We start from the raw sequence: 288358 nt of genomic DNA, 5'->3' as shown, positions 1-288358 counted from the left end.
ACATCATAAATTGTTCTTACTTTTGCTGAGCTTCCATCAGAATCTTGTACAAGGAGTCCTTGGTCCAGAATAAATCGTTGTTTGGTTTTAGAATGTCCATTTCTTCTGTCGAATTAGCAACCTTAGCTAGCCATGTGGCGCGAACATGCCCATCTTCTCTTGACGCAAAGAACGGAAAATTTCAAAAGTCACAATAAACGTTGAATGAACTGATAAAACTCGGTTGAAAAAACCTACTTTATGATGTTATTATCACATGTATCAAATAAAATCAGAGCCGGAGATATCCGCCGTGTATACCGAACGCTTATCAGAAGACAATGTCGACGTACTTCGCACGTCAGAGAAGACAAAGAAATTTCCAGACCTGTCACTCCAAAAGCTCTTGCTCGGCCTCAGATCAAGCTAGACACCCCATTCCACCTTCCACTGCCTGTTGACATCTAGTGGAAGGCGTATGAAGTGCATGCATATCGATAAATATAAGGCAATTGAATAGGCAGGCCCTGGAACAGAGCATCGTTTTCAGATTTTTCACTTCCTGTATGGAAGTTTGCTGCAAAATGAGTTCTGTTTTACTCACAGATATAATTCAAACCGTTTTAGAAACTTGAGAGTGTTTTCTATCCAATAGTAATAATAATATGCATATTGTATGATCTAGAATAGAGTACGAGGCAGTTTAATTTGGGCACGATTTTTTCCAAAGTGAAAACAGCGCCCCCCTATTGACAAGAAGATAACTTAGCAACCGATGATAAATAGTTTTTTAAAAATAATTGTGGATTAAGTTTTATCACAAGCACATGCAGGTAACTGCCAAATTAAAGGAGACACCAACATCAAACCAAATCAAATTTTATTTGTCACATACACGTGTTTAGCAGGTGTTATTGCGGGTGTAGCGAAATGCTTTTGTTTCTAGCTCCAACAGTGCAGTAATGTCTAACAATTTCATAACAATACACACACATCTAATGTAAAGGAATGGACATAAGAATATATAGACTAAGATACAGTAGAATAGGATAGAATACAATATACATATGAGATGAGTAATGCAAATATGTAAACATTATGAAAGTGACTAATGTTCCATTATTAAAGTGGACAGGGATTTCAAGTCTATGTAAGTACAGTGGGGAGAACAAGTATGCAATAAAATGCAAATGAATTACTTAAAAATCATACAATGTGATTTTCTGGATTTTTGTTTTAGATTCCGTCTCTCACAGTTGAAGTGTACATATGAAAAAAATTACAGACCTCTACATGCTTTGTAAGTAGGAAAACCTGCCAAATTGGCAGTGTATCAAATACTTGTTCTCCCCACTGTATATAGGGCAGCAGCCTCTAATGTGCTAGTAATGGCTATTTAACAGTCTGATGGCATTGAGACAGAAGCTGTTTTTCAGTCTCTTGGTCCCAGCTTTGATGCACCTGTACTGACCTCGCCTTCTGGATGATAGCGGGGTGAACAGGCAGAGGCTCGGGTGGTTGTTGTTCTTGGTGATCTTATTGGCCTTCCTGTGACATCGGGTGCTGTAAGTGTCTTTGAGGGCAGGTAGTTTGCCCCCGGTGATGCATTTGGGCAGGCCATACCACCCTCTGGAAAGCCCTGCGTTTGCAGACGGTGCATTTGCTGTACCAGGTGATGATACAGCCTAACAGGATGCTCTCAATTGTGCATCTGTAGAAGTTTTATGGTTTTAGGTGCCAATCCAAATTTTTCAGCCTCCTGAGGTTGAAGAGGCGCTGTTGCGCCTGGTCGAAGTTGATCTGTCCTACTTCTTGGAGCTGGGCAGGGTTCAGACCCAGGAACTCAAACTTACTGTTGAGCTTGGAAGGTACTATGGTGTTGAATGCTGAGCTATAGTCAATGAACAGCATTCTTACATAGGTATTCCTCTTGTCCAGATGGGATAGGGCAGTGTGCAGTGCGATGGCGATTGCATCGTCTGTGGATCTATTGGGGCGGTAAGCAAAGTGAAGTGGGTCTAAGGTGTCAGGTAAGGTAGAGGTAATATGATCCTTGACTAGCCTCTCAAAGTACTTCATGATGACAGAAGTGAGTGCTACGGCGCGATAGTCATTTAGTTCAGTTACCTTTGCTTTCTGGGTACAGGAACAATGATGGACATCTTAAAGCTTGTGGGGACAGCAGACTGGGATAGGGAGAGATTGAATATGTTTGTAATCACTCCAGCCAGCTAGGTCTGCGCATGCTTTGAGGACGCGGCTTGGGATGCCGGCTTGCGAATGTTAAGAAGCTTAAATGTCTTACTCACGTCTTACTCACGTCGGCCACGGAGAAGGAGAGCCCACAGTCCTTGGTAAAGGGCCACGTCGGTGGCAGTGTGTTATCCTCAAAGCGTACTAAGGTGTTTAGCTTGTCTGGAAGCAAGACGTCGGTGTCCACGACGTGGCTGGTTCTCCCTTTGTAGTCCGTGATTGTCTGTAGACCCTGCCACATACATCTCTTGTCTGAATTGCCACCCCACTTTGTCTCTATAATGACGCTTTGCCTGTTTCATAGCCTTAACCTGTTTGGGATAGGGGGCAGCATTTTCAATTTTGGATGAATTGGTGCCCATAGTGAACTCCATCCTACTCTGTCCCAGATGATAATATATGCATATTATCTAAAACTGTTTGAATTATGTCTGTGAGTATAACAGAACTCATATGGCAGGCAAACTTCCAAACAGGAAGTAAGAATTCTGAGAAGGGTCGATGTGGAAGTCATCGCCTATTCAATTCCCTGTAATATATGGATCTGTTTGCACTTCCTATGCCTTCCACTGGATGTCAACAGTCAGTAGAACATGGAATAAAGCCTCTAGTGTGATGTGGGGCCGGATGGGAGCTATTTGAGTCAGTGGTCTGGCAGAATGCTAGTTCCTGGTCACGCGCGCTAGTCATGGAATGGCCATGTGTGCCATTACTTATACAGACATGAAGAAATGCCCCGGTTGGAACGTTATTGGATATATATGATAACAACAATCTGAAGATTGATTCTCTACTTAATTTGACCAGTTTATTCGACCTGGAATATAACTTTTTGAAGTTTTCGTCCGAGTTTGCCTGGACCGGCGCCAGCGTTTGGACATGTGAACTACACATGCTAGCTAAAGTTGCTAATTGGACATAAGTAATGGACATTATCGAACTAAACAACGATGTATTGTGGAACTAGGATTCCTGGCATTGCATTCTGATGAAGATAATCAAAGGTAAGGGAATATTTCTGATGTAATTTCATATTTCTGTTGACTCCAACATGGTGGAGAAATAATGATAAAATCTGAGCACCGTCTCAGATTATTACATGGTGTGCTTTTTACTAAAGTTTTTCAAAAATCTGACACAGCGGTTGCATTAAGAACAAGTGTATCTTTAATTATATGTAAAACATGTATCTTTCATCAAAGTTTATGATGAGAATTTCTGTTATTTGACGTGGCTCTCTGTAATTACTCCGGATATTTTGGAGGCATTTCTGAACATGGCGCCAATGTAAACCGAGATTTGTGGATATAAATATGCACATTATCGAACAAAACCTAAATCTATTGTGTAACATGATGTCCTATGAGTGTCATCTGATGAAGATTATCAAAGGTTAGTGATTCATTTTATCTCTATTTCTGCTTTTGTGTGACTATCTTTGGTGGGAAAATGGCTGTGTGCTTTTTGGATTTGGTGGTGATCTAACATAAATGTTTGTTGTGTTTTTGCTGTAAAACATTAAAAAAATCAGACACAATGGGTAGATTAACAATATGTTTATCTTTCATTTGCTGTATTGGACTTGTTAATGTGTGAAAGTTACATATTTCAAAAAAATATTTTTGAATTTCGCGCGCTGCCTTGTCAGCGGAATGTTGGGGGGGTTCCGCTAGCGAGAACCCCCCCTGGGCGAGAAAGGTTAAGGAGGGAATAACTACACTGTTTTTATTAGGCCATATTCCCAGTCACCTTGCCATGGTTAACCCTCCTGTTGTGTTCGTTTCATGTCAATTAATTCTGTGTTCCCGGTCCAAAATGACCGCCCCATTATAGCTGATTATAAATCCATAATAATACCTTTATTGTCACCCAATGTTGCTTGATCTTTTTATCAACTTAAGTTATTGTGAACATTACACGTTTTGAACTTCTATTTACTTTTCATGGCCTGTAGGCCTCATTGACCTGAGCTCATACAACTCGTTTTGAGTAAAAAAAGCATAATGTACGGATTATTTTGACAATAATAAATACTCAGATGAAACATAGTGCTATTTATCACAGACTACTTTGTGTCAAAGTTTAACAAGGACATTTGTTTAGAAAACCATTTCAAATTTTCCAATAGTGGCACGAAATAACATCTGTTCCCGGTCAAAACTGACCAGTATGATTGTATTAGTAAAGAAAGGACATAGGCCCAAAACTACACATGAAAACTTTACCATATTACAACATTAATGTCTGAACATATTAAAGAACAACAGTAACAACAACAGCATTACTAACAATAACAAAAACTTTAAAATGTTCACAATCTGTCAATCAATGGTAATTACATTTTGTGTGTTCTTATGCACATGTTGGACAATACGTGATGGTTTTTGCATGTGCCTTGCAATTATATGCACTGCATTTATGGCACATAATGCTCATCTCTTGGTGCAAAAATACTGCACCTCATCCTTTTGTTTCTTCTGTCTCTGGCAGCCGTAGATATTGCTTCTGGCTCTTGTACATCTCTCACCAATCCAGAAGAGGAGGATGTTCGAGGAAGGTGTTCACGCCTTTGAATGAAGGGTGCCACCATGGCGTTCCCCAACTCTTCTAGGAATAGTCTCCTATTGAAGAATGTCCCCTGCTTCCAGCCTGGATTCTACTCCATCCACACCACAAACGTGTTGTAGGTCGACACATCTAGGATGTTGAAGAACACCAGTATGGGCCAATGTGCCGTCATCCTCTTACAACAGTATTTGCCAGTAACCTGCAAAAGCGCAACAATCAGTAAATAAAATAATGAGTAGATACAAGTGATACTTCATGTCTTGCTTAGTAACGTGATAAATTGCATCAAAGCGTTGTTTTAAATGATCACATCTAAAATATATATACATATTCAAATGATAATTGACTCCATATTGCTCACAAATTCAACAAGCATTTCACCAAAAAACAAAATGTCTTATTTTTATGGTGCAGATAAAACATTTTGGTAATAGAAAAAAATGGTACATGAAACTTGAAAGATAAAAAGTAACATACCTTATCAAGCTTGTCAATTCCCCTTTGTTCCTGTTGTAATCCAGGACAGTGTTGGGCTTCTTGTTCTCGCTGGTAGTCACAGCGGCATCCTTGTGCAGAGTTGTCATCAGGAGCACATTCTTCTTTTTCTTTGGGCAGTAGGACACAAGAGTGTGTGTAACGGTGAAGGCAAATTTAGAGGAAAAACGATCCCTGTCCTTGGTAGTGAGTAAGGAAGGATGCAATTCAGGCTTGTTCCTTCGGACCGTCCCCACCATGGTAATTTTAGGGGAGCAGCTCCTGACCAAGAGCATATGAGGGTGAAGAAATTGTAACATGTTATGTTGTGCACCTGGAGACCTGCAGTCATTTTCAGGACCACTATTCCATATTTAGACGGTTTGCTTGGCATGTACTGTTTGAATGGGCAGGGTCCCCTAAAAGCGACCAGATGTTCATCCACTGTGATGTCTGGACTTGGGTTATAGATGAGTGGTCTTGTATCACGGTTATCGAAGCGAATCACCTGTGACAACGCGTGAAATGTCTGGAGTGACATAGTGGCATGAAAAATTGCCTGACCAGACTCTGCATCTCATAAACTGGTGGTAGATTTGTTTCTGGATCTGTGCACACCAGCCAAAATCAAGAGCCCCACGTATTCTTGGCCATCTGTCTGGTCTACCTCCTTCCAGTTGTCTTTATAAACGCGTCTCCCCTCCAAGTTGGTCATGTTCATCACTATAGTTTCGATTGACTCTGTCAGGAACAGTTCGAAGCAGGATTGTATGTCATCAACCCGGGATATGGCGTATCTCGTTGGCCCTGGGGTCATTCTGATAATGTTTTCAGCCGACAGTCAACCTCTCCTCTCAGGTGGGGATGAAGACCAGGACAAATTCCCATTGTTTGACCGGAATGTAACAACAACCTCAGCAGGGTCGTCTTCCTCATCACTGGATTGTTTCACAACGGTTGTCTCTTGATCTGGATCATATTATGTGTTGTCTTTAACTTCTTGACGCTAGGGGTCAGATTTTTATTTTATTTTTAAATAACTTTCCCAAGGTAAACGGACTATTTCTCAGGTCCAGATCGTAGAATATGCATATAATTTACAGATTAGGATAGAAAACACTCCAAAGTTTCCAAAACTGTCCTAATATTGTCTGTGAGTATAACAAATGGCACAGTTCTAAGCAATCTTGTATCTGTTTCAAGCCAATCCAATGCCTATTTCATATACAGGGTTACCTACTGATCATAGCATGTTTGTGTTAGAGACTCCGTCTGATCTGAAATCCCACAACTGTGGCCTTTGACTGATTAGTGTAGATGTCAGAAGTTGGATTTAGGAAAATGTATCATATTTTAATTCTTGCTTCTCAAACGAAAGTAGACATTTTGATCATTACTGAGATTTGGTTAAAAAAGTCTGCGCCAGACTGATGTGTCTCTGAATGGATATAGTCTTTATAGACCTGATAGAGATGGCAGAGGTGGGGGTGTCATCATATTCATAAAGAACAACTTGAATGTTGCTGTGTGTATTAACCACATCTGTCCCCAAGCTATTTGCATGTCTAGTCTTAAATGTGGGCCTTCGAAATACTGCCCAACTAACGTTAGCGGGAGTTTATCACCTTATCACTCAGTCTCCTTATGTGCTCTTAGCAAATTGTCTGACCTTCTGTCTAACTATGCTGAATCCAAATTATAAATAGTGGTTGATTTGAATCTGGATTGGTTGCCAGTATCTGATAGGCTGAATGATATTTGAACTGAGCTAAATATAATTTAGCTGATAACTAAACCAACTCGCCTCAACTTTAAACCCCCTGAAATATCTTAGATATTATTCTAACAAATGCCGCTCATAAATTTACAGCCAATGGGATATTTGCTAATGAGTTCAATGACCATTGTCCCATTGCCTGCAGAAGAGATGTTAAATTACCTAAATCTAGCTCACGCATTATTACAAAAATCAATTATTAATTTTAATGAGCAACATTTTTTGTTTGAGATGGGGTTGAGAGACTGGTTGGTTGTGTCAACTATCACTGACTCGGATCAGGCCCTAGAAAGTTTTCAGCTATACTTTTTGTGGCTGTTTATTTACTACCACAGACACATGCTGGCACTAAGACCACACTCAGTCAGCTGTATAAGGAAATAAGCAAACAGGAAACAACTCACCCAGAGGTGGCGCTCCTAGTGGCTGGAGACTTAAATGCAGGGAAACTTAAATCAGTTCTACCAAATGTATATCAACATGTTAACCTATTGCAGCTAGGGGGCAGAATTTTTATATTTGGAAAAATAACGTTCCCAAGGTAAACGGACTATTTCTCAGGTGCAGATGCTAGAATATGCATATAATTGACAGATTAGGATAGGAAACACTCTAAAGTTTCCAAAACTGTCAAAATATTGTCTGTGAGTTTAACAGAACTGGTTTTGCAGGCGAAAACCTGAGGAAATCGAACCCGGAAGTTCCTTTTATTTGGAAAAATCGCTGTTCCGTTGCCTGCCCCTCCATTTAAAGGGGTATCAACCAGATTCCTTTTCCAATGGCTTCCTCAGGCTGTGACCAGGCTTTAGACATAGTTTCAAGCTTTTATTTTGAAAAATTAGCGAGATTTTTCAAAACACGTCATGTGTCCTTTGATTAGTTCCTGCGCGCGACAAATGTAGCTCGACATTTTCTTTCTCTGTAGTATTGAATAGGTTACCGTCCGGTTGAAATATTATCGATTATGTATGTTAACAACAACATGAGGATTGATTATAAAAAACGTTTGACATGTTTCTACGAACATTACGGATACTTTTTGGAATTTTCGTCTGCCCTCGTCTGCCCTTCAGGACCGGAACGAGCCTGTGGTTTTCTGAACATAACACGCAAACCAAATGGCGTTTTTTTGTGATAAAAGTAATATTTATTGAACAAAAATAACATTTGTTGTGTAACTGGGAGTCTCGTGAGTGGAAACATCCGAAGATTTTCAAAGGTAAGCGATTAATTTTATTGCTTTTCTGACTTTGGTAACCAAGCTAACCAAGCTAATATAAGGCTAACTGTTCTAGCATTGATTGATACACTCACAAAAGCTTAGATTGCTTTCGTTGCAAAGCATATTTTCAAAATATGACACGATAGGTGGATTAACAACAAGCTAAACTGTGTTTTGGTATATTTCACTTGTGATTGCATGATTCTAAATATTTTTTGTAATATTTATTAATCTGATACGTTTGGAAATTTTTATCTTCCTTTCAGGACCGGAACGAGGCTGTAGTTTTCTCAACATAACGCGCAACCCAAATGCCGTTTTTTTGTTCTAAAAGTAATATTTATCGAACAAAAATAACATTTATTGTGTAACTGGGAGTCTCGTGAGTGCAAACATCCGAAGATTATCTAAGGTAAGCGATTAATTTGATTGCTTTTCTGACTTTCGTGACCATGCTAATTTGGGGCTAGCTGTTGTAGCATTGAAAGCTACACTCACAAAAGCTTGGATTTCTTTCGCTGTAAAATATATTTTCAAAATCTGACACGATAGGTGGATTAACAACAAGCTAAACTGTGTTTTGGTATATTTCACTTGTGATTGCATGATTATAAATATTTTTAGTAATATTTTTGCATTTGGCGCCCTGCAATTCTAGCAGTTGTTTAGGAAAGTGATCCCGTAAAAGGGATCCGTAGCGCAGAGAATTTAAGAGCTATCTGACAGACAATAAATTATGTGTGCTTTCTGATGCTGTCAAGTCTAGTTTCCACAATATTACGAAATGTGTACCACATGGGTAGGTAGTGGGACCTGTTCTGTTTACTATTTATATAAATAGTATTGGTGTATGTATTAAATCCTACAATATTAATCTGCATGCAGACAATATGGTAATGTATGCCATTGCACCGACTGTTGACCAAGCTATGTTAGAGCTGCAATCTGATTTTGTTTCATTACAGAAAGCCCTTGTTGAATGAAAATGTGTACTTAATGCAAACAAAACAAAATATATGCTCTCTAATTCACAGAACAATGGGGGATTGGGTTCTACTAAGCTAAAGTGTGCATTCGGAAAGTATTCAGACCCCTTGACCTATTCCACATTTTGTTACGTATAGCCATATTCTAAAATTGATTAAATAGTTTTTCCCCCTCATAAATCTACACACATTACCCCACAATGACAAAGCAAGAACAGGAATTTTTGAAATGTAGAAAGAAATGTAAATACATAAGTATTCAGACCCTTTACTCATTACTTTGTTGAAGCACCTTTGGCATCGACTCGAGTCTTCTTGGATATGATGCTACAAGCTTGGCACACCTGTATTTGGGGAGTATCACCCATTCTTCTCTGCAGATCCTCTCAAGCTCTGTCAGGTTGGATGGGGAGCGTCACTGCTCAGCTATTTCCAGGTCTCTCCAGAGATGTTCGATCGGGTTCAAGCTCTTCCTGGGCCACTCAAGGACATTCAGAGACTTGTTCCGGAGCCACTCCGCTCTGAGGTCCTGAGCGCTCTGGAAAAGGATTTCATCAAGGATAACTCTGTACTTTGCTCCGTTCATCTTTGCCTCAAACCTGACTTGTCTCCCAGTCCCTGTCACTGAAAAACATCCCCACAAAATGATGATGCCACTACAATGCTTCAGCGTAGGGATGGTGCCAGATTTCTTCCAAACGTGGCACTTTGCATTCAGGCCAAAGAATTCAATCTTGTTTTCATCAGATCAGATAATCTTGTTTCTCATGGTCTGAGAGTCCTTTAGGTGCCTTTTGGCAAACTCCAAGCGGGCTTTCATGTGCCGTTTACTGAGGAGTGGCTTCCATCTGGCTACTATACCATAAAGTTTCTCCCATCTCCACAGAGGAACTCCGGAGCTCTGTCAGAGTGACCATCGGGTTCTTTGTCACCACCCTGAACAAGGCCTTTCTCCACCGATTGCTCAGTTTGGCCAGGCTGCCAGCTTTAGGAAGAGTCTTGGTGGTTCCAAACTTCTTCCGTTTAAGAATGGAGGCCACTGTCTTCTTGGGGACCTTAATTTCTGCAGAAATGTTTTGGTACCCTTCCCCAGATCTGTGCCTCGACACAATACTGTCTCGGAGCTAAGGACAATTCCTTCAACTTCATGGCTTGGTTTTTGCTCTAACATGCACTGTTAACTGTGGGACCTTATATAATTGGTAAAAGTAATGAACAACAACACTTAGGTTTCTGGACACAATCTATTTTATAGTAGTTCCATTTTGTTTGTATTTAATCCTTTCCTTCCTCTACCCTCAACCTCTCCCATCTATTTCTGATGTCCATCCAGTTTGAATTTTATTTGCCATATATTTTTAACTGTGATATTTCACAAACGTTCTGAACCTATATACATTTTACACACACAGTATATTTTACATTAGTTATCATGTTGTTATTAGTCCCACCCTTCAGCTCAATTCAACCCCTCCCATCTATCTCTTTAACACCATCCATATTGGATTTCTATTTGCCATATGTTTTTTAAAAACTCTATTGGGATGTTTTGCATATCAGTTCATAAACTATGTGCCATGGAATCGGTACATTGAAAATCTCTTCCCAACCAACACAATAGTGTTTGTGAGAGTCTCCTTTTTTCCATATTAGTTAGTAGGCTAAACCGTTCATTTTGGCATAGAGAAGACCAATTTCGTGAGTAGACCGATTTTTTGGGGATGTCTCCTGGTCTGACAAACAGTTCTGTAGCTCTACCACTCTCCACCGCAGGTGTGGAAGGCCAAAATAGGCGGATGTGGTGGTTTGAGAGACAGCCAATGCAAAAAAACGGATAACTTTCTCTTAAATTGACAGATTTTTATTATCGTAATTAGATTAAAGCACGGGTGCGTCAGTAGACTCTTAACGATTAAGAGTTTTTAATAAAGCCAACAATGCAAATCATTTATCTCAGTGATTGACAGTATACAGATATTTTTGCATGTTGACTAACCAATCACAGTGAAAAGAGATTAAATCTATTCATGATCATTGTCATATTTTTTATTTGGTTAAATTTCGTAGATTGGCTTGATAATGGCATTGACATTGGTTGGCTAGCAAGCAAAACTTGATGTTACACATCGTTTAACTTTTGGGAAAACTGGTCCAGCCACTTGGTAGCTATCTGTCACTTGTTCAAATAGAGCTAAATTATGTAATATTAAAGTGCAATGGTAAACCAGGGGCTGGAGGAACACATTTTTTCAGACCGTTTCGTTCTGAACAGAACCATATTTTCCACTGTTCCGACCAGCAAAATAAAGTTCAGAACCGGTTCGAACTCATAAAAAGTAATGGTTTTTATTGTTCCTTTGTGTTCCACACCTGCTCCCGAGTGGCACAGCGGTCTAAAGCACTGCATCTCAGTGGAAGAGGTGTCACTATAGTACCTGGTTCAAATCAAGTCTGTATCACATCCGGCTGTGATTGGGAGTCCCATAGGGCGGTGCACAATTGACCTAGAGTTGTCTGGGTTTGGCTGGAGTAGGCCGTCATTGTAAACAAGACTTTGTTCTTAACTGACTTGCCTAGTTAAATGAAGGTAAAATGTTCTTATTGTACCCCTTTCACAGGAACAATCACATATTTGTGATCATTGTTGAGTAGTCTCTGCAGCGCACCATCGCAAATATGTGATTGCAACAGTAGCAACAGAATTTATCATGCAACAAACACGTCTAAACAGCATTGTTTTTTGAAAAACATCTGAACAATGTTTTGTACTGATGGGAAATAAAGGTCTTTGACTTTATTCCTCAATTTCACCTTTTACTGTGAAAGATAAATGCGAACTTCATCATCCAAACATCACACGGACACATCCACAGCTGAACTCATTCCATAAACCAGTCTAAATAACAGGTTGCGCTGACAAAAAACTAAACAAACACAAGTTAGTGACCTAACAGCTAGACTTGTTTACAATGTAACACATCTCTGGTGAGCACAAGGGAGAAGTATAATATTGTTTAGAAAACAGATGCGTATCAGCTAAGATAACAAAGTCAACGCAAATAAACAAAGTCAAAGATGGCTGCGCACATTGCCTGAAAAATATGAACTTAATTTCGCCTCTTTTCAGCATATTACAAATCTTCAATGTACTTGTTACAGTGTATACAAGAACCGGAGCACATGACTTGAAAAGTTGTTTACTGTTTTTGACGAATCAGAAAGCCAATACAATTTTATCACCTTACAGATCACACCAAATAAAATACTACTGACTAGCCTAACTGTAGCGTAAAAGCTAAAAAGGGATGAAACCATTTTAGGGGGTTTCAATTCATTTGTGGGGGGTTTCTAGTCCATGGGGGGTAGCAATGGGGGACTGTATCGTGGGGGGATATGTTAAAGTAAATATTACTATGATTGGGGATTTATCAATAAATAGGGGGAAAACACAGGAAGTTTATACGCTAAATTGTATTTATTTATTTCACCTTTATTTAACCAGGTAGGCAGTTCTCATTTACAATTGCAACCTGGCCAAGATAAAGCAAAGCAGTTCGACACATACAACAACACAGAGTTACACATGGAGTAAAACAAACATACAGTCAATAATACAGTAGAAAAATAAGTCTATATACAATGTGAGCAAATGAGGTGAGATAAGGGAGGTAAAGGCAAATAAAAAATAAAACCCCTGGAAAGGGGGGTCTGAGCTGGCAACCCTAAAATACCAGTTACAATGCGATGCCGCGTTCAAAACAACTGGGACATCTCTGACTTCCGACTTCAGTGAGTTCAAGACATCTGGGAACTCAGTTAAAAATTTGCTCCAGCTGGGGAAAAATATTTTTGAACGGTCATCCAACTTGGGAATTCTAACTCGGGAACTCTGTCCTCTTTCTAGATCTCTAACTTTTCCGACCTGAAGATCACTGACGTCATGATTCCCAGTTGTATTGAAAGCACCGTAAGTCAGTTGAGGGAACTATCCCTTCACCACATTTTTTATATCATCTTTGGTCTGACATATGCTTATGTGAAAACCAGCATGCGTTGAATGATGTGAACAAACATGACGCCACACATAGCTGGCAAATAGCTTAGCATTAGCTCATCATAATCAGTACAACTTTCAAAAAGGTATTTTACACAAATCATGTGTGTCCATTACAATCTATGCAAGAGTCGGAATGCATGATTTGTCACCAGGGCTTGAAAACATGTAAAAAAAACTGTAAATACATTATGCTCCATACATACATAGAGCTCTCTGCAGTAGAGATGACAACACGAAATACAGAAAATAAGGTACTTTGATAGGAACGCACACATTTCCAAACATATTATTTGTTAGGAAAACAACAATGAAGGCAGTGGGGGTGCCAGCCAGAAAATGTGCCAGTGGAAAAAGTTTGTGCAAGGCCTGTTCTGACAAGTGAAGCGCAATGTCTTCATATTTGATCTGGGGAAACACTGGGGAAGTGCTTGGGCTCAAATCAATCATCAACAGTGAAATGGGCTATTTCTTATGTCAGTTAATGAGGAGGCTGAACACACCTCAATTCAAACGGTTAGAAAATAAAACTTGTTAGAAACTAATTTGAAAATGACAAGTTGAAACATAGCCTATAGAAATTTAGCAGGCCTTGGTGAGAGGGCACCGCGGGTTCACTGTCATGTTGCGTAACAATCATATTTTGGAACAGTGAGCGCATTCTGACATCACGTGCATAAAAAAACTCACGCTGTGGCGACCATTATAGATATTTGGAATTTACGCTCGAAAAGTTTAAGTGCGGATAGAACAGGCAAGCTAGATGTTTACTTGGACGGACAAGTGTAGCCTAACTTATTACGCAAGATACAACTGAAATTTTGCAGGTGAGGAGAGAGCGAGAGAGATTTGAGGAGGAGGGAGGCTTGAAGCTTGAGCTAGCTAGCCAAAAAGCTTGTGTGTGCAGAGTGGCACCATAAACAAAAATACATCTTACCTTTTTTGTTAGTTAAAAAATCTGGCATGAAACGTGAGAACTAGGTCTATAGTATCCTTAACTAGCATTGAAAAAGTTAATCCATTCTTCTCTAGCTCATACAAAATCTTTCTCCATATCTTCTGAATCTTCTGAATCAAGCTTGTAACATCAGTACAGTAGCCTCCCCTTCTGAAGCATAGGCTACTATACTGATGTTAGGTAGCCTAAACACACACACAAAGTTTTTTTTATATTAGCATAATACAAAACTCCCTATAAAAATCTGACAGTTTAAGCTAGAGATCTGTTTTTTTTTTTTTACATGGGATGGGTCTCAATACACTACATCCGCCTACAACATGTCGCACTTCCACATCTGAGGCGAAAGGTGACAGCTAAATCGGTGTTTGTCAGACCATGAGACATCCTGAAAATCAGTCTTCTAACAAAATGATCTGTAGCTACCGAATAGTTGGGCCTACAAACTATTATGGAAAGATGAGACTCTCACGAACACGATGGTGTTCTCCATTTTATTCTACAACCCCCACATGCATCTTGGGATTCATCTGAAGTCGGTATAGCCAATCTGCCAACTTCTGTCTGTAACATTTTGTATATATCAAGACTGTTTGGTGCCAAAAATCTGCTTTAAAATTGCAGATAGATTGCGGGTTAAATCAAGGTAATTGTCTCTATCATTTCCAATCCTCCATATACATATATATACATATACAGATGCAAGAAAAAGTATGTGAACCCTTTGGAATTACCTGGATTTCTGCATAAATTGGTCATCAAATTTAATCTGATCTTCATCTAAGTCACAATAGAAAAACATAGTGTGCTTAAATTAATAACACACATTATTGTATTTTCCTTGTCTATATTGAATAGATAATTTAAACATTCACAATATAGGTTGGAAAAAGTTTGTGAACCCCCAGGCTAATGTCTCCTCCAAAAGCTAATTGGAGTCAGGAGTCAGCTAACCTGGAGTCCAATCAATGAGATGAGATTGGAGATGTTGGTTAGAGCTGCCTTGCAATATAAAAACACAAACAAAATTTGAGTTTGCTATTCACAAGAAGCATTGCCTGATGTGAACCATGCCTCGAACAAAATAGATCTCAGAAGAGTAAGATTAAGAATTGTTGATTTACATAAAGCTGGAAGGAATTACACAAGTATCTCTAAAAGCCTTGATGTTCATCAGTCCACAGTAAGACAAATTGTCTATAAATGGAGAAAGTTTAGCACCGTTGCTACTCTCCATAGGAGTGGCTGTCCTGCAAATATGACTGCAAGAGCACAGAGCAGAATGCTCAGGTTAAGAAGAATCCTAAAGTATCAGCTGAAGACTTACAGAAACCTCTGGAACATGTTAACATCTCTGTTGACGAGTCTACGATATGTGAAACACTAAAAAATAATGGTGTTCATCTGAGGACACCATGGAAGAAGCCACTGCTGTCCAAAAAAAACATTGCTAAATGTTTGAAGTTTTCAAAAGTGCACCTGGATGTTCCACAGTGCTACTGGCAAAATATTCTGTGGACAGATGAAACTACAGTTTAGTTGTTTGGAAGGAACACACAACAATATGTATTGAAAAGAAAGGCACGGCACCCCAACATCAAAACCTCATCCCAACTGTAAAGTATGGTTGAGGGAGGATCATGGTTGGGGCTTCTTTGCTGCCTCAGGGCCAGTACAGCTTGCTATCATCGATGGAAAAATGAATTCCAAAGTTTATCAAATTTATCAAGACATTTTGCAGGAGAATGTTAGGCTATCTGTCCGCCAATTGAAGCTCAACAGAAGTTGGGTGATGCAACAGGACAACGACCTAAAACACAGAAGTAAATCAACAACAGAATGGCTTCAACAGAAAAAAATACGCCTTCTGGAGTGGCACAGTCAGAGTCCTAACCTCAACCCGATTGAGATGCTGTGCATGACCTCAAGAGCAGTTCACACCAGACATCCCAAGAATATTGCTGAACTGAAGCAGTTTTGTAAAGAGGAATGTTCCAAAATTCCTCCTGACCGTTGTGCAGGTCTGATCCGCAACTACAGAAAACGGTTGGTTGAGGTTATTGCTGCGAGTAGAGTCAACCAGTTATTAAATCCAAGGGTTCACAAACTTTTCCTACCCTGCACTGTGAATGTTTACACCGTGTGTTCAATAAAGACATGAAAATGTATAATTGTCTCTGTGTTATTAGTTTAAGCAGACTGTGTTTTGTCTATTGTTGTGGCCTAGATGAAGATCAGACATTTTATGACCAATTTATGCAGAAATTCAGGTATTTCCAAAGGGTTCACATACTTTTTCTTGCCACTGAATATATTTAAAATATTTTTTCCTTCTTTCGTTCAGACAGTCTTTGCACTTTGAAACCCACGCAGACCGTGACGTATAGCACCACCCACCGGGTGAAACGTCGGGAAGAGAATGTGTCCCTTGTGTCAAGTTGAGCTAGCTAACTAGCTAGCAAACCTTAGCTAGCAAACTTCAGCTAGCTAGGTTAGCTAAGAAAACATGCAGTAATTCAACATTGAATAGCAGTAAATATACTTATAAACAAGTCAAGATACCTACCCAGCAGCTGCTGAAAAAATTCTTCCACTTCCCAGCCTCTTCAAGAACATATTTACTAAGATAGTCTGAGCTTCATGTGTCTCACTCAACAGCATGAGGTTGGTGGCTGAAACGGATCCTTTGAATTTACAGTAGGCAAAAGCTATTACTGTAAAGGAATACAGTACGTTAGAGTACTTTTTACAGGTTTCCAATTAAAGTTAATTACAGTATTTGTTTTTGCATTTTACCCATAATGCAGTGCAATCTACAGCATGAATGCTGTAAAACACATTTCCTGTGTTTTTACTGTCAAAATTACAGAAAAGTCACTGTGTGAGCCTGGTGATCACTGAAAATCTTCACTGGACACATTTCTTGATCTAATCTCATAACTCTAATGTCCAATCGCAGCATACAGCACAGATTTATTGAGAGAGACACAGAGAGAGAGAGAGAGAGAGCTTATTGTTGGAGTGATAGAGAAAGACTAAGCCTATGATCTGGAACATGCCTAAACACCCACAATGTGTCAGGTAATGTATCAGTATATGAAGCAACCATAAAAGCAACAGTACCTGTCACACAAAAGTGTTATCAAGGAGAAGTTGGAATCGGCTGTGTGAGTGTGTGTGTGTGTGTGTGGGAGTTTAACTGCACTCCAAAGCGATCTCTTCTGAGACGCCCCCCCCCCCCATTCCTGGCACCATTTCACAATTACAGATTGCAGCTCTCGCCAGCCAAAAGTATTGCTTGCAACTGCGACATAGGATGCCAAAAATTTGAGGGTTATTGGGAGTAGGAGAATGTGGCTTTCCGCGTAATTTCACCTGGGCAGGGTCCAAGGCCATGCAGGCAGGCAGAGACCATCGGGCACCGAGTTTTTACATGCTTTGCTGTGGGTGGCACCCTGGATATGGCTGCGAACATTCACATTTAGTTTGTATCTCTATGTGATGGCTGGAATCGCTCCTAACAAATATACACAGAGATACTAAAACGCTCTTTCTCTCATTCTCTCCCTCTCTAAATCTTCTTCACTCTCTCTTTCTCTCTCCTTCTCTCGCTATCTCTCTCTATAGTACTCGAACATTAAGCTGAACATTAAAAAGAGGTGCAATCTACATATGAAATGTAATTTGCTAGAATTAATTGGAGCCTCCCATCTGTACGTTGGGCTTTCAGAGATAATTTGTTTGGATGAATTATCCTACTGGTCCCCATTTGGGTCACTTGAAAAGCAGTTGATGTCTTCAATTAGCATTTACAATCTGTGTGTGTGTGTGAGTGTGTGGTTGGCTCGATTAAAAGCGGATTCATAACATTAAGAAAACACTGCTGTTTTATTAAAATATTTTAGAGGGGAGCGAATATTTTCTCATTAGTGAGTAAAATGACCACTTCAGAACAACATTTAAAACATTGTATTGCCAGAAACGGAACATAAACGATTTATTGAACTATATCATGCTAATGGCTTCCGAATGGCGCAGCGGTTCATTCTGAACAGAACAACTATTTTTCACTGTTCCGACCAGCAAAATAAAGTTCCGAACCGGTTCGAACCCATGAAAAGTAATGGCTAATATTGTTCCTTTATGTTCCACACCTGCTCCCAAGTGGTGCAGTGGTCTAAGGCACTGCATCTCAGTGCAAGAGGCATCACTACAGTCCCTGATTCGAATACAGGCTGTATCACATCTGGCTGTGCTTGGGAGTCCCATAGGGCGGTGCACAATTGACCCAGCGTTGTCCGGGTTTGGCTGGGGTAGACTGTCATTATAAATAAGAATTTGACTTGCCTTGTTAAATAAAAAAAGGAAAGGGGTTTAAACGGTCACAAACTATATGTAAATCCACTGAGGCTAGATAGTGATTGTCGGAGTACTCTGTCACTACTATAACATCGCCACAGTGCCCACACTGAGTAATAGCCCCATATTTAGTGTGGTGTTTACAGTTTCCACTGCCAGGCTTGCAGAAGAGGAAAAACATTCCCTGCAGCCCCACCATTGTGGCTCATGGAGCAGAGGCACATGTACTTGGCTCCGCTTGCCCAGGCCTCAATTAAAGTGTTTAAATCGGCCACTGAGCAGCATTCTGGCTGAGCTGCAGCCAATTCAGTCTGGGGGAGAGAGGGATGGGGAAGGGGGTGGGGAAGGCTAGAGAGAGCATCCAGTGGCCAGCTACAGACCCAAATAAAAGCTAGGTAGTGTGAGCGTACCAAGTACTTTGAGATTGCTCTAAAGCGGAAAGGTGGAATAAACGAGTCGGGAGCAGGTTCTTACATTGAACAAAGTTCTCTATTGAGGTATTTCTTCCTTCTCAAACAATCTCACACAATCAAGGATGATCTCACAAGGAAAACACACATCTTCTTCTTTACAGGAACAAGGAACACAAGGTGAGTAACTTTTAACAATAACATAAATTACGGGTGTGTCACCACCTTAACTTCTTATGGCTGCAAGGGGCAGTATTGAGTAGCCTGATAAAATGTGTCCATTTCAAACGGCCTCGTACTCAATTCTTGCTCGTACAATATGCATATTATTATTACTATTGGATAGAAAACACTCTCTAGTTTCTAAAACCGTTTGAATTATTTCTCTGAGTGAAACAGAACTCATTCTGCAGCACTTTTCCTGACCCGGAAGTTCAAAGTCTGAAATCGATGCTCTCTTCCTCTTCCTGCCTATAAATGGGCACAAGAGCTATTAGTATACATGCACGTCATACACCTTCCTCTGGGTGTCAAGAAGGCTGTGAGAGAAGAAATTAGGTGATTATCTCGATCTGGGATGGAATAAATCCTCTTGGAATGACGTGTACCCCAGTTCCGGTACTCTGAAGAACGCGATTTGGACAGTGGGGTTGCCTTTTGTTTTGCTGACGTTATAGGCAACTATTATTTCCGGCTTTGATTTTATTTGATACATGTCACCATATCATCGTAAAGTATGTTTTTTCAATATAGTTTCATCAGATTATTGAAATTTTTTCGGGAGTTTTGCCGTGTTCCGTTCTCTTCCGTTTGTTTACATGGAGAGATCCGTGCAACCCGGCTAGCGCGCTTGCTAAATGGAGAGAGAAAGTTGCCATTCTGAATCCAAACAACGACTCATCTGGACAAAGGACACCTTGTTCAACATTCTGATGAAAGATCAGCAAAAGTAAGACCCAATTTATGATGTTATTTCATATATCTGTCGTAGTCGCCGGCGCCCAAGTGTTTCTGGTTATTGTGCTAAGCTAATATAACGCAACATTTTGTTTTCGCTGTAAAACACTTAATAAATCGGAAATATTGTCTGGCATCACAAGATGCCTGTCTTTCATTTGCTGTACACTATGTATTTTTCAGAAATGTTTTATGATGAGTAATTAGGTATTTGACGTTGGTGTCTGTAAATATTATGGCTGCTTTCGGTGCAATTTCTGAATGTAGCTGCAATGTAAACTATGATTTATACCTGAAATATGCAAATTTTTCGAAAAAAACATATCCTATACAATAAATATATTATCAGACTGTCATCTGATGAGGTTGTTTCTTGGTTAGTGGCTATTTATATCTTTATTTGGCCGAATTTGTGATAGCTACTGATGGAGTCAAAAACTGATGGAGTAATAAAAGTGGAGTCTTTTGCTAACGTGGTTAGCTAATAGATTTACATATTTTGTCTTCCCTGTAAAACATTTTAAAAATCGGACATTTTGGCTGGATTCACGAGATGTGTACCTTTCATATGCTGTATTGGACTTGTTAATGTGTGAAAGTTAAATATTTAAAAAATATATATTTTGAATTTCGCGCCCTGCACTTGAAGTGGCTGTTGTCATAAGTGTACCGACGTCGGGCTTGCACGCCAAACAGGTTAACTATCCGTTCGTGGAGAGCTGCCTTCGGGTGGTGGTGTGGATCAGTGGTTGCCATTCCCAAGAGGTAGTTTGCTTCTCCAAAGGAGAGGACTTACCGGACAATCACTCCTTTCTTTTCTCCAGTCCTCCTCACTGCCGGTTCTCTCCTCTCTCGTGTAGGGGGAAGAGAATAGGTCATTAGTACCATCAAATGTGCTTAATTGCCTCTGATCACCTTGACTCACATGCTGCGGTGGGCTATTATCCGTGGGACCAGCCTGCCCCCTGGTGGTACTTCCACATTTCTCCCCCCTCATGACCGGACCAGAGGGCCGGGCACCAGATGCGCCGTCTTGGGCGCCAGATGTGCCGTTTTGGTCATGTCGGGACGGCGCATCCACATTTCCATTCCTCGATCCGGCCCTGTGGATGACATGGAAAGAGAATGGTTGTAATGCAAGAAACCATCTGGCTATTCTGTCGTTATTGTTTCTCTTACCGGCCATCCACGTGAGGGGAGCATGGTCAGTAACAAGGATAAACCTATGCCTGAGTAGGTAGTACCGGAGATACTTGAGGGCCCACTTAATGGATAGGGCCTCATTCTCTACGGTAGCATATCTCCGTTCCTGATCACTGAGCTTTCTACTTATGAAGAGAATAGGTTTCTCTGCTTCGCATTCACCCTGAGCTAGGACGGCCCTGAGCCCCGTATCTGAGGCGTATACCTGCACAGTAAACTCTTGGGAGAAGTCAGGAGCCTGCAAGACGGGAATAGAGCACAGGCTATCTTTTAGCAACTGGAAGGCGTCTTCCGTCTCTTTCTTCCACGCTACATGGTTTGTCAGGATTTTCTTGATGAGGTTTGTCAGGGGGGTGGCAATGGTTGCATATCCAGGGATGAAAAGACGATAATATCCCGTAATCCTGAAGAAGGTTCGGATGTTCCACTTCGTCTGGGGCCGAGGCCAGTCCCGAATTGCCCTAGCATTTTTTACCTGTGGGCAGTTCCCTACGGTGTAGCCAAGGTATTCCGCTTTGGACAGACCCAGGCAGCATTTTATAGGATTGGCTGTCAGTCTTGTAGACTCCATGCTCACGAGCACCGCCCGCAGTTGCAGGAGATGGCTATCCTAAGTCCTCGCTGTGGATGACCACGTCGTCTATTTACGCCGCTGCATACATAGAGGCATTGGAAAGTTGTCGCAGCACCGTGCAGTCCGAAGGGCATCCTCACATACTGAAAAAGCCCCTCCGATGTGGCGCAGGCAGTCTTTGGGCAGTCGTCTTGAGCCAACGGCACTTGCCAATATCCCTTCGTCAGATCCAGGGTGGTGATGAACTTGGCCTTCCCCAAGCGCTTCAAGAGTTCATCCACGTGGGACATGGGATACACATTGAACGTAAAGATGGCGTATAGATGCTCATATAGATGCTCGCTCATAGATGGCTCAATCACCCTCATCCTCAGCATCTCCCTTACCTCGTTCCTAGAGATGACTCGGCGTGCCTCAGGAATCTTGTAAGGCCGGATATGCATCTTCTTGAATATGGTGAAACAGGACATCTGTTTGTCTTGGGAAGGGAGAGAATACAATGCCGAATTGCACAATCAGCTTGTCTAGCTGTCTCGACTGCTCCATCAGGAGAGTTCTGGCACGGCACACCTGTAGCGGGGCCTCCTCTTTTTCCTTGTCCTCCATTGTCATCAAAGCCACACCCTCCTCTCTTCCATGGTACTACTTCAGCATGTTGATACGATAGAGTTGGACCTTCTTCCACCTGTCAGGTTCCTAGATGAGGTTATTGACCGTTGAGACCCTTTCCGTTACCTCGTAGGGCCCCCTCCACTGTGCCAGCAAGTGGTGTTTGGCCGTGTGCATGAGTACCATCACTTTCTCTCACATGGTGAACTCCCTGGGTGTCGTCTGTTGAGTCTGTTGCGCCTTCACCATATGCTCCTTTACTATGGGCCAGACTGCCAGTCCCGCATCTGGGTAACATGTTCTATCATTGACCGGAATGGGCAGGGTTGGGCTTCCCAGCTCTCCTTGGCATAGTCTAGGATCCCTCGACATGTCTGCCGTACAGCAATTCGAAAGGGAAAACCCTGTGGACGCCTGGGGTACTTCTCGCAGGGCAAACATTAACTTCTTTGGGCTAGGGTGCAGTATTCGGAAGTTTGGATGAATGAGGTGACAAAAGTAAACTGCCTGTTACTCAGGCCCAGAAACACTCTAAAGTTTCCAAAACTGTTACTCTGTGAGTATAACATAACTGATATGGCAGGCGAAAACCCGAGGACAATCCATCCAGAAAATGTTTTTTTTTTCAGCTTACCTCTGATTATAATGGCTGGGAATGGGAATATAAAAGGAAGTCCTCCCAGATTGCAGTTCCTAGGGCTTCCACTAGATGTCAACAGTCTTTAGAAAGAGTTTCAGGCTTGTTTTTTGAAAAATGAGCTATAATTTGTAGTTTCTCTAAGTGGCTCTCATTTTGGCTGTAGTGTTTGTAGCGCGTTCCGGTGAGTGCGCATACTTCGTTATTTATCTCCAGTAATGGTCTCCGGTATTCTCCATCTTAAATGTTATCGTTTATTTACATAATAGGCTACCTGAGGATTGATTAGGAACGTTTTTTGACGTGTTTTGAAGAAGTCTGTTGGTAACTTACAGGATTCATTTTGGATGCATTTTGAACAAGGGAAACCGGTTGATTACTGAGTCAAGCGCGCCATTGAAACTTACTTTATTGGGATATGAAGAAGGACTTTATCGAACAAAAGGACCATTTGTTATGTAGCTGGGACACTTGTGATTGCAACCAGATGAAGATCTTCAAAGGTAATTGATTTATTTTATCTCTATTTCTGACTTTCGTGAAGCATCTGCTTGGTTGGAAAATGTATGTAATGCTTTTGTGTGCGGGGCGCTGTCCTTAGATAATTGCATGGTGTGCTTTCGCCGTAAAGCCTTTTTGAAATCTGACAATGCAGCTGGATTAACAAGAAGGTAAGCTTTTAAATGAATTATGACACTTGTATTTTCATGAATGTTTAATATTACGATTTCTGTAATTTTAATTTGGCGCTCTGCAATTTTACCGGATGTTGGTAGCATCCCAATGATCCGTAAGAAGTTAACCTGTCTAGATCCCCGTTCCGCTAGCGGAACCCCTCGCCAACAGCCAATGAAATTGCAGGGCAACAAAATCAATCAACAGAAATCTCATAATTCAAATTTCTCAAACATACAAGTACTAGACACCATTTTAAAGATAACATTCTCGTTAATCCAACTACAGTGTCCGATTTCAAAAAGGCTTTTCGGCGAAAGCAGAACATATCATTATGTTAGGTCAGCAACTAGTCACAGAAAGCATACAGCGATTTTACAACCAAAGAGAGGAGTCACAAAAAGCAGAAATAGAGATAAAATGAATCACTAACCTTTGATATTCTTCATCAGATGACACTCCCGGGACAACATGTTACACAATACATGTATGTTTTGTTCGATCAAGTTCATATTTATATACAAAAACCTCAGTTTACATTTGGCTTTTCCTCCAAAACATCCCGTGATTTTGCACAGAGTCACATCAATTTACAGAAATACTAAACATTGCTAAAAGATACAAGTGTTATTCACAGAATTAAAGATATACTTCTCCTTAACCTGTTTGGGCTGCAGGGGCAGTATTGAGTAGCCAGATAAAAGGTGCCCATTTCAAACGGCCTCGTACTCAATTCTTGCTCGTACAATATGCATATTATTATTACTATTGGATAGAAAACACTCTTTAGTTTCTAAAACCATTTGAATTATATCTGTGAGTGAAACAGAACTCATTTGGCACAAACTTCCTGATCAGGAAGTGGAAAATCTGAAATCGATGCTCTCTTCCAGGTCCTGCCTATAAATGGGCATGATACGTATTAGTATACATGCACGTCATACACCTTCCCCTGGATGTCAAGAGGCGGTGAGAGAAGAAATGGAGTGTTTATCTTGGTCTGAAGTGGAATGAATCCTCTTGGAATGACGTGTCACCCATTTCCTGTTTTCAGGAAGGCGCGAGGTTGGACCTGGAATTGCCTTCTGAAAAGCTTTCGTTATAGGCGACTACTATCTCCGGCTTTGATTTTATTGGATACATGTGACAATATCATCGTAAAGTATGTTTTTTCAATATAGTATTATTAGATTTTTGAAATTAATTCGGGACGTTAGGCGTGTTGCGTTGTGTGCCTTTGTTCAGAAAGGAGAGCTTCGCGCCACTTGGCTAGTGCGCTTGCTAATTCAAGAGGGAAAAAGGACGTTCTAAATCCAAACAACGATTGTTCTTGACAAAGGACACCTTGTACAACATTCTGATGGAAGATCAGCAAAAGTAGGACCCATTTTATGATGTTATTTCATATATCTGTCGAACTGTGTACTATTAGTTTTGCGCCCAGGTTTTGGGCACTCGCTCGCCATAACGTAAGCCTTATGTGGTAATGAAGTTATTTTTAGAATTCTAACACGGCGATTGCATTAAGAACTAGTGTATCTATCATTTCCTATACAACATGTATTTTTTTGTTATGTTTATGAATAGCTATTTGGTCAGAATATGTGTGTCAGAAAAAGTGTCAGAAAAAAATCCGGACGTTGTGGGAAAAAGTAGCTACGTTAGCACAATGTATAACCACTGATTTCAGCTCTAAATATGCAAATTTTCGAACAAAACATAAGTGTATGTATAACCTGATGTTATAGGACTGTCATCTGATGAAGAATATCAAGGTTAGTCAAAAATTATATATCTTTTACTGGAATCACAAGATGCCTGTCTTTCATTTGCTGTACACTATGTATTTTTCAGAAATGTTTTATGATGAGTATTTAGGTATTTGGCGTTGGTGTCTGTAATTATTCTGTCTGCTTTCGGTGCAATTTCTGATTGTAGCTGCAATGTAAACTATGATTTATACCTGAAATATGCACATTTTTCGAACAAAACATAGATTTATTGAATAACATGTTTTAAGACTGTCATCTGATGAAGTTGTTTGTTGGTTAGTTTGGTTGGTTCTTGGTTAGTTAGGTTGGCTTTGTGCATGCTACCTGTGCTGTGAAAAATGTCTGTCCTTTTTTGTATTTGGTGGTGAGCTAACATAAATATACGTGCTGTTTTCGCTGTAAAACATTTTAAAAATCGGACATGTTGGCTGGATTCACAAGATGTGTACCTTTCATTTGCTGTATTGGACTTGTTAATGTGTGAAAGTTAAATATTTCTAAAAAATATATTTTGAATTTCGCGCCCTGCACTTGAAGTGGCTGTTGTCATATTGTGGGCGGCCTCGGGCTTGCAGCCAGAAGAAGTTAACTTCTTGTCAATATGGGGGCGCTGTTTTCACTTTGTAAAAAATCGTGCCCAAATTAAACTGCCTCGTACTCTATTCTAGATCGTACAATATGCATATTATTATTACTATTGGATAGAAAACACTCTCAAGTTTCTAAAACCGTTTGAATTATATCTGTGAGTAAAACAGAACTCATTTTGCAGCAAACTTCCTGACAGGAAGTGAAAAATCTGAAATCGAGGCTCTGTTCCAGGGCCTTCCTATTCAATTGTTTGAAATCTATGGATATACATGCACTTCATACGCCTTCCACTAGATGTCAACAGGCAGTGGGAGGTGGAATGGGGTGTCTAGCTTGATCTAAGGTCGAACAAGAGCTCTTGGAATGACGTGACCACAATTTCATTGTATTCGAAGGCGCAGGAAGGACATCAGCATTGGCTTCTGAAAAGCATTCGGTATAGACGGCTAATATCTCCGGCTTTGATTTTATTTGATAGATGTGATAATATCATCGTAAAGTATGTTTTTTCAATATAGTTTTATCAGATTATTCAACGTTTATCGGGAGTTTTGGAGTTTTCCGTTCTCTGCGTTAGGTGAAGATGGACATCTTCGCGCCACTTGGCTAGCTAAGGTTGCTAATTCGACAGGAGAAGAGGACATTCTAAAACCAAACAACAATTTATTCTGGACAAAGGACTCCTTGTACAAGATTCTGATGGAAGCTCAGCAAAAGTAAGAACCATTTATGATGTTATTTCGTATTTCTGTGGAAAATGTTTAGTCGTATTTTCCTTCCTTTTTGCGGGCGCTGTCTCGCTATAACGTAAGCTGTTTGTTATGTTAAAGTTATTTTTAAAAATCTAACACGGCGATTGCATTAAGAACTAGTGTATCTTTCATTTGCTGTCCAACATGTATTTTTTAGTAAAGTTTATGATGAGTTCTTTGGTCAGATTAGGTGACTGTCCAAAATATCTCCGGAGATTCTGGTGAATCGATGCTACATATTCACAATGTATAACCACGGTTTTGCAGCTCAAAATATGCACATTTTCGAACAAAACATAAGTGTATTGTATAACCTGATGTTATAGGACTGTCATCTGATGAAGTTGGTCAAGGTTAGTGATTAATTTTATATATTTTGCTGTTTTTTTGCGATCGCTACCTTTGCGGTGAATGAATGCGGTTGTGTGTTTGGCTATTGTGGTAAGCTAATATAATGCTATATTGTGTTTTCGCTGTAAAACACTTAAAAAATCTGAAATTTTGGCTCGATTCACAAGATGTTTATCTTTCATTTGTGGAACACCATGTGTTTTTCATAAATGTAGTATTTACGTATTTCACTTTTCTCTCTGTAATTATTCTTGCTGCTTCGGTGCTATTTGTGATTGTAGCTGCAATGTAAAACTATGATTTATACCTCAAATATGCACATTTTCGAACAACACATAGATTTATTGTATAACATGATATAAGACTGTCATCTGATGAAGTTGTTTCTTGGTTAGTGACTAATTATATCTCTATTTGGTCGGTTTTGTGATAGCTACCTATGCGGTAAAAAAATTGTGAAAATATGCGGTTGAGTCTTTTGCTATTGTGGTTAGCTAATAGAAATACATATTGTGTTTTCGCTGTAAAACATTTTAAAAATCGGAAATGATGGCTTGATTCACAAGATGTGTATCTTTTGTTTGCTGTATTGGACTTGTGATTTCATGATATTTATATGCTAGTATTTACTTGTGGTGCATGCTAGGCTATGCTAGTCAGCTTTTTACTGATGAGGATGCTCCCGGATCAGGGATGGTGATGAAGTAGAGGTTTTAACATGCTTTTAATAGTTTTGTTCAGGCGTTCGCACACACCGTCTGTCTGTGGGTGGAATCTGTTTGTGCGTATCTGTTGAACCTGGTGTAATCGAAACAGGTCCTTCATCAACTGGAACATGAACAGGGTTCCCTGGTCGGTTAGGATCGTCTTGGGAATGCCCACCCGGGAGAACAGCATGAACAATTCCTTGGCGATTCCCTTTGACATGTTGCGAAGGGGTATGGCCTCGGGGAACTTGGTAGTATAATCAACGACAACCAGGATGTACTCGTGTCCTCTGGTGGAATTCAGGAGGGGTCCCACGAGGTCCATAGCTATGTGTTCAAAGGGGGTCTCTATAATAGGAAGAGGAATCAAAGGATTACGCAGGTGTTGCCATGGGGCCATACGCTGACATTGATATCACGTCCTACAAAACATGGCCACATCTCGGGTGACACCGGGCCAATAGAACCTCTGCATGATTCTGTCGATCATTTTTTCCCGTGCCAGGTGTCCTCCTAGAATGTGGGAATGGGCTAGCTGTAGGACAGTATCCCTGTATGGTCTAGGCACCATTAGTAATATCTGTTCTTCCCCCTTCGTTGCGCGACCCAATACAAGAGGCCCTGTCTGATTGCATAGTAGGGAAGAGAGGGTTCACCTGATCTGTCGACATTTCTCCCATCGATCACCTTCACCTTCCTCATGGCATCCCGTAGGTCTGGGTCTCTATGCTGAGTGGTGCCGAACTGTCACTTTAATTCTTGGTGCAGGTCGACCTCGGTTGAGGAGTGTGGAGAATGTTCCCCATCCCAGTTTGAGGTGCCCGAGGAGAATCCCTTCCAGGTTCCCTCCTCTGACGGGGCTTCAAATATTTCCCGTAGCCTCTGGTCGCTCATTCTTTCCTCCATCATGTATAACCCTTCGCAGGTGTCTTCATCGGAGGTTTCCTGGAATAGCTGTCGGAGGCATTGGGTCTGTATTTCTTGGACTCTTTCTCTGCTTTCCTGCCCCCTGCGGTGGCCCGGACCTTGGCGTGTGATAGAGAGACCTGATCCCCTTTGTACAGTGCGTAAAGTCGACTGCCGAAGCTCCTTAAATAGGGGACAGTCTCTCCCGATCAATAATGGCACCTTCATCTAGGGTACTTTCCCCACCCTGACTGTACACCATCCTTTCGGTGTGATTATGGACAGACTCACTGTGGGATAATAGTGGGTGTCTCCATGGATACAGGACATGGCTACTTTGTCTGGTAGCAGTGTTGCTGTGGTCACCATCTGATCCTCCACTAACGTTACCATACTTCAGGAGTCGAGAATGGCTTCCACATCTTGTCCTTCTAATTGAACCGGAATCTCTGGGTGCTGGGGCTATTTCTGCTAACCAACAAGGGTGATCATGCCCTCTCGGACAGGGATGCGTGGGGAAGGGCAGCGATGAATCGGTGGCCATGGACTCGTCTTTTCTGGGACATTGTGGGGCATAATGGTCCCGAGACTGGCATTTAAAGGACCGACCCTTTTGTGTGGGTGATGACTTCTCCCACGTCTGGAGCAGGTTCGGTCATTTCGGTGGCGGCCGTGCCGGGGTTAGTCAGGGAACGGTTTTGGCAGAGTCCTTCCAGTCCTCCTTGTCCCCTTTTAACAACTCCCATGTAGATTGGTACGCTTCCACGGTCTGGGCTATGTCGTCGGCTGACCACAGGTTTGTCTGCCCCACGACCCTTTTTAAGTCCATGGGTAAAACATCTTGTCCACTATGAGAGTCTCTACGACATGTCCTACTCTCTTTCTGGGTTCCAGCCACTGTTGTGTTAGTCGCATGAGTGCAAAGATCTGGGCACGCATGGGTTGGTCAGCCATATAGGTCCATTGATGGAACTTTATGGCTCTATCTCGGGTGGTTAGCTGGTACCGGAGCAGAATCTCAGTTTTTAATCGCCCATAGTCAGCAGTTTCACAGGGGTCCGTGTCATAGTAGGCTTCCTGGGCTATCACGGTCAAAAGAGGGGCTAACGCGGTCATCCGTTCTGTGGGGGGCCACTCTTCCAAGGTGGCCGTCCTTTTGAACATCATGATGAAAGCCTCAGTATCTTCCTCCTTTGAGATGCAAGGTAAGATGGTGTGAGCAGTCGCTCTCGGGTCTTCTCACCGGCTCCGGAGTTGTTGCATGAGTTCTATGGTTGTCAGCTGTGCCGTGATCAAATGTTGTAGTAGAGCGTTATCCATCTTTCTTGAATGGATCATTTTCCTCACTTATCCTTCTCCACCAATGTGAGCGTACCAGGTTGCTCTAAAACGGAAAGGTGGAATAAATGAGTCGGGAGCAGATTTTCTTACATTGAACAAAGTTCTCTATTGAGGTGTTTCTTTCTTCTCAATCAATTCTGCACAATCAAGGATGATCTCACAAGGAAAAAACAAATATTCTTCTTTACAGGAACAAGATACACAAGGTGAATACCTTCTATCTATAGCATAACTTACGGGTGTGTCACCACCTTAAATATCCGTTCGTGGAGAGCTCCCTTCGGGTGGTGGTGATCAATGGTTGCCATTCCCAAGAGGTAGTTTGTCCTCTTCTTCTCCCTTCCATCCGGTAGGTCCTCTCGTTTTCCTCCAGTCCCCCTCACTGCTGGTTCCCCCCTCTTTCTAGTAGGGGGAACAGAATTGGTCATTAGTACCGTCAGCTGTGCGTAATTGCCTCTGATCACCTTGACTCACATGCTGGGCTGGGCTACTATCCGTGGGACCAGCCTGCCCCCTGGTGGTACTTCCACAGTAGACATTAGTATAAGGAAAATGCTACAGTTATCTTCTTGAGAATACAGGGGGTGCTGTTTTCGCATTAGCATAATTTGCTCTACAGATTAAACTGCCTCTTATTCAATTATTGCTCTTACTATATGCATATAATTAATACCATTGGATAGAAAACAATCTCTAGTTTCTAAAACCGTTTCAATTTTGTCTCTGAGTGAAACAGAAGTCATTTGACAGCACTTTCCCTGACCAAGAAGAAGAATGCAAGATGTGTATGCTCGCTTCAACGCTCTGCCTATATATGGTCACGCCACCTATGACCCGAAACACACTTCATTCGTCTTCCTCTGGGTGTCAAGAGGACGTCAGAGGAGAATTTTTTTGTTTATCTTGTACTGACGTGAAATAAGACCTATTTCTTTGGCGTGACCGACAACTTCCGGTTCTCTGAATCGCGCGATTTGGAGGTGCGATTGTCTACTGTTTTGCTGCCGTTACGGATGAAAACTATCTCCGTCTCGAAGTTTGTTTGATACATGTGACCATATCATCGTAATGTATGTTTTTTCAATATAGTTTAATCAGATTATTTGAATTTTTTCGGGAGTTTTGCCGTGTTCCGTTCTGTGACTTTTTTTACTTTGGACAGATCCGTGCCAGTCGACCAGTACCTATGCTAAATGAAGAGGGAAAGTTGCCATTATGAATGGATTGAACGACTCATCAGGACTAAGGACACCTTGATCAACATTCTGATGAAAGATCAGCAATAGTAAGACCCAATTTACGATGTTATTTCATATATCTGTCGTGCATGTGAACTGGTCGTGGGCGCCCAGCTGGTTCTGGCTGGCGTGGCTATGCTAATTTAGCGCTACATTTTGTTTTCGCTATAAAACATTTAATAAATCTGAAATATTGTTTGGATTCACCAGATGTTGGGCTTTCAATATCTGTACGCTGTGTATTTTTCTGAAATGTTTTAAGATAAGTAATTAGTTATATGACGTTGGTCTCTGTAATTGTTCTGGCTGCGTCGGCACTATTTCAGATTGCAGCTGCAATGTAGAACTGTGATTTATACCTGAAAAATGCACATTTTTCAAAAAAAAACTATGCTATACCATAAATATGTTATCAGACTGTCATCTTATGAAGTTGTTTCTTGGTTAGTGGCTATATATATTTTTATTTAGTCGAATTAGTGATAGCTACTGACGCAGGAAAAAACTGTTGGAGTAAAAAAATTGTGTCTTATGCTAACGTGGTTAGCTAATAGATTTACATATTGTGTCTTCCCTGTAAAACATTTTAAAAATCTGAAATGGTGGCTTTATTCACAAGATCTGTATCTTTCATCTGGTGTCTTGGACTTGTGATTTAATGATATTTAGATGCTACAATTTACTTGTGACGCTATGCTAGCTATGCTACTCAGTGGGGGGGGGAGTGGGGGGTGATCCCGGATCCGGGTTGGTGACTCGTTAAAGGTTAACTGGAGATTTTAAAAATCTATTTGCTTCCCAGCCTGTTTAGCTATCACCTGAATTGACAATGGTTTTAATTGATTTTCTGGAAAAGTTTATCCTGCAGAATACCAAAAGTATAATGGCTAGATGGTATATGTGGGAATATATAAGGGGGAGTGGGGTAAGGTGGCACCTCAGGTTTAAAGGGCAAGGGGAAAGGGGATATCTAGTCAGTTGTACAACTTAATGTATTCAACTGAAATGTGTCTTCCGGATTTAACCCAAACCCTCTGAATTAATAGGCTATATTTGGTTATTATGATATGTATTAACAAGCTGTTTAATGTAATTTAGAAATGTAAGTCATTACTCTTCTTTATACTTGCATTGTATTAATTGCAATCATTTTGGTTCTAAAGTATGTCATTTTGAGAAGAGTTTTACATCGCAAAATAGAACGCTGCCCCTTTAAGACAATTGCCTTCCAAATTAGATATTGACCTGGCTACAGTAGACTAGCCAAGACTAATGCTAAAGTGTATTTTTGTAGCTTTCTTTTACATACCATCAACAGTAGCCAGCATATTGCTGGTATGTTCACTATTGAAGGTTTACATTTGTAAATCACTTCCCCTGAAATAAATAGGCCAGCTCGCGTGTGCTGTGTGAACGTAGCCATCAACTTCTGTACTGCTCGAAGTTGTGACTCGCGGGAACGTATTGGTGCTTGAATGAAAAGGTAATCATATTGTACAAATGCAAATAGCACAACTTTTCTGTGTGTAGTCTCCAATGTTTTTCAATGGTAGACTGCGACAGAGCAGGTAAATGTTAATTAAACTGTAATGCAAATATGTGCTGAGAAGTTACTGGCCCGGCCGGTATGGCTGGTTTGAAAGTGTTATGGTGCCGAAAAGTACTGGGGCACATGCTGGTTGAGACATTCTTTACAGTCAACATTACTTTTTCAAGGGAAATACATCCTACATTTGAGTTGCACCCCCTTTTGCCCTCAGCACAGCCTCAATTCGCCAGGGCATGGACTCCACAAGGTGCCGAGAGTGTTCCACAGGGATTCTGGCCCATATTGACTCCAATTGACTCCCACAGTTGTGTCAAGTTGGCTGGATGTCCTTTGAATGGTGGACCATTCTTGATACACATGGGAAGCTGTTGAGTGTGAAAAACCCAGCAGCGTTGCAGTTCTTGATACACTCAAACCGGTGTGCCTGGCACCTACTGCCATACCCCGTTCAAAGCCATTTAAATATTTTGTGCCATTGTCTCAAAGCTTAAAAATCTTTCTTTAACCTTTCTCCTCGCCTTCATCTACATCGATTGAAGTGGATTTAACCATTAAGTGTATTGATTCACAATTTTTTAGATTTTTTGGAGATGCCTAAAGTGGTCCTAAAATTCTAAATCAAATAGCTAAATGATCCATGGTATGAGCATCTTAAAACAATTCCATATTTTTTGTGCCCAAACAAATATGTGTGTGTGTATGTGTATGTGTATGGAATATGTACAGTACCAGTTAAAAGTTTGGACACACCTACTCATTCCAGGGTTTTCTTTATTTTTTACTATTTTCTACATTGTAGAATAATAGTGAAGACATCAAAACTATGAAATAACACATATGGAATTGATTGATTGATTGAATTAACCTTTATTTAACTAGTCAAGTCAGTTAACCTCTACGGACCACCAAACCCGGATCCGGGATCCCCCCCAGCATAATTGCTGACTAGCATAGCCTAGCCTAAAGTTACAGGGATATCATAAAAAAAATTGTTCATGAAATCACAAGTCCAAGACACCAAATGAAAGATACAGATCTTGTGATTCAAGCCGTCATCTCTGATTTGTAAAATGTTTTACAGGGAAGACACAATATGTAAATCTATTAGCTAACCACTGTTAGCAAAAGACAACAATTTTTTTACTCCACCATTTTCTTACTGCATCAGTAGCTATCACCAATTCGGCCAAATAAAGATATTGATAGCCACTAACCAAGAAAAAACCTCATCAGATGACAGTCTGATAACATATTTATTGTATAGGATAGGTTTTGTTAGAAAAATGTGCATATTTCAGGTATAACTCATAGTTTACAATTGCACCCACCATCACAACTCGACTAGAAAAAATACAGAGAGCAACGTGTCTTACCTAATTACTAATCATAAAACATTTCTTAAAAATACACAGCTCACAGCAATGGAAGACACAGATCTTGTGAATTCAGACAATATTTCAGATGTTCTAAGTGTTTTACAGCGAAAACACAATAAATCGTTATATTAGCATACCACATGTGCAAACGTTACCAGAGCATCGATTCAAGCCAAAGAGAGCGATAACGTAATCATCGCCAAAATATATTAATTTTTTCACTAACCTTCTCAGAATTCTTCCGATGACACTCCTGTAACATCATATTACAACATACATATAGAGTTTGTTCGAAAATGTGCATATTTAGCCATAAAAAAACGTGGTTATACAATGAAAATAGTAGCAATACAAGCATGGAAATGTCGGTCGCCATCTTTCAGAGTGATCTAGTTTAATCAATAGCTAATCATATACTTGACTAAAAAATACAGGGTTGACAGGAATCGAAAGACAAATTAGTTCTTAATGCAATCGCTGAATTACATTTCTAAAATTATCCTTACTGTGCAATACAGGGTTCGCCAAGCGAAGCTATACAAAATGGCGGAATATGCGTTTAAATTTTTTCGACAGAACAACGATTTATCATCTTAAGAACAACTTCTTATTAACAGAATGTGACTGGCAGAATGGGTGTTGAATGTGGAGGATGAGGGCTGCAGTTGATATCTCAGGTAGGTGGGTGTGAGGGTTTTATAAATAAGCATCAACCAGTGTGTCTTGCGACAGGTATACAGAGATGACCAGTTTACAGAGGAGTATAGAGTGCAGTGACGTGTCCTATAAGGAGCAATGGTGGCAAATCTGATGGTCGAATGGTAAAGAACATCTAGCTGCTCGAGAGCACGTTTACCTGCCGATCTATAAATGATGTCTCCATAATCTAGTTCGGGTAGGATTGTCATCTGAATCAGGGTTAGTTTGGCAGCTGGGGTGAAAGAGGAGCGATTACGATTGAGGAAACCAAGTCTAGATTTAACTTTTGCCTGCAGCTTTGATATGTGCTGAGAGAAGGACAGACATCTAGCCATACTCCCAAGTACTTGTATGAAGTGACTACATCAAGCTCTAAACCCTCAGAGGTAGTATTCCCACCTGCAGGGAGAGGGGCATTCTTCTTACCAAACCAAATTACCTTTGTTTTGGAGGTTTTCAGAACAAGATTAAGAGTAGAGAAGGCTTGTTGGACACTAAGAAAGCTTTGTTGTAGAGTGTTTAACTTCTTATGGCTGCAGCCCGGCGTCGGTACACTTATGACAACAGCCACTTCAAGTGCAGGGCGCGAAATTCAAAAGATATTTTTTTAAATATTTAACTTTCACACATTAACAAGTCCAATACAGCAAATGAAAGGTACACATCTTGTGAATCCAGCCAACATGTCCGATTTTTAAAATGTTTTACAGCGAAAACAGCACGTATATTTATGTTAGCTCACCACCAAATACAAAAAAGGACAGACATTTTTCACAGCACAGGTAGCATGCACAAAGCTAACCTAACTAACCAAGAACCAACCAAACTAACCAACAAACAACTTCATCAGATGACAGTCTTATAACATGTTATACAATAAATCTATGTTTTGTTCGAAAAATGTGCATATTTCAGGTATAAATCATAGTTTACATTGCAGCTACAATCAGAAATTGCACCGAAAGCAGCCATAATAATTACAGACACCAACGTCAAATACCTAATTACTCATCATAAAACATTTCTGAAAAATACATAGTGTACAGCAAATGAAAGACATGCATCTTGTGATTCCAGCCAATATTTCCGATTTATTAAGTGTTTTACAGCGAAAACACAATATAGCGTTATATTAGCTTACCACAATAGCCAAAAATACAAGCCATTTCCCAGCAGTAAAAGTTAGCGATCGTGACAAACCAGTAAAAGATATATAATTTTTGACTAACCTTGATATTCTTCATCAGATGACAGTCCTATAACATCAGGTTATACATACACTTATTTTTTGTTCGAAAATGTGCATATTTAGAGCTGAAATCAGTGGTTATACAATGTGCTAACGTAGCTACTATTTCCCACAACGTCCGGATATTTTTTCTGACACACATATTCTGACCAAATAGCTATTCATAAACATAACTAAAAAATACATGTTGTATAGGAAATGATAGATCCATTAGTTCTTAATGAAATCGCCGTGTTAGAATTCTAAAAAATAACTTCATTACGACATCCAGCTTCGGTATAGCTAGAGTACCCAAAACTTGGGCGCCGACGACTAGTTCACATCTACGACAGATATATGAAATAGCATCATAAAATGTTTCTTACTTTTGCTGATCTCCCATCAGAATGTTGGACAAGGAGTCCTTTGTCCAGAACAATCGTTGTTTGGATTTAGAACGTCCATTTCCCCTCTTGAATTAGCAAGCACACTAGCCAAGTGGCACGGATCTCTCCATCGTCAACAAAGTCAGAGAACGGAACACGGCAAAACTCCCGAAAAAATTTCAATAATCTGATTAAACTATATTGAAAAAACATACTTTACGATGATATGGTCACATGTATCAAATAAAATCAAAGCCGGAGATAGTAGTCGCCTATAACGGCAGCTAAACAGAAGGCAAATCCAGGTACCACCTCGCGCTCTCCAGAAAACCGGAAATGGGGGACACGTCATACAAAGAGCTTGTATTCCACTTCAGACCAAGATAAACACTAAATTTCTTCTCTCACCGCCTCTTGACATCCAGGGGAAGGTCTATGAAGTGCATGTATACTCATACGTATCATGCCCATTTATAGGCAGGAAGTAGAACAGAGCCTCGATTTCAGACTTTCCACTTCCTGGTCAGGAAGTTTGTGCCAAATGAGTTCTGTTTGACTTAGAAACTAGAGAGTGTTTTCTATCCAATAGTAATAATAATATGCATATTGTACGAGCAAGAATTGAGTACGAGGCCGTTTGAAATGGGCACCTTTTATCTGGTTACTCAATACTGCCCCTGCAGCCCAAACAGGTTAACACAAGATCCGGGGAGGGGCCAGCTGAGTATAAGACTGTAAAATCAGCATATAAATGGATGAGAGAGCTTCATACTGCCTGAGCTATGTTGTTGATGTAAATTGAGAAAAGCGTGGGGACTAGGATTGAGCTATGGGGTACTCCCTTGGTAACAGGCAGTGACTGAGACAGCAGATTTTCTGACTTTATACACTGCACTCTTTGAGAGAGGTAGTTAGCAGACCAGGCCAAAGACCAATCAGGGACACCAATACTCCTTAGCAGGACCACAAGAATGGAATGGTCTACCATATCAAAAGCTTTGCCCAAGTCAATAAAAATAGCAGCGCAACATTGCTTAGAATCAAGGGCAATGGTGACATCATTGAGGACATTTAAGGTTGCGGTGACATCCATAACCTGAGCGGAAAACCAGATTGCATACAAGAGAGAACTATAGACATCAAGACAACTATAGACATCAAGACAGCCAGTCAGCTGATTATTGACACGTTTTTCCAACACTTTTGATAAACAGGGCAGAATACAAAATAGGCCTATAACAGTTAGGATCAGCTAGATCTCCCCCTTTAAAAGGACGAACAACGGCTGCCTTCCCAAGCAATGGGACCCTCCCCAGAAAAGAGAGACAGGTTAAAAAGGTCAGAGATCGGCTTGGCGTGATAGGGGCAGCAACCTAAAAAAGAAAGGGTCTAAACCATCTGACCCAGATGTTTTTTTGGGGTCAAGTTTCAGGCGTTCCTTTAGCACCCCGGACTCAGTGATTGCCTGCAGGGAGAAACTTTGTAGCGGGGCAGGGGACAAAGAGGGAGAAGCATCAGGGATAGTCGCATTAGAAGGGGTGCGAGATGAGGAAATGTTGGATGGGCAAGGAGGCATGGCTGAGTCAAATAGAAATCCTGACTTAACTTCTTGGCGCTACGGATCCCGTTACCGGGATCATTTTCCTAAACAACCACTGAATTGCAGAGCGCCAAATTCAAAAATAATCCAATTTTTTTTATAATCATGGAATCACAAGTGAAATATACCAAAACACAGCTTAGGTTGTTGTTAATCCACCTATCGTGTCAGATTTTGAAAATATGCTTTACAGCGAAAGCAATCCAAGCGTTTGTGAGTGTATCAGTCAACGCTAAAACAGTTAGCCTTATATTAGCTTGGTCACGAAAGTCAGAAAAGCAATAAAATTCATCGCTTACCTTTGATAATCTTCGGATGTTTGCACTCACGAGACTCCCAGTTACACAATAAATGTTATTTTTGTTCGATAAATATTAGTTTTATAAAAAAAAAACGCCATTTGGGTTGCGCGTTATGGTCAGAAAACCACATGCTCGTTCCGGTCCTGAAAGGCAGAAGAAAATTCCAAAAAGTATCAGATTCAAAAAATAATACTAAAAATATTTATAATCATGCAATCAAAAGTGAAATATACCAAAACATAGCTTAGCTTGTTGTTAATCCACCTATCGTGTCAGATTTTGAAAATATGCTTTACAGCGAAAGCAATCCAAGCGTTTGTGAGTGTTTCAGTCAATGCTAGAACAGTTAGCCTTAAATTAGCTTGGTCACGAAAGTCAGAAAAGCAATAAAATGAATCGCTTACCTTTGATAATCTTCGGATGTTTGTACTCACGAGACTCCCAGTTACACAATAAATGTTATTTTTGTTCGATAAATATTAGTTTTATAACAAAAAAATGCCTATTGGGTTGCACGTTATGTTCAGAAAACCACAGCCTCGTTCCGTTCCTGAAAGTCAGACAAATTCCAAAAAGTATCCGTAATGTTCGTAGAAACATGTCAAACGATTTTTATAATCAATCCTCAGGTTGTTTTTAACATACATAATCGATAATATTTCAACCGGACGGTAACCTATTCAATAAAAGAGAGAAAGTAAATGTCGAGCTACCCCTCTCGCGCACAGGAACTAATCAAAGGACACCTGACTCGTTTTGAAAAATCTCGCAAATTTTTCAAAATAAAAGCCTGAAACTATGTCTAAAGCCTGGTCACAGCCTGAGGAAGCCATTGGAAAATTAATCTGGTTGAAACACCTTTAAATGGAGGAGGGGCAGGCAACAGAACAGGGATACAAAAATTCAAAAAGCACTTCCGGGTTGGATTTCCTCAGGTTTTCGCCTGCAGAATCAGTTTTGTTATACTCACAGACAATATTTTGACAGTTTTGGAAACTTTGGAGTGTTTTCTATCATAATCTGTAAATTATATGCATATTCTACGATCTGGGCCTGAGAAATAGTTATAAAAAAAAAAAAATGTATCTGGCCCATTGCGTCAAGAAGTTAACAACAAGCTAAGCTGTGTTTTTGTATATTTCACTTGTGATTTCATGATTATAAATATTTTTATATTTATAATATTTTTTAAATTTGGCGCTCTGCAATTCAGCAGTTGTTTACGAAAATGATTCCGCTAAAGGGATCTGTGCGTCAAGAAGTTAAACAATACCAGTCAAAATACAAAAAACGAAGGTCCAATTGTCTTTGACAGAGGGGATCAAGCTGATTCTACCATTTTACAGAGGCCATTTCATGAAGGAAGGCTTGCTCATGAAAGTTTTTTAGAAAGCGTCTATAACATATCAGGATAGGTCATTTCACTGAGCAGCCATTACTAACACAGGCTGTAAAACAGTTTTCACTAAGGTCATTACAGAAAACACCAGACTGATACCTATCAGGATTATTTGTGAGGATAACATCAAGGAGAGTAGCCTTTTCTGAGTGTTTGGAGTCGTACCTTGTGGGATTGTTAATAATCTGAGAAAGATTTAGGAAGTCCCATTGCTTTAGGACTTGGTCAGGTGGATTAACCCTTCTAGGACACACGTTCCGCTAGCGGAACCCCACCACAACATTCCTTTGATGATCTTCATCAGATGACACTCATAGGACATCGTGTTACACAATACATGTATGTTTTGTTCGATAATGTGCATATTTATATCCAAAAATCTTTGTTTACATTGGCGCCATGTTCAGAAATGATTCCAAAATATCCGGAGAAATTGGAGAGAACCACAGCTAATAACAGAAATACTCATCATACACTTTGATGAAAGATACATGTTTTATATAGAATTAAAGATACACTTGTTCTTAACTTTTTATGGCTGCAGGGGCAGTATTGAGTAGCTCTGTTTAAGGTGCCCATTTCAAACGGCCTCGTACTCAATTCTTGCTCGTACAATATGCATATTATTGTTATTATTGGATAGAAAACACTTCTAGTTTCTATAGCCGTTTGAATTATGTCTCTGAGTGGAACAGAACTCATTCTACAGCACTTTTCCTGATATGGAGTGAGATTTCAGAAATCTTGGCCCCTGCTCCCAGGTCAGTTCATAAGTCCCTGTGAATGCTATGATGCTACAAACACTGCCTACGCCTTCCTCTAGATGTCAGTAAGAGGTGACAATTTGAATGGAGTCGATTGCGCAATCAGGGCCTGTATAAAAGGCCAAAGACCGGATGTACCGTTCTTTTCCTGCTGCGCCTGACGCACGATGTACGTCGGACCTGCTCTCTTTCCAAGCTTGGGTTTAGCCAGTAATATTTCGCCGGTCATGTTTTTACTCGTTATAGGTGTTAAAAACATCATAAGGTAGTTAATTTAAACCGTTTTATAGCAATTTATATCCGTTTAGTGCGATTTTGAGGCATTGCTTTGTGTTGCACTTTGAAGCGCCGGGCACATTTCGGGGTCCCGGTCGAACGTTAGTGGGCATTTCGACGGACAAGAGGACATCTTTCGACCAAAAGAAGATTAGACCCAAGAAAGGATACATTGCCCAAGATTCTGATGGAAGATCACCTCATAGTAAGAAATATTTAAGATGATAAATCGTTGTTCTGTCGAAAAATTTTAAACGCATATTCCGCCATTTTCTTTGGTATAGCTTCGCTTGGCGAACCCTGTATTGCACAGTAAGGATAATTTTAGAAATGTAATTCAGCGATTGCATTAAGAACTAATTTGTCTTTCGATAGCTGTCCAACTTATATTTTTTTAGTCAAGTTTATGAATAGTTATGCATGAGACAAGATCACTGTTAAAGATGGCGCCCGACATTTTCAGGCTAGTTTTGCTAGTATTGTCATTGTATAACCACGTTTTTTTGTGGCTAAATATGCACATTTTCGAACAAACTCTATATGTATGTTGTAATATGATGTTACAGGAGTGTCATCGGAAGAATTCTGAGAAGGTTAGTGAAAAAATTAATATATTTTGGCGATGATTACGTTATCGCTCTCTTTGGCTTGAATCAATGCTCGGGTAACGTTTGCACATGTGGTATGCTAATATAACGATTTATTGTGTTTTCGCTGTAAAACACTTAGAACATCTGAAATATTGTCTGAATTCACAAGATCTGTGTCTTTCCATTGCTGTGAGCTGTGTATTTTTAAGAAATGTTTTATGATTAGTAATTAGGTAATTCTCGTTGCTCTCTGTATTTATTCTAGTCGAGTTGTGATGGTGGGTGCAATTGTAAACTATGATTTATACCTGAAATATGCACATTTTTCTAACAAAACCTATCCTATACAATAAATATGTTATCAGACTGTCATCTGATGAGGTTTTTTCTTGGTTAGTGGCTATCAATATCTTTATTTGGCCGAATTGGTGATAGCACCTGATGGAGTAAGAAACTGATGGAGTTAGAAAAGTGGTGTCTTTTGCTAACGTGGTTAGCTAATAGATTTACATATTTTGTCTTCCCTGTAAAACATTTTAAAAATCTGAAATGGTGGCTTTATTCACAAGATCTGTATCTTTCATTTGGTGTCTTGGACTTGTTAATGTGTGAAAGTTAAATATTTAAAAAATATATTTTTTTGAATTTCGCGCCCTGCACTTGAAGTGGCTGTTGTCATATTGTGCCCGGCTTCGGGCTTGCAGCCATAAGAGGTTAATGCAATAATGTCAGATTTCAAAAAAACTTTACGGAAAAAGCACACCATGCAATAATCTGAGACGGCGCTCAGATATGAAAAACATTTCTCTGCCATGTTGGAGTCAACAGAAATATGAAATTACATCATAAATATTCCCTTATCTTTGATTATCTTCATCAGAATGCACTCCCAGGAATCCTAGTTCCACAATAAATTGTTGTTTTGTTCGATAATGTCAATTATTTATGTCTAAGTAGCTACTTTTGCTAGCACGTTTAGTAGACATATTCAAACGCTCGCGCAGATCCAGGCGAACTCGGACGAAAACTTCAAAAAGTTATATTACAGGTCGAATAAACTGGTCAAACTAAGTAGAGAATCAATCTTCAGGATGTTGTTATCATATATATCCAATAACGTTCCAACGGGAGAATTCCTTTGTGTCTCTGGAAGTAATGGAAAGCAAGACGATATCATTTGGAATGCGCATGACCAGGAACTGGCAATCTGCCAGACCACTGACTGAAACAGTTCCAATCCGGCCCCACATCACAGTAGAGGCTTCATTCAACGTTCTACAGACTGTTGACATCTAGTGGAAGGCGTAGGAAGTGCAAACAAATCCATATCTTACTGGGATTTGAATAGGAGATGAGTTGGAAATCAACCAGCCTCAGAATTTCCACTTCCTGTTTGGAAGTTTGCCTGCCATATGAGTTCTGTTATACTCACAGACATAATTCAAACAGTTTTAGAAACGTCAGAGTGTTTTCTGTCGAATAGTAATAATAATATGCATATATTAGCATCTGGGACAGAGTAGGAGGCAGTTCACTCTGGGCACGCTATTCATCCAAAGTGAAAATGCTGCCCCCTATCCCTAAAAAGTTAATCATGTCCCAGTTTAGGTCACCTAGCAGGACAAATTCAGATTTAGTGTAAGGGGCAAGGAGAAAGGAGAAAGCTTAAGGCAGGTAGGGTACAGGACGGTGCTATTGGAGGACAATAGCACCCAGCAACAGTCAACAAAGAGCTATTTGAAAGTTTAATGCTGAAAAAAACAGGAAATCAAATTATTTGGGGATGGACTTGGTGGAGACAACAGAGCACTGAAGGTAAAGTTTGCTTCTCCCTCACCTTTGGAAGATCTGTCTTGCCCAAAAATGTTATAACCAGAAAGGTTAATATCAGTTTTCAAAACACTCTTCCTTAACCACATCTCAGTGATGACCAACACATCTGGATTGGAGCTGTGAACCCGCAATTTCAATTGACCCATTTTAGGTAATAAGCTTCTAGTGTTAACGTGGAGAAAACCCAGGCTTTTCCGAGAGCAGAAATCAGTGAAGCAGATATCAGAGGACAAGTCAGAATTGAGGCCAGCAACAGTAGATGGGCCAGGGTGTACATGCACATTTCCAGATAGCATCAACAGTAATACAATCAAGGCATGGCACAGGACAGGGAGAGCTCTGCATTGATGATTTAAGACATCTGAATGTGCATCAGATGGCCACAAGATCATATTGTACAGCAATTTCATCAGGTAACATGAATACAAAGCCGGCGCGAAGTGGCTTTAGAATAGGATGGGAGGGCAAAAGTCTGAAACCAATTGAGAGTCAGAGACCCGAGTGTTGGATGAAACATAGTCTGTCTCACGGTTGGGTAAAGAAAGTTTGTAGTCAACAAAGCATGCAGGAGTCATGAGGCAAATAGCAAAATAGCAAAATGCGCAAGAAAAAAATATATAGATAATGATTTGGGGCTAGCCATTGTAAGTTCAGAGTCACTCGTCCCAACAGTGCGTGTGTGCTGGAGGTCTCGCTCGGGAGAGAGGGGGGGGGGGGGGGGTAGTTGGGGGTACCTGTACCAGATGGGGAGACAGGCCAGGACAGACTGTGAACAGACCGCCAGGTGGAATCCAAGCAGCAGTGCAGCAAGCAACGGGAGTAGGTGTCACACCCACTTGGGAGAAGCTATTATTTCTGGAGGCAGATTTCTTGTTGAAAATGCCACTGGATGGTCTTTGAACAGCAGGAGCGGGCTTCAAAGGGCCTCGACACCTTTCACTTCACACCTCAGTGCTAATTGAAGTTGTATCTGTTCTGTCCTAGCAAGCCTGGCAGCCTTAAGTCAGCATTCAGTCCCCATAAAGTAAAATCTATCATTGTTATGTTATGTTTTTCATTTTTGTTTTACTTCTGGGCTTTCGAAATAGCATCAGAACAAACACTACTCACTCAGTTCCAGGTTGCCCCATGTCCTCAGGTCTCTGCTCTTTGTTTGCTAGAGCAACCTCCGTATAGCTTGGAAACATGAAAACGTTTGTTAATCCTTTTAAGGCCTTGTCTTCATTCATCTTTGACTTAACTATATTCAGAATCATGTAGTAACCAAAAAAAGTGTTAAACAAATGAAAATATATTTTATATTTGAGATACTTCAAAATAGCCACCCTTTGCCTTGATGACAGCTTTGCAAACTCTTGGCATTCTCTCAACCAGCTTCATGATGTAGTCACCTGGAATACATTTCAATTAACAAGGTGTGCCTTGTTAAAAGTTAATTTGTGGAATTTCTAGCCATCTTAATGCATTTGAGCCAATAAGTTATGTTGGGACAAGGTGGGGGGTTACAGAAGACAGGCCTATTTGGTAAAAGATCAAGTCCATATTATGGCAAGAACAGCTCAAATAAGCTAATCGAAATGACAGTCCATCATTACTTAAAGACATGAAGGTCATTCAATATGGAAAATGTCAAGAACTTTGAAAGTTTCTTCAAGTGCAGTCACAAAAACCATCAAGCACTATGGTGAAACTGGCTCTCATGAGGACCCCCACAGGAATGGAAGATCCAGAGTGCTTTGCTGGTAACACTGTCTGTGATTTATTTAGAATTCAATGCACACTTTCAAATCTCTGGGATATGTGGTACACTGGCGTCCCGCATGGCCAACATCCAGTGAAAATGCAGAGTGCCAAATTCAAATAAATTACTATAAAAATTAAACATTCATGAAATCACACATGCAATGCACCAAATTAAAGCTACACTTGTTGTGAATCCTGCCAACGTGTCAGATTTCAAATAGGCTTTACGACGAAAGCACACCAAACGATTATGTTAGGTCAGTACATAGTCACAGAAAGCACAGCCATTTTTCCAGCCAAAGAGAGGAGTCACAAAAAGCAGAAATAGAGATAAAATTAATCACTAACCTTTGATGATCTTCATCAGATGACACTCATAGGACTTTATGTTACACAATACATGTATGTTTTGTTCGATAAGGTTCATATTTATATGCATAAATCGGAGTTTACATTGGCGCGTTACGTTCAGTAATGTTTTGCTTCCAAAACGTCTGGTGATTTTGCAGAGAGCCACATCAATTTACAGAAATACTCATCATAAATGTTGATGAAAATACAAGGGTTATGCATGGAACTTTAGATAAACTTCTCCTTATCCTCTCTTGGGTAGGGGGTAGTATTTTAACGTCCGGATGAAAAGCGTGCCCAGAGTAAACTGCCTGCTACTCAACCTGAGAAAAAAATCCAACCAGGAAGTGGGAAATCTGAGGTTTGTAGTTTTTCAACTCTTATCCAAGATACAGTGGAAATGGGGTCATGTTGCACTTCCTAAGGCTTCCACTCGATATCAACAGTCTTTAGATCCTTGTTTGAGGCTTCTACTGTGAGGTGGGGGCGAATGAGAGGGGATTGAGTAAGGTCTCTCCCAGAGTGCCACGAGCTGACCATGCGCGTTCATGTGAGCAAGTTAGCTTGCATTCCATTGCATTTCTAAAGACAAAGGAATTTAGAAATCTTCCTTTTTTTTTGTAAGAACATAGTAAATGGGATTGATTTTAAGAAATGTTGCCTAATTAATTTGATTACAATTATGTTGTTTCTATTCCAAGAAAAAAAAATCAGTTTGGAAAATATAGCGCTGTACACTGTGACCGGTCAGGAGTAGGCTACTAAGAGCAAAATAATTCTAACATTTCCACACCCTAATTGTAGGCGAATCAATCCCCAAACGGAGATTCAGTGAACAAAAAAAATCTCATTGATTTATCAGGACCAGACCCCATGCTTGTCTCAGAGCAGCGCGAAACGATGCTGAAATTGTTGACCACACCTGCTTCAAATCCTATTATAACAATTGGATGACTTTGGGTGTTCCAGTAAACTTCTCAACAATTAGTTGCCTTCATTGGTCTAGTTTATTCTGAAAAATGAATCCGTAAATCTGCCAAGCTTACAAGCAAAGATGTTGAAGGCCATCAATAAGGTTTTGGCTTGAGAAACTGATGATACAACAATGCAACAAATACATTGATCATCTCAGCAAGGTTTTACCCGTGATTGTGGGGCTGGGGGAAGTGCAACTAAAATGTAGCTGAGATGTACCGTACAGTAGATGAAATAAACATCTGCATTTTTATCGCTATTTTATTAACAAAAGCATTAAGATGTTGATGAACAGATACTGTGTCAAACTTTAGAGTACTTAAGCATCGAATACATTGCAAGTTGGGGTGGATTTTCACACCTACAGTAGCCGGGCTATTAAACTAATCGTTGAATAACAGATCGGATCTCGGATCTCATTAACAATATGCTTTAAATGCCACAATGTCACAAATAATTGAACACACACGCTACATGAGCAGATTAACTTGGTCAAAAATAACGATATTTTGGAGAAGATTTCATTCCAAATAACCGAAAGTGAGCGATTGTAATCTGAGTAAAGGGAAATAAAGGCAGTTTGTTATTTATAATTATTTATTTTTGTTTTAGAGGGAGAGAAACCAAACGCCGACCGTGCCTATTTTTTGAAAATCATCAGTCCACATGTCAAGTGAAACTCCACCATTGTATTTACCCAAGTTCTCTCATAACTCCAGGACCACCGACAGTTTTTGTTTCCGTTGCCTGATACAGGACTCTAGTGCCAGAGGAGAGACTCTCAGACTGAAAACGACTCCATTAATTGCCACAGTTTAGACTACAGATAGATCAGCGTTCTAATTCCCCCTTGTGATAGTGTGATGCAATGATAGAATGCCACCATCTACCACAAACGGTCGCGGCATAAGCTCATAACTTTCAATTGAAGAACCACTGCAGCTAGCAAGAGTAGACTCCTTATTAGTAAGTACAAAACAATCAGAATACAAGACAAGCTAGCTAGCTGACATTTGCTTATAACTTCATTGTCAAACACACAAAGGTTAGCAGCAGCATAACACTGACCTGAACAGGAGAATGTTGGTCATTTATTTTTGACTTTGTGACTTGTCAGTGCGTGTTGGCTGTGTGTGCTATGTTTTGGTGGCAGTAATAGAAGCTAGAGACCTTCCGCCCCCTCTCACTCCACTGGCTCCCAGAGCAAGGCACAATGAAAGCCACACTTTTCCACAAGGCCAGCCCAGCGGCTATGGCCTGCCCATACCAAACCCCCATTTATTTATTTTTTATCACGTTTTTTTCTCTCTCACAACACAAACATTGTGGTGGCTTCTGTTGTGAAAAGAAACTGCAGATCCTAGCTTTAAAGGTCACAATAAGTGTTTCATTGTCGACCATAAAGTGTGTGTGTGTGTCACTCAAAATACGCAACTTCCACCCACATAATCTTAATATGACTATAACAAATGATCTTTCATGGTCTTGACTAGAGGACTTTGGTGTGTTTGTGTGTTTGTCACAGTACCTAACTAATACATATCGTTCACAGTATTAATTCCCTTCAACCCTAGATAATGTCATTGGTGATCGGGTACATCTAATCTTCCACACTCTTCTCTCCCTGTGTGTTGAATCTTTGTGGTAGAGATGTGTGTGTGCGTGTGTCCGTGCATGTGTGTGCATTCACGTGTGTGTGTGTGTGTGTCCGTGTGCGTGTGTCCGTGCGTGTGTGTGCCTTCACGTGTGTGTGTGTGTTTGTGTGCGTGTGCGTGTGTGTGTGAGAGAGAGAGAGAGAGAGAGATAACCACTCAGGTGTTCTCCCCCAGGCCTCCCAGATATCATCAGTCATTATCCTAGTCATCCATCAAACTCTGCAGGTGCACATGAAACAAGGACGCCTCGCCAACACCGCTCTCCTCTTCTGCTGTTCTTTTGTTCACTCGCCCAGGGGGCCTGTACAAATGCAACTCATCAGGGGCCTGAGGTGATGCAAATGTGTACATTCTGCTGGAGCATGGTAATTCTGTGCACAGTGAAGAGAGATCAAAGTTAAGGGAGGGATGGAAGAATTGAGGTGAATCTTTAGTCCTTTTTTTAGTGCTGTATTTAGTGATCGGTTAATTTCCCCTAGTTAGGAATAAAAGGTTGAAGTTACTACAAGCTAAGATCATAGGTTGAGGTGAGGTTCATGATGTACTGTAAGGGAGAGTGGGGTAAGTTGAGCCAAAAGGGGTAAGTTGAGCCACCTGTGTTTCTCGGAAACCATATACAAAATGTATAATTTAACCAAATATTTAGGAAGAGGTTATCATTTTATGGAGTATGTAAAGGAAAAAAACACGTCGAAAAAGTGGTAAGCATGTTAGGTCCAAAAACACATTTTCACCAAGTCAAATGTATATATTATGTTAGAGGTTTCATGATGCTTGAATCTAAAGTAGATCATTTTAAGATTGTTCTATACATAATTTGCATAATCTATACTATAATCTTCATTATGAGGTCCTAAACCTAGCATTTAAGTGCATCCTTGTAGCTGTGTAGGTTATTATATGTTTGCCTTGGGGTAAGTTGAGAAAATGGCCAGACGAAATGCAAGGAATTATCGCTGGGATATGAGTTAACAGTGCCTGGTATACAGAAAAAGTGTTTTAAAAAGTACAGTGTTTATTCAGTGTTAAAATATGCTTAAAATTCTGATGTTGTTGAATTGTGTTTTGGAGATAACGATAGACATGGTTTTAAAAAGGTAGTGGTAATATGTCATTAAGTACAGAAATGTGTAGGCAGCTTAAGTTACCCTTTCCCCCACTCAACTTTCCCCATATCCCATAAGTTGTGCAAAGACACCACTTGTTTTGGACAAGCTATGTTCTCAAAACTAATGTTTACATGAATTCTGATTATTTCCAGGGATACACAACATCCTGAAAGATATGTATACTGAACATAAACATAAATGCAGCATGCAAAAATGTCAAACGTTTTACTGGCCCTAATCTATGGATTTTGCATGACTGAGAATACAGATATGAATATGTTGGTCAAAGATACCAACAAAAAAAAGTATGGGTGTGGATCAGAAAACCAGTCGGTATCTGGTGTGAGCACCATTTGCCTCATACAGCACAACACATCTCCTTCACATAGATTTGATAAGACTGTTGATTGCGGCCTGTGGAATGTTGTCCCATTCTTCTTCAATGGCTGTGCAAAGTTGCTGGATATTGGCGGGAACTGGAACACGCTGTTGTACAGGTCAATCCAGAGCATCCCAAACATGCTGAATAGGTGACATGTATGGTGAGTATGCAGGCCATGGAAGAACTGGGACATTTTCAGCTTCCAGGAATGTGTAAAGATCCTTATGACATGGGGCCGTGCATTATCCATGAGGCCGTGCATTATCATGCTGAAACATGAGGTGATGCCGGCGAATGAATGGCAGAACAATGGGCCTCAGGATCTCGTCACGGTATCTATGTGCCTTCAAATTGCCATTGATAAAAAGCATTTATGTTCACTGTACGTAGCTTATGCCTGCCCATACCATAACCCCACCACTACCATGGGGTGCTCTGTTCACAATGTTGACATCAGCAAACCGCTTGTCCACACGACGCCATATACGCTGTCTGCCATCTGCCCGGTACAGTTGAAACCGGGATTCATGCGTGAAGAGCACACTTCTCCAGCATGCCAGTGGCCGTCAAAGTTGAGTATTTGCCCACTGAAGTCGGTCAAGACTACAAACTGCAGTCAGGTCAAAACCCTGGTGAGGACAACGAGCACACAGATCCCTGAGACAGTTTCTGACAGTTTGTGCAGAAATCCTTCAGTTGTGCAAACCCACAGTTTCATCAGCTGGTGGCTGGTCTCAGACGATCCCGCAGGTGAAGAAGCCGGATATGGAGGTTCTGGGCTGACATGGTTACATGAGGTCTGTGGTTGTGAGGCCAGTTGTACGTACTGCCAAGTTCTCTAAAACAACATTGGAGGCGGCTTATGGTAGAAAAATTTACATTTGATTATCTGGCAGCTGCTCTGCTGGACATTCCTGCAGTCAGCATCCCAATTGCATCTTCCCTCAAAACTTGACACATCTGTGGCATTGGGTTGTGTGACAAAGCTGCACATTTGCAGCTGTGTAATGATCATGCTGTTTAACTTCTTTGGGAAAGGGGGCAGTATTGAGTAGCTTGGATGAATAAGCTGCCCAGAGTAAACTGCTTGTTACCCAGGCCCAGAAGCTATGATATGCATATAAGCAGTAGGTTTGGATAGAAAACCCTCTAAAGTCTGCAAAACTGTTAAAATATTGTCTGTGAGTATAACAGAACTCATATGGCAGGCAAAAACCTGAGACAAATCCAACCAGGAAGTGGGAAATCTGAGGTTTGTAGTTTTATTTAAGTGATTGCCCATCCAATATGCTGTGTCTATGGGGCCAGATTGCACTTCCCAAGGCTTCCAGCAGATGTCAACAGTCTTTAGAAAGTTGTTTGATGTTTCTATTGTGGAATGGGGGTCGAATAAGAGCTGTTTCAACAAGTGGACTAGGCTGAGGCCAATGAGTTGTTTACTGCGTGGTCACGTAGGGTGCGCTGTTCCTCCTTTTTCCCCTGTAATGAATGCGCTATTGTCCGGTTGGAATATTATTGAAGATTTATTATAAAAAGACCCTAAGGATGGATTGTAAACATCGTTTGAGATGTTTCTACAAACTGTGATGGAACTATTTTGAGTTTTTGTCTGGATTTTGCGCTCGCGCATTGTGCCTTTGGAATAGTGAACTAAACGCGCGAACAAAACGGAGGTATTTGGACATAAAAATTGACGTAATCGAAAAAAACTAACATTTCTTGTGGAAGTGGAAGTCCTGGGAGTGCATTCCGACGAAGATCAGCAAAGGTAAGTGAAGATTTATAATGCTATATCTGACTTTTGTTGACTCCACAATTTGGCGGGTACTTGTATGGCTTGCTTTGGTGGCTGAACACTGTACTCAGATTATTGAATATTGTGCTTTTGCTGTAAAGCTTTTTTGAAATCTGACATAGCGGTTGCATTAAGAACACATTTATCTTAAATTCTATGTAAAACATGTATCTTTCATCAAAGTTTATGATGAGTATTTCTGTTATTTGATGTGGCTCTCTGTAATTTCTCCAGATGTTTTGGAGGCATTTCTGAACATGGCACCAATGTAAACTGAGGTTTTTGGATATAAATATGAACTTTATCGAACAAAACATACATGTATTGTGTAACATTGAGTCCTGGGAGTCTCATCTGATGAAGATTGTCAAAGGTTAGTGATTAATTTTATCTATATTTCTGCTTTTTGTGACTCCTCTCTCTGGTTGGAAAATGGCTGAATGCTTTCTGTGACTAGTTGCTGACCTAACATATGTTCTGCTTTCGGCGAAAAGCCTTTTTGAAATCGGACACTGTGGTTGGATTAACGAGAAGCGTATCTTTAAAATGGTGTAAAATACTTGTATGTTTGAGGAATTTTAATTATGAGATTTCTGTTGTTTTGAATTTGGCACCCTGCAATTTCACTGGCTGTTGGCGAGGTGGGACGCTAGCGTCCCGAACGATCCCAGAGAGGTTAACTAACCTCCAGATGAGCTTCAATGCCAAACAACTGTCCTTCCGTGGCCTCCAACTGCTCTTAAATGCAAGTAAAACTAAATGCATGCTCTTCAACCGATCGCTGCCCGCACCTTCCCGGCCCGTCCAGCATCACTACTCTGGAAGGTTCTGACTTAGAATATGTGGACAACTACAAATACTCTAGAATCAGCTTCCTACTTCGCAACAAAGCATCCTTCACTCACAACTGCCAAACATACCCTCGTAAAACTGACCATCCTACAGCTCCTCGACTTCGGCGATGTAATTTACAAAATAGCCTCCAACACTCTACTCAACAAATTGGATGCAGTCTATTACAGTGCCATCCGTTTTGTCACCAAAGCACCATCTACTACCCACCACTGCAACCTGTACGCTCTCGTTGGCTGGCCCTTTCTTCATACTCGTTGCCAAACACACTGGATCCAGGTTATCTACAAGTCTCTGCTAGGTAAAGCCCCGCCTTATCTCAGCTCACTGGTCACCATAGCAGCACCCACCCGTAGCACGCGCTCCAGCACGTATATCTCACTGGTCACCGGCAAAGCCAAATCTTCCTTTGGCCGCATTTCATTCCAGTTCTCCGCTGCCAATGACTGGAACAAACTGCAAAAATCACTGAAGCTGGAGGCTCATAGCTTTACTAGCTTTAACTTCTTAAAGCACTAGCTTTAACTTCTTTGGGGTAGGGGGCAGTATTTTCACGTCCGGATGTAAAACATGCCCAGAGTAAACGGCCTGCTACAAAGCCATAAAAGCTAGAATATGCATAGTATTAGTAGATTTGGATAGAAAACACTCTGAAGTTTCTAAAACTGTTTGAATGATGTCTGTGAGTATAACATAACTTATATGGCAGGCAAAAACCTGAGAAAAAATCCAACCAGGAAGTGGGAAATCTGAGGTTGGTCGATTTTCAACTCAGCTCCTATTGAAGATACAGTGGGATATTGGTAAGGGTTGCACTTCCTAAGGCTTCCACTAGAGGTCAACAGTCGTTAGAACCTTGTCTGATGCTTCTACTGTGAAGTGGGGCCGAAGGAGAGAGGAATTAGTCAGAGGTCTGCCAGCAGCCATGAGCTGACCATGCTCTGACCATGCGCGTTCACTTGAGAGTTCGCTCCCGTACCATTTGCTTTTCTGAAGACAAAGGAATTCTCCGGTTGGAAAATTATTGAAGAATTATGTTAAAAACATTCTAAAGATTGATTCAATACTTTGTTTGTCAGGTTTTTACGGACTGTAGTATAACTTTTTAAAATTTCGTCTGGACCTGCCCGCACGTCATGAGTTTGGAAAGTGTACTGAACGCTAGAACAACAAGGAGGAATTTGAACATAAATGATGGACATTATCGAACAAAACAAACATTTATTGTGGAACTGGGATTCCTGGGAGTACATTCTGATGAAGATCATCAAACGAAAGTGAATTTTTATAGTGTTACTTCTGACTTCTGTTGACTGCATAATATGGCGGATATATTTGTGTCTTGATTGGGCTCTGAGCGCCGACTCAGATTATTGCATGGTTTGCTTTTTCCGAAAAGCTTTTTTGAAATCTGACACAGCGGTTGCATTAAGGAGAAGTGCATCTAAAATTCCATGCATAACTGTTGTATCTTTTAGCAATGTTTATTATGAGTATTCCTGTAAATTGATGTGGCTCTCTGCAAAATCAAAGAATGTTTTGGAACTTCTTAACGTAAGGCGCCAATGTAAACTCAGATTTTTGGATAAAAATATGAACTTTACCGAACAAAACATACATGTATTGTGTAACATGAAGTCCTATGAGTGTCATCTGATGAAGATCATCAAAGGTTAGTGATTCATTTTATCTCTATTTATGCTTTTTGTGAATCCTCTCTTTGGCTGGAAAAATGGCTGTGTTATTCTGTGAATAGGCACTCACCTAACATAATCGTGTGGTTTGTTTTCGTCGTAAAGCCTTTTTGAAATCGGACACTGTGGCTGGATTTACAACAAGTGTATCTTTAAAATGGTGTAAAATACATGTATGTTTGAGGAATTTTAATTATGGGATTTCTGTTTTGAATTTGGCGCCCTGCAGTTTCACTGTCTGTTGAAGAGGTGGGACGCTACCGTCTCACGTATACTATAGAGGTTAAGCACTAGCTGTCAGAGCAGCTCACAGATCACTGCACCTGTACATAGCCCATCCAACTACCTCATCCCCGTATTTATTTATTCATCTTGCTCCTTTGCACCCCAGTATCTCTACTTGCACATTCATATTCTGCACATATACCATTCCCGTGTTTTAATTGCTATATTGTAATTACTTCACCACCATGGCCTATTTATTGCCTTACCTCCCTTATCCTACCTCATTTGCACATGCTGTATGTGGACTTGTTCTACTGTATTATTGACTGTATGTTTGTTTATTCCATGTGTAACTTCGTGTTGTTGTATGTGTCGAACTGCTTTGCTTCATCTTGGCCAGGTCGCAGTTGCAAATGAGAACTTGTTCTCAACTAGCCTACCTGGTTAAATAAAGGTTAAATAAAAAATTAATAAAAAATACCGGTAGAGGTACACTACTGTTCAAATGTTTGGGGTTATTTAGAAATGTCCTTGTTCTTGAAAGAAATAATAATAATTGTCAATTAAAATAACATTAAATTGATCAGAAATACAGTGTAGACATTGTTAGTGTTGTAAGTGACTATTGTAGCTGTTAACGGCTGATTTTTTTATGGAATATCTAGTACATAGGCATACAGAGGCCCATTTTCAGCATCCATCACTCCTGTGTTCCAATGGCATGTTGTGTTAGCTAATCCAGTTGTATAATTTTAAAAGGCTAATTGATCATTAGAAAACCCTTTTGCAATTATGTTAGCACAGCTGAAAACTGTTGTCCTGATTAAATAATACAGGCCTTCTTTAGACCAGTTAAGTATCTGGAGCATCAACATTTGTGGGTTCGATTACAGGCTCAAAATGGCCAGAAACAAAGACCTTTCTTCTAAAACTCGTCAGTCTATTCTTGTTCAGAGAAATGAAGGCTGTTCCATGCGAGAAATTGCCAAGAAACTGAATATCTTGTACAACGCTGTGTACTACTCCCTTCAAAGTACAGCGCAAACTGTCTCTAACCAGAATAGAAAGAGGTGTGGGAGGCCTCGGTGCACAACTGAGCAAGAGGAGAAGTATATTAGTGTCTAGTTTGAAAAACAGACGCCTCACAAGTCCTCAACTGGCAGCTGTGGTGGGAAATTGTCCTCAAGTTACCCTCAAAAACCAATGCACCTCTGAGTTTGTGGAATCAAGATATACTTTATTACAAAAGCAATAGAGCTGAGCTGGTCTGCAGAACAACTGTCTTCCCAGTCTTGACACACACCGTATATACAGTTTCATCCTTACATCACATACATAGCCATTCCCTTTTATGTAAATGATCCATACTCCTTGGCTTCCAGTCACCATTGTCACAAGCCGGCTCATAGCCTGTGACAAAAATGAGGGGACACGAACAACAGGTATAGGCCAATTAAAAGTGTTCTTTATTATAAACAAAACTATTAACTTTAAACTAAGAAAAAGGAATGAGGTGTGGAAGTATCATAATGTAAGGTGTATGTAAAGTGCATGGATGCGTGAATATGTGTGTGGGAACATGACTGAGTGAAAACTATGCAAAACTACAAAGGAACAAACAAAACATGAGCATACCTGGAGGAGCAGAGAGAGAGAGAGAGAGAAGTGATTAGTGAAACAGTTTAAATACTTAGAGCCCAGGTGACTCCAATCACTAACGACCCTCCTCTGCCTGCAGGAGGAACCGCCCCTGCAATGCAGAGGAGGAGCCGTGACACCATTCTAATTTGTTTGCACCCATCTTAACTTGATTACCCCTCCACTTCATAGCCCGGATTTCCAAGCATAGATTATGTTGGTGGCGTAACCATAGCAATGATACAATAAATAATACGGACACACACTCCTAACCCTGCGCATGTCTATTGGTAGGTTCGGTCAGAGGCTTCCGAGCACAGGTCTAATGGCCTCCTGCGACTAGATAATGACTTCCCATAGCCCAATGACCCTTTCCATAGCCAAATGACTTGACACACACATACGGAAATGCCCATTAAGATACATACAGTAAAAGCTATTAACTTCTTGTCAATACGGGGGCGCTGTTTTCACTTTGGAAAAAATCGTGCCCAAATGAAACGGCCTCGTACTCTGTTCTAGATCATACAATATGCATATTATTATTACTATTGGATAGAAAACACTCTCAAGTTTCTAAAACTGTTTGAATTATATCTGTGAGTAAAACAGAACTCATTTTGCAGCAAACTTCCATACAGGAAGTGAAAAATCTGAAAACGAGGCTCTGTTTTTGGGCCTGCCTATTCAACTGGCTTTTATTTATCGATATGCATGCACTTCATACGCCTTCCACTAGATGTCAACAGGCAGTGGAAGGTGGAATGGGGTGTCTAGCTTGATCTGAGGCCGAACAAGAGCTTTTGGAGTGACAGGTCCGGTATTTTCTTTGTCTTCGACGGCGCGCGAGGGACCTCGACATTGAAAAGCGTTCGGTATACACGGCGAATATCTCCGGCTCTGATTTTATTTGATACATATGATAATAACATCATAAAGTAGGTTTTTTCAACCGAGGTTTATCAGTTTATTCAACGTTTATTGGGACTTTTGGAGTTTTCCGTTCTTTGCGCCAAGAGAGGATGGAAATGTTAGCAACCTTGGCTAGCATTGTGGCGCGAATTCGACAGAATAAATGGACATTCTAAAACCAAACAACGATCAGAATTGTACAAAATTCTGATGGAAGCTCAGCAAAAGTAAGACAACATTTATGATGTTATTTCGTATTTCTGTGTAATATGTTGATGTCTATTCTCCGCCGTGTTGGTGAGCACTGTCTCACAATAACCCATGTATGTTGTGGTAAAGTTCTTTTTTTAAATCTAACACAGCGGTTGCATTAACCTTTACTTAATACCCATCCCGGATCCGGGATCCTCCTCATCAAAAAAGCTGACTAGCATAGCCTAGCCTAACGGGACAGGGATATCATATAAATTGCGTTGTGTGTTTGGCTACTGTAGTGAGCTAATAGAAATATACACTGCTCAAAAAAATAAAGGGAACACTTAAACAACACAATGTAACTCCAAGTCAATCACACTTCTGTGAAATCAAACTGTCCACTTAGGAAGCAACACTGATTGACAATACATTTCACATGCTGTTGTGCAAATGGAATAGACAAAAGGTGGAAATTATAGGCAATTAGCAAGACACCCCCAATAAAGGAGTGGTTCTGCAGGTGGTGACCACAGACCACTTCTCAGTTCCTATGCTTCCTGGCTGATGTTTTGGTCACTTTTGAATGCTGGCAGTGCTTTCACTCTACTGGTAGCATGAGATGGAGTCTACAACCCACACAAGTGGCTCAGGTAGTGGAGCTCATCCAGGATGGCACATCAATGCGAGCTGTGGCAAGAAGGTTTGCTGTGTCTGTCAGCGTAGTGTCCAGAGCATGGAGGCGCTACCAGGAGACAGGCCAGTACATCAGGAACAACCCAGCAGCAGGACCGCTACCTCCGCCTTTGTGCAAGGAGGAGCACTGCCAGAGGCCTGCAAAATGACCCCCAGCAGGCCAAAAAAGGTTTACGGCAAAAGCACAATATTCAATAATCTGAGTACAGCGTTCAGCCACCAAAGCAAGCCATACAGTTACCCGCCAAATAGTGCAGTCAACAAAAGTCAGAAATACCATTATAAATCTTCACTTACCTTTGCTGATCTTCGTTGGAATGCACTCCCAGGACTCCCACTTCCACAAGAAATGTTTGTTTTGTTCGATTACGTCCATATTTATGTCCAAATACGTTTTGTTCGCGCGTTTAGTTCACTATTCCAAAGGCAAAATGCGCGAGCGCAAATTCCAGACAAAAACTCAAAATAGTTCCATCACAGTTTGTAGAAACATGTCAAACGATGTTTACAATCAATCCTTAGGGTCTTTTTATAATAAATCTTCAATAATATTCCAACCGGACAATAGCGTATTCATTACAGAGGAAAAAGAAGGAACGGCGTGCCTGCGTGACCACGCAGTAAACAACTCATTAGCCTTAGGCTAGTCCACTTGTTGAAACAGCTCTTATTCCACCCCCTTCCACAATAGAAACCTCAAACAACTTTCTAAAGGAAGCCCTGGGAAGTGCAATCTGACCCCATAGACACAGCATATTGGATAGTAATCACTTAAATGAAACTACAAACCTCAGATTTCCCACTTCCTGGTTGGATTTGTCTCAGGTTTTTGTCTACCATATGAGTTCTGTTATACTCGCAGACATTATTTTAACAGTTTTGGAAACTTTAGAGTGTTTTCCATCCAAATCTACTAATATGCATATCATAGCTTCTGGGCCTGGGTAACAAGCAGTTTACTCTGGGCACCTTATTCATGCAAGCTACTCAATACTGCCCCCCTTTCCCAAAGAAGTTAACACAGTGTCCAAAGAAGGGCCAGAGGTATACAGAATGGTGTCGTCTGCATAGAGGTGGATCAGAAAATCACCAGCAGCAAGAGCGACATCATTGATGTATACAGAGAAGAGAGTCGGCCTGAAAATTGAACCCTGTGGCCCCCATAGAGACTGCCAGAGGTCCGGACAACAGGCCCTCCAATTTGACACACTGAACTCTATCAGAGAAGTAGTTGGTGAACCAGGCGAGGCAATCATTTGAGAAACCAAGGCTGTTGAGTCTGCCGATAAGAATGTGGTGATTGTCAGAGTCGAAAGCCTTGACCAGGTTGATGAATACGGCTGCACAGTAATGTCTCTTATCGATGCTGGTATGCCACCAAGCCCTGTGGTGTTTCCAAAATGAAAGGGTTTAATAGGCTCAAAGTTCTTCCTCTGTAATGTGGCCTTCTAACTGATCTTTCTAAGTGGACATTTCATAATTTTCATTTTTTTTATTGTTTGGAAAGAATTTCTTACAGTAATAGTAATTCAGTGGTTGAGGATGAGACGGAAAAGACAACATCTGCTTAAAATATTTAGCTTCGTCTTTTAAAATATAATTCAGAGAATCATAGACTTGCCAGGCAATCTTTTTTAGTGTGCATGAACAACATTTAACAGGACTGAGATTACCACCCTCTTTTTCCTGTAGGAGTGTAGTTCCGAGGCCATAGCTGCTCACATCCGAACTGACCACAGTTGGTTTGCCGGCGTTGTAGTATGCCAATACCTGTTTTGACACTAACATAGCCTTGACCTTGTGGAAGGCCTGCTCCTATGGGTCTCCCCACATCCATACTGTCTCTTTTGCCAACATCTCAGTGATGGCGTGTAGCACAGGTGACATGCCTGGCAAGAATTGGCTCAAGTAGTTCACCAGTCCCAACATTTGGCAAAGCTCAGTGATGTTTGTTGGACTGGGCATCTCGGAGACAAAGATTCAGAATTTGTACTTCTCTCATTTTCCTTCACCCGTGGCTAGGGATTTTCAGATACAATCAATCCTGCCACCTGGCTGCGAGCATCAGTTTCAATGTTAACCAGCATGAGCCGCAGTTGCATGCTCTGGTAAGTGTTCTGAGATGTTGTGTCTTGACTCTCATTAAATGTGAAGAGTGTTATATTATCAAACCAATTCTCTGTTTCATTATTACGTGATTAAACTAATTATGTAATCATTAATTAACTAGGAAGTCGGGGCACCACGGGAATCATTCAAACAATCAATCAAATGTATTTATACATCCCTTCTACATCAGCAGGTGTCACAAAGTGCTGTACAGAAACCCAGCCTAAAACCCCAAACAGCAAGCAATGCAGGTGTAGAAGCACCGTGGCTAGGAAAAACTCCCTAGAAAGGCCAGAACATAGAAATAAACCTAGAGAGGAGCCAGGCTATGAGGGGTGGCCAGTTCTTTTCTGGCTGTGCCGGGTGGAGATTATAACAGAACATGGCCAAGATGTTCAAATGTTCATAGATGACCAGCAGGGTCAAATAATAATAATCACAGTGGTTGTTGAGGGTGCAACACGTAAGCACCTCAGGAGTAAATGTCAGTTGGCTTTTCATAGCATCTCTACTGCTCCTGCTGTCTATAGAGAGTTGAAAACAGTAGGTCTGGGACAGGTAGCACGTCCAGTGAACAGGTCAGGGTTCCATAGCCGCAGGCAGAACAGTTGAAACTGGAGCAGCAGCATGACCAGGTGGACTGGGGACAGCAAGGAGTCACCAGGCCAGTTAGTCCTGAGGCATGGTCCTACGGCTCAGGTCCTCTGAGAGAGAGAGAAAGAAAGAAAGAGAGAAAAAGAGAGAGAGAATTAGACAGAGCATACATAAATTCACACAGGAACACCGGATAAGAAAGGAGAAACACTCCAGATATAACAGACTGACCCTAGTCCCCTGACACAAACTACTGCAGCATAAATACTGTAGGCTGAGACAGGAGGGGTCGGGAGACACCGTGGCCCCATCCAACGAAACCCCCGGACAGGGACAAACAGACAGGATATAACCCCACCCACTTTGCCAAAGCACTGTCCCCACACCACTAGAGGGATATCTTCAAGCACCAATTTACCATCCTGACACAAGGCCGAGTATAGCCCACAAAGATCTACGCCACGGCACAGCCCAAGGGGGGGCGCCAACCCGGACAAGAAGATCATGTCAGTGACTCAACCCACTCAAGTGAAGCACCCCTCCTAGGGACGACATGGAAGAGCACCAGTAAGCCAGTTAGTCAGCCCCTGTAATAGGGTTAGAGGCAGAGAATCCCAGTGGAGAGAGGGGAACCGGCCAGGCAGAGACAGCAAGGGAACAATTGTTTATAGATTTACTATCTCCCGAATTCAACTCTCCTGCGATATTTTCATATCACAGATAACAGTTGCTTATTGATGGATTATTACCTCATCAGTCTCATTCTAAACGACGTAATTTTGTGCAGTCTGCATGAACCCTAACTTTATTGATGAATCATCCATCCACAAACTGGCTCAATTATTTATTTACTAACTAATGGAACAATTACAGAAAATACAAAACATACTAACATTATACAGTAAATACTGTCCCTAGAGGACTAACGAACACAGGACAGATTGGTTATAACAAGGTAGATTCAGAGAGAAGAGGGGGGGTGTAAGAAAGAGACAAAGGAATGGGTCTCTCGGACATTGGTAAACCATACTCACGCAAATACAAAATATTAAACACTTTAATAACCGCTCATTCAGAAAAATAAATGCAATTGATATGTTTACGATGAGCTGGGCTTCGATAGTTGAGTTAGTGATGTAAGACTCTGGTTTGCCCAGTAGAGATCGCCATTGTCCTGTGTAGAGTCTTTCTGGTCATAGTGGTTCTTAGAGATGATGCATTGAATAGATGGTGTGAATTTCATTACGTTTTTTTTTATACTGGAGTAGAAAAAGGGGTGTTTCAACATTCCCACCTAATGTCTGTGTTCACTTGGGCGGGGCCACTGACAGATCATAAGTTACTATGAAAAACAATTCTCATTTAGACTAAAATCACATTGTCATCTTTTCAAAGTATTCTTATACTCAATCATTTATTTTATACAACATTCAGATGCACAACCAATAATTATTTATTTATTTATTTCACCTTTATTTAACCAGGTAGGCTAGTTGAGAACAAGTTCTCATTTACAACTGCGACCTGGCCAAGATAAAGCAAAGCAGTGCGACACAAACAACAACACAGGGTTACAGATGGAATAAACAAGCGTACAGTCAATAACACAATAGAAAGAAAAAAAAGTCTATATACAGTGTGTGCAAATGGCGTGAGGAGGTAAGGCAATAAATAGGCCATAGTTGCGAAGTAATTACAATTTAGCAAATTAACACTGGAGTGATAGATCAGCAGATGATGATGTGCAAGTAGAAATACTGGTGTGCAAAAGAGCGGAAAAGTAAATAAAAACAATATGGGTATGAGGTAGGTAGATTGGATGGACTATTTACAGATGGGCTATGTACAACTGCAGCGATCGGTTAGCTGCTCAGATAGCTGATGTTTAAAGTTAGGGAGAGAAATATAAGTCTCCAGCTTCAGCGATTTTTGCAATTCATTCCAGTCATTGGCAACAGAGAACTGGAAGGAAAGTGTATTGAGAAGTGTATACAAACAAAGATACAGTAATGTCGTTCTACTGTCTTCCATGATTTCACAAAATGAAACAAATTCGACATGGTCGTTCTTTGATTTCCCACCGACCACCTCCCTATTCTCTAAAATAGGAATATTGTTTCATTCTCCAATTTTGGGCTGCACCTCAGCCCCAAAAAATGCTTCACATAGTTCAAGTAACAGACACATCTCAACTTCAACTGTTCAGAGGAGACTGCATTAATCAGGCCTTCATGATCGATTGCTGAAAAGAAACCATTACTAAAGGACACCAATAATAAGAAGAGTCTTGCTTGGATCAAGAAACACGAGCAACTGACATTAGACCGGTGGAAATCTGTCTGCTGGTCTGATGAGTCCAAATTTTAGATGTTTGGTTCGAACCGGCGTGTCTTTGTGAGATGCAGAGTAGGTAAATGGATGATGTCTGCATGTGTGGTTCCCACCGTGAAACATGGAGGAGGAGATGTGATGATGCTTTGCTGGTGACACTATCAGTGATTTATTTAGAATTCAAGGCATGCTTAACCTGCATGGCTACCACAGAATTCTGCAGCGACACACCATCCCATCTGGTATGCGCTTAGTGGGACTATCATTTGCTTTTCAACAGGACAATGACCCAAAACACACCTCCAGGCTGTGTAAGGGCTATTTGACCAAGATGGAGAGTGATGGAGTGATTCATCAGACCTCAACCCAATTGAGATGGTTTGGGATGAGTTGGACCGCAGAGTGAAGGAAAAGCAACAAATAAGTGCTCATCATATGTGGGAACTCCTTCAAGACTGTTGGAAAAGCATTCCTCATGAAGCTGGTTGAGAGAATGCCAAGAGTGTGCAAAGCTGTCGTCAAGGCAAAGGGTGGCTACTTTTTAGAATCTAAAATCTAAAATATATTTGGATTTGTTGAAGACTTTTTTGGTTATTACATGATTCCATATTTGTTATTTCATAGTTTTGATGGCTTCACTATTATTCTACAATGTAGAATATATATTTGCAGCCATTTACTGATCCATCGTTAGTATAATGAAATAATTCTAATGTTAAGGTAAGATTGGAACATAGAAAGCTGATCCGAGAGCAGCACTGCCTTTCTTTCGATTCTTTCGATCCTAACATTTCCACACTCTAATTGTAGTCTAAGATCCTTTCAGTATTGACCTATGCTCCAATGACACACTTAGCGAACGATCTCCCTGCATGGTGTTTTGGAAAACTTGTGTTACATTTTCAGCCAGTTATAGGAAAGATTCATTGTTAAAACCTCTCATGGATCGGGCCCTTTTTTTTCAACTTTCGCCTAAAATGACATACCCAAATCTAACTGCCTGTAACTCAGGCCCTGAAGCAAGGATATGCATTTTCTTGGTACAATTTGAAAGGAAACACTTTGAAGTTTGTAGAAAGGTGATAGGAATGTAGGAGAATATAACACAATAGATATGGTGAAAGATAATACAAAGAAAACACTTTTTTTTTTTTTTTTTGTACCATCATCTTTGAACTGCAAGAGAAAGGCCATAATGTATTATTCCAGCCCAGATGCAATTTAGATATTGGCAACTAGATGGCAGCAGTGTATGTGCAAAGTTTTAGTCTGAGCCAATGAATCGTTGCCTAATATGTTTATTAATAACTTTTCATGTTCAAAACTGTGCACTCTCCTCAAACAATAGCATGCTATCATTTCACGTAATAGCTACTGTAAATTGGACAGTGCAGTTAGATTAACAAGAATTGAAGCTTTCTGCCAATATCAGATATGTCCATGTCCTGGGAAATGTTCTTGTTACTTACAACCTCATGCTAATTGCATTAGCCTACGTTAGCTCAACCGTCCCGCAGGGGACCCACCAATCCAAACCCCCATGTTTTTTCTTTCTCAAAAGTAGTGGGACGGCTTCTGTTGTGAAAAGCAACTACAGATCCGGCCTTTAAATATACATGATGTCACATTATCCAAGGAGAGTTCAGAATACTGCAACTTGCAATTTAGCTTCTCTAGGGTAGGGGGCAGCATTCGGAATTTTGGATGAAAAGCATGCCCAAATTAAACTGCCAGCTACTCATCCCCAGAAGATAATATATGCATATTATTAGTAGATTTGGATAGAAAACACTTTCTAAAACTGTTTCTAAAACTTTTAATCATGTCTGTGAGTATAACAGAACGTATTTAGCAGGCGAAACCCCGAGGACAAACCATTCAGAATTTTTTTTTTTGAGGTCGCTCTCTTTTCAATGATTTTTCATTGGGAATCCAGATTTCTAAGGGACCTTCTTGCAGTTCCTACCGCTTCCACTGGATATCAACAGTCTTTAGAAATTGGTTGAGGTTTTTTTGTTGTGTAATGAAGAAGTAGCCCTGTTCAGAACGAGGGTCGAGTGAAGTGTACTGTTTGTTAGAGGCGCGTGACCAGAAAGCTAGCTACAGTTTGTTTTAATCCTGTATTGAACACAGATCATCCCGTCTTCAATTTATCGATTATTTACGTTAAATACCTAAAGTTGTTTTACAAAAGTAGTTTGAAATGTTTTGGCAAAGTTTACAGGTAACCTTTGAGATATTTTGTAGTCACGTTGAGCAAGTTGGAACCGGTGTTTTTCTGGATCAAACGCGCCAAATAAATTGACATTTTGAATATATATCAACGGAATTAATTGAACAAAAGGACAATTTGTGATGTTTATGGGACATATCGGAGTGCCAACAACAGAAGCTCGTCAAAGGTAAGGCATGAATTATATTTTTATTTCTGAATTTTGTGTTGCGCCTGCAGGGTTGAAATATGCTTATCTCTCTTTGTTTACAATGGTGTTAACTCAGATAATAGCAATGTTTGCTTTCGCCGAAAAGCCTATTTGAATTCTGACATGTTGGCTGGATTCACAACCAGTGTAGCTTTAATTTGGTAACTTTCATGTGTGATTTAATGAAAGTTAGATTTTTATAGTAATTTATTTGAATTTGGCGCTCTGCATTTTCTCTGGCTTTTGGCCAAGTGAGACAGTAGCGTCCTGCCTAAACTCAGATTTTTGGATATAAATATGAACTTTATCGAACAAAACATACATGTATTGTGTAACATGAAGTCCTATGAGTGTCATCTGATGAAGATCATCAAATGTTAGTGATTCATTTTATCTCTATTTCTGCTTTTTGTGACTCCTCTCTTTGGCTGGAAAAATGGCTGTGTTTTTCTGTTACTTGGCTCTGACCTAACATAATCGTTTGGTGTGCTTTCGTCGTAAAACCTTTTTGAAATCGGACACTGTGGCTGGATTTACAACAAGTGTATCTTTAAAATGGTGTAAAATACTTGTATGTTTGAGGAATTCTGTTGTTTTGAATTTGTCGCCCTGCAGTTTCACTGGCTGTTGACGAGGTGGGACGCTACTTTCCCACATACCCTAGAGAGGTTAACCTGTTGAGGACAGAGGGCGCTGTTTTCACTATCGCTAACGTGCATTTGCGGCCTGCTGGAGGTCATTTTGCAGGGCTCTGGCAGTGCTACTCCTTGCACAAAGGCGGAGGTAGCGGTCCTGCTGCTGGGTTGTTGGCCTCCTACGGCCTCCTCCACGTCTCCTGATGTACTGGCCTGTCTCCTGGTAGCGCCTCCATGCTCTGGACACTACGCTGACAGACACAGCAAACCTTCTTGCCACAGCTCGCATTGATGTGCCATCCTGGATGAGCTGCACTACCTGAGCCACTTGTGTGGGTTGTAGACTCCGTCTCATGCTACCACTAGAGTGAGAGCACCGCCAGCATTCAAAAGTGACCAAAACATCAGCCAGGAAGCATAGGAACTGAGAAGTGGTCTGTGGTCACCACCTGCAGAATCACTCCTTTATTGGGGGTGTCTTGCTAATTGCCTATAATTTCCACCTTTTGTCTATTCCATTTGCACAACAGCATGTGAAATTTATTGTCAATCAGTGTTGCTTCCTAAGTGGACAGTTTGATTTCACAGAAGTGTGATTGACTTGGAGTTACATTGTGTTGTTTAAGTGTTCCCTTTATTTTTTTGAGCAGTGTATATATTTCCACTCTGAGGTTGGAATAATACTGTGAAATTATTAAAATTATGATAATGCCCTTTTAGTGTAAGAGATGTTTGAAAAAAATGCTTGACATTTTTGCCTGTTTTGGTGGGATGGGGTTTTGGCCTTCCATGGTAAATTACTTAATAGACCATTAACAGCACATGTTCAGTTTCCCCTTCCAACTTAGACCAGTCCCAGACTGTCTTAGCAAAATATGAGCAAGGTATGCTATACCAATAGCCAAAAGATCAGAATAACTGCCAGGCAAAAAACTGTATGGTAGACCATTAGCTTTAAGGTAGACCAGCAACATCATCTATATCAGGTATTCCCAAACTGGGTATGTACGTGCAATGCCGTAGGGGGTACGCCAAATAAAAATGTGATTTACATTTTTTTTATTATAAAAAATATAAATTTACTTCACATTTTCAAACAGTCCATTTATACTTTCCAACGGGGCTATACATTTGGGTGAGGTTTTATTTCTCGCCTGAGTAGTTTCGTTACACTGCCAAAAAATAACAACACAATGTCAAATAAAGGTAGCCTAGTCAAATAATTAACATCCAATCACATTAACCGTTACCCTCTCGCGGGAATTCCACTAATGGTCCGTATGTAGCCAAACATAGCTGCTGCTCATTCTGTTTGCTCGAAAATTGATAAATGGTTAAAAAAAAGTAAGGCCCGCATCCATAGAAACACATACCAGCTCTACTGGTAGTATTGCTACTACCAGCAGTACTACAGTGGCACCTGTCGACGACACAAGTTGTTCTGCTTCCACGGGCACATCCAATGCCAGCATCAGTAATTCTACATTTGTTGTTAGCCCAGCTCGCATGGACACTGACAGTTGTGAATCTGATGCAGCCGAAGAGCTACTGCCCACTCACCGAACAACAGACAGGTACATTGGACCATCGAAGAGGCGCAAATATGATGAGAACTACATTGAGTTGCGGTTCACTTCTATTGGGAGCAGTGTCTTTCCTCAGCCACAGTGTGTTATATGTGCAAAAGTACCATCTCACAACTCGATGAACCATTCACTCTTGCGCAGACATTTAAAAGCAAAACACGCCAATTTGAAAAATAAGCCGCAGGAGTTTTTTGAGTGAGAATTAAGATGACTTTCGAGTAGTAAGACATGTATTAAAGCAACAGATACCATTAATAAGAAGGGGCTAGAAGCGTCTTATATGGCGAGCTGCCGAGTAGCTAGGACAGGCAAGCCTCATACTATTGTGGAGGACTTAATTCTTCCTGATGCCGCAGATATGGCTGGGACAATGCTGGGGGCAAAGGCCAAGAAAACTATACAGACAATGCCTTCATCAAACAACACTGTTTCACGACGCATCAGTGACATGGCAAGAGATGTTTTGAAACAATTACTGCTTCGCATACAAGCCAGTGAATTCTATGCGTTAAAGCTGGACGAGTCAACAGACGTGACGGGCCTTGCACAGCTCCTGGTATATGTCCATTACGTTTATGGGGGGTCAATTAAGGAAGGCATCTTCTTCTGAAAACCAGGACAACGGGAGAGGACAGTACTGGACAGCTTTGTGACATCAAATGGACTTTGGTGGTCAAGATGTGTTGGTATCTGTACTGATAGCGCAAAAGCCATGACAGTGAGACATAGTGGAGTGGTAACGCGCGTGCAAGCAATTGCTCCAAACGCCACTTGGGTACACTGCAGCATCCTCCGAGAGGGTGCCTGACAGCTTGAAAAATACGTTTTGGACACTACAGTGAAAATGGTTAAATATGTTAAAGCAAGGCCCCTGATCTCTCGTGTATTTTATGCAATGATATGGGCAGCAACCATGTAATGCTTTTACAACATACAGAAGTGCGCTGGTTATCATGGGGAAAAGTATTGACACAAGCTTAAAGTTTTCTTTACTGACCATAATTTTCACTTGTCTGACCGCTTGCATGATGACGGGTTTCTCACACGCCTATCTGGGTGATGTTTTTTCTCACCTGAAATATCTAAATCTAGGATTACAGGGACTCTCCACAACTATTTTCAATATGCGGGACAAAATTGAGCCTATGATTAAGAAGTTGGAGCTCTTCTCTGTCCGCATGAACATTTACAACACACAGGTCTTTCCATCATTGTATGATTTGTTGTGTGCAAATGAACTCAAGCTTACGGACAAAGTCAAGTGTGGACAATGTCAAATGTGTTATAGCGAAGCACCTGAGTGAGCTGGGTGCGCAATTACGCAGGACTTTCCCGAAACGGATGGCACAAACAACTGGATTCGTTATCCCTTTCATGCCCTGCTTCCAGTACACATACCGATATCTGAACAGGAGAGCCTCATCGAAATTGTTAAATGTTAAATGTTATTTAACCTCTCTGGGGCAGGTGGGACGCAATCGTCCCACCTGGCCAATAGCCAGGGAAAATACAGCGCGCCATATTCAAATAAAATGATATAAAAATCAAACTTTCATTAAATCACACATGTAAGATACCAAATTAAAGCTACACTCGTTGTGAATCCAGCCAACATGTCAGATTTCAAAAAGGCTTTTTGGCGAAAGCATAAGATGCTATTATCTGATGATAGCACAACAGTAAACAAAGAGAGTGTAGCATATTTCAACACTGCAGGCACGACACAAAACGCAGAAATAAAATATAAATCATGCCTTACCTTTGACGAAATTATTTTGTTGGCACTCTAATATGTCCCATAAACATCACAAATGGTCCTTTTGTTCGATTAATTCCGTCGATATATATCCAAAATGTAAATTTATTTGGCGCGTTTCATCCAGAAAAACACAGCTGCCAACTTGCGAAACGTCACTACAAAATATATCAAAAGTTACATGTAAACTTTACCAAAACATTTCAAACTACTTTTGTAATACAACGTTAGGTATTTTTAAACGTTAATAATCGATCAATTTGAAGACGGGATGATCTGTGTTCAATACAAAAAGAAAACAAACTGACGCAACATTTTTGGTAACGTTCCTATCTCAAACAATTTACTTCATGTGCCCCTCATTTACGATTGCCTTACTTCTTCATTACACAAAGGACTAACCTCAACCGATTTCCAAGGACTGGTGACATCCAGTGGAAGCGGTAGGAACTGCGAACAAGTCCCTTAGAAATCTGGTGTCTCAATGAAAGCTCATTGAAAAGACAGTAACCTCAAAAAAATTTAAATTCTGAATGGTTTGTCCTCGGGGTTTTGCCTGCTACATAAATTCTGTTATTCTCACAGACATGATTCAAACAGTTTTAGAAACTTCCGAGTGTTTTCTATCCGAATCTACTAATAATATGCATATCTTATATTCTGGGGATGAGTAGCAGGCAGTTGAATTTTGGCATGCTATTTATCCAAAAGTGAAAATGCTGCCCCCTGCCCTGAAGAAGTTTTAATCAGAAGCCACTGCCAGATTTCTGGATAGGGCTGCAATCAGAGTATCCTGCCTTGGCAAATCGTACTGTTAAGACACTGATGCCCTTTGCAACCAGGTACCTATGTGAGAGTGGATTCTCTGCCCTCCCTAGCATGAAAACTAAATACAGGCACAGACTGTGTGTGGGAAATGCGTTAACCTGTCTGGCTCCAGCGTTCCGCTAGCGGAACTCCTCCCACATTCCACTGAAAAGGCAGAGCGCGAAATTCAAAAGATATTTTTTAGAAATATTTAACTTTCACACATTAACAAGTCCAATACAGCAAATGAAAGATACACATCTTGTGAATTCAGTCAACATGTCCGATTTTTAAAATGTTTTACAGCGAAAACACCACATATATTTATGTTAGCTCACCACCAAATACAAAAAAGGACAGACATTTTTCACAGCACAGGTAGCATGCACAAAGCCAACCTAACTAACCAAGAACCAACCAAACTAACCAAGAAACAACTTCATCAGATGACAGTCTTATAACATGTTATACAATAAATCTATGTTTTGTTCGAAAAATGTGCACATTTGAGGTATAAATCAGTTTTACATTGCAGCTACCATCACAGCTACCGTCAGAAATAGAACCGAAGCAGCCAGAGTAATTACAGACACCAACGTCAAATACCTAAATACTCATCATAAAACATTTCTGAAAAATCGATGGTATACAGCAAATGAAAGACAAACATCTTGTGAATCCAGCCAATATTTCCGATTTTTTAAGTGTTTTACAGCGAAAACACAATATAGCATTATATTAGCTTACTACAATAGCCTACCACACTACCGCATTCATTCATCAAGGCACGTTAGCGATAGCAATAGGCACGTTAGCGATAGGGAATAAACCAGCAAAATATATTAATTTTCACTAACCTTCATAAACCTTCATCAGATGACAGTCCTATAACATCAGGTTATACATACACTTATGTTTTGTTCGAAAATGTGCATATTTAGAGCTGAAATCCGTGGTTATACATTGTGCTAACGTAGCATCTTTTTCCCAGAATGTGCAGATATTTTTATGACACTCAACTATTCTGTTCACTCTAACTATTCATAAACGTTACTAGAAAATACATGTTGTATAGGAAATAATAGATACACTAGATCTTAATGCAATCGCCGTGTTAGAATTCTAAAAATAACTTCATTACGACATCCAGCTTAGTTATAGCGAGAGCATCTCCAAAATCTGGGCGCAAACGACTATTTCACATGTTCGACAGATATATGAAATAGCATCATAAAATGGGTTCTACTTTTGATGATCTTTCATCAGAATGTTGTACAAGGGGTCCTTTGTCCAGAACAATCGTTGTTTGGTTTTAGAATGTCCTCTTCTCCAGTCAATTAGCACGGAAAGCTAGCAAAGTAGCGCAAAGCTCTCCTTCCTGAACAAAGGCACACAACGCAACACGCCTAACGTCCCGAATAAATTTCAATAATCTAATAAAACTATATTGAAAAAACATACTTTACGATGATATTGTCACATGTATCAAATAAAATCAAAGCCGGAGATATTAGTAGCCTATAACGACAGCTTATCAGAATGCAAAACCAGGTCCCTTCACGCGCTCTCCAGAAAACAGGAAACTGGTGACACGTCATGCCGAGAGCTTTCATTCGACCCCAGATCAAGTTATTCACTCCATTTCTTCTCTCACTGCCTGTCGACATCTAGTGGAAGACGTATGAAGTGCATGTATACTGATATATATGAAGGACATTTATAGGCAGGCCCTAGAACAGAGCATCGATTTCAGATTTTCCACTTCCTGTCAGGAAGTTTGCTGCCAAATGAGTTCTGTTTTACTCACAGATATAATTCAAACGGTTTTAGAAACTAGAGAGTGTTTTCTATCCAATAGTAATAATAATATGCATATTGTACGAGCAAGAATTGAGTACGAGGCCGTTTAAATTGGGCACGATTTCCCCCCAAAGTGAAAACAGCGCCCTCTGTCCTCAACAGGTTTTAAGACTGAGACTCTCTCCAATACAACCCCACATTGCAGAGTTATGTGCATCCTTTCAAGCACACCCTACTCATTAACCTGTGGTGAGTTATTCACAATATTTGATTAACTTCTTTGATATAGGGGGCAGCATTTTCACTTTTGGATGAATTGCGTGCCCATAGTGAACTGCCTCCTACTCTGTCCCAGATGCTAATATATGCATATTATTATTACTATTGGATAGAAAACACTCTGACGTTTCTTAAACTGTTTGAATGATGTCTGTGAGTATAACAGAACTCATATGGCAGGCAAAAACCAGAGAAAAAATCCAAACAGGAAGTGAGAATTCTGAGAAGAGTCAATGTTAAAGTCATCGCCTATTCAATTCCCTGTAATATATGGATCTGTTTGCACTTCCTATGCCTTCCACTTGATGTCAACAGTCTGTAGAACGCTGAATGAAGCCTCTAGTGTGATGTGGGGCCGGATGGGAGGTGTTTCCGTCACTGGTCTGGCAGATTGCCAGTTCTTGCTCACACGTTTTCCTCATGATATCGCCTTGCGTTCCATTACTTATACAGACATGAAGAAATGCTCCGGTTGGAACGTTATTGGATATATATGATAACATCCTGAAGATTGATTCTCTACTAAGTTTGACCAGTTTATTCAACTAGTAATATAACTTTTTTAAGTTATCGTCCGACGTTTGCCTGCATCTGCGCGAGCGTTTGGACACGTGTACTACACATGCTAGCAAAAGTAGCTAATTGGACATAAGTAATGGACATTATCGAACAAAACAACAATTTATTGTGGAACTAGCATTCCTTGCAGTGCATTCTGATGAACATAATCAAAGGTAAGGGAATATTTATGATGTAATTTCGTATTTCTGTTGACTCCAACATGGCGGAGAAATGTTGTTAAATCTGAGCGCTGTCTCAGATTATTGCATGGTGTGCTTTTTACGGAAAGTTTTTTTTAAATCTGACACAGCGGTTGCATTAAGAACAAGTGTATCTTTAATTCTGTGTAAAACATGTATCTTTCATCAAAGTTTATGATGAGTATTTCCGTTATTTGACGTGGCTCTCTGCAATTACTCCGGATATTTTAGAGGCATTTCTGAACATGGCGCCAATGTAAACCGAGATTTGTGGATATAAATATGCACATTATCGAACAAAACATAAATGTATTGTGTAACATGATGTCCTATGAGTGTCATTTGATGAAGATCATCAAAGGTTAGTGATTAATTTTATCTCTATTTCTGCTTTTTGATACTACCATCTTTTGCTGGGAAAATGGATGTGTTTTTCTGTGGCTATGTACTGAGCTAACATAATTGTTTGGTGTGCTTTCCCCGTAAATCCTTTTTTAAATCAGACATGTTGGCTGGATTCACAGCATGTGTAGCTTTAATTTGGTGTCTTTCATGTGTGATTTCATGAAAGATTGATTTTTATAGTAATATATTTGAATTTGGCGCGCTACATTTTTTCTGGATTTTGGCCAAGTGGGACGCTACCGTCCCACCTATCCCAGAGAAGTTAACAAATAAGGTTTTATATGTAGCATGGCTAAATAAAGAACAAAATTATTGATTATTATTATATTATTATTTGCGCCCTGGTCCTATAAGAGCTCTTTGTCACTTCCCACGAGCCAGGTTGTAACAAAAACTCACAGTCATTCTTATGCTTAATAAATGTAATAAATATAAATGTATAATAAATGGCTTACACTGATGGCAAAAAACAAGGGACTATTGAAGGGGTACGGCACTATAAACAGTTTGGGAACCACTGATCTGTATAATATGATTGATACTATGTGTAGCACATTTAAGGCAGCTGAGGGGAGGAAGTAATAATGGCTGGAATGGAGTCTATGGAATGGTATCAAACTCGTGGTTTCCATGTGATTGATACCATTCAATTGACTCCATTCCAGCCATTTAATGAGTCTTCCTCCCCTCAACAGCCTCCAGTGGTGTAGCATAATTGTGAAACTGTGTGTAGGATACAGCATGCGAGCCATACTGAGATAGCTTCTCAGAAATCAAAAGTAGGTGTATTTCTCATCTTACTCACCGCCCGGTGACCTCGCTAAGGCAAGGTAGGTAGCCTGGTGGTTAGAGCATTGGGCCAGTAACTGAAAGGTTGCTGGATCGAATCCCCGAGTCCCCAAGTACTGGAAGCAGGGCATGAAAGGGATAACGAATCCAATTGTTTGTGTCATCCGTTTCGGGAAAGTCCTGCGTAATTGCACACTCAGCTCACTCAGGTGCTTCGCTATATCACGCTGACAAGGTAAAAATCTGTTGTTCTGCCCCTGAATAAGGCAGTTAACCCATGGTTCCCAGGTAGGCCATCATTGTAAATAAGAATTTGTTCTTAAACTGACTTGCCTAGTTAAATAAAGGTTAAATAAGAAAAGAAAAATAAGATACCCATGTAATACTATGCCATAATTCCCCATTCTCAGAACTATAAGTAGGCTTTTCCTCATTTTACCCACCCGACTTCCTCTTCACTGAGTCAAGATGAACCTGCCATTTAGTAAATTAAAATAATCTACTCATCTAACCACACTGTAATCCACCGTGCTGAGATAGCGTCTCAGGAACTATGACCGTATTCCTCACCTGACGTATAGCCATGGTGCACTTGCTGAGCAAGATGAGCTGCCATCTTGGTACATGACAACATTTGACCTATGAACACAGCCAACCACCAGCAGCTAAGGTATACAGTGTTATATAGCAGATTGCAATGCAGTAAGAGAGAAGCACCATAGATACAGCTGACTTTCATGACAAAGTTAGCAATTACTGCAGGGACTCATCTAGCTTCCACCATCTCAGAACATTTAATCAAATGTGACGTTTGTAAGCAGCATTGGATCATTAGCCCACGATCTTGTTGGTGAGCTTTGACCAGTTTAGAAGCAGTAGCAGCGATTGAGTGGGTTGTCTATAGCTCAGAGCTAGCCCACAATGCTGCTAAAGGAAACAGAGTCATGATGTGTTCCAGTATCTTGTCATTGTTGCCATCATCAATGTTGAACAGTGGTTTGCCAGGTGCCGCCTGTAGTCAGCATGCAGGTAGCATAACATGAATGAGAGGACAAAGGCATTGTTAATTCTAGTGACGACAACTGATGTTCCATTGCTAGTCATTGCTCGAGTGTTTGAGAATACAGTTAACATGTGAGTGTCCATATAATGATCCAAACTTGAGAGATCATGGAAATATTAAAGGGATGAAATAATGTGTATTTCTGTTTGAAGAAGCCATCTTCTCTAGAAAAGCATCAGTGTAAACCCCACAGCATTTCTTTAACGTGAAATTCGAACTTGTGCTACTGAGATCGGAGATACTCTTTGATATGCGTCTTGGTCACTGCTCCATCTTTTTAATGACTCAGATCTTTTCGACTCACTCAGTCAAAAGAACAAATCTTTTGACTATTTTTCTTAATTTTAGTCAGTAACGCCCAGAGCACGCAGGGCCCCCAGCCGATGAACAGTGAACTGAACACTCAAAATTCGAGTTGATTTGACAACCCCAAGTGAAATAGCAGTGCGCCAAATTCAAAAACAGAAATACTCATAATAATAATTCATGAATCATACAAGTGTAATACATCGTTTTAAAGATGGACTTCTTGTTAATCCAGTCACAGTGTCAGATTTCAAAAAGGCTTCACGGCGAAAGCAAACGTGCTATTATCTGAGGACAGCACCCCATCAAACAAACACATGAAAATCATATTTCAACCCGCAGGTGCGACACAAAAGTAAGAAATAACGATATAATTCATGCCTTACCTTTGAAGATCTTCTTCTGTTGGCACTCCAATATGTCCATTAAACATCACAAATGGTCTTTTTGTTCGATAAATTCCGTCGTTTTATCCCCAAAATGTCAATTTATTTGGTGCGTTTGATTCAGAAAATACACAGGTTCCAAATCGCGCAACATGACTACAAAGTATCTAATAAGTTACCTGTAAAATTGATCCAAACATTTCAAACAACTTTCCTAATCCAACTCTAGGTATTTTTTAAACGTAAATAATCTATAAAATTTAAGACGGAATAAACAGTGTTCAATACCGGACAAAAACAAAGTGGAGCGAGTTTTCAGGTCCCGCGCCCCAACCACAACAGTACACTTGGCTATCCACCCAGATAGGAAATGGCTACTTCTTAATTTCTCAAAGGTAAAACGTCAACCAATTTCTAAAGACTGTTGACATCTAGTGGAAGCGATAGGAACTGCAAGCAAGTGCCTTAGAAATCTAGATCAACATAGAAAACTCATTGAAAAGGGACTGACCTCAAAAAACAAAACAAAATAGCATATAAAGCATTTGTGAAAATTCTATAGCAATGTAGAGTGGGAAAGTTGCCTTACGTTTGGACAATTAACAGACACCTCAGTAAATAAAATGAAATAAAAGCATAGCAGTCTTGTCCAAGACCAGACTCTACACAGACCGCTGTGCCATAGTCAATCAAAGCTATAGTAGGCCTATATGCAAATATGTAATTTTCCACATGGGCCTGCCATCATTCACTTTGAACTGGACTGTGTGTTTTACAGGCAGTAGCAACAGCATGACTTTAGACCATTGGAAAGCATTCGCCTAAAGCCACAAGATACACCTGAATGGTTTTCTGCAAATACCATGGGAATCCACTTACATTCGGGACCTGTACATTCCTATTGATCAAATAACAATTAACAGGTAGGCTATCTCATCCTCCCTATGATCAACAAGTAATTTTAGCCAGAGCGAGACAAGCTAAAATCTAATGAGGCAAGAGTAGATAAACCCTCTCAACCTTTTTCAGCTGTAGAGTCTAGGATGAAGTTGAGGACACCTGGAGGTGGCAGATCCTGGAGCCTAACACTGCCACCAAAGACTTGTGGGAGAGATACCACACCTCAATTGGAAGCTTGAGTGCCATCCGAACCGAAGCAGCTTTGAGGTGGGGATTCTACTGGCCCCGGCTAGGAGATGCCGTTAGACATTGGAGATCCCCCAGTGTGTGCAGAGGAAACCGGGACCAGAGGTAAGGGCACCCTTCGTGCCAATCACTACCAGTTACCCATTGAAGATTTTGGCCATTGACTATCTATCCCTGGGTCAGCCTAGTGATACTTAGCCTTACCTGCTCGTCATGGCATCTATTTTCCAGATATAGGTGGCTGTGCCCAAAAAAGACCAAACTACAGACACCACTGTAAAATCCCTCTAGTCAACTGTAGTGCAACACTAGGGTTGTCCTTAGCAGATTTTGTCTGATTGGGGGACAGATTTTGAATCTGCACTTGTAGCCCAGTTCTGCCACCTGTATGGTTGTGCCACGATCCAAACCACTCCTTACCGCCCTCAGGGCAATGGGACCTGTGAGCAGTTTCATAAAACTGTCACGAATCCCGCTTCCTGAGTCTGGGTTTGCCTGTGTGTCTGTCCTGGAGTGTGTTTCAGGTGTCCTGGAACGCATTCTGTCTGGTTGCCGGGCGAATTAGCTCATTGGGAGATTGATGTTCACCCGCACCTGTTTCCCATCAGTAATCTGCACACCTGTCCTGATCATCATCTCTACCCTTCAAAAGCTCTGACCTGACTTCCATTCCCTGCCGGATCGTTAGCCATGAACAGTATGTTGTGCCTGAGTACCAGACTCCAGTTGGATAGTATTTGTTTTGTTGTTTTCATTTACGTATTGCTTGCCTTGAACTTACCTCCGTTTGTTTTGCCTTTAGTTACTCACCTGGATCATTCACTCCATTCCCGCCTGGTTGACAGAGGATTCTACTACTACATTGGACTCACCTATTTCTTCTCATCTATTCACCACCGCTGGCCGCTACGACATCTGGATATATCTACCTTTTCACATTTTATTGTAAATAAATACTCACCTTCTTCCTACGCTCCTTGTCCTGGTCTGCTTCTGGGTTCGATCTTGAAAGATCGTGACAGAACGATCCGGCCAGTAATGAACCCAGCGGACCTGGACTCCGTTTGCCATGCCATTACCCAGCAGGGGAAGACATTGGGACAACACAATACGGCGCTACAGGAGATAGCGAGTTCGATCCAGAACTTATCTGCTAGCTTGACACAAATCCAGGATCAGCTCAGTTTGCCGGCGATTCATTCACCACCGGTTTCACCCATCTCACCTGCCGTGTCTGGAGCGGTGTCATTCCGTGAACCCAAGGTACCGACGCCTGATAAATATGAAGGGGATTTGGGAAAATGCCGTTCGTTTCTTATGCAGTGTGGGTTAGTGTTTGATCTACAGCCCCATTCTTACGCCACTGACAAGGCTAGGATAGCCTTTGTTATTGAACTGTTGCGTGGAAGAGCTCTGGAATGGGCTTCAGCCGTTTGGGAACGACAGGGAACCTGCACGGCTTCATATCAGGAGTTCACGGGAGAGATGAGAAAGCTTTTTGATCATCCAGTCCGAGGTAAGGACGCAGCTAAACGTTTGTTCTCTCTTCGCCAAGGAGATCGCAGTGTGGCAGATTTTATGATTGAGTTCAGGACATTGGCTGTGGAGAGTGGTTGGAATGAGGAGTCACTACAAGCGGTTTTTTACAAGGGCTTGTCAGAGGAACTTAAGGACGAGCTGATATCTTATCCAGAGCCTAGTGATCTGGACAGCTTGGTCGCTTTATCTATTCGGGTAGATAATAGAGTCCGAGAGAGAAGGAGGGAGAAGCAGTGGGGCCCATCCAATCAATCTGCAACTCGGTTACCATTCGGTTCAGGAGGTGAACCAGGACGTATTGAGCATTATTCTCCACACGGGATTAGTGGAGGGGTCTTGCCACCAGATTCTGAACCAATGCAAGTGGGGCGACACGGGCTAACTAAGGAGGAGCGTCAACGCAGACGTGAGACCAATCGCGGTTTCTACTGTGGTAGATCGGGACATTACATCTCCGCTTGTCCACAGCGCCCGTTAAACTGCCCGGCTCGCTAGTTTTGGGAGGAATTTTAGCGGGCCAGTTTCAATCTCTCAAGGATCTTGTCAGACCCCGTTTTCCTGCGACCCTTATGAATAAGGATCAGAGTTTTGACATGAACGCTTTTATCGATTCAGGTGCCGATGGCAGCTTTATGGATGCCGACTTGGTGGAACAGCTGGGGCTTTCCAAGGAGCAATTGCCGGAAGCCATTGAAGCAACCACTCTGAACGGCAGTAGTCTGGCACGGATCACTATGAGGACTGAACCGGTTAAGATGTTGGTGTCGGGAAATCATTCAGAGTTTATCTCTTTCTTCATTTTGTCCTCGCCCCATGTTCCTCTGGTTCTTGGTTACCCCTGGCTGAAGGAACACAATCCCTCGTTTGATTGGGTGACAGGGAAGGTAACTAGTTGGAGCATTGAGTGTCATGCTAACTGCCTTAGGACTGCCTGTTCTCCTGCTGTTTCCAGTCAGGTCAGTGACTCTGCTCCTCCTGATTTGTCCCTGGTTCCAGAAACATATCACGAGTTGGGTGAAGTATTCAGTAAACAGAAGGCTCTGTCCCTTCCTCCCCACCGACCTTATGATTGTGCGATTAATCTGTTTCCTGGATCTGCCTTTCCCAAGGGACGGTTATACAGTATCTCTCGACCGGAACGTGAGGCCTTGGAGACCTACATCAAGGAGTCTCTAGCTACAGGTCTCATTCGGCCATCGTCATCACCTTTGGGAGCAGGATTTTTTTTTGTGAGCAAGAAGGATGGCTCTCTTCGACCGTGTATTGATTATCGGGGTTTGAATGATATTACGGTTAAGAACAAGTATCCCCTGCCCTTGATGAGCTCGGCTTTCGATTCCTTACAGGGTGCTACGGTTTTTACGAAGCTTGATTTACGTAATGCTTATCATTTGGTTCGGATCAAGGAGGGGGACGAGTGGTTGACTGGGTTCAATACTCCGATGGGACATTTTGAGTACCAGGTGATGCCGTTTGGACTGACCAACGCTCCGGCTGTGTTCCAAAGTATGGTGAATGACGTTCTGAGAGATATGATTGGTATTTTTGTGTTCGTTTACCTGGATGATATCCTCATCTTCTCAAAGGAGCTTTCTAGCCACGTTCTGCATGTCAAGCAGGTCCTGCAGCGGTTATTGGAGAACCGGCTGTTCGTGAAGGCTGAGAAGTGTGATTTTCACGCCCACACAACGTCCTTCCTCGGGTACATCATATCCAGGGGAGAGATCAAGATGGACCAAGAGAAGGTTCGGGCGGTTCGGGATTGGGTCCAGCCCGGTACAAGATTGCAGCTCCAGAGATTCCTGGGGTTTGCGAATTTTTATCGGAGGTTTATCCGTGACTACAGCCGGGTGGCTGCACCTTTAACTGCCCTGACGTCTTGCACCAGAAAGTTCTGTTGGACTCCTGAGGCAGACCGAGCATTTCTGGACTTGAAGAGCCGATTCACCAACGCCCCGATTCTCTCTCAACCTGACACTTCCCGTCAGTTCGTTGTGGAGGTGGATGCTTCTGATGTGGGTGTGGGCGCCATCCTGTCCCAGCGTAGCTCCACTGACGGTAAACTCCATCCCTGCGCTTTCTACTCTGGTCGTCTTTCTCCAGCTGAAAGAAACTACGATGTGGGTAACCGGGAGCTTCTCGCTGTGAAGCTTGCCTTGGAGGAGTGGCGTCACTGGTTGGAGGGAGCGGAGCAACCGTTTGTGGTTTGGACTGACCACAAGAATCTGGCTTACGTACAATCGGCTAAACGTCTCAACGCCCGTCAGGCCAGGTGGGCTTTGTTTTTTGGACGTTTCAATTTTTCCCTGACGTTCCGACCTGGGTCGAAGAACGGGAAGGCGGACGCCCTGTCCCGGATGTTCTCTAAGACGGAGGAGAGTGGGGTCAAGACTGAGACGATTCTTCCCCAGAATGTGGTCGTGGGAGCCGTTACATGGAGGATAGAGGAGGATGTGATGGCGGCCCTTCGGACGCAGCCCGGCCCCGGTAACGGTCCACCCGGTCGGTTGTTCGTACCCGAGTCGGTCCGTTCTGCTGTCCTTCAGTGGTCCCACGCCAGCAAGATAGCTTGTCACCCTGGCGTTGCTCGGACTATGGCACTACTGCGCAGACGTTTTTGGTGGCCTGCCATGGGAGAAGATACCCGGAGGTTTGTTGCCGCATGTCCTGTTTGTGCCCAGAACAAGAGTACCAATCGGCCCAGCTCTGGGCTTCTTCACCCCCTACCTATTCCTCGGCGACCTTGGTCGCATCTGGCCCTGGATTTTGTCACGGGATTGCCCCCTTCTGTTGGGAACACGGTCATTCTGACCATTGTGGACAGATTCAGCAAGTTTGCTCATTTTGTTCCTCTCTCCAAGCTTCCATCGGCTACGGAGACGTCCGAGATCCTGGTTAGGGAGGTTTTCAGGGTTCACGGATTGCCCAGTGACATTGTTTCTGACCGTGGTCCTCAGTTTACCTCTGCTGTCTGGAAATCCTTCTGTTTGGCCATTGGAGCTACAGTCAGTCTCACTTCTGGATTTCACCCTCAATCTAATGGTCAGGCGGAGAGAGCCAACCAGAAGATGGAGTCCACGCTGCGTTGTCTTGTCTCCTCTGATCCCACCTCTTGGTCATCTCAATTACCCTGGGTTGAGTATGCCCATAATACCCTTCCTTCATCTGCCACGGGGATGTCCCCCTTCCAATGCCTTTACGGATACCAACCTCCTTTGTTTCCTTCTCAGGAGAGGGATCTCTCGGTTCCCTCTGTCCAGACCCACATTCGTCGTTGCCACCGGACCTGGCATCGGGCCAGGAAGGCTCTCCTTAGAGTTTCTGACCGGTATCAGATCCAGGCGAACCGTCGCCGTATTCCTGCCCCAGCTTATACGGTTGGAGATAAGGTTTGGTTGGCTACACGGGATCTTCCTCTACGGACGGAGTCAAGGAAGTTGTCACCGAAGTTTATTGGTCCGTTTGTAGTGGAGAGAATCATAAATCCTGTGGTGGTTCGACTCAAGTTGCCTGCAACACTTAGAGTGCATCCCACTTTTCATGTCTCCTGTCTCAAGCCGGTTCACCTCAGTCCTCTGTTGCCTCCTCCTCCTCGTCCTCCCCCTCCTCGGATGATCGGAGGTGGTCCGGTCTACACGGTGCGCCGCATCATGGACTCCAGACGGCGGGGTCGAGGGTACCAGTATCTAGTGGATTGGGAAGGATATGGTCCAGAGGAGAGGAGTTGGATTCCTCGGCGTCAGATTCTGGATGACGACCTGCTTCGTGACTTCTACCGCCTCCATCCTGGCGCTCCAGGTAGTCCGCCCGGTGGCGTTCGTCGGAGGGGGGGTACTGTCACGAATCCCGCTTCCTGAGTCTGGGTTTGCCTGTGTGTCTGTCCTGGAGTGTGTTTCAGGTGTCCTGGAACGCATTCTGTCTGGTTGCCGGGCGAATTAGCTCATTGGGAGATTGATGTTCACCCGCACCTGTTTCCCATCAGTAATCTGCACACCTGTCCTGATCATCATCTCTACCCTTCAAAAGCTCTGACCTGACTTCCATTCCCTGCCGGATCGTTAGCCATGAACAGTATGTTGTGCCTGAGTACCAGACTCCAGTTGGATAGTATTTGTTTTGTTGTTTTCATTTACGTATTGCTTGCCTTGAACTTACCTCCGTTTGTTTTGCCTTTAGTTACTCACCTGGATCATTCACTCCATTCCCGCCTGGTTGACAGAGGATTCTACTACTACATTGGACTCACCTATTTCTTCTCATCTATTCACCACCGCTGGCCGCTACGACATCTGGATATATCTACCTTTTCACATTTTATTGTAAATAAATACTCACCTTCTTCCTACGCTCCTTGTCCTGGTCTGCTTCTGGGTTCGATCTTGAAAGATCGTGACAAAAACATTTGTATCTCTCCTTGTGTCCCTGGGGCAAGATGAGCAGATGCATTGGCCAGAGCAGTTACCCATGCTTCTCCAGGCATACAACAACACTGAACATAGCAGCACCGGGCTTACCCCATTCTTTGTAATTTTTGGCATGCCCATCTTCCTGTTGTTGTGATTTCAGGTGTGGATGCCCAGATACTGCGGATGGACCTAGATGGATGGGTGAGACACCATCATGACCAGCTACGATGGGCATACAGTTAGGTCGAGGCAAGGACCCGACATCAGCGAGAACAAGACACAGCGGTACGACAAGCGGACAAAGAACCTTCCATTGATAGCTGGTGAACGGGTGCTCCTGAGGATCTTGTGATGACGTGATCAGTGTAAACTAGCCCTCCGATGGCAACCACAGTCTTTTGTCATTCTAGGAGACCTTCGGCCTGGACTGCCAGTCCTTTGTATTCGACTAGAGGGAGGGGGACCAATACAGACATACAGACAATTTATTGGAACCTTGTGCAACCTTGCCCCTATCTGTGCCCAGATGCAATCCCCCCCCCCCCCTACCAGTTACCCATTGAAGATTTTTGCCATTGACTATCTATCCCTGGGTCAGCCTAGTGATACTTAGCCTTACCTGCTCGTCATGGCATCTATTTTCCAGATATAGGTGGCTGTGCCCAAAAAAGACCAAACTACAGACACCACTGTAAAATCCCTCTAGTCAACTGTAGTGCAACACTAGGGTTGTCCTTAGCAGATTTTGTCTGATTGGGGGACAGATTTTGAATCTGCACTTGTAGCCCAGTTCTGCCACCTGTATGGTTGTGCCACGATCCAAACCACTCCTTACCGCCCTCAAGGCAATGGGACCTGTGAGCAGTTTCATAAAACATTTGTATCTCTCCTTGTGTCCCTGGGGCAAGATGAGCAGATGCATTGGCCAGAGCAGTTACCCATGCTTCTCCAGGCATACAACAACACTGAACATAGCAGCACCGGGCTTACCCCATTCTTTGTAATTTTTGGCATGCCCATCTTCCTGTTGTTGTGATTTCAGGTGTGGATGCCCAGATACTGCGGATGGACCTAGATGGATGGGTGAGACACCATCATGACCAGCTACGATGGGCATACAGTTAGGTCGAGGCAAGGACCCGACATCAGCGAGAACAAGACACAGCGGTACGACAAGCGGACAAAGAACCTTCCATTGATAGCTGGTGAACGGGTGCTCCTGAGGATCTTGTGATGACGTGATCAGTGTAAACTAGCCCTCCGATGGCAACCACAGTCTTTTGTCATTCTAGGAGACCTTCGGCCTGGACTGCCAGTCCTTTGTATTCGACTAGAGCAGGGGTGTCAAAGTCAAATGGACGGAGGGCCAAATAAAAAATTTAGCTACAAGCCGAGGGCCGGACTGTTCGAATGTTCATTGAAAAATTTTTAAATGACGCATATAGTCTAGTGAACCTAATTGAACCTACTGAAAACCTAACAAATATATTCCAATATGACAACGCTTCCTGGTGTATGATACAATGATAAGCTGTCAGCTCACCTGTCGCGTTTTCCTCTTGCATCTTTTCCCGTATCTTCGCCACCAGTCCGCTCCTGTGTCCACACATCGCAGGTGCTCCGTCGGTTGTCAAACCCACGAGTTTTTCCCAAGGCAGCTCCATCTCATTTACACATCTTGACACCTCTTCATACAAATCATGCCCCGTAGTTGTGCCATGCATAGGACGTAAAGCCAAAAACTCCTCTGTCACGCTTAGGCTGGAGTCCACTCCGCGGATGAAAATTGACAACTGGGCAATGTCAGAAATGTCGGTGCTCTCATCCACAGCCAAGGAATATGCAATGAAATCTTTTCCCTTTTTCACAAGCTGCTCTTTTAGATTGATGGACAACTGGTCTACTCTCTCGGCAATGGTGTTTCTGCTCAGACTCACATTTAAAAAGAGTTGCCTTTTTTCTGGGCAAACTTCGTCACAAACTTTAATCATGCAGTTTTTGATGAAATCCCCCTCCGTAAATGGCCGGGCTGATTTAGCGATCTCTTCTGCCAAAATAAAACTGGCCTTGACAGCAGCCTGGCCTTGTGATTTGGCTTTTTTGAACAGAGCCTGTCGAGATTTGAGGCCTCGTTTTAATTCCTCTGCCTTTTGTAGCCTTTGTTCCATGTCCATATTCTTGTTTTTGTCCGCGTGTTTCGTTTCATAATGTCGTCTCAGATTATACTCTTTCAGTACCGCCACACTTTCTCCACACAGAAGACACACAGGTTTTCCAGCTACCTCCGTGAACATATACTCCGACTCCCACCTTGTTTGAAACCCCCGGTTCTCAGTGTCCACCTTCCGTTTTGCCATTTTTGATGGGTATCTGAAAGTTAATTTTACTGTGATGCTGACGACTGCTGTGCCAATAAATATTGAAATGAAGCAGCCTACTGCTCGGTGCGTCACCGTTGCATTGTGGGAAATGTAGTATTGGTGCGTGTAAAAGATCTGCGGGCTGCCGGCTTGCTGCGGTCTGCGGGCCGGTTCTAATAATAAATCAAGATCATCCCAGGGGCCGTAAAAAACCTTCTCGCGGGCCGGATGTGGCCCGCGGGCCTTGACTCTGACATATGTGGACTAGAGGGAGGGGGACCAATACAGACATACAGACAATTTATTGGAACCTTGTGCAACCTTGCCCCTATCTGTGCCCAGATGCAATCCCCCCCCCCCCCCCCCTGCACCTGCAGTGAGTTAAGTAATCAGAAAGGTAGCTGGGGTTTGGCTGTCATCTCCTTTAAAAGCCATGTGTTTTGTGGTGTTTGGGGATAATGTCTCTCGTGGGGAAAGGTCCTCTATGCAAGTTGCCATGTCTGTTTGGGTGTTTGCTGTGATCACACTGCACCAGTGTCCGCAGGACGTGAAGCCTTACTGGAACATTTCAGTAAGACAGTTGGCTGCTGCGCTGACGAAGAACTGGGGCTGTGGAGCTGAGTGGTGATCCGAGAGCAGAGGACCGAGGGAGGCATTGGTTCAAGGCACATCTATGAGCTTTAGCTCCAACAAGTAAAGGGACGTGATTCTTCCTGTGTTCCCCTTTACACTACTCTTTCTTTCTCTGGGCAGTTTTGGCACACCACTGAAAGCCACTAAGTCTTCCTCTCGTTTGGCAATGGAGGCGGGGCCATCGGTGACATCGCCAAGCAGAGTCTCAGACCGGGCACGTTCCAGGACAGGCAGCTGTGCGGATCTGGATATCGCCATACAGAGACATTAATTTAGATTTTATGGGGATATGGTTTTCATCGTGCCCTAGAAAACCTTTCCCCACTCTTTCCATATATTGTCTGTCTATCCCCCTTCCTATTTTGTCACATAGCAGCAGAGTGTACATTAGACTGGTTGGCAGAGTAGAGCTGGGCCAAGGGTGGGTCCCATTTTGTGTGCAGCACCAGAACAAGATTGTGGTGACTTTCACCACATTGTTTACAGTGCCTTCCCTTAGAATAACTATCTAGTACAGGGCCGAATCAGAATAATGTATTGTGCAGTGGAATGAAATTTGTAGTGCCTTTTACCATATTTTTGTAGTGCCATATCAGAATAATTCAGTGGGCAGTGTGTCACTTTTGCGTGCCCAATATTTACCTGAGGGAGTCAGGGGGAGGGTAATCAGCTTGAGGGGACGCTCTATTGTGTCAGCAGTCTGGGAATTCGTGCAGTCTGCTGTGGGAGGTAGGGTAACGGTGTCCGATCCATGAATTAAAAATAAAACATACCTTGAGCATACTTGCCTGTCCTGGTCTTCAGCGTTGGGGTCGTGTGCTGGAGAACATTAAATCCTGTGTTGGTTTGAGTAAAAAGGGGTTCACACTAAACTGTGATATAAGCAAGTACACAAGTGAAAACAGATCTAATGACAGGCTAATGGCACTGCAAATATTACAAAATAGGAAACCTACTATCCTAACATAGTAAATTGAGTTCTGAATGACCTTAGGGTTGGCCCCCTTTAGATAAAACAGACACCTCCTAATGAACAACAGATTGTCCATGATGCACACTGAGTTAGGTGCCTGCAGGCGTGAACGTCCAGGCCCAGTGTGATAGTGAACAACAGAACAGGTCATACCTCACATCAGGTATAGTTGCCTGGCTCGTTAGTACATTGAGACAAGGCTGGAGCCAGATGGTGATAACAGGGCCATGTGGGTCGGTGTCACCCCCATTTGGCCCTCTACAAGGCAATGCTTACAGGCAGGGCCGGCTCTAGGCATAAGCGGTAACTTAGAGCCACCAGCCAATAGGGCGGGGGGGGACTCAGTCGGGGTCTCAACTTACTATTGAGAGATAGAATAGTAGAATACACTAGGTGCAATTTTGACATTTGCTTGTGCATGACAGTCACTCAATTATCTAAAGTCAGCTAACATTGTTTTATTAGTATATTAGTCTAGCCAGCTATCTAAACTTCCCAGGGGCCCTGACCTCCATGGGGCCCCCATTGACTTTGTTAGTCACTCACTCAGATAGCCTGTTAACATGGCATGATGAGTAGAATTGCATGAAATTAATTATCTCTCCAACCCATGGCAAAATGTGTAGAATTGCAGCATACTTGCTTTAAAACTGCAACAGTTTCTCTGCTCCCGACTGGCAAAATGTGTAGAATTGCAGGACATTTTTTTCATTCCGCCAAAAGTTGGGCCACTAAAATGTTTTGCCTGCAACGTGGGGGGGCCCCCAACACAATTTTGCTCAGGGCCCCCAAAAGGCGAGGTACATTGTGATGTTTATTAGGACATTTGAGATCAAAGAGAGACCAGTTGGAGTAAATAAGAAACAACGACTATCTTATACACACAAATGTAAAGGGATGAATAAGAATATGTACATATAAATATATGGCTGAGCGATGGCCAAGTGGCATAGGTAAGTTGCAGTAGATGGTATAGAATACAGTATATACATATGAGATGAGTAATGTAGGATATGTAGACTTTAAAGTGGTGTTATTTAAAGTGACTAGTGATACCTTTATTAAATAAATGTATTACATTTATTAAAGTGGCCAGAGATTTGAGTCTACATGTTGGCAGCAACCACTCTATGTTAGTGATGTCTGTGTAACAGTCTGATTGCCCTGAGAAAGAAGCTGTTTTTCAGTCTCTCGGTCCCTCTCGATGCACCTGTACTGACTTTACCCTCTGGATGATAGCGGGGTAAGCAGGCAGTGGCTCGGGTGGTTGTTGTCTTTGATGATATTTTTTGCCTTCCTGTGACATCGGGTGCTGTAGGTGTCCTGGAGGGCAGGTAGTTTGCCCCGGGTGATGCGTTGTGCAGACCGCACTACCCTCTAGAGAGCCTTGCAATTGTGGGTGGAGCAGTTGCCATAGCAGGCAGTGATACAGCCCGACAGGATGCTCTCGATTGTGCATCTGTAAAAGTTTGTGAGTGTTTTAGATGAAAAGTCAAATGAGGTTGAGGAAGCGCTGTTGCGTCTGTGTCATGCTGGCATGAAGGATCGGGAGACAGACACAGGAATGCGTAATAGGGTTTTTCATTAATGTCTTTATGATAGGGGGCAGCACTTTTTTTTTTTTCACTTTTGGATGAATTGCATGCCCATAGTGAACTGCCTCCTACTCTGTCCCAGATGCTAATATATGCATATTATTATTACTTTTGGATATAAAACACTCTGAAGTTTCTAAAACTGTTTGAATGATGTCTGTGAGTATAACAGAACTCATATGGCAGGCAGAAACCTGAGAAATATTCCAAACAGGAAGTGAGAATTCTGAGGCTGGTCGATGTTCAACTCATCGCATTTTCAATTCCCTGTAAGATATGGATCTGTTTGCACTTCCTACGCCTTCCACTATATGTCAACAGTCTGTAGAATGAAGCCTCTAGTGTGATGTTGAGCCGGATGGGAGATGTTTCAGTCAGTGGTCTGGCAGAATGCCAGTTCCTGGTCACGCGCATTCCAAACAATATAGTCTTGCTTTCCATAACTTCTAGAGACACAAAGGAATTCTCCGGTTGGAACGTTATTGGAGAGTTATGATAACAACATCCTGAAGATTGATTTTCTACTTAGTTTGACCAGTTTATTCGACCTGTTATATAACTTTTTGAAGTTTTTGTCCGAGTTCGCCTGCATCTGAGCGAGCGTTTGGACATGTGCACTAAACATGCTGGCAAAAGTAGCTACTTAAACATAATTAATGGACATTATCGAACAAAACAATGATTTATTGTGGAACTAGGATTCCTGGGAGTGCATTCTGATGAAGATAATCAAAGATAAGGGAATATTTATGATGTAATTTCGTATTTCTGTTGACTCCGACATGGCGGAGAAATGTTGTTATTTTTGAGCGCCGTCTCAGATTATTGTATGGTGTGCTTTTTACGTAAAGTTTTTTTGAAATCTGACACAGCGGTTGCATTAAGAACAAGTGTATCTTTAATTCTATGTAAAATATGTGTCTTTCATCAAAGTTTATGATGAGTATTTCTGTTATTTGACGTGGCTCTCTGCAATTTCTCCGGATATTTTGGAGGCATTTCTGAACATGGCGCAAATGTAAACCGAGATTTGTGGATATAAATATGCACATTATCGAACAAAACATAAATGTATTGTGTAACATGATGTCCTATGAGTGTCATCTGATGAAGATCATCAAAGGTTAGTGATGAATTTTATCTCTATTTCTGTTTTTGTGACTCCTATCTTTTGCTGGGAAAATGGCTGTGTTTTTCTGTGGCTAAGGAATCCCAGTTCCACAATAAATGTTTGTTTTGTTCGATAACGTCCATAATTTATGTCCAAAATACCATATTTTTATTTGTGCGTTTAGTACAGTAATCCAAATGCGCAGGCACTAGGTCCAGACAAAGTTTAAAAAATCCATTACATTTCATAGAAACATGTCAAACGATGTATAGAGTCAATCATTAGGATGTTTTTAACATAAATCTTCAATAATGTTTTAACCGGCGAATTCCTTTGTCTTCAGAAATGCGATGGAACGCAGCTAACTCTCACGGGGCGCGCCTGAGTGAGCCCGTGGCACTCTGCCAGATCTCTGACTCAATCAGCTCTCTTTCCCTCATCCTTCACAGTAGAAGCATCAAACAAGGTTCTAAAGACTGTTGACATCTAGTGGAAGCCTTAGGAAGTGCAATATGACCCCATAGACACTGTATATTGGATAGGCAAACCTACAAACCTCAGATTTCCCACTTCCTGGTTGGATTTTTTTCTCAGGTTTTTGCCTGCCTTATGAGTTCTGTTATACTCACAGACATCATTCAAACAGTTTTAGAAACTTCAGAGTGTTTTCTATCCAAATATAATAATCTGCATATCTTAGCTTCTGGGACTGAGTAGCAGGCAGTTTACTCTGGGCACCTTATTCATCCAAGCTACTCAATACTGCCCCCAGCCATAAGAAGTTTTAAACTGCATTGTTGGTTAGGGGCTCGTAAGTAAGCATTTCACTGTAAGGTCTACACCTGTTGTATTTTGCACATGTGACTAATAACATTTGATTTGATTTGATTAGGCTACAGTACTGGGCTATTTAGCTAAATAATCCTGCGGGCACGCGGGAGACCGGGGTTCAATTCCCCAACAGGGAATTTGTTCTTAACTGACTTGCCTAGTAAATTAAAGGTTACACTAATAGCATGACATTTCTACTCCATAATTGTATATTTGTAGTCTAACCAATACCCAAAAGGAGATTCAGTGAATATAAAAATATATTCATCAAGACCAGTCCCCCATGCTTGTCTCAGAGCAGTGTGAAACGGTGCTAAAATAGTTGTAGGCTAGTGCTTCAAATCACCTTGCTTCTAACTTCAATATGCTCTTTAAATAAATAAGACCTACACCACTTTTAACAGCATATTACTCAACACTAGTGATACTCATGTTGCCTACGGTAGGCCTACAGTATATCGAAAAATATGACGTGACTCCCCGCCAATAATTACATTTAGAGGATTGGAGGATTCTAAATTAAAACCATGGGTTTTAGAATCTAGCAAAACTAACCGTTTTCTTGGCAACCAAGCATTTTTCTGGTGTGGCCCGTTGTCCATCCCTTTGTCCACAAACAAAATGGCAGGCAGGGTCCCTGTGTATATCCCCACCTCGCCACATCACACAGATAATTGTGAGACAAATAGAACACACGCTTCCATTTGCCAGTTGTTAGGCAGAGGTGATAATTAACATGCTATGCCCACTATTCCCCGCAATAATTTTTTACAATTGGCTCAGTGCAACAGCACTAATGTCATTAATATAACAAAACTATTTTCAAAGGACTACACGTGTCGGCAAGGCTTTTGCTCGTTCGTGGTCGCGGCTTTGGAGAAAGCAATGAGGGCCAGAGAGAGAGAGAGAGACAGACAGAGATGCTAAAATAACATTCTCACGGTGAGGTAGTGGGATGTGTTTTTACTTCTTGGCCCCAAATGTGGCTTTGAAAAGCAGGGGAATGTATTGCTTCACCTCTGTCAGGATTTCTTCATGCGCTAGGTACTATAATGGGGATTGTGTGTGCCTATTATTTTCAGTGAAATAATGTGTCTGCAAACAATTGTTGGAAAAATTACTTGTGTAATGCACAAAGTAGATGTCCTAACCGACTTCCCAAAACTATAGTTTGTTAACAAGACATTTGTGGAGTGGCTGAAAAATGAGTTTTAATGACTCCAACCTAAGTGTATGTAAAATTCCGACTTCAACTGTACATATCAGTGGACATAATTTATATACAGAATACATAATGCATTTTTCTGTTTGGCATTTTTCTGTGTGTGGACCTAATGAAGACTGCACAAAATTACACACACAACAATACACACACAGACAACAATGCACAAAATATTACTATCAACAAACCACATGAAACATTCCTATGGTCTCTTTTACATTCCAGTCTAGGCAAACACCCCGAGACAATCAATTCTTTGGCCAGGCCCATTCAACATCCTATAACATGTATTTTAAATTGATTTATTGTATTTCTTCTTAAAGGTTAATGCCGGGGAGCTGCTGAATATTCAGCCTATGTCAAATGCAAAGCCTGACACGTACATATAATAAATACAAATCAGATGCTTCTCCTCAGAAACAATTTCATAAAATGCAAATCGGGCGGCGGGGTGACCTTGTGTGCCAGGGGAAACATGAAAGAGGAGAGGCAGACATCTTAGTCAATGGAGGAGGGTGATAGAACAAGCAACAGCACTGTCCTTCTTCACTGGGGAAATGTGTTATTTTCCACCATGTTGGCAGAAAAAAAAGTGTATTAATATATTTTTAATCTAAATACAAAATAGAATTTGATGCATGAACTGTGAAAGACTAAATTAAGGAAAAGGAACATGCTTTTTTGACAGTCATGTAACTGTACTGTAGCCATTTGTTTTTGAGAGAGAGAGACTCTTTGCGAGGGAATAGTTGAGCGTGCAGCTGAAAGTGTATGCATATGGATGAAGGCATGGTGGGGTGAGGTGACAGTTGGTTCCTAGCACGGGGGGTTTGTCCCTCACATGGGTTCTGTAGGACAGAGCTGTCAGAACTCCTGCTGTTCTCACACTGAGAGAGGAAAGAGTGGAAGATTTTCATTCCAAAACGCTATATCAATTTTCAGAAATGTTGGTCAATTTGTTTTTATTGTTTAAAGAAATTCTGAAAGAGATTGGTATGTTTTTTTAACTGCCTAATCCTGGCATGGGGTTGTTCAATGACAGACATATATTTGTTTAAAATCTTGATGGTTTCATTTCAGAAAGACAAATAATCATGTAATTCTGCAAAATGCTATATTTCCGCCTCACTCTCAGAGAAATAACTATTACTGCTAGGTTTTACACAGTCAAATGTAACAAATAAATACATTTTAATAAAAAATGTACAAATTATACATTTGTGATATCAATATTGAAACATTAAATTGTTTTATTATTCAGTACAGTATTATGAGATCTAGTATATGTAAAACATTTACCTGTTTCGTTACAGTGTTTACTCGTCTGTTTACCTTTAAACAAATGTTTTGTCCACTTTTAAGCCTACTTGAGTTGTTGTGACTTTTACAACCTTGGCTTATTAGTGCTAACTAGCTTGCTAGTTGGCTGTTAGCCTACCTCTGAGTCTGGCCTGCACTGCTGTGATCACCTCTACCTGCTTGGATTCTTCATCTGATCGCTGGACTCCTGTTTCCCCGACCCACCTCTGGATTATTGCCTTGGAATTTTTCTATTTTGAATTTCCTTCTTGAATACCTATCGGATTACTCTATTTGGCACTCCCGCGGCCCGGTGTAGCTCCCGCCTCCCCCCTGCTTATCCGCAGACTAGCTCTACGGCCTCGCCCCTGGAGCGCTTCTCTCCCTGGCTCTCGCTCTGGTAACCCAGCCTCCAATCTCATTAACTTGGTTTCCTCTCTCTCTTTGCTTTTGTTCTGCTGGCGAAGGTTGTGTTTCAGATGTGTTTTGACAGTGGGTTCTAGTGCTAGCTGGTGAAGAACAGGTACGTTGGGCTCTGGCATGCTGCTTTACCTACCGTGGTGGTTTCTGTGTGGATTTATCAGATGTTTTATTGTATCTAAATTGCTGTCATGCACTCCTCGGCTCTCCTCTGATGTACTTATCCCTGCCCGCTCATCGTGCTTCGTACGTAGACACAGTTAGCTGCGTTGTGGCACATGTTGCAACTGGTCTGTCAACTATACTACTGGTAGCAACATTAACTCTCTCTGGTCTCACTAGTGCCCTGCTCCCAATCCATCATCTCTTATTGTAAACCATGACTGCCTACACCCCCTTCAGCCTACCCCTATCCATAAACTCACTTCTCAAATAGTAACTTTGCTCTCCTTAACACTCAATCAATGAACAACAAAGACACTTCTCTTAACCAAGCTACTCCCGCTGGTTATAGCTACCTGTGTAACCCCCGCTCCACCAGCCATGGTGGCGGCCTCACTGCACAACACTAAAATCAAAAAAACTGAACTCTCTCCCTACTGTCTCCTCATTTGAATACATTGCTTACAAATCATCTTGCTCTATGACCACTATACTTGTGTACCGTCCTCCTAAATCTAAGAAATCATTCCAGTCTGAACTACTCACCATTGCTGTCCCACTCTCCCCCCGACTGCTGTTTCTTGGCGATATGAATATTCCCGTGGACTCAAACTCAAAACTTGCCTCTGATTTCATTGCAGTTCTGGACTCGTTTAATATTACCCAGCATGTCAATTTTGCCACTCACATTAAGGGACATATACTGGACCTCGTCTGCTCTGTTGGCCTCAACCTAACTCATATTTCCCCCTCCTTGTTCCCACTGTCTGACCACAAGATCCTTAATTTCTCTCTTACCTCATACTCACCCCACAACACAGACAAACACCTCATCTCCTTTCGCAACATCAAAGCGGTTGACCACCTCCAACTATCTGATACAATCTGCTCTGCCCCTTGACCATGCCCACATCTCATCTGATGAACTAGCTGCCCAATTCAATACTGCTCTTTCTCTACCCTCAACTCTCTGGCCCCTCTCCAAACTAAACATGTCTCCTTCTCCTCCTCCTCCCTTTGGTTTACCTCTGAGCTCCGTGCCCTGATGCAAGCTGGCCGCTGCTTGGAGCGCTGTCCACGCTGAGGCTTACAAACTTCACCTCTCCATCTACAGTACAGAGATGCCCTCCGTGTTGCCAGGTGCACCTTCTCGACTCCCTCCACTGAACTCTTCCTTCAGTTTTTCAAGGACAAGAGCACCAAAAAACACTCATCACTGACTGATCCAATCTCCCTCAGCCGACCTGGAGTCCATCACTATCTTTCAGTCCCTCCTAAAGCTCCCTGCAACGCTTCCTGTGTAGGGTCGTACTCTACAGATGTTGTAGAGCAGGAACCTGCAGGAGCTAGTCACTGCTTTGATGTTTGCAGAAAATGACAAGGTGTTGTTCAGGGTCACGTCAAGGGTCTTTGCACTCTGGGAGGGTGACACCATGGAGTTGTCAACTGTGATAGAGAGGTCTTGGAGCAGGCATGCCTTCCCCGGTAGGCATAGCAGCTCCGTCTTGTTGTGGTTCAGCTTGAGGTGGTGGGCCGACATCACAATAACACTCAATTTTCCACTCAGAACGCATCTCTGCCTCATTTTGTGATTTTTCCGCTTGCCAGACCTTGCTCTCCTCTTCTCCTCACTGCCCATATCTCAAAATTACAGGAAATTAAGATTCACTCGGAACATACGGAAATACGGCAGAGCTTGCAGAAGGTAAATAAATAAGTCAGCGATGCATAGGAGTAAAAACCAGGAGAAATTCAGAACCTTGATTAATCGCTCCGGGGGACAAGGGAGCAGGGAGACAAACAAGAAGAAATGAATGAGAAAAAAATTAAATTAAATAAATTCAACAAAAAACAAGATAAGCTGGGAAAATAATTGCCTGGCGTCTCCGAGAAGCTTATTATACATAAATGATAAACAATCATACAAACAATTACACTGCAGTGAAAGGAGAAAAAAACAGGTAAATAATGGCAGGGTATGAAATGAACGAAGTAGAGTGAGACGAAGAGTGGCTTTCAGATGTAATTAGGGAGACAGGTATTCAGGGAAAGAATGGATTTGTCAGTGAATTATGTGGAAGAACCATTAAAAGACCCCAGCAGAACATAGTTCAGAAGGAGAGGCTTGTATTGATGGCTGTGGATAATGGATTGATGTGGGGAGTAAAGGTGGAGGGTTGTAGTGTGGCTGGGGGTACTTGATCCTCTCTTTGCCTATTCTGGGTAAGTCTCCTTGGCCCAGAGGAGAGGGTGGACTGGGGGGACCAACATTCAGCTTTGGTGACATCTAGTGTCCTCCAGTCCTTTAGCCAGCCTGTCCAACATGTCTTGTCATATTCCCGTAGCCAAGAAGGGGGATGGCAGAGTCTAGGGGGCTTTTAGGGGCTGTGGAAGTAGGTACTGCCAACTCAGTATACCGCTGTGGGCATTCTGGCCTGGTAAGTGCAAGGGAGGGGTGGTGGTGTGGGCAAAAGGGAGGCTACCAGACTAGCTGCCATCCTCTACCTCTTCCTCCTCCTCCTCGTCGGCCTTCAAATCCTGTGCCACAGCTGGCATACAGAGAGAGAGAGCGAGAGAGAGAGACTAGCTAGACAATGGGCTTTTCACTGGAGCCATGTAACCCATCCACAAACCATTGTGATGCTGTCTGCTTTGATGGTGTCTACACAAAGAATCCCCAGCCAATCAAAGACTACATAGCCAATTCAGACAAGAACCTTTCTGATTGATAAGGACTAAACACTCCAAACAGTGAAATTCTGTGAAATGAGGGAGAAAAGGGAACAAGGGAAAATAGTGGTATGAGAGGAGGGGAGGGGGACTGTCCCACCCAAGGTGGAACGGTGGAAATCCTACATCAAATCAGCGTCATCGGGCCACCTTTTCCATGTCAACGGGTACAGATGTCTGGCCATCTGGTGGAGGCCTGGGGAAATGGTGGGGCACAGACCAGAAGCTACCTCCCATGTGTAGAGAGGGAGAGAGTGGCGGTCAATGCCTTACGACGTCAACCTCCAGGGATTGGAGAGAAGAGAGACATAACATAGCCCTAACCTGAGATGTTTTGTTGTCCATTGAGCTGGAAAGAAATTGATTTCTCAAAGTGACCTTCTATGAGCCAACATTGTTTCAACTGCAGCTTTTACAGTATATGTGTTGGGCGATTATTTCATATTAGGAAATGTCAAAGGAAAGGGTGTTTTGAGTTTATGTATTGTGATAAAGACAATACAACATGAGGACAGCTTCAGGACAGCTGTCAACAGAAACCAATAGCTGTCCTTGATACTTGTCATATTGAAATACAATTCCAGTAATTGTTGACTGCATAATGCATAGCTATTGTAAAAAAAAAAAAAAAAAAAAAAGATCATTTATTTGCCTTTATTCCAAGTAGTATATCTAATTTGCATGGAAGATTGAGATGCCAATAAAGTTATGAAGTTCAGTTCCGTCTCAGGTGATAGTTCATGATATATTTTAACATATAGGAGATGATTAACAATAGGATTCCAATGTCTTCTCAAATGAGATGCAACAACGGAGACGACTGACAAACAATATGAGAGTTTGTGTTGGAGAGGGAGGGAGACAATCGTTGTCCAATATGACAATAATCAGAAACATAACACAGGGTTTTAGTCTGTGTCACTATGCTATAGATGCTCTCTCTTCTATATCTACGTCTTTCAAACGTCTAGGACTTAATTGTCATTACCGTGGTAGTGTTTTCCATCTCGACATGTCAATTTCCCAGCTCGATCCGCAGCCTTCCTTTCACTTTCATGCCCATACCACATTACTTATTTTGTGACAGATTATATTGACGTGTTTGTATTGGAAATTGCAAGTTTACTCCTCTTACATCGAGCCGCACAGACGTGTCATCTCCGCCGAGCCAGATAAGAGGATTTATGTGAAGTGCTATTTTCCTCATGGTGTTTACACTTTCTTTTCTCTTTCTCTCGTAAATTTGTGTGAACTGGGATTTCTGACTGAAACTGCATATTTTTCCCAGCAGTAGAACACAACAACCCTTGTGCAAACTTTGGGCTAGGAATGCTAACTTTAATCTGTGTCTTTGTTTTCCTTCCACCTAGAGAAAGGTTGTTTTGAAATGTTTTGTCTCCTTCAAATAAACCTCTGACATGCTGTGTGTGAAGTCGCTAGGGAGGTGTTTTTTGGGGGGGGGGGGGGGGGGGGGTTGTTTCATCAGGAAAGCAAAGAAAAATGTAACAATTCACTGTACTGTAAAAAAAAATGTTTTCTTCTCTGCAGGATTTAAAGAAAACTCACAAAATGCTTTATTAAATACAGTAGCAGGAATGCATGCAGGCACGCGCACCAACACACACAGACACAGACACACACACAATATTCATTTATTTACAAAAAGCATAATCTTTATGGGATCTTATGTTTTTGTTATTGCATTAAGGCCAGGCACCACAGGCTAATAGGGATCTTTTTCCCCTTAATTTAATCAGACTGAAACTTTCCCAGTTGAAAGTATACATAAGTACAATATATTATTGTATTACAAGTTGTATTTATTTAAAAAATGTAAATATGTAAATGAGGCAAACCGTCCATAAATATTTGCATATTACGAGAATCGATTTTTCAACACATTGCTTCAAGGTAGAATGTTTTTGTTTTATTGTGATAAGACATTCAATGGTCAGACTTTCACAGATCAGTTTATCAAAATATTGTCATTTCATGAAATGATGTATGAATGATGAAAATGTTGCATATATTTACACATAAAATGACACTTAAAATCAAAACGACACAAGATATGAAAAAAGCCTCTGTAAAAGTCTGACTACAAGAACTAAGAACCTGTGTGTGGAATAACATGAATGTACGTTCTTTGAATACTGAGAAAAATGAATTGGTGCACCGGGAATATGTCATTTTGAGAAAATGGCCGATAAAGATATGCTAATGAAATTAAAATGTATTTTCCATAAATATGACCATTTGTTAGAGTAATTATACTCTTATTCATATATCACTTCTAAACTGAAAAATAAATATCAAATATACCTTCTACAAATACATTAGCACGTTAAATACATTTGTTTCAAGCAATAGATACTGGTCTTTTGGGCAAATATGCAGTTTTGGGCAAATTCTCATATCACTTTGCTCAATTTCTCACATACAAAGCTTTTGTATGACTGTTTAAATGTGCAGAACATTTATCAGCTATGCCTGCCCCGTACGTAAGGCCCTCTTTGAGTTGTTGCCTCTTACATTTCTTGACTGTGTCATGGGACATGAGCCTATGCTTGGCATACGCCATCGAAGCAGCATCAGCTCTCACAACTCCTCTCTGATTGCTTCCAATGTCACCAAAGTGCTGTTAAGCCACAATTTGTTCATCACATTTGATATAGCAGTGGCTCCCTCATAAAACGTGGCTACTGATATACTGGCTGCTCCGTAAATGCGGCTTTTGCCCACAAAGACAGTTTTGGGGCATCGCGACCATATTACAGAGTTCAGACATTCATTTGAATTCTGGGTTCTTCTGTGCTACATTCTTTTGAGGAGGTTATCATTTGACATCCTATGATATACAGGTACCATTTTCTGTGCAACCTCTCTATTAAAAAATGTATGGCCTCCAATGTTTTTGTTACTGGGTGAATCTTTACCATTTTCTATGGCTTGCTGGTACCAGCACCAATGCACACACCTGTCCTGTAGTTGGAAGTAAATCCTCTCTTGTGCCAAGTTCCATCGAAGTATACATGAATGTCTATGATGGCATCCTCATCCTCCTTTAGAAACTCTTATATGTCTGGGTCTATATCTGTGTTTGCTCTTCTAATTAGCTTTGCAACACTCTCCATTGACTGTAGCTCTCTCTGAATCTTTGCAACTGAAGTGGGAGGAAAAAGTACTTATGTCTGTCGACATTACAGTCATAACTGCAGGACTAAATATCACCATGTTACCCAATGTAAATATATCCGCATGTAATTTCTAACTAATCACATTAGGCTACAGCCCTATGTTATAGTCTCATTGTATAGTTACGTTTTCCTATCACTCTGTTTTATTAACTTTGAATACATTTGCTGGAGCAAGGAAATACATTTTATTTATACACAGCAAGTCACCTGCCAATATTGGGCCACTCCCCCTTTTTATTTACCTGTCATTCTCCTGTCATGTCTCTGATATGAGCTGAGACACAAGGAAGGAATCCCTAGGACTTTGCTTATTTTCTTTAGAGCTGCATAACCAAGTTCAAGTTCATGTGCTAGATTAGAAGAACCATCCTCACATTTATATCAAATGCCACATCTCCCCTGAAGCACTCCTGCAGCCTGGAGGAAGTGTAAACACTCCTAAATTCATCACCATCACCTTCATAGTCTGCACATTCTATCATGACAGAATTACAGAATCACTGGTTGGTGGGATCTATGGGGATTTTCAGTCCAGTGTTTAGACACTTAGGGCAAACCAAATCAGGTACAAGTTGGTATATTTGTGGCATGTGGAATAAAAGCCACTGCTGGCTGTCTGCTGTCTGGTTGATCGCTGCTAGTTGTCATCTTCATCTCAAACTAATTTGCATCTCAACGCGCTTCTGCTGGCTACCTCCTTTTCCTGTACTGCCACTGCCTCGATCGGCTGATCAGGCACATTTTTTCTTTCATTTACTGCTTTTCTCACGTTGGCTAACGGAGATCGCCAATTTTTATTCACATACTGTATGTATATTCTTCGAGATTTTCTCATTTTGTCTCTCTTTACGTGGATTCTTCGCGGGAGATATTTTCAAACAAGGAAGTACTGCGCGGCATGTGAGGCATTTTAACCAATCAGTTTGCCCGAAAGGGCCTTTAAATGCCAGTAACCAATCAGATGTCAGGAAATGACTCATCTTTCAGCACTAAGCACTACATCTACGAAGGATATAACCATGTATGGACTAGCTAACAATATGCTCCAGAAAAACAAGCTTTTGAATGATATATTCAACATGGAGAGTTTTTAAAAATAGCGGTTGAAGTTCTACAAGTTCTGCAAATTTTATGGTAGGTGTAGTTGACAGAGTTTGGATAAAATTATACCAATCAAGTATTTATATACATTATTGCCTATTTATTTGTACATTTTATGAAAGTATGGAAGCTATAGTTGCAAAATATCCCAAAATCTGAAAATTGACAGATCGAAGCAAAATCTACATTTTGGCCTTAACTTTCATGGAAACGACACTACTTTTGGAAAACTGCAACTAAAGCGAAACACACAAAATAAGTCACCCATGAGGACAATCCTGAAATAAAATAAAAGCACAAATTTCCCAGATCCAAGCAAAATTCATCTTCACTCTAACGGCGCTGTGACCCACCCTGTTTATCGCTGCGATCGTTAAAACCACTGAAGAAAAATAGAATCCATAACACATTGACCAAAAATATGGTGCATTCACTACAGACAAGAGAGCCCAAAGATTGAACCCTCAACTCTGTATGTGGCACAGCCACCTCCCACTCTCTTCCCGTCTCTGTTTCCCTATGGGACAGGAAAGACCCTAATTTACAGTGCTTATTGGGTGGACCTGAGATTAAGGTCCTTCGTGATAATAGCACACCCTTATCAAAGAGCTGAAGCAATTGCTTACAGGGGAGAGAGGAAATCCTTTGATACAGCTCCAGCACTGCTTATCTCTGTTCTGAAGTTTTCCGCCCCCAAAAAATGGGGTTGTAATGAAGCAATGAAAACCTTCTAAGGCACACTGCGAAAGCACGTATCCATGGTTACACCAATTGAGACCAAATGCGAAGTTACCATTTTGAACAACATTAAACAGCTTGAAACTTTCCAGGTAAAAATGTTGTTATGACTTTAAAAGCTTCTGATAGGCTAATTGACATAATTTGAGTCAATTGGTGGAATCCCTGTGGATGTATTTCAAGGCCTACCTTCAAACTCAGTGCCTCTTTGTCTGACCACATGGGAAAGACCTCAGAAGAAAAATTGTAGACCTCCACAAGTCTGGTTCATCCTTGGGAGCAATTTCCAAAAGCCTGAAGTTACCATGTTCATATGTACGAACAATAGTACGCAAGTATAAATACCATGGGACCACACAGCCGTCATACCGCTCAGGAAGGAGACGTGTTCTGTCTCCTAGAGATGAACGTACTTTGGTGAGAAAAGTGCAAATCAATCCCAGAACAACAGCAAAGGACCTTGTGAAGACGCTGGAGGAAACGGGTACAAAAGTATCTATATCCACAGTAAAACGAGTCCTATATCGACATAACCTGAAAGGATGCTCAGCAATGAAGAAGCCACTTCCAAAACCACCATAAAAAAGCCAGACTACGGTTTGCAACTGCACATGGGGACAAAGTTCGTACTTTTTGGAGAAATGTCCTCTGGTCTGATGAAACGAAAATAGAACTGTTTGGCCATAATGACCATTGTTATGTTTGGAAGAACACCATCCCAACCGTGAAGCACGGGGGTGGCAGCATCATGTTGTGGGGGTGCTTTGCTGCAGGAGGGCCTGGTGCACTTCACAAAATAGATGGCATCATGAAGCAGGAAAATGATGTGGATATATTGACATACATCTCAAGACATCAGTGAGGAAGTCAAGCTTGGTCGCAAATGGGTCTTCCAAATGGACAATGACTCCAAGTATACTTCCAAAGTTGTGGCAAAATGGCTTAAAGACAACAAAGTCAAGGTATTGGAGTTGCCATCACAAAGCCCTGACCTCAATCCTATAGAACATTTGTGGGCAGAACTGAAAAACCGTGTGGGAACAAGGAGGCCAAGAAACCTGACTCAGTTATGTCGTGGAAAATCATCTCAGAAATATAACACTCATAAGAACTTGTGAAATCAAATAGACTTTTTAATACAAAGTATATCAAAGCCGGAATGTCCCGCAGAACACACCCCGCTTCCCAGCCCCGGTTCCAACATTTATACACAAATAGCATATGGGTCCACCCCATATGCAAATAAGCATACTTCCCCTAATTCTTCCTGCCATCATTATCTTTTTAGTTCAGGCTTCCTACTTGTTCACACCCAATAACGCCCATATCTGCTTTCAGTTCGATTATAATAGTGACCAGACCCATGCTTGTCTTAAAAATAATATATGTCCATCTATCCTATAGGCCTATGACTTAGCCCTGTAATTAACTCAATGCCTCAGCATGTTCTCTGGTATGTGTGTTTATTGGAATTGGCAGACTATGTGTCTCTTCTATCATTAGTATCCAGTTGCCTTAGGCATATTTCTCTGGTATGTGTGCTTATTGGAATTGTCAGACTATGTGTCTCTTCTATCATTAGTGTCCAGTTGCCTTAGGCATATTTCTCTGGTATGTGTGCTTTTAGTGGAATCAGCAGACTATGTGTCTCTTCTCTTCATGTGGTCTGCCACTTCAATGTTCAGCTGTCTTATGTCTTTATATGTTATCCATGTGTCTTATGTTACTACTACAATCCCCCCTCTGGGGCTATTTAGCCACATAAATGATACAAATAAGACTTTGGGATAGTAAATGAGAATACCTATGATAAACAAGAAAATACAAAAAATAAAAACAAAGTGAAGCATATAAACCAACTAGACCAAACATCTCCAATGTGAAATAGGAGTAAAAGATCCAATCAGAAACATTAAAGAAAACCTAACTAGACCAAACATCTCCAATTTTCATAAGAGTAAAAGATCTAATTAGGTATATAAAAAATAAAAGATAATACAATGAGTATAATAATAAATTGAATATGAGAAAATCAAAGACCTACATGCAGTTATAAAAGAAAATTGACACAACATCATTCTAAATTTAAGCATTTCAACATGATCCTCCCTCGCAGACACCTCTCTAATAAAGTGATATCAATGATACCAACCTTTGTTTAGAAGATTAAGAACATGGTCCGTAGACACTTGTAACCAGAATACCCTCTGTCATCTAACATGTTCTTGAAATTAACCTAGTTTTTTAGAAGGCATAACTAGCTTTAATTAAAGAAAACCATATATATTCATTGATATACATATCTAAAAATTCAACCAAACATACAAAAACACAAGGCCTTAAACAAAAATAGATATACTAAAATCCTTACATAGGAGCACAGTCCTCATCCATTCCTTCAGTGTAGTGTCTATAAAAACATTCATATTTTCCTTTAACCACGGTACTTCTGTCTAATTGAGGTCCATTTGATTCAGTTCTAATGATATAGGCAGCACAATCATTATCTCCCAGCATGGTCTTATTCAACATAGTTTTACCCCTAGTGCTTACCCAGAGCAATCCTATATTCTATGTCACACAAGGGAATAGAATACTTTCTATTGGTACAATGGTCATTTTTCCAACTTACACAGTTTTTAAATGATGCTGGTTCAGAGACTATTAAAAGATCAGACAAAGGTAATTTTATACACAAAATACAATTGTCCATTTTGTGTTTGTTTGCCATATACTTAGCCCATTCATATCACTCCTTCTTCACTACTTCTTCTCGTGTGGTGTCCTTGAGTGGTTCTGATTCTGATATATCTAATTCTGTCGCTTTTTCAATGTTCTTATCTTGAGGTAGATCATTAGAGTTTATCAGAAAGTTTCAAATGTCAGTAAAAACTCTCCTGACTGATGTCTCAGGTTGCTTTGTTGGCACGGTGGTCTGCTTGGTAAGGGCAGTCGATGTCATCTAGTGGTAGCTACTGTGGTCGTCACAGCAGCCGCCACCCTTGTTGTTGTCACAGGTTCTTCCTGTTCAGGTGCAGGGGTAGGATCAATCTTAATGACCGTGGTGCTACTCCCTTCGGTCACTGTTGTTCTTGTTATTTCAACTATTAATTCTTCACCTTCAACTGGTTCAATCTGATTCATGATGAGCACCCTCTCGTCTTTTTCTTTGATTAATGTCAGGTCACATCCTTTCGGATCCCAAACGACTTGTCCCTTTGTTTGGTGATGTGTCCATCCACAGAGTGCCATCTCCGGTAAGGGTTTGATCCTTATGATTGAGATAGACTTCAGTTCTCCTGCTTCTGTTATAAGTTGAGGTGGAACAGAGATTCTAACCTTGTCAGTCTTTTTGGATTGTTCGGCTGATTCCTTTCTTCTCTTCCTGCTTCCACCATACATCTTGATTGTGCGTGAGTCTGTTGTTTCTGTACTAGTGTTCACTGTTACTTTTGTTTATGTCAATGTCATTATTCTTTTGTTGTTCTACCTTCAATTGTCTGTAAAGGAGACCATTCAAGAGTTGAAAAGTCAATTGTGAGGAAATCCCCATTTTCTTCAGCTTGCGGGACTTTTCCTTCTCTTTCTTCACCTGAGGCTCCCTCCTCAGGCCGGACTTAGCTTCCATCTGGAAGGGTTTCAATTTTAGGGAAGAAATGTTCTCATTCTGTTCCTTGTGAGGCCTCTCCTCCTTTTCTGGGTGCATTAGTCGGTGCACCTGTCACATTTTGGCTTTCACTTGATTTGCTGTTTTCTTGGCTCCTCCCTGGTGAATCAGCATCCTCTGTGTCTTCATCTCTATATGGTTGTGTCCTTCTCTCTGTTGAGCCTCAGGTGCAGTGGTTCAGATGGTACCACGTCTGGCTTCTTTTCATTTGGACGGCCGTTCTTGTTGCTTTGGCCACCTCATAGGGTCCTTCTCTCCTCGGTGGATCCCACTTCCTCCGGAACACTCGAACGTGGACTAGATCTCCTGGTATCACTGGGAGAGGTCCTTCTGGTCCCCTTGGATCATCAGACGCAGAACCTCTCGTCCTGGTTCAGGTTTCTGCCTACTTTCTGTGAGGCATTCATACTTAAAGACTTATGGCCTCTGTTCTATGATTGCACCATACATCCTCTTACTTCCATCACTCATCACACAACAAACTGACATTCCAGCTGAAGCTGGCGAACCCCTCTCCTTCTGGTTTCCTAAACATAAGACTTGGAAAACAACAGACAAAACATAACAGCATTGACAATGTTATGTGTTATGCATAAACATATTCATGAAAACTGAAATCTGAGACCATGACAATTCCCACTCTCTCTTCACCTGACTCTATGCCTCCAGGATACTTTTCTGCTGGACTCCACAAAAATAAAAGCCCTAAAAAGCTTCCTCATGCTTCCACCCAGTCTTCCCCTTTTGGCCCCAGGTTCTGAGAGGTGTTCCCAAATCATGTCATTTTTTACTTAGTTTCCCATCTGCTCCATTTTAACTGATAATCATGTGCATAACCTTAATCAACATTATCTCTTCTTGACGTAATTCAACACTATATATGCTTTCACATCAATTCCTTTAACATGTTTGTTTAGAGTATAATATCCTATCATCTATTCTTTTTCACATGATGCATTAAAAAATGAAACAAGTAGCCCCCAAACTCAACCCAGTATGTCTATAGTGGAATCTAGTCTCTCTCTCTCTCTCTCTCTGATTCCACGTCCTCTGTCATGGTGTTTTCAAGCTCACCCCTTATTCAGCTGGACCTCACTTCTCGTGAGACTTATGTACCCACCAAAGAGAGACATGAAGAACTTTACCACTGCAGTGTTGTAAGAAGTATACCACCAGCCTGGTGTATCTTGATGTACACTCAGTCTCCAGAATGCAGCCCAAGCCCTTCCATTTCTGGCTGTTTTTTCCTGAGGACATACACACTAACACATGGGTTATTCCCTGACAGACTTTCTTCTTATAGCAAGATCACTAAATCTTAATTTTTAATAACAGCCCTATGTAACCATTCTGCCTCAAATACCTGGCCTCCTGCCACAGAAATATTCATAATGATAGTCAAATGATGGTCCCTACAGCAACTGCTGTAAAATAACATATAATCAGTCAAGTGTCTTCCAGTTGGATTAATATCCAATCCTAACAAAACTAAGTCATAAGTTTCTTAAACTTTTGCTCTAATGTTCAAAATGCCACCACTTATTCTTTTTACCATATCTTTAGATATGTGAATTGTTCTATTTACTTTAGAATTGTCCCTATATTTTACACAGCCAGCTGTCTTTCCTTTTCTGTGAATTATCTCTATTATTATACATAGTTTCTAGAAATAACACCCCTTCACTACCATTACCTTCATTTATGAGTCCCCTAACCCATAACAGCCATTGTTTGATACATACTTAAAACATCCTTAAGTCAATTTATATATCATTTATATCAGTATCAGTCCCTCCTCAGGAACATATACACAACCTTATGTTCCTCAAAACAAAAATAAATTGACCAAACGAGAAAAAGAGAGAAAAAAAAAAAAAAAAAAAAAAATTATAATAATTACTCATTTGCAAGAAATTACCACTATTTGTAATGTAATTAAACCTGGAGAAAACGTCCATCTGTTTCATTCTATGCCCATGTTACTATAGGTCTCTTTCTTCTTCATTCTTGGGTATCATCGCATAACAGACTACCTTTTTATTCAATTAAACATTACATTTTATCATTACAATTCCAATGACATTATAAAACAAAAGAAACAAAAAACCTTTAATCTAATATTCTGTAAGTTTTGTCAACCACCTTGTCTCAGGATTAGATTCCAGAGCGGCCCTAGGCCTATTAAATTTAAACAGTTCTATATCTAAATAACTAAACAGTTATTTTTTTTTTTATACATTTTCCAACCCAATATTCAGGATAACAATCCTTAGTGTTTACTTTAACTCAAATTTGACCTTATCTATTCAATACACATCATCCCTTTAATAATTAACATTTATACTAAACACTTTTATTACCAGTACTATCTATTTTCCCAATAGCCCTTTTGTCTCAGTTTCTCTCATGAGTGGCCTGATAATAAAAAGGTCAGTACCCCAATTCCTTTAAGTCATTATTCTCCCAACAAATATATTTCAGCATGTCTATTTTTAAACACAGTTCACAGGTCATCAGACACAGTTGTCCCTTACCATTCAGTCGGTCAGGGTGGGTTTGAGCTCCACACCCACTTGTAGTGATATTCTCTCCCATGCCTTATAGCATTCTGACGTCACCTTTTATGATAACTCCCTTATTCTACTGGTGATCTCTCAGATGAATTACAGATGATGTATTTATCAACAAAACCCTCACAGAAACCCACACTCCAATAAACCCTTTGGAATAACTTTCAACACTTTTTATATGCATAATGAACAAAGCACATTTGTGTATTTACCCAAAGACCATAACCCCAAGGAACTGATAATTTTTCCTATGAACTCATGTTATATCAAAATTAAAATTAAAATACAACCTATTTGAATAAGTTATTCAATTTAAGGGTACAACTCTTCATAATTTTCCCAGGGACATAATAGATTTTCAAAGTAATAATACAGTTTGAATAGAGTCTGGTGTCTTTCAATCATTTTATAATTCAATCCCACCTGTTCCAACAATTTCTAGTAAAAGGTGATCAGTCTTTCACAGGAAATTCTTAGGATTCAGGGCATTTTGACACCATTAATATGTTTCCACTCCCCCTTTCTTTAGGAACAACTTAAATACATTTTTCAAAAACATTTCCATCCTTTTGCATACCCAATTTGAAACTGAATTGGAAAAAACCCTTCCAATAAATCTACTAATGCATATTCATTCCCAGTACATGGTGTACTTACTAGTGAACCATAAGCCAATATCGCAAAGGGACTGGACTCACTCATCCAGAACTCCATTTTTTAGCCTTATCCAGATATTTTTATTTTTAAAGCAACTGACTTTAAGAACTGCTTTCCACAGTAATGCAGTCTCCAATGACATTTTGACCAGAGAAGATTAAACCCTTTTTTTCTGGAAAAGAAAGTATACATATCGTTAATATTCACAATGTTACCTTTTAATCAGCAAATAGTTTTTATTCCATAAACGTCTTAACAGTTTTCAGAGAATGACGGTATAGAATGCCTAACAATTAAAATTCCATCTGTACTCTACTAGATGTCAAGTCAAACGTGATCTAATACTTCTTCTTGACCACATATAAACTGTAATCTCTATGAAACACTCATTGTTCGCTCAGAGACTACACACAGCCAAGTAAAAAATTCCATTCTCACTAACCTCAAACCAATTAGTTGTTTGTTATTTTGACAAGGATATAAACTCTTGTATAGCGGCATTTCCTGCTACCGCACTAAGTTCTAGTGTCACATTACACTAATTTTCCCCATACCCGCTATACCCATATTCAAAACAGAGAGCTATTTTCTTATTCGTTCTTAAATATTGTCAATAGTTCTGCTAATCACCCGCACGTCTGCGAGGACTAGAGGAACCACATTTGTACCTCATCGCAATGTATTTTCTGATGATAGAATGTTGACATCAGAACGCCTGCAAATCGAGCTTCACATTTTGGTCCCATGCGACTGTGCCTCCCTTATTCTATTCATCCTGTTTATCAGGTAATAGTGTCCTTCTCTCTCTATTCTATGGAAACAGTCATTTTGTTGTCATGCCACTATTTATTTATTTATTTTTCCTAAATACTCCCATGTATTATACACCTTCTATTTACTATTTTTCCGAGGTAGAGCTAATCTCCTTTCCAATTAATAATTAATTTGTCACATCACTTAATTTCTTTTATCGAAGCCTACTCTATATAGTACAGACATTATTTCTGAATACTACAGATGACTTAATGTCTTATTCTAGGACAATACTACAGATGACTAAATGTCTTATTCTAGGACAGTACTTCATCATATCACTGTGTTTTTCCCTTTACAGATATCATTATTTATTCATTTTATTCGTTTGGTTTGTTGTTACAGTTCTAATCAATTTTTAAGATTACATTCACATTACATTTAAGTCATTTAGCAGCTGCTCTTATCCAGAGCGACTTACAAATTGGAAAGTTCATACATATTCATCCTGGTCCCCCCGTGGGAATTGAACCCTCAACCCAGGCGTTGCAAGCACCATGCTCTACCAACTGAGCCACACAGGTCCACTGCCCGCTCCGTTAAGATCTCTATCTAACATCTTACTTTTACCTTTATTTATTTATTTTGTCTATACTTTCTTACCTCTTCTCTATATTCTTATTGTTTGATCCTATGGTCAATTTACTAGTGAGTCAAGCCTCCCCTGTTCTCCTTCTCTCTGTTCTTCAGGCTATTTTTAGACCGTAGCTTCTGTAGGCACAGAGTGACTGACGGCCTGTTTTTTCCTCTTCCTTTGTTACACCGTTCGTGAAATCTTAATGTGTCCTGAATTTCACTATTTATCACTATTTATTTTAACTAACCTAGATTCGTTTTTAACTTTATAGTACAATTTCAATTTATCGACGATTCTACTTTCTGTTTTGTTACCCACTGTTCTATCCGTATTTATACTATTCGGTTAACGCCTTTTTAAGTATTTTTATTTATTATTTGTTTTGACACCTTTTTTAGTATTCTACTATGGTCGCTTATTACTTTGTCACATCTGTGTTTTTATCCTTGATTTACAACTTATTTTACTTCGATGTTTCTTAATTCCGCTACCTCTGCCTAACAGTAGTTAGAGGCACCCTTCCTCAACTTTCTACTCTGTCACAGGAGGGCTGCGCGCTCCCTCTTCTGGAAGCTCTGCCTACACACACACACAACCTGTCCTTTCTTTCTTCCTAATGTTCTATCTCTACACAGATCTACTCATTTCTTACAACATTTTCATTCATCTTTTTATGTTTCATCCATTCATTCAATCCCTTTGTTTTTACCTCAAAACAACTTAGTCTTTCTTTATTGACTTAATTCACTTCCTCCTACATAAGCCTAGACTACTAGGATTTCTACAATATGACGAGACTACTGTCTAATCGGATCAGCTTGTCTTCATATCCTATTCACCCCCCCAATACTGATCTTTTCTTCTATTATTAGAGTAGTATTGTGGCGTGACCTACTGAATTACAAAACCCTGTTAGCTAGACAGAGCGGTTTTTTATTCGCAGGATTTCTTTTGCATTTGAACGCCGCACAATCGGGCCAACGTTTTCCTACAACCTAATATTTCACCCGTACAGTCCTCCTTTCAGAGCGGTAACTATGAATATTTATTTAACTACTGATTTATGTTTTGACCGTATAAGCTACTTTTGCAGTTGAACGCCGCACAATCGGGCCAACGTTTTCCTGCAACCTAATATTTCACCCGTACAGTCCCCCTTTCAGAGCGGTAACCATGAAATATTTATTTAATTACTGATTTATGCTTTGACCGTATAAGCTACTTTTGCAGTTGAACGCCGCACAATCGGGCCAACGTTTTCCTGCAACCTAATATTTCACCCGTACAGTCCCCCTTTCAGAGCGGTAACCATGAAATATTTATTTAACTACTAAATATTCACCAACAGACCCTTCTGCCGTGACGTGAATATCCCACCCAAGCAGACCTCTTTAAAAATGTTCCTTTTTTAAAGAGCGGTATCGTGGCTTCCTAACTACTTATTTATGCAGTTCTCTGTTATCTTTAGAGCCGTTATTCATAAGTAACCTGTCCAAGCATTCCTTCTACTAATTTTATTGAAGAGGTATCACAGGATTATCTACCTACATTATCTGTCCCTTATTATAGCCAGCCATCTCAGCCAGATTCGCAAACAACCGCATCATTTAAGCTACACATTCGAACGGTCTGATCAGAACGAGCGCATGCATGCCCACTCCGCTAAACACCTAACACAAGCAAAGTTCACAGCGCCTATTCACTCAGTCTCTATACTACATGCGCATACATTTATATTTAATACAATTCCCCAAATTACACATACATGCAAATTCATTGAATTCAAAAGTTCTTTAGTATTTACTGGTTTCTTTTTAGGAAATTTGAAAGAGAGACTTACATGGCGCCCCTCTCGCTGAGACAGGATCTCTGAAGCAATCCATACAAACATTTCAACTATGTAAGAACAAGCTTACCTTTTTCATAGTTGTGGCCATAGTGTTTGCAAGATTGTCCAAAGAAACTATCTCCAGCCCTGAACGCCATTCCTCAGTCCCTGTCCCTTCTGGCTAAGCTCGCCAAATATGTCGTGGAAAATCATCTCAGAAATATAACACTCATAAGAACTTGTGAAATCAAATAGACTTTTTAATACAAAGTATATCAAAGCCGGAATGACCCGCAGAACACACACCGCTTCCCAGCCCCGGTTCCAACATTTATACACAAATAGCATATGGGTCCACCCCATATGCAAATAAGCATACTTCCCCTAATTCTTCCTGCCATCATTATCTTTTTAGTTCAGGCTTCCTACTTGTTCACACCCAATAACGCCCATATCTGCTTTCAGTTCGATTATAATAGTGACCAGACCCATGCTTGTCTTAAAAATAATATATGTCCATCTATCCTATAGGCCTATGACTTAGCCCTGTAATTAACTCAATGCCTCAGCATGTTCTCTGGTATGTGTGTTTATTGGAATTGGCAGACTATGTGTCTCTTCTATCATTAGTATCCAGTTGCCTTAGGCATATTTCTCTGGTATGTGTGCTTTTAGTGGAATCAGCAGACTATGTGTCTCTTCTCTTCATGTGGTCTGCCACTTCAATGTTCAGCTGTCTTATGTCTTTATATGTTATCCATGTGTCTTATGTTACTACTACAGTTACACCAGCTTTGTCAGGAGGAATGGGCCAAAATTCACTTAACTTATTGTGGGACGCTTGTGTAAGGCTACCCGAAACATTTGACCCAAGTTTTTAAACAATTTAAAGGCAATGCTACCAAAAACTAGTTGAGTGTATGCAAACTTTTGACCCACTGTGAATGTGATGAAAAAAACAATAGCTGAAATAAATCATTCTCTCTATTATTATTCTGACATTTCACATTCTGAAAATAAAGTGGTGATCCTAACTGTCCTAAAACATGGAATTTTTATTAGGATTAAATGTCAGGAATTGTGAAAATCTGAGTGGAAATGTATTTGGTTTATGTAAACTTCCGACTTCAACTGTACTTACATGCAGTTTCACATATGTTTCCGCCACTACTAAAAGTACTTTGTTGGCAGGTGATTAAATAAACAGTGGTATTTTAGTGGTTTCAAAGCACTAAGGATAGCAACAAAACACAACCTAGTACAAAAATGAGTTTTGATAGGTATGACTGAGGGCAATTCCACTATAATGGAATTGTATTCCAAACAAAAAACATTTATTTAAAAGTTTTATATTTAGCCCTTATTTTACCAGGTATGTTGACTGAGAACACATCATTTACAGCAACGACCTGGGGAGTAGTTACAGGTGAGAAGAGGGGGGATGAATGAGCCAATTGTAAGCTGGGGACGATTAGTTGACCGTGATGGTATGAGGGCTAGATTGTTAATTTAGTTGGAAGTATTGTGCAGATGTAAAGTCTGGTAACAGAGTTAAGGTAAAATCTCCCTGTTTTTTTATGCAATCACGTTTTCCCAAAACTTTGTTAATATCTTATCCGAATTAAGATTCAAAGATGTCTGCAGAACGAATGGGGTATCAGCTATGACATGACACTTTGAGTTTGAAAATAATGTATTTTGTATATTGAACTACAGTTGATGAAGTGAATGTATATCTGTTAATGGAAATATGGTAATGGAAACAAAACATGGGTCCCTGATCTGTACTATTCAGAAATGCATAATTATGGATGTGAATACCATTCTTTTCATGGTGATATATCCTGATTACAGTGGTTTGGTCTTTAAAAGTTGCAGCATACTGTTGCGCAGCTTGGATGGTGCCGCAGAATTCTATGGCACGTTATTTAACTTCTTCGGGCTAGGGGGCAGTATATCCTAGCCCAGAAGCTAGGATATACATATATTGGTAGTATTGGATAGACAACACTCTAAAGTTTCCAAAACTGTTAAAATAATGTCTGTGAGTATAACAGAACTGATATGGCAGGCAAAAACCCGAGGACAATCCATCCCCAAAAATTTTTTATCAGCTCACCTCTGATTACAATGGCTGGGAAAGGGAATATAAAAAGAAGTCCTCCCAGATTGCAGTTCCTAGGGCTTCCACTAGATGTCAAAAGTCTTTGGAAAGAGTTTCAGGCTTGTTTTTTGAAAAATGAGCTAGAATTTGTAGTTTTTCTAAGTGGCTCCCATTTTGGCTGTAGTGTTTGTAGCGCGTTCCAGTGGGTGCACACACTTCGTTATTTATCTCCAGTAATGGTCTCCCATATTCTCCGTCTTAAATTTGATCATTTATTTACATAATAGGGTACCTGAGGATTGATTAGGAACGTTGTTTGATATGTTTAGAAGAAGTTTATTGGTGACTTACTGGATTCATTTTGTATGCGTTTTGAACGAAGGAAACAGGACTTTATCGAACAAAAGGACCATTTGTTATGTAGCTTGGATCCTTGTGATTGCATGAAAATAAAGGAGAGCCGCACACTCTAGGAGCTCAGATGCAAAAATTCAATTACCAACGTTTCGACAGCCAAGCTGTCTTCATCAGTGTATAATCACAAACACTGCAGGGTGACTCGTTTTTATAGTGTCAAAAGACACACAGGTGTCTGTAATCATGGCCAAGTGTGGCCTAATATCATTGGTTAATTCTCAAATATTAAAATGTCATACAAACAACAGCATACGACAGCATACGATCATAGATTCATTTTAGACTACACAAGCTTACAAACAATTACAATGGCAAAGTCATAATAATCACAAGAATGGCTTCAGATCAAAGTCTACGTTGAGACCGAAGGGAGCAAGGGTCTTTAAATTAAAGATCCAGGCAGCCTCTCGTTTTAACAATAAATTATCAAGGTCACCCCCTCTCCTAGGGAGGGTGACATGTTCGATGCCAATATAACAGAGACGAAATCGAGTGGTTTGCTTCCAAAAAGTGGGCCGCAACTGGGTAAGTCGAGTTTTTGCACCTAATGGTGCTACGATGCTCTGAGATACATACTTCTAATTCGCGCTTGGTTTTACCCACATCATTTTTACCACAAGGACAAGTTATAAGATAAATAACTGCCTTAGTGGAGCGTGTAATAACACCTTTGATTGGGATCGATTTCCCTGTGTGGTAGTGTTTGAAGGATCTACATTTATAAGTGCCATTGCATTGAGCACAGCCATTACACTTGTAATTTCCATCCAGTAGGGGCGCAAATAGACGTTGTTCAGGAATATCTTGGGGTGGTAAATCAGAGTGTACCAATTGGTCTCAGAGATTTCTGCCCCGCGAGAATAGCTTTGTTTAAAAAATAACACATTTGGAGATAATTTCGTTTTCAAATAATGTAAAATGAGCGAGAAAAGGGCCATTCTTGAACATGGGGTGAGACATTGTTACTAATTTGTAAATATAGCCATTTCTTATTTAGAATTATTTATTTATGTTTTTAGAGGGAGAGAAACCAAAAACGTACAGTCATCTCATGGGTCTCCCAGTCAAGGCCAGCACAAGTATTGAACCAGCATCAGTAGCAACACAGCTATGCAGTGTCTTAGACTGTGGCACCACTCAGGCGCTGTACAACGTGACCGGTCGGGAGTGGCCTACAGTACTACAGTGAGAGCAAGTAATACTGAAGTCGTGCACAATTATCAGTTTCTATTTAGGTTTATGTCGGCCATTCATTGTCAGTTAGAGACACAGTGGGACCCAAAAGCATAATCAGTGCTCTAACTCCCCCTTGCGCTGGTCTGGAGCAATGAAGTAGTGACGCAGGATACCGTACTAGACCACAAACTACCTCTAAGTCCCGCAGCATAATCACACAACTTCTCGTGGAGCAACCACTGTAGGTACTCAAAGGCAGAAATATGCAATATCCTTCTTTTTCATAATTGGGTATTATTTTACAAACTGGCTATTATTGTAATGAGCTCCGCCCCCAAACAAGACAACATTTGGTTGGTCCACAAGTTTGGACAACGCTCTACAGTACAGTATAGTACGATCCAGTACAGCACAAGTTACTCTGGAAAGAGTGTCTTCTAAATGACAAACATTTAAATGTAAGCATAGTAGAACTGGGTACAGTAGATATGTTCAGAACAGTACAATATAACGTACTCTACTCTAGTATGTTCTACTGTATGTTTCTGAACTCTACAGCGCTGTACTGTCCTGTTTCCTACTGTTCTGTACTGTGCTGTCCAAACGTGTGAAACATAGACATCTTTGATTGGTTCAGATTTGGTCCGGCCAGGGCGGACTGACCAATTCAACTACTTTTCAACTTCCATGGTGTCGGTCGGTCAGTGCTCAGTGGGTGAGGATGCTTGGAAAGAATGGAAAGTGGAAAGATGTAACAAATGGAAAGAAGGTAGGTGTCACGTAGGTGTAATAAGAGCCGGGACAGGTGACATTAACTGGAGAGAGAGATCGGCAGAGAGAGAGAGAGAGAGTGAGTGGTTGTCCAGACTGTTTTCACAGTCTTGCTTTGACCACCAGATGACTGAAAGAGAATTTGAAAAAAATATGAGCTGAACATAACAGTATGCCAGTGAAAGGGAGGACAGTAGCAGGTGACCCAACTGTGGATTGTGACTATTATGATTTCACATTGCAGCCAATTCAGTTGCAGTAATTCCATTACCGATTGAATCACTTAATTCATAAACAAACTTGGTATCAGTACAAAGATTAACTCTTTGGTAGGTCTACCTTTACTTACTATTTCTGTGAACTTTCATTATCCTCCCTCATGAGGGAGAGATATTTGAAAATATCTTAAAATGATTAGGGGGAAGGGCAAATAGCAATCCAAACAATTACGGGGAAGGGCAAATACCAAACAAATCAATGGCGGCGAGAGGGAATGAGATAAGTTAATAAGAGGGGAGGAAGAAAAAGAGGAACTCTGTGATGGCCATTTTACAATGCACAAGGCAATGCACTTGCTTTGAATGAGGACTCAACTCTTTTGCCAGTTTACTTCACCGATTTTGTGGTCCGATTCCTTTTTGCATTCACATTGCTATGTTCAGAAAGGAACCAAGATCTTTTTCGAACATTCACTCAATGCACTCTGGGAAAGCCATTTCATCAGAATGTGTTATTGTACAGCTAGATATACTTACTTACATTTTGAAAGCTAATAGATTGCATTTAGTTAGAAGATGAGCCATAAAAATTGTAATCAGAAGATACTATTAACATTTACATATTTTGGGTAACATAATAAATAACTTGAATAAAACTGCAGATTAAGTAATGTTGTAAATGAAAAATGTACACCCAATGTAGGCTACTGCCCCTTTAAGAGGTATAATTGATTTTGTACCAGATGTTGTGATTCTCAACAAATATGTTGTCTTCTCACACTATTCACAACCCACAATCGAATAAACAGCTTGTGAAGCTCTCTTATAGATCTGTCACGGTTTTCTAAAGTTGAACCCAGAAGCAGACCAGGACAAGGAGTGTAAGACGAAGGTGAGTATTTATTTACAAGTTTGAATGTAGTGATAGAAAAATCCAAGTGACGGAGCGGGCAGCGGAGGTGAGTTGATGGGATTGAATAGGCAGATCCAATGAAGTAACTGAAGTCACCGACGACCAGGTAGGGATGAGATGAGTGTTCCGGGTGAATGACTGTAGACAGAAAAAAACGGAGGTGAGTTCAAGGCAAGCAAAACGTACAAAACAACAAAACAAACTCTATCAAACTGGAGGCTGATACACTGGCACAACATACTGTTCATGGCTAACGATCCGGCAGGGAATGGATGTCAGGTCAGTGCTTATGAAGTGGAGGGGTGATGATCAGGACCAGGTGTGCAGATAGCGGATTGGAAACAGGTGCGGTAAATCAGAGATCTCCCAACCAGCTACGTCGCCCGGCAACCAGACAGGGTGCGTTCCAGGACACCGGGAAAAAAACTCCAGGACAGAACACAGGCAAAAACAGACTCAGGAAGCGGGATTCGTGACATAGATCACACTGAACAAAAAATTAAGCGAACCACACTGAGTAAAAAAAAATGCCTGAAAGTGAAAAAGTGTGAAGACACCCTACCAGTCCTTTTCCATCTGTTTGACCAGAAATCAAAACCGTTGCTTATACCACGTTTTTAGGATGGAAAGTGGTTGAAACATGTACTATATAAACGTCCTCTCACTGTCAACAGCATTTATTTTCAGAAAACTTAACATGTGTAAATATTTGTATGAACATAACAAGATTCAACAACTGAGACATAAACTGAACAAGTTCCACAGACATGTGACTAACAGAAATTGAACAATGTGTCCCTGAACAAAGGGGGGGTCAAAAACAAAAGTAACAGTCAGTACCCGGTGGGTCACCAGCTGCATTAAGTTCTGCAGTGCATCTCCTCCTCATGGACTGCACCAGATTTGCCAGTTCTTGCTGTGAGATGTTACCCCACTCTTCCACCAAGGCACCTGCAAGCTCCCGGACATTTATGGGGGGAATGGCGCTAGCCCTCACCCTCTGATCTAACAGGTCCCAGGCGTGCTCATTGGGATTGAGATCCAGGCTCTTCGCTGGCCATGGCAGAACATTGACATTCCTGTCTTGCAGGAAATCACTCACAGAACGAGCAGTACGGCTGGTGGCATTGTCATACTGGAGGATCATGTCAGGATGAGCCTGCAGGAAGGGTACCACATGAGATAGGAGGATGTCTTCCCTGTAACGCACAGCGTTGAGATTGCCTGCAATGACAACAAGCTCAGACCGATGATGCTGGGACACACCGCCCCAGACCATTGCAGACCCTCCACCTCCAAATCGATCCTGCTCCAGAGTGCTCCAGAGTACAGGCCTCGGTGTAACGCTCATTCCTTCTACGATAAACGCGAATCCGACCATCAACCCTGGTGAGACAAAACCATGACTCATCAGTGACATGTACTTTTTGCCAGTCCTGTCTGGTCCAGCGACGGTTGGTTTGTGCCCATAGGCGACGTTGTTGCCGGTGATGTCTGGTGAGTACCTGCCTTACAATAGGCCTACAAGCCCTCTCTCAGCCTATTGCAGACAGTCTGAGCACTGATGGAGGGATTGTGCGTTCCTGGTGTAACTCGGGCAGTTGTTGTTGCCATCCTGTACCTGTCCCGCAGGTGTGGTGTTCAAATGTACCAATCCCGTGCAGGTGTTGTTACACATGGTCTGCCACTGCTAGGACGATCAGCTGTCCGTCCTGTCTCCTGTAGCGCTGTCTTAGGCGTCTCACAGTACAGACATTGCAATTTATTGCCCTGGCCACATCTGCAGTCCTCATGCCTCCTTGCAGCATGCCTAAGGCACGTTCACACAGATGAGCAAGGACCCTGGGCATCTTTCTTTTTGTGTTTTTCAGAGTCAGTTGAAAGGCCTCTTTAATGTCCTAAGTTTTAATAACTGTGACCTTAATTGCCTACCGTCTGTAAGCTGTTAGTGTCTTAAAAACATCTTATGACTGCAGTACCGGTAACGGGACCGATATGACAACAGCCAGTCCAAGTGCAGGGCGCCAAATTCAAAAACCAGAAATCTCATAATTAAAATTCCTCAGACATTCACGTGTTTTATATCATTTTAAAGGTAATCTTGTTGTTAATCCCACCAAAGTGTCCGATTTCAAATAGGCTTTTCAGCGAAAGCACTACAAACGATTATGTTAGGTCACCACAAAACGACAATAACCACAGCCATTTTTCCCAGCTAAAGATAGCTTCACAAAAACCAGAATAGAGATAAAATGAATCACTAACCTTCGATTATTTTCATCAGATGACACTCATAGGACTTCATGTTACACAATACATGCATGTTTTGTTTGATTAAATTCATATTTATATCAAAAAATCTGAGTTTACATTGAGGCTACAAGATTCACTAAATGCAAAAACATCAAGTGACTTTGCATAGCCCATCGTTTCAACAGAAATACTCATCATAAATATAGATGATAATACAAGTTATACACATTGAATTATAGATATACCTCTCCTTAATGCAACCGCTGTGTCAGATTTTTAAAAAACTTTACGGAAAAAGAATTGCACGCTATAATCTGAGACGGCGCTCAAAAACAGCATACCACAGCTGCAAAGATGGCGTCACTATAAACAATAAAATACATGATAAATATTCCATTACCTTTGATGATCTAGATCAGAAAGCAGACCAGGAATCCCAGGTCCACAATAAATGTTTGTTTTGTTCGAAAAAATCCGTTATTTATGTCCAAATACCTTCTTTTGTTAGCGCGTCTGGTTTACATATCCAAACGCTAATTCTGGTCAGCGTTATATCGGACAAAAACTTCAAAATGTGATATTACCGGTCGAAGAAACATTTCAAACTAAGTACTGAATCAATCATTAGGATGTTTTTAACATATAGCTTCAATAAAGTTCCAACCGGAGTATTCGTTCTTGTCTGCGTGAGCAATGGAACGTCAGTGTCTTGCATGAAGAAAAGGCATGATCAGGAAATGGCTGCTTGATGGACACCTGACTGATTCTGCTCTCATTCTCTCCCACAACATCATAGAAGTCTCATTGGAATTTCTATTGATGGTTGACATCTAGTGGAACCCCTAGGCAGTGCAACATCATTCATAACTCAATTGGATTTCTTAAGGGACTCTGGTGAATACAGACAAGCTCAGATTTCTGACTTCCTGTTTTGATTTCAACTCAGGATTTTGCCTGCCAATATGAGTCCTGTTAATCTCACAGACATAATTCAAACAGTTTTAGAAACTTTAGAGTGTTTTCTATCCAATACTAATAATAATATGCAAATATTAGCAACTATGACTGAGGAGCAGGCCGTTTGATATGGGCACCTTTCATCCAAGCTACTCAATACTGCCCCTTCAGCCATAAGAAGTTAACGACCGTTCCATAGGTGCATGTTCATTAAGTGTTTATGGTTCATTGAACAAGCATGGGAAACAGTGTTTAAACCCTTTACAATGAAGATCTGTGAAGTTATTTAGATTTTCATGAATTATCTTTGAAAGACAGGGTCTTGAAAAAGGGGCGTTTCTTTTTTGCTGAGATTATATACTGTACCTTAACTTCTAAAACATATACTCTTAGCTTTCATTTGACACCTAACTAAACATGTTGGTGCTCATGGGTCTTTTAGATGGACATGCCTCTGTGAATTTGAATTCCAGAGACAAACTACAACACCATGTGTTCAAGAAGAAGTTTACATTAGCACACCCCCAAAAAATTCTTTACAGATGCATTTTAAGTCCATTTATTATTCTTTATTCATTATTACTCCATATCATATATTTCACAGAAATAACTTGAAGATCAGAGGCAATTTTTGATTTTCATCCTGTCGGCTCACCCTTGTAAACTGGCGTGTTAAACCAATTCCTGATTTGTATTCTGCGATCATTATAGCTTGTTTAAATACGCTCAAACAGTGTTGAGCTCGCTCATTTTCCCTTGTCTCCAAAGAACAAAATTACACATTGAATATTCTTGGCCCTTGGGTTTACGGAATAGAAAAACATAGTGGCAAGAAAAAGGATGTGAAACCTTTGTAATTACCTGGATTTCTGCTAAATTTGGTCATTACATTTGATCTGGTCTCCATCTAAGTCACAACAATAGACAAACACGGTCTGCTTAAATAATAACACACAAACAATTATGCGTTTTCATGTCTTCATTGAACACAACGTCTAAACATTCACAGTGCAGGGTGGAAAAGGTATGTGAACCCTTGGATTTAATAACTGGTTTTGCTGCTCCATTCGCAGCAAAAACCTCAACCAAATATATATCTTTTTTTCATATTCAGGAGGATTTTTGGACCGTCTTTACAAAACTGTTTCAGTTCAGAAATATTATTGGGATGTCTGGTGTTGTCATGACTTCCCTTCTGGGTGAGGATCAGAGAGAGGCCCCCCCGTCTCGCCCACCATAGGAGGGGGGGGAAGGGGTAAAGTTGGCAGTTTTATGACGGTCGTAAATTCCTTGCAGAAACTTTCTCTTCATTGCCATGGAGAATTGAGGGAGAGAACCTCTGGGGAACAAAGACATTCTCCCCGCCAAAACTCCATTATCCAAAAGTGGAGAATGAAACAATGTTTCTAATATAAAGAATGCCGGAAATGGTGGGGGGGGGCACTTAACTTCTTATGGCTGGGGGCAGTATTGAGTAGCTTGGATGAATAAGGTGCCCAGAGTAAAGTGCCTGCTACTCAGTTCCAGAAGCTAAGATATGCATAGTATTAGTATATTTGGATGGAAAACACTCTGAAGTTTCTACAACTGTTTGAATGATGTCTCTGAGTATAACAGAACTCATATAGCAGGCAAAAACCTGAGAAAAAATCCAACCAGGAAGTGCAAAATCTGATGTTTGTAGTTTTTCAACTCATCGCCTATCGAATATACAGTGGGATATTGGTCATTTTGCACTTCCTAAGGCTTCCACTAGATGTCAACAGTCTTTAGAACCTTGTTTGATGCTTCTACTGTGAAGGAGGGTGGGAATGAGGGCTCTTTGAGTCAGGGGTCTGGCAGAGTGCCATGAGCTGACCACGCGCTGACCATGAGCTGACCACGGATTACTTGGCTAAACGCGGGAACAAAAAGGAGGTATTTGGACATAAATTATTGACGTTATCGGACAAATCAAACATTTATTGTGGAACTGGGATTCCTGGGAGTGCATTCTGATGTAGATCATCAAAGGTAAGTGAATATTTATAGTGTTTTTTGTAGCTTCTGTGGACGCCAAAATGGCGGCTATTTCTTTGGCTATTTTGGGTTCTGAGCGCCGTTCTCAGATTATAATTTTTCTGTAAAGTTTTTTTAAAATCTGACACAGCGGTTGCATAGAGGATAAGTTTATCTTCAATTCTGTGAATAACACTTGCATCTTTAATCAATGTTTATTATGAGTATTTCTGCAAAATTACCGGATGTTTTGGAAACAAAACATAACATTTTTTACATTTTAGTCATTTAGCAGACGCTCTTATCCAGAGCGACTTACAGTAGAGTGCATACATTTTATTACATTTACATACTGAGACAAGGATATCCCTACCGGCTAAACCCTCCCTAACCCGGACGACGCTATGCCAATTGTGCGTCGCCCCACGGACCTCCCGGTTGCGGCCGGCTGCGACAGAGCCTGGGCGTGAACCCAGAGACTCTGGTGGCGCAGCTAGCACTGCGATGCTGTGCCCTAGACCACTGCGCCACCCGGGAGGTTACTGCACGTAACGCGCCAATGTAAACTGAGATTTTTTAATATAAATATGCACATTATCGAACAAAATATACATGTATTGTGTAACATGATGTCCTATGAGTGTCATCTGATGAAGATCATCAAAGGTTAGTGATTAATTTTATCTATATTTCTGCTTTTTGTAACTATCGTTGGCAGAAAAAATGGCTGTGTGTGTTTGTGACTTGGCTCTGACCTAACATAATCATATGTTGTGCTTTCACTGTAAATCATTTTTGAAATCGGACACCATGGGTAGATTAACAAGATGTTTATCTTTCATTTGTTGTATTGGACTTGTTAATGTGTGAAAGTTCCATATTTCAAAAAAAAAAAAATGAATTTTGCGCGCTGCCTTTTCAGCGGAATGTTGTGGGTGTTCCGCTAGCGGAACCCCTGGGCTAGAAAGATTAATCATGCTCTCTCTCTATCCATCTGTCACTCGTCTACATGTATGTTTTGAGAGAGGAAGCCAGTCCCGTCATCGCCACCTTACCCGCTCTTAAGATAACCTTCGGGCCAACTGGGGGCCCAAGGCTGATTTGGAGACACTGCAATTGTGATGAACTGAGAGAATATTAGGGTAGCACTGTAATTCATGAATCATATGCTGTCTGCCGCTGTTCTTACTTCTTTCCCTTTGTCTTCTACACCTCTCTCCCCACCTCGTCTTTCTTCCTCGTTTTATAATGCACACCATATGTGCATTGAAGTACAGATTGAACTTGTATTTATAATATTACAATTATCATAATTATAATGCATTTATGTATTTATAACACCGGGAAAATGAACTTCTTTCAATAAAGTGTTTCACATTCTCCACTGGTTGAAAGTATCTCATTGAAATACTCTCCTGTGTCCTCAGATTAATGCAGATGAAGGGAGTTAGATATGCATAGTTTTTTTTCTGTATATATGAATTACAAATCAAGTGTTTCTAGTCTATTGCATAGTTACAATGAGTAATCATTGATGTCCCAGGAGCAAGAGTGGTAAACACTGTTAAAGTGTATAATTGTAATACATACATGCAGACACAGCATCATTCAAATAATGGAGTTTGATATGACTGAAAAAGAATGTCTTTGAGATTTATACCTGAACCGCACCTTTATTTGCCACGGAAGAGTACATGATCAGTGAATACATTCAATGTACATGCTACAATGTGGGAATCTCATGCGTGGTAATAACTACAGTACATGTGTATATAGGACTTGCATCATTGGCACATGAAAGTTATTGTATTCTACTCAATCCATAGGTTTCATTCAAGCCATTCAGAGTTGAAGTTGATACAACAACTATGCTAGCTGAGGTTCATAGATTGGTATGAATATTAGTTCAGAACCTAACGTTTTAGGGTCCATACACAGATCGGCTACATACTGTAACTAGCTACACATCCATATGCATACAGTTATTTTTATCCTCCACTACACAATAAGCAAGTACATAGTTAGCTAGCTATGTTACTTCAGCTGATTTGCAAGGCAAGCTTACACAATTGTACATTCAATTTGCAGTAAATGCTTTAGCTAGCTAGATTCTTTACATCCACTGTTTCACAATATGACAGCCAGGTTTGCCGGTTTTCTCAGGAGTCCCTAAAACAATAAACAACATGAATTAAAATTCATTCTCCTAACACTAGCTAGCTGGCTAATGTTAGCTAGTCAGATAACTTGATAAATAGCGATTTTTGTAAATGAACTTTATGACAAAAAAAATATGCACAAACGTTTGTCTCTACATTAACTAACATATTCCTCTCAATTGTAAATGTTTTGCTTGATTCATTATGACATTATAACACCTTACAATTGGTTCCGCCGTAAGGTTTTGTCAGTCATCTTTGTTGAAGAACGTCACAAGACAAGGGTGGGTCGCATCAAAACTCGTCATTGGAACCACTCGATATGATTGGTCATATAAAAATCTTGGGACCCAAATGCATAATGAGTGCTCTAACAACCCCTTGTGGTGGTCTGGAGAATTGAAGCTGTGATGCTGGGTACCTCTAAGTCCAGTGGTGCAAGCAAAAAAAAAGGAGGAACCACTGTAGGTCGTCTGAGATCTCTTTTGTTCGAGGCATGGTTCACATCAGGCAATGCTTCTTGTGAATAGCAAACTCACATTTTGTGAGTGTTTTTTTTATAGGACAGGGCAGCTCTAACCAACATCTACAATCTCGTCTCATTGATTTTGGAAAAGTCATTAGCCTATGGCTTCACATACTTTTTCCAATCTAAACTGTGAATGATTAAATTATTTATTCAATATAGACAAGAAAAATACAATACATTGTGTGTTAGTAGTTTAAGCACACTGTGTTTGTCTATTGTTGTGATTTAGATGAAGATCAGACCAATTTATACAGAAATCCAGGTAATTCCAAAGCGTTCACATACTTTTCCTTGCCACTGTAAATTATGCTTCATGTCATTTTTCAAACAACAGTAGGCTGCGCCCAGAGCGCCATCATGAATCATGTATAACTAACACTGATTCCCCCCAAAAAACTTTACCAAGAAGTTCTGGTTGGGCATTTGCAGCTCAGGCAAATACTGTAATAGCGAGGTTCCCTTCGGTCCTCCTTCATTATTTATTCTGTATCCTCAGACCAAAGTGCTTTATTCTGTGTGCCACATTACTGGTAGATCAGGAAGGAGAGAGAATCAGAGAGAGAGGGTAAGATCAGGAAGGAAGAGAGTCATACAGGTGGAATAGACTAGGTCAATGCTGTCTTCTACTTTGTTTGGATAGCTATTCTTTTTCAACCACCCAAGTCACCCATTGTTCATATGAAGTTTATATGAAGTACAATTGGATGTCCTTTCAAGGACATTCCCTGTAAGTGAGGGAGTATGCCAGTACAGTCTATCTGACAATAGATACTCAATAGGGTATTAAATGTACACATTCATTAAATGTAAACAATTCTAAATGAAGTAATAGGACATGACAATCCATTTAGAATCATTCCATCTTATTAGGGTCTTAACTTCTCTAGGGTAGGGGGCAGCATTTTCACATTTGGATGAAAAGCATACCCAAATTAAACTGCCAGCTACTCATCCGCAGAAAATAAGATATGCAAATTATTAGTAGATTTGGATAGAAAACACTCTGACGTTTATAAAACTGTTTGAATCATGTCTGTGAGTATAACAGAACTTATTTAGCAGGCGAAACCCCGAGGACAAACCATTCAGATTCTTTTTTTTGAGGTCACTCTCTTTTCAATAAGCTTTCATTGGGAAAAAAAGATTTCTAAGCGACTTGCTCACAGTTCCTACTGCTTCCACTGGATGTCAACAGTCTACAGAAATTGGTTGAGGTTATTCCTTTGTGTAATGAAGAAATACCGCCATCTTGAAGTCGAGTCACTCTAGGTGTCCTGTGAGATAGAAGCGCATGACCAGAAGGCATGCTACGGTTGGTTTTAATCCTGTATTGAACACAGATCATCCCATCTTCAATTTTATTGATTATTAAGTTAAAAAAGACCTAAAGTTGTATTACAAAAGTAGTTAGAAATTTTTTGACTAAGTTTACAGGTAACCTTTGAGATATTTTGTCGTCACGTTTGAGCAAGTTGGAACCTGTGTTTTTCTGGATCAAACGTGCCAAATAAATTGACATTTTGGATATATATCGACGGAATTAATCGAACAAAAGGACCATTTGTGATGTTTATGGGACATATTGGAGTGGCAACAACAGAAGCTCGTCAAAGGTAAGCCATGAATTTTATTTTTATTTCTTTGTTTTGTGTCGTGCATGAAGGGTTGGAATATGCTTATCTCTCGTGGTTTACAATGGTGCTATCCTCAGAAAATAGCATCGTATGCTTTCGCCGAAAAGCCTATTTCAATTCTGACATGTTGGCTGGATTCACAACCAGTGTAGCTTTAATTTGGTATCTTTCTTGTGTGATTTAACTTGTTATGGCTGCAATCCCGTTAACGGGATAAGTGTCATCAACAACCGCTGAATAGTATAGCGCTACATTCAATAAATATTACTAAAAATATTTATATTCATGAAATCACAAGGGCATTATAAGAAAACACAGCTTAGCCTTTTGTTAATCCACCTGTCGTGTCATATTTTGAAATTATGCTTTACAGCGAAAGCAATCCAAGCGTTTGTGTAAGTTTATCGATCGCTCGACAAAACATTAAGTACACTTAGCATCAAGTAGCTCAGTCACGAAAATCAGAAAAGCATTTACCTTTGATGATCTTCGGATATTTTCACTCACGAGACTTCCAGTTTGACAATAAATGTTCATTTTGTTCCATAAAGAATATTGTTATATCCAAAATACCTCCGTTTGTTTGGCGCGTTATAATCAGAAATCCACAGGAAAGAGCGGTCACGACAACGCAGACAAATTCCAAATAGTTTCCATAATGTCCACAGAAACATGTCAAACGTTTTTTTTATAATCAAACCTCAGGTTGTTTTTAAAATATATAATCGATAATATATCAACCGCAAATGTCTTTCACAGTAGGAGAGGGAAAAACAATGGCTGTCCAAACTCTGTTGCGCGAGCAAAACTCATGTGACCACTTGACGAGATGTTATCGTTCTGGCTCATTTTTCGAAATAAAAGCCTGAACCTATGTCTGAAGACTGTTGACACATTGAGGAAGCGATAGGAAAAGGAATCTGGTTCATATCCCTTTAAATCCAGCAAAGGGAGGCTAAGGAACAAGGAGTTTTCAAAATAGAAGCCACTTCCTGTTTGGATTTTCCTCAGGGTTTCGCCTGCAATATCAGTTCTGTGCTACTTACAGACAATATTTTGACAGTTTTGGAAACTTTAGAGTGTTTTCTATCCAATACTAATAATAATATGCATATATTAGCAACTGAGACTGAGGAGCTGGCCGTTTACAATGGGCACCTTTTCATCCAAGCTACTCAATACTGCCCCTGCAGCCATAAGAAGTTAATGAAAGTTTGATTTTATAGTAATTTTCATAGTATTAATTTGAATATGGCGCTCTGCATTTTCTCAGGCTTTTTGCCAATTGAGACAGTAGCGTCCCGCCTAAACTCAGATTTTTTGATATAAATATGAACTTTACCGAACGAAACATACATGTATTGTGTAACATGAAGTACTATGAGTGTCATCTGATGAAGATCATCAAAGGTTAGTGATACATTTTATCTCTATTTCTGCTTTTTGTTACTGCTCTCTTTGGCTGAAAAAATATCTGTCTTTTTCTGTGACTTGGCTCATACCTAACATAATCGTTTGGTGTGCTTTCGTCGTAAAACTTTTTGAAATCGGACACTTTGGCTGGATTTACAACAAGTGTAGCTTTAAAATGGTGTAAAATACTTGTATGTTTGAGGAATTTAAATTATGGGATTTCTGTTGTTTTGAATTTGGCTGTTGTTTTTCACTGGCTGTTGACGAGGTGGGACGCTACCGTCCCACATACCCTATAGAAGTTAAATTGTGTCAGAGTGAAGACACATTTCTTCTTTACATGGCTTGGTGCATTCATTTCCAGGAGCTCTTTGCAGGGCTGTACTTACTGCAAGAAACTATGAGCTTGGTTTCTATCTGCAATTTTGTAAAAATGTAATTATTGACATAGCCATGTTCTGTTCAATATTGTCTACATACAGTGCTTACAAACGTAATCATCCTTGTCACGGCCGTGAAAAGAAGAGGAACAAGGTGCAGCGTGGTGAGCTGACATACTTTTAATAGTAGATGTCCCCAACAAAACAATAAAGAATACCAAAACAAACCGTGAAGCTTAAGGCTATGTGCCATCAAACAAAGTTAACTTCCCACCAAGACAGGTGGAAAAAAGGGCTACCTAAGTATGGTTCTCAATCAGAGACAACGATAGGCAGCTGCCTCTGATTGAGAACCGCACCCGGTCAAACACAAAGAAATAGAAAACATAGAAATAAAGAAACTAGAATGCCCATCCTTGTCACACCCTGGCCAAACCAAAATAGAGAATAAAAGCCTCTCTATGGCCAGGGCGTGACAGTACCCCCCCCCCCCCCCCCTCCCCCCCCAAAGGTGCGGACTCCGGCCGCAAAACCTGACTCTAAAGGGGAGGGTCCGGGTGAGCTTCCTTTACGGCGGCGGCTCTGGTGCGGGACGTAGACCCCCCTCCGCCTCTGGCTCCCCCCACTTTGGTGGTGCCTCTGGTGCGGGGACCCTTGCCGCCGTCCCTGGACTGGGGACCCTCGTAACGGGCCCCGGACTGGGCACCCTCGTTGCGGGCCCCAGGACTCGGCACCCTCGTTGCGGGCCCCAGGACTCGGCACCCTCGTTGCGGGCCCCAGGACTCGGCACCCTCGTTGCGGGCCCCGGACTGGAGACCGTCGCTGGAGGCTCCGTACTGGAGAACGTCGCTGGAGGTTCCGTACTGGAGAACGTCGCTGGAGGTTCCGTACTGGAGAACGTCGCTGGAGGCTCCGTACTGGAGAACGACGCTGGAGGCTCCGGACTGGAGAACGACGCGGAAGGCTCCGGACAGGAGACCGTCGCTGGAGGCTCCGGACTGGAGACCGTCGCTGGAGGCACCGGACTGGAGACCATCGCTGGAGGCCTGGTCCGTTGAGGAGGCACGGGATGAACCGGGCTGTGGGGGAGCACTGGAGATCTGGTTCGTAGCCCTGGCACGATTCTTCCAGGCTGAATGCCCACTCTAGCCCGGCACCTCCACAGCGCAGGCACAGGTCGAACCGGGCTGTGGGGGAGCACTGGAGCTCTGGTGCTTAGCACTTGCACCACTCCTCTTGTCTGCATACCTACTTTAGCCCGGCAAGTGCGGGGAGCTGGAACAGGCCGCACTGGGTTTTCCTGGCGAACTGGGGAAACCGTGCATAGAGCCGGTGCAGGACTCACCGGGCTGTGGAGGCGCACTGCAGGTCTGGAGCGCCAAGCTGGCACAAGACGTGCAGGGCTGGGGAGGCGCACAGGAGGCCTGGTGTGTGGGGCTGGCACAGTCTTCACCAGACGGCTAGCACTCACCTCAGGACTAGTATGGAGAGCTGACTCAGGTGACATCAAGCCGAGGACACGCTCCGTAGGGCGAATGTCGTGCCTCATGCACCAACACTGCAGCTCTCTCATAGTCTCTCCTCCAATCTCCCCATCAACTCCTTCACTGTCTCTGCTTCACTACCTTCGCTCCCTTCCAAGTTCACCCCAACTGGCTCTGGTTCCATCCTCGGCTCCGCCGACCGCCCCGTGTTCCCCCCCCAAACATTTTTGGGGCTGCCTCTCCTGGCCACGCTGCTTGGTCCTTTGTTGGTGGGAAGTTCTGTCACGGCCGTGAAAAGAAGAGGACCAAGGTGCAGCGTGGTGAGCGTACATACTTTTAATGGTAGATGTCGCCAACAAAACAATAAACAATACCAAAACAAACCGTGAAGCTTAAGGCTATGTGCCATCAAACAAAGTTAACTTCCCACCAAGACAGGTGGAAAAAAGGGCTACATAAGTGTGGTTCTCAATCAGAGACAACGATAGACAGCTGCCTGAAAACATAGAAATAGAGAAACTAGAATGCCCACCCTAGTCACACCCTGGCCTAACCAAAATAGAGAATAAAACCCTCTCTATGGCCAGGGCCGTTTTTCCTATTTTGTTGCATTACAACCTGTAATTTAAATTGATATGTATTTATTTCATGTAATGGACATACACAAAATAGGCCAAATTGGTGAAGTGAAATGATAAAAAATTACTTGTTTCAAAAAATTCTAAAAAATAAAGTACGGAAAAGTGGTGCGTGCATATTTATTTATCCCTTTGCTTTGAAGCTCCTAAATAAGATCTGGTGCAACGAATTACCTTCAGAAATCACATAGTTAGTTAGATTGCACACAGGTTGACTTTATTTAAGTGTCACATGATCTGTCACATGATCTCAGTACATATACACCTGTTCTGAAAGGCCCCAGTGTCTGCAACACCACTAAGCAAGGGGCACCACCAAGCAAGCGGCACCATGAAGACCAAGGAGCTCTCCAAACAGGTCAGGGACAAAGTTGTGGAGAAGTACAGATCAGGGTAGGGTTATAAACAAATATCTAGAACTTTTAACATCCCATGGAGCACCATTCATTATAAATGAATGGAAGGGAAATGGGAAGAATATGGCACCACAACAAACCTGCCAAGAGAGGGCTGCCCACCAAAACTCACAGACCAGACAAGGAGGGTATTAATCAGAGAGGCAACAAATAGACCAAAGATAACCCTGAAGGAGCTGCAAAGCTCCACAGCAGAGATTGGAGTATGTGTCCATACGACCACTTTAGGCCGTACACTCCAGAGAGCTGGGCTTTACAGAAGAGTGGACAGAAAAAAGCCATTGCTTAAAGAAATAAATAATCAAACACATTTGGTGTTCACCAAAAAGGCATGTGGGAGACTCCCCAAACATATGGAAGAAGGTACTCTGGTCAGATGAGACTAAACCTTTGCTTTTTGGCCATCAAGGAAAATGCAATGTCTAGCACAAACCCAACACCTCTCATCACCCTGAGAACACCATCTCATCTCTTCTCCATGTGGGGATGTTTTTCATTGGCAGGGACTGGAAAACTGGTCAGAATTGAAGGAATGATGGATGGCGCTAAATACAGGGAAATTCTTGAGGGAAACAAACCTGTTTTATTCTTCCAGAGATTTGAGACTGGGACGGAGGTTCACCTTCCAGCAGGACAATGACGCTAAGCATACTGCTAAAGCAACACGAGTGTTTCTTTTGTCTCATTTCTTGTTTGTTTCGCCATTTTTTTTTTTTTGCATCTTCAAAGTGGTTGGCATGTTGTGTAAATCAAATGATACAAACCCCCCCAAAAATCTATTTTTTTTTTCCAGGTTGTAAGGCAACAAAATAGGAAAAACGCCAAGTGGTGTGAATACTTTCGAAAGCCCCTGTATAGAACTCTAAATAGCCAATTGCATGCTTTTAAGTTCAAAAGAATACTAGATCAAAATTGCTGACACCATTCAAACCAATAACGGATTGGAACATTAGAACCAATAATCTCAGAATCTATGCAGACAGAAGGCTTGGGACATTAAGATTCTAAGTAATGCGCACAGTTTAATTGCAAAATAACTATGATATGCATGCAACCAGTTCATGGGGAATAGAATAGAGGGGACACAAAGTGTGTAATAGAGTTGTGGTGGGAGTGGAGCATTAACTTTACAGTACATGATGGGGGAGGTAAAGTGCATCTATTTTTGAACCACCACTGACAGACCTAGCCTTTTTCCAGGTAGGAGGGAAAAAAGCACATAGATCATCATTAGAGCACAATATACCAAACTCACGGCTCTAATGGGCACCGTCATTCTCTGTGCGCATGCAGCAAGTTTACCTCAGGTTGAGGGTTGAGCAATTTTGCTAAAGTCTTACTGGAATGCATGATTATGTTTTTTTATATATGTTTTCTCCAGGTGCACTTGTCACTAGAAAGTGAAGAGAAAATAGTGCATCAAATTGAAGGAGCCAGATGCCATCCGAGGGGAGAGAGAGTGTTCATTAATGGAGGCCGGTTCCAAAGTATTTTCCGAGAAGCAAATCGGAATGGACACTTTCAGGCTAAAGTAGTTTGTTCTTATATATATAGAGAGAGAGATTTTGAAATGCCGACAAGTGTCTCTATTTATACCTGAGGCACACTTACACAACACTCCACCTTGTCAAAATAAGAAACATAATCTTCTCGACATAACCCGGCAGGACTCAAATGAAAAACATGCCTCTTCACACTGTAATCCAGGGGTTCCAAAACTTCTTTGGCACACAACCCCATTTTGATATTTGAATATTCTCACAACTCCATTTGAAAGAAATTATGTAATTAACAGTCAATGTTAATTTTTTTATTTGGGCTATGGCAGTCAATTTAAAAATATTCAGACGGTACTTCTGATTGTCATCTCAACTCACCATCGTATATTTTAATATGGGGCTATGGACAGTCCGTTGCAAATGAGTCTGACAATGTATTTTATCTCATCACCACGAATGAGATGGGTGTGCTTGATACATGTTGGGTTTGGTGCTTCTGAAAGTCAGGGGGCGTGGTCAACAGTGCTGTCTCTGCTGTCAAATTCAACCTGGATCGATATTTGGTTTTAATGCACACGAGCACTGGATCCAGCTTCACAGAGATATGAACTGGCGAAGGGTACCATGAGTTTTATGGTGCTTTGAAGACCACTGGGAACTCTGGGAAAATAAGAGGTCAAATCATGACTTCAGTGATCTTCAGGTTGGAAAGTTGGAGCTCTAAAACAAGGCCTGAGTTCACGAGTAGGAATTCCGAGTTAAATGACCTTTCAAAAATATTTTTACCAGTTGGAGCTAGGTTTTTTCAGAGTTCCCAGTTGTCTGAACACACTGAAGTCTGAGCTTTTCAAGTTCTCAGTTATGAGTTCCCAGTTGTTTTGAATGTGGCATTAATGCTCAAAGGGAGATGGCCGGGTATTCCCTTTGATTCAGGAACCAAAACTCCGTAGTGACCCGTGAATGCATTCGGTCACATGACAGCTCGATCAGTGCTCGTCCAAGCATTGGAGGTGAGCAGTCATCACTCGTGTGTGACACGTCTAAAAGTGTTATCTCACAAAGGTATTGATGTGAGTGTCTGTGCCTCTGCCTCCCCACATATTGTTTTCACCATGTCAATTACGGCCCGGCAATATCAAAGTCTCTGCAAAAGTGTGTGGTTTCATAGGGTAGCGGGCCTAGCCATTGACTGTGGGAATGATTCAAGTGCAACGGTCAGGTGCAGTATTCTCCCATGATCTAAGGGCGCTCTCTGATGGAATTGTATCTTTTAGATTTGAAAAATGTATTTCGATTTTTAAGGTTAACCACATTACAAGGATTTGGAGATACAAAGACGATATTTTAATATTATTTATATATATTTTTTTCTCCAGGATTTAAAAAATTCTCTCGCAACCCCATATCAGGCATCCCCACATGGGGTCGCGACCCCTAATTTGGGAACCGCTGCACTGCCCTCTGTAGCGCTTTGCGTCCGGATGCCAAGCAGTTGCCATACCAAGCGGTAATGCAGCCAGTCAAGATGCTCTCAATGGTGCAGCTGTATAACTTTCTGAGGATCTGAGGGCCCATGACATCTTTTCAGACTCCTGAGGGGTAAGAGGCATTGTCGTGCACTCTTCACGACTGTGTTAGTTTGTGTGGACCATGATAGATCCTTAGTAATGTGGACACTGAGGAACTTGAAGCTCTCAATGTGCTCCACTACAGCTCGGTCAATGTGAATGGGGGTGTGCTCGGCTCTCCATTTGCTGTAGTCCACAATCAGCTCCTTTGTCTTGCTGACATTGAGGAAGAGGTTGTTATCCTGGCACCACACTGCCAGGTCTCTGACCTCTTCACTATAGGCTGTCGTCAGTAATCAGGCCAACCACTGTCAAGTTCGTCAGCAAACTTAATGATGATGTTGGAGTCGTGGGTGAACAGGGACTACAGGAGGGGACTAAGCACACACCCCTGAAGGGCCCCTTTGTTGAGGGTCAGAGTGGCGGATGTGTTGTTGCCACCTGGGGGCAGTCCGTTAAGAAGTCCAGGATCCATTACCTAGATCCAAGTCTAGGTATACAGATTTAACCCAAACTATAGAGGAAATTGATAGAGACAGCCCCCCCATCTCACAGCTAGCCTTCAGGGAGCTGCTCATCCAGGAGCTTGCTAGCTACAGCTACTGCAGTCCACTGCAGCACCTTCTGCTCCGTCAACCAGTGGTGTTCACCTGCCCAGATTCATCTCTGCAGGCATGAATGTGCCTCAGGGCAAAAAGGGCACAGTTGGGAGGCGACGTTGTGCCCTTTGTCACAGGAAATGCCCCATCACCTGCACCACCTGTTCAGTAAGCCTCTGCTTTACAGCAGAAAGGGACTGCTATGGGCCATGGCACCAGGACTGAGGGCTGAGGGTCTTCACAATATTTATCTATTCATTTATTTATAAAATATACAATATTGTAAATAGAAAATGTGTAAATAGTTACCCTTGTTATTTGTTTGTTTATTATTTATTTATTTATTTTTATATTTTTTTCATATATTTATTTATTTTTGGGGGGTGTGTTAGAATAGCATTTATGTATTTTGTATATAGTTATTTCCTTCAAAATGTATCACTGTACCAATTCGGCCACTTGGGTACATTTGGGTACATTTGTTTGGGACACCTGGGTGACTTCATGCTCAATGTCATGTAGCTCGCTCATTTTTGAAGTTATCTGTCTAAAACTTTGCTCAGCTATTGTTGCCATCTCATGTTCTTCATTCAACATCCACAGCATCCTATCTGTATGTTTGGCTGTTCTTGGACATTTGAAAGATGATGCAGCAACAATAAAAAACAGAAAACGTATGTTTATTTCCTTGTATTTTCTTCAACCAGATCTATTGTGTTATATTCTCCTACATTCAATTCACATTTCCACAAAATTCAGAGTGTTTCCTTTCAAATGATACCAAGAATATGCATATCCTTGGTTCTGGGCCTGAGCTACAGGCAGTTAGATTAGGGTATGTCTTTAGGCAGAAATTGAGAAGAAGGGGGGGTACCCCAAAGAAGTTAAATGATGTAAGATACATGTATTTACAAGAATGTTTAATACAACGAATGGTGTATTTAAAATGTTCGCTCTCTGCAGTTTCACCGGATGTTGGCCTGGTGGGATGTTAGCGTCTCACCTACCCTAGAGAAGTTAAGGTACATTATGTTGGTGTTTTCTTTTTTTTGGCAGTTACATGTAGCTAGTTAAATACATTATTTTGTTCATGAATTTAATTATAATGATTTCCATCTGGATACTAAGTCTGACAAGCGTATGCCTTTTAACCTCTCTTGGGCACGTGAGACGGTAGCGTCCCACCTCTTCAACAGCCAGTGAAACTGCTGGGCACCAAATTCAAATACAGAAATAGTCATTATAAACATTCAGAAAACAAAACATATTTTACATAAGTTTAAAGATTAACTGCATGTGAATCCAACCACGGCTTCAGATTTAAAAAATGCTTTACAGCGAAAGCATACCTTACGATTATTTGAGAACATAGCCCACTAGACAAATCATTACAAACAGTAACCAGCCAGATAGAACAGTTACACAATTTAGAAATAGAGATAAAATTAATCCCTTACCTTTGATGATCTTCATATGGTTGCACTCAGCAGACATTCATTTACTCAATAAATGTTATTTTGTTCGATAAAGTCTCTTTATACCCAAAAACCTCCGTTTTGTTCGCGTGTTTTCTTCAGTAATCCACAGGCTCAAACGCAGTCAAAACAGGAAGACAAAACAATCCAAATTGTATCCGTAAAGTTCATAAAAACATGTCAAACGATGTTTATATTCAAAGCTCAGGTTGTTTTTAGCCTAAATAATCTATAATATTTCAACCGGACAATAACGTCGGCAATTTAAAAGGTAAACAAGAAAAGCACTCTCTCTGTCTTGCGCAGGAAAAAGCTCTGTGACACGGCAGGGTCCACTCTTTCAAACTGCTCTTACTTCTTTATTTTTCAAAACAAAAGCCTGAAACAATTTCTGAAGACTGTTGACAGCTAGTGGAAGGCATAGAAACTGCAAGTTGAGTCCTAAGTCAATGGATACTGAATTGGCATTGAATAGAAAACTACAACACCAAAACAAAAACTGCTTCCTGAATGGATTTTTCTCTGGTTTTCGCCTGCCAAATCAGTTCTGTTATACTCACAGACACTATTTTAACAGTTTTGGAAACTTTAGAGTGTTTTCTATCCAAATCTACCAGTTATATGCATATCATATATTCTGGGCCCGAGATGCAGGCAGTTTAATGTGGGCATGCATTTGATCCAAAATTCCGAATGCTGCCCCCTACCCTAGAGAAGTTAAAGGGGCAATCTGGGATTGCTGCATAATTGTTTTGACTTTTAAAGTCATGATACATAGCCAATTATTCTTGAAAAATGTAATATATAACTGTCCTACCCCATCAGAACTTAAAATACAAGCTTATTTTACCCCTTTGTTTGTAAACAATGCAATTGTAAGCAAACACTGTATAGTCTCAAACTATAAATGTGATATCATGGATGGTCAGTCCTGGCATCCATAGCTCTGTCTAAGAATTTCAGAATGGTCACATTTCTCCAGCCCAATCCCTCAGCTATTTAATCAGTGGCGGAGTACCCACTTTGTTGTTGTTGTTTGAACTACAGATTTCCCCTTTAAACAGTTTACCACTCAGCTTGGAGGGTAGTGTTTCAATAGTATTATTTTTTGAGATGGATTGTCAAACATTACGCCCATGTATCATTACATCAAATCAAATCAAATTGTGTTTGTCACATACACATGGTTAGCAGATGTTAATGCGAGTGTAGCGAAATGCTTGTGCTTCTAGTTCCGACAATGCAGTAATAACCAACAAGTAATCTAACCTATCAATTTCACAACAGCTACCTTATACACACAAGTGTAAAGGGATGAAGAATATGTACATAAAGATATATGAATGAGTGATGGTACAGAACGGCATAGGCAGATGCAGTAGATGGTATAGAGTACAGTATATACATATGAGATGAGTAATGTAGGGTATGCAAACATTATATTAACTGGCATTATTTAAAGTGGCTAGTGATACATTTTTCACATCAATTTTTCCATTATTAAAGTGGCTGGAGTTGAGTCAGTATGTTGGCAGCAGTCACTCAGTGTTAGTGGTGGCTGTTTAACAGTCTGATGGCCTTGAGATAAGCTGTTTTTCAGTCTCTCGGTCCCTGCTTTGATGCAGCTGTACTGACCTCGCCTTCTGGATGATAGCGGGGTGAACAGGCAGTGGCTCGGGTGGTTGTTGTCCTTGATGATCTTTATGGCCTTCCTGTGACATCGGATGGTGTAGGTGTCCTGGAGGGCAGGTAGTTTGCCCCCGGTGATGCGTTGTGCAGACCTCAATACCCTCTGGAGAGCCTTACAGTTGTGGGCGGAGCAGTTGCCGTACCAGGCGGTGATACAGCCCGACAGGATGCTCTCGATTGTGCATCTGTAAAAGTGTGTGAGTGCTTTTGGTGACAAGCCATTTTCTTCAGCCTCCTGAGGTTGAAGAGGCGCTGCTGCGCCTTCTTCACCACGCTGTCTGTGTAGGTAGACCAATTCAGTTTGACTGTGATGTGTACGCCGAGGAACTTAAAACGTTCCACCTTCTCCACTACTGTCCCGTCGATGTGGATAGGGGGGTGCTCCCTCTGCTGTTTCCTGAAGTCCACGATCATCTCCTTTGTTTTGTTGACGTTGACTGCGAGGTTATTTTCCTGACACCACACTCCGAGGGCCCTCACCTCCTCCCTGTAGGCCGTCTCGTCGTTGTTGGTAATCAAGCCTACCACTGTAGTGTCGTCCGCAAACTTGATGATTGAGTTGGAGGCGTGCATGGCCACGCAGTCATGGGTGAACAAGGAGTACAGGAGAGGGCTCAGAACGCACCCTTTTGGGGCCCCAGTGTTGAGGATCAGCGGGGTGGAGATGTTGTTACCAACTCTCACCACCTGGGGGCGGCCCGTCAGGAAGTCCAGTACCCAGTTGCACAGGGCGGGGTCGAGACCCAGGGTCTCGAGCTTGATGACGAGTTTGGAGGGTACTATGGTGTTAAATGCTGAGCTGTAGTCGATGAACAGCATTCTCACATAGGTATTCCTCTTGTCCAGATGGGTTAGGGCAGTGTGCAGTGTGGTTTCGATTGCGTTGTCTGTGGACCTATTGGGGCGGTAAGCAAATTGGAGTGGGTCTAGGGTGTCAGGTAGGGTGGAGGTGATATAGTCTCTCAAGCACTTCATGATGACGGAAGTGATTGCTACGGGGCGGTAGTCGTTTAGCTCAGTAATCTTAGCTTTCTTGGGAACAGGAACAATGGTAGCCCTCTTGAAGCATGTGGGCTGGTATTATTATGTATCACTATTATTAGTAAGATGCAATACTCTTTAACCAAGAACAAAGAGGATGGAGTGTTAAAACGGGCAAGGTGTAAATATTCAAAAAAAATCGATTTGGAGGGTTTTGAGAAGATGAAGGTAAAAGTTTAAACTACTGGAACACCTTTTAGACACTCTGTTACACCCACTTTCTCTCTCTATCTCTCCAAGCACTCTCCTTGACTTGTATTTGTGGCTCCGTCTGTCCATCCTCCTTCTCTCCTCACCTCAAGGCATCCCTCTATCCTCCCACACACTCTGTATTCATCCCACCTTCTAAGGCCCTTAAGAACACTTGAGCACCTTGTGTTCGAGCTACAAAGACTCTCAACTACAAAGTGGTGGAGGAGAGAGAAGTGGAAAGGTCTCGAGATCGACTTGCACTTTGAGTGATTAACCCTTTCATTATCACACACACACACACACACGCGCGTGCAAGCAGGCAGGCAGGCAGGCACACACACACACACACACACACGCTGTACCAGCACCGTATCTGATCCATCAAGCTCCTTTGACGCAGAGCAAGAAGAATCATATGTCATAAAACATTCCGTGTTTTTTCAGTGGAGCTTTAATAATCCCCAAGTGATCAGTAGTTAAATTGTTCATTGTTCTATCGTTCCATTTGATAAACTCTGTAATACAATAGAGGATAAATCATAGGAAAAAAATCAGGCTACTTGAAATGCCTTTATCTTGAAAGGCTTTTGATAAATGTTGAAAACATCTGACAACGTGTTTGTCCCTGGTGATGTCTGATATCCATTTATCATGTTAGATCTGATGTGTCTTCACTGTACAGTACTGTTCAGTTAGACTGAGTTGGTCATAAGTTATCTGAGAATGTGTATCAGGTATCACACTCCTTATTTTCCTTCCTCATTTCCCAAAGAGAGCAACAGGAAATTGCATCTGTTTTTGAAAACCAAAATACTCAAAACAGACAGTAATTAAGTGTCCATCCATCGTTTTTAATCAAGCAAAAAATGTATATAAAGATCATGACAGCTGTGATGGAAACAGGAAGTTTCGGTGCAATTTTATAAACGCAGACAGATCATTTGTTCGGTTGACATGGTGTGATCTTTTTTGTCTAAAATGAATTAGGAGGAAAATGGCGGTGGAAACGCCTTTGTGAGCAAATATTGTTATAATAACCATCATATCTAAGAAAATTTGGAGTCACGCGATGATATGGTGTGTGGTCCTCCCACCACGACTCAGGAAACCATGCAGTTTATTAGGCTACAGATTAAATAAATGATGATGAATTTCACAGGGTGGTGAAAGTGCACAGTGAAGAGCTTGATTTTGCTTTCCAATAAGAATCTTATTCTGGTTACATGATGATTGATGCTTGACTGACATTTGACAAATAAAAATATTCTCGCTCTTAACCATAATAATCTCATCATGTAGATAGCCAACCCGCACAGCCTGCCCGCACTGTATCAGGAGCTTCTTGGCTAGATCACAGGTGCCAAGACCAGAGTAGGCACATTTGCTATTTAACGCAACAGTTTTTGTGGCAAAACTATAGGTAGAGTTGAATATGCAATTGAAACACATAGAACTTTTGATTATTTTTGAAAAGTATATTTTGTGTGCACTACTTCATTGCGCACTGATTTTCATTTACCCAAGTCTGTTTGGTGGAAACACCACTGGTGGGTGTATTTTCTTTATGCATATTTTTGAATATGCGCATGAAAATCTGTTGCCAATTGGATGGAAAACTATCTAGTGTAGACACTATTTTAACCATTTAGTGACTAACACGGAACCCAAACCGGCTGCGCACATGTGCAGTCGTGCGCCATCGTGCATACATTTATTTTGTCCCACCACACCAAACGCGATTATGACACGTAGGTTAAAATATCAAAACAAACTCTGAACCAATTACATTCATTTGGGGACATTTATGCCAATTTAGCTAGCTAGCTTGCACTTGCTAGCTAATTTGTCCTATTTAGCTAGCTTGCTGTTGCAAGCTAATTTGTCATGGGATATAAACATTGAGTTGTTATTTTACCTGAAATGCCCAAGGTCCTCTACTCTGACAATTAATCCACACATAAAACGGTCACCCGAATTGCTTCTAGTCCTCTCTCCTCCTTCTAGGCTTTTTCTTCTCTTGACTTTATATTGCGATTGGAAACTTTCTTAAATTAGGTGCATTACCGCCACTGACCTCGTTCGACTTTCAGTCACCCACGTGGGTATAACCAATGAGGAGATAGCACGTGGGTACCTGCTTCTATAAACCAATGAGGAGATGGGAGAGGCAGGACTTGCAGCGCGATCTGGGTCACAAATAGAACTTACTTCTATTTTAGCCCTTGGCAACGCAGATGCTCGTTGGCATGCGCGAGCAGTGTGGGTGCAATGATTGAATAATATAGATTTCAAAATTTATTAAGAAACGCTCTCGCACGTGACGCGAGCGGTGTAGTCAGGGTATAAATCTACAAAATAAGTTGAAATTCAGTCAATGACATGCAGTTCGGTCAACAACCACTAGGTTAAAACTAGACTGTCCAGGGCAACAGGAGGACATTGACAATATGTAATTAACCATATTTATTATGTTATTATATTTTTGTCTCCGTTCAAACAGTGTATTTCCTAGTCTCTCACTCTATGACCAGAGTTGCAGACTAAGTTATGTAGCAGTTAGCCCCTGAAAGAGCTGTGTTTGAAGGCTCTCTCTCCCCGTTTTCTAAACACTGTGCCTCTGCGTTCTCTTTACCTTACACTTAAAGTGATGTAGCCAACATTTTGGTCCCGGTAACTGCTCCAGTGGAATGCAGGGAACATGAGCAGGCCTTCCAGACACAAGCACACAAACGCGCGCGCACATCAATGCACACGTACGCATGCACACACATACTGTACATACATCCAGACTGGTTGCGCTATAGCCAGCCTCAAAATATCACATCATACACAGCCCAGCACTGGACTGGGTAAAGACAAATCAGAAAGCAGACAAAGAAAACATCAACCTGTGAACAACAAATTTACGAACACACTCCATATTGAAGTCACAGGGCACTAGCTATTAGCGTTAAACTTTTAACCACCATTTGGCACAAACTTGCAGACACTTGTAATGCCCCATATTGTAACTCCAAAGGACCGGCAAAGTCGGGTGGCACAGATAGCTCTGTGCTCATATAGCGTGGCGTCCAGTCTGCTAATGATCACACAAGGAACTAACATCGTTGAAGAGAAGCAGTTTGTGTGTATGTGTGTGTGTGTGTGTGTGTGTGTGTGTGTGTGTGTGTGTGTGTGTGTGTGTGTGTGTGTGTGTGTGTGTGATTGAGTGTGTTTGTGAGTGTAATTTTCACCCCAGTCATTGCCAGTCGGTTTCTTGTCATTAGCGCTATAGTTTTGTCTTCTAGTTCGCTCACTGCCTTCACTTCAAGACCCTTTTCTCTGTGGAGAGGTTGTTATCCTCTCTGGGGTAGGTGGGACGCAATCGTCCCACCTGGCCAATAGCCAGGGAAAATACAGAGCACCATATTCAAATAAAATTATATAAAAATCAAACTTTCATTAAATCACACATGTAAGATACCAAATGAAAGCTACACTCATTGTGAATCCAGCCAACATGTCAGATTTCAAAAAGGCTTTTCGGCGAAAGCATAAGATGCTATTATCTGATGATAGCACAACAGTAAACTAAGAGAGTAGCATATTTCAACACTGCAGGCACGACACAAAACGCAGAAATAAAAATATAATTCATGCCTTACCTTTGACGAAATTCTTTTGTTGGCACTCCAATATGTCCCATAAACATCACAAATGGTCCTTTTGTTCGATTAATTCCGTCGATATATATCCAAAATGTCAATTTATTTGGAGCGTTTCATCCAGAAAAACACAGCTTCCAACTTGCGCAACGTCACTACAAAATATATCAAAAGTTACATGTAAACTTTACCAAAACATTTCAAACTACTTTTGTAATACAACGTTAGGTATTTTTAAACGTTAATAATCGATCAATTTGAAGACGGGATGATCTGTGTTCAATAGAAAAAGAAAACAGACTGACGCAACTTTTTTGGTAATGTGCCTCTCTCAAACAATTTACTTGTAGTGACCCTCCTTTACGATAGCCGTACTTCTTCATTACACAAAGGAATAACCTCAACCTATTTCTCAGGACTGTTGACATCTAGTGGAAGCCGTAGGAACTGCAAGCAATTCGCTTAGAAATCTGGTTTCCCAATGAAAAATCATTGAAAAGAGAGTGACCTCCAAACAAAAATTCGGAATGATTTGTCCTCTGGGTTTCGCCTGCTAAATAAGTTCTGTTATACTCACAGACATGATTCAAACAGTTTTAGAAACTTCAGAGTGTATACTTTCCAAATCTACTAATAATTTGCATATCTTATATCCTGGGGATGAGTAACTGGCAGTTGAATTTGGGTATGCTTTACTTAATGGATTACTTTAGATTTATAGAAAGTATTTTACTCAGTTATTTCGTTCAATGGTGAGCTCACCCGTGATGTGATTCATTGTAAATAGTAATTGCTATTAGCTAATTCATAGTGTAGTTCATGTAAGCCGAGAGTTATACAAATATGACCGCTTGTGTTATGTCAATCTTTCCTCAGTTAGCGCTAGAACGAAATGTAGCTTACATTTTTCCTGTTTGGATGATTGTGTTATGCTGTAGCTAATTCTGTGAATGTCTGAACATTGCATCCAAAAATAAACTGCTCACATTCTGGACATAACTTTGTAAGGACTGTGTTTGTGCAAAATGTTTTTCTGAAAAAAGTGTTACCAGCTCAAATGCTGATTGTTGTGTCATACCGAAACTGGACATTCTAAATAAGTGTTCTAATCACACCGGTTTGATCTTACGCTACAGGGACCACTGTAGAATGATCACACTGGTGGGTTGGTACATGTGAAAAGGTTCATGTGTTTTTACAAGTGTGTCCGGGAGAGAGGGAGAGAGAAAGTCGAAACAGCAGGTCTGGGACAAGGTAGCATGTCCGTTGAAACGGGTAAAAAAAATCTGTGGAAAAACAATTCCACACCGATTCCATTTATGGATGGGTGTATCTTTGAATTCGCGGGAACACCAGCCCGCTCCCGCAAAGTGACCGGCACTCTCTCTCTCTTTGAGCACTCAGGAGAGTCGGCTGGGATGGTCCTGGAGCCAGTTAGAAGTTACACAAGTCATTGTAGGTAATCTCTCTCTATATGTCTACATGACATTATCTAGTAGACTTACCATTGGCACAGCGGTCAACGATGCCGTGTAGGAGCTCAGACCGGAAACACCATGTCTTCTCCTCCTTGATAGGTTTCACCACAAACACCCTGGGGGTCTTGGAGAACTCTTGCTTGAAATGGAGCTCTCCCTCCTTTGTTGCAGCCTGCGGTCTGTCCACTGAATAATTGTGGTCCAAGGCAGCTACTTGGAGTCTTGCGACCATCCCCTGCTGGCTGAACTTGTTCCTCTTGGGCATGTATTTAGTGTACAGGGCATGTACACCTGTCTGTACACACTTCGTCAACTACAAAAGAAAATATTGAATTAATGTAACTCGAGATGAATAAGTAGGCTACTACAATTATACTGTTACTGATTTTATTAAATCAATTGGTTGTTTTTATTCACACAGGAATGCAGGTCCTGCTAGCTCGAGCTGACACACCCTTCCTCTTAGGGACATGGAGCCACTTCTTCAAATGTTGTGGGTCCTTGGGCAGCCGATGGTAGCTTGTCGAGGAATTATTTTGTAGCCAATTCCTACAGCCTGGTGCTATACAGTTAATGTTGAATTACTACGTTTAGTTGCCGTCTTTGTTGTCCTAACCTCACTCTCTTCGATTCACTCTCTGCGCAAAGACTCAATACCACAGACAATTTAATGATTCCTGCCAGTGACACACTGGCATCAGTCATTACTATGGCAATTTAAAATGGCGCTGACCATAGCTCAAATAACCCTGGTCGACAATAAAAATAGTAAATATAGAGATTTCTTATGTTAAATGCACATGTTTAGTATTAGTGGATTGAATACATCTCTTTGCTTAGATGTACTTCGTAAGGTGTTTCCAGTCCCCTTTAACTACCAGCAACGTGGGAAGTTCTCATTGCCAACAATAGCAAAGCAGGCATTGTGACATAGAACCACAGGCTGGGAATAGAACATTCAGAAGGTGAGTTGGTGCCACGGTGCTCAAAATAACTAATACGAGCTGGTAGAGTGAAAAATTCCCTAAAGTAAGGCCAGTTTTTTGTGATTGCTTCAAATCTACGGCATGCGGACATATGGTAATATTTTGAAACTAGGCTCCACAGCAGATGCAATGATCTAGTTTTTAACAGAAAAAACACACTGTTAAAAATGTCCAGCCTACCATTGCATGCTTTGTAAGGTAGCAGTGTGACAATTTGCTCATAGTTTGGTGTTGGTTTTGAACTGATGTAGCTAGCTAGCTAACTAGCTATGTTTTGTGGAAAAATGTAGGACTGGCATTGGGACGTTGCTTGACCCTGTGTTAGAACTCTAAGCTTCAGCTGAAATAAATGTTAGCATTGTTACAAACTTTGTCAATCTCAAGTGAGTGTGTTGTGTACCTTCCAATCAAATTGATTTGCAAATTTTCATCGACATTGCTGTCAAATTGGCTAAGATATGAGCTTGTCTACAGTAAGTAATTATGTCTAGCAGAAGTAGCACCACTTCCATTCACCATCATTACCTCACAAATTAGTGGCAGGACCAGCAGCAAAACATTTAAGATGAGTCACATATACAGGATTGCAGGGTACATTGGAAATCTTAGGCTTTGAACTCCAACATGCAGGACTAGTGAAATAACATTATGAAAATGGTAATAAAAATAGAAATAGCACTATATACATAAAAACAACTGTGGCAGTGATGAATAAATACATTCCAATTGGGGTGGAGGCAGACTAAAGATTGTTGAGGGGGTGGGGTAGGATGGGGTGGAATGACCATAGGGGGAGCAGCAACATGACCATTGAGTGAAATAAAAACAAAAAAAGTAATAATATACTAATTAACAACTGCAACAGTAATTCATGTCATTGTGTTGGGGTCAGAGTAAATTATTTTGGGGGGCTGGAATGTCCATATGGGGAGTAGAAGGGGGGGGGCTGACTAGTGGTGTCTATTCAGCAAGCTGATGGTCTGAGGGTAGAAACTGGCCAGTTTTTCAGTTTTTGCCATGAAGCTCCTGTACTACCCACGTCTGAGTGATTGAAGTGGGTGTTCTGTAGGGCAGGCAGTGTGCACCCAATGGTGCGTTCGGCTGCACGTATCAGCCTCTGAAGAGCCTTGTGGTCCACGGCGGTGGAGTTGCTGTACCAGGCTGTGATGCAGCCCGACAGTATGCTCTTGATGGTGCTCTTGTAGAACACTGTGAGGGCCCTCAGGGACAAGCCAAATTTCTTCAGCATCTGAGGTTGAAGAGTTGCTGTTGTGCCTTCTTCACTACGGTGTCCTGGGGGTTAGACACTACGGTGTCCCGTGGGGTTAGACATTTTCAGCTTCTCTGAGATGTGTACGCCAAAGAATTTGAAGTTATTGACTGTCTCCATGATGGCCCCGTTGATGAGGATGGGGGCGTGTCCAGCCTGGTTCCTTTTGAAGTCTACAATCAGCTCCTTTGTTTTGCTAATGTTGAGGGAGAGGTTGTTCACCTGGAACCACACCGTCAGAGTGCCTACCTCCTCCCTGTAGGCTGTCTCATCGTTGTTGATGATCAGGCCTACTACTGTCATGTTGTCAGCAAACTTGATGATGGAGTTGGAACTGTGTGAGGCCACATATTCGTGGGTATAGAGATAATAAAGGAGGGGACTGACGTGGGGGGCGGCCCGTCAGGAAGTCCAGGACCCAGCTGCATAGGAAGGAGTTAAGACCCAGGGCTTAGACCTTTGTAATGAGTTTGTAGGGCACTATGGTATTGAAGGCTGAGCTGTAGTCGATGAACAGCATCCTCACATATGCATTCGTTTTGTCCAGGTGGGTAAGGGCAGTGTGTAGTGCAATGGCGATTGCGTCATCCATGGTTCAGTCAGGGCGGCACGTGAATTGGAGAGGGTCGAGTGTGTCGAGGAGGGAGTAGATTATATGGTTTTTGACTAGCCTCTCGAAGCAATTCATGATGACGGAAGTGAGTGCTACTGGTCGGTAGTCATTCAGATCAGTTTATTTTCCTTTCTTGGGCACAGGGATAATAGTGGACATCTTGAAGCAGGTAGGTATAGAGCCTTGAGCTAGGGAATAATTGAACATGTCAGAGAAAACAACAGCCATTTGGTCTGCACATGCTCTGATTATCATGACACAAGGCAAGACCCAGATGCAGACACAGGAGGCAGATGGTTGGAGTTTAAGATGTTTAATAATGCAAAAGGAGTAGGCAAGAGAATGGTGGTGGACAGACAAAAAGTCAATACCAGTTCAGAGTCCAGTAGGTACAGAGTGGCAGACAGGCTCAAGGTCAAGGAAGGCAGAATGGTACGGCAGACGGGTACAGAATCCAAAAACAGGCAATGGTCAAAACTGGGAGGACAAGAAAAAGGAGAATAGCAAAGGCAGGAGTACGGGAAAAAACGCAGGTTGACTTGGAGCATACAAGACAGGAAACACAGGGATAAATACACTGGGAAAAACAAGCGACATCTGGAGAGGGTGGAGACAATAACAAGAACAGGTGAAACATATCACCCCCCAGGGGCGCCACCTGGCATCTTAACTGGGCGCATACCGGGGTGTCGGCGGTGAAAATCGGCAATGAGGGCCAGGTACAGGATGTCTTTAGCAGGGACCCAGCACCTCTCCTCCGGGCCATAACCCTCGCCATCACCAGGTACTGGAAACCCCTGCCCCGTGGTTGAACCCTCAAGAGGCGTCTCACCGTATACGCTGTCTGGCCATCGATGACCCGGGGGGAGGGGTGGGCCTGGAAATAGAAGACAAAGGACTGTGAGACACAGGCTTAATCGTAGACACATGGGAAGTAGGGTGAATAAGGGGGGTCCGGGGTAACAAGATGGGTAGCAGTGGAACTCAGGGGGTAGCAGTGGAACTCAGGACTCTGGAGATAGGAAAAGGACCAATGAAATGGGGAGACAGCTTGCAGGACTCTACCCGAAGGGGCAGATCATGAGTGGAAAGCCATACCCTCTGCCCAATGCAGTGGCGGGGACCTGGGGTCCGGCGATGGTCCGCTTGTCGACGATACCTGAAGTTGGTCTTGAGAATAGCCACCCTGGCTCTTCTCCAGGTATGTCGACAGCGGTGGACAAACATCTGGGCCGAGGGTACGCTGACCTCCTGCTCTTGTTCCGGGAAGAGTGGAGGCTGATACCCCATGGAACACTCGAAAGGGCAGAGTCCGGCGGCAGTACAGGGAAGCGTGTTCCGGGCATACTCCACCCAAACCAGTTGACGGCTCCAGGTAGTGGGCTTGGTTGAGACCAGGTATCTTAAGGTGGTCTCCAGGTCCTGATAGCTCACTCCGACTGGCCGATTGGGGATGGAATCCGGAGGATAGACTGGTAGATGCCCCAATAAGGGTGCAGAACGCCTTACAAAACTGAGATGAGAAGTGATGACCCCGTTCGGAAACCGTATCCACCGGGAGACCATGGATCCGGAAGACGTGCTGCACCATGAGCTGGGCCGTTTCCTTGGCAGAGGGTAGTTTAGGGAGAGGGATGTAATGAGCAGCCTTAGAAAACCAATCCACCATTGTCAGAATGACGGTTTTGCCATCAGACGGGGGAAGCCCAGTGACAATGTCCAGAGAGACATGGGACCAGGGATGATGAGGGACCGGTAGTGGCTGAAGAAGGCCAGAAGGAGCTTGCCGTGGAGTCTTGTTCTGGATGCACACCGTGCATGTGGCGACAAAGGCAGAGATGTCAGAAACCATTGTGGGCCACCAGAAAGATTGTCGAAGGAAGGCTAGGGTATGGTGGGAACCAGGATGACAGGTTAGCCTGGAGAAATGAGCCCGTTCATGGACCAGGGACCGGACTGAGTTAGGGACAAACAGCCGGTTGGCAGGGCCCCCTTCAGGTCCAGGCTGGGAGCATTGTGCCTTGCGAACCAGGGTCTCAATACCCCAATCCACAGTGGCTGCTAGGCAAGAGGTAGGGAGAATGATTTCGGGGACCGAGGGTGTGGCAGAGCAACTGTATAGGCAAGAGAGAGCGTCAGGCTGCACATGGACTCTGGGCGTTAGGAAATGGTGAAGTTGAATCTGGTAAACAACAGAGCCCACCGGGCCTGCCTAGAGTTAAAGTGCTTAGCTGTACAGAGATATTCCAGGTTTTTAGGGTCGGTCCAGACCAAGAATGTCTGTTATACTCCTTCCAGCCAGTACCTCCACTCTTCCAACGCCATCTTGACCACCAGGAGTTCTCGGTTGCCTACATTGTAGTTACTCTCTGCAGAATAGAGAAGATGGGACAGGAAGGCACAGGGATGAAGGCAGGCAGAATGGTCAGGCAGGCGGGTACAGAGTCCAGAACAGGCAAGGGTCAAAACCGGGAGGCCAAAATATAGGAGAATAGCAAAGGCAGGAGTATGGGAAGAAATGCTGGTTGACTTGGAGCATACAAGACGAACTGGCACAGAGAGGAAACACAGGGATAAATACACTGGGGAAAACAAGTGACACCTGGAGGGGGTGGAGACAATGACAAGGACAGGTGAAAACAGATCAGGGTGTGACACTGAGGGCACGGCTGGAGATGCCATCTGGGCCGGCAGCCTTACGAAGGTTAAACAGTACAAATATGAAGTTTTTTTGGGGGGGGTTTTGTAGTTTTCTATTCAATGCCAATACAGTATCCATTGACTTAGGACTCAAAATGCAGTTTCTATGCCTTCCACTAGATGTCAACAGTCTTCAGAAAATGTTTCAGGCTTGTATTCTGAAAAATGAAGAAGTAAGAGCAGTCTGAATGAGTGGACCCTGCCGTGTCACAGAGCTTTTTCCTGTGCAAGACCGAGAGAGTGCGTTTCTTGTTTACATTTTATATTGACGACGTTATTGTCCGGTTGAAATATTATTGATTATTTAGGCTAAAAACAACCTGAGGGTTGAATATAAACATCGTTTGACATGTTTCTATGAACTTTACGGATACAATTTGGATTTTTTTGTCTTTCCGTTTTTACTTTGTTTGAGCCTGTGGATTACTGAAGAAAACGCGCAAACAAAACTGAGGTTTTTGGGTATAAAGAGACTTTATCGAACAAAAAGAACATTTATTGCGTAAATGAATGTCTGCTGAATGCAACCATATGTAGATCATCAAAGGTAAGGGATTCATTTTATCTCTATTTCTAAATTGTGTAACTGTTCTACCTGGCTGGCTACTGTTTGTAATGATTTGTCTAGTGGCTATGTTCTCATAATCGTAATGTATGCTTTCGCCGTAAAGCATTTTAAAAATCTGACACCGTGGTTGGATTCACAAGCAGTTAATCTTTAAACCTATGTAAAATATGTTTTGTCTTCTGAATGTTTTTAATGAGTATTTCTGTTTTTGAATTTGGCGCCCAGCAGTTTTACTGGCTGCTGTAGAGGTGGGACGCTATCGTCTCACGTGCCCAAGAGAGGTTAAGGAGAAGTTTATCTAAAGTTCCATGTATAATACTTGTATCTTTTATCAATGTTTATTAGGATATAAATATGAACTTTATCGAACAAAACATACATGTATTGTGTAACATGAAGTCCTATGAGTGTCTTCTCATCAAAGGTTAGTGATTCATTTTATCTCTATTTCTGCTTTTTGTGACTCCTCTCTTTGGCTGGAGAAATTGCTGTTTTTCTGTGACTAGGTACTGACCTAACATAATCGTTTGGTGTGCTTTTGTTGTAAAGCATTTTTGAAATCGGACACTGTGGCTGGATTTACCACAAGTTTATCTTTAAAATGGTGTAAAATATTTGTATGTTTGAGGAATTTTAATTCTGAGATATCTGTTGTTTGTATTTGGCGCCCTGCACTTTCACTGGCTGTTGTCAGGTCGATCCCGTTAGCGGGATCTCAGCCATAAGAAGTTTAAGATGGCATTGTGTCAAGAAACAGTGCATCTTGGTTGGGTTGTGTTTCTTAGTACGCACGGATCTATACCTCGCCTCTTCCCAGTCCGTACAGGAGTTGCAGCGATGAGACAAGACTGCAACTACCAATTGGATACCATGAAATTGGGGAGAAAAAGGGCTACATTTTCTTTTAAATAACATATGACTAAATAATAGATTTTTTTTAAAGTTGGTTCATTAATGATTGGACATTGGCGAGTAGTATGCTCGGGAATGGAGTCTTAATCTACCACTTATGCCTCTCTATCAGCGTCTTCGTTTCATACTCTCCAGTAGGACTCCCAAGCAGCTTGGCTCCTCGCCAAAGAAGCTAGTCCATTGTTCTGCTCTCTCAGGAATGTGGGTAAGTCGGGTGGACGGTGAGTACCCTGCAATTCGGATTAAAAAGTTATATCCGGGTGTGTGTAGTAAAAACAAACTGATTAAGAACATTTGAGAAAAAGAACAGAAAAAACAACAACATGTAGAAAACGGCAATATTTTAGCAGAGCTCGAGCGAGGTATCCTCTCTCGACGCCATCTTGACTTGCTTTCGCCGTTAATCTTCCTTGTCAACATTTTTAAGAAAAAAAAATGTTACCAAAAAGTTCTTACTCTATCGATATTAATCGCCTCAAATAATAAGGTGTCAGAGAGATCAGGCCAACTTGAAGCGAGGCGGGTAGAACACACCCACACACAAGCATGCACACACACACACACACACACAGACACACACACACACACGGACAGCCATATCCTCAGATGCCCGTTGGCATGTTCATCTAGTAAATGTCAATTGGGTTCAAATTTCTGGGACTGGGTGATCGACTCATTAGTTTTAATGAACACATTCCTCACAAAGAGGGTTATGTCAAACGCTCCAGCCCTCTACATTCATTTCGAATCAATCTTATCACTGCCACAGATGTCTTCCTACCCCATCCCTCCTCTTTTTCTTTCTACTATTCTCTACTTTCTGTCACTCCTGTCTTATGAAACAGTTGGAGTAAAGTTTGGAGCCGATAGTAAAGTTTGGGAGCTAAAGTTAGTGAAGTTTGGGAATCATCAACAGATGTCAGTCATAGCTGATTTTTTGTCACTACTATATGTTCATTTTTCTTTTTCATATAATGAAAGAAGAAAGAAAGAAGAGTGCTTATATTTTCATATATTGTTTGAGAAAATGTGGATCTGTTTCCAAGTTAAGATTGAGGTCTTAGTGGATTGCCATTAGGTCTTTCCTTAAATTATCCATTTAGATACAATTTAACAGAATTTCAACAGAATGTTCTAGATCAATGAGAACAGTAGCAGAGTATAGACGTGCGCACATCACACCGAATGTGGATCTAATGGTCACCTGCCAATCATTTTAGCTCGCTATGTTTTAGCAATTCTACATGTAAAATTGGTGCACATTCGGTTCGCAGATTATGTTCAGAGGTGCTAAGTACTCTAGGCAAGAAAACACTATTGTTGTGTCTGAGCCCTAAGGAGCCAAAAAACGAAGCTGTTAATATATCACTTGTATTGCGTACTGGTGAAATTATCAATATTTTTTTTACTAAACTGTTTTGAGTGTCAGACTTCCATGTGGGTTCGTTTAAGCTGAAGGTCAGATCGATAAAGAGAAACAAAGTATTTTTTGGTTTCTCAAAAATAACTCAAAACTGGACATACATTTCCTGAATGTACCAGAATACACCTCTTCAGCACTGTACACATCACAATGAATCAAATACACTGTAGGACCAAGCTAAAGAGACAGAAAAAGAGTTTACATACAACACTGCCAGAAAGAAGGATTCATGTTCTCCTCAAACATAGTCAACACTGACCTACAGTGTGTACGTACATGAATCGCCAGATCAGGCTTAGAAGTCTAGTGAAAAGCATTAGGTCTAGGTCTACTGCTCTTGCAGTATGTTTAATAATAACGGCCCTTAAAATTACAAAAGCAGGTACATACGATAGAATAGAAGCTTCTCCTCAGCACGACAACCGGCCCGACAACCATGGGGACCGGGCTTCACCGTCCACTGAGGAAGAACACCGACTAAGTTGGAAAGCTTGGAGCAATTAGACACATCAAAGCCAGAATCTGAAAATGAATTGTTCTCTCTTTCTATAGGAGCATTCACTCACTAGCTATGCTATTTAGCATTGAGCCATCGATACATAGATTCAGGTAGCTACCCGTGTCTTTGCTGATGAGAGTCCCTTTTGGAACATGTTGTTCACTATTAGTTTGTGATCTGGGCCCCCTTTAAAGGTAGGAAGACGCAGACAGAACTGGATGTCCAAGATACATTTTGATATTTGTATCGTCGTTAGAAAGTAAAATTCTTGAAAATTGGGAGAAGTACATTTGTTTTTGTAGTTCTCAGTCATAAGTGAATATACAGTATTATGGTTAAGTTATACAGGTTAATTTCCACTGAGACTTCATACCTGAGTAATTTATGAAGCAAACAGTGGAAAGAGCATGAGGGAACCTTTTATTTTCAGAGGAACTAAAACCAGAAATGTGAACGCTACTCACGTTCTCTCTCGTCACAGAAGGTCACGTTTCCACCACAATGTTTAATTTTGTAACTTTGCGTCTTGAGTTTGTTTCACTAAGTATCAAAATGCTTCCGGTAGGAACTTGCTCTCTGGTGCGTTAGACACATTAAAGGGACTTAGGGTCTCCTTGTTAACTTTTAATGTTAAAGAAAGCGCTGACATTCACTGAACTCGACGGTCGTTTTCCGAGCTTCATTAGCCGTTCACTCCCAATCCTGTTTTGCTGTGTGAAGTGACATCAAAGGGAAATCACATCACATTCGATCTAATGAAGAAGCTCCTTCAAACACAAACGCTCATTATTAATGACACCTGATTTTAAATGTGAGTTGTATTATGTTTATTACACATTATAATGTTTCCTTTCCAATAAAACATAGGAGTTTTTATTAGTTTTGTACTATTTAATTAAAATTACCTATGGTTGCTCGTGTATTTGCTTCAAGTTAGATCTTATGTCTAATGGGTATGTACAGCAATACTGATGATAATAAATATAAAATCAAATTTCACCTCAAGAAAATGGAAGCACCTTTAACAATGCCTTAACATACCTTATATTGATCTGTAATGTGACACTCCTTGTCTCTCCTGTTAACCTGTTTCTTCAATATAATACTAATTAGTTTCTTCTCAACCTCTGTTGTGTGCAGATTAATGAAGTTGAATACGTTCCTCCCTTCAGGGTGAGTTTTGATTAATGATGTAGAGTTTGCTTGGTGTCACAATGCTTGAACAGGGAATGTTCCAATTTAAGGTACGTTTAAATGACTTCATTGCTACCCATCCCGGATCCGGGTTTTCTGTCATTAAAAACCCTGACTAGCATAGCCTAGCCTAGCGCCAGAGGGTAATCATAAAATATAATTTCATGAAATCACAAGTGGAGTATTGCAAAACACAGCTTAGCCTTTCCTTAATCCATCTGTCGTCTCAGATTTTGAAATGATGCTTTACAGCGAAAGCAATACATGCATTTGTGTAAATGTATCGATCGCTCGACAAAACAATAAGAACAGCTAGCGTCAGGTAACTCGGTAACAACATCCAGCAAAGCAATCAAATGGATCGTTTACCTTAGTTGATTTTCGGTTGGTTTCACTCACGAGACTCTCAGCTAGACAGCAAATGTTCCTTTTGTTCCATAGAGATATGTTTCACATCCAAATAACTCCGTTTGTTTGTTGCGTCATGACCCAGGAATTCACAGGAAAAAGCGTTCGCGACAACGGCGAAAAAAATTCCAAATGATATCCATAATGTCCACATAAACATGTCAACCGTTGTTCCTGATCCAACTTCATTGTGTTTTTCACAAATCTATTCCATAATAAATCAACCGGCACAGTTGGCTTCTCACTAGAGCGAGAGAAACAATGGCTACCTTTTCAGATTTACGCATGATTCACCCGGAGAGCCCCCACCTGTCCACTTGCTCAATTTGCTCTTACAAGCTCATCCTTCAAAATAAAGGCCTGAAATTACGTCTAAAAGCTGTTGACACCTTAGGGAAGACATATGCACTTCACATATGCAATAGGAAGGCTTTCGAACACAGAGCTCTCAAAATTAGTGCCACTTCCTGCTTGAAATTTTCTCAGGTTTTCACCTGCAATAAAAGTTCTGTTTAACCTGTTTGGGCTGCAAGCCCGACACCGCCCACAATATGACAACATCCAGCTCAAAGTGCAGGGCGCGAAATTCAAAAGCTAGTTTTTAAAAATATTTAACTTTCACACATTAACAAGTCCAAGACACCAGATGAAAGATAAACTTCTTGTGAATCAAACCAACATGTCCGATTTTTAAAATGTTTTACAGGGAAGACAAAATATGTACATCTATTAGCTAACCACGTTAGCAAATGACACCACTTTTCTAACTCCATCAGTTTCTTACTCCATCAGGTGCTATCACAAATTCGACCAAATAAAGATATAAATAGCCACTAACCAAGAAACAAATTCATCAGATGACAGTCTGATAACATATTTATTGTATAGCATATTTTTTTTCGAAAAATGTGCATATTTCAGGTATAAATCATATTTTACATTTCAGCTACAAATCAGAAAGTGCACCGAAAGCAGCCATAATATTTACAGACACCAACAGACACCAACGTCAAATAGCTTATTACTCATCATAAAACATTTCCGAAAAATATATAGTTTGCAGCAATTGAAAGATAGGCAACTTGTGATTCCAAACAATATTTCCGATTTATTAAATGTTTTACAGCGAAAACAAAATGTATCGCTATATTAGCGTAGCCACAATAGAGAGACACATTTGGGCGCCCACGACCCGTTCACATGCACGACAGATATATGAAATAACATCATAAAATGAGTCTTACTTTGGCTGATCTTTCATCAGAATGTTGAAACAGGCGTCCTCTGTCCAGATGAGTCGTTGTTTCGTTTCAGAATGAGAAATATCCCTGTTCATTTACCATTTCCAGTAGCCGTGGCCCAACGTAAACACAGTCATACGACGGAACACGGCAAAACTCCCGAATAAAGTTTCAATAATCTGATTAAACTATATTGAAAAAACATACATTACGATGATATGGTCACATATATCCAAAAAAATTCGAGCCGGAGACGTTAGCCGTTCGTTAGGAAGGCAAAACAGAAGTCCATCCCACTTCCTTCAGAATACCGGAAGTGGGCGCTCAGGTCAAAGAAATAGGTTTTTTTCCACCACAGACCAAGAGGAGCAAAAAAATTTCTTCTCTGACATCCTCTTTACACCAATAGGAAGGCGTATAGACTGTCAGCAGACTCCTAGGTGTTAAGACCATGTATAGGCATCAGATTGAAAAGAGCATAGATTTCTGACATTTCACTTCCTGGTCAGGAAAAGTGCTGCAGAAGGACTTGTGTTTCACTCAGAGAAATAATTCCAACTGTTTTAGAAACTAGAAAGTGTTTTCTATCCAAAAAGAATAATAATATTCATATTGTACGAGCAAGATTTGAGTAGGAGGCCGTTTGAAATGGGCACGATTTCACTGGCTACTCAACACTTTGCCTTGCAGCCATAAGAAGTTAACTCACAGACAAAATTCTTACAGTTTTGGAAACTTCAGAGTGTTTTCTATCCTAATCTGACTATTATATGCATATTCTAGTTTCGGGGGATGAGAAATAGGCAGTTTAAAATGGGTACGCATATTTTGCCATATGTTTCAATTGCGCCCCCTATCAAGAATTAACTCATATACCCACAAACGTATGTTAGCATGCCAGGCTACTGTTTAGAGGTGGAGATGTGATACTGTACAATGGTTACATTTGGACACAATATATTGATGGAAAAGTGAAAAGATAGCTTAAGTCCATGTTGCCATCACTTCCTAGGAATGCCTTTGTTATTACCCTACATTATACAAGATTATAAACTGGGTGGTTCGAACCCTGAATGCTGATTGGCTGAAAGCCATGTTATATCAGACCGTATTCCACGGGTATGACAAAACATTTAGCTTTACTACTCTAATTACTTCGGTAACAAGTTTTTCATAGCAATAACGCTCCGTGGGTTTGTGATATATGGCCAAATACCACAGCTAAGGGCTGTGTCCAGACACTCCGCATTGTGTCGTGCTTAAGAACAGCCCTTAGCCATGGTAAATTGGCCATATACTACACCCCCGTGTGCCTTATTGCTTAAATATAACACCTATATGACATACCCTGAGTGCACAAAACATCTTTCCATGTCATACACTGACCAGGTAAATCCAGGTGAAAGCTTATTGATATTACTTGTTAAAGCCTCTTCAACCAGTGTAGATTATTCAGACGAAGACAGGTTAAATAAGGATTTTTAAGCCTTCAGACAATTGAAACATGGATTGTGTATGTGTGCGACTCAGAGAGTGAATGGTCAAGACAAAAAATAGAAGTGCCAGGGCCTCCCGGGTGGCGCAGTGGTCTAAGGCACTGCATCGCAGTGCTAACTGCGCCACCAGAGTCTCTGGGTTCGCGCCCAGGCTCTGTCGCAGACGGCCGCGACCGGGAGGCCCGTGGGGCGACGCACAATTGGCATAGCGTCGTCCGGGTTAGGGAGGGTTTGGCCTGTAGGGATATCCTTGTCTCATCGCGCTCCAGCGACTCCTGTGGCGGGCCGGGCGCAGTGCGCGCTAACCAAGGGGGCCAGGTACACGGTGTTTCCTCCGACACATTGGTGCGGCTGGCTTCCGGGTTGGAGGCGCGCTGTGTTAAGAAGCAGTGCGGCTTGGTTGGGTTGTGCTTCGGAGGACGCATGGCTTTCGACCTTCGTCTCTCCCGAGCCCGTACGGGAGTTGTAGCGATGAGACAAGATAGTAATTACTAGCGATTGGATACCACGAAAATTGGGGAGAAAATGGGATAAAAATTAAAAAAAAAAATAGAATATAGAAGTTCCTTTGAACGGGGTACCGTAGTAGGTACTAGGCGCACCGGTTTGAGTGTGTCAAGGATTTCAACGCTGCTGGGTGCTCAACAGTTTCCTGTGTGTATCAAGAATGTCCACCTCCCAAAGGACATCCAGTCAACTTGACACAACTGTGGGAAGCACATGAGCCAGCATCCCTGTGAAACACATTTGACACCTTGTAGAGTCCATGCCCTTTACGAAATGAGACTGTCTTGATGCAACTCAATATTAGCAAGGTGTTCCCAATGTTTTGTACACTCAGTATAGAACACGTGCTGTTTCTAACACCTATATAACATATCACACGTTATGAGCTATGGATATCCTACACATATGACACATATGATCAAGTGGTGCAGAAAAATCAGTGCAATGGTGCAGACAAAGCTATGGAGAAAGGCCATATTTCAGAGGTTGTGGGGTTTGCTGTTCTAATCTGTCTCTTTCCGCCCTGTGACACATTAATAAATCCTCTTGGCAATAGGGGGTGCTATTTGCACTTTGTAATAATTTCGTTCCCAAATTAAACTGCCTCGTACTCAATTCTTGCTCGTACAATATGCATATTATTATTACTATTGGATAGAAAACACTCTCTAGTTTCTAAAACCGTTTGAATTATTTCTCTGAGTGAAACAGAACTCATTCTGCAGCACATTTCCTGTCAGGAAGTGAGATTTCTGAAATCGAGGTCCCTGTTCTAGGGTCAGTTTATAAGTCCCCATGTAAGCTATGGGGCTACATGCACTGCATACGCCTTCCTCTAGATGTCAGTAAGCGGTGAGAATTTGAATGGAGTGGATTGCACCATCTGGGGCCCTATATAAGACCGTGGAACGGAAGTACCGTTCTTTTCAACGGGGTGCCTGGCGCAAGAGGGACATCACAATGGCGTCCTGAAAAGCTTTCGTTTTAGCAGTTCTATATCTCCGGTCATGTTTTTATTCGTTATAGTTGTTAAAGACATCATAAGGTAGTTAATTTAAACCGACTTATAGCAGTTTATATCAGTTTATTGCGATTTTCTGGGATTTCTTTGTGACGCGCTATCAGGAGTTGGACACCTTTCCGGCACATAGCTAGCGTTAGCTGCTATTTCTACAGGAGAAGGGGACATCTTTCAACCAAAAGACGATTGTTCTGGAGAAAGGACACCTTGCCCAAGATTCTGATGGAAGCTCAGCAAATAGCAAGCAGTCTTTATGCTGTTAATTCGTATTTATGTTGACAAATGTCAAATAATAATTCCGCCATGAATTTCGGTGCGGTCTCGCTTTAGCGCACGCTGTATTGCGCAGTAACGTTAATTTTAAAAATCTAACACAGCGATTGCATTAAGAACTAATTTATCTTTCATTTGCTGTCCAATCTGTATTTTTTAGTCAAGTTTATGATTACTTATCGATTAGAATAGGTGCCTTTCCCAAGATTTCTCCTGACATTTTCTTTGCAGCTTGGCTACTTTTCTCATTGTATAACCACGATTTGTGCCGCTAAATATGCACATTTTCGAACAAACTCTATATGCATTGTGTAATATGATGTTATAGGACTGTCATCTGAAGAATTCTGAGCAGGTCAGTGAAAAAATGTATATCTTTTGCTGGGTTATACGTTATCGCTATTTTTGGCTTGAATCAATGCTGTTGTGTGGTTTGCTATTGTGGTAAGCTAATATAATGCTATATTGTGTTTTCGCTGTAAAACACTTAAAAAATCTGAAATATTGGCTGGATTCACAAGATCTGTGTCTTTCATTTGCTGTACGCTGTGTATTTTTCAGAAATGTTTTATGATGAGTATTTAGGTAATTCACGTTGCTCTCTGTAGTTATTTTAGTCGCTTTGGTGCAATTTCTGATTGTAGTTGCAATGTAAACTATGATTTATACCTGAAATATGCACATTTTTCTAACAAAACATATGCTATACAATAAATATGTTATCAGACTGTCATCTGATGAAGTTGTTTCTTGGTTAGTGGCTATTTATATCTTTTAATTGGTCAAATTTGTGATAGCTACTGATGGAGTAAAAAAATGGTGGAGTAAAAAAAGTGGTGTCTTTTGCTAACGTGGTTAGCTAATAGATTTACATATTGTGTCTTCCCTGTAAAACATTTTAAAAATCAGAAATGATGGCTGGATTCACAAGATGTGTATCTTTCATCTGGTGTCTTGGACTTGTGATTTAATGATATTTAGATGCTAGTATTTACTTGTGACGCTATGCTAGGCTATGCTAGTCAGCTTTTTTACTGATGGGGGTGCTCCCGGATCAGGGTTTGGGAGGAATTAGAGGTTAACTTCTTCTGGCTGCAGGGGCAGTATTGAGTAACTTGGATAAAGGTGCCCATTTCAAACGGCCTCGTACTCAATTCTTGCTCGTACAATATGCATATTATTATTACTATTGGATAGAAAACACTCTCTAGTTTCTAAAACCGTTTGAATTATATCTGTGAGTCAAACAGAACTCATTTGGCACAAACTTCCTGACCAGGAAGTGGAAAGTCTGAAATCGATGCTCTCTTCTAGGTCCTGCCTATAAATGGGCATGATACGTATTAGTATACGTGCACTTCATAGACCTTCCCCTGGATGTCAAGAGGCGGTGAGAGAAGAAATTTAGTGTTTATCTTGGTCTGAAGTGGAATACAAGCTCTTTGTATGACGTGTCCCCCATTTCCGGTTTTCTGGAGAGCGCGAAGAGGGACTTGGATTTGCCTTCTGTTTAGCTGCCGTTATAGGCGACTACTATCTCCGGCTTTGATTTTATTTGATACATTTGACCATATCATCGTAAAGTATTTTTTTCAATATAGTTTAATCAGATTATTGAAATTTTTCCGGGAGTTTTGCCGTGTTCCGTTCTCTGACTTTGTTGACGATGGAGAGATTCGTGCCACTTGGCTAGTGTGCTTGCTAAATCGAGAGGGAAAGTGGCCGTTCTAAATCCAAACAACGATTGTTCTTGACAAAGGACCCCTTGTCCAACATTCTGATGAAAGATCAGCAAAAGTAAGAAACATTTTATGATGCTATTTCATATATCTGTCGTACATGTGAACTAGTCGTGGGCGCCCAACTTTTGGGTACTCTAGCTATACCGAAGCTGGATGTCGTAATGAAGTTATTTTTTAGAATTCTAACACTGCGATTTCATTAAGAACTAATGGATCTATCATTTCCTATACAACATGTATGTTTTAGTTATGTTTATGAATAGCTATTTGGTCAGAATATGTGTGTCAGAAAAAGTGTCAGAAAAAAATCCGGGCGTTGTGGGAAAAAGTAGCTAAGTTAGCACAATGTATAACCATTGATTTCAGCTCTAAATATGCACATTTTCGAACAAAACATAAGTGTATGTATAACCTGATGTTATAGGACTGTCATCTGATGAAGAAAATCAAGGTTAGTCAAAAATTATATATCTTTTACTGGTTTGTTACAATCGCTAACTTTTACTGCTGGGGAAGGGCTTGTGTTTTTGGCTATTGTGGTAAGCTAATATAACGCTATATTGTGTTTTCGCTGTAAAACACTTGATAAATCGGAAATATTGTCTGGAATCACAAGTTGCCTGTCTTTCATTTGCTGTACACTATGCATTTTTCAGAAATGTTTTATGATGAGTATTTAGGTATTTGGCGTTGGTGTCTGTAATTATTCTGTCTGCTTTCGGTGCAATTTCTGATTGTAGCTGCAATGTAAACTATGATTTATACCTGAAATATGCACATTTTTCGAACAAAACATAGATTTATTGAATAACATGTTATAAGACTGTCATCTGATGACGTTGTTTGTTGGTTAGTTTGGTTGGTTCTTGGTTAGTTAGGTTGGCTTTGTGCATGCTACCTGTGCTGTGAAAAATGTCTGTCCTTTTTTGTATTTGGTGGTGAGCTAACATAAATATACGTGGTGTTTTCGCTGTAAAACATTTTAAAAATCGGACATGTTGGCTGGATTCACAAGATGTGTACCTTTCATATGCTGTATTGGACTTGTTAATGTGTGAAAGTTAAATATTTAAAAAATATATATTTTGAATTTAGTAATAATAATATGCATTTTGTACGAGCAAGAATTGAGTACGAGGCCGTTTGAAATGGGCACCTTTTATCTGGCTACTCAATACTGCCCCTGCAGCCCAAACAGGTTAACAGAATTACGGGAAGATTCAAAGATGTCTGCATAGAGAATGGGTGTCAGCTATAATATGACACCTTGAGTTTGCAAAAACATATTTCGGATATTGAACTACAGTAGGTGAAGTGGATTTACTTTCAGTAACATAATTACTGTAACGGAATTACAAAATGTGTCCCTGATCTGTACTATACAGAAATGCATAATTATGGAAATGAATATCCTTCTCTTCATGGTATCCTGAATAGGTACACAAAGGTATAAATAGGCCATATGCTTATTTTGTGAATATTTGGGTATTATTCTACACACTAGCTATGATTGTAATGAGCTCTGCCCACAATCAAGACCATATTTGGTTGGTCCGGAACACACAAAATCTGAAACAATCATAGATGTCTATGTTTCACAAGTTTGGACATAACACACAAAATATACGATGTCCGTAAAATGTATACAGGTTCAGAACTTTTGTGAAACACCACAGCAAAAAGTATATGGCAAATAGAAATCAAACTTGATGGTCTTCAGAAATAGATAGGTTGGGTTTAGGGTAGCGGAATTATAGGAGTAAAAACAAACAAAAGATAACTATTGCAAAATAGATTATGCCCATAAAAAGTATATAATGTAGTATGTACAATCTGGAAGTAGAAGCCTGTTGTGTTGTTCAATAGTTTACTCAAATTAGGGGAGTGGTAGTAGTGTGTATATATTGATTACAAAACAATCTATATTTAATCAATTTTAGAATAAGACTGTAACAAAATGTGGAAAAAGGCAAGGGGTCTGAATATATATATACTGTATATATTAGAGGTCGACCCATTAATCGGAATGGCCGATTAATTAGGGCCGATTTCAAGTTTTCATAACAATTGGTAATCGGCATTTTTGGACACCGATTATGGCCGATTACATTGCACTCCACGAGGAGACTACGTGGCTGGCTGACTACCTGTTATGCGAGTGCAGCAAGGAGCCAAGGTAAGGTGCTAGCTAGCATTAAACTTATCTTATAAAAAACAATCAATCTTAACATAATCACTAGTTAACTACACATGGTTGATGATATTACTAGTTTATCTAGCTTGTCCTGCGTTGCATATAATCGATGTGGTGCCTGTTCATTTGTCATTGAATCACAGCCTACCTACAGCCTACCAAACGGGTGATTTAACAAGCGCATTTGCCGAAAAAAGCACTGTTGTTGCACCAATGTGTACCTAACCATAAACATCAATGTCGTTCTTAAAATCAATACACAAGTATACATTTGTGAACCTGCATATTTAGTTAATATTGCCTGCTAACATGAATTTCTTTTAACTAGGGAAATTGTGTCCTTTCTCTTGCGTTCTGTGCAAGCAGAGTCAGGGTCTATGAAGCCGTTTGAGCCACCTGGCTCGTTGAGAACTGTGTGAAGACCATTTCTTACAAACAAAGACCGTAATTCATTTGCCAGAATTGTACATAATTATGACATAACTTTGAAGGTTGTGCAATGTAACAGCAATATTTAGACTTAGGGATGCCACCCGTTAGATAAAATAACGAACGGTTCCGTATTTCACTGAAAGAATAAACGTTTTGTTTTGAAACGAGTTTCCGGATTTGACCATATTAATGACCTAAGGCTCATATTTCTGTGGGTTATTATATTATAATAAAGTCTATGTGTCACGTCCTGACCATAGCAAGCCTTTATTTTCTATGGTAGAGTAGGTCAGGATGTGACTAGGGGTTTAGTCTAGTTTATATTTTCTATGTGGGGTTCTAGTTTGTTTTTTCTGTTGGTGTTTTAGTATGATTTCCAATTAGAGGCAGCTGGCTATTGTTGTCTCTAATTGGGGATCATACTTAAAGTGGCTAGTGATACATGTATTACATAAAGATGGCAAGATGCAGTAACACAGAGCTCGCTCTCAAGTGAACGAGCGTCACGAGCTCAATGCATTCTGCCAGACCTCTGACTCATTCCCCTCTCATTCGGCCTCACTTCACAGTAGAAGCATCGGACAAGGTTCTAAAGACTGTTGACATCTAGTGGAAGCCTTAGGAAGTGCAATATGACCCATATCCTACTGTATCTTCAATAGGGAATGAGATGAAAAATGACCAACCTCAGATTTCCCAATTCCTGGTTGGATTTTTTCTCAGGTTTTTGCCTTCCATATGAGTTCTGTTATACTCACAGACATCATTCAAACAGTTTTAGAAACTTCAGAGTGTTTTCTATCCAAATCTATTAATAATATGCATATATTAGTAACTGGGACTGAGTAGCAGGCCGTTTACTCTGGGCACACTTTTCATCCAAACGTGAAAATGCTGCCTCCTATCCATAAGAAGTTTTAACAGCTTCTGGCAGATTGGCAGATCTGAAGACCTGATAGTTGTTCCTCTGGCACTGCCAGCACAGGTCTGTCCTGGGCTTAGTGCTTGAGATGTGGTACAGCAATTTTCTCCACAGATACCTGAAGGAATACAGCCCAGCTACACGTACCTCTGGAAAATGCAGAAATGTGAGATCAATAAAAGTAGTGCCAATCATGTTGGAGGTCAATTAAATAATCAAAACGTGTTTATGCTTTACATACCAAGTGTTGTCATCGATTCCATGCTGAGATGCCACACTGCTGCTTTTGTCACATGCGATGGCAGCAGCAAGTGTTTGTGTCCTGGGTAGCTTCCTGGTAATACTATTGCATTATCCTCTGCATAGTTGTTGATAAAGTTCACCACTCGTTGCAAGTCCTCATGCTTCAGGTGTAACCTGTGCTAGCTTGGGCCAGCTCTTTTTTTATGGGAGGCATTAGACCATTCTCCTTGTATGACTGGTGGAGGAGAGTCAGGCGTGTTCTAGTGATGCTGGAAGACAAATTCCAGATACAAATATTTTAACATTATTATACAATAGATGCGAAATGGAATTCTGAGAACATCACTACACACAGGTCATCCAGTGGTTCTTCCTTTAAACGTTTTGAGCTTATGCCGCGACCGTTAGTGGTAGATGATGGCATTCTGTCATTGCGCCGCACTATCACAAGGGGGAGTTAGAACGCTGATGTCTCGGTAGTCTAATCTGTGGCACAAATTCACTATTCTTTTGTAAATTAATGGAGGTGTTTTCAGTCTGAGAGTCTTCTCTGGTCCTGGATTAAGAGAGAACTTTGCTAAATACAATGGGGGAAATACACTTGACATGTGGACTGACGATTTTCAAAAAATAGGCACGGTGGGCTTTTGGTTTCTCTCACTCTAAAAACATAAATAAATAATTATAAATAACAAACTGGCTTTATTTACCACAGTGTGAAAGATTGATATGCCTTCTATATAAAGTGAATTTCTAAACATAAAGTCGCTCTTTTCTGATGTGAAGAAGAAATGGAATGAAAGAGTCCAGCGAGGATTTGTCAGCATAAAGCTGAGTGACTCACTCATTCATGGCTTTGGATCAAAATAAATAAGTACCAACATTCTTTCTGATAGTCTTTAATAAAGACTGTTTTGACCATGTTAATCTGCTCATGTTGTGTGTGTTCAATTATTCGTCACATTGTGGTTAAAAATAAGAATATAAACAAAGTAAATCATATTCATAATGAATAATCAGGTGTGTGATGCAAGCTTTATTTTTCAATTTTTTTGTACTCATTTATTTTATCTCCAGCATCACTTTCCGCCTCATGAAGTGCTTTGAGAGACTAGTCAAGGATCATATCACCTCCACCCTACCTGACACCCTAGACCCACTCCAATTTGCTTACCGCCCCAATAGGTCCACAGACGACGCAATCGCAACCACACTGCACACTGCCCTAACCCATCTGGACAAGAGGAATACCTATGTGAGAATGCTGTTCATCGACTACAGCTCAGCATTTAACACCATAGTACCCTCCAAACTCGTCATCAAGCTCGAGACCCTGGGTCTCGACCCCGCCCTGTGCAACTGGGTACTGGACTTCCTGACGGGCCGCCCCCAGGTGGTGAGGGTAGGTAACAACATCTCCACCCCGCTGATCCTCAACACTGGGGCCCCACAAGGGTGCGTTCTGAGCCCTCTCCTGTACTCCCTGTTCACCCACGACTGCGTGGCCATGCACGCCTCCAACTCAATCATCAAGTTTGCGGACAACACTACAGTGGTAGGCTTGATTACCAACAACGACGAGACAGACGGCCTACAGGGAGGAGGTGAGGGCCCTCGGAGTGTGGTGTCAGGAAAATAACCTCACACTCAACGTCAACAAAACAAAGGAGATGATTGTGAACTTCAGGAAACAGCAGAGGGAGCACCCCCCTATCCACATCGACGGGACAGTAGTGGAGAGGGTAGTAAGTTTTAAGTTCCTCGACATACACATCACGGACAAACTGAATTGGTCCACCCACACAGACAGCGTTGTAAAGAAGGCGCAGCAGCGCCTCTTCAACCTCAGGAGGCTGAAGAAATTCGGCTTGTCACCAAAAGCACTCATAAACTTCTACAGATGCACAATCGAGAGCATCCTGTCGGGCTGTATCAGCGCCTGGTACGGCAACTGCTCCGCCCACAACCGTAAGGCTCTCCAGAGGGTAGTGAGGTTTGCACAACGCATCACCGGGGGCAAACTACCTGCCCTCCAGGACACCTACACCACCCGATGTCACAGGAAGGCCATAAAGATCATCAAGGACAACAACCACCCGAGCCACTGCCTGTTCACCCCGCTATCATCCAGAAGGCGAGGTCAGTACATGTGCATCAAAGCAGGGACCGAGAGACTGAAAAACAGCTTCTATCTCAAGGCTATCAGACTGTTAAACAGCCACCACTAACATTGAGTGGCTGCTGCCAACATACTGACTCAACTCCAGCCACTTTAATAAGGGAAATTGATGGAAATTGATGTAAAAACATATCACTAGCCACTTTAAACAATGCCACTTAATATAATGTTTACATACCCTACATTACTCATCTCATATGTATATGTATATACTGTACTCTATATCATCTACTGCATCTTGCCATCTTTATGTAATACATGTATCACTTGCCACTTTAAACTATGCCACTTTATGTTTATATACCCTACATTACTCATCTCATATGTATATACTGTACTCGATACCATCTACTGTATCTTGCCTATGCCGTTCTGTACCATCACTCATTCATATATCTTTATGTACATATTCTTTATCCCTTTACACTTGTGTGTATAAGGTAGTAGTTGTGGAATTGTTAGGTTAGATTACTCGTTGGTTATTACTGCATTGTCGGAACTAGAAGCACAAGCATTTCGCTACACTCGCATTAACATCTGCTAACCATGTGTATGTGACAAATAACATTTGATTTGATTTGATGGCCTCAAACTGTACCATTTTGTTTCTCTCTCTTTCCCACACGCACTTTAAATATTTGGATAATTAAGCATTTAAAGGCTGACATTGGTTGATTTTAATACTTCTGACAGCCAAAATTCTAACTCCACCCTTAACTTTTGGACTTTTTAACATTCCCAGAAGGCATGGATTATTATAACCTACTGCAGGCCTAAAACCTATGATTTTAACCTTCTGAATGAATGATTATAATGAAGATAGAAGCCGCCTCTTAATGAGTTCCGAGAGCCGATCTGTTATCCAACGATTATTATTCTTATTATTCTTATTAACCCTGCATTATAATTATATAAAAGCCCCTTACATTTTCTCTGTAACGTTTTACATTTCTAACTCAATATCACAGACCAGATTTTCCCTAAGGAAAAATGCCCCTTGGATATTAATTTAGAATACTCCAACCCTCTAAATTTAATTACATCGACAGGGACAATTTATTGATCTGCAAGTATTTTCATTTAGAAGCCACCTCTTAATGAGTTCAGAGAGCTGTGTCATACCAATTAATATTGGATTATTCACCATGGCAACCACTTGTTAGTATAAAATAGAAAATGATATGCGTTTAACATTATTTTGCAAATTCAATAATACATTTGTACCACTGTAGATGCTGTGTTTTTATTTACAGTAGTGATGGACAGCTGGAGGCATTTTGTTTTTCACAAGCGTAGCAGGCTGTGAATTCTGCAAACAACGTTTCCATGATGGTGTCACGTTCCTGACCGGTTTTCTGTTATTTTGTATGTGTTTGACGGTCAGGGCGTGAGTTTGGGTGGGTAGTCTATGTTATGTGTTTCTATGTTTGTTTAGGGTGACCTGATATGGCTCTCAATTAGAGGCAGGTGGTTTTCATTTCCTCTGATTGAGAGCCATATTAAGGTAGGTGTTTTCACATTGATTGTTGTGGGTGGTTGTCTCCAGTGTCAGTGTTTGTCGCGCCACACGGGACTGTCTCGGTTTGTTTGTACGTTCGTTCTTTTGTGTAGTCATTTTCCTGTTCGTGAGTTCTTCGTTGTATGTAAGTTCGCATGTCCAGGTCTGTCTACGTCGTTTGTTATTTTGTTAGTTATTCAAGTATAGTTCGTTTTTGTCTTGTTCAATAAATTCATTATGTCCTATGACAACGCTGCATTTTGGTCGAATCACTACTCCTCCTTTTCGGATGAAGAGGAGGAGGAACGCCTTTACAGATGGGCTATTAGCTGGACAATAGGCTCTCCATACTTTTACAAAAGGATAGTCTAATAGCTTGGCTAGGTGTGAAAAAAAAAACAATTTGCAATGTACTATAAAGTTTTACATTAATAACTACAAACCTCATGCAACCGTAAAAAGTTGGATCAAGCATATTCTATACAGCATCAACATCATTATGCTTTCGTTAATAAAATAATGATAAAAATACTCTTTCAAAATGCAGATGTTTATATAAACTATCAGCAGGACAACAGGGAATAAAAATTACTGAATGACAGAGCATGGGGACTGGTCTTGAGAAATCAATCAGATTTATTTGTAAATGTAAGGATTATTTTGCTCTTCACTCGCAGTCACTTAGTAGCCTAGGCCTACTCCCAACCGGTTACGTTGTACAGCGCCATATTGTCCTAATGGAAAACACTTAGGCCTACATCGGCTACAGTAAGAAATGTATTTTTGTTTTTCATGGAATAGAAACGCCATAATATTAATCAAATTAATTAAGCTACAGAAAGTTAAATATTCTCTGAGGGCAGAGATACAGGCAACAGCTGATGCATTGGCCCAGAGACAAGAGTTATTGGCGTAGAGTCACTCGTCATTGGTGGAGAGTCAGGCAGCATTGGCGGAGAGTCAGGCATAGAATGACGCGTTGAAGAGAGCAAGGAACGAGTTGGAGTCACAATCCATGCCAGGCACACATGTGAGCTCTGGAACTACATCAGCAGGACAACAGACTCAATAGACCACAAGTTTATGGACTTTAAATGTACAGTATTAACGGATGTTTGCGAGGCATGTCATAGCCCACCAAATGCACTGTTTTCTAATCACATCTGGATGGATCCAATTACTATGGGAATAAATATCACTGAATGACAGAGCATGGGGAAAGGTCTTTATAAATCAATCAGATTTGTATGTGGAAATGTAAGGATTATTTTGCTCTTCACTCGCACTCACTTAGTAGCCTAGGTCTACTTCCGACCGGTCACATTGTACAGTGCCATATTTTCTAACCAAAACCCTTAATTAACTTCTTGCCACTAGGGGGGTGCCATTTCGACATAGCACAAATTCGTAGCCAAATTAAACTGCCTCGTACTCAATTCTTGCTCGTACAATATGCATATTATTATTACTATTGGATAGAAAACACTCTCTAGTTTCTAAAACCGTTTGAATTATGTCTGTAAGTGAAACAGAACTCGACTTAGAGCAATTCTCCTATGAGGATTTGAAAATGGTGAAATCTGCTTGCTGTTCCCAGACCTGTAGATAACCCTGACTGTCTTCTATTGGTTGAGATGCACTGCATACGCCTTCCCCTGGTTGTTAGCGAATAGGGAGAGTTGAAATGGAGTCTCTACGTAGTTCAGAAAGTTGATAAATTGATTGGAACCGAGGTGTCCACCCTTTTGGACCTTCGCGCTGACGCAGAGAGGGTCTTGGAATGTCTTTTTAGAAGCTCTGGTTTTAGAAACTAGATATATCCGGCTCTGTTTTTATTCGATATAGGCTTTAAAGACATCATAATCTTGTTATTTTAAACCGATTTATATCAGTTTATGTCAGTATATTGCGATTTTCGGGCATTTCATTTTCTGGCGTTGTAGGAAATTGGGTATCTCTCTCTCGAATGCCATTGTGTACTGCTAATTGCAACGTCGAAGGAAACATTCTCCAACCCAGCAACGATTCTTTTGGCCAACGGACACCTTTCCCAAGATTCTGATGGGAGTTCAGCTAATAATAAGTACTATTTATGCTGATAATTCGTTGTTCTGTTGAAAAAGTAAAATGTATAAGACGCCATTATTTTCCATGTAGCGTTGCGCTATCGCACCCTGTATTGCACCCAGTATTGCGCAGTAAGGTTAATTTAAAAAATGTAATTCAGCGATTGCATTAAGAACTAATTTGTCTTTCAATTGCTGTCCACCCTGTATTTTTTAGTCAAGTTTATGATTATTTATTGATTAGACTAGGTGACTCTCCAAGATGGCGACCGACATTTTTCTGGGCAGCTTGGCAACTTTTCTCATTGTATAAGCACGATATGTGCCGCTAAATATGCACATTTTCGAACAAACTCTATATGCATTGTGTAATATGATGTTACAGGACTGTCATCTGAAGAATTCTGAGAAGGTTAGTGAAAATTAATATTTTTGGTGGTGAATACGTTATCGCTATGTTTGGCTGGAATCAATGCTGTTGTTTGGTTTGCTACTGTGCTAAGCTAATATAACGCTATATTGTGTTTTCGCTGTAAAACACTTAGAAAATCTGAAATATTGTCTGGATTCACAAGATCTGTGTCTTTCAATTGCTGTACGCTGTGTATTTTTAAGAAATGTTTTATGATGAGTAATTAGGTAATACACGTTGCTCTCTGTAGTTATTCTAGTCGAGTTGTGATGGTGGCTGCAATGGTAAACTATGATTTATACCTGAAATATGCACATTTTTCTAACAAAACCTATGCTATACAATAAATATGTTATCAGACTGTCGTCTGATGAGGTTGTTTCTTGGTTAGTGGCTATTTATATCTTTATTTGGTCGAATTTGTGATAGCTACTGATGGAGTCAAAAACTGGTGGAGTAAAAAAAAAAGTGTCTTTTGCTAACGTGGTTAGCTAATAGATTTACATATTGTGTCTTCCCTGTAAAACATTTTAAAAATCAGAAATGATGGCTTGATTACCAAGATGTGTATCTTTCATCTGGTGTCTTGGACTTGTGATTTAATGATATTTAGATGCTACTATTTACTTGTGACGCTATGCTAGCTATGCTAGTCAGCTTTTTTACTGGTGGGGGTGGTGGGGGGTCCTCCCGGACCTGGGTTTCTGAGGAAGTAGAGGTTTTAAATCACTTTAGCCGTGATTGTACATTTAATCAAGGCTCCCTTTATTATTTTGTTTTATAACTAAAATGCTTGACTGTATTTAAAGACATGGATGACTTGTATGCTGTGTGAAGACATGCACAAATTAATGAGTGATTGATTGATGTACTGTATATTTAAGTAGGCCTTTATGCCAATGAGTAAGTTACGCTAAAACAACTACAAATGCATTTTCATTTTTCTTGGAATAGAAAAACTATAGTATTCATCAAATTAACTAAGCTACATTTCTAAACATCTATCCCATATAGTCTGTTCTATTCAAGGCTCCCTTTGACTCTTAGGCCTACAGGTCCATGTCATTTCAATAACTGAGCTTCTCAAAGATTCCCTCTGGTGGGCAAACTAGCACTAACTATTAATGCCAACAATGGCTGACACTTAAATAATGTGCCATAGAATTTTGCGCAGCCCGCAAGCTGTACTGTGGTATGACACAACTTTTTAAAAAAGAACCACATGTAATGTTAGCTAGCTAGCCAGCCATCTAACGTCAGCTAACTTTAGCTAGCTAACAGCAAGCTTTAATATGGGGTCTTTTGAATAGACATGTAGCTATCTAGCTAGCTAGCCAGCTAAAGAATGAACTATAACCCCAATCCAAAGAGGACTAGCAATACAAACTGATTATCATAGATATCTAAAGTTAACCAAATATGTTCAATTTCACATTGCTAGTTATAGCCCTATGTTAGCTAGCTAACATTAGGCTATAACTAGCAATGTGAAATGGCATTCTGAGAAAACATCACTAACGTTAGCCACTGTTCATACACGTAGCTAACCAGCAATCGAACCTCAGGTAACGTTCGTTAGCTAACAGCAAGCTTTAACTTGGTCTTTTCTTCAGACATGCAACGTTAACGTTAGCTATCTAGCTAAACAATTAACAATAATCCCAACCCATAGAGTACTAGCAATACAGATACAAGATAATCGCATGGTACGCTTTCGAAGTAAAGCCTTTTTGAAATCTGACACAACGGTTGGATTAACAAGAAGTTCATCTTTAAGCTGATTTATAACACCGTTATGTTTTTTGAATTTTTATTATGACTATTTCTGTTTTTGAATTTGGCCGGATGTTGGCCAGGTGGGACGGTAGCGTCCCACACCCCCTAGAGAGGTTCATATTTACATAATATTGTTATTAAGGCAAATGAAAGTTCACATGTTCAAGCAGGCATTTCTGCAAAAAAAAAAAACGCATTCTGATAAAAAAAATATATATGTTCAAATGGCTCTCCTTGTGAAGTCGTGACTTGCGACATATGCCTAGTTTCCTGAAACGGGTCACGTGTGTGACCACTTAAGGGTAATGTAAATGTCACACTGACCTCTTATAAACAGTGCACGATCCAGATTTGCCAAGATTCTAAGCTGAACAGGAGCAGACTTTTACCAACTTGTTATTCTGAGAGAGAAAAAACTCGACAGATTTAGTGGCAGAATATTTAGCACTCACCTTTTTACAACAAATTTAGTGGCAGAATATTTAGCACTCACCTTTTAACTTCTTATGGCTGCAAGCCCGACGTCGGTACACTTATGACAACAGCCAGCTCAAAGTGCAGGGCGCGAAATTCAAAAGATATTTTTTATATAAAATATTTAACTTTCACACATTAACAAGTCCAATACAGCATATGAAAGGTACACATCTTGTGAATCCAGCCAACATGTCCGATTTTTAAAATGTTTTACAGGGAAGACACAATATGTAAATCTATTAGCTAACCACGTTAGCAAAAGACACCACTTTTTTTTACTCCACCAGTTTTTTACTCCATCAGTAGCTGTCACAAATTCGTCCAAATAAAGATATAAATAGCCACTAACCAAGAAACAACTTCATCAGATGACAGTCTGATAACATATTTATTGTATAGCATATGTTTTGTTAGAAAAATGTGCATATTTCAGGTATAAATCATAGTTACATTGCAGCTACAATCAGAAATTGCACCGAAAGCAGCCATAATAATTACAGACACCAACGCCAAAAAACTAAATACTCATCATAAAACATTACTGAAAAATACATAGTGTACAGCAATTGAAAGACAGGCATCTTGTGATTCCAGACAATATTTCCGATTTATCAAGTGTTTTACAGCGAAAACACAATAGAGCGTTATATTAGCTTACCACAATAGCCAAAAACACAAGCAATTTCCCAGTAGCAAAAGTTAGCGATCGTAACAAACAAGCAAAAGATATATAATTTTTGACTAACCTTGATTTTCTTCATCAGATGACAGTCCTATAACATCAGGTTATACATACACTTATGTTTTGTTCGAAAATGTGCATATTTAGAGCTGAAATCAGTGGTTACACATTGTGCTAACTTAGCTACTTTTTCCACAACGTCTAAACAGCAACGATATTTTTCTGACACGTTTTCTGACACACATATTCTGACCAAATAGCTATTCATAAACATAAGTAAAAAATACATGTTGTATAGGAAATGATAGATCCATTAGTTCTTAATGAAATCGCAGTGTTAGAATTCTAAAAAATAACTTCATTACGACATCCAGCTTCGGTATAGCTGAGTACCCCAAAGTTGGGCGCCCACGACTAATTCACATGCACGACAGATATGAATTAGCATCATAAAATGTTTCTTACTTTTGGTGATCTTCCATCAGAATGTTGTAGAAGGTGTCCTTTGTCAAGAACAGTCGTTGTTTGGATTTAGAACGGCAACTTTCCCTCTTCATTTAGCAAGCGCGCTAGCCTAGTGGCACAAAGCTCTCCATGTCAACAAACGGAAGAGAACGGAACACGGCAAAACTCCCGAAAAATGTTCAATAATCTGATGAAACTATATTGAAAAAACATACTTTACGATGATATGGTCACATGTATCAAATAAAATCATAGCCGGAGATATTAGTCGTCCATAACGACAGCTAAACAGAAGGCAAATCCATGTCCCCTTTCGCGCGCTCCAGAAAACAGAAAATGGACGGTCACGTCATACAAAGAGCTTTTATTCCACCTCAGACCAAGATAAACACGAAATTTCTTCTCTCACCGCCTCTTGACATCCAGGGGAAGGTGTATGAAGTGCACGTAGACTCTTACGTATCATGCCCATGTATAGGCAGGAAGTAGAACAGAGCATCGATTTCAGACTTTCCACTTCCTGGTCAGGAAGTTTGTGCCAAATGAGTTCTGTTTGACTCACAGATATAATTCAAACGGTTTTAGAAACTAGAGAGTGTTTTCTATCCAATAGTAATAATAATATGCATATTGTACGAGCAAGAATTGAGTACGAGGCCGTTTGAAATGGGCACCTTTTATCTGGCTACTCAATACTCCCCCTGCAGCCCAAACAGGTTAAAATCCTGAAACAAAAGTGTCGCAAGCACAGCACCAAGTACCTGCTCAATACTACTACAGCACAGACTCTACATGTCCAATTTCACTGAAAGATGGTCCCCATGTCAAAAGGAAGGAACTGCTTTCAACATAACACAATGAATAAAACGAAAAAACTTCACTGGACAGACAGGCGGTCGACATTAGAATTAAATGTAAGAATATTTAGTCTTACCACCACTAAAGAGCCACGAAGCCTGCGATGTTCAGAAATGCTTCTCAATGACATCTGAAAATGGAGACAAAAAACAAACATTGGTGATTCAAGCACGGGTTAGCTAGAATGATTATGGATCCACATGCACACATTCGGTCAGTTCTACACTACAAGAATGCACCTTGTGCATATCAAATTCGGCGAAGTTAAGTAAATTGTTGTAAAATATGTATCTATGCCTTAATTTCCCCAAAATATAGTCTGCTCTGGCCTAAATACTTTTTCATTTTATTACTTAATTCAAAACCAATTATTCATTTGTCTAGAGTATTGCGACTATAAAAACACATTTACAGCCCCAGAATAATCACATTATCTTATCTGGAGAAGAAAATAATCACCAACCAACTCCTCTCATAAAGCTCAGAGCTCGGGTGACTGGAGTGGATTGAAAGTTAAGAAACAAATAAATAATTCAAAGATTTTTGGGAAGGGGGTCTACTGAACTCATCAGACAGCATCCCCCCCCGCACACACACACATTTGTTGGTTAATAGGTTTGAATTAAACCCATAAAGTGGTGTCGTGTGTGATTAGCGGTCTCACGGGCCCTGTAAGGGACTGAAGGAGCTGTTGTAATGAATGGTTGGAGTGCTGCTGATAAACAGAAATCATAAACAGCCTGAAAATGACTCAGGGTATATCAGTAGAGGAAATGTGTGTGTGTGTGTGTGTGTGTGTGTGCATACTGGGTTGGGGAGTGGGGGGGGGGGGGGGGGGTGCATGTGTGTTTAAAACCTCCTTGTGTGCTCTAAAATGAGTTATACATTTCAATATTTACATCTTGCATAATGAAATGTATTACTTGTTTTAGAGGACAAAATGTATTTTCAAATGACATCAAGATTAAGTTTATGCCAAATGTAGATCAACCGTAATAGTCTCACAATCTCATATCAGAATTAAACATTCACCACCAAAGGACAATTTTTTTCTCTAGTTTCAAAGCTTTTGATAATTTGCAAAATCATACATTTCTCATAATATCCATAAGACAGAACCAATGACAGCAAAACAATAACTTTACCCTGCCTCAGTGGTGGTCAGTGACATTTATAATGAGGCAGTACTATTTTTTGAATGATCATGGCCTTCTATTACAGCATGTTGGATGACTGTAATTCATATTCCATTCACCCAGTTCAATGTAAAATTGACAGATTTAGGCTACTACATGATACTCAAATTTCCCTATACCCATCATGAGGTTGTTACAAACTGGCCTATGAATGAAAGTTTACATCGTAGGTGCACACAGGTCGAGAGACATTTTTGAAATGACAGACAATGACACATGGGCAGACAGTAACATATTCCCTACCGCCATGCATATTCTTGCATGTATCTAGCTTATCTAGGGTGTAATCATTAGTCCAACAGTTTCAAAAGATTTTTGGGAGGGACAAATTCAGGTATGTTTTATCTCAGTTTCGTTTGCTTCCGTTGAAGAAGGTTTTTCAACAGAATTGGCAGAATGAATACACCCCTGATCACGCATATATTCTTTCTAGCCTTTATGCACTCACCTCCTCTCACCTTTTCCCTTCGTTTGTGGACTTCAATGAACAACACATCAACTGGATGTGACCAGGTGAAAAAACCTTTCCAAGCCAAACCATGTCATAACCGCTACACACAGCCTACATTGGTTTCCCCATATTAGCTAAATGAACGTCCTCGTCAACATAGCTAATAGAACTAATGTGTTAGTAAACACGCTGCAATTATGCCGTAATGTTACAGCCCCGGTGGCAATCAATTAATAAAACCAAAAGCTGACCTTGACTAGGAAGAGTTCCAGGGTTGTGTTGGATAGTCATAGCCGGCCAGCTAGCTAACATAGCATCACTCGGTATTAGCCGAAGTTTGAGTAACTAAACTAGCCAGTTGCATTTGCTAGCTAAGTAAGTGAAACTGAAAGTGAAAGAAAATTATGAAATATTTCTCTCTATCTTGCTTCTCCTTTTTTGAAGAAATTGATTTGTTGAAAACTGTTCAACTATGTTTTTTCTTTGAGTCAACTTCTCAACACATTTTATGCACTGCAGTGCTAGCTAGCTGTAGCTTTTGCTTTCAGTACTAGATTCAATCTCTGATTCTTTGATACAGTGTGTCAGTTCATGCTGCAAGAGCCCTGATAGGTTGAAGGACGTCCTACTGAAGTTGTCATAATTACTGTGTAAGTCTATGGAAGGGGGTGAGAACCATGAGCCTCCTAGGATTTGTATTGATGTCAATGTACCAAGATTAGGATGGAAGCTAGCTGTCCTCCGGCTACACCATGGTGCTACCCTACAGAGAGCTGTTGAGGCTACTGTAGACCTCCACTGCAAAACAGTGTGTTTTAATCAATTATTTGGTGACATGTAAATATATTTGGTATAGGTATATCTAAAAAGGATCACTTTTTCAATGTTCATGAAATTCACTGAGGAGGACGGTTCTCCCCTTCCTCCTCTGAGGAGCCTCTACTGCCCTGCCTAGAGCACAAATTAAAACCATTACATTTCAAATCTAATTTGGACAAACTTCCAAGTCATATATGTACTCCTAATGTAGACAAATTCCACAATTCCAAATATATTTGTGTTCTTCTGGGTATTTCAGCACTGAGTAGCTTTTCTCACTTATCTTATTATTATTCATCCACTGTGTATCGTTCCAGCACCAACCAGAAGGAGTGATGTCTCCATGGAAACCAAACCCAACGACTGGCTTCAATACCAAGTCGACATAATAGAATAATAAGAAGAAAGACAATGCTGCTCAAAAGTATCTCTCAAAACACACTAAATGATTCAGTAGCCTGTCTTGCACTAGGAAAACCAAGCATTAAGGCTTTAAGGACTCTATTGATATCGCTACCTCTCCATAAATACATATTTAAAGAGCGAGCCACACATAGTCAATCGGCAACCGCCACATGGACATCAAAGGAATCCAAGGAATACCATCACTTTTTGACTGCAAAACATTAGGTTTTTAACATTAAAAACTTTCGCATTTTTGATAGAGACACTTTTTGCTCTCTGATGTCATGCTATTCTGTTTTTGTTAACTTTTTTCATTGACCTTAGTAAAACATGAGAACACCTAACGACAGAAATACACCCAACAAAAAAGGTGAATAGAAGGCCTAAGTACTGTTTGAGTAAAAAACTCAGACGCATAGTAAAGCTCAAACCAAGTTTATTCACCCACTGGGTTATACAGCTGCATAAGACAAAGACATGTTTCCACCAGTGGTAGCATATCCCAATTTGGGTGGAGCATCCTCCTTCCTTCTAACCATTACATGTTTATTGCTAGACAGGAAGTTATGTGATGCGGGCAATAAACTGGTCCTTCTCCCTTAATGTGACCTAACCTGACCTCGGCCCCCATTCATCCCTAACCCACATCTCTCCACCCTTACCGGTGACTGCAACAATGTGATTGCCTTTCCTTTATTCAATACATTCCAAGCTTAATTACATCCACAATATACATTCCTCCTACAGATAACCATTCACTTCTGGTGTAGAAACCAGACTATGACACTCAATATTTCAATAGGATACCTGATAAAATATATATATGAGACTCAAAATTGAGCTCAGGTGCATCCTGTTTCCATTGATCATCCTTGAGATGGGATAACCTTCCAGAAGGACAACCATCTCTGCAGCGCTCCAGCAATCAGGCTTTTATGGTAGAGTGGTCAGACAGAAGCCACTCCCCAGTAAAAGGCACTTGACAGCCCACTTGGAATTTGCCAAAAGGCACCTATAGATTCACAGACCATGAGAAACAAGATTAGCTGGTTTGATGAAACCAAGATTGAACTCTTTGGCCTGAATGCCAAGCGCCACGTCTGGAGGAAACCTGGCACCATCCCTACGGTGAAGCATGGTGATGGCAGCATCATGCTGTGGGGATGTTTTTCAGCGGCAGGGACTGGGGGACTAGTCAGGATCGAGGGAAAGATGAACGGAGCAAAGTAGAGAGAGATCCTTGATGAAAACCTGCTCCAGAGCGCTCAGGACCTCTGACTGGGGCAAAGGTTCACCTTCCAACAGGATAATGACCCTAAGCACACAGCCAAGACAACGCAGGAGTGGCTTTGGGACAAGTCTTTGAATGTCCTTGAATGGCCTAGCCAGAGCCCGGTCTTGACCCCAATCGAACATCTCTGGAGAGACCTGAAAATAGCTGTGTAGCAATGCTCCTCATCCAACCTGACAGAGCTTGAGAGGATCTGCACAAAAACAGGTGTACCAAGCTTGTAGCGTCATAGCCAAGAAAACTGGAGGCTGTAATCACTGCCAAAGGTGCTCCAACAAAGTACTGAGGAAAGTGTCGGAATACCTATGTAAATTTAATATTTAAGTTTTTTTGTTTTAATACATTTGCATACATTTCTAAAAACATGGTTTTGCTTTGTCATTATGGGGTATTGTGTGTAGATTGAGGAGAGAAAAAAAACAACTTGATACATTTCACAATAAGGCTGTAATGTAACAAAATGTGGAAGAAGACAAGGGGTCTGAATACTTTCTGAATGCACTGTATATTAGCTGCTGCTCTAGTTTCTTACGAGGGCTACTTTTACTTTTACTTGAGTAAATTACAATCTAAGTAACAATACAGAAGTCTGCAGCTCAAACACACAATGTTTAACTTTTTATGGCTGCAGGGGCAGTATTGAGTAGCTCTGATTAAAGGTGCCCATTTCAAACGGCCTCGTACTCAATTCTTGCTCGTACAATATGCATAGTATTATTACTATTGGATAGAAAACACTCTCTAGTTTCTAAAACCGTTTGAATTATATCTGTGAGTCAAACAGAACTCATTTGGCACAAACTTCCTGACCAGGAAGTGGAAAGTCTGAAATCGATGCTCTGTTCTACTTCCTGCCTATACATGGGCATGATACGTAAGAGTCTACGTGCACTTCATAGACCTTCCCCTGGATGTCAAGAGACTGTGAGAGAAGAAATTTAGTGTTTATCTTGGTCTGAAGTTGAATACAAGCTCTTTGTATGACGTGTCCCTCATTTCCGGTACTCTTGGGAGCGCGAGGTGGACAGTGGGATTGCCTTCTGTTTAGCTGCCGTTATGGACGACCAATATCTCCGGCTTTGATTTTATTTGATACATGTGACCATATCATCGTAAAGTATGTTTTTTCAATATAGTTTAATCAGATTATTGAATTTTTTTCGGGAGTTTTGCCGTGTTCCGTTCTCTGACTTTGTTGACGATGGAGCGATTCGTGCCACTTGGCTAGTGCGCGTGCTAATTGAAGAGGGAAAGTTGCCGTTCTAAATCCAAACAACGACTGTTCTGGACAAAGGACACCTTGTCCAACATTCTGATGGAAGATCAGCAAAAGTAAGAAACATTTTATGATGCTATTTCATATATCTGTCGTACATGTGAATTAGTCGTCGGCGCCCAACGTTTGGGTACTCTAGCTATACCGAAGCTGCATATCGTAATGAAGTTCTTTTTAGAATTCTAACACTGCGATTTCATTAAGAACTAATGGATCTATCATTTCCTATACAACATGTATTTTTTAGTTATGTTTATGAATAGCTATTTGGTCAGAATATGTGTGTCAGAAAAAGTGTCAGGAAAAATCCGGACGTTGTGGGAAAAAGTAGCAAAGTTAGCACAATGTGTAACCATTGATTTCAGCTCTAAATATGCACATTTTCGAACAAAACATAAGTGTATGTATAACCTGATGTTATAGGACTGTCATCTGAGGAAGAAAATCAAGGTTAGTCAAAAATTATATATCTTTTGCTGGTTTGTTACGATCGCTTACTTTTGCTACTGGGAAATTGCTTGTGTTTTTGGCTATTGTGGTAAGCTAATATAACGCTATATTGTGTTTTCGCTGTAAAACACTTGATAAATCGGAAATATTGTCTGGAATCACAAGATGCCTGTCTTTCAATTGCTGTACACTATGTATTTTTCAGTAATGTTTTATGATGAGTATTTAGTTATTTGGCGTTGGTGTCTGTAATTATTCTGTCTGCTTTCGGTTCAATTTCTGATTGTAGCTGCAATGTAAACTATGATTTATACCTGAAATATGCACATTTTTCGAACAAAACATAGATTTATTGAATAACATGTTATAAGACTGTCATCTGATGAAGTTGTTTGTTGGTTAGTTTGGTTGGTTCTTGGTTAGTTAGGTTGGCTTTGTGCATGCTACCTGTGCTGTGAAAAATGTCTGTCCTTTTTTGTATTTGGTGGTGAGCTAACATAAATATACGTGGTGTTTTCGCTGTAAAACATTTTAAAAATCGGACATGTTGGCTGGATTCACAAGATGTGTACCTTTCATATGCTGTATTGGACTTGTTAATGTGTGAAAGTTAAATATTTAAAAAATATATATTTTGAATTTCGCGCCCTGCACTTGAGCTGGCTGTTGTCATAAGTGTACCGACGTCGGGCTTGCAGCCATAAGAAGTTAAAAAGGGTTAGAAGTCCAAAACGCGTCGACGTTACGTTTGGACTCATTAGGTTAAACTTTCTCACTATACTCCTTAATCATCTTGTGACTTCTATTCCATAATCCAATAGTCACTTTGTTGTTTTCTGTGAAGCTATTGAGATGATGATATTGGAGTGCTCTGCTTTGGCAAGTTGGTCCTATGATTGAGAGCCCAAACAGCCATGGCTGGTCCACCCTACCTTAATCTAGCGTGGGCTATTTGAATAGCTAGCGCCGGGCTGCGGCTGCAGCAGTAGGCAGGGGGAGTGTTGAGCTGCAGGGGAATATGGAGGGGTGATGCGTGAAATAGCAGATGAGAGAGAGAGAGTAGGGGAGAGAGAAAGGAGAGTTTCGAGAAGACAAAAGAGGGAGAAAGAGGGTGAGTGGAAAAGAGAAAGAGCAGAGGGAAAAAGAGAAGATGGACAGAGCAATGAGGGGAGAGCGAGAAACACGTACAATTAAGAGATAGAGAGGAGAGAAAGGGAGGGGAGAACCAAGAGGGAAAAAAACAAAGGAAAAGATAGTGGAAAAGTGGGGTGTTGATGGGAAGTGGAAAAATAACAAGATATGGGGTAGAGCGAGACATACACAGAAATATTAATGAGAAGGTAGACAGAAAAGCAGAGAGCAGAATCAAAAAGGGGAGAAAGGGAGGCTTTGCAAACAGGCATGCTGTGATGCAGGCTCCAAAATGGTAAGCTCTGTCTGTATATCATGTGTGACAGAACTTCAGAGATAACTTTTTTCTTCCAGACAGAGGATTTGAAACAATATCTGAAGTTTGCTGTCATTCAAAATCTTATTGAGAAGCACTGAAGTAAGAACCAGAGAAACGTGTGACATTTTCATACATTTATCAGAGAACCAAACTTTTATTCCCTGAATCAAATTAGAATTACAACTCTTGATAACTCCATAAGGAAATAATTGTATCCCTTGGCTTAAGTTAATGCTAAAATAGACTAGAGACAGGTGTCCCTCATTCAGGGGCAGGGCTCTCTCTCTGTCCTTCTCATGGTCCGAATCACACATAGGACTATTGATAAATTACAAACTTCTTCAAATTATTAGTGTTTACATAGCCCAGTGAGGATGATCACGTCTCACCAGGAAGTCAGAACAGAGGTCAGTCAGCCCTATTAAGTGTGTTTGTTTTTATATACCCCAAATATTATTTAAATATATTTCAAACATTTTGTGTATCAGGTTTACATTGGATTTTTCAGTACATGTCTTATCAAGAGAATTTACATGTGTGCAACTAAAACTCTGACAATAGAAACTTCCTTTGTGTACAGCATCCTTTCTAACCCGTGAAAAACACACTAAAACCAAATAAAAAGACCCCACACATCTAAATCAAACCTCACTAGGGTATGTGGGACGGTAGCGTCTCACCTCGTCAACAGCCAGTGAAAATGCAGGGCGCCAAATTCAAAACAACAGAAATCCCCAAATTTAAATTCATCAAACATACAAGTATTTTACACCATTTTAAAGATACACTTGTTGTAAATCCAGCCAAAGTGTCCGATTTCAAAAAGGTTTTACGACGAAAGCACAAACGATTATGTTAGGTTAGAGCCAAGTCACAGAAAAAGACTGCCAATTTTCCAGCCAAAGAGTAACAAAAAGCAGAAATAGAGATAAAATGAATCCCTAACCTTAATTAATGATATTATCAGATGACACTCATAGGACTTCCCGTTACACAATACATGTATGTTTTGTTCGGTAAAGTTCATATTTATATCCAAAAATCTGAGTTTAGGAGGGAACCTACTGACTCACTTGGCCAAAAGCCAGAGAAAATGCAGAGCTCCATATTCAAATTAATTACTATAAAAATTACTATACAAATCAAACTTTCATTAAATCACAGATGAAAGACACCAAATTAAAGCTACACTGGCTGTGAATCCAGCCAACATGTCAGAATTCAAATAGGCTTTTCGGCGAAAGAGAAACAATGCTATTATCTGAGGATAGCACCATTGTAAACAAAGAGAGAGAAGCATATTTCAACCCTGCAGGCGCGACACGAAACGCAGAAATAAAAATATAATTCATGCCTTACCTTTGACGAGCTTCTGTTGTTGGCACTCCAATATGTCCCATAAACATCACAAATGGTCCTTTTGTTCGATTAATTCCGTCGATATATATCCAAAAGGTCCATTTATTTGGCGCATTTGATCCAGAAAAACACCGGTTCCAAATTGTGAAACGTGACTACAAAATATCTCAAAGGTTACCTGTAAACTTTGCCAAAAAATTTCAAACTACTTTTGTAATACAACTTTAGGTATTCTTTTACGTAAATAATCGATAAAATTGAAGACGGGATGATCTGTGTTCAATACAGGATTAAAACCAACTGTAGCTAGCTTTCTGGTCACGCGCTTCTAACAAACAGGACACTTCGAGTGACCCTCCTACAAGATACTTATTCATTACACAAAGGAATAACCTCAACCAATTTCTAAAGACTGTTGACATCCAGTGGAAGCGGTAGGAACTGCAAGAAGGTCCCTTAGAAATCTGGTTTCCCAATGAAAGCTCATTGAAAAGAGAGCGACCTCAAAAAAACATTTAAATTGTTTGTCCTCGGGGTTTCGCCTGCTAAATAAGTTATGTTATGCTCACAGACATGATTGAAACAGTTTTAGAAACTTCAGAGTGTTTTCTATCAAAATATACTAATAATATGCATATCTTATCTTCTGGAGATGAGTAGCTGGCAATTTAATTTGGGCATTAAATTGTTATACTCACAGACACTGTTAAAATAGTGTCTGTGAGTATAACAGAACTGATTTGGCAGGCAAAACCTGAGAAAAATTCATTCAGGAAGTAGTTTTTTTTGTTTTGTAGTTTTCTATTCAATGCCATGACAGTATCCATTGACTTAGGACTCAAATTGCAGTTCCTATGTCACGTTCCTGACCTTATTTCCTTTGTTTTGTCTTTGTTTAGTTGGTCCGGACGTGAGCTGGGTGGGCATTCTATGTTATGTGTTTCTATGTTGGGTTCATGTTCAATTAGCCTGATATGGTTCTCAATCAGGGGCAGGTGTTTTACGTTTCCTCTGATTGAGAACCATATTAAGGTAGGCTGTTCACACTGTTTGTTTGTGGGTGATTGTTTTGCTGTGACTGTGTTTGTTCACCTCACGGTACTGTTTCGTTTCGTTCGTTCGTTCATTTGTTTGTTCCTGTTCGTGCGTTCATTGTTTTATGTGTTCTCATGTTCAGGTCTGTTAACGTCGTTTATTATTTTGTAGTTTGTTCAAGTGTATTTTCGTCTTCGTTATTATTATTAAAATTATGATGGATTCAACCCACGCTGCATATTGGTCCGATCCTTGCTCCTCTTCAGACGAGGAGGACGAGCGTTACAGAATCACCCACCAACCAAGGACCAAGCAGCGTGGGAGAAAGCAGCGGCAGAAATCTCAGGACTCCTGGACATGGGAGGAGATTTTGAACGGAGAAGGACCCTGGGCACAGGCTGGGGAATATCACCGCCCCAAAGCTGAGCTGGAGGAAGCGAAAGCTGAGCGGCGGCGATATGAGGAGGCAGCACGGCAGCGCGACAGGTACGAGAGGCAGCCCCAGATTTTTTTTTGGGGGGGGCTAAAGAGGAGTGTGGCTAAGCCAGGTAGCAGACCTGAGCGCACTCCTCGTGCTTATCATAAGCAGCGCGTTACTGGTCAGGCACCGTGTTATGCGGTTAAGCGCACGGTGTCGCCAGTGCGTGCCCATAGCCCGGTGCGCTATAGGGCAGCCCCCCGAAAGTGTCATGTGAGTGTGGGCATCCAGCCAGGGCGTATTGTGCCTGCTCAGCGCGTCTGGTCTCCGGTACGCAGTTTCACTCCAGGGTATCCTGCGCCGGCTCTGTGTGCTGTGTCTCCGGGGCGCTGGGAGGGTGCAGTGCGTCCTATGCCTACGCTCCGCTCGTACCGGGCAAATGTGGGAGTGGAGCCTAAGGGAGAGGTGCGCTAGTAGGCACTAGATCTCCAGTGCTCACCCACAGCCCGGTTCAACCTGTGCCTGCACTCTGGAGGGTCCGGGCTGGAGTAGTATTCCAGCCTGGGGGAGTGGTGCCAAGGCTGCGCACCAGAGCTCACAGGGAAGGTGGACCACATGACAGGAGAGAGAAAAATCTAACTAGACTGTGTGCTTGACTATAACCTCAAAATGGGGGTAGTGGATAAGGCGGACATGATAAACAGCTTTGTGGAATGCACTCGGAAAACGACCAAGTGGTATAAGAAGATATTTTTCCATCTGATCGACGCTGCCCTACATGGCCACATAGTTCACCGCCAAAATAACAGGTGAGATGACTGCTGAACAAGGTATTTTTGTAATTGGACATACAGTTCACATACAAATCCATTATGCAATTATAGTGACAATATCTCACCCACCTACCCACTACCTCATCATCCTCTCCCTTCTCTCATCCTCCCCAATCACTCATAGGTCAAGTAATTACCTACCAAAAGTACAGAGAAAACCTCATGAGAGAGCTGCTAAAGGAGCACCACACTCCTCGATGCCCATCCACTGGGGGCTGTCCTGCTGCGAACAATCCCCTACGCCTCACTGCACGGCATTTTCCCTGCAAAGTCCCTCAAACTGCTGCTCAAGGTAGTCACACACGGAGGCACTGTAAAGTCTGCCTGTCTGGCACCAGGAGAAGTTAGCAGAGGAAATTGACAAAATACATGCGTTTAGCTTGTGAAAAACCTCTATGTGTTTCACCGTGCTTTGAGGAGTATCATATGCTCAAGCACTATTGAGCACATCTGGAACAATTAGTGACTGACTGACCTGACAGGTGACTTGACAGGTGACCTGCCATGATACTATGCCTTTAGAGGTGGGGGGGTGGAAATGCAGTTGTTGTTCAGTCACTGCATGAATATTAAATATGGGTTATGCATATTCCGTTTTTTTTTCTCTCGTGAAACAAGTTGTTTTGAACCAACCACCAACACTGCAATAAAATAGACGACTATTACATATTGGCCTGTGTGTTTTCTTGCTGTGTTTCCATCCAGTACAACTGTTAAGGAGTGTACACTAGCATACAAAAGATGGCCTCAATCTTCAACTCGAAAGATATCCAGCTCCAGTTCCAGTTATGACATTGGCAAATAGTGTTTGTGGTTTCTGAAAGTACAGAATAAAGAGGAATTATTAATTAGAATACAATATAAGGATATAGCAATAAAACAATATTACAACGAAATAACATTAAAAAAACACTGCTATAAAAATAGTATACTGCATTGACAAAATCACTCATTTGAGTTATAACAGTAATAACTAACTTTTGAGCTCCACAAGGGGTTTTAACTTCTAGTTCCTCCCAAACCCGGATCCGGGAGCACCCCCACCAGTAAAAAAGCTGACTAGCATAGCCTAGCGTCACAAGTATATACTAGCATCTAAATATCATTAAATCACAAGTCCAAGACACCAGATGAAAGATACACATCTTGTGAATCCAGCCATCATTTCTGATTTTTAAAATGTTTTACAGGTAAGACACAATATGTAAATCTATTAGCTAACCACGTTAGCAAAAGACACCATTTTTTTTACTCCACCAGTTTTTTACTCCATCAGTAGGTATCACAAATTCGACCAAATAAAGATATAAATAGCCACTAACCAAGAAACAAATTCATCAGATGACAGTCTGATAACATATTTATTGTATAGCATATGTTTTGTTAAAAATGTGCATATTTCAGGTATAAATCATAGTTTACCATTGCAGCCACCATCACAACTCGACTAGAATAACTACAGAGAGCAACGTGTATTACCTAATTACTCATCATAAAACATTTCTTAAAAATACACAGCGTACAGCAATTGAAAGACACAGATCTTGTGAATCCAGACAATATTTCAGATTTTCTAAGTGTTTTACAGCGAAAACACAATATAGCGTTATATTAGCTTAGTACAGTAGCAAACCACACAACAGCATTGATTCCAGCCAAACATAGCGATAACGTATTCACCACCAAAATATATAAATTTTTTCACTAACCTTCTCAGAATTCTTCAGATGACAGTCCTGTAACATCATATTACACAATGCATATAGAGTTTGTTCGAAAATGTGCATATTTAGCGGCACAAATCGTGATTATACAATGAGAAAAGTTGCCAAGCTGCCCAGAAAATGTCGGGCGCCATCTTGGAGAGTCACCTATTCTAATCAATAAATAATCATAAACTTGACAAAAAAATACAGGGTGGACAGCAAATGAAAGACAAATTAGTTCTTAATGCAATCGCTTTGTAACATTTTTAAAATTAACGTTATTGCGCAATACAGCGTGCGCTAAAGCAAGGCTACACTGAAATTAATGGCGGCTTATGCATTTAACATTTTTCAACAGAACAACGATTTATCAGCATAAATAGTTCTTACTTTTTGATGACCTCCCATCAGAATCTTGGGAAAGGTGTCCTTTGTCCAGAACAATCGTCTTTTGGTTGAAAGCTGTCCTCTTGTCCTGTCGAAATAGCCGCTAACGTTCGGCATGTGGCGGAAAGGTGTCCAACTCTTGAAAGCGCGTCACAAAGAAATGCCAGAAAATCGCAATAAACTGATATAAATTGCTATAAGTCGGTTTAAATTAACTACCTTATGATGTCTTTAACAACTATAACGAATAAAAACATGACCGGAGTTATAGAACTGGCAAAACGAAAGCTTGGCAGGAGGCCACTGATGTCCCTACTGCGCCAGGCGCAACGTTGAAAAGGACGGTACTTCCGCTCCAGGGTCTTATATAAGGTCCCAGATTGCGCAATCCACTCCATTCAAATTCTCCCCGCTTACTGACATCTAGAGGAAGACGTATGCAGTGCATGTAGCCCGATGGCTTACATGGGGACTTATAAACTGACCTCAGAACAGGGACCTCGATTTCTGAAATCTCACTCCCTGACAGGAAAAGTGCTGCAGAATGAGTTCTGTTTCACTCAGAGAAATAATTCAAACGGTTTTAGAAACTAGAGTGTTTTCTATCCAATAGTAATAATAATATGCATATTGTACGAGCAAGAATTGAGTACGAGGCAGTTTAATTTGGGAACACATTTTTCCAAAGTCGAAATAGCACCCCCCATAGGCTCAAGAGGTTAACCTGTCTGGCTCTGGCGTTCCGCTAGCGGAACTCCTCCCACATTCCACTGAAAAGGCAGAGCGCGAAATTCAAAAGATATTTTTTTGAAATATTTAACTTTCACACATTAACAAGTCCAATACAGCAAATGAAAGATACACATCTTGTGAATCCAGTCAACATGTCCGATTTTTTAAATGTTTTACAGCGAAAACACCACATATATTTATGTTAGCTCACCACCAAATACAAAAAAGGACAGACATTTTTCACAGCACAGGTAGCATGCACAAAGCCAACCTAACTAACCAAGAACCAACCAAACTAACCAAGAAACAACTTCATCAGATGACAGTCTTATAACATGTTATACAATAAATCTATGTTTTGTTTGAAAAATGTGCATATTTGAGGTATAAATTAGTTTTACATTGCAGCTACCATCACAGCTACCGTCACAAATAGGACCGAAGCAGCCAGAGTAATTACAGACACCAACGTCAAATACCTAAATACTCATCATAAAACATTTCTGAAAAATCGATGGTGTACAGCAAATTAACCTGTTTGGCGTGCAAGCCCGATGTCGGTACACTTATGACAACAGCCAGCTCAAAGTGCAGGGCGCGAAATTCAAAAGATATTTTTTTTTTAATATTTAACTTTCACACATTAACAAGTCCAATACAGCATATGAAAGGTACACATCTTGTGAATCAAGCCAACATGTCCGATTTTTAAAATGTTTTACAGGGAAGACACAATATGTAAATCTATTAGCTAACCACGTTAGCAAAAGACACCACTTTTCTTACTCCATCAGTTTTTTACTCCATCAGTAGCTATCACAAATTCGACCAAATAAAGATATAAATAGCCACTAACCAAGAAACAAATTCATCAGATGACAGTCTGATAACATATTTATTGTATAGCATATGTTTTGTTAGAAAAATGTGCATATTTCAGGTATAAATCATAGTTTACCATTGCAGCCACCATCACAACTCGACTAGAATAACTACAGAGAGCAACGTGTATTACCTAATTACTCATCATAAAACATTTCTTAAAAATACACAGCGTACAGCAATTGAAAGACACAGATCTTGTGAATCCAGCGAAAACAGTTTTTACAGCGAAAACACAATATAGCGTTATATTAGCTTAGCACAGTAGCAAACCACACAACAGCATTGATTCCAGCCAAACATAGCGATAACGTATTCACCACCAAAATATATAAATTTTTTCACTAACCTTCTCAGAATTCTTCAGATGACAGTCCTGTAACATCATATTACACAATTCATATAGAGTTTGTTCGAAAATGTGCATATTTAGCGGCACAAATCGTGCTTATACAATGAAAATAGTGTCCAAATACTCAAGCAATCTGTCCGGCGCCATCTTGGAAAGACACCTATTCTTATCGAAAACTATTCATAAACTTGACAAAAAAAATACAGGTTGGACAGCAATTGAAAGACAAATTAGTTCTTAATGCAATCGCTGAATTACATTTTTAAAATTAACGTTACTGCGCAATGCAGGGTGCGATAAAGCAAGGCTACACTGCAAGTAATGGCGTCTTATGCATTTTACTTTTTCCAACAGAACAATGAATTATCAGCATAAATAGTTCTTACTTTTGGATGAACTCCCATCAGAATCTTGGGAAAGGTGTCCTTTGTCCAAAAGAATCGTTGCTAGGTTGGAGAACGTCGTCTTCAACGTTGCAATTAGCAGTAAACAATAGCCATGTGGGCCAGAGATACCCAACTTCCTACAACGTCACGAAAATAAATACCCGAAAATCGCAATATACTGACATAAACTGATATAATTCGGTTTAAAATAACAACATTACGATGTCTTTAACACCTATATCGAATAAAAACAGAGCCGGATATAACTAGGAGCTAAAACAAGAGCTTCTAACATGACATGCCAAGACCCTCCCTGCGTCAGAGCGAAGAGTGGAAAGATGGGACATTTCGGTTCCAAGCAATTTATAACCTTTGGGAACTACGTAGAAACTCCATTTCAACTCTCCCTATTCGCTGACACCCAGTGGAAGGCGTATGCAGTGCATCTCAACCAATAGAGGACAGGCAAATTAATACACAGGTCTCAGAACAGCCAGCAAAATTCTGCATTCTGACATACACATAGGAAAATTGCTCTAAGTCGAGTTCTGTTTCACCCACAGATATAATTCAAACGGTTTTAGAAACTAGAGAGTGTTTTCTATCCAATAGTAATAATAATATGCATATTGTACGAGCAAGAATTGAGTACGAGGCCTTTTTGAAATGGGCACCTTTTATCTGGCTACTCAATACTGCCCCTTGAGCCCAAAGAGGTTAAAGACAAACATCTTGTGAATCCAGCCAATATTTCCAATTTTTTTAAGTGTTTTACAGCGAAAACACAATATAGCATTATATTAGCTTACTACAATAGCCTACCGCATTCATTCATCAAGGCACGTTAGCGATAGCAATAGGCACGTTAGCGATAGCGAATAAACCAGCAAAATATATATAATTTTTGACTAACCTTGATAAGCTTCATCAGATGACAGTCCTATAACATCAGGTTATACATACACTTATGTTTTGTTCGAAAATGTGCATATTTAGAGCTGAAATCAGTGGTTATACATTGTGCTAACGTAGCATCTTTTTCCCACAACGTCCGGATATTTTTCTGACACTTTTTCTGACACACATATTCTGACCAAATAACTATTCATAAACATAACTAAAAAATACATGTTGTATAGGAAATGATAGATACACTAGTTCTTAATGCAATCGCCGTGTTAGAATTCTAAAAATAACTTCATTACGACATCCAGCTTAGCGAGAGAGTACCCAAAAGCTGGGCGCAAACGACTAGTACAACATGTTCGACAGATATATGAAATAGCATCATAAAATGGGTCCTACTTTTGCTGATCTTCCATCAGAATGTTGTACAAGGGGTCCTTTGTCGGGAACAATCGTTGTTTGGTTCTAGAACGGCCTTTTTCCCTCTCGATTTAGCAAGCACACTTGCCAAGTGGCGCGAATCTCTCCATCGTCAACAAACTCAGAGAACGGAACACGGCAAAACTCCCGAAAAAAATTCAATAATCTGATTAAACTGTATTGAAAAAACATACTTTACGATGACATTGTCACATGTATCAAATAAAATCAAAGCCGGAGATATTAGTCGTCCATAACGACAGCTTATGTTGATAAAACAGTTACTAGAGACAGGAGATCAAGTTGAGACATAGGACGAGGTGTATAATTGTATAATAAGGCAGTTTTATTCAAGTGTAAAGATATCTGGCAAAGCGTGCAGCACGGCCCCGTTCTGTCTGATTCATATGGAATCGTCGGAGAAGAGGCCGCTAAACATATTGTACAGCTTATATATGCATTGAATGAAGTAGGTTGATCTGGTAGTCTGGCCTTCTGATTGGTCGATCTGGGTCGTGGGTATTCCTGTTCGGACCTGGTGTCGACGTTCCATTGGCTCTTAACATAGTTCTTTGTCTTGAGTTCCAACCTCGAATATAGTGTGTGTGTGGTTGTTTTAGCAGGGGCCTGTTCATGGGGGAGGGGAGTTGTGTGTGTCTGTGGTTGGTGTCTAATGAGACCAGCATGTGTCCAAGGGAAAGAGGGGGTGTGTGCATTTTGTGTAAAAGATAGCTTATGTTGAGAAGTTGTTATTACAAGTTTCCAGTATCTATTACAATTTCTTACACTTATCAGAAGGCAAATCCAGGTCCCTTCTCGCGCTCTGCAGAAAACAGGAAACTGGTGACACGTCATGCCAAGAGCTATTATTCGAGCCCAGATCAAGTTACACACTCAATTTCTTCTCTCACTGCTTGTCGACATCTAGTGGAAGACGTATGAAGTGCATCTAAACTAATAAATATCAAGGACTTTAATAGGCAGCCCCTAGAACAGTGCATCGATTTCAGATCTTCCACTTCCTGTCAGGAAGTTTGCTGCAAAAGGAGTTCTGTTTTACTCACAGATATAATTCAAACGGTTTTAGAAACTAGAGAGTGTTTTCTATCCAATAGTAATAATAATATGCATATTGTACGAGCAAGAATTGAGTACGAGGCCGTTTAAATTGGGCACGATTTTCCCCCAAAGTGAAAACAGCACCCTCTGTCCTCAACAGGTTTAAACTAATAACACACAAACAATTATAAATGTTCATGTCTTTATTGAACACACTGTGTAAACATGCACAGTGCAGGGTGAAAAAAGTATGTGAACCCTTGGATTTAATAACTGGTTGACCCTCTTTTGGCAGCAATAACGTTTTCTGTAGTTGCAGATCAGACCTGCACACCAGTCAGGAGGAATTTAGGACCATTCCTCTTTACAAACCTTTTTCAGTTCAGCAATATTCTTGGGATGTCTGGTGTGAAACACTCTCAAGGTCATGCCACAGCATCTCAATCGGATTAAGGTCAGGACTCTGACTGGTTCACTCCAGAAAGCGTATTTTTTATTCTGTCCTGTTGCATCACCCAACTTCTGTTGAGCTTCAATTGGCAGACAGCCTTACATTCTCCTGCGAAATGTCTTGATAAACTTGGGAATTTATTTTTCCGTTGATGATAGCAAGCTGTCCAGGACCTGAGGCAGCAAAGCAGCCCCATACCATGATGCTTGCTCCACCATACTTTACAGTTGGGATAAGATTTTGATGTTGTTGTGCTGTGCCTTTTTTTCTCAACACATAGTGTTGTGTGTTCCTTCCAAACAACTCAACTTTAGATTCATCTGTCCACAGAATATTTTGCCAGTAGCGGTGTGGAATATCCAGGTACTCTTTTGCGAACTGAAGACGTACACCAATGTTTTTTTTGGACAGCAGTGGCTTCTTCCGTGGTGTCCTCCCATGAACACCATTCTTGTTTAGTGTTTTGTTTAGTGTTTTACTAAACTCGTCAACAGAAATGTTAGCATGTTCCAGAGATTTCTGTAAGTCTTTAGCTCACACTCTAGGATTCTTCTTAACCTCATTTTGCATTATGCGCTGTGCTCTTGCAGTCATCTTTGCAGGACGGCCACTCCTAGGGAGAGTAGCAACAGTGCTGAACTTTCTCCATTTCTCCATGGCGCAGCGGTCTAAGGCACTGCATTTCAGTGCTAGCGGCATTACTTCAGACCCTGGTTCGGTTCCAGGCTGTATCACAACCGGCTGTGATTTGGAGTCCCATAGGGAGGCGCACAATTGGCCCAGCGTAGTCCGGGTTAGTGTTTGGCCTGGATAGGCCGTCATTGGAAATAATAATTTGTTCTTAACTGACGTGCCTAGTTAAATAAAGGTTAAATAAAAATGTGGACTGATCAAGACATCAAGGCTTTTAGAGACACTCTTGTAACCCTTTCCAGCTATATACAAGCCAACAATTCTTAATCTTAGGTATTCTGTGATCTCTTTTGTTCAAGGCATGGTTCACATCAGGCAATGCTTCATGTGAATAGCAAACTCAAATTTTGTGAGGTTTTTTTATAGGGCAGGGCAGCTCTAACCAACGTCTCCAATCTCGTATCATTGATTAAACTCCAGGTTAGCTGAGTCCTGACTCCAATTAGCTTTTGGAGAAGCTTTTCCAACCTACACAGTGAATGTTTACATGATGTATTCAATATAGACAAGAAAAATACAATAATTAGCATGTTATTAGTTTAAGCACACAGTTTGTCTATTGCTGTGACTTAGATGAAGATCAGATCAAATTTTAGGAGCAAATTCTGCAGAAATCCAGGTAATACTTTTTCTTGCCATTTTAAATATCTCCTCAAAGAAAACCACAGTGAGCTCTTGATTATACTGTTTTTTGACCCCAGTAATTGCACTTGACTGCCTGACTCTACCAGGAGACCAGTGTGGGGATGACAGTTAAATTCCAGCAAGGCAGAGGAAGGTCAGAGGTCGTCGACAAACCTATGTTTAGCATCCATCAGCTCGTGGAGTGAGGCACAGAGGCACTGATGTTAACTCAATCACAGCTCATTAATGAAATCAAAGGCTGCTGTCACATGACCATACAGCTTCTCCCTGTGGTCTACCCATCTGCCCCGGTGGCTCACAGACAAAGAGCTTGGAACATAGAGGAGAAAGGGCAGGTGGGGGCTATATAAAAACCCTGTGTTAACCACGTTTTTGCTTAGGGAACACATTTATATTATAAAGACAAAGTAAAAATTGAGAGAGGTAAAATACATTGTGAGTGGTTGATTGTGTAATCTTTTAGAGCTTCACCAATGTTGATTGAGTCAGACTTTGGTCTTATTTGAAGATGTGTAAGTATGTGACTGCAGAGTTGACTTGGACATCTTGAGTGCTGCTGAGGCTGCACCTGAGGTGTTTAGTGCTTTGTCAGTGAACACAGTGTTTCTTCGAGTCAGGGTCATGTGTGTAGTCTCTCTTGGTCACCTACAACTGCTCTATAAGCACTGTGTCACTTACTGCAACATCAGTCCCTTCGAGAACCTAAACCTTTGAACTTGAAAACACTTTCGGGCTAAACTGAATTATTGGTGATAAATGTTTTCTGTTCACTGTTGTTTGTCTTTCCAAGCCGGCTTTATCTCCCATTCCATCTCCTCTTATGTCTCCCAGCTACACAACAACTTTCATTGCTGTACAGGGTTGGCACTCCAGCGTCCAATAAAAGTGCTTCAGCGGGCAATAATACAAGTGAGAGCTTCGGCAATGAGGACCACGGACTGGCACTTTTGTCATGTTAATGTGTAGGATGCTTCGCAAATAATATTTACTATACGGGGCACCTATGAAATTGCATTCTCATAAAATGTACTTTTACATTTTTTTATATATATATTTTTTCACCTTTATTTAAACCGGTAAGCTAGTTGAGAACAAGTTCTCAATTACAACTGCAACCTGGCCAAGATAAAGCAAAGCAGTGCGACACAAACAACAACACAGAGTTACACATGGAATTAACAAGCATACAGGTAGTCATTTAAACTCCTCTGGCAGGATTATATGAAGCAGGGTGAGCTGGGGGAGGACGACAGGAGGGAGAAAGAGGTTTGTGTGGTGCCCAATAGATCTGATGTTCACAGAGGGAGAGGTAATGGATCTTCTGTGATATAACACCAGCTCTCCCATTTGAGTTTTGTTTTATTTTACTAAATTACATTTAGCCAGAGCAGTGGTGTTATTAAAGAGGGGTTTGTTTTTAAAGAGTTTGAAATGTATTTTTTATCTGGGTAATTTAATACTGACGACTTTAGCAAAAAAAAACAAGTTGTGTTAATGTGTTTTTTGGTGTGTGTGTTTATTGTATGTGTGTATAGCTGTGTAGGCAAGTGTGGGCTCTAGGCTTAGTGTCACGTTCCTGACCTTATTTCCTTTGTTTAGTCTTTGTTTAGTTGGTCAGGACGTGAGCTGGGTGGGTATATTCATTGTTATGTGTTTCATTGGTTTAGGGTTGTCTAATTGGCCTGATATGGTTCTCAATCAGAGGCAGGTGTTTTACGTTGTCTCTGATTGGGAACCATATTAAGGTAGGCTGTTCTCACTGTTTGTTTGTGGGTGATTGTTCCTGGTCGTGCGTTATTTGTGTTTTATATATTCTCAAGTTCAGGACTGTAGCGTCGTTGGGTTTCGTTTGGTTTATTGTTTTGTTCGTCTTAAAAAAAGTATTCAAATAAATATGGATACATACCACGCTGCGATTTGGCCCTCCTCTCCTTCAACCAACGACGAGAGTCGCTACAGAATCACCCACCACAAATCAATTTCCCTGATTTTTTCAAGTACTTTCTCATTGCTCATACATTTATTACACTCCATTCACCAGCCAGGAATTTCCTACAACTACATGTACATGGCTCAACCCTAAAGGTTTGTACTTGAAGTGATCTGTGGTTTCAAAACTCTTGCTCGCTTTGCATATGCAGTGCTTATTTTATAGACCTAAAAAATACTGTCACCAACTCTATTAGAACATAAATGGCAAAAAACGAGAAGAAAATGACTTGTACATTAAAAGAAAACGATCGGTGAATATTCAAATAAAATTTGGAAAGGAGCCTGAACTACAGTGCCTTGCAAAAGTATTCACCCTCCTTGGCATTTTTCCATTTTTGTTGCCTTACAACCTGGAATTAAAATGGATTTTTGGGAGGTAATGTATCATTTGATTTATACAACATGCCTACCACTTTGAAGATGCAAAATATGTTTTATTGTGAAACAAACAAGAAATAAGACAGAAAAGAAAAAGAAGAGAAAAAAAAACATAAATCTTGAGGGTGCATAACTATCAACCTCTCTGGGGTAGGGGGCAGTATTTTGACATCCAGATGAAAAGCGTGCCCAAAGTAAACTGCCTGTTACTCAGGGCCAGAAGCTAGGATATGCATATAATTGGTAGATTTAGATAGAAAACACTATAATTTCTAAAACTGTTAATATTATGTCTGTGTATGACAGAACTGATATGGCAGGACGAAACCCAGAGGACAAACCATCCCCCCCAAAAGAAATTCAGCTTACCAATATTTTCAATGGATAGTACTATAATTATGAGCCCAAGTCCTCCCAGATTGCAGTTCCTAGGGCTTCCACTAGATGTCAACAGTCTTTAGAAAGAGTTTTAGGCTGGTTTTTGGAAAAATGACCCAGAAATTGTAGTTTTTCTAAGTGACTCCCATTTTGGCTGTAATGTTTCCAAGCGTGTGGAGGAAAGTGCATTCTTTCTTATTTATCTCCAGTAATGAACCTACAATTCTCTGTCTTAAATTGTATAGTTTATTTGCGTATTAGGATACCTAAGGTGTGATTATAAACGTTGTTTGACTTGTTTGGAAAAGTTTATTAGTAACATTTGTTATTCATTTTGTATGCATTTTTATGGAGAGAAACTGAGTGGATGATTGACTGAAGCGCGCCAGCTAAACTGAGTTTTTATGGATATAAATTAGGACATTATTGAACAAAAGGAACATTTGTGATGTAACTGGGACCTTTTGGAGTGCCAACAGAAGAAGATCATCAAAGGTAAGGAATTTTTAATTTAGCTATTTCTGACTTGTGTCGCACCTGCCTGGTTGAAATATGATTTTCATGTGTTTGTATGCGGGGTTCTGTCCTCAGATAATCGCATGGTTTGCTTTCGCTGTAAAGCCTTTTTGAAATCTGACACGGCGGCTGGATTAACAAGAAGTTAAGTTTTATTTTGATGTATAACATATATATTTTCAAGAATGTTAAATATTTGAAATTAGTATTTTTGAATTTCGCGCTCTGCAATTTCACTGGATGTTGGCCAGGTGGGACGCTACCATCCCACGTACCCGTGAAAAGTTAACCTCCCAAAGTCAATACTTTGTAGAGCCACCTTTTGCAGTAATTACAGCTGCAAGTCTCTTGAGGTATGTCTCTATGAGCTTGGCACATCTAGCCACTGGGATTTTTGCCCATTCTTCAAAGCAAAACTGCTCCAGCTCCTTCAAGTAGGATGGGTTCTGCTTGTGTACAGCAATCTTTAAGTCATACCACAGATTCTCAACTGGATTGAGGTCTGGCCTTTGACTAGGCCATCCCAAGACATGTAAATGTTTTCCCTTAAACCGCTCGAGTGTTGCATTAGCAGAATGCTTAGGGTCATTTTCCTGCTGGAAGGTAAACCTCCGTCCCAGTCTCAAATCTCTGGAAGACTGAAACAGGTTTCCCACAAGAATTTCCATGTATTTAGTGCCATCCATCATTACTTCAATTCTGACCAGTTTCCCAGTCCCTGCCGATGAAAAAAATCCCCACAGCATGATGCTGCCACCACCATGCTTCACTCTGGGAATGGTGTTCTCGGGGTGATGAGAGGTGTTGGCTTTATGCCAGACATAGCTTTTTCCTTGATGGCCAAAAAGCAACATTTTCATCTCATCTGACCAGAGTACCTTCTTCCACATATTTGGGGAGTCTCCCACATGCCTTTTGGTGAACACCAAATGTGTTTGCTTATTTTTTTCTTGAAGCAATGGATTTTTTTCTGGCCACTCTTCCAGAAAAACCCAGCTCTGTGGAGTGTAGGATCTCCGCTGTGGAGCTTTGCAGCTCCTTCAGGGTTAACTTTGGTCTCTTTGTTGCCTCTGATTTGTTGCCTTCCTTGCCTGGTTCTAGAGTTTTGGTGGGTGGCCCTCTCTTGACAGGTTTGTTGTGGTGCCATTCTTTCAATTTTGAATAATGGATTTAATGGTGCTCCGTGGTATTTTCAAAGTTTCTGATATTTTTTTATAACCCAGCCCTGATCTGTACTTCTCCACAACTTTGTCCCTGACCTGTTTGGAGAGCTCCTTCGTCTTCATGGTATCGCTTGCTTGGTGGTGCCCCTTGTGTAGTGGTGTTGCAGACTCTGGGGCCTTTCAGAACAGGTGTATATGTACTGAGATCATGTGACAGATCATGTGACAATTAGATTGTACACAAGTGGACTTTATTTAACTTCTTGTCAATACGGGGGCGCGGTTTTCACTTTGGAAAAAATCGTGCCCAAATGAAATGGCCTCGTACTCTGTTCTAGATCATACAATATGCATATTATTATTACTATTGGATAGAAAACACTCTCAAGTTTCTAAAACTGTTTAATTATATATGTGAGTAAAACAGAACTCATTTGGCAGCAAACTTCCACACAGGAAGTGAAAAATCTGAAAACAAGGCTCTGTTTCAGGGCCTACCTATTCAACTGGCTTTTATTTATCGTTCTGTATGCACTTCATACTCCTTCCACTAGATGTCAACAGGCAGTGGAAGGTGGAATGGGGTGTCTAGCTTGATCTGAGGCCGAACAAGAGCTTTTGGAGTGACAGGTCCGGTATTTCTTTGTCTTCGACGGCGCGCGAGGGACCTCGACATTGTCTTCTGAAAAGCGTTCGGTATACACGGCGAATATCTCCGGCTCTGATTTTATTTGATACATGTGATAATAACATCATAAAGTAGGTTTTTTCAACCGAGTTTTATCAGTTTATTCAACGTTTATTGGGACTTTTGGAGTTTTCTGTTCTTTGCGCCAAGAGAGGATGGGAATATTAGCAACCTTGGCTAGCATTGTGGCGCAAATTCGACAGAAGAAATGGACATTCTAAAACCAAACAACGATTTATTCTGGACCAAGGACTCCTTGTACAACATTCTGATGGAAGCTCAGCAAAAGTAAGAAAACATTTATGATGTTATTTCGTATTTCTGTGTAAAATGTTGACTCCTATTCTCCACCGTGTTGGTGAGCGCTGTCTCACAATAACGCAAGCTGTATGTTATGGTAAAGTTATTTTTATAAATCTAACACAGCGGTTGCATTAAGAACCAGTGTATCTTTCATTTGCCATACAACAAGTATTTTTATGTAAAGTTTATGATGAGTTCTTTGGTCAGATTAGGTGAGTGTCCAAAATATCTCCGGAGTTTCTGGTGAATTGTTGCTACGTATTCACAATGTATAACCAGGATTTGTAGCTATAAATATGCACATTTTCAAACAAAACATAAATGTATTGTATAACATGATGTTATAAGACTGTCATCTGATGAAGTTGTCCAAAGGTTAGTGATTAATTTTATATATTTTGCTGGTTTTTGCGAAAGCTACATTTGCGGTGAATAAATGCCGTTGTGTGTTTGGCTATTGTGGTAAGCTAATATAATTCTATATTGTGTTTTCGCTGTAAAACACTTAAAAAAATCGGAAATATTGGCTGGATTCACAAGATGTTTATCTTTCATTTGCTGTACACCATGTATTTTTCATAAATGTTTTATGATGAGAATTTATGTATTTCACGTTGCTCTCTGTAATTATTCTGGCTGCTTTGGTGCTATTTTTGATGGTGGCTGCAATGTAAAACTATGATTTATACCTCAAATATGCACATTTTCGAACAAAACATAAATGTATTGTATAACATGTTATTAGACTGTCATCTGATGAAGTTGTTTCTTGGTTAGTGACTAATTTTATCTCTATTTTGTCGGTTTTGTGAAAGCTACCTATGCGGTGGAAACATGGTGAAAATATGCGGTTGTGTGTTTGGCTATTGTGGTTAGCTAATAGAAATACATATTGTGTTTTCGCTGTAAAACATTTTAAAAATTGGAAATGATGGCTGGATTCACAAGATGTTTATCTTTCATTTGCTGTATTGGACTTGTGATTTCATGAAAATTATATTATATGATATCCCTGTCCCGTTAGGCTAGGCTATGCTAGTCAGCTTTTTTGATAAGGAGGATCCCGGATCCGGCAGGGTGATGAAGTAGAGGATAACTAATTATGTGACTTCTACAGCTCTCTTTTCTGCCATAGCAACCATAGCTATGTTCTGCACTGCCTTAAGCAGACTGCGTTTGTCTATTACTGTGACTTAGATGAAGATCAGATCAGATTTTATAACCAATTTATGTAGAAATCAAGGTAATTCCAAAGGGTTCACATACTTTTTCTTGCCACTGTATGTCTTGTTTGACTGGATTAGAATAGGCGAACTGAACTGTAATACAAAAAACCTTGCTGTTAGTGCCAGAATGTGTTTGACTACATAACAGGACCTTAGCAGTTGTATAACGAATCCAAAAGAATCAATAGAGCAAGGTGTATTCTACATGGATTTTTGCTGAGTGGGGTTTTTGTGTAATAAATTGGCTTGTAGCTTCCACCAGGCCATTGTGCTCATGTCATTATGAACACATACCACATTCATCATGCATAGAGGCTAAAAACCAAATCTGGTGTGGAACAAAATCAATACTCCTGAATGAAAAACAAACTCTACAAATTTGAACATTACAGAACATTCTTAGTGTTCTTTCTTAGCATTGCATAATTCAGCACCTGTCAGGCAGCTTCGTTTAAGAAATGTTTAAATTAAACATTTGTATAAGGAGGAGAGAGAGAGAGAGAAGAGAAAAAAAGAAAGAAAAGCGAGCATGGGGAGTGGGTAACCTAAGCCCACAATCAAAAGTTCAAAAATTGCTGTCGGCGCAGGTTTACAATGTTAACCTTCCGACGTGTGACATTATTTACATATAGGATTCAGGCTTCTTAGAATATTAATCATTGATGCGAGTGCTAATGAATGATTTATAATGAAAGCCAATCAAAAAATGCAGTCTCCCGGTGCCACCTGAGGTGTATTATATATTTATAACTCAAGGACATGCTGTCATTGTTTAGACCTAGCTACCAGCTATAGTAGAAAGGAGCTTTGTTCCCTTTCCTTTCATTGTACTTTCCCTTCCCTTCAAAGACACTGTCTATTGACTGTTCAGCACAAATGTCTTCTCCGTAGAAAAGTTGTGGAGGTGTCCTTATTTCAAGTGTGTTCTTGTAGTTACCTTCTAGCGTATGCTATGGCTTCAATGGCATCGTTCGTCACTTTTTGCTCACTTGTTCCTGAACCCATTTATTCAATGAACAAACAGGATGTGGCTTTTGTGTGTACACATTGGTTGTTTCTCAAAATTCATACTACAGGTGCTCCGAGCACGGAAATTGGAGCACAGGAGGGTCGGAGTATGAGTCTAAATCAAAGTATAGAAACGGAGCACAGAGGGCACTTCTCGAATGCGTATTCAGATTTTACAGTGGCTTGCGAAAGTATTCACCACCTTGGCATTTTTCCTATTTTGTTGCCTTACAATCTGGAATTACACAACATTGAACAACTTTGAAGGGTGGCTGAACCCTAAAGTTTTTTACTTGAAGTGACCTATGGTTTCAAATCTCTTGCTCACTTTGCATATTCAGTGCTTATTTTATAGGCCTAAAAAACACTGTCACCAACTCTATTAGAACAAAAATGTCAAAAAAAGAGAAGAAAAACGATCAGTGAATATTGTCTATTCAAATAAAATTTGGAAAGGAGCCTGATCTACAGTGCCTTGCAAAAGTATTCAACCCCCTTGGAATTTTTCCGTTATTGTTTTCTTACAACCTGGAATTAAAATAGATTTTTGGGGGGTTTGTATCATTTGATTTACACAACATGCCTACCACTTTGAAGATGCAAAATATTTTTTGTTGTGAAACAAACAATAAATAAGACAGAAAAAACATTAAACTTGAGCGTGCATAATTATTAACCCCCCCAAAGGAAAAACTTTGTAGAGACAACTTTTGCAGCAATTACAGCTGCAAGTCTCTTGAGGTATGTCTCTATGAGCTTGGCACATCTAGCCACTGGTATTTTTGCCCATTCTTCAATGCAAAACTGCTCCAACACCTTCAAGTAGGATGGGTTATGCTGGTGTACAGCAAACTTTAAGTCATACCACATATTCTCAATTAGATTGAGGTCTGGGCGTTTTAAAAACATCCCCACAGCATGATGCTGCCACCACCATGCTTCACTGTGGGGATGAGAGACATAGCATTTTCCTTGATGGCCAAAAAGCAACATTTTTGTCTCATCTGACCATTTTACCTTCTTCCATATATTTGGGGCGTCTCCCATATGCCTTTTGGCGAACACCAAACATGTTTGCTTATTTTCTTCTTTAAAACCTGTTTGGGCTGCAGGGGCAGTATTGAGTAGCCAGATAAAAGGTGCCCATTTCAAACGGCCTCGTACTCAATTCTTGCTCGTACAATATGCATATTATTATTACTATTGGATAGAAAACACTCTCTAGTTTCTAAAACCGTTTGAATTATATCTGTGAGTAAAACAGAACTCATTTGGCACAAACTTCCTGACCAGGAAGTGGAAAATCTGAAATCGATGCTCTCTTCTAGGTCCTGCCTATAAATGGGCATGATACGTATTAGTATACATGCACGTCATACACCTTCCCCTGGATGTCAAAAGGCTGTGAGAGAAGAAATGGAGTGTTTATCTTGGTCTGAGTTGGAATAAATCGTCTTGGAATGACGTGTCACCCATTTCCTGTTTTCAGGAAGGCGCGAGGTTGGACCTGGATTTGCCTTCTGAAAAGCTTTCGTTATAGGCGACTACTATCTCCGGCTTTGATTTTATTTGATACATGTGACAATATCATCGTAAAGTATGTTTTTTCAATATAGTATTATTAGATTTTTGAAATTAATTCGGGACGTTAGGCGTGTTGCGTTGTGTGCCTTTGTTCAGGAAGGAGAGCTTCGCGCCACTTGGCTAGTGCGCTTGCTAATTCAAGAGGGAAAAAGGACGTTCTAAATCCAAACAACGATTGTTCTTGACAAAGGACACCTTGTACAACATTCTGATGGAAGATCAGCAAAAGTAGGACCCATTTTATGATGCTATTTCATATATCTGTCGTACATGTGAATTAGTCGTCGGCGCCCAGCTTTTGGGTACTCTCTCGCCATACCTAAGCTGGATGTCGTAATGAAGTTATTTTTAGAATTCTAACACAGCGATTGCATTAAGAACTAGTGTATCTATCATTTCCTATACAACATGTATTTTTTAGTTATGTTTATGAATAGCTATTTGGTCAGAATATGTGTGTCAGAAAAAGTGTCAGAAAAAAATCCGGACGTTGTGGGAAAAAGTAGCTACGTTAGCACAATGTATAACCACTGATTTCAGCTCTAAATATGCACATTTTCGAACAAAACATAAGTGTATGTATAACCTGATGTTATAGGACTGTCATCTGATGAAGAATATCAAGGTTAGTCAAAAATTATATATCTTTTACTGGTTTGTTACAATCGCTAACTTTTTGCTGCTGGGAAATGGCTTGTGTTTCTGGCTATTGTGGTAAGCTAATATAACGCTATATTGTGTTTTCGCTGTAAAACACTTAATAAATCGGAAATATTGTCTGGAATCACAAGATGCCTGTCTTTCATTTGCTGTACACTATGTATTTTTCAGAAATGTTTTATGATGAGTATTTAGGTATTTGGCGTTGGTGTCTGTAATTATTCTGTCTGCTTTCGGTGCAATTTCTGATTGTAGCTGCAATGTAAACTATGATTTATACCTGAAATATGCACATTTTTCGAACAAAACATAGATTTATTGAATAACATGTTATAAGACTGTCATCTGATGAAGTTGTTTGTTGGTTAGTTTGGTTGGTTCTTGGTTAGTTAGGTTGGCTTTGTGCATGCTACCTGTGCTGTGAAAAATGTCTGTCCTTTTTTGTATTTGGTGGTGAGCTAAAATAAATATACGTGCTGTTTTCGCTGTAAAACATTTAAAAAATCGGACATGTTGGCTGGATTCACAAGATGTGTACCTTTCATTTGCTGTATTGGACTTGTTAATGTGTGAAAGTTAAATATTTCTAAAAAATATATTTTGAATTTCGCGCCCTGCACTTGAAGTGGCTGTTGTCATATTGTGGGCGGCCTCGGGCTTGCAGCCAGAAGAAGTTGAGCAATGGCTTTTTTTCTGGCCACTCTTCAATAAAGCCCAGCTCTGTGGAGTGTACGGCTTAAAGTGGTCCTATGGACAGATACTCCAATCTCCGCTGTGGAGCTTTGCAGCTCCTTCAGGGTTATCTTTGGTCTCTTTGTTGCCTCTCTGATTAATGCCTTCCTTGCCTGGTCCTAGAGTTTTGGTGGGCGGCCCTCTCTTGGCAGGTTTGTTGTGCTGCCATATTCTTTCAATTTTTAATAATGGATTTAATGGTGCTCTGTGGGATGTTCAAAGTTTTGGATATTTCTTTATAACCCAACCTGATCTTTACTTCTCCACAACTTTGTCCCTGACCTGTTTGGAGAGCTCCTTGGTCTTCATGGTGCCGCTTGCTTGGTGGTGCCCCTTGCTTAGTGGTGTTGCAGACTCAGGGGCCTTTCAGAACAGGTGTATATGTACTGAGATCATGTGACACTTAGATTGCACACAGGTGGACTTTATTTAACTAATTATGTGACTTCTGAAGGTAATTGGTTGCACCAGATCTTATTTAGGGGCTTCATAGCAAAGAGGGATACATATGCACGCACCACTTTTCCGTTATTGTTTTTGTAAAAAAAAAATATACAAGTTATTTTTTTAATTTCACTTCACCAATTTGGACTATTGTATGTCCATTACATGAAATCCAAATAAAAATCAATTTAAATTACAGTTTGTAATGCAACAAAATAGGAAAAATGCCAAGGGGGATGAATACTTTTGCAAGGCACTGTACATATTTTTGATGCATACATCGATGCAAGCTTCATGGGAAAGTATGCAAAGAAATTTGACGCAACCACATAAAAAACTACATTTCCAAAACAAAGGTGGCTTTTATTTGAGCTGAAGCGAGAGAAAATACACTCAGACTTTGAAATGAAATATTGTCTATTCACATCTCATATGTTATCTGACGCCAATATTTTATCTTGATATGTTAATAAATACATGCTGTGTTAATTGTGGGATGTTTACCTGCCTACATATCGTAGATCACAAGCCCATAAGAAGTCAATAGTGCTAACTGGCTAGCTACTACTGTTAGCTAGCCAGTTAGTATTGGTATTGCGTTTTTTTTCAGGGTTTTATGATCTGAAGAAACCATTCCTTTATTATTCAGAAAACCATTAAATCTGTGTAAGGTAGGGAGGTTACCTTTGTGTCACTGAACATTTATAAAAACCTGCAGCTCACATACCTAACACAAAATGCACATAAAAGCAAGTCATGTCCACACATGCAACAAATAAGTGACTAATCATGCTCCACCTTTTCATTGTGGATTGAATCAATGTATCACACTCCAAATGACCTCGCCATGTTAACTGAAGAGTGACCCGGACACCTACCCATTCGACCCTTAAGAGGACTTAGAGAAGTTTTGGGTGGTTTCTCACCAGCATATACTGTAGGTTTAAATTAACCACTAAGCATCTCATTTAGCAGTTTTATATCCCTGGCTCTCCACAGCTCATTGTCATCCTTTTCTAAGGCAGTTGAGGTGTCAGACTGATGAAGGAAGACAGGAAAAAATGTTCCATCAGTGACATCATAATGTTAGGCCAGAAAGACATATCGGGATAAATTGTGGAAGTAAATGCGGGTATTCAATCTAATTTATAGTAAATGTCAGTGAATGAGCGTTAAGGCGGGACTCCCGAGCCTCCAATGGCTGTGGATATGTAACCCGATACCCCAGAGTCATCTGAGGAAAACTAAATTGAAACAGGAAAGCGCAGCTGTCAGACAGAACAATCACGAAGCAATTTGGCCTAACAGAAGTTGATTTATAAGTGAATAACCTTGATACGCCTTGATAAAACCATTCAATTATAACAAAAGTTCATAGGGGACTTAACATTAAGAGGTTTTAAATGTGTGAGAAGTCATTTGAATGCTTTAGTAGTCATCATAATGAATACAATCAACCTAACAACCAAGGGAGTCACATGGTGTATGGGGTGATATGTATTGTGCATACAACTAAATTAACCTCTGTTTCAATGTTGCTATGGTAATGTGCGGTCAGTGTTCACATAGCAACATGTTCACTGGAGAAGATATGCTTGATCCATTTTTGCTGCAGCGCTCTGCCCCCGTTATTTCTGAATCGTTAACCCATATTTTATACCTGACAATTATATCTGGTACCATCCCCAAGGTTTGAAAGGCAACCCATGTACTCCCCCTTCACAAAGGTGGTGACCCTTGTGACCTAAATAATTAACGGCATATTTCAGCTTTAATATTGCAGATAGATTGTGGCTTCCATCAATGTAATTGTCTGCATAATTTACAATCCCCCAATAGATATTTTCTATTTCCTTTTCTTCTTCATTGTTTTCCCCTAACCCTATCATCCTTCCCCTAAATGGAGCAAACTAATGGACAACAATACTAAGGTTTCTACTTCCAGCTTATACTGTACATACATACTACTGTATATACAGTACAATTTACAGACACAGTACACATTTACATGAATTATCTTGTTTATTTGTTATTTTTAATCACACCCTTCAACTCCCCTCAACCCCTCCCATCTATCTCTGAACAACACCCAGTTTTGATTTCTATTAGCCATATAAAGTATTTTAAAACTGTGATATGGTGTTTCACAAATGTCCTGAACCTTTGTACTCTCATAGTTTCTACAGATTACCATTTCAAAGGAAACACTGAAGTTTGTGGAAATGTGAAGTGAATGTAGGAGAATATAACACATTAGAGCTGGTAAAAGATAATACAAAGAAAAATCCATGCGTTTTTTGTCTTTTTTGTATCATCATCTTTGACATGTATTATTCCAGCCCAGGCGCAATTTAGGTTTTGGCCACTAGATGGCAGCAGTGTGTGTAAAGTTTTAGACTGATCCAATGAACAATTGTATTTCTGTTCAAAATGTTGTATCAGACTGCCCAAATGTGCCTATTTGGTTTATTAATAACTTTTCAAGTTCATTACTGTGCACTCTCCTCAAACAATAGCATGGTATTATTTCACTGTAATAGCTTCTGCAAATTGGACAGTGCAGTTAGATTAACAATCATTTCAGCTTTCTGCCAATATCAGATAAGTCTATGTCCTGGGAAATGTTCTTGTTATGACCTTTGGACTCATCCATTGCTCGTGTTTCTTGGCCCAATCAAGTCTTTTCTTCTTATTGGTGTCTTTTAGTAGTGGTTTCTTTGCAGCAATTCGACCATGAAGGCCAGATTCACGAAGTCTCCTATGAACAGTTGATGTTGAGATGTGTCTGTTACTTGAACTCTGTGAAGAATTTATTTGGGCTGCAATCTGAGGTGCAGTTAACTCTAATGAACTTATCCTCTGCAGCAGAGGTAACTCTGGGTCTTCCTTTCCCGTAGCGGTACTCATGAGAGCCAGTTTCATCGTAGCGCTTGGTGGTTTTTGCGACTGCACTTGAAGAAACTTTCACAGTTCTTGAAATGTTCCGGATTGACTGACCTTCATGTCTAAAAGTAATGATGGACTGTCATTTATCTTTGCTTATTTGAGCTATTCTTGCCATAATATGGACTTGGGCTATCTTCTGTATACCACCCCTACCTTGTCACAACACAACTGATTGGCTCAAACGCATCAAGGAAAGATATTCCACAAATTAACTTTTAAAAAGATAAACCTGTTAACCTGTCTAGGATAGGGGTTCCGCTAGCGGAACTCCTCCCACATTCCACTGAAAAGGCAGAGCGGGAAATTCAAAAACAATTTTTTTTGAAATATTTAACTTTCACACATTAACAAGTCCAATACAGCATTTGAAAGATAAACATCTTGTGAATCCAGAAAACATGTCCGATTTTTTAAATGTATTACAGCAAAAACACCACGTATATTTATGTTAGCTCACCACCAAATACAAAAGAGGACAGACATTTTTCACAGCACCGGTAGCATGCAGGTAGCATGCACAAAGCCAACCTAACTAACCTAGAACCAACCTAACTAACCTAGAAACAACTCCCTCAGATGACAGTCCTATAACATGTTACACAATAAATCTATGTTTTGTTCAAAAAATGTGCATATTTGAGCTATAAATCAGTTTTACATTACTGCTACCATCATAGCTACAGTCAGAAATAGCACGGGAGTAGCCAGAGTAAATACAGACACCAACGTCAACTACCTAATTACACATCATAAAACATTTCAGAAAAATATATGGTGGATAGCAAATGAAAGACAAAGATCTTGTGAATATAGCCAATACTTCCGATTTTTAAAATGTTTTACAGCGAAAACACCACGTATATTTATGTTAGCTCACCACCAAATACAAAAGACAGACAGACATTTTTCACAGCACCGGTAGCATGCAGGTAGCATGCACAAAGCCAACCTAACTAACCTAGAACCAACCTAACTAACCTAGAAACAACTCCCTCAGATGACAGTCCTATAACATGTTACACAATAAATCTATGTTTTGTTCAAAAAATGTGCATATTTGAGCTATAAATCAGTTTTACATTACTGCTACCATCATAGCTACCATCATAGCTACAGTCAGAAATAGCACGGGAGCAGCCAGAGTAAATAGACACCAACGTCAACTACCTAATTACACATCATAAAACATTTCAGAAAAATATATGGTGGATAGCAAATGAAAGACAAAGATCTTGTGAATATAGCTAATATTTCCGATTTTCTAAGTGTTTTACAGCGAAAACACAATATATCGTTATATTAGCTTACTACATTAGCTAGCACACAGCAGCATTGATTCTAGTCGAACGGTAGCATAGCACAGTTCGACAGATATATGAAAAAGCATCCCAAATTGGGTCCTTATCTTTGTTGATCTTCCATCAGAATGTTCTCCAAGGGGTCCTTTGTTCAGAAACGTCTTTATTTCGATCCAGAACGAACGATTTCCCTCTTGAATTAGCAAGCACACTGGCAGTGCGACGCTAACCTCTCCATCTTGACAAAATTCTTGCGTCGCATCACGTCTAAAGTCCAGAATAAATTTCAATAATATAATTAAACTATATTGAAAAAACATACTTTAGGATGATATTGTGACATGTATCGAATAAAATCGAAGCCGGAGATCATATTCATCAATAACGACGGTTTTCCAGGAGGCGATACCAGGTCCAAATTCGCGCCTCCCAACAAAAAATAAATGGCGGTCCTCTCAATCAAAGAGGTTGTATTCAACCCCTGAACGAGATAATCACCTCATTTCTGCTCTCATTTCCGCATGACACCCAGGGGAAGGCGTATGGCGTGTTTCTACAGTCATAAGTGACATGCCCTTTTATAGACAAGCTCTTGAAGAGAGACCTTGATTTTGGAAATCTCACTTCCGGATAGGAAATTGGCTGTAAAAAGAGTTCTGTTTCACTTAGAGAAATAATTAGAACTGTTTTAGAAACTAGAGAGTGTTTTCTATCCAATATTAATAATAATATGCATATTGTACAAGCAAGAATTGAGTAGGAGGCCGTTTTAAATTTTGAACGATTTTCCCCAAAAGTGTAAACTCCACCCCTAATCCTTAAGAGGTTTAATTGAAATGCATTCCAGGTGACTATATCATGAAGCTGGTTGAGAGAATGCCAAGAGTGTGCAAAGCTGTCATCAAGGCAGCTTTGACTACTTTGAAGAATAACACTTTTTTGTTTACTACATGAAGACCGATTTTCAGGATGTCTCATGGTCTGACAAACATCGCTCCATCACTGTCACCTTTCACCGCAGATGTGGAAGAGCAACATCGGCGGAGGTTGTAGATTGAGAAATATCTAGCTTAAACTGACAGATTTTTATGGTGATTTTGTCAATTTCTGTGGGAGTACGAACATTGACTCACACACAATTTCTGTATATTACATTTACAACCTCTCATATTTGCATGAATCCATAATTAATGTATGTATTCATAAGATTATGGATCCCATTATGATCCAGATAGAATAATAATGTGAAATAGAGAAACATTTATGATCTTATTATGGGTGCTAAAGAGCACGCTGAAGACCTGTGTGACATAGTTCAATGCTACACTACATCCAAAGTGGTTTGTCCATGTCCCCCACTCATTTAACAACCTCCAAATCACTGGGAGGATTTATTGCTGGAGTGATCCCGGACTTTTTCAACAATAGGGATAACGTACACAGAAGACAGCAATGCTATAAACCTGCCCATCTCATTCGCTCACTAAGGCTAGCGAACGCAGCCCCACTCTCTTACACACTAGCACACAGTGCCTGGCTGTGAATTATCCTCCTACTCCTACCACCTACACATTAAATAGGCTATTGAGAGAGGGGAGCCTCTTCCGTTTGTGTGGGGTTAGCAACTGAAAGAAAATATGAAAAGCCGACTAAAAGAGCTTCAAACATGATTCTTGTTGCTGTGGGGTTGCACTGTGGCCTTGAGCGATGGTATTTAGGCAGTATGAAATACGTATTTCTATTTCATTCAACATGCTGTCTCCCTCTCTACTATATGTGATGCATCGACTTAAATCATGTATTTATAAAGTGTAGAATAAAAGCTGTGTGCATATTGGAGATTAGATGATAACCTGCTGAGAAGAAACAATCTCCCATCAAATAAACCCATACATGTCTTGATATGGCTCTCTCATCCATTCATAAATCAATTCTCATTCCGCAGCATGCTCATCTTTAGTTTAGGAGAATATTGCAGTGCTGCATGTTTCGCAAAATACAGAACAGTCTTAGAAAAAAGGCTTACAAAAGGGTTCTTCGGCTGTCCCCATAGCATAACCCTTTTTGGTTCCAGTTAGAACCCTTTTGGGTTCCATGTAGAACCCTCTGTTGAAAGATATTCTACATGGAAGCAAAAGGGTTCTACCTGCAACTAAAATGGGCTCATCAAAGTCTTCTCCTATGGCAGGGTTCCCCAACTTGCATGGGACCTCACTGAGGACCTTCTGTGACGAGGAGGTTATTGTTTTGGCCTGGATGAAGACAAGCTGCAATCAGAAAAACTAAGTACCAATTCATTGTTCTGATGGTCGAGCATTGTTTGAAATGAAGTTGTAGGGGATGGAGCAAATTACACAGTAATAAGCGTAATTAGCACCACAAAATCGCGAGCGAGAGCCATCCGAAAATGAATTCTGATTTCAATGTAGCAAATTGCCTCCTTAGATCATATTCCTGAGAGAGAGAGAGAGAGAGAGAGAGAGAGGTTATACTCCCTGATTTGTGAACATTGTTTTGTGCGTTTTTTCCCAGTTATGGTTTTGCTTCCAATGAATTCAAATTAAGAGGAACACACAATCTTCACAGTTTTTTATTTCAACCTGGTAAAACTTTTGTACCGTTTAACAACCACAACTATTATCCCTTGTTTCGCTCTCTACCTTAACATCTCTCCTTTCAAATTCATCTATCCCTCCTATCTGTGCCTCATAGGCTAACACTACAAAGGGACTCCAGACACTTTCAAATATCTTCCACTGAACTCCTCCTGCAGAGACTGACCCACGTGGGATCCCTCTACTAATCACTTTCCAGAACCACTCTGGGGCTGGAAGGCAGAGCAATAAAGAGAGCCCCTGGCTTTACTCGGGCCTTACCGGGCCTCTGTACCTCTGTCTCTGCCTTAGCAGTGAGAGACAGAAAGGGGCTTCAAAGTGGGTTTGAAATCGCCTTTTGTCAATCTATAGAATATTATCCTTCAGTCTTACCATCCTACTGTCCATCTGTTGACCTATAATGTGAGCATTATAGGAAAATATGACTGGAAAATCACCTTAATGCATTGTACATTGTGTTTCATTTTCTCGCCAAAGTAAACGGTGGTGGATGTTGTTTTACCTCCACTATCTCCCATAGGGTGTAATATGTAGAGGAATCTGATGAATGCAGGAGCCCAGAGAGGCTGTCAATGGTGTGCGTACTGGGAGCCGAGTCAGGTGCAGGAAGCAGAGAGTTGTGAACAGGCGCACACTTTATTTAGGCAAGAGAAACCAACAGACGGACGCCACTGCGTCGAAACCTCCATCCAATATGCCGAAGTGCAAAAACGCGCAAACAGTCACAATAATAAAGTACAAACAAATAAACATACCTGGTGAATATAAAACACGGAATAAATGCACACCAGAAATAGCGCGTCAAAAATTACACGTAACATGAAACAATCACACACAGAGACATGAGGGGGAAACAGAGGAATAAATACATGTAGTGTGATTGGGGAATGATAACCAGGTGTGCAGGGAACAAGACAAAACGAATGGATGAATGAAAAATGGAGTGGCGATGGCTAGAAAGCTGGTGACGTCGACCGCCAAACGCCGCCCGAACAAGAAGAGGAGCCGACTTCGGCGGAAGTCGTGACAGAGGCCAGTTTCTCGTAGATGCGCCGAATTTACAATTACACATTTCATTACCATTTTACTTGCCTGTGTATCTTGGAGCATCTTCTGTTGTTGCATATACTCCCTGTACATAATCATGTGGGTCCTGACAGGGGGAAAATGAAAACAGACAGGTGCACGGGTAGGGGGGCAGTTGTAGGTTGACAGATGGTCCATGTTTCTGTTTGCACACACATGTCCATGTCCGTGCATGTATGTGTGCCAGCATTTGTGTTTGTGTGCATGCTGAGTGTGTGCTGTGCATGCACTGTATGTATGTGTGCCAGAATGCAGCAATATTTGTGCATGTATCTACATATGTGTGTGTTTGAGATTAAGATAGAGGTGAAAGCATTCAGTGATGGTGCCCACAAGGTTTTCTCTGCAGCACACAGCACTCCAGTCTGGATCTCCTCTTCAGACTTGACTGACACTCTCCTCCGTGAGCCTGCCAAATCCAAATCATGAATTAATATTGTAGGCATATGTAACAATGACTTTCACAGATAAGACGGAGGGACGAGGTGAGTGCGATTAAGGGTGTGCACGTGTGTGCATTGAAGAGAGATATAGGAGAAGTGTGTGCTTGTGTGTGTGTGTGCGTGTGTGTGCCTGTGTGTGTCTGTGTGTGTGTGCGTGTTTACCTGTGTATGTGTGTACATACATGTCTGTCTGTGTGTGTGCGTGTCTGTGTGTGTGTGCGTGCGTGTGTATGTACAGTTGCATTCAATAAAAATGACATTCTCCCTACAATCAAAGATGGGAGAGTTTTGATACTGCTGTGGGGTTGCTTTGCTCCCTTTGGCAATAGGGGCCTTGAACGTACGCAAGGCATTATGAAATCAGCAGATAATCAGGTGTATTTTAGTCCAATGATCAACCTAGTGTCCAGAAACAGTATCTCTGTTGAAGGTTGTGGACAACAACCCCAAACACACATCAAAAGCACCCAGGAATGGTTCAAGAAGAAATGCTGGAGTGTTCTGGAGTGGCCAGTGAAGAGTCCAGATCTGAATCACATCCGTAACCTATGGCTTGAGCTGAAAACGGCAGTTGCTGTAGGGCACTGCTCAAACACTGAAAACATTTGAGTAGTTTGCTGCTGAAGATTGGGCTAAAAAGGCCAGTAGAAAGTTGCAGCACGCTAATTGATGACTACACAATGCATTTGTTGGCAGTTACCTTTGTCAAAAGCTGTGCAACCAAGTATTAGCTCCGGGGTTCCAATAATTTTGTCCAAGCCATGTCTTTATTTTCTGAATTAATATTGTAAAATTAATTTTTTTGAGATGAATTTCAACAAATTTCAGAAGAAATAGGGAATTATTTAAGAAATATGCAAGGGTATCACCATATTTAGCCATAACAGATTTAGCCATAGTGTGTGTGTGTGTGTGTGTGTGTGTGTGTGTGTGTGTGTGTGTGTGTGTGTGTGTGTGTGTGTGTGTGTGTGTGTGTGTGTGTGTGTGTGTGTGTGTGCGTGTGGGTGTTTGTGTTTACCTGTGTGTGCGTGTGTGCACGTAGATGTCGTAGAGTAGATGTCTATGTGTGCATCTTTGTCGTTCTGTGTGTGTGCGCGTTCGTGGAGGGTACCATTCAAACCTCGAAGACTTAGAGCAGTTTGCTGCTGAAGAGTGGGCCAAATTGCCAGTAAAAAGATGCAGCATGCCCATTGATGGCTACAATAAGCATTTGTTGGCAGTTACGTTGGTCAATGTCTGTACAACTAAGTAACAGCTCCGGGGTGCCAATAATTTTGTCCATGCCATGTCTTTATTTTCTCAATTAAAATTGTAAAATTAAGTTTACATAAATTAAATTGGTTCTGCAAGGTTGAAAATCCAATAACAAGGTGTGGAGACGACAAATGTTTTTCAATTTCAACTTATTTCAGAAGAAATAGGGAATTATTTAAGAAAAATGCAAGGGATTCAATATATTTTGGCCACAACTGTGTGTGTTTCATAGGGGCCTGCAGGTCTGACAGGTGGAAGATGTATCGCGGCATAGAGGAGAATGAGGATCCATTCATTTCAGGCTGAGGCTGGTCATTACCGAGGTAAGTGTTGACATTGGAGGCATAGTGTTATTTTGATTGACTGCCTATTACAAGGTGTAATTAATGGATTAGAAGGTGCACAACTGTATACTTCAAGCCTTGGTACATCAGCAATTGATGAGGAGAGGGTTAGACCTGTGGGGCTTTTTTCCACAAGGTCACAAAAAGTTATATTTCTATATTAGCCAGGTCACACCAGATCCACTGCAGTATTACACGTTTGTTCAGGTACCAAGGGCTGCAGGAAATGCCTTCAATACCGTCCACTGGGAGTAACGTGAGCACCTTTTACTATCTAGTAGGCTCGCAGCTAGCGAGGGAGTTGTGGATAGGGATAGAGGATTTTTTCCACAATTTGTTACATTACAGCCTTATTCTAAAATGGATTAAATAAACATGTTAACCGTCAATCTACAAACATTTCCCCATAATGACAAAATGAAAACAGGTTTCTATACATTTTTGCCAAAAAAATATGTATTTTTTTTTTTACATAAGTATTCAGACACTTTGCTATGAGAGATGTAGGTAGAGTTAAAGTGACTATGCATAGATAATAAACAGAGAGTAGAAGCAGGGGACCGGGGTGGTGGGGGAGGACAATGCAAATAGTCTGGGTAGTCCATTTGAATAGCTGTTCAGGAGTCTTATGGCTTGGGGGTAGAAGCTGTTAAAGCGTCCAGGTTAGAGTCCCGCTCCTTGAAAGCGGCAGCTCTACCCTTTAGCTCAGTGTGGATGTTGCCTGTAATCCATGGCTTTTGGTTGGGGTATGTATGTACGGTCACTGTGGGGACAACGTCATTGATGCACTTATTGATGAAGCCAGTGACTGATGTGATGTACTCCTCAAGGCCATCGGAAGAATCCCGGAACAAATACCAGTATGTGCTATCAAAACAGTCCTGTAGCTCAGCATCTGCATCATTAATCAGGTATTTATGGTAGTGTGGCCAGACGGAAGCCACTCCTCAGTAAAAGGCACATGACAGCCCAATTGGAGTTTGCCAAAAGTAACCTAAAGGACTCTCAGACCATGAGAAAGAAGATTATCTTATCTGATGAAACCAAGATTGATCCCTAAAGTGAATCATAGTCTTGGAAGCATCATGCTGTGGAGATTTCTTTCAGCGGCAGGGACTGGGAGACTAGTCAGGATCGAGGGAAATAGGAACGGAGCTAAGTACAGAGACATCCTTGATGAAAACTTGCTCTAGAGCACTCAGGACCTCAGACTGAGGCGAAGGTTCAATAAAATATGTATCAATGAGTGCATCAATGACGTCCAACAGGACAACAACCCTAAATCTTTGAATGTCCTTGAGTGGCCTAACCATATCCTGGTCTCTGGAGAGACTTGAAAATAGCTGTGCAGTGACGCTCCCATCCTACCTGACAGAGCTTGAAAGGATCTTCAGAGAACAATGGGAGAAACTCCCCAAATACAGGTGTGCCAAGCTTGTAGCGTCACACCCAAGAAGGCTGTAATCGCTGCCAAAGTTGCTTCAACAAAGTACAGGGTCTGAATACTTATGTAAATGTGATATTTCATTTTTTTAAATTTTGTATACATTTGCAAACATTTAGAAAAACCTGTTTTTGCTTTGTCATTATGGTTTATTGTATGTAGATTGATGAAGGAAAGAAACGATTTAATACTTTTTAGAATAAGGCTTTCATGTAACAAAATGTGGAAAAAGTCAAGGGGTCTGAATACTTTCCGAATGTGCTGTAAACTGTATATGGAGATAGTTTAGTTCCTAAAATAACTGGTTAAATTCCTTTATATACTGTATTTTTTAACTATCTGTTGTATGAAGCTGTTATTCAATGTATTTCTATGGGCTAATAGCAGTGAGGCCAAATTCAATGTTTTATCCCCCAAAAAATGTGTATTACATTTTTTTGATACCTTAATGGGTCCTAAAATTCTAGATGAAATACCAAATCCTTGGTATGAACCTCTTAAAACAATTCCATATGTTAGCTTAGTAAAAACCCAGACACCGCCACTGGCATAGACTCTTAAGGATTAAACCGCAAGCTACGGCCCAAGGACTGTGGGTTCAATCCCAGAGCTAGGCACTCGGTGTGAGAGATCTTGTGAGATCTTGTTGATCTGGACACACACATGGGTGAATGCTCACACACACAAAATAACATTCTAGATTACATTGTATGTCAGTGTGGGTAACATCTGCCCCTTCAGAAGCTCCAGCCTCTCTTTGTCTTTATTTACAGTATATTGCCCATGTTGATATGGGGAGAGGAATCATATTTCCAGTCTGATGCCCCCCCCCCCCCTCTATTCATGTGGAAAAAATTACTAGGGTGACAATCCGGATCAAGAACCTTTGGAATCGCCTGAAAGCTTATGTTGATTAGCTGTTTGGGTAGTTAAACCATAAGCCCCCAGCCGGAACATTGAGCCACACAATTAGAAATGTGTAATTGCCTTTTAGTGGGACAAGGCATGCCCATTTCAGCTGGTTACATAGAGACATATTTACTTAGTTTCATCTTTGGTCATAGCAAACAGTCCACTTGAGATGTTGTTTTCTGAAAATGTGCGCCGTTTTCTAATGATTAGGCCACCATGGCGAAGATGATCATCAACAAATAATCACTGGTTCTTTTCTGATGCTCTGTCAGCTGTCGGTTTGAGATTGCCTAAAATAAAGTTCAATGCCTGCTTTTTGATTAATATGTCAATCAGAATATAGAGTCAGAGTCTTTTGTTTATAGAGTCAGAGCCTTATCATTTACATTCTGGGTCAAACTACTCGTCTCCATTTTCCATGTCCTGTAGCTTGTAAGCCAGTGATTGTTGTATTCTTTTGACAATATGGAGCCAAGCTGAGTCGAGTTGTACCACCATAATTGCTGGATCTGTGCTTAAAAGGATAACATGAAAAATCATATTTGAGTCAGCACAGTTCAGTGTGGGTCGGCCCAATAGTGTCAATCAGGTGTTACTTTGTTACTTTTTTGTTATCATCCTCTCATAATCCAGCCAACATATTCCCGTCCCCTAGCATTCACAGCCCTGCTTTTTGGGGGGGTGGTCTGGGGGTCACGGTGGGCTAGACACACTCATAAAACCATGCGTTTGGGATAGACAGTACTTTTTATGGGAATAATTTGAAATTGGCACTGGGGGGGGTTCAAGTGGAGGGGTGTAGGGAGGAAGGATTAGGGGGTAGGTGGAGTGTTGGTGAAGCTCAGTTGGCTGGTTCCTAATGGAACAATATGTTGAACTATGTTGTACTGTTCACTTATTACCCAGGGTAGCAGGAGTAGACGGGTAGGGGGTTAGGGAGCGGAGCGTTATGGGGGGCTGTTCCAGAGCAATTTTTCTTGCCCAAAAAGTTATCTCGTCCTTCACAAATAGCTGGGCATACTACCCCCCCCCCCCCCCCCCCCATTAGTAGGCACAGAGAAAAAAGAACAAGGGAGAGAAAGGAATATAGAGTAGACACCTGCATGTCTAATTTAACACATATTAGTCCACAGTCCTCTCGTGATGTACTGTACAGGCTCTGCGGTTTGTTTTATACGACATGTAAATTGCAATCAGTCACAGATGCGATACATTATGGATAATATCCAATGCAGTCTGAGAAGAACGTTACTGAGGCAAGCAGAATCCCTCCACAACTCCTCTGAGAGCATTAGCATTTCTCCCTGTGGGCAGAAATTGGTGTTTGAGGGTGAGAGAGAGCGAGAGAGAGTGAGAGAGGCCGAAGCCATTTGGATTTCTTCAGACAAGAAGAGCCTTAGTTTTCAAGATTATTTTCAAAGTGCAATGTTATAGAAGGTTATAGATGTCATAAAATCAATTTCCCCGAAAGATAAAAGAAAGCTAAATGTATTTTGCCTGTGATCAAAGCACTTTGTTTTTTTTCTTTGTTCCTGGGTGGGTGTTGAGGGGTTGAGGCATGTCAGTTTACTGCATTTTCAACCATGTGTTATGTATTGGGGGGGGAAGACCCCATGGCATCCGGGTAAGGGGTTCTCCTACTGTGCCGGGTTACAAGGGCTCTCAGGCTCATTTCATGCACATCTCACCTCTCTCTAACCCAACTGCATTTTAATCAGAAAGTATTGTAGTGCATGCCTTCCCTTTGTCTTGCCCTCGGCATCTCTCTCTGACCTTTTCCCTCTGTCTACAGTTGAAGTTTGTGTGTGTGTGTGTTCGCGCATGCATGCGTTTAACTTCAACTGTAGAAAGAGAGAAAAGGTATGCGCGAACAGACACACAAAGTTCCATTATGGTCACTGATCTTATAATCTAAAGTGTCCAATCACCGCTCTCCATTCTGAAACTTAATGGGATACTTCAGGATATTGTCAATGAAGCCCTGTATCTACTTCCCTAGTGTCAGATGAACTTGTAGATACCATTTTTTATGTCTCTGCATGCAGCTTGAAGGAAGTTGTTTCCTATCGTTAGCGCAACTGCTAACTACCGTTAGCGCAATGACTGGAAGTCTATGGTAACTGCAAGCATGCAGTTATATAGCACTGGCTCACAAAACCACCTTCAACTTCCTTGATACTGGATGCAGAGACATAAAAATGGTATCCATGAGTTCATCTGACTCTGGGGAAGTGGATAAAGGGTTTAATTGCCAAAATCCCGAAGTATCCCTGTAACCTATACCAACTTCTGATTGGTGGAAAGTTACTAACGACCTCTGTTCCAGTAATGGGAATGGTTGAGCATAATAGACAAAGGGAGACAGAGTAATCAGGGCTATGGTGACCGGGTTAATTTGAGCTGTCTCTCTCCCAGAGACAGGTAGTCTTTGAAATGTGACACTTCCTAGATATTATCTCATCTTCTCCGCCATAATGACATCTGTGGGCTCCTTTCCTATTATTTTCCAGAAATGTGACATCTAAAAATAACACAAACTATGTTGGGAATTAAGGGAGAAATTTGCATATATTTCCTGAGTGAGATCTAACTACCGGGATACGGCGGGGTTTAGGTCATATTGGACTGTCTTGTTCCGATGATTTTCATCTAATGTACATATACAGCAGTCTTTCTATTATAAGTATGCTTCAGATTAAAAAGGCTTTAAAACCTTCTGTTCATACCGAGGCTAAAATGCAAGACAAGAAAAAATGTCCTGTCCATAATAATAACTTGATTTGCAGAAGAGACAGGGCATATTCTGTCTCGTGAAGAATTAATGAAAAGTGAAGAAAATTACCCTCAAGGTCAAAGCAGCAATGAGTCTTAAGTTTTGGGCTCCCGAGTGGCGCAGCGGTCTAAGGCACTGCATCTCAGTGCAAGACGTGTCACTACAGTCCCTGGTTCAAATCCAGGCTGTGTCACATCCAGCCGTGAATGGGAGACCCATAGGGCGGCGCACAATTGGCCCAGCGTCGTCTGGAGTAGGCTGTCATTGAGAGTAAGAATTTGCTATTAACTGACTTGCCTGGTAAAATAAAAGGTGATATTCGTGAGTGGCTCCCCCATCTGAGCTTTTAAGGAGTATCAGCGTGGAACCATGGGACGCCACCCGAGACCTCACAACCACACAGGTCAATGCCATTAATGGCCTACTGTTGAAAGCAAAGCACTTCCCTAAAACGCAGGAGAAGAAATGTTATTCTCCCTCATTCATTCTGCCACTACTTCAGCCCCTGAGCGTGGTGGCTTGACTTTCTAAATCCACCAGCCCATCACTCTCCTTTTCCTCTATTTACCGGTCATGCTGAACACATTTTATTGTGGTCGCCGAGCAGTGCTGCCTCGAAACAAGAAAAGGAAAAGTAATGTATTGGGGTTTTGAGAAAGAAAAAAGAAAGACAGAGAGGACAAAGAAAAGGGCGGCCAAAAATGGTGGCTTTTAACCTGTCTGGGAACGGGGTTCCGCTAGCTTGGTAAATCAACATTTCTCAAACATACGTATTAGGCACCATTTTAAAGATACAATTATCGTTAATCCAGCCACAGTGCCTGATTTCAAAAAGGGTTTACAGCGAAATCTCCAAAAACGATTATGTTAGGTCACCACCAAGTCACAGAAAACACAGCAATTTTTCCAGCCAAAGAGAGTTGTCACAAAATGCAAAAATATAGATAAAATGAATTACTAACTTTTTATGATCTTCATCAGATGTCACTCATAGGACTTCATGTTACACAATACATGTATGTTTTGTTCGATAAAGTGAATATTTATATCAAAAAATCTCATTTTACATTGGCGTGTTATGTTCAGTAGTTCCAAAACATGCAGTGATTTTGCAGAGAGCCACATCAATTCACAGAAATACTCAGAATAAATGTTGATGATAGATACAACTACATACATGGAACTTTAGAAAAACTTCTCCTTAATGCAACCGCTGTGTCAGATTATTTTTTTTTTGTTAACGGAAATAGCATAATCTGAGTACGGCGCTCAGAGCCCAAAACAGCCAAAGATATACCCGCCATATTGTGCAGTCAACATTAGTCAGAAATAGCATTATAAATGTTCACTTACCATTGATGATCTTCATCAGAATGCACTCCCAGGAATCCCAGTTCCACAATAAATCTTTGATTTGTTCGATAAAGTTCATAATTTATGTCCAAACACCTCCTTTTGTTAGGGCGTTTAGTAAACAAATCGAAACTCACGAGGCGCGGGCAAGTCCAGCGGAAATGTCGGAGGAAAATTCCAAAAACGTATATTACTGGTCGTAGAAACATATCAAACGATGTATAGAATCAATCTTTAGGATGTTTTTATCATAAATGTTCAATAATGTCCCATTATTGAGAAGCCATGGAATGAGAGCTACTTCTCACATGAACGAGCGTCAAGAGTTTGTGGCACTCTGCCAGACCACTGACTCAAAGAGCCCTTATGAGCACCTCCTTTACAGTAGAAGCCTCAAACAAGTTTCTAAAGACGGTTGACATCTAGTGGAAGCCGTAGGAAGTGCAAAATGTCCCCATAGACACTCTGTATTCGATAGGCCAAGCTTTGAAAAACTACAAACCTACATGACCATATGAGTTCTGTTATACTCACAGACATCATTCAAACAGTTTTAGAAACTTCAGAGTGTTTTCTATCCAAATCTACTAATTATATGCATATATTCGTAGCTGGGACTGAGTAGCAGGCAGTTTACTCTGGGCACGCTTTTCATCCAAACGTGAAAATGCTGCCCCCTATCCATAAGAATTACAAAGGTAATTGCAAAACCATTAGGTTTTGGAGTCAGAGCTAAGATGGCGGCTTGAATATGGCGGCTCCAAATATCTCATGACACTAACTACAGTAAATAATACCACTTTTCACGGACGCTAATCTGCTCACTTGTGAGCGATAACATCAAAGTTAGATAACAACCCGAAACAACATTTAAGGCTTGACAAATACTACCAAACCTGTGAACGTTGGATCATCCGAACACACACCTCTGTAAACGTGGAGAACCAAGTGCAAAAAGAAAACAGCTGGACTCAATATCTATGCCTTTCACCTGTCGATACAGTGTTTGTAGAAACCAAACTGCTAACATCAATAAATAACAAACTAGACGTATTTGACTTACTCCATAAAGATATACAGGAGATGAAGGTGAGCCTCGAAATGAGTGATGAAAAAGCAGTGACTCTGGAGAAACAAACTAACCAGCTAAAAGGTCCCGTGAAGACTATCGAAACTAACGTTATCAAACAAAAAAGAGAACAAGTTTCTAAGAGAATCCTTACTTGATATACAAACTCCATCTACAGTTTGCAAGAATATCTGGTGGGTGAAAATCCAAAACATGTAGTGAAGGAGTTCATAGTTAACCTTTTCACATGTGAGTTCCAAATATCTCTAACGGTCGCCCCAGCGTAAGTTGTTTTACGCAATTTCAAATGATTTCCTAACAACAGTTTAAATTGAGGTGGGTTCCGCCTCCTCATTAATTCACATAGAAGTAGCCCATTTTAGCATTGCGGACAATTTATGTTTGAGGCTTTACTGAGCCATATAAACTTTTCTCTTCGAGGAGAGCCCACCGCACTTCACTCATGTTTGCGCAGATCAAGTGTGCATATATTTGCGCAGTCTTGCAAGAATTGGAACATTTTCTTGCTGGCGCTCGCTTTGCCTTCCTTGTTGTTGTCCTTACAAATAATAACTTTAGACATGTGTGCGTTCCTATCAAAGTAAGTTCCTTATTTCCTGTATATTTTGTTGTCGTTTCTACTGTAGGAGCATACACTCTGTATGTATGTATGAAGCATTAAAGTTTTATTCACATGTTTTCAAGTACTAGTGACATATAATGCATTCTGATTATTGCATATATTGTAATGGACACCTATGATGTGTGTAAAGTACTTTTTTGAAAGCTGTACTGATTATAATGAGATAAGCTATTTGCCAGCTATGTGTGGCGCCATGTTTGTTGACGTTATACAATGATTTCTGGGTGTCACGTAATCTGTCAACACAAAGACGTTACATTGAGGTGAAGGAATGGTTCACTCATCTTTTAGGTAAACTTCCAGAAGTGAATGAAGAGAAGTGGATGATCGTAGATGTCACACCCCCTTCAACATGCATACTATAAACAGATCAAACTCTTCTTGTCTCCTCTTATCTTTGGTTCATGCGGAAAAAAACAACCATGACGACGCGCACAACATCCCACCGTCGGATTACTTTCGATTTCTAGAAAGTGTTTAACTTCTTATGGCTGCAGCCCGAGGCCGCCCACAATATGACAACAGCCAGCTCAAGTGCAGGGCGCGAAATTCAAAAGATATTTTTTTTAAATATTTAACTTTCACACATTAACAAGTCCAATACAGCAAATGAAAGGTACACATCTTGTGAATCCAGCCAACATGTCCGATTTTTAAAATGTTTTACAGCGAAAACAGCACGTATATTTATGTTAGCTCACCACCAAATACAAAAAAGGACAGACATTTTTCACAGCACAGGTAGCATGCACAAAGCCAACCTAACTAACCAAGAACCAACCAAACTAACCAAGAAACAACTTCATCAGATGACAGTCTTATAACATGTTATACAATAAATCTATGTTTTGTTCGAAAAATGTGCATATTTCAGGTATAAATCATAGTTTACATTGCAGCTACAATCAGAAATTGCACCGAAAGCAGCCAGAATAATTACAGACACCAACGTCAAATACCTAATTACTCATCATAAAACATTTCTGAAAAATACATAGTGTACAGCAAATGAAAGACAGGCATCTTGTGATTCCAGCCAATATTTCCGATTTATTAAGTGTTTTATAGCGAAAACACAATATAGCGTTATATTAGCTTACCACAATAGCCAAAAATACAAGCCATTTCCCAGCAGCAAAAGTTAGCGATCGTAACAAACAAGCAAAAGATATATAATTTTTGACTAACCTTGATATTCTTCATCAGATGACAGTCCTATAACATCAGGTTATACATACACTTATGTTTTGTTCGAAAATGTGCATATTTAGAGCTGAAATCAATGGTTATACAGTGTGCTAACTTAGATACTTTTTCCACAACGTCCAGATATTTTTCTGACACTTTTTCTGACACACATATTCTGACCAAATAGCTATTCATAAACATAACTAAAAAATACATGTTGTATAGGAAATGATAGATCCATTAGTTCTTAATGAAATCGCAGTGTTAGAATTCTAAAAAATTACTTCATTACGACATACAGCTTCGGTATAGCTAGAGTACCCAAAACTTGGGCGCCGACGACTAATTCACATGTACGACAGATATATGAAATAGCATCATAAAATGTTTCTTACTTTTGCTGATCTTTCATCAGAATGTTGTACAAGGTGTCCTTTGTCAAGAACAATCGTTGTTTGGATTTAGAACGGACTCTTTCCCTCTCGATTTAGCAAGCACACTAGCCAAGTGGCACGAATCTCTCCATGTCAACAAACGGAAGAGAACGGAACACGGCAAAACTCCCGAAAAAATTTCAATAATCTGATTAAACTATATTGAAAAAACATACTTTACGATGATATGGTCACATGTATCAAATAAAATCAAAGCCGGAGATAGTAGTCGCCTATAACGACAGCTTTTCAAAAGGCAAATCCATGTCACTCTTCGCGCCTTCCTGAAAACAGGAAATGGAGGACACGTCATTCCAAGGGCTGTAATTCGAGTCCAGATCAAGTTACACAGTCCATTTCTTCTCTCACTCCTTGTCGACATCTAGTGGAAGACGTATGAAGTGCATCTAAACTAATAAATAACAAGGGATTTAATAGGCAGCCCCTGGAACAGAGCCTCAATTTCAGACTTTCCACTTCTTGTCAGGAAGTTTGCTGCAGAATGAGTTCTGTTTCACTCACAGATATAATTCAAACGGTTTTAGAAACTAGAGAGTGTTTTCTATCCAATAGTAATAATAATATGCATATTGTACGAGCAAGAATTGAGTACGAGGCCGTTTGAAATGTGCACCTTTTATCTGGCTACTCAATACTGCCCCTGCAGCCATAAAAAGTTAACTCATTTATTTCGATCAATGGTGAGCTCACCCATGATGTGATTAATTATAAATAGCAATTGCTATTTGCTAATTCATATTGTAGTTTCTGTCATTCGAAATGTACAAATATGACCACTTGTGTTGCATCAATCCTTTCTCAGTTAGAGCTAAAACAAATGTAGCCTACATTTTTCCGGATTGATGATTATGTTATGCTGTAGCTACTTCTGTGAATGTCTGAACATTGCATCCAAAAATAAACTGCTCACATTCTGGACATAACTTTGTAAGTACTGTGTTTGTGCAAAATGTTTCTGTGAAAAAAAAGTGTGGTCATCTCAAATGCTGATTGTTGCGTTAAACGAAAATGGACGTTCTCAATAAGCATTCTAATCAAGCATTCTAATCACACCGGTTTAATCGTACACAACAGTGACCACTGTAGAATGATCACACCCATTTGTTGGTACGTGTGAATAGGCTTAGCCGGACACCAGCCGACAAAATCCTGTGAAATTGGAGGGCGCGCAATTCAAATAAATAATTGAAATATATAACATTCATGAACATACAAGTATCTTATATAATTTAAAAGCTTAAATTCGTGTAACCTCTTGGCGCACGGATCCCTTTAGCGGGATCATTTTCGTAAACAATCGCTGAATTGCAGAGCGCCAAATTCAAAACAAATACTAAAAATATTTATTTTCTTGAAATTACAAGTGAAATATACCAAAACACAGCTTAGCTTGTTGTTAATCCACCTATCGTGTCAGATTTTGAAAATATGCTTTACAGCGAAAGCAATCCAAGCGTTTGTGAGTTTATCAATCACTAGACAAAACAGTAAGAACACCTAGCAGCCATGTAGATTGGTCACGAAAGCCAGAAAAGCAATAAAATTAATCGCTTACCTTTGATGATCTTCGTGTGTTTGCACTCACGAGACTCCCAGTTACAGAATAAATGTTATTTTTGTTCGATAAAGATTGTTTTTATAACCAAAAACCTCCATTTGGTTTGCGCGTTATGTTCAGAAAACCACAGGCTCGTGCCGGTCCTGAAGGGCAGACGAAAATTCCAAAAAGTATCCGTAATGTTCGTAGAAACATGTCAAACATTTTTTATAATCAATCCTCAGGTTGTTTTTAACATACATAATCGATAATATTTCAACCGGACGGTAAACTATTCAATACTACAGAGAAAGAAAATGTCGAGTTACATCTCTCGCGCGCATGAACAAATCAAAGGATACCTGACGCGTTTTGATAAATCTCGCTCATTTTTCAAAATAAAAGCTTGAAACTATGTCTATAGCCTGTTCACAACCTGTGGAAGCCATTGGAAAAGGAATCTGGTTGATACCCCTTTAAATGGAGGATAGGCAGGCAATGAAACAGGGATTTTTCCAAATAAAAGGCACGTCCGGGTTGGATTTCCTCAGGTTTTCGCCTGCAAAATCAGTTCTGTTATACTCACAGACAATATTTTGACAGTTTTGGAAACTTTAGAGTGTTTTCTATCCTACCCTGTCAATTATATGCATATTCTAGCATCCGGACCTGAGAAATAGGCAGCTTACAATGGGAACGTTATTTTTCCAAACATAAAAATTCTGCCCCCTAGCTTCAAGAGTTAACGAAAGCATAAAGATGTTGATGAAAAAATACTGTACTGCTGTTTTGAGTTAGAAATGTAACAAGTTGAGGGCTTTTCACAACAGTAGCCGGGTTATATAAAGTATATTGTCCTGCTAATAGGAAACATTTGCAAGATGGGCTACAGCAGCTACAGTTGTGAAAAACAAGCGAATGAAAACTTGTTTTCAAAATGCCTCCAGTTTTGCATCACTACTGTAAGTAAAAACACAGCATCTTGTTTACATATTGTTTACATTATTTATTGTGTCACACATAATTTGTATCTACCTTTCCAATTACTTTTCGAGTTTGGGGTTTACAAATGTGCGCTTTTAATTGTTAGTTACATTGTTTTAGTTCGAAAGTGCAGACTGTTTTTCTTTACATTTTTGTTTTATGTAGGATGCTAAATTTTTGACCAGTTGCAATCCTACTTCTATTAGGCTGTTAAGCCTCATAGCCTACCTCAGCCAGTTTAGTTATTTTGTATAGTGAGGTATAGGCTCCAAAGAAATAGACTCCAATTAAGCCCTCTTGTTGTTTGTAAAGTCAAAATGAAGATTATTGTTGAAATGAATTGCTCGACTGGTGTAGGTTTTCTCCATCTGTTGGTGTGCAACACTTACATAACAAGTTAGCTATATTTTCAGCACCAGTCACTGTTCACCTCCTATTGATTGCGCTGAGGATGCCGCCAGTTGTTTTTTAAATTGAACTTTTATTTAACTAGGCAAGTCAGGTAAGAACACATTCTTATTTACAATGAAGGCCTACCAAGGCCAAAACAGATTGACAATGGGGCAGTTGGAAGCCACCCTATTCAGTCCCAAACACAGTCAGATGTGATACAGCCTGCATTTGAACCAAGGACTGTAGTAAAGCCTCTTGCACCGAGATGCAGTGTCTTAGACCGCTGCGCCACTCGGGAGCCATCAGGAATATATATATATATTCCTGTACTTTAACCGTGTGCTGCTAGATACGTGTGAAGACAGATGTGGAAAGAGATATACAAATGATTTGTTGCAAGTTGGTTCACACCAAGCTCGACTATTAGATAATTATTTAGTAAAGGTTGAATAGTCTATTGTTCAGCTAATAGCCCATCCTAGTGGAAGCCTTAGAAAGTGCAACATGACCAATATCCCACTGCGGCCGGCATAGGTGTCGAACCAGCATCTGTAGCATCTGTAGCAAAGCAGAGAATGCATTTGACTGTTAGGGCTTTCAGGAGGAACTGATAATTGCGTGTCAATTCATAAACCATGTGCCATGGAATCGCTTCCCAACTCTTTTGCAATCTATATGGCTCTCCATCAATAATAATATTTAGAGGATTGTGGCGGGGTGAGGAGTACTGGAAAGGTGTGACTTTCAGGTTGTAATAGGCTATAAGTATACAACAGATCGCCGATTGTCCTCACTTTGATTAAAAAATAAACTATATACTGGAGATTATTTGGTTTTTAAATAATGTAAAGTGAGCGAGAAAAATGCTATTCTTGAACATGGGGTGAGACATTGTTACTAATTTGTAAATAAAGCCAGTTTGTTATTTAGAAATATTTATTTCTGTTTTTAGAGGGAGAGAAACCAAAAGCCTACCGTCGCCTCATGGGTCTCCAGCACGGGTGTTGAACCAGCATCTGTAGCAAAACAATTTACACTGCAATGCAGTGTTTTAGACCGCTGTGCCACTCGGGCACTGTACAATGTAACTGGTAGGCTACAGTACTACAGTAAGAGCCAAATAATCCTAACATTTCCACACCCTAATTGTAGTCTAAGTTTCTCTTAGAATAAAAACCTTAGTGAAACAACAGTTTTAGTAAGTAATACAGAAGTTGTGCACAATTATCAGTTTCTATTTGGTTTATGTCGCCCATTCATTGTCAGAGACGCAGTAGTGCCTTGGTACCCAAAAACATAGTCAGTGCTCTGACTCCCCCTTGCTCTGGTTTGGAGCAATGAAGTAATGACACAGGGTACCGTACTAAACCACAAATTACCTCTATGTCCCGCAGCATAATCACAAAACTTTTAGCTGAGCAACCACTGTAGATCAGAATGAAAACGTTGTAATGCAACAAAATCTGAAAAAATCCAAGAGGGGTGAATACGTATGACGGGCACTTACAGTATGTTGTAATATGCTTAGTCTACTTGACCAATATATTGCATAGAGAGTTAGAAACTCTAACATCTTCCATTCTGCAGAACACCTTCCCTTGCCAGATAAAGTGCAACCACAATTCAACTCTTTCACCATAGTTTTCAGTAGTATTATTTTGAATGGCTACATCATTGCCGCCAGGGAAATAGAAGTAAAAAGAAAACAGTCTAAGCTAATTTTTCATGGAGAAGAGCCTCGCCACAACTGCCTTGCCATGTATCCCTCTGATAAGTGAATTACCTCATAACGTTACCCTGCAGCAACATGGCAGCTTCCTCTCAGCTCAGACGATACAGGAAGAGGAAGAGAAAACAGGACTCCTACACTATCAGGCTTTACACTAATGCTAATTACCTCACCCACATTATCTCACATACCGTAACATACACCTCCAAAGGGCACCCTTTTCCCAATTTAGTAAACTACTTTTGACCAGGGCCCATTGGGCTCTGGTCAAAAGTAATGCACTACATAGGGAATATGGTGCCAATTTGAGAAACAACCCCCGGTGATGACTACGACACATAAACCCATAAAGTTTCACTATCAACACACAGCTCATTAGCATAATTGGTTACACGGAGGAGAGATGAGAGAGGCTGAATGAAGAGGTAGAGTTTGAGTGAGATAACTGTTTATCTGTTGATAAAACTGCTCAAGGAGAGAGGGGAAAGAATAAAGATTTATTAGCAACATCTTCAATGCATGGCCTTGTAGGGGGATAAAACATTTGAAAAAGGTGGTATTTACTATACTTGGCTGTGAAACGTTTACAGTAGTAAATGTTGTCATTTCCCCGGGACGCGTCATGTTCTACATCCTCTTACTATAATGAGTTGGCAGTCAGCCAATCACGTCACACGTTGGTCCCCACTGTACCTTGTAGCCATGAATCCGGGGGAATCCCATTTGCGTGACAACGGTTGGACATGTAAGGAACAAGGAGGAACTTACTTACAAGTCCATCCAGGTCTTTGTATGGCATCGACAGCTGCGGTTGAATGCAACAAATCACACGTTAACATTACATGACAATTTAGACATTTAGCAGACTCTCTTATCCAGAGCGATTTACAGGAGCAATTAGGGTTAAGTGCCTTGCTCAAGGGTACACAGATTTTCACCTAGTCGGCTCGGGGAATTAAACTACCTGCCCACCACTGATTTGTTGGGAATACTGGAATCAACTCGTCTTAATTGTATGTATAGTGCCCCTCACCTTTGCCTCAAAGATATAGAGATAATCTAAGTGACATCGAAGTGGAAAAGATCCACCAATCTAGATAGCTGTCTTATCCCTTTTTCCGGCAATGGACTACAAACTCTCTACACCTGCTCGTATTCAAGGGAAGAATATCAATTGCATTTCCTTGATTCCTCATGTGCTCTCTCCTATCCTCCTTCTCAAAGCCCATTGGATGAGAAGGTCAGAGGTCCCTGGAAGTGCAATTCGATTCAATGAAGGAAATGCATTAGAGATCCTACACAACACTGGATGCTACTGTATAGTATCCCTATAGCCCTGAAACATGCCTACGGACATGTAGACATTATCCTGTAACGTCAGCATGGCAAAGCTCACAGATAGTAGTAATACACTCCCATTACTGCGCTAAAGCACTCATCAACTCTCCCCTGAGAGAGGTGATGTGTAAAGAGCAGGTAGCACACCCCTGTTGAGGTGTGATTATTTTTCTCTTTATTTAACTAGGCAAGTCAGTTAAGAACAAATTATTATTTCCAATGATGGCTTAGGAACAGGGTTACCTGCCTTGTTCAGGGGCAGAACGACATATTTTACCTTGTCAGCTCGGGGATTCGATCTTGCAACCTTTCGGTTACTAGTATAACGCTAGAACCACTAGGCTACCTGCCTTCCTTCTGCTTTGAAAAGTTTGAGGGGGGGAGACATCACATACAAACCCCTTCCCTGGCTTGTTCTCAATGACTAATAAAGTGGTGTTGGTACAAAAAGTCAAAAGCGCCAGCAGACGAAAGCAAAACAAACAAGTCCTAATGAACATCATTTAAAGCAACCTGGAAAGTCAGAGTCTGCACATCGAAGTGAGATGAGAAAAACAAAGGACACGCACATTTATTTTTCACTTTATTACAGTGCAGCTTTTAAGTCTAATAAGATGAGAGTATTAAAAGGAGAGTGCTTTTATGCAGGAGTTTTAAACAGGAGTTCTAGTGTGTATCATTACTATCCTCTGCTTGTGAGAAGTGTGAACTGCAGATGGAAAAGTTGAGGTGGCAACTTTATCTTTACTACTTTGTCCTTATTACCTAAAGGCGTTTGGTCATCTGTAACACAAAAGGTCATGTCGTTGTACCCTCATTTGTCAAGCTATACCCCTTGTTCAAGTTCCAAGTTATATTGACTGAAACAGTGAACAGGTATTTTATGTTAATCAATGTTCTCTCTCTCTCTCTCCTAACCTCTATCTTCTTCTCCCATTTTTCTATTGTCCTGCTTTTCGAAAGGTTTTTCATGTTGTAGTATCAAAAAAGTACTGAGGTTTCAGTGTCCCGTGCAACACTAGTAGAGACAGACTCAGCAGATCCAGACAACAGCTCATGAAGCAGGCACTAGGCAGGCCTCAGTAACAGTCCAAAAGACTGCTGATGGAAAATGTACTACTGTAAGACAGTTGGGAATTTACTAGGGGTTGCAGATGATCTTTAGTTCTTTATACTTTTGTTTCTCTATCTCTCTTCCGCTTTCCGTCTTTGCTCTACATCTTCTGCCCTTCTCCTCTCTCTCTCTCTCCTCCTCCCTTTCCCTCTGTCCCTCTCGCTTCGTCGGTGTCCAGATAACCCAATGGAGCCATATCGGCACCCGGCTACTGAGTGATAAGTCTCTCCTGTCTCCGTTCTCTCTCCCGCTTCGCCCCTCTATTTGAATGAAAAATATATCTTGCATTTAATGAATTACATATCTATTTCCTGTCTATGTTATTTTATTTCAGCTGACACCATATCTGATGCTTGTAGTGCCGTTTATGCTACCTCGATTTGAAATGGAGCTTGCGTATGTCTGAGTATTTAGTGTTCTCCTGCATCTTATGCTGAGCGACGCAGGATAACACTAAGAAGAACTCAGACAGACGCTAGTTCCATTTAAAATGTAGGTGACCACATCAAGGAGAAAGGCCTTTCGACAATCAATTTAGCCCTTTAGCCTTCCTTTTAAATTAGCACACAGCCTAGGCTAGGGCTAGCCGTGAAGAATTGATGGCCTGTCAACGGGAGGGGAGAGCCGTGTGGTGCCTTGTTCCACGGGGATAGCTTATGTGTTTAAAAGCATGGCGGGTGGGTTGGTGGGTATGTACATGGATAACAGCACTGAGCCTTTTCAAAAATGTTTTATGAGTTGGAGAACACATTTGGAGGGATCTTAGACCATTCCTCCATATAGAATCCTTCCAGATCCTTGATGTCCTTTGTCTGCGCTTATGGACTGCCCTTTTCAATTAAAACCACAGGTTTTCAAGTCCGGATTCTGAGATTTTGTGATCGATTAACAATTTCTTTGTAGATTTCGATGTGTGCTTGGGGTTATTGTCTTCCTGGGAACATCCAATTACGATCATGTTTCAGCCTCCTGGCAGAGGCAACCAGGTTTTGGCCAAAAATGTCCTGGTACTGGGTAAAGTTCATGATGCCATTGACCTTAACAAGGGCACCAGGAACAGTGGAAGCAAAATACCCCAATAACATCAATGATCAGACACCATATTATACAGTAGGTATAGGGTTATTTTCTGCTCATGCATTCTCATTTAGACTCCAAACCGATCGCTGGTGTACGTGTCCAAAGAGCTCTATTTTCATGTGATCCAGCAAATGTAAACGCCTGGCATTGGCACTTGGATTGGAACCAGTGCTTAGGTCGGATTACATGAAACTGCACACCAGTGGTGGGTTTGGCATTTGGCGTCATAACAGTACCAGTCAAAAGTTTGGACATACCTACTCGTTCAATGTTTTTTATATATTTTTACTATTTTCTACATTGTAGTCTAATAGTGAACATGTCAAAACAATGAATAACACATGGAATCATGTAGTAACAGAAAAGGTGTTAAACAAATCGAAAAATATTTTATATTTCAGATTCCTCAAAGCAGCCACCGTTTGCCTTGATGACAGCTTTGTACACTCTTGGCATTCTCTCAACCAGCTTCACCTGGAATGCTTTCTCAACAGTCTTGAAGGAGTTCCCACATATGCTGAGCACTTATTGGCTGCTTTTCCTTCCCTCTGTGGTCCAACTCATCCCAAACCATCTCAACTAGGTTGAGGTCGGAAGATTGTGGAGGCCAGGTCATCTGATGCAGAACAACATCACTCTCCTTCTTGGTCAAATAGCCCTTACAGCCTGGAGGTTTATTGGGTCATTGTCCTGTTGAAAAACAAATGATAGTCCCACTAAGCGCAAACCAGATGGGATGGCGTATCGCTGCAGAATGCTGTGGTAGCTATGCTGGTTAAATGTGCCTTGAATGCTAAAGAAATCACTGACAGTGTCAGCAAAGCTCAGCCACACTATCACACCTCCTCCTCCTTCCTTTACGTTGGGAACTACACATGTGGAGATCATCCATTCACCTACTTTGCATCTAAAGAAGACACGGCGGATGGAACAAAAATCACAAATTTGGACTCATCAGACCAAAGGACAGATTTCCACCGGTCTAATGTCCATTGCTCATGTTTCTTGGCCCAAGCAAGTCTCTTCTTTTTATTGGCGTCCTTAAGTAGTGGCTTCTTTGCACCAATTCAACCATGAAGGCCTGATTCACGAAGTCTCCTCTGAACAGTTGATGTTGAGATGTTTCTGTTACTTGAACTCTGTGAAGCATTTATTTGAGCTGCAATCTTTGAGGCTGGTAACTTTAATGAACATATCCTCTGCAGCAGAGGTAACTTGGGGGCAGTTCCATCATAGCGCTTGATGGTTTTTGCAACTGCACTTGCAGAAACTTTCAAAGTTCTTGAAATGTTCCTAATTGACTGACAATCATGTCTTAAAGTAATGATGGACTGTCATTTCTTTTTGCTAATTGGAGCTGTTATTGCCATAATATTGACTTGGTCTTTTACCAAATAGGGCTATCTTCTGTATACCCTCCCTACCTTGTCACTACACAACTTATTGGCTCAAACGCATTTAGAAGGAAATACATTCCACAATTAACTTTTAACAAGGCACACCTGTATATTATAAAATACATTCCAGGTTACTACCAAATTAAGCTGGTTGAGAGAATGCCAAGAGTGTGCAATGTTGTCATCAAGACATAGGGTGGCTACTTTGAAGAATCTCTAATATAAAATATATTTTGATTTGTTTAACACCTTTTTGGTTACTACATGATTCCATATGTGTTATTTCATAGTTTTGACGTCTTCACTATTATTATACAATGTAGAAAATAGTATAAATCAAGAAAAGGCCTTGGATGAGTAGGTGTGTCCAAACATTTGACTGGTGCTGTGTCACGTTCTGACCATAGTTCTTGTGTGCTGTGCTTGTTTTAGTGTTGGTCAGGACGTGAGCTGGGTGGGAATTCTATGTTGTGTGTCTAGTTCGTCTGTTTCTGTGCTCGGCCTAATATGGTTCTCAATCAGAGACAGCTGTCAATCGTTGTCCCTGATTGAGAATCATATATAGGTGGCTTGTTTTGTGTTGGGGATTGTGGGTGGTTGTTTCCTGTCTCTGTGTTTGTATTCTGCAACAGGACTGTTTCGGTTTGCCACATTTTGTTATTTTGTTCGTTGTAAGTGTTCACTGTTTTTGTTGAATTAAACATGTTGAGCACTGGCTACGCTGCGTGTTGGTCCGATCCCTGTTTCACCCTCTCTTATAGTGAAGAGAGGGAAGGCTGCCGTTACACATCGCAGCAGAACTAGGAAGCAGTCTTGGGAAAAGAGGGTGGCAAAGAAGGGAGTTGCAAACATGGGATCTGTGCTCCAGTATTCTCTTAGGGAGTTCTTCTACTGTCACCAGGAAGGTATACATTTCACTAATTGTGGTTGTCACCACCACTCCTGGCTCTCTCTTCTCCTGTAGCTCCAAGGCATATTGATTGGTCTCTGCTATGTCTCCCACCAGCTCCTCTGTCAGAAACACCTTGAAGCACTCTTCCTCAGATGGAAATGGCAAGGGGCGTTGCAGTCTAGACTGGGACTCATCAAAGCAAACAGTAGGACCAGGAGGGATGAAATGGCTGGCAGCCTTCCAACTACCACAGAACTCCTGTTACTTCATCCACTGTCGGTCTGCCTCCATCACCACCAGCATCTTCAAAGGGAACTGGGACTTTGTCAGTGGACAAGGGGTCCTCAGATTCAGGGTTCTCAATGGCTGGGGTGCAGCTCCTCACTGTCACTGTCAGAATCTGATTCCTGACTTTCAGACTCATTGTCAGAATTTTAATAAATCTCCAGAATTTCTGCATTTGTGAGTTGTCTCCTTTTGAAAGACATTGCTATTGCTACAGCTTGGCTCACTAGCTACATACATAAACAACAACACTGAATGTCTCAGAGTGGGAGTGAGAGGTTATGTGATTGACTGCCTGCAAACACCATTTGTATCAATAAATCAATATCAGAAAATGTTTTGCGTGGTAATTATTGATATATTTACTGTTTTATTCACATGTTTTTCAATTACCGGTGATAAATCATGCATTCCGATTCTTGCATAGATTGTAATGGGCACATAGCATGTGTGTAAAATACGTTTTTGATGGTTGTACTGATTATGATGAGCTAAGCTAATTCCAGCTATGTGTGGAGCCATGTTTGTTGACATAAAATGCATTCTGGGTTTCACGTACTCGTCTGTTGGACCAAAGATGCTATATCAAAATGAGGTGAGTAAGGGTTCACTCATTTTTTGAGAACTTCAGGAAGTGAATGGTGGGATGTGAACAATGGTAGACGACACACCACTTCAACATGCGTACTATAAACAGACCAAACTCATCTTGTCTTCTCTTATTATCTTTGGTTTCTGTGAAGAAAAAAATCATGGCTGCGCGCTGAAACTAATCATCATCAGATTACTTTCGATTTCTATAAAGTGTTTTACTCAAATATTTCGATCAATGGTAGCTCACCTGTGATGTGATTAACTATACATAGTAATTGCTATTAGCTAATTCATATTGTAGTTTGTCAGCCGAGAGTTAGAAAATATGACATCTTGTTTTGCGTCAATCTTTCCTCAGTTAGCACTAGGACAAATGTAGCCTACATTTTTCCAGTTAGGATGATTGTGTTATGCTATAGATACTTCTGTAAATATCTGAACATTGCATCCAAAAATAAACTGCTCACATTCTGGACATAATTTTGTAAGGACTGTGTTTGTGTAAATAGTTTCTGGAAAAAAATGCTGATTGTTGCGTCATTCGAAACTGGTCGTTCTTAATAAACATTGTAAATAAGCGTTCTAATCACACAATTGTGATCGTACAATTCAGGGACCACTGTAGAACGATCACACCCGTGTGATGGTACGTCTGAAAGTGTTAAACTGCTATTACCATCACCCTACTACCCATACCACTACTCTTTGGAATGATAAACAACAATAATAGTAGTAATAACAATAATACTAATAATATGTAAGATACTATTTACTATGCAGATGTTATTATTCAGTGTCTCTCAGGCTATGGCAGGCAAATACATATTTGGCTGCAAGAGAAGCCATTGCTCCTTCACCCATGAGTATTTTTAGTTTTATAAGTTAAAATGTGGAATAAATCTAGTCATTTCTGTGAATAATGAATCTCTTGGTGGGGAATATTTCTCACAGTAAAGGAGAAAGTGCATTTTCTCTGTTTCTACCTCACCTGTCAGGCAGTGACCACATACACGCTCCTCTTTGGGTAGCCATGTCTTTTTTATTTCTGCTGGTTTCTATTGCCAATTGGTGGTCACTCAAGCTGTACTTGGTAAGGATCTGTCTCTGCTTTGTATCTCTGACAGTGTAGAGATAATCAGCCAATTCATATTCTCTGTTTAGGGTCAGATAGCAATTTAGTCGGCTTTAGGATTTTGTTTCGTATTTCCAATGTTGTAAATATGAGTCCTATGATTGGTTCATGATTTTGTTTATTGGAATTATTTATTTTGAAGCAGTGCTGGTGTCAGCTTGGTTGGTTAGGTCCAACACCAGCTGACAGAGAGCTCATTTCTGGGCTCAGCTCTTGGCTGAGTGCTTTAAAAACAACCTGAGGATTGATAAAAAAAAACATTTGACATGTTTCTACCAACATTACGGATACTTTTTGGAATTTTCGTCGAACGGAACGAGGCTTTGGTTTTCTGAACATAACGCGCAACCCAAATGGCGTTTTTTTGTTATAAAAGTAATATTTATCGAACAAAAATAACATTTGTTGTGTAACTGGGAGGCTCGTGAGTGCAGACATCCGAAGATTATCAAAGGTAAGCGATAAATTTTATTGCTTTTCTGACTTTCGTGACCATGCTAATTTGGGGCTAGCTGTTGTAGCATTGATTGATACTCACAAAAGCTTGGATTGCTTTCGCTGCAAAGCATATTTTCAAAATCTGACACGATAGGTGGATTAACAACAAGCTAAGCTGTGTTTTGGTATATTTCACTTGTTATTGCATGATTATAAATATAAATATTTTGCACCCTGCAATTCAGCGGTTGTTTAGGAAAATGATCCCGCTAAAGGGATCCGTAGCGCAGAGAAGTTAATAATGTTGCTGCTATTGTCTCTTATGACCGAAAACAGATTCTGGATATCAGAACAGCGATTACTCACCTCGAACTGGACGAAGATTTTTTTCTTTAATGAGTCTGACGCGAAGGATATTCCACCTGGCGTGTCAGATTTAAAAAAAGCTTTACAGCGAAAGCAAACCATGCGATTATGTGAGGACGGCTCTCAGTAGACAAAACATTACAAACAGCTAGCAGCAAAGTAAATTAATCACTTACCTTTGATGATCTTCGGATGTTTGCACTCACGAGACTCCCAGTTACAAAATCAATGTCCGTTTTGTTCGATAAAGATTATTTTGTTATCCAAAAACCTACATTTGGTTGGCACGTTTTGTTGAGTAATCCACAGGCTCGTGCAGGTCACAACGGGCAGACGAAAATTCCAAATAGTATCCGTAAAGTTCGTAGAAATATTTTAAACGTTTTTTATATTCAAGCCTCAGGTTGTTTTTACAATAAATAATCGATAATATTTCAACCGGACGGTAAACTTTTCAATACAAGAGAGAAAGAACATGTCTCGCTACAAGTGGTGAGCGCATGAACAAATCTAAGGACATCTGGCTATCCACTGACGCGATGTGATCATTCTCGCTCATTTTTCAGAATAAAAGCTTTAAACTATGTCTAAAGACTGATCACACCCTGTGGAAGCCATAGGGAAAGGAATCTGGTTGATATCCCTTTATTAAATGGAGGATAGGCTTGCAATGGAACAGAAGTTTCAGAAAACCTGAGGAAAATCCAACCAGTTTTTCTCCTGCAATATCAGTTCTGTTATACTCACAGACAATATTTTGACAGTTTTGGAAACGTTGGAGTGTTTTCTATCCTAATCTGCCAATTATATGCATATTCTATTTTCTGGGCCTGAGAAATAGGTAGTTTACTTTGGGAACGTTTTTTATCCAACCATCAAAATACTGCCCCCAATCCTCAAGAGGATATACTGTTTATCCGAGACCGGGCCCAATCTCTGTCGTTCGGGGTACCTTGTGAGAATTCGTCGGTGAGTAGGTAACCCGCCTCTACCATACCTTCTATTGGCCAACATGCAATCACTGGAGAATGAACTGGATGAGCTCCGTTCGAGACTATCCTACCAACGGGACATTAAAAATGAATATCTTATGTTTCACAGAGTCGTTGCTGAACGATGACACGGATAATATACAGTTGGCTGAGTTTTCCATGCATCGGCAGGACAGAACAGCTAGGTCCGGTAAGATGAGGGGTGGGGGTGTGTGTATTTGTCAATAACAGCTGATGCGCAATGTCTAATATGAAGTCTTGAGGTATTGCTCGCCTGAGGTAGAGTACCTCAAGATAAGCTGTAGACCGCACTATCTACCAAGAGAGTTTATCTATATATTTCATAGCTGTCTATTTACCACCACAAACCGATGTTGGCACTAAGACTGCACTCAGCGAGCTGTAAAATCCATAAGCAAACAAGACAATTCTCATCCTGAAGCTCCTAGTGGCCGGGGACTTTAATGCAGGCAAAACTAAATACATTTTACATCATTTCTATCAGCATGTCACGTGCAACCAGAGAAAAAAAACTCTAAACCACTTTTACTCCACACAGAGATGAGTACAAAGCTCTTTCCCTCCCTCCATTTGGCAAATCTGACCATAATTATAATCTCCTGATTCATGCTTATACGCAAAAACTAAAGCAGGAAGTACCAGTGAATCGCTCAATAAGGAAGTGGTCAGATGACACGGATGCAATAGTGTTGTTGAGCTAGCACAGGCTGGAATATGTTCCAGGATTCATCCAATGGCATTGAGGAGTATACCACCTCAGTCACCGGCTTCATCAATAAGTTAATCGACAACGTCGTCCCCAGAGTAACTGTACGTACATATCCTAACCAGAAGCCATGGATCTCAGGCAACATCCGCACCGAGCTAAAGGCTAGAGCTGCCGCTTTCAAGGAGCAGGAAACTAATTTGGAAGGATATAAGAAATCCTGCTATGCCCTCAGATGAACCATCAAAGAGGCAACTTGTCAATACAGGACTAAGATTGAATCCTACTACACCGACTCTGACAATCGCCAGATGTGGCAGGGCTTGCAAACTATTACGAACTACAAAGGGAAACCCAGCTGGGAGCTGACAAGTGATGCGAGCCTACAAGACGGGCTAAATGCCTTTTATGCTCACTTCGAGGCAAGCAACACTGAAGCATTCATGAGAGCACCAGCTGGTACGGACGACTTTGTGATCAAGCTCTCTGTAGCCAATGTGACGAAGACCTTTAAACAGGTCAACATTCACAAGGCCATGGGGCCAGAAGGATTACCAGGAAGTATACTCAGAGCATGCACGTACCAACTGGCAAGTGTCTTCACTGTCATTTTCAACCTCTCCCTGACCGAGTCTGCAATATCTAGATTACCATTCAAAAGTTTGGACAAACCTACTCATTTGAGGGTTTTTCTTTATTTTTACTATTTTCTACATTGTAGAATAAAAGTGAATATATCAAAACTATGAAATAACACATATGGAATAATATAGTAACCATCAAAGTGTTTAAAGAAATCAAAATATATTTTATATTTGAGATTCTTCAAAGTAGCCACCCTTTGCCTTGATGACAGCTTTGCACACTCTCGGCATCTGACCGTAAGGCGCTACAGAGGGTAGGGCGTACGGCCCAGTACATCACTGGGGTCAGGCTTCCTGCTATCCAGGACCTACAGTATATATTAGGTGGTGTCAGAGGAAGGCCAAAATAATCGCTGTGTATTATCTATGCATAGTCACTTTAACCCTATGTACAGTATAAGTCGGAAGTTTACATACACCATACCCAAATACATTTAAACTAAGTTTTTCACAATTCCTGACATTTAACAAACATAATCAATAATATTTCAACCGGACCGTAACCTACTCAATAAAAGAGAGAAAGAAAATGGAGAGCTGCCCCTCTCGCGCGCAGGAACTAATCAGAGGACACTTGACTAGTTTTGAAAAATCTCGCTAATTTTTCAAAATAAAAGCCTGAAACTATGTCTAAAGCCTGGTCACAGCCTGAGGAAGTCATTGGAAAAGGAATCTGGTTGATACCCCTTTAAATGGAAGAAAGACGGGCCAGGAAACACAGATAAAAAAAAAATCACTTCCGGGTTAGATTTCCTCAGGTTTTCGCCTGCAGAATCAGTTTTGTTATACTCAGAGACAATATTTTGACAGTTTCGGGAAACTTTGGAGTGTTTTCTATCCTAATCTGTAAATTATATGCATATTCTACGATCTGGACCTGAGAAATAGTCCGTTTACCTTGGGAACGTTATTTAAAAAAAAATATAATAATCTGACCCTTAGCGTCAAGAGGTTAACAAAATAAGTTACAAATAATGTGAAAAACCCCCACAACATAGCACAGTTGGTTAGGAGCCCATAAAACGGCAGCCATAGTCATAGATATTGGTGTCCTCCATCACTTTTTGTCACTCACCACAGTTGATACTGAATAAGATTATTTCCAGTTCAACTTTCCACCATATTGGATATATCTTCCATCTGTCTGTGTGTGTGTTACAGTGTAGCCCATAGACTTAATCTGTGTTCAACATGTTGGTGTGTTTCAGTTTGTATAATATATTAATCTTTGATTTACAGCATTCAGATATGCCTCTGGCATTGCTTCATGTTTCCCCAGCCTGATAGTGTTAGAGCTAACTGTTTGTTGCCTTAGGCTCTTCCTATGGATTTACTAGTATTTAGTATGAACTTCCATCCTCTACTTCCCCCTCAAACTCTGGGTCCAACGAGGCTAGCTTACAGAAGCAGACCCACGGCAGATTCCCTCTGTCAATCATGTTATTCGCCAGCCACGTGATACATCATACATACCATAAAAGCTAACCGATGAATGCACCATGTTTTACACACATCCACCATCTCTGTATTATGTGTATTCATTCTTTCCTCATATGGAGGCTTCTTCTCTGTGCTTCACTCCTAGAAAAAGGTCACTACCTAGAACCATAAAGGGTTATGTGTCTGTCACTGTAGATCAAAGATATCTGTTTTGTTCTAGGTCAAACCCTTTCACCCAATGTAAGAGCCCTCAAAAAACCATTTAAGAACCTTATGGTAAAAAGAGTGTACTTCTCAACTAAATCTCAAATTTCTTACCCTTCTCTTTTCAGTGAGGGAGTGATCCATGAACTTTACAATATGGTGGGGTATAAAAGTGTATCCGATTTACAGTCGTTCTGTTGACATTTCAGGGTTGACCTTTTGAATAAAAACTCCACATTAGGCAAAGCTCCGTGTGACTGGAACAATATTAATAAATGAACTTGGCGCACTGTGTCAATTTTAAAAGTCCATTAACTTTGCCTGCCTCTCTGCATATCAACTACCCGTTCATTGTTCTCCTCTGACTAGCACTAGCTAATTGCCATTCAGAATGGGGATCGTGGCTATAAAATTGGCCATTTAGAAATGCACAGAGGTTCCAAGGTGCACCTCGCCGGTATATGAGCCTCTCTCAAAATAAATAAGATGAAGGGGAAAATGGTCTACAAGGGCAAGCAACTGTGTGCAACACTGAATATTCAGACCAATGTTATCAAGCAAGAGAAAGAGAGAGAGTTCGAATCCCTTTGAGCTAATTTCCCCGTTTGTCCCCCCAAATCACCGGGAATCAACAACAAGTAATTTTAGGTAAATTAACACAACTTGAGATGATAATGAAGGTGATAAGGGTATTTTGTATTCCTGCTGTGTTACAGTACCTACCGGGAATGAATTTTGGTGTAATTTCCCTTTTAACAGCATTGACGGGCCGCATTTTACACATAAACCATTTCGTGGGAACTACTCGTGAGCCACTAAAGCAGATGGGAATGACCAGTGCACTGGTGTTGTATCGAGGTGCATGCCGACCTAAGGCGCAGTGGTCAGCTGTAGCCTATCACAGTGTCGCCGGAGTTAGCTAGTAATGTTATATTTCAAATAGGTACACAAGAAATAACTAATATTAGTACCCATCTAGATGTCACCATGATATAGTTTACTAGTCAGTGGGGAGAACATGAATGGCAACACCGGAACACAGTGGCCTCCTCAACCCTGTGTGATTCAGTTCACTTGGCTCTCAGCTGTGCAACATACACACAGTAGTTTATTAGGTACAACACCACATTCAAGAAAATGGTTCGCACCTACAGACAATGAGTATATTAAGCAGGCAGACAGGGATTCGATTCAACGTCTAAATGGGAAAACCGAATGACCTAAGTGACTTTGAGCATGGTATGATCATCGGTGCCAGGCGCGCCGGTTCCAGTATCTCAGAAACGGCCGGCATCCTGGGCTTTTTATGCACAAAGTGTCTATGGTTTACCGAGAATGGTGCAACAAAGTAAAAACATCCAGTCAGCGGCAGTCCTGTGTGCGAAAACAGCTTGTTGATGAGAGCGATGGAAGGAAAATGTCAAGAATAGGGCAAGCTAACAGGCAAAAAATGGCTCAGTATAACAGTGATGTACAGAACGGCATCTCGGAACGCACAAATCGTCGACTCTTGTCACGGATGGGCTATTGCAGCAGACAACCACACCCGGGTCCACTCCTATCAGCTAAAAACAAGAAGAAGAAGCTCCAGTGGGCAAGCGATCTGGACAGTTGAGGAGTGGAAAAACATTGACTGGTCCAACAAATTCCGGTTCCTGTTACGTCATGCTGATGGCAGAGTCAGGATTTGGTGTAAGCAGCATCCATGCCCCCATCCTGCCTGGTGTCAACGGTACAGGCTTGTGGCGGGGTCTGTAATGGTTTGAGGAATGTTTTCCTGGCACACGTTAGGTCCCTTGATACCAATTGAGCAATGTTTGACCGCCACAGTGTATCTGAACATTTTTGCTGACCAGGTGAATCCCTCCATGGCTTCAGGGTGGTCCTACCCGGTACAAGATGGGTGTACCTAATAAACTGGCCACTGAGTGTGTGTCAGGGTTTTGCAGGCCAGGAGTGCCAGTACAGTCTTTCCCCACGAACCATTTGTTTATTTAACTTCTCTGCGCTACAGATCCCTTTAGCGGGATCATTTTCCTAAACAACCGCTGAATTGCAGGGCGCAAAATATTTATATTTATAATAATGCAATCACAAGTGAAATATACCAAAACACAGCTTAGCTTGTTGTTAATCCACCTATCATGTCAGATTTTGAAAATATGCTTTACAGTGAAAGAAATCCAAGCTTTTGTGAGTGTATCAATCAATGCTAGAACAGTTAGCCCCAAATTAGCATGGTCACAAAAGTCAGAAAAGCAATAAAATGAATCGCTTACCTTTGATAATCTTCGGATGTTTGCACTCACGAGACTCCCAGTTACACAATAAATGTTATTTTTGTTCAATAAATATTACTTTTATAACAAAAAAACGCCATTTGGGTTGCGCGTTATGTTCAGAAAACCAAAGCCTCGTTCCGTTCGACGAAAATTCCAAAAAGTATCCGTAATGTTGGTAGAAACATGTCAAATGTTTTTTATAATCAATCCTCAGGTTGTTTTTAAAGAACATCATGCCATATAATGTTAAAGTATTAGTATACCTGTTCACTTTACCAGTAGTATACAAACATTTGGTGGAACAGAAAGAAAATTAAATGCAAAATATTCTGTGGTATTGTGTAAGCTATAGCAATGTTTTATTAATTAGCAAGTGTTTGATTTAGGTGTATCTATTTTTATTTGTTTAATGCCTCAATTGATTTCATAAACTATATTTGAGGTGATGAACCCTGAAGATGGCAGACAGTACATGACAAGGTGGCCCAGAAGAAGGCAGCTGTTCTCAACCCCTTCATTGCCCCGTTCTTCCAAGAGCACACTAAATTTGAATGAAGACCTCTAGTGACGTAAGTAAACATACAAACACACACAAAACACCTGCTTGATACTGTATGTCCCTTGTCACCTGTATTTTTACCCATTGAGTAACAGCCCTGGTGCTCTGTTTCTCAGTATATTCATTCCTTTTCTGTGCTTGTCATAGTTAAGGCTGAGAAGAGATAACAAATCAGAACTGAGGAGGATTGTTACGGGGCCCCCTGAGGAACACTTGATGCTTCTCTGACTTCTCTCTCCTGGATGCTCTCCTACCCAAACTGTCTCGTTGTGCATTTCACCACTTCTAAATCCCCTTATCCCGAGAAAAGATGCCCCTGATCAAAGATCTAGGATTGTACCCAATCCCAATTTTAACTCCCTCTCTCTTTTTGTCTGTCTCTCAGCACACCCTACACACACACAATATAGTTATTAAATTAGTGTTGTAATGATGCTCTCGGTTACATATCTGTTACTTCTATTGTCAATGATGTTGTTAACAATTTGAATACATGTATGTCATGTACAAATGTTTGTTTTACTTACATTTAGATTTCAGAGAGAATTTCACTATACATTTATAGCATTATCCTGGCACCAGAGTTGCCATCTCAATACTCAAATGTTGCTTTAGAGCAGAGATGCTGTAATATAATTAACAGTTTTCCTTACTGTAAAACATTACAGAATCCCTTTAAATTAACAGTAGGGATGCTTTAATGTGTTCTGTGAAATATATTACAGGATCTCCGCTGTAAAGCAAAATTATAGTTTATCTGGCAACTCTGGTGCCAGGATAATGCTGTAAATATATACAGTGCCTTGCAAAAGTATTCACCCCCTTGGCATTTTTTCTATTTTGTTGCCTTACAACCTGGATTTAAGATAGATTTTTGGGGGGTTTACAGTATATCATATGATTTACACAACATGCCTACCACTTTGAAGATGCACATTTTTTTTATTGTGAAACAAACAAGAAATAAGACAAATAACCAGAAACCTTGAGCGTGCATAACTATTCACCCACCCCAAAGTCAATACTTTGTAGAGCCATCTTTTGCAGCAATTACAGCTACAAGTCTCTTGGGGTATGTCTCTTTAAGCTTGGCACATCTAGCCACTGGGATTTTGGCCCGTTATTCAATGCAAAACTGTTCCAGCTCCTTCAAGTTGGATGGGTTCCGTTGGTGTACAGCAATCTTTAAGTCATGCCACAGATTCTCAATTGGATTGCAGCTCCTTCATTGTCATCTTTGATCTCTTTGTTGCCTCTCTAACTAATGCTCTCCTTGCCTGGTCTGTGAGTTTTGGTGGGCGGCTCTCTCTTGGCAGGTTTGTTGTGGTGCCATATTCTTTCCATTTAATAATGGATTTAATGGTGCTCTGTGGGATGTTCAAAGTTTCTGATATTTTTTTAAAACCAAACCCTAATCTATACTTCTCCACAACGTTGTCCCTGACCTGTTTGAAGAGCTCCTTGGTCTTCATGGTGCCGCTTGCTTGGTGGTGCTCCTTGCTTAGTGGTGTCGCAGACTCTGGAGCCTTTCAGAACAGGTGTGTATATACTGAGATCATGTGACAGATCATGTGACACTTAGAATGCACACAGGTGGACTTTATTTAATGAATTATGTGACTTTTGAAGGTAATTGGTTGCAACAGATCTTATTTAGGGGCTTCATAGCAAAGGAGGTGAATACATATGCACGCACCACTTTTCCGTTTTGTATTTTTTAGAATCTTTTGAAACAATTCATTTTTTTCATTACACTTCACCAGTTTGGACTATTTTGTGTATGTCCAATACATGAAATCCAAATAAAAATCTATTTAAATTACAGGTTGTAATGCAACAAAATAGGAAAAACTCCAAGGGGGTCAATTATTTTGCAAGGCACCGTACAGGGAAAAGTGTACCCTACCCTACCACTTAAAACAAATATGTGACTCACCACCTGGATTCGGTCTTATGTAGCAAAATGTGAAATGGTGTTTTTTTACAATGGATATAAGTAGAGACTCAGAGCTACAAAATGGTTTATCATCCAATGCATTTGAGGTACAATGGAAAAGTAAGACTGCTTTGAAAGTTGATCAACTTGTAAACTCACTTTTGAGAAAATCGCATTAGAATGTTTTGGTATCTAGTGAAAAGTGATTCTGTCTATACCCTTTCAGCATCGTTCACACCCTCTTAAGCTTTAGCCCCACCCATCTCGTTTCACTCTCTGAGTGCACCCTTGATGCTCTGGCCGATGATTTGTTCACCTCTGGATAACATGAAAACAGCCTACCCAGCTCTGCTGGTAACATTTTCATTATGCTTACTGACACCGGCCATATTCAAAGGGTGTTGTACACACATCACATAACATTAGCTAACGAGCCAGCGAGCTAACGTTAGCTAGTTAAACAACAATGAACAAAGTGCCAACAATGAACAAATTGCCAACAATACTTAATATTAAGCTCTAACTAGAAAAGCAAACAGCTCTGGGAAACGAATAATAACATCCGCTAGGGAGTCAGCCAGCTAACGTTAGCTAGCTAGCTAACAGTACACTTTAGCTTAAGACATATAACTAGCTAGCTAGGTAAACAATGAACATTGCTATGTAAACAATGTTTAAGATCACACACATCACATAACATTAGCTAACGAGCCAGCCAGCTAACATAAGCTGGTTAAACAACAATGAACAAAGTGCCAACAATGCCACAGTGCTGGGAGCTAATCAACCAGGTCCAATGTTAGCTAGCTAACAATAGGCTCTAACTAGAAAAGCAAATGGCTCAATGAAAACGCATAATAACGTCAGCTAGGGAGCCAGCCAGCTAACGTTAGCTAGCTAGCTAACAGTACACATTAGCTTGAAACGAAACCACTTTCTGTCAAAATTAGAAACGTGTAATATCTGAAAATGTAGCTTGCTAACGCTAGACCAGTGGTCACCAACCAGTCGATTGCGATCGACTTGTCGATCTCCAAGAAATTTCTAGTTGATTGCCAAACATTTCTGTAAAAAATCCAACGATAAAGCCTTGTGTTCTATTTTTTTTATTCGTCTTGTGATGTTGGAGGTAGGTGCAGCCAATTCAGCTGCCCTGCGTGGCGGGTTAGGCAAACTGCGTGGTGGGTTAGGCAAACTGTTGAAGGTACAAACTCTGCCTTTCCGGTGGGCCTGGAGAGGAAATCAAGTGCACTATGCCACCGCTGGCCAATCAGATTGCTCAGATGATGAGTCGGCAGTAACAAAGCAGGCATAAAAGAAAGCTAAGGCAAAATTGATACTCTGCGATTTCAAAACATTTGAACCATGACTAGAGAGAGACTGTCAATGAATACAGTAAAGAGCTGCTGTTTTTATGGGTGAGATCATGTTTAAGTTCTTACTCAGCACTGTCAACACTTTGTATTCAACACTTATACACATAAAATGCACGTTCTTCCTATTTCCACTCAGCGCTACAACAAGTAGTGCAGCAGTAATGAATGAGTAGAAAAGTGTATCTATAGGATTGGGTTGTTGTTATTACTTCTTATGGAAGGGGGCAGCATTTTCACGTTTGGATGAAAAGTGTGCCCAGAGTAAACGGCCTGCTACTCAGTCCCAGTTGCAAATATATGCATATTATTAGTAGATTTGGATAGAAAACACTCTGAAGTTTCTAAAACTGTTTGAATGATGTCTGTGAGTATAACAGAACTCATATGGCAGGCAAAAACTTGAGAAGAAATCCAACTAGGAAGTGGGAAATCTGACGTTGGTCGTCTTTCAACTCAGCCCCTATTGAAGATAGAGTGGGATATGGGACATGTTGCACTTCCTAAGGCTTCCACTAGATGTCAACAGTCTTTAGAACCTTGTCTGACACTTCTACTGTGAGGTGGGGCTGAATGAGAGGGGAATTAGTCAGAGGTCTGCCAGCAGCCACGAGCTGATCACGCGCATTCACATGAGAGGTATCTCCCATTCCATTTGCTTTTCTGAAGACAAAGGAATTCTCCGGTTGGAACATTATTGAAGATTTATGTTAAAAACATCCTAAAGATTGATTCTATACTTAGTTTGACATGTTTCTACGACCTGTAATATAACTTTTTGGACTTTTCGTCCGTACGTTCCGCTGGACTTGCACGCGCGTCGTGAGTTTGGATTTGTTTACCAAACGCGCTAACAAAAGGAGGTCTTTGGACATACATTATGAACTTTATGGAACAAATCAAACATTTATTGTGGAACTGGGATTCCTGGGAGTGCATTCTGACGAAGATCATCAAAGGTAAGTGAATATTTATAATGCTATTTCTGACCTATGTTGACTCCATCATGGCGGATATCTTCTGGGTTGTGTTGGTCTCTAAGCGCCGTCCCCTTATTGTATGGGACACTTTTAAGTGTGCCTTTAGAGGCCATGCAATTCAGTACTCATCTATAAAACAAAGGGAATTTAGATCAAAAGAGTCCATATTAACAAAGGAAATTGAAGGACTAACAGTACAGTTAGATAGCAATAAAAACAGTACCATAGAGGCACAGAATAAGTTAGAGGAAAAACAAAAAGAAATGGAGGAACTTATTCAAGAAAGATCCAGTGTAATATATTATAAAAATAAAGCGAACTGGATGGAATATGGGGAAAAATGCACCAAATTCTTTTTCAATCTTCAATATAGAAATGCTACCAAAAAAAATGTATTAAAACTTGTTACAAATGATGGAGTCACGCATGATTCACCAAATGATATTTTGAAAGAGGAAGTAAAGTACTTTAAGAATATGTTTTCGTTTCAGGCTCCTCCATCTCCACTAACTGAAACTAATTGTATGGATTTTTTTCCTATTAATAATGTAAAATTAACATCTGTACAGAAAGACTCATGTGAAGGCCAAATTACAGAGGAGGAACTGCTTGATGCAATTGGGGCCTTTAAGGATGGGAAAACTCCAGGGCTGGATGGCATACCAGTGGAAGTATACAAAACTTTTTTTGATATACTCAAAGGACCATTATTAGCTTGTTTTAACCACTCCTATATAAATGGTAGATTATCAGACACGCAACAAGAAGGTCTGATATCGTTATTACTGAAACAGGACCCAAGTGGTATATATAAAGATCCAGTCCAATTAAAAAATTGGAGACCTCTTACACTTCAGTGTTGTGATGCAAAAATCCTAGCAAAATGCTTGGCGCATAGAATAAAAAAAGTTTTGTCAGATATTATTCATCCTAATCAGACAGGTTTTTTACATGGACGATACATTGGAGATAATATAAGGCAAGTACTGGAAACAATAGAACACTATGAAATATCGGGGACACCAGGTCTGGTTTTCATAGCTGATTTTGAAAAGGCTTTTGATAAAGTACGACTGGAGTTTATATATAAATGCCTAGAATATTTCAATTTTGGGGAATCTCTTATAAAATGGGTTAAAATTATGTATAGTAACCCTAGGTGTAAAATAGTAAATAATGGCTACATCTCAGAAAGTTTTAAACTATCTAGAGGAGTAAAACAAGGTTGTCCACTATCGGCATATCTATTTATTATTGCCATCGAAATGTTAGCTGTTAAAATTAGATCAAACATTAATATTAATGGATTAGAAATCCGTGGCTTAAAAACTAAGGTGTCATTGTACGCTGATGATTCATGTTTTCTTTTAAAACCACAACTAGAGTCTCTCCACGGCCTCATAGAGGATCTAGATACCTTTGCTATCCTCTCTGGATTAAAACCAAATTATGATAAATGTACCATATTACGTATTGGATCACTAAAAAATACACATTTTATATTGCCATGTAGTTTACCAATTAAATGGTCTGACGGAGATGTGGACATACTCGGTATAAAAATCCCAAAAGAAAGAAATGATCTCACTCCAATAAATTTTTATAGAAAGTTAGCAAAAATAGATAAGATCTTGCTACCATGGAAAGGAAAATACTTGTCTATTTGTGGAAAAATCACCCTGATTAACTCTTTAGTCATATCACAGTTTACCTATTTGCTTATGGTTTTGCCTACACCTAGTGACCTGCTTTTTAAATTATATGAACAAAAAATATTCCATTTTATTTGGAACGGCAAGCCAGATAAAATTAAAAGGGCCTATTTATATAACGAATATGAATTCGGAGGGCAGAAATTATTAAATATTAAAGCATTAGACCTCTCACTAAAGGCATCAGTCATACAAAAGTTATACTTAAATCCAAACTGGTTCTCTAGTAAATTGGTACGAATGTCTCATCCTATGTTCAAGAAGGGCCTTTTTCCCTTTATTCAGATTACACCTGCTCACTTTCGGTTGTTTGAAAAGGAAATAATCTCCAAAATATCCTTATTTTTTAAACAAGCCTTAGAAAGTTGGTTGCAATTTCAGTTTAATCCACCTGAAAGGACGGAACAAATAGTACAACAAATATTGTGGTTAAATTCAAATATAGTAATTGATAAAAAAACTGTATTTATCGAAGAAATGTTTAAAAAAGGTATAATTTTTGTGAATGATATCATAAATAGGACTGGTGGAGTTATGTCACACATGCAGCTAACACAGACATATGGAAATGTCTGCTCTACCCAAAATTACAACCAATTAATTGCAGCATTACCACAAAAATGGAAGAGGCAAGTAGAAGGGGAAAAAAGTAAGGAACTTGTATGTCGGCCCTGTATTAAAGAACATAAATGGTTAAAGAAAAGTGTGATAAATAAAAACATATACCAATTTCATTTAAGGACCAAAAAACTGACAGCTGTGCCATATAAATTGCAAAATAGTTGGGAAGAGATTTTCGATGTACCCATTCCATGGCACATGGTTTATGAATTGATACGCAAAACAACGCCGGATTCAAAACTTCAAATTTTTCAATTTAAATTACTGTACAAAATTCTTGCAACTAATAGAATGTTATATATATGGGGGATACAATCTTCCCAGCTCTGCAGATTCTGTTGTGAGGAGGCAGAGTCATTAGATCATTTATTTTGGTATTGTCCATATGTAGCTCGTTTTTGGTCACAGGTCCAGGAATGGCTGAAGAATTGCAACATTTGCCTAGAACTAACGCTACAGATAGCAATACTGGGGGATTTGAAAAGCCATAGTCAATCAATCAATAATATAATAATTATTTTAGCAAAAATGTTTATTTTTAATTTACAATCTGTAGAAGCTATGAGAATAGGAAGGTTCAAATCTTTTGTGAAGCATCACAGCACAGTTGAAAAATATATGGCAAATAAAAATCCGAAATGGATGATGTTGGAAGATAGATGGGAAGGGTTGAGTGGAACTGAAGGGTGGGACTAATAACAAGATAAACAATGTAGGGCATACGGGATCTGTGAAATGTGTATAGGTGCGGAGCTTTTGTGAAATAGCACAGTTACAAGTGGAAATAAAATTGGATGGACAACAGAAATAGAGGAAGGACTAAGAACAAACAAGAGAGAACTATTATAAAGTAGTCTGTGTCTGTAAAATAGGTATAAGATGTATAAATTGAAGGTAAAAGCAGAAGTGTTTATTAGTTTACTCCAATTGGGGGAGCGGTGGTAGGGTTGCGGGGAATAATAATAAAGGTATATTCTTTAAAAAAGTATGTATGTCTATATAGGTATGTGTATGTATATATGTATATATGTATGCATGCGTGTATGGATATATATATTTACCCAAAAAAATATGGGGGATTGGAAATGATGCAGACAATTACATTGGAAGCAACATTCTTTCCGCAATATTAAGCTGATCCACCCCAAAAAAAAAAAAAAAAAAAAAAAAAAGCGCCGTACTCAGATTATTGCATGGTTTGCTTTTTCCGTAAAGTTTTTTTGAAATCTGACACAGCGGTTGCATTAAGGAGAAGCATATCTTTAAATCTGTGAATAAAACTTGTATCTTTTATCAATGTTTATTATGAGTATTTCTGTGATTTGATGTTGGTCTGTGCAAATTCATGGGATGTTTTGGAGGCAAAGCCAAATGTAAACTGAGGTTTTTGGATATAAATACGAACTTGATCGAACAAAACATACATGTATTGTGTAACATGTTGTCCCGGGAGTGTCATCTGATGAGGAATATCAAAGGTTAGAGATTAATTTTATCTCTATTTCTGCTTTTTGTGACTCCTCTCTTTGGTTGGAAAACCGCTGTATGCTTTCTGTGACTAGTTGCTGACCTAACATAATTATATGTTCTGCTTTCACCGAAAAGCTTTTTTGAAATCGGACACTGTGGTTGGATTAACGAGAATTTTATCGTTAAAATGATGTCTAATACTTGTATGTTTGAGAAAATTGAATTATGAGATTTCTCTTGATTGAATTTGGTGCCCTGCAATTTCATTGGCTGTTGGCGAGGGGTTACGCTAGCGGAACGGGGTTCCAGTCCTAGACAGGTTAAGGGCTTGGTCTATTTTAATATCAAGGAATATTCCACTTTCTCTGTTCATAGGAGTAACATGAATTTGTGCATGAGGCAGAAATAATGATGTGCGATTCGAGTTTCGCCATCAGCTGGAAGACGTTGTCCATTTTTGGTCAGTGTCAGTGGAGGAAAGGGAGTGCGGATGGATGTTGAGAGACGGACCCTCAGTCTGCTGCTCTCTCCCTCCGCTGAGACTGACCATCAGATGCAGGCACCATCAGCCCAGTAAAATAGAAAGCTAATTATTTAAATGTATGCTCACTCAACTGTGCATCACAAGTAATACAACAATGGATCTATTACCAGTGTGATCATAAAGCCTACCTCAAATTTTGAAATATAATTTCAAAAAATGTATTGGGCCTAGAGCTTCCTGCACAAACCACATTGCTACAGTACTGTTTTTAATTGGTTATTGTTGCATAGGCTTACATTTTTTAAGTCACATTAATAAAAAATCAGAGCGGTAGATCTCGGCATGCATTTTGACTCAGAAAGTGACCTTGACTCAGAAAAGTTTAGTGACCGCGGCGCTAGACTATCTTACCTGTATACATCATCATGCATGATGGACGCATCTCGCATGATGGACGCATCTCCGTGTCAGGAATGCCATATCACGGTTGCCCTTAGTTTGTAGATGTAATCCAAAGACAGGTGTTTTCTCCATTTGTTTAGCTATCATACTTTAATTCCACTGATTTCAAAACTCCAGGAAGTGGAGAGCAACACTTATGCAGCTCCACTACACAATGCATTTTTTTTAAAGCCGCATTCGACAGGATTACCAACACAGACTGAGCTCGAATAGACAGAAGCCTTCAATATGTCAGACCCATCCTCTCTCTGCATGTCCAGCCCACTCATTATCTCAGCGAATCATGGCTAGTGGGATGGTTGCCAACTTTTTCTGTGGCTTAACCAACAAGGCTCGTAATTTAACAATTTTATTTGTATTTACAGATGGCATACAAGTTTGTTATTAAGGCACATGAAAGTTCACATGCATTTCTGCCAAAAACTGCATTTTGATGAAATAATATTTTTATGTTCTGGCTCAAAATGGCCGGAAACAAATAACTTTCTTCTGAAACTCGTCAGTCTATTCTTGTTCTGAGAAAGGAAGGCTATTCCATGTGAGAAATTGCCAAGTAACTGAAGATCTCGTACAACGCTGTGTACTACTCCCTTCACAGAACAGCGCAAACTGGCTATAACCAGAATAGACAGGAGTGAGAGGTCCCGGTGCACAACTGAGCAAGAGGACAAGTACATTAGAGTGTTTAGTTCAAAAAAAAGATGCCTCACAAGTCCTCAACTGGCAGCTTCATTAAATACATCCCGCAAAACATCAGTCTCAACGTCAACATTGAAGAGGAGACTCCGGGATGCTGGCCTTCAGTTTCTTGGCCATTTCTTGCATGGAATAGCCTTAACTTCTCAGAACAAGAATAGACTGACGAGTTTCAGAAGAAAGTTCTTTGTTTTTGGACATTTTGAGCCTGTAACCAAACCCACAGTGTCTACACTGTACCAATGTCTACACTGTATTTCTGATGAATTTGATGTTATTTTAATGGACCAAAAATGTGTTCTTCTTTCAAAAACAAGGACATTTCTAAGTTACCCCAAACTTTTGAACAGTAGTGTACATATTACCTCAAATACCTTGAGTAACCGGTGCCCCCCGCACATATATATATTTCTTTACTTCAGTTTATTTTAGTAAATATTTTCATAATATGTGGGACAAACATCCAATTGAAGCCCTACATGCAGAATTATGTTGGAAAATTCTACAAGTCCAGAGAAATACACCAACTAATGCATGTAGGGCAGAATTTCCAGTGGTAATGAAAATACAGGAAGATCATAAACATTTTGGCAAAATCTATATTCAAGCCCAAATTCAAGTCTGCAATTTAATCCTAATAAAAATCCCCTGATTTATGTCAGTTAGGATCACCACTTTATTTTAAGAATGTGAAATGTCAGAATAATAGTAGAGGGAATTATTTATTTCAGCTTTTATTTCTTTCATCACATTCCCAGTGGGTCAGAAGTTTACGTACACTCAATTAGGATTTGGTAGCATTGCCTTTAAATTGTTTAACTTAGGTCAAACGTTTCGGGTAGCTTTCCACAAGCTTCCCACAATAATTTGGGTGAATTTTGGCCCATTCCTCCTGACAGAACTGGTGTAACTGAGTCAGGTTAGTTGGCCTCCTTGCTTGCACACGCCTTTTCAATTCTGCACAAAATGTTCTATAGGATTGAGGTCAGGGTTTTGTGATGGACACTCCAATACCTTGACTTTGTTGTCCTTAAGCCATTTTGCCACAGCTTTGGAAGTATGCTTGGGGTCATTGCCCATTTGGAAGACACATTTGCAACCAAGCTTTAACTTCCTGACTGATGTCTTGAGATGTTGCTTCAATATATCCACATTTTTTCCTTCCTCACGGAGCCATCTATTTTCTGAAGTGCACCAGTCCCTCCTGAGCAAAGGACCACCACAACATGATGCTGCCACCCCCGTGCTTCACGGTTGGGATGGTGTTCTTCAGCTTGCAAGCATCCCCCTTTTTCCTCCAAATATAATGATGGTTATTATGGCCAAATAGTTTAATTTTTGTTTCATCAGACCAGAGGACATTTCTTCAAAATCTACGACCTTTGTCCCATGTGCAGTTGCAGACCGTAGTCTGGCTATTTATGGTGGTTTTGGAGCAGTGGCTTCTTCCTTGCTGAGCGGCCTTTCAAGTTGTCGATATAGGACTCATTTTACTGTGGATATAGATACTTTTGTAATTGGTTCCTCCAGCATCTTCACAAGGTCCTTTGCTGTTGTACTGGGATTGACTTGCACTTTTCGCACCAAAGTACGTTCATCACTAGAAGACAGAACGAGTCTCCTTCCTGAGCGGTATGATCGCTGTGTGGTCCCAGAGTGTTTATACTTGCGTACTATTTTTTGTACAGATGAACGTGGTATCTTTAGGCATTTGGAAATTGATCCCAAGGATGAAACAGGCTTGTGGAGGTCTACATTTTTTTTTTTAGGTCTTGGCTGATTTCTTGTGATTTTCCCATGATGTCAAGCAAAGAGGCACTGAGTTTGAAGGTAGGCCTTGACATACATCCACAGGTACACCTTCAATTGACTCAAAATATATCAATTAGCCTAGAAAACACATTAGAAACACATTCATCAGATGACAGTCTGATAACATATTTATTGTATAGCATATGTTTTGTTCGAAAAATGTGCATATTTCAGGTATAAATCATAGTTTACCATTGCAGCCACCATCACAACTCGACTAGAATAACTACAGAGAGCAACGTGTATTACTTAATTACTCATCATAAAACATTTCTTAAAAATACACAGCATACAGCAATTGAAAGACACAGATCTTGTGAATCCAGACAATATTTCAGATTTTCTAAGTGTTTTACAGCGAAAACACAATATAGCGTTATATTAGCTTAGCACAGTAGCAAACCACACAACAGCATTGATTCCAGCCAAACATAGCGATAACGTATTCACCACCAAAATATATGAATTTTCACTAACCTTCTCAGAATTCTTCAGATGACAGTCCTGTAACATCATATTACACAATGCATATAGAGTTTGTTCGAAAATGTGCATATTTAGCGGCACAAATCGTGCTTATACAATGAAAATAGTGTCCAAATACTCAAGCAATCTGTCCGGCGCCATCTTGGAAAGACACCTATTCTTATCGAAAACTATTCATAAACTTGACTAAAAAAATACAGGTTGGACAGCAATTGAAAGACAAATTAGTTCTTAATGCAATCGCTGAATTACATTTTTAAAATTAACGTTACTGCGCAATGCAGGGTGCGATAAAGCAAGGCTACACTGCAAGTAATGGCGTCTTATGCATTTTACTTTTTCCAACAGAACAATGAATTATCAGCATAAATAGTTCTTACTTTTGGATGAACTCCCATCAGAATCTTGGGAAAGGTGTCCTTTGTCCAAAAGAATCGTTGCTAGGTTGGAGAACGTCGTCTTCAACGTTGCAATTAGCAGTAAACAATAGCCATGTGGGCCAGAGATACCCAACTTCCTACAACGTCACGAAAATAAATACCCGAAAATCGCAATATACTGACATAAACTGATATAATTCGGTTTAAAATAACAACATTACGATGTCTTTAACACCTATATCGAATAAAAACAGAGCCGGATATAACTAGGAGCTAAAACAAGAGCTTCTAACATGACATGCCAAGACCCTCCCTGCGTCAGAGCGAAGAGTGGAAAGATGGGACATTTCGGTTCCAAGCAATTTATAACCTTTGGGAACTACGTAGAAACTCCATTTCAACTCTCCCTATTCGCTGACACCCAGTGGAAGGCGTATGCAGTGCATCTCAACCAATAGAGGACAGGCAAATTAATACACAGGTCTCAGAACAGCCAGCAAAATTCTGCATTCTGACATACACATAGGAAAATTGCTCTAAGTCGAGTTCTGTTTCACCCACAGATATAATTCAAACGGTTTTAGAAAATAGAGAGTGTTTTCTATCCAATAGTAATAATAATATGCATATTGTACGAGCAAGAATTGAGTACGAGGCCTTTTTGAAATGGGCACCTTTTATCTGGCTAATCAATACTGCCCCTTGAGCCCAAAGAGGTTAACAAGAAATTTGTGGAGTGGTTGAAAAACGAGTTGCAATGACTCCAACCTAAGTGTATGTAAACTTCTGACTTCAACTGTATAGTCGTGGCCAAAAGTTTTGAGAAACACACTATTATAAATGTTCACAAAGTCTGCTGCCTCAGTGTCTTTAGATTTTTTTGTCAGATGTTACTATGGAATACTGAAGTATAATTACAAGTATTTCATAAGTGTCAAAGGCTTTTATTGACAATTACATGAAGTTGATGCAAAGAGCCAATATTTGCAGTTCGACCCTTCTTTTTCAAGACCTCTGCAATCAGCTCTGGCATGCTGTCAATTAACTTCTGGGCCACATCCTGACTGATGGCAGCCCATTCTTGCATAATAAATGCTTGGAATTTGTCAGAATTTGTGGGGTTTTGTTTGTCCACCCGCCTCTTGAGGGTTGATCACAAGTTCTCAATGGGATTAAGGTCTGGGAAGTTTCCTGGCCATGGACCCAAAATATCAATGTTTGGTTCCGCTAGCCACTTAGTTATCACTTGTTCCTTATGGCAAGGTGTTTCATCATGCTGGTAAAGGCATTGTTCATCACCAAACTGTTCCTGGATGGTTGGGAGAAGTTGCTCTCGGAGGATGGGTTGGTACCATTCTTTATTCATGGCTTTGTTCTTAGGCAAAATTGTGAGTGAGCCCACTTCCTTGGCTGAGAAGCAACCCCACACATTAATGGTCTCAGGATGCTTTACTGTTGTCATGACACAGGACTGATGGTAGCGCTCACCTTGTCTTCTGATATTCTGCAACTGATATTCTGCAAAAGGTACAGGGATTGGACTACTGAGGACTGGGGTAAAGTCATTTTCTCTGATGAATCCCCTTTCTGATTGTTTGGGGCATCCGGAAAAAAGCTTGTCCGGATGCCCCAAACAATCAGAAAGGGGATTCATCAGAGAAAATGACTTTACCCCAGTCCTCAGTAGTCCAATCCCTGTACCTTTTGCAGAATATCAGTCTGTTTGTAACGCTCTGGGTGTCGGGGGGTGTGAAGTCAGACGCAGGAACAACAGAGCTTCAATACGGTGCTTTCTTTTTAATGCACAACCGGCATACCAATGTCCAATACGGACTTACTGGGTGTCATAAAACAAACGTCCAAACACGGAAGACAAAACCCAGTCCACAATACATACATCCACTCCCGAATCCAAAAGTACAAATGAACAATCCCGCACAAAGAAGCGTACGGGCTGGCTGACTAATAAAGCCACACTAATTACCAATTACCTAAACCCAGGTGATACAAATAAACACATAAGGAGGGGGAGGAAAAAGAGTCAGTGGCAGCTAGTAGGCCGGTGACGACGACCGCCGAGCGCCACCCGAACGGGAAGGAGAGCCTGCCTCAGTTGAAGTCGTGACAGTACCCCCCCTCTGACGCGCGGCTCCCGCAGCGCGCCAACACCGGCCTCGAGGTCGACCCGGAGGACGAGGCGCAGGGCGATCCGGATGGAGGCGATGGAAATCCCTTAACATAGATGGATCCAAAATGTCCTCCACCGGTACCCAGCACCTCTCCTCCGGACCGTACCCCTCCCAGTCCACGAGGTACTGCAGGCCCCTCACCCGGCGTCTCGAGTCCAGAATGGCCCGTATAATGTACGCCGGGGACCCCTCGATGTCCAGAGGGGGAGGAGGGACCTCCAGCACCTCACCGTCCTGCAGGGGACCAGCTACCACCGGCCTGAGGAGAGACACATGAAACGAGGGGTTAATACGATAATAGGAAGGGAGTTTTAATCGATAACACACCTCGTTTATTCTCCTCAGGACTTTGAAGGGCCCTACACACTGCGGCCCCAGCTTCCGGCAGGGCAAGTGGAGGGGTAGGTTTCGGGTCGAGAGCCAGACCCTTTCCCCCGGTACAAACACGGGGGCCTCACTGCGGTGGCGGTCAGCGCTCCTCTTCTGCCTTCTCGTAGCTTGTTGAAGGGACTCCTGGACGGCCCTCCAGGTCTCCTTGGAGCGCTGTACCCACTCCTCCACCGCAGGAGCCTCGGTCTGGCTCGGATGCCATGGTGCCAGGACCGGCTGGTACCCCAACACACACTGAAAGGGGGACACATTAGTAGAGGAGTGGCGTAGTGAGTTCTGGGCCATCTCGGCCCAGGGAATGTATCTCGCCCACTCCCCTGGCCGGTACTGGCAATACGACCGCAGAAACCTACCCACCTCCTGGTTCACTCTCTCCACCTGCCCATTACTCTCGGGGTGATAACCGGAAGTCAGGCTGACCGTGACCCCCAGACGCTCCATGAACGCCCTCCATACTCGGGACGTGAACTGGGGGCCCCGATCAGAAACGATGTCCTCCGGCACCCCGTAGTGCCGGAAGACGTGGGTGAATAAGGCCTCCGCAGTCTGTAGGGCAGTAGGGATACCGGGCAACGGGAGGAGATGGCAGGACTTAGAAAACCGATCCACAATTACCAGAACCGTAGTGTTTCCCTGAGAGGGGGGAAGGTCGGTCAGGAAGTCTACGGACAGATGAGACCATGGCCGTTGTGGAACGGGGAGGGGTTGCAACTTCCCTCTAGGAAGGTGCCTAGGAGCCTTACTCTGAGCGCATACCGAACAGGAGGAGACATAAACCCTAACGTCTCGAGCTAAGGTAGGCCACCAATACCTCCCCCGAAGGCTCCCCACTGTCCTCGTCACCCCAGGGTGACCCGAGGAGGGTAGGACATGAGCCCACCGAATCAGTCGGTCCCGAACACCAAGCGGTACGTACTTATGGCCCGCCGGACACTGAGGAGGTGCGGGTTCCGCCCGTAGCGCCCGCTCGATGTCCGAGTCCACCTCCCAGACCACTGGCGCTATCAGCCTCGAGGCGGGGATGATGGGAGTGGGTTCGGTGGTCCTATCCTCCGTGTCGTAAAGGCGGGACAGTGCGTCTGCCTTTACGTTTTGGGAGCCGGGTCTATAGGACAACGTGAACCGAAACCGGGTGAAAAACATGGCCCACCTTGCCTGACGTGGGTTCAGTCTCCGAGCTGCCCGAATATACTCCAGATTCTGATGGTCGGTCCAGATGAGAAAGGGGTGCTTAGCCCCCTCAAGCCAGTGTCTCCACACCTTCAGAGCCCTGACCACCGCTAACAACTCCCGATCCCCCACATCATAGTTACGCTCCGCTGCACTGAGCTTACTAGAGAAGAAAGCGCAGGGGCGGAGTTTTGGTGGCGTACCCGAGCGCTGTGATAGCACGGCACCCACCCCAGCCTCGGACGCATCCACCTCCACTATGAATGCTAAAGAGGGATCCGGATGCGCCAACACGGGAGCATCCGTGAACAGAGCCTTCAACCTGTTGAAAGCTCCGTCCGCCGCCGCTGACCACCGCAACCGCACCGGGCCCCCCTTTAGCAGTGAGGTAATGGGAGCCGCTACCTGGCCAAAACCCCGGATAAATCTCCGGTAGTAGTTGGCAAAACCCAAAAACCGCTGCACCTCTTTTACCGTGGTCGGAGTCGGCCAATTACGCACGGCCTTTATGCGGTCACTCTCCACCACCACCCCCGAGGTGGAAATGCGATAACCCAGGAAGGAGACGGCTTGTTTGGAGAACACACACTTCTCAGCCTTGACGTATAAGTCATGCTCCAGCAGTCTGCCAAGCACTTTGCGTACCAGAGATACATGCGCGGCGTGAGTAGTTGAGTAGATCAGAATGTCATCGATATACACAACTACCCCCTGCACGTGCAGGTCCCTGAGAATGTCGTCTACAAAGGATTGGAAAACGGCTGGAGCATTCTTTAACCCATACGGCATGACGCAGTACTCATAGTGGCCCGATGTGGTACTAAATGCGGTTTTCCACTCGTCTCCTTTCCGAATACGCACCAGACTGTACGCGCTCCTGAGGTCCAGTTTTGTAAAGAACTGCGCTCCGTGAAATGATTCCACCGCCGAAGCGATGAGAGGTAGTGGGTAACTAAACCCCACTGTGATGGCATTTAGACCTCTATAATCAATACACGGACGCAAACCTCCCTCCTTTTTCTTTACAAAAAAGAAACTCGAGGAGACGGGTGAGATGGAGGGCCGAATGTACCCCTGTCCCAGAGACTCCGCGACATATGTCTCCATAGCCAACGTCTCCTCTTGGGACAAAGGGTACACGTGACTCTTGGGAAGCGCAGCGTTAACCTGGAGATCTATCGCACAATCCCTACCCGGTCGATGTGGTGGTAATTTCGTCGCTTTCCTTTTACAGAAAGCGATTGCCAAATCGGCATACTCGGGGGGAATGCGCACCGTGGAACCCTGGTCTGGACTCTCCACCGACGTGGCACCAAGGGAAACTCCCAGACACCTTCCAGAACACTCCTCTGACCACCCCTGGAGAACCCCCTGTCTCCACGAAATATTGGGATTGTGCCGGGCCAACCAGGGAATACCCAGCACCACTGGAAACGCAGGCGAATCAATAATATACAGACTGATACGTTCCCTATGATTCCCCTGCGTCACCATGTCCAGGGGAACTGTGGCCTCCCTGACCACCCCTGACCCTAATGGCCGGCTATCTAGGGAGTGCACGGGAAAGGGAGAATCTATCGGCACAAGCGGAACGCCCAACTTACGGGCGAGTCCGCGATCCATAAAGTTCCCAGCTGCACCTGAATCGACTAGTGCCCTATGCTGGGAAGAGGGGGAAAAATAAAGGAAAACAATTGAGACAAACATGTGACCAACAGGGGGTTCTGAGTGAGTTTGGTGCTGACTCACCTGGGGTGATCGAGAAGTGTTCCGCCTGACATCTCGACTCCCAGACAGACCCCCCCAGCACCGATCGGCCGTGTGTCCTCTCCGACCACAGCTGGTGCAGGGGGGGCCTCCTCCTCCGGTACCCCTAGGCGCGGCCCCTCCCAACTCCATCGGGATGGGAGCCGGGGCGCTGGGTGGTGGAACGCACAGGACCCTCTCCGAACGCCCGCGGGCAGCCAGCAGATTATCCAGTCGGATGGACATGTCAATAAGCTCATCCAGAGAAAGTGCGATGTCCCGACACGCTAGCTCCCTGCGGACGTCCTCCCGGAGACTACACCGGTAGTGGTCAATGAGGGCCCTGTCGTTCCACCCTGATCCCGCGGCCAAGGTCCGGAACTCCAGCGCGAAATCCTGTGCGCTCCTCCTCTCCTGCCTGAGATGAAATAGTCTCTCACCCGCCGCTCGGCCGTCTGGGGGGTGGTCAAACACGGCACGAAAACGACGGGTAAACTCCGGGTAGTGCTCCTTCGCGGAGTCCGGGCCATTCCAGACTGCGTTGGCCCACTCCAGAGCACGACCCGTTAGGCAGGAGACGAGGACACTCACCCTCTCCGCTCCCGAGGGAGTGGGGTGAACAGTGGCCAGGTATAGCTCCAGTTGGAGTAAGAACCCCTGACAACCTGCCGCCGCTCCATCATAATCCCTCGGGAGCGTAAGACGGAGCGCGCTGGAGCCGGGGGATGGAGAGTCCTGGGGGGGGGGAGCCGAAGGTGGAGAGAGGAGCCCACTCCTCTCCCATCGCTCCATTCTCTCCATCATTTGGTCCATGGCTGATCCGATCCGATGGAGGACGGTGGTGTGGTGGAGAACCCGTTCCTCCATCGATGGGAGAGGGTTGGCTGCTGCTCCTGCTGACTCCATTTTAGTGGTGCAGGATTCTGTAACGCTCTGGGTGTCGGGGGGTGTGAAGTCAGACGCAGGAACAACAGAGCTTCAATACGGTGCTTTCTTTTTAATGCACAACCGGCATACCAATGTCCAATACGGACTTACTGGGTGTCATAAAACAAACGTCCAAACACGGAAGACAAAACCCAGTCCACAATACATACATCCACTCCCGAATCCAAAAGTACAAATGAACAATCCCGCACAAAAAAGCGTACGGGCTGGCTGACTAATAAAGCCACACTAATTACCAATTACCTAAACCCAGGTGATACAAATAAACACATAAGGAGGGGGAGGAAAAAGAGTCAGTGGCAGCTAGTAGGCCGGTGACGACGACCGCCGAGCGCCACCCGAACGGGAAGGAGAGCCTGCCTCAGTTGAAGTCGTGACACTGTTCCTGATGTTTTTCCTGGAGAGAAGAGGCTTCTTTGCTGCCTTTCTTGACACCAGGCCATCCTCCAAAAGTCTTCACCTCACTGTGCGTGCAGATGCACTCACAACTGCTTGCTGCCATTCCTGAGCAAGCTCTGTACTGCTGGTGCCCCGATCCCGCAGCTGAATGAACTTTAGGAGACGGTCCTGGCACTTGCTGGGCTTTCTTGGGCGCCCTGAAGCCTTCTTCACAACAATTGAACCGCTCTCCTTGAAGTTCTTGATGATACTATAAATGGTTGATTTAGGTGCAGTCTTACTGGCAGCAATATCCTTGCCTGTGAAGCCCTTTTTGTGCAAAGCAATGATGATGGCACGTGTTTCCTTGCAGGTAACCATGGGTGACAGAGGAAGAACAATGATTCCAAGCACCACCCTACTTTTGAAGCTTCCCGTCTGTTATTCGACCTCAATCAGCATGACAGAGTAATCTCCAGCCTTGTCCTCGTCAACACTCACACCTGTGTTAACGAGAGAATCACTGACATGATGTCAGCTGGTCCTTTTGTGGCAGGGCTGAAATGCAGTGGAAATGTTTTTGGGGGATTCAGTTCATTTGCATGGCAAAGAGGGACTTTCCAATTAATTGCAATTCATCTGATCACTCTTCATAACATTCTGGAGTATATGCAAATTACCATCATACAAACTGAGGCAGCAGACTTTGTTAAAATTAATATTTGTGTCATTCTAAAAACGTTTTAGCCAAAACTCTACATGAACAAATTACCTCGACTAACCTGTACCCCCGCACATTGACTTGTTACCGGTATATAGCCTTGTTGCTGTTATTTTGTTGTGTTAATTATTTTTAAACTTTAGTTTATTTAGTGAATATTTTCTTAGCTCTATTTCTTGAACTGCATGGTTGGTTAAGCATTTGTATGTAAACATTTCACGGTAAGGTCTATCTATACATGTTGTCTATGTTGCATGTGACAAATTCAATTTGATATGATTTGATAGAGACAGATGGTGTGAGTGTTGGCGAAACAGAGGCAGATGAACAGGGAGCGAGAGAGTGAGAGGGGGAGACGAGAGAGTCTAAACACAACCCTAGGGCTACTGGACTCTATCTGTCCATTTTAATTTCCTTTCCTAATTATCCTTTTACTGCTTCCTCCACCCCCACGGACCCCTCTCTATCCCCCTTTCTCTCCCCATCTCCCCTCACCAAATATAGGCCTTCATCATTCTGAGCACCACCGCCCAATTCCCCCAAAAATTCAGTTTGATGGTTTGGGGAGGAAATATCGAACATTGAACCGCAGCGAGAGATGCCACTAATAAACAAGAAAAAATGTCCAGTTTATTACAAAATGACCTAAAACCATTTATTTTGCTCCAGTTCGTAGAGCATGGTGCTTGCAATGCCAGGATTGTGAGAAGAGTGAGTGAGTGAGAGGGAGGAGGGATTTAGGAGGGAACGAGAGATACAGCAAATATGTAAAACCGGTTATCAGGGTGTGGAGGATGGGGTAGGTGTGTAAGAGGCAGCTGTGAACACTTGTCAAAAGAAGTTTGAGTCATCTTCTACCAATCTCCTTTGGATATCATTACAGGCACAATTGTCTTCTGAGTGACAGACAAACACACACACACACGGACCTCTCAAAATCAAGACTGTATTTCCACATTATATCTGTGTCTGTATGAATGTTTGTAAGCCATGGATGGGCATGGTTTATCAAATATCCGGATATCCAATGAAAGTTAGTATTCAATTTCTTGAGTGAGTGTTCATTTGGATAAATATTTTTTTAAGCCTATTTTAATGATGACAAAGTTATCAAAATGTAATTATCCTTGTGAAATGTTTACCTACGAGGATATACCATGACATTTGACATTTTTCATTTAATAAAACAATCAACTTTTGAATGTAACTTTTATAACGGTGCATTGAACTACTGCTCATCATTTAGCCCTCCAGGCTGCCCTGATGTTGGTATGCTCTTTTCCCCACATCAAATATCAATTACAGGCACTCACCTAACAGAGTTTCCACAAGACCTGACACAGATCAATGCAAAATACTCATCAGAAAATCTTTTGGTAACAGAATCATGATGAAAATCTGAATTTCGCTGTTGCTGTTGGCCAAACTTCCAGAGAAAGGCAAGCAGCCTGTCCACTGTTTACCTGTGCATTTGCATCATTCTGATTGGTCGAGAGAGTCAAGAGCAATTAGGATGTATATATTTTTTTTAATGGACTATCCAGACATCTGGAAAAATGTCATGATATTATTAGAAGAGAAAAATATTAACATTTCCATCCCAAGTGTGTATGTGCATGTGTGTGTGTCTGTATTAGGGGTGTGGATGTTTCAACATTAGAATGTTTAAACAAAGTTTGGATCGTTAACGTTAAAAATCCCTAACCAAAAAACAGTTTTTTTTACTTAATTAAAATCACAGTTATCACAAAACATCTTATTTTATTTTATAGCCGATAGGCTATAAAGCCCTGGGGAAGTTCTGGAATTCAAATAAAACCAGAGAGGAAGAGGCCAACTTCAGGCTACTTGATGAATTTGCAAGGCATGCAAGACAACACATTGCAAAATGCAGATTACCAAAACATATCACCAAGCTTCTGCCGCTCTCACCCTCCCGCAGGCCTGCCTACCTGCTCTGTTTTTCTATGCTAATGATGCAAGTGTGTGTTCAGACTATGATCTGTTGCGTGTACAATAGCCTAGCCTATTCATGGCACCGATGTCTTTGAGGGCGGCATTTGGCTGACAGGTAGGAGCATTGGCACATTAACTGAAATTCTGCTAGATCTAATCCTTGAGCTGATATGGTAAAAAGCTGTTGTTCTGTCCCGGAGCAAGGCAGTTAACCCACTGTTCCCCGGGCTCCGATGATGTGGATGTCGATTAAGGCAGACCCCGCAACTCTCTGATTCAGAGAGTCTTTTTGTTCTATGTCTATGGACGCAACCCAGACGTTTGTTCTAGACGTTCCGTTGCCATGCTGGCTGGCAACACTCTTATTCCTTGCTTGCTAGCTAGCCAACTACAGCTAACACAGTCACGTAAAACTGTGCAGCATTTTGTTTGACCTGTTTTCTATTGATATTTTTTGTATATATCCATATAAATCTGTTTTTGCTCTATGACGTCCACACGCGTCTTGGTACTCGTCTAAAGCTGGTACAGACGATCTGCCAACTTCTATCTGTAGCGTCCGAACAGTTTGGGCTACACACTAATATGACCCCATGTCGGTTGTTTTGCTCTAGGATGCTCGTTACCAGTTGAAAAAATATTATGGAACTACAGTATATATTGAGACTGTCTTGTGCCAAAAAAAAGGTGTTGAATACAAAAAATAATCACAAATGTTTCCTGATCTGTCTTACATCTCTTTCTTTTGGGGGGGACTATCTGTTGTTCCATGAAGTGAATCTGTTATTCAATGCATTTGTATGTGGTAATACTGTAGCAGTAAGGCCAAATAAAACATTTCATAAAATATGTTTTTCATATTTACATTTTTATACTTCATGGGGTCTTGAAATTCCAAATCAAATAGCAAAATTATCCTTGGTATGACCTTCTTAAAACAATTCCATATAGCTCAGTAGAACCCCTCTCCCGGCTTAGGCAGGGCTTAGACTTTAATGGGTTAGACGTGAAGCACCGTTCTTCATTTGTTACATCCCTAGTCTACAAAAGCTTCTAGATTAATTCCAATGACATTCCCTGAAAACTTTGGGCAAAACCATTTGCATTCAAGTTATGGCATACTTAAACTATGGATTGACAGGATAAAATGTAGATCACAATAATGTCAAAATGCATATCAGGTTTGAGCTTTCTAAATGCTTTACTGTTACAGAATCTCAGATGCACTTTATGCACCCATCAATTTACTCCATAATAAGTAGAAAAGTGCTGGCAAAATGTGTTTGTTCCCCTTCACCCATACTTCTCCACCTTCCACTCTCTCCATTTCCTCCATCTCATCTCTAGCTTTAATGAAATCACCCCAGGACTTGCCCAGTCAGTCCCATAAATAATAGGGCTGCACACGCACGCACACACACACTCAAACGCAAACCCATATGTGTATGACATGCATGCTGATGGCAGAGTTGGGACATTTTTATCCAATACTGATATCCTAGTAGTGTCTTAGAAAATATTTCAATTAGATTCGGGTTGAGGTGTGAAGTGAATGGTTAACACGCACACATGCTTTTCTCGCTTGTGGTGTAGGGAGTACACACAGCGAGACACACACAAACTGGCATACTGACACCCATATAGTCATGTAATTAGACACAGACACTTATCCTTAGATGCACCTATGTTTTACAAAACAATAAATTAGATTTTGTTGCTATCCCTCGCTGGTATTCTTTCACAAGTATGACAACACCTGTGAGGCTGATCATAACCCAGTTTGACACGTCATGTCATGTCATAGAGAGTGACAGAATCCCAAATGGAAATTAAAGATGAATGAGTAACAAAATCACTCCAACTACCACAGCCTTAGCTGTGAGTTGCACAGTAACTCTAACAGCAAATGACATTGTAGCGACAACTCAGAAGGCCTGGGGTTTCACAAAACACACATGCGCACACACATACAGTGGTTCGTCCTTTAAAAGTTGCAGCGTACTGCAGCACAACTAGTGTGGTGCTGCAGAATTCTATGGCATGTTATTTAAGTGCCAATCACTGGTACCATTAATGCTAGTTGGTACTAGTTTGACCACCAGAGGGCATCTGAGAAGCATTTGATAGCCTTCAATTGTGGTTGTACTAGAAAATGTAACACCTTTTTTGTTAAGAACATAGTACATGGGACTGATTTTAAGAAATGTTGCTTAATTAATTAACCCTATGGGTTTCCATTAGGATGGAACGGAAAATATGGCGCTGTACAACATGCCGGTCGGGAGTAGGCTACAGTACTTGGCTATTTAGCTAAATTATCCCTGTGTCATGCGGGCACGCGGGAGACCGGGGTTCATTTCTCCAATGCGAGGAAGGAGTAGGCTCTCCCTGTAAATAAGAATTTGTTCTTAACTGACTTGCCTAGTTAAATAAAGGTTACACTAAGAGCATAACATTTCTACACCATATTTGTAGTCTAACCAATACCCAAAACGGAGAATCAGTCAAAATAAAAATCTCATTGATTTATCAAGACCAGTCCCCATGCTTGTCTCAGAGCAGTGTGAAAAGATGCTAAAATAGTAGTAGGCTATTGCTTCAAATCCTATTGCTTCTAACTTCAATACGCTCTTAAATAAATAAGACCTATACCACTTTTAACAGCACATTACTCAACACTAGTGAGACTCATGTCGCCTACGGTAGGCCTACAGTAGATCGAAAAATATAACGTGACTCTCCGCCAATAATTACATATAGATTAGAGGATTGAAAGATTATAAATTAAAACCAAAAGCCGCCTCGTGGGTCTCCCTGTGGCGGCCGGTACGGGCATCTGCAGCAACGCATTTTGCATTGCAGTGCGGTGACTTAGATAGCAGCACCACTGGGGAGGACCCATCCACACAGTATCAAAATACAGAGAGGTGTTAGTAAAGTTATATTGTCCAGCTAATAGCCCATCATGGGCTATTGTAATAGTATACATGGTGTCCAGGTCAGGATATCCAAAACATTTATTTATTAAAGACTATCAGAAAGAATGTTGGTACTTTTTTGTTGATCCAAAGCCATGAATGAATGTCTGATGAAACAAATATCAAAGTGTATTGTTTTCCCGTATTCTCATCTCCCACTTCAACTCATTCTTCAAGTCTGTGGAAGCTTTCCAAGACTTTCTCATTGACTGGCATTTGCTTTCTTCCTCCAAAGATACCCATTTAAACAGGCACTTCCTTGTTTTCTTGGTGCTGTAAAATAATGAATAAACTTAGAAAGATGTTCACTATCCATGCAAAAACTAACAAATTGTCACGTTCCTGACCTGTTTTCTGTTGTTTTGTATGTGTTTAATTGGTCAGGGCGTGAGTTGGGGTGGGTAGTCTATGTTATGTGTTTTCTATGTTGGGTTAATGGTTTGCCTGGTATGGTTCTCAATTAGAGGCAGGTGTGTGTCGTTTCCTCTGATTGAGAGCCATATTAAAGTAGGTTGTTCTCACTGTTTGTTTGTGGGTGATTGTTCCTGTGTCAGTGTATACCACATGGGACTGTTTCGTTTGTCCGTTCGTTTTAGGTAGTCTGTTCCTGTTCGTGCGTTCTTCGTCTATATGTAAGTTCGTTTGTTTCAGGTCTGTTGCCTTCGTTTATTGTTTTGTAGTTTGTTCTAGTGTTTTGTCAGTGTTTTCGTCTTTCATTCAAATAAATTAGTATGTATTCCTCACCTGCTGCGCCTTGGTCCGTTCATGCACCACAAGACGAACGTTACACAAATAAAATAATAAACTGTTAAGATGTTAGCAGTGAAACAGATCCCTTGTCACTGAACATCTGACTTTTAGACACTAGTCAATACAAATCCACCTATACTTTTCAAATATCTTTTTCCAGTTAGGTATATTGTTCAATATTGTTTCACTTCCTTCTATTGTGCTGGGTGTGCATTGTTTGTCTATGGAGCTAAATAGTGTTGAGTATAACATTTAATTGTATCGACCTGTTATCTAATTGTAGTGAATGGGAAAATATAGAGGTTGGCCAAAATAAAGTCTCACAAAGCTGATGGACAGTGACTGCCTGGAAACATTGACACTTAACTCCACCAGGTGTTTAATTTTTTTTTTTAACTAGGCAAGTACGTTAAGGACTAAATCTTATTTACAATGACAGCCTACTGGGGAATAGTGTGTTAACTGCCTTGCTCAGGTGCAGAACAACATACTTTTACCTTGTCAGCTCAGGAATTCAATCCAGAAACCTTTCAGTTACTGGCCCAACACTCTAACCACTAGGCTACATGCTGCCCCGCGGTATGTGTCTATCCTAACCTGAGGAAAACAAATGAAATAGTGAAATATGTTGTTTTGAGATGCTGTTTTGGTTGTCAGGGCCTGTTTTCATGAAGTGTATCATTGTAGGAGTTCTGAACTAGGTTCAGGTTCACATTCAAAATAATATAAAATGCTATAAACTGAAAGTAGATCTGCACTACCTTCATACTCTGATCGGCTTTAAAATTACAGGCCCTGACCTTGTACTCAACACAGGCAGGTATCATCTCATTCAAACTTGAACTAGAAACCCTTGATTAATCTGATGTAATGCATGTTCTATTTACATTTAAGTCATTTAGCAGACGCTCTTATCCAGAGCGACTTACAAGTACATACATTCATACTTTTTTTGTACTGTTTTTTTTTTTGTTCTATCTCTGTACTGTTTGGTATGAAGGTTCAGGGAACAGGCTATGGATGTCACATTAAGTGTATAATCATGTAACCAACGATTAGGGATGAAGACCATCATGAGAATTACATTTCCGTAAAAAAAATTACAAAAATGTTTTAAGTTGACAAACTTCACCCAAAAGCAGTAAAGTAAAAGTATACAGTGGGGCAAAAAAGTATTTAGTCAGCCACCAATTGTGCAAGTTCTCCCACTTAAAAAGATGAGAGAGGCCTGTAATGTTCATCATAGGTACACTTCAACTATGACAGATAAAATTAGAAAAAAAAATCCAGAAAATCACATTGTAGGATTTTTAATGAATTTATTTGCAAATTATGGTGGAAAATAAGTATTTGGTCAATAACAAAAGTTTCTCAATACTTTTATATACCCTTTGTTGGCAATGACAGAGGTCAAATGTTTTCTGTAAGTCTTCACAAGGTTTTCACACACTGTTGCTGGTATTTTGGCCCATTCCTCCATGCAGATCTCCTCTAGAGCAGTGATGTTTTGGGGCTGTTGCTGGGCAACACGGACTTTAAACTCCCTCCAAAGATGTTCTATGGGGTTGAGATCTGGAGACTGGCTAGGCCACTCCAGGACCTTGAAATGCTTCTTACGAAGCCACTCCTTCGTTGCCCGGGCGGTGTGTTTGGGATCATTGTCATGCTGAAAGACCCAGCCACGTTTCATCTTCAATGCCCTTGCTGATGGAAGGAGGTTTTCACTCAAAATCTCACGATACATGGCCCCATTCATTCTTTCCTTTACACGGATCAGTCGTCCTGGTCCCTTTGCAGAAAAACAGCCCCAAAGCATGATGTTTCCACCCCCATGCTTCACAGTAGGTATGGTGTTCTTTGGATGCAACTCAGCATTCTTTGTCCTCCAAACACGACGAGTTGAGTTTTTACCAAAAAGTTATATTTTGGTTTCATCTGACCATATGACATTCTCCCAATCTTCTTCTGGATCATCCAAATGCTCTCTAGCAAACTTCAGACGGGCCTGGACATGTACTGGCTTAAGCAGGGGGACACGTCTGGCACTGCAGGATTTGAGTCCCTGGAGGCGTAGTGTGTTACTGATGGTAGGCTTTGTTACTTTGGTCCCAGCTCTCTGCAGGTCATTCACTAGGTCCCCCCGTGTGGTTCTGGGATTTTTGCTCACCGTTCTTGTGATCATTTTGACCCCACGGGGTGAGATCTTGCATGGAGCCCTAGATCGAGGGAGATTATCAGTGGTCTTGTATGTCTTCCATTTCCTAATAATTGCTCCCACAGTTGATTTCTTCAAACCAAGCTGCTTACCTATTGCAGATTCAGTCTTCCCAGCCTGGTGCAGGTCTACAATTTTGTTTCTGGTGTCCTTTGACAGCTCTTTGGTCTTGGCCATAGTGGAGTTTGGAGTGTGACTGTTTGAGGTTGTGGACAGGTGTCTTTTATACTGATAACAAGTTCAAACAGGTGCCATTAATACAGGTAACGAGTGGAGGACAGAGGAGCCTCTTAAAGAACAAGTTACAGGTCTGTGAGAGCCAGAAATCTTGCTTGTTTGTAGGTGACCAAATACTTATTTTCCACCATAATTTGCAAATAAATTCATTAAAAATCCTACAATGTGATTTTCTGGAAAACAAATTCTCATCTTGTCTGTCATAGTTGAAGTGTACCTATGATGAAAATTACAGGCCTCTCATCTTTTTAAGTGGGAGAACTTGCACAATTGGTGGCTGACTAAATACTTTTTTGCCCCACTGTACCTGGTTCACATCTTACTGCTGATATAAGGAGTGACAAGAGGAGACAAGCCTAGCCAGTTTTAGAATTTTGTGTTGTGGAGCTGACTGAAGACGGCCTTGCATTCAAAAAGACAAGACATGCAGTTGAGTCAGTTTCTGCTGTAACATGATCAAATTTTGTTGCTACTTGTTTCAGCAAGGTGTATCAATCATGAAATACATGCACCCAATGGCTTACCAAAAAAAAGGCCCACTGTGACTTGACAGAGAAATGTCAGCAAGTTACACTGTAAAGCATGACTATTTGGTTCAACCTAAAAAAAATTGTACATGAGTTAGGTATGATCAATTAGAAACCAAGGCTGTGGTGGTTATGACATTTTGTCTGCCGGTAATTGTCAAGCAAATAACCGCCTGTCTCGCGGTAATTGACCGTTAATTAACATAAACACATTTAACATCCCCTTCCACGTATAGCCCACAAGCCAATGATGCAGACCTTTGGAAGATCTACATTTTAAAAAGTCTAATAAATCCATGTAATATAGCCTACACTATCACAATAAATATATTATTTATTTTAGACAGGTCTAAAGAAACATGATATGAAGAAAATGTCATCTATTTCGGAAGAACAGAATAGCATACTCTGAGTTGTCCTTATGTTAGGCCCTGATCTGGCTATGCCATATGGCTGTTGGCAACTAGTTCATTTTGCAAACAAGATTTGCTTAGAATTCCATAGCATTATTGTATATTATTTTATAGTATGAATAATACAATTGAACATAGCTGTATGAAATAGAAAATATATTTCCTCCAAATCATTTGAGGGAGTGCACACGTGGCTATTCTGTGTTGAGCAGTTAACTTCTTTGGGGTAGGGGGCAGTATTTTCACGTCCGGATGAAAAGCGTGCCCAGAATAAACTGCCTGCTACTCAAGCCCAGATCCTAGGATATGTATATTATTAGTACATTTTGATAGAAAACACTCTGACGTTTCTAAAACTGTTTGAATGATGTCTGTGAGTATAACAGAACTCATATGGCACGCAAAAACCTGAGAAAAAATCCAACCAGGAAGTGGGAAATCTGAGGTTGGTCGATTTTCAACTCTTTGCTTATCCAAGATACAGTGGAAATGGGGTCATGTTGCACTTTCTAAGGCTTCCACTAGATGCCAACAGTCTATAGAACCTTGTTTGATGATTCTACTCTGAAGTGGGGGCGAATGAGAGGAGATTGAGTAAGGTCTCTCCCAGAGTGTCACGAGCTGACCATACGCGTTCATGTGAGAGTTAGCTGCATTCCATCGCATTTCTGAAGACAAAGGAATTCTCCGATTGGAACATTATTGAAGATTTATGTTAAAAACATCCTAAAGATTGATTCTATACATCGTTTGACATGTTTCTGCAGACAGTAACGGAACTTGTTGGACTTTTCGTCCATACTTTCCGCTGGACTTGCACCCGCGTCGTGAGTTTAGATTGTGTACTGAACGCATAAAAAACAAGGAGGAATTTGAACATAAATGATGGACATTATCGAACAAAACAAACATTTATTGTAGAACTGGGATTCCTGGGAGTGCATTCTGATGAGGATCATCAAAGGTAAGTGAATATTTATGATGCTATTTCTGACTTATGTTGACTCCAACATGGCGGATATCTCTTTGGGTTGATTTGTCGTCTTAGCGCCGTACTCAGATTATTGAATGGTTTGCTTTTTCCGTAATTTTTTTTTGAAATCTGACACAGCGGTTGCATTAAGGAGAAGTGGATCTAAAATTCAATGTGTAACACTTGTATTTTCATCAACACTTATGATGACTATTTCTGTAAATTGATGTGGCTCTGCAAAATCACCGGATGTGTTGGAACTAGTTAACATAACGCGCCAATGTAAACTGAGATTTTTAAATATGAATATGAACTTTACCGAACAAAACATACATGTAATATGTAACATGAAGTCCTATGAGTGTCATCTGATGAAGATCATCAAATATTAGTGATTAATTTTATCTATATTTTTGCTTTTTGTGACTCCTCTCTTTGGCTGGAAAAATGGCTGTGTTATTCTGTGAATAGGCACTCACCTAACATAATCGTTTGGTTTGCTTTCGACGTAAAACCTTTTTAAAATCGGACACTGTGGCTGGATTTACAACAAGTGTATCTTTAAAATGGTGTAAAATACATGTATGTTCGAGAAATTTTAATTATGGGATTTCTGTTGTTTTGAATTTGGCGCCCTGCAGTTTCACTGGCTGTTGACGAGGTGGGACGCTACCGTCCCACATACCTTAGGGAGGTTTTAACAGACATTGGTTGAGAACTAAGAAACACGCCCTTCTCTCCCCCAATACAAAAAGCCCGTTGACGGAAGTCAACCTTAGTTCTCGACAACGTGAGGACTGGTGTCCATATGTTTAAAAGGGCTAATTTCAACATGGAGGTGACGATCACCACGCTGGAAGGATGAATTTCAACTAGACCATCCAGAATACAGCATGAGCTGAGTATTGCAACTTGGTATGAACTTTGAACTCTTATTCACTAAAGAAGTGATACATCCTAAGAGTTGAGTTATCAGCTGCAGCTGTAAACGTACGTGGCCTAGGAAAGGACAGACAATCCTATGAGAAGACAGGGTACTTCAACATATCCGCTCTATAACACTACGACCAGAAAGATTCTACAAAGGACAAGGGTGATCTCTGCTGGGCAAACCAGTCTTCCATCTTCGACCCATCTATCATGTAAGTTTATTCATATTGCATTTTCCTTTTCTGATTGCGCGGTTATTAGAATGTATAAGATTCTGTATTTACAGTAACATAGCTTCTCAGGGTCCGATAGAGACCCAATCCCCCTTTGTCCCTCAGTCTTCCCTCTCTTTCATTCAAACCCAACCCCTTTCTTTGTGTAACCAGCCATCATATCGGTTTTGTCCGCTAGGGACTTTTTCTTTTATGACATGTTTAGTAATCAATGTAATTCTGTGTGATTATTTAGCTATTTAGTAAATAAATAATTAAAACAATTGTTGTATTGCTGATTCAACTTGTTAGCCAGGGTTCGTGAAGAAAACCAAGAATTTTACGACATTCGGATGTGACTGAATAAGGTGACGATTAATAATTGACTGCTATAGATATAAAAGATCTTCAGTTTATTCGGAAGACAGAGTCCTCCGGGATGCTGGCCTTCTAGCCAGAGTTGGAAAGAAAAAGCCATATCTCTGACTGGCCAATAAAAATAAAAGATTAAGAGGGGCAAAAGAACACAGACACTGGACAGAGGAACTCTCTCTAGAAGGCCAGCATCCCGGAGTTGCCTCCACTGTTGACGTTGAGACTGGTGTTTTGTGGGTACTATATAATGAAGCTGCCAGTTGAGGACTTGTGAGGCATCTGTTTCTCAAACTAGACACTCTATGTACTTGTCTTCTTGCTCAGTTGTGCACTTGGGCCTCCAACTCCTCTTGCTATTCTGGTTAGGGCCAGTTTGTGCAGTTCTGTGGAGGGAGTAGTACACAGCTTTGTACGAGATCTTCAGTTTCTTGGCAATTTCTCAAATGGAATAGCCTTCAATTCTCAGAACAAGAATATCCTGACGAGTTTCAGTAGAAAGTTCTTTGTTTCTAGCCATTTTGAGCCTATAATCGAACCCACAAATGCTGATGCTCCAGATATTCAACTTGTCTAAAGAAGGCCAGTTGTATTGCTTCTTTAATTACCACACCAGTTTTCAGCTGTGCTAACATAATTGCAAAAAGGTTTTCTAATGATCAATTGGCCTTTTAAAATGATAAACGTGGATTAGCTAACACAACGTGCCATTGGAACACAGGAGTGATGGTTGCTGATAATGGGCCTCTGTACGCCTATTTAGATATTCCATAAAATATCTGCCGTTTCCAGCTACAATAGTCATTTATAACATTAACAACGTCTACACTGTATTTATGATCAATTTGATGTCATTTTAATGGACAAGAAATGTGATTTTCTTTCAAAAACAAGGACATTTCTAAGTGACCCCAAACTTGAACTGTAGTGTACGTCGCAAAAGCTTTTGTCTGGGAATGAATATGGAGGAAATAAATAAGACTAGAAACCTAATGAGGATAAAAGCAGAAACCAGTTCCTGTCCTTATAGTTCATTTATAACCTGGATAGCATGTCGACACAAACAATCCCAGACATATGTCTATTAAGCCAAAAGAGAATGCATTCCATAAAGAAATGAAATCCAAGGACAGCTCAACCTGTACTCAGGGATAGACGTAACATATCAAATGAGCAGGCTGGACAGCTATAGCAAGAGAAGGTGTCAACTGGAGGAAGGAGGAAGTTGTTTGGAGAACATTGAAGAAATTTCAAGTATTGAAAACAAAAGACAGGGTAAAGCTCAGGGTTAGCGCTTAATAATTACCTCTCTTGAAAAAGCTTGGTCAGGGAGAGAATCTTCATGTTTATTCTACCCCAAAATGTTATAATGTGAGTTTGTTTCATTCCAAAGGTTGCTCAGGGTTAGCGCTCAATAATTTCCTCTCTTGAAAAAGCTTGGTCAGGGAGAGAATCTTCATGTTTATTCTACCCCAAAATGTTATAATGTGAGTTCGTTTCATTCCAAACGTTGCTGAACTAATTGTAAAAGATATTTGGAACAGGAATCGCATATGGGTAAAAAAACATTGCCTACGACACAAAATCACTGACTGAATCAATTTCCCTAAATCAAATGGACTCTGTCGCTGATATATCATCGTCACCGTAATTGTTTGGAATACGTTTTAGAAAAGCTAGAGCCTTACAGTCCATTCACGAACCAGCTGACTCTGCCGTGCGGGGGGAATATGTTAAGAGCCGCGACGCTCTGTCTAAATGTGAATAATCACTTGTTATAATAGGGTTTTTGAAATGTTTGAAACTTGACTTTCATATCAGCACAACATTTTACAAATACAAAAGAAACACTTACTGTACAAAGTTTTAACATGGATGCACACGTCTATTTTTTGAATAACATGGCTTCCACCATCGATCAGTGACGGTCTCCCAATTGCGATGGGACTTAGGCTTACGAGTGTTTAACGATGCATCTTTCCTGCAACGGTTGAAGATGTAACATACGTTTCCCAAAACACCACGCAGAAAGAATGTTGGTTAAGTGTGTCACTGAGGCATGTGTCGATACTGGTAGGATCGAAAGAAAGGCAATGCTGCTCCCAGGGATCAGCTTTCTACATTCAAATCTTGCCTTAACATTATAGTTATTCCACAATACTGACGAAAGATCAGCTCCAAGAAAGTTATTATCACCTATGGCTTCAAATATTGAGGCAGAGTATTTGAAGTATATTTTTATAGAGTGCTTGTTTGTATCAATTTGAAAGACATTGGCAACATTGTAAATGTAGTCAATTTTGTTCTGAAGTTATCAGTGGTCACATGCATAAAACATGGGATTCTATGTATAGCGGATATAAAGTGATGCGGGAGGACAGAAAACAGCAGGTAACCAAGATCAACAGGTAATCAAGTCAGGTTAAATATTAATGTAATCATACCCTGCTTTAGGCAACAGACAAAGTTAAACAAACATGTAGAGGTCCAGCAATAAATAAAACATCTGCAAACATTCTAGCCAAAAGAAAATACAAAGATTGATCTTGATCGTATCTGTTTAGTTGGTAGTCTGTTTAATAAACCATAGGAGAAGAACCCAAAATAAATAAGTAGTTTTTGCTGTATGCAATCCCATAGGCAACCGGTCTATAGCCTACATTTGAATTTAACAGATAAACATGCAGACAGTTGATCTTTTACTTTGAGGTATGTATGCTACTACTGTTTGCAACCTACTGTGATAAAACATTTAAAAATGAGTAGCCCCTATACAATGTTTCAGAATTTGTGGGTAGTGCAGCATATTAGGTTGCGGGGAAAGTCAAGGCAAAACATTGTTGAATTCAAATGTTCTGCTGACAGGTCCACAACAATTTGCCATTGTTTTCTCTTTCAGTAACTGTCACAGTCCTTTGCCAAATACAGCACAACATTCTGCCAACACAGTAAAGAGAGTGGTAGCTTACGTAAAATATTTGACAGTATGGGTATATGCTACAGTATTGCTGTGCGATAGGAGCACAACAGAGCCTATAACAAGGCAGGAAATATAAACACAATAATCTTGATAAACACAATATTGAACATCAAGTTGTCTTTTGCATATAAGTGTGGGCATCTTACTTTGAAATTGTTTCAAATATACAATCAATCAAGTGTTTGGCACTCGCTATAGGCAGCATGTATGTTTAGTTAAAAAAAAGTCACTGTAAAATATTAAGTAATTCTGCCCACACCTCTACAGAAATGTGATCCATTGCTCTTTCTTTTACAAACTGCAGTGGCCTAATTAATTGTAAATCAAATAACGGCTGTTATTGTCAGCATAAAAGATGAATGGAAGGCATTTTTCTGCTTGCTCCGGCGTGCAGTTTTAAAACAGGTCTGATTTACTGTATAATAGGAAACACGCGCATGTATGGAGTGCGCCAAGTTTATAAATATCAATGTTCTTAGACTTACATATTATTTTCAGAAATGGTGCATGCAGATATTTAGTGTGAAAGTTGTGCAACGGTTATAAATGATGCCCCAGGTACCTATCAAATTATCAAAACAGTTTTTGTGACAAAACCATCGGTGGAGTTAAAAATGCGATGGAAAGACATTGAACTTCTATTTTTTATTCTGATATGAAAACCTTAAAGAGCAAAAGTGCTTCTATTTATCCGCAACAAGACAGTTTGCATATATTTTTTATGCAGTTTTGAGAAATCTGTCGCCAATTTAAAAGCTAGCTACAGAGACACATTAAAGCGCATTCACCTATGTGACTACTATAGGATGTAAAAATTCTAACTTGACAAGAATGTGGTTTAAAAATAAATTCATTTTATTTAGACATTACACGTGTTCTTACTGCCATAGTGGTATGTAATGTCCTGTTACTTGAGTGCAGACCATCTTTTCTTCCATGACAGTTAAATCTGTAACAGAACAGAACAATAGCAGCAGACAGTGAAACTACCGGCCTGTTTTATGAGGAGAGGCAAGTCTCTTCTGGATGCTTCCGTAGTGAGCTGGGACTTGGCCAGTGATAGCTGGGATACACTCCTCAGTGCTTGGAGAAGCACAGAAGGGTTATAACGGACCACTGACCGCAGTGTTAAAGGAAATTGTCACTCTGTTAAATGACACTGCAGCTCAGAGACAGCTGTGTGTCCTTGGGTTAGAACATACAGTAGCTAGTTTCTAACAAACTCTGTCTCTCTTTCACACTCTTTTCTATCCTTCTCTCTCTCACTCCATCTTTCTCTCTAGTGGTGTTTCTCTCTTTTCTGTGATTCCCTCTCCCCCTCCATCTCTTTCCTATCCCACTCATTCCTTTACTCTCTCTCTCTACTCCTCCTCTCCATCTCCCTCCACCCCGCTCCATCTCTCCCTCCATCTGTACATCCAACCCACCACAGGGCTGTGCTGATCTCCTAAGAGGGGCTGCCTTGTCTTTCAGGTGGTAATTAGCAGAGTATTGTTGTTTTGCGGCTAAACAGACAATCTCACCCACCAATCAGGGTCATTATCTTTACATCAGATAAAAGAAAGCAGCCTGACTAGCTTTTGGGAAGAAGGGGTATGTGTGATGTGCATTGTGATGAGAAATATGATGAGTTTGTCGTGACGTGACTATCATTAATCTGAACTATTATTTATTTTATCAACTAACTATGTGTAATTGTTACTCGATTTTAATCAATCATGTAACAATGAATTGATTAGGAATTTGGGTGATAGAGCGGGGAGATAGGATATACAGTATATCAATCATTCCACCATGAATTATGAGATCAAAATCATTGATCTGACCGTTTAATTTCTAGGCTAATTACCACATTTATAAGATTTGATGCTAAAAAGGAGACTCAGATAATGTCTCACTACATATAGTATGTTCGAATGGCTTCCAATACAGTACAAAGCTTTATTGTTCCACAGTTCCATTTCTGTTTATATTACACAAGATACTTCAAAAGTTTAACCAAAGTCAGATCCTCAATAGTGTCATGACTTGCCCTCCTGGATGGAGATCAAAGGTGCCCCCTCTCCTGGGGAACCTTCTCTCCCTGGCCATGCAGTATTGAGTGGAAATAACCCTTTGGTTACAAGGAGATTCTTCCCGCCAAAACTATAACGTCTAAAAGTTGGTAATGAAGCAATATTTCTAACATAAAGAATGTGGAAAATGGTCGGGAGGGACTTAAAGAACAATCATGTCAGATAATTTATTGTTTGGTGACATCATTAAAGATGTTATAACGGAAACATTGTAATCTTACAACTTTCACAATGCATATGTCAGAGTTACATCTAAGTGTTTTAAAACGTATATGATTAAATATGAAACTCTTTGTGAGAAGATGAAATGTGATTTTAGCCTTCTAAATGAAATAATGTTTTTCATATAGAATTTTGCCAAGTCAGTAACCATGCCAACGTGAGCACAAACATTGTGGCTATTTGATGGAACCGCCCTCCAAGGCGAGGGCATAAAAGGACTGCTAACAAAATGTACATTAGACCAAAACATGCCGGGTTGCTGTCGGTGTGTAGAGTGGTTCTAGCTGTACCCTGAGTAATCAACCATTGAGACCAGACAGCGTGGAGCGGTGGCTACACGTTGAAATAGTTAAAAACTACAACTACATAATGGTAAGACCCTTAAAATTTCAATGGGTGAAGAAGATGAAGACTATACCGGAACATTCAGTCTGCAGCTGTTTAAGTACTGTTTAGTCAAGTAAACTTGACCAAAGACCACTGCGTGTGTACCTCTGAAGGATCCGGTCCAACAAACACTCAGAGACAAAGTCTACTACAACTACAAAGGACATTGTGACCTCTGGTGGACAACCAGAGACTTACACAGCCAGAGGCTTTTGTTGACTTACTCCCCATAGACGGACTGGAAGATTTCAACAGAAAGAGACAACAAAGACATATAGTGTAAATATATATATATTGCAATTATTTTCGAATTAGCGGTCATTCATGTGCAAACTATTCATATTCCCTTGAGCATAGCTTCCACATGTATGTACAATAAGTTGACTCTCTCTGTCTCTCCCTCTCCTTACATCCCTTTTCATTGTGTACCAAGCCGTCATATCGGGTTAGTCCACTAGGGACTTTTCATTGCATTATGTTGTAAATAATTCAAACTATGCTGTGTGTGTTTGTGTATTTCTGTGTGATGATTTCATTAGTTAGTAAAAAAAAGAATTCAGACAATTTGTGTAAGCTGAGTCATCATGCCAAATAGGGTTCGTGCAGATTTATAGAAGTCAACGACGTTCAGAATAAGACTGATATGAGGTAATAATAATTCATTGATGACTAATATGATAACGCTATATTCTGATATTGTTGAATTAATTTGGTTAACGGTAACTCATTAAACAAACTTTTTCCATGGTGCCCCAAAATTGCTAATGAGTGAATTGATACATGATTAATTGAATCATGTAATAATGAAACATAGTTAATTGATTTGATAAAATAACCATCATCGCATTAATGATAGTCACGTCATGACAATAGGGAACTCACTGGAGTGGAAAAAATTACAAACAGTGGTCTAAAATGGGACATGCATACAAACATGCCATGATTAATGCAATTTGGGATTATTTGTGATAAGATTGCAGGCTTTCCTATTTAGTCCCCTATTCTGCTGCCTGCTATCTCTCTCCAGTATCATCTGCAGCTATTCTAGTTCTGGCAATTTTCTTCACAATGGTAATTTGGGTCCGATCAAGCCTGTCTGTATGCGAGAGCCGATGTTGTGTTGTTCAAGCCCCCAATTCAAGTGGATGATATCCAATTAAAGAGGGAATGCGGATCAAATCTTCTCTGCTTTTGTTTATCCTTGGGGCCTGATTATCCCTTATAGAATTTAGAATGTCATTATCATGGGCAGCTTGATGGACACACACTCCAACTCCACAGGAGGCTGCTGAGCTGACGGACGGCTCATAATAATGGCTGGAATGGAGCAAATGAAATGCCATCAAACACATGGAAACTATGTGGTTGAAGTATTTGACACCATTCCACGTATTCCGCTCCAGCCATTACCACGAGCCCGTCCTCCCCAATTAAGGTGCCACCACGCACCTGTGTCCACCACACAGTGGGCATGATCATAGCTGATTATGGTAACCCTCAACTATTGCATACAGATGAGCGTGTGGAACGATGAGGGTTTACAACACGTCCATCACTGTTTGTTTGGCCTAATCAAAAACGTTCCCTGTGCTTCTCTGGGCTAATGAAATCACCTGTATAAGAACATATTATTTGTATCTGTTCCTGTTATCTATAATACCATTAAGTAATTATCCCCTCTTGAATGTTGAAATGTAGTCAGGCTAAGAAAACAGCAAGCCATTGTTTTCCGAAGACCATCTTCAATCAGACTCTAACACTATTTTTCGATTTTCATAGGAAGATGTTTTAACGTTTTGATCACAATGTTTACTAAAGTTTGCCTTGCTGATTTGCCCTTACAGCACATAATGAAAAAACAAAATGTTTATTGACAGCTATTTGATTGTACCAAATACTCAATGCCTTCCATATTAACTGACTAACACTGTCTAATTACTATGATGCATTGATGATGAGCTATTGAGCGCTGTGATGGTCAGTCTGTTTTGCACAATCACAGCATGTCAGTTATCAGCCTTTTCAAACATAGGCGGAAGACACGCGCACACATACACACAGAGACACCCAAGCCACACTCTCTCTCTCTCTCTTTCTCTCTCTCTCTCTGGAGAGTCCCGCCAGACAGAAAATCTATGTATCTTTAATGAGCGAATGTTAGAGTCAATTCTAAATTAGGCTTTTGCCGTGTTGATAACATAATTTAGGCCAAGTAATGCTGGAATGGGAGGATGGCTATACTATTTCAGAATTATCACAAAATCTTTTTCAAAAATAAATGATGCCATTGCTTTCAGAATAAGGCATCAAATACCTCCAGATCGAAAGTACATGTAGAATCACTATCTGTGTGCTTGGGATGTGGGAGAACTAGAGAGAGAGAGAGAAATACCGAGCATTCGGAAAGTATTCAGACACCTTCACTTTTTCAACATTCTAAAATGGTTTAAATAAAACATTTTCCTCATCAAATGTGGCGGAAGAATCAGAATAAGTTAGGTAACATATATAATTAAGATGTCTTATCTGCATAATATGCTTATATGATTGAACGGTTTAACTCTTGTTATCAGAATGTATCCCTTCGGACTCTGGTGTTGGCAGTTGGGCTTCCTCCCTGAGGAAACAAGATCTGAGACAAGATGTGTGGGGTAGTGTCTGGAACCATTGTATGTCATCTCTGATGTTGCACCTACAGTTGAAGTCGGAAGTTTACGTACACCTTAGCCAAATACATTTCAACTTAGTTTTTCACAATTCCTGACATTTAATCCTAGTAAAAATTCCCTGTATTAGGTCAGTTAGGGTCACCACTTTATTTTAAGAATGTGAAATGTCAGAATAATAGTAGAGAGAATTATTTATTTAAGCTTTTATTTCTTTCATCACATTCCCAGTGGGTCAGAAGATTACGTACAGTCAATTAGTATTTGGTAGCGTTGCCTTTAAATTGTTAACTTGGGTCAAACGTTTCGGGTAGCCTTCCACAAGCTTCCCACAATAATTTGGGTGAATTTTGGCCCATTCCTCCTGACAGAGCTGGTGTAACTGAGTCATGTTTTAGGCCTCCTTGCTTGCACACGCTTTTTCAGTTCTGCCCACAAACGTTTTATAGGATGGAGGTCAGGGCTTTGTGATGGCCACTCCAATACCTTGACTTTGTTGTCCTTAAGCCAAGCTGTTTAAAGGCACAGTACACTTAGTGTATGTAAACTTCTGACCCACTGGGATTGGAATATTCCAGAAAATGATGCCATGGCTTTAGAAGCTTCTGATAGGCTAATTGACATAATTTAAGTAAATTGGAGGTGTACCTGTGGATGTATTTCATGGCCTACCTTCAAACTCAATGCCTCTTTGCTTGACATCATGGGAAAATCAAAAGAAATCATCCAAGACCTCAGAAAAAAAACTCCGAAAAAATTGTAGACCTCCACAAGTCTGGTTCATACTTGGGTGCAATTTCCAAATGCCTGAAGGTACCGCGTTCATCTGTACAAACAATAGTACGCAAGTATAAACACCATGGGACCACGCAGCCATCATACCGCTCAGGAAGGAGACGCATTCTGTGTCCTAGAGATGAAAGTACTTTGGTGGGAAAAGTGCAACTCAATCCCAGAACAACAGCAAAAGACCTTGTGAAGATGCTGGAGGAAACAGATACAAAAGTATCTATTTCCACAGTAAAACAAGTCCTATATCAACAAAACCTGAATGGCCGCTCAGCAAGGAAGAAGCTACTGCTCCAAAACCACCATAAAAAAGACAGACTATGGTTTGCAAATGCACATAGGGACAAAGATCGTACTTTTTGGAGAAATGTCCTCAGGTCTGTTGATACAAATATGGAACTTTTGGTCATAAAGACCATCGTTATGTTTGGAGGGAAAAAGGAAATGCTTGCAAGCCGAAGAACACCATCCAACCGTGAAACACGGGGGTGGCAGCATCATGTTGTAGGGGTGCTTTGCTGCAGGAGGAACTGATGCACTTCACAAAATAGATAGCATCATGAGGCAGGATAATTATGTGGATATGTTGAAGCAACATCAAGACATCAGTCAGGAAGGTAAAGCTTGGTCACAAATGGGTCTACCAAATGGACAATGACCCCAAGCATACTTTTAAAGTTATGGCAAAATGGCTTAAGGACAACAAAGTCAACGTATTGGAGTGGCCATCAAAATCCCTGACCTCAATCCCATAGAATATTTGTGGGCAGAACTGAAAAAGTTGACAACATAAGTGGTAGGCCTGATCACCGACAATGACGAGACAGCCTATAGGGAGTAGGTCCGAGACCTGGCCGGGTGGTGCCAGAATAACAACTTATCCCTCAACGTAACCAAGACTAAGGAGGTGATTGTGGACTACATGAAAAGGAGGACCGAGCACGCTCCCATTCTCATTCACTGGGCTGTAGTGGAGCAGGTTGAGAGCTTCAAGTTCCTTGGTGTCCACATCAACAACAAACTAGAATGGTCCAAACACACCAAGACAGTCAAGAAGAGGGCACGACAATGCCTATTTCCCCCTCAGGAAACTAAAAAGATTTGGCATGGGTCCTGAGATCCTCAAAATGTTCTACAGCTGCAACATCGAGAGCATACTGACTGGTTGCATCACTGCCTGGTACGGCAATTGCTCTGCCTCTGACCGCAAGTTACTAAAGAGGGTAGTGTGTAAGGCCCAGTACATCATTGGGGCTAAGCTGCCTGCCATCCAGGACCTCTACACCTGACGGTGTCAGAGGAATGCCCAAAAAATTGTCAAAGACCCCAACCACCCCAGTCATAGACTGTTCTCTCTACTACCGCATGGCAAGCGGTACCGGAGTTCCAAGTTTGGGACAAAAAGGCTTCTCAACAGTTTTTATCCCCAAGGCATAAGACTCCTGAACAGGTAATCAAATAGCTACCCAGACTATTTGCATTGTGTGCCCCCCCAACCCCTCTTTTTACACTCTTGCTACTCTCTGTTTATCATATATGCATAGTCACTTTAACTATACATTGATGTACATACTACCTCAATTGGGCCGACCAACCAGTGCTCCCGCACATTGGCTAACCGGGCTATCTGCATTGTGTCCCGCCACCCACCACCCACCAACCCCACTTTTATGCTACTGCTACGCTCTGTTCATCATATATGTATAGTCACTTTAACCATATCTACATGTACATACTACCTCAATCAGCCTGACTCACTGGTGTCTGTATGTAGCCTCGCTACTTTTATACCCTCGCTACTTTTATAGCCTCGCTACTGTATATAGCCTGTCGTGTCTTTGCTATCATTAAATTGAAGACTTATAGTTTTTATCAAAGATTCCTGTAATTAGGGATTACGCGATCAACTGTGTAATAATGTAACTAATTAACTATGAATTTGGGAGCACCAGGGAAAGTAGTCAGATTACAAAGTTATAATTCCCCAATATAACCTTTCAGATATTTTCATATCTGATCAATAGTCTTCTGATTAATGATTTATTTATTTTACCTCACGTTAGTCTCATTCCAAACGTCGTAAATTGTTGGTTATCTGCACGAACCCAGTCTTCACTATGAGTCATCCATACATCAATTGTCTTAAATCATTGATGTATTACTAACTAATTAATTCACAGAAATGCATAAACAAACAAACAAACTTAAAATGGTTAC

The sequence above is a fragment of the Salvelinus namaycush genome, chromosome 36 (assembly GCF_016432855.1).
Source record: "Salvelinus namaycush isolate Seneca chromosome 36, SaNama_1.0, whole genome shotgun sequence".
Lineage (NCBI taxonomy): Eukaryota > Metazoa > Chordata > Actinopteri > Salmoniformes > Salmonidae > Salvelinus > Salvelinus namaycush.
This window is presented reverse-complemented; position numbering follows the sequence as displayed.